This window comes from Papilio xuthus, unplaced genomic scaffold (assembly GCF_000836235.2).
Source record: "Papilio xuthus unplaced genomic scaffold, Pxut_1.1 DF827777.1, whole genome shotgun sequence".
Lineage (NCBI taxonomy): Eukaryota > Metazoa > Arthropoda > Insecta > Lepidoptera > Papilionidae > Papilio > Papilio xuthus.
This window is the reverse complement of record NW_013530872.1, coordinates 7,035,964-7,324,321: the sequence shown is the minus strand read 5'-3', so window position 1 is coordinate 7,324,321 and position 288,358 is coordinate 7,035,964. Positions and strand designations below refer to the sequence as shown.

The 288,358-nt window shown below is 34.3% G+C and overlaps 10 protein-coding genes across 24 annotated transcripts in view; 4 read left to right on the top strand and 6 right to left on the bottom strand.

Moving 5' to 3' along the window:
* LOC106115582 (uncharacterized) overlaps positions 1-21 on the bottom strand; it is a 1,424-nt gene extending 1,403 nt beyond the window's left edge. Inside the window, exon 1 of the mRNA XM_013309010.1 lies at positions 1-21. This exon is cut by the window's left edge and continues 379 nt beyond it. The gene's annotated coding sequence lies outside the window, so the exon portion shown is untranslated.
* Positions 22-555: 534 nt separating this feature from the next.
* On the bottom strand, positions 556-5,993 carry l(2)05287 (WD repeat-containing protein l(2)05287). The gene is made up of 11 exons (XM_013309623.1): positions 5,800-5,993; positions 5,508-5,715; positions 5,029-5,312; positions 4,759-4,949; positions 4,336-4,500; positions 3,744-3,931; positions 2,622-3,389; positions 2,080-2,221; positions 1,533-1,675; positions 1,099-1,287; positions 556-874 (listed from the first exon to the last, which is right to left on the bottom strand). The coding sequence occupies exons 1-11, from the start codon at positions 5,907-5,909 to the stop codon at positions 572-574; spliced, it is 2,691 nt and encodes an 896-aa protein (XP_013165077.1). The 5' UTR covers positions 5,910-5,993; the 3' UTR covers positions 556-571.
* A 264-nt stretch (positions 5,994-6,257) lies between these two features.
* Positions 6,258-9,417, top strand: LOC106115746 (ribosome biogenesis protein WDR12 homolog). Its single transcript, XM_013309236.1, has 9 exons — positions 6,258-6,437; positions 6,516-6,815; positions 6,898-7,038; positions 7,403-7,578; positions 7,658-7,722; positions 7,891-8,035; positions 8,135-8,236; positions 8,320-8,449; positions 8,739-9,417. The coding sequence occupies exons 1-9, from the start codon at positions 6,379-6,381 to the stop codon at positions 8,881-8,883; spliced, it is 1,263 nt and encodes a 420-aa protein (XP_013164690.1). The 5' UTR covers positions 6,258-6,378; the 3' UTR covers positions 8,884-9,417.
* Positions 9,418-12,404: 2,987 nt separating this feature from the next.
* On the bottom strand, positions 12,405-127,589 carry shep (RNA binding motif single stranded interacting protein alan shepard). Of its 7 annotated transcripts, none has more exons than XM_013309229.1 (11): positions 127,424-127,563; positions 55,442-55,501; positions 34,485-34,712; positions 18,728-18,990; positions 18,311-18,369; positions 17,544-17,668; positions 16,064-16,258; positions 15,571-15,714; positions 14,484-14,783; positions 14,213-14,251; positions 12,405-14,049 (listed from the first exon to the last, which is right to left on the bottom strand). In XM_013309229.1, exons 1-11 carry the CDS (start codon positions 127,478-127,480, stop codon positions 13,918-13,920), a joined length of 1,602 nt encoding a protein of 533 aa, XP_013164683.1. In that variant the 5' UTR covers positions 127,481-127,563; the 3' UTR covers positions 12,405-13,917. The 7 variants fall into 7 exon arrangements, with proteins under 7 accessions (XP_013164683.1, XP_013164684.1, XP_013164685.1 ...); XM_013309230.1 differs by having other exon boundaries at positions 14,484-14,768; positions 127,424-127,514; XM_013309231.1 differs by having other exon boundaries at positions 17,577-17,668; positions 127,424-127,505.
* A 23,497-nt stretch (positions 127,590-151,086) lies between these two features.
* Mettl2 (methyltransferase-like protein) lies at positions 151,087-152,920 on the top strand. 2 transcript variants are annotated; one of them, XM_013309076.1, is made up of 4 exons: positions 151,087-151,290; positions 151,511-151,663; positions 151,811-152,209; positions 152,560-152,920. In XM_013309076.1, exons 1-4 carry the CDS (start codon positions 151,211-151,213, stop codon positions 152,870-152,872), a joined length of 945 nt encoding a protein of 314 aa, XP_013164530.1. In that variant the 5' UTR covers positions 151,087-151,210; the 3' UTR covers positions 152,873-152,920. The 2 variants fall into 2 exon arrangements, with proteins under 2 accessions (XP_013164530.1, XP_013164528.1); XM_013309074.1 differs by lacking the exon at positions 151,087-151,290 and adding an exon at positions 151,300-151,438.
* Positions 152,921-152,960: 40 nt separating this feature from the next.
* LOC106115642 (probable cytochrome P450 12a5, mitochondrial) lies at positions 152,961-156,329 on the bottom strand. Its single transcript, XM_013309084.1, has 9 exons — positions 156,082-156,329; positions 155,870-155,997; positions 155,251-155,387; positions 155,064-155,176; positions 154,876-154,992; positions 154,523-154,798; positions 153,968-154,127; positions 153,581-153,790; positions 152,961-153,292 (listed from the first exon to the last, which is right to left on the bottom strand). The coding sequence occupies exons 1-9, from the start codon at positions 156,138-156,140 to the stop codon at positions 152,969-152,971; spliced, it is 1,524 nt and encodes a 507-aa protein (XP_013164538.1). The 5' UTR covers positions 156,141-156,329; the 3' UTR covers positions 152,961-152,968.
* Positions 156,330-156,523: 194 nt separating this feature from the next.
* Positions 156,524-166,607, top strand: LOC106115793 (tripartite motif-containing protein 2). Of its 2 annotated transcripts, none has more exons than XM_013309329.1 (12): positions 156,524-157,123; positions 158,616-158,725; positions 159,022-159,659; positions 160,509-160,749; positions 161,031-161,193; positions 161,442-161,618; positions 162,129-162,232; positions 162,503-162,588; positions 162,851-163,009; positions 163,462-163,594; positions 163,948-164,217; positions 164,480-166,607. In XM_013309329.1, the coding sequence occupies exons 1-11, from the start codon at positions 157,104-157,106 to the stop codon at positions 164,214-164,216; spliced, it is 2,100 nt and encodes a 699-aa protein (XP_013164783.1). In that variant the 5' UTR covers positions 156,524-157,103; the 3' UTR covers position 164,217; positions 164,480-166,607. The 2 variants fall into 2 exon arrangements, with proteins under 2 accessions (XP_013164783.1, XP_013164784.1); XM_013309330.1 differs by lacking the exon at positions 156,524-157,123 and adding an exon at positions 157,718-157,887.
* Positions 166,608-168,851: 2,244 nt separating this feature from the next.
* On the bottom strand, positions 168,852-233,075 carry LOC106115794 (transducin beta-like protein 2). 2 transcript variants are annotated; one of them, XM_013309333.1, is made up of 6 exons: positions 232,771-233,075; positions 230,098-230,295; positions 193,028-193,251; positions 174,813-175,185; positions 171,580-171,765; positions 168,852-169,471 (listed from the first exon to the last, which is right to left on the bottom strand). In XM_013309333.1, exons 1-6 carry the CDS (start codon positions 232,916-232,918, stop codon positions 169,251-169,253), a joined length of 1,350 nt encoding a protein of 449 aa, XP_013164787.1. In that variant the 5' UTR covers positions 232,919-233,075; the 3' UTR covers positions 168,852-169,250. The 2 variants fall into 2 exon arrangements, with proteins under 2 accessions (XP_013164787.1, XP_013164786.1); XM_013309332.1 differs by lacking the exons at positions 168,852-169,471; positions 171,580-171,765; positions 174,813-175,185; positions 193,028-193,251 and adding an exon at positions 200,141-201,480.
* Positions 233,076-233,430: 355 nt separating this feature from the next.
* On the top strand, positions 233,431-236,745 carry Chchd2 (Coiled-coil-helix-coiled-coil-helix domain containing 2). 2 transcript variants are annotated; one of them, XM_013309758.1, is made up of 4 exons: positions 233,431-233,568; positions 235,852-235,984; positions 236,238-236,454; positions 236,639-236,745. In XM_013309758.1, exons 1-4 carry the CDS (start codon positions 233,549-233,551, stop codon positions 236,647-236,649), a joined length of 381 nt encoding a protein of 126 aa, XP_013165212.1. In that variant the 5' UTR covers positions 233,431-233,548; the 3' UTR covers positions 236,650-236,745. The 2 variants fall into 2 exon arrangements, with proteins under 2 accessions (XP_013165212.1, XP_013165210.1); XM_013309756.1 differs by lacking the exons at positions 235,852-235,984; positions 236,238-236,454; positions 236,639-236,745 and adding exons at positions 233,956-234,153; positions 234,237-234,375; positions 235,172-235,711 and having other exon boundaries at positions 233,477-233,568.
* Positions 236,746-236,828: 83 nt separating this feature from the next.
* Positions 236,829-275,498, bottom strand: LOC106115892 (rho guanine nucleotide exchange factor 10-like protein). 5 transcript variants are annotated; one of them, XM_013309525.1, is made up of 14 exons: positions 274,842-275,498; positions 272,403-272,506; positions 262,769-262,871; positions 252,864-253,071; positions 249,211-249,387; positions 244,732-244,891; positions 244,165-244,394; positions 243,593-243,715; positions 242,784-242,933; positions 242,179-242,374; positions 241,531-241,754; positions 240,948-241,202; positions 240,614-240,829; positions 236,829-240,505 (listed from the first exon to the last, which is right to left on the bottom strand). In XM_013309525.1, the coding sequence occupies exons 2-14, from the start codon at positions 272,455-272,457 to the stop codon at positions 238,865-238,867; spliced, it is 3,738 nt and encodes a 1,245-aa protein (XP_013164979.1). In that variant the 5' UTR covers positions 272,458-272,506; positions 274,842-275,498; the 3' UTR covers positions 236,829-238,864. The 5 variants fall into 5 exon arrangements, with proteins under 5 accessions (XP_013164979.1, XP_013164977.1, XP_013164978.1 ...); XM_013309523.1 differs by lacking the exons at positions 272,403-272,506; positions 274,842-275,498 and adding an exon at positions 269,230-269,438; XM_013309524.1 differs by lacking the exons at positions 272,403-272,506; positions 274,842-275,498 and adding an exon at positions 265,350-265,588.
* Between the last annotated feature and the right edge of the window lie 12,860 nt (positions 275,499-288,358).

The window sequence follows — 288,358 nt, the reverse complement described above, 5'->3', positions numbered from 1 at the left end:
ATGCGAAGGTAAATATTGTAATAGTGTTATCTAATGGAGGGCTTTATTATTTATATCACTCGTTTGTTTATTTATCAATATTTAATTTAGTGATACCTTTAACTAACGATACATATTTCTTAATTTATGGTAGTTCTTTTTTTTTAATCTTATCGCATCATACAAAAAATCAAAATAAGATACTTCTATCTTTGTCTATTAATAAAGAATGTACACATAATGTATTTTTTGATATGGTAATCTTACCAATATTTATTATAAATATAAAAGTTTGGATGGATGAATGGATGTTTGTTTGTTAGAAGGTATCTCCAAATCGGCTTAACGTATCTCTGTGAAATTTGGCATAGATGTAAAACATAGTTTGGAAGAACACATAGGTTACTAATTAAGTTTTTTTAAATCGCGAATGATTGAAGTATGAACATCAAACTCAATTCATTTATTGATAACTAAGGGGCGCCCTTAGTGACTACCAACACTACGTTATGTTTATAAGTTGAAGTATTTGCTATTCAACTACATTCTTGTGGAAAAGTAATAAAAACAAAAATGTCATTTTAAATTTTATTTATTCAAATATAGTTTGCGAGTCATGAAGATCAAGGAAAGGTTCGTTTAATATTTTCTTCAATCTTTTTTCTTTGACTTCTTCATAATTTGGTGTCCATAGTTCGGCTATTTTTGGAGATGGCGGTATGTCCAATTTTTTGTCGACTTCCTCGTCATCGCTGGACTGAGGGTCTACGTCCATTTCTTCAATTTCTTCCTCCTCTTCGGCAGCTTCGGATACTTTCTGACCAGATATGTGTTCAAGAATCGGCGTACATAGTAAACTCATTGGTGGCATCATGTGAGGAGCGGCTGATAGAAACTGAAACGTAATATGCAAATTATTTTTAAGTTATTATATAGTTTTTTTCATAGATTTTAATGTCATGATTAGATTTGAATTAATATAATATTTCTTAACTTTTGACCCAAAATTTCAATGAAAATATGAAATTTATAGCCGCCATGTTTGAAATATGACGTTTGTATATTTACAAGATTTAAGCAATCATTTGTATAGTCTATGTTTTGAACTGTATATAATACCTGTGAGATAACGTTCCTGCCCAGACTGAGCAAGTCATCCGGCTGCAGCTGTGCAGGACGCGCGCCAAGCACCTCCGACACGCGGTGCTCGGCGAGCAGCGCGCCGAACTTGCTCGCCGGCATGTTGCGACGAGATATCGCCTCCAATCTACCCTCATCTGACTGAGCTGGTTCTAAGCAGTAGATTTCCTGTAAAAAACGATATAAGTGAAACTTCAATACACGAGAATCGAAGGTGAGATTTCAAGGACGCGTCACGTTTCACTAATTGTTACATGAAAGAGAAAGAATATGTCTACAAGTAGGTGAGTGAGAGAGAGAGAGAATGACTAAGGTTGGCAAATTATATATCGCTTTCAGAGTATGTTCAAAATACTCTTTTCTTGACATAGACTGTACATTTAACAAAAATAGAAAAAGTATAATAATCTTACGGAGTTATTCCTCATGACATAAAGCCTGACGTGGTCTTTGGCGGCTGCAGCGAAGGTGCACTGCCTGAAGACGCCAGAGCGAGGGTCCAGCAGACCCTTGTGTACCATTAGGGGAGTCGAACTGTGCGGCGTGAAGATGTACACTGAAATAAATTATAAATTTAGTTGAGAAGATTTCCTAGAAGGACCTCAGGTTAAATCTAATCTAAAGCTAATTATTTTATTTATTCATACAAGGGTTTGGTCCTTTTTTTCGGATTAATTCATTTATCTCACTATATTTTAGGATAACTTGATAAAAGACTTATTTACCATTTTATTATTTTAGTCTAAATGTACCTTTAATTTTCCTTTATGGTATTCGATAAATTATGTTAAAATTTGTATGACATATGTCGTTTCACTATACGCCCGATAGAGGCGCTGTATAAATCTAATACAAAATTTGCTGATGACGTTACGAATACTTTCTTTTACTTATTTTATTTGATTGTATAATATGATTTGTATCGTATATATATTATACAAAAACAACTGATTAACTTACCGTCATTGTTAACAGTGGTGATGGCCATTTTGTTGGAGGCGGGGTCAGCAGCGAGGCAGGTGGGGTGCAGCTGAACATACCACTTCACTGTCAGGGACAACAGACTCCACACAGCCAGGCAACGCTCCGTTGTACACACCAACTGCAAATTAGATGGTTAGTTTCATTTTTTTATCAGCGACTGACCATAACTCAGACTATGTTCTACATCTATGCCTGCATCAAGATCTGTAGATCTGTTCTGTAGATACCTTCTAACAAACATCTATCCATCCAAACATTTTCATTTATAATTTTATTATAGTGAGATTTAGTTTGTCTTCTACATGTTCCTAAACCATTGAACAGGTTTTGATAGTACTTTGGTAGATTACATAAGAAATGAATAGTGTTTATGGCTTATGCAAATTCTTGTTCGCACTGTTTGTTATAATTTGATGTATATTATTCAGATTGTTATAACTATGTGGTCCAAATTTTCTTACATCAAATCTACACTAAGGGGAATCAATTAGGGAGATAACTATTCTAAAAATACTTACATAATGTGCAGCATCATTGCTTCCAAACTGAACTTGCATGCCTTTAGGACGTAATGCAGGGTGTGTTAATGTTGATCGTAAACTGCACAAATGCGAGTCCCATAGAGTCAGCTTGCAGCCGAACCACGCGGCTATTAAAGATCCATCCTGTGATATCGCCACACCACCCATACTGAACTCATCATGTCTCTCAACACTGTCATTGATCATTCTTCTATTAAAAAATGAATGCTCTCTATGTATATTCAATATTCTTCCGATTATATCATCATCTCTACCAACTTCTGTCAAATAAGGCATAGTTTCAACACGTCCTTTATCAACTTTCTCACCGATTTTAAAATTATTCAAAATATTATGAGATAGAAATTGTGCAGTCCCCGATGAATAATAGCAAGCGGTCACACAACTCCATGTTATAATTTTCTTATGCGGCAATATCGTTGACTCCCTCTTCCAGATTCTTATTTTCTGATCGGTGCCCGCTGACACGCAAAAATGACCCCTAAAGTTGAGAGCTAAAGACACAACATTACATCCACCGTGTGACAGATTGACGCACGTGTTAAGTTTAAAAGGACTTGGGTTTTTCTTCTGTGCCAACCAGAATTTTAGCTTCTCTTCTGGGTATGTGATGCCATCGTTCCTGTATTCAGAAGTGACAAGCCAAGTGCCGTTTCCACTAACGGTCACACATGTGATCTCTGTCTCCAGTGGAAGCAGATTCTTTCTTTCAGACGGTGTACTATTTATTTCTGTTATATCAATCTGTTTGAAAAAGGAAGAAAGGAAATATTCGTATTATTCACAACACAGATTATAAAGATAATAATAATATATTAAGACAGATTGCAAAGGATAAGTTCAGTTATACACTATGGCATACAGCAGCCTGTTTTGTCAAGAAAAAATTCTAGCTTCACTACGAAAATTCAATTGCATATTTCGTAGAACGCACGAAAAATTAAAACTTGAAGATGAGAAGTCAAATATAAAACATAACTTTACCCCTGTAAAATCATTTTCTTTAAAAGGTAGGTACCTTTTAAAGAAAATGATTTTATTACCCATTAAAAAGGTTTTTAAGCCTGGAAATAAATATTCAATTCACCCGATACTTACATTATAAAGCACCTTATCAGATGCGGTGGAGTACAACTGCAAATGACCAGTCCTGCCACTCATAAGCAACGCATCTAACGGCCGGTGATAGACCAGTGCTGTGTTGATAGCTCGAGCGACCGGTGATAATCCCCCACATTCCAATAAAGTCGACAACACACGTAATTGAGCACTTGCTATCACAACCGCTGCAACAAAATATAACTCAGTTACAAATTATACTTTAACGACTGGTGACACAATGCATAACAAAATATTCAGACTAAATTAACAGAATATTACAAAAGGATCTTGACAGACGGATGGACGGACAACAAAGTGATCCTATAAGGGTTTGTGGTATGTGTCCATAGATTTATGACTAAGAAGTTATTTTTTTTTTAAATCCTCATGGACGGAGATGTGGCCGACAATTAGTGAAAAACTTTACATATACACAACTTTTTTTTTTTATAATTTTACTATAATAGCTTCCAGATCATACACATTAATTTGGTACAAGTTGGTTGGACAGTAGGTCTATCAGCTTATTTTGTACTTTTTAATATTAGTATAGGTCTGAATATATTTTTTATACTCAAATATAACTTACAATTGTTAGTCAAAGTGATTGCGACATGGGAACTGTTGGCTGTAATAAATCTTATCATGCCTGGCAGTCGAGGTATGAAGATTTTCTCATTTGCTTTATTTGCCAAGTGACCTAAAGTCCACTTCACTAAGACTTTTTCCATTCCACCAGACATTACATAATTTCCTGAAAAGACAAAACAAAATAAACTATTGAACATTAAAAATAGCTACTTTATAACAAAGTTCAATATTTTTTTAACTAACTTTTTGTATATAATTCATATTGCGATAAGTATTATAATATTCATTTTGCTTCTTTACTATAATTCTTAAATTCACAAGTAATCAAGGCAATTGGGAATTTCTATTACCAGAAAGCATATCCTTGAAATTTAATTACCAAAAATTGCCATCAACTATTCTGTAAGTATAAAAATATTACCTTGTACTGAAAAACACACAGCAAGTGGTGGTAGAAAATGCCAATGTAAAACTTCCCTAGCAACATTCCTGTAGTCATATAAATTCCCTCTGAATATAGTAACACGTCCGAATGCATCAGTTACTGCGATAGCATTATCATTATAGTGAGCCGCAACTGACAATATTCTAAATTTGTTATGATTTACAATTCTGAAAAAAAATTAACGTTTTTCTTATGGTGCAAGAAGTTATTTCTGGTAATTAAATCTTTTATTAAAAAGGGACTTACTCAGTTCTAACATGTGGTTGATATAAATTCTGTATGTAAACCCTTGCTGTGCCGTTTACAATAGCTGCAAATCTATCACCATAGCACCAGCCAACAGCAACTCTTACAATATTGTAATAAAATGGACTGGTATCTATGTATTCATGAATTAAATTTCCAGTCTTCACCGAGTAGGTGGCAAGATAAAGATTTCTATTATATGGTCTAAATGCTGTGATAAAACATTCATTACTATCAAGTAAATCAAATGTCATTATTTTCATTTCTTCTGGAAGTTGAAGATTCTGAAAATGATGAAAATGACAAACTTAATGTTTTATTAATTAAATTGAAATTAAAAATTGATTCAATAATACAGCATTGTCAGACCTGTCTTACAGGCACTCTGGGACAAGGATATAAATCTAAAATATTATTTACAAATGCTGTTGACTATTTCTGTATTCAATGATTAAATAGTGAGGTACACTTATACTTACAATTTCTCTTAGCACTGCCCCATTCTCCCACGTCCAAATTGTAACGCAGCCTGAGTTAGAACATCCATACAAATTGTATTCTTCATTTTCCGGGAATTGTACAGCCACTAGTTCTCTAACAGGGGTTTCTGTTTCTAGAGTACGGGAACAGTCCCCCGTTTGTATATTATATACCCTTACTAGATTTTCTACAATCAACAGTACCGATCTAAAAAAATTAATCAACATTAGCACGGTTAATTCAATATATGGGCAATATTTGTTAAGATTTGTTTATTTCATGTTTACATACTCGCCGTCTGGTGCAAACACGGGGCGACGCTCTATAATACTTCTACCAGCTTTTCTAGTGAATACATAATTGTTATCTGGATTATCATTATCGTTTGGCTTCACCCCCATTATGAATTATATTAAAAATATTAGCACATTGGGAACTTAAACATTTGAAAATGTGACACATAACCTAAATTTTGTCTTCTAAAAGACGTCGTATTATGTTGCAAGATGTCAAAATGTTTTCTTAGATTAACCCAAGATTTTGCTAACTAAAAAAATATGCTTCATGCTTTGTACTCAGAGGCATGTTGCAGGGCATAATAGATGCATAAGTGGTTGGAAAAAAGTGAAAAAAAATTTGATGAAAAATGTGATCTGATCTATAAAGTATGATTTTAAGGTCTATCGTACCAGGTCACTAAATTAAAAAAAAATGATGTAAATGCTGGTATGAAATTGTCAATGTCATTCTAATGTCATCGCTCTCATTGCATATTGTGGTTATAAAAGTACTTTTTTATAAAATTTTATAAATTATAATTAAAAATCGTAGCTTTTGGTGATTTTACAATAGATAATTGTTTTACAAGCAATGGCTACAGACCAAGCCGAAGTTCAGTTACAAGTGCGATTTGTAACAAAACAGGAACAGTAGGTGCAACTTTTATCTATCCGGCGTGTTTGTTTTTACATTACACGTGCATAGTGAACATTTTCTTTAATTTACAGATATGCAGTACCAGATAGTCCTTACGCAATTCAAAGTAATGTTCAGTCAGCGGAACTTAATACTTTGGTAAATGCAATTTTAAAAGAGACAAAACCTTTGATTCTGAAAGCAGTTGAATTTGATTTTTTGGTATGTGGCGAATTACTTTGTACATCTATAGCAGAACATTTGCAAGAAAAGGGGATATCAACAGAAGATACTTTAGAAATCGAATATCTTGAAAGATTCCCAGCCCCTAAACCTCAAGAATGTTTAATGCATGATGATTGGGTATCCTCAGTCCATACTCATGGCAATTGGTATGTTGATTAATTTCAATTAAAAAAAGTCATTTGTTTGTAACATTTTTTTGTTAAATTTTCAAATATTTATCAATTTTAGGATACTCTCAGGATGTTATGATAATAGCATCCACATTTGGACTGCTAAAGGTCAACATAAGCTGGCCATTCCTGGACACACTTCACCTGTCAAGGGTGTTTCGTGGGTATCAAATGATGGTGAACAAGCCAGTTTTGCAAGGTACAGTTCTTTTGATATATTAAATGAAAATAGAGAATACAAATTACAAGTTGTAGTATTACAAGAATTTTTTTATTGAATTTAAAAAATATATTCTCATGTAGAATGTTACTGATTATAGTACAAATAACATTTTCAAAGAAGGATTTATGATTTTTAATATCTTATATTGTATAAGTTTACAACTAGAAAGAGGTACAGAAGCAGAACATATAGATATAGTATATATGTCATATTTAATTTTTAATATGATAATGACAAAGTGTTGCCAAGAGAATATGCTGTCCATATTATAGAATTTCAGTCTCAGTCTTCCATTATGCTCGCTGGTTTATTTTTACTTCATTTGAGCACAATGTTTCAGTTGCTCACATGATCAATCAGCTATGCTATGGGTGTGGAATGTGGCACGCAATTCCGTTGACTGTGTAGTCACTTGTCGAGGACATGATAAAGGTGTAGAGTGTATTGCTGTGGCAGTTGATGCAAAGCATTTTGCTACTGGCAGTTGGGACAATAACATATGTTTATGGAGTGCTAGTAAGTTATAGATTGTTTTTTGATCCATTTCTAATTTAGTCAAATATTTAGAAAGTAAAATGTTAAATATTACTTTCAGGTTTGACAGATGAAGACAATGTGCCTGCGAAAAAGAGGAGTAAACCAGAACAAGGAAATTCTAGAGTATGATAATCCCATATTAAAATTTTAATATCATATTATTATTAATTTTAAAATTGTCTAAATAAGATATACACTTAAATTTGTTTAAATACTTCAAGCTTGCACACTCTGTTGTTTTTATGCAAGTCTTTAGTTATGATCTTAATCACATTCCTGTTTATCTAATAGACACCAAAGTCAACATTGAAAGGCCACAGAGAAGCAGTGTCTGCGGTCAAATGGGTAGACTTCAACACACTACTGTCTAGCAGCTGGGACCATCTTCTGAAGCTATGGGACTGTGAACTTGGAGGAATTAAACAAGAAATTGCTGGTATGTATTTTAAGCTTATGTTTAAACTGTGGTAATATGTACTAAATATTAGCCTCAAGCAATTAAAAATATGGCTTATGTATTAAATTAAAATTTTAGGTAACAAAGCATTCTTTGACGCTGATTGGTCACCGCTTAACAACAGCATTGTTACTGCTTCAGCTGACCGACATGTCAGGATTTATGATCCAAGATCCACAGGTAAATAGTATTTTCTTAACACTAATACAATGTAAAAAAACTTAAATGAGATTATGATAATGTTTATATTATTTGTATTTTAGAAAGTATTGTGAAAACAACATTTACGTCGCACACGGGCTGGGTCCAGTCTGTGCGCTGGTCCACCACCAGAGACACGCTCTTCCTCTCAGCAGGCTATGATGGACAGGTTAAACTATGGGAGACGAGGAGGTTAGTAAAACTGTTAAAGTATCTATTACCCTAAACCAGTGGTAGCGAACCTTTACCTATCAATATTTATTTAAAGTTTTGTGATTTTTGTAAACATTTTAATGCTTAGAAATTACTGGTTTGATAATCATCTAATACCTACTTCACACTTATAATATGTGCTCGATTAATCCTTTCCCAATTTTCAATTGAAATGAAGAATAAATTGATAAAATATGTTTGATATGAGAAACCCACACTAAAGCACTGTCTTTTGACATTATTAATAGACAATTTATTTGTATTTCAGTCCAAGAACACCGCTGTATGATCTAACAGGTCACGAAGACAAAGTGCTCTGTTGTGACTGGTCTAACCCAGCTCTTTTAGTCAGCGGCTCCTGCGACAACACCGTTAGAATATTCAAAGCTAAACATGCAACGGCATCTGCATGATTAGATATCAAGTGACAGAGGAAACTATTGCAGTGACATACATATGCCGTTGTCTCTGTTTTTGTCAAAGACAATGAGTGGGAGGACAATATAAAGATGTCACTTTTGATAAACCTAATTGTGAAGTGCGGGACATTGACTGTAAATGTTTGGAAATGTGGATGGTTTCGGAAATGTGTCACTTTTGTTGTTTATTTTTGTATTCTTTTCGTAAATCTGTAATAACTCTTGAAATAAAGTTAGGTTGTTATTTTTTTTTTCAATAACATAATTTGAAAGTCTGTAGAGTTTTTTATATTTCATAATTGTTTACGAATCTTCTAGTAAAATACAATAAAAAAATAAAAAATAAAAGAGAAAGCGAAGGCATCTCTTATATAGTGTCGGGTTACATTCAGCTTGTTTCAATTAGGTTATTGTATAAATGAAAAGACAGTATTTGGTTTTGCTTGTTTTATTTCAATCATTTGCTCTTACAAAATATGTTCAATGCAAAGGAACATGACTCGTCACAATAAAACATGCTTCTTAGTACCATTTTGTTTTTATTTATATATTATTTTAGTTTTTCCATTCAGCATAACTATAAATAATGCGGGTCACGTAAAATGCTCATAGCACTATATAGAAACTTGCAAACACTTTGTAACAAAATAGATACATAACTTTCCTCTATGTGTTTCTCTGAGAGAAATGCTTTACACTATTATCATAGTTATGCCAAACCCCACATCATAACACAACGAAGCAACATGTCCCTTAAAAATATTTCTTTCTTACCAACAATTTCATTTCATTTTTTTTTACATTTTATGAAGTTTTATGTTTTTGCATTTCGTATTCCTAGGCTACCTAACTAAATTTTTATCTATTCTAAACTAAGATCTAGACTAGTCTGCCGGGTAGAACGCCACCCTATAATAATACACATTGGACAAACAATCGTATCGACACTTCCGACAGTTTTTTTTTTCAATTAATTTTCTTTCTTTACACTTATTCAACTACATAACAAAAGAGGTGAAAGCAAACTCGTCCAACTGAAACTTATCCGCAAGAATGTGTTGACACTAATTCTCTTAGTTTTGCTTAGGAGGTAGGGCGGGGAAGCGCGGGCGCGGGCGCGTTCCCGGGGCGCGGCTTCAGTCCATTCAAATTAAATTATTTAATAAACTAATAAAGGAAACTATTCTAGAGCCGGCGGCGGCGCGCACGCCCCGAGCCCCCGCCGAATATATTATTCTACGTCTCTATTCTATAGTATCTTAGCGTCGAAACATTTTTTTTTACTATTCTAACCTATCTATGTAATCCTAAGTCTTATATCTAGCCATCGATTTGTTACCATACCTATTTCTCCCAAATTCATTTCCAAAACGACCTGCACAATCACTTATAACATACGACTTAATTTAAAACAATTACTTAACACTTCAACTTATCGACATGATTTTTAATTTCGAATTATTTTGGTTTTAATGAATCGGTTTCCCAATATGCATTTTGTGCTCTCGATCTGCTCGGATATATCTCGCTTTGCGTTTCGCAAGGCATATGACCTCCTACAGGAGGCATATCACACATGTCAAGAATGTCGAAGTGAGTTATACTAGGAACATCTACAACTTTATTTTCGATTTAAATTTTAAAATCATGCGTGAAAAATGCAACGATTAGACAGCCACATTATCTCATTATTAAGTTGTTACTACAAAATAGTTTTACCATTAACTCTACTTTGTTACGAACACGGTAAGTTCCTCTATCACCTGTAAAAATATCGTGTAAAGCACTCGCAGCGGCCATACTTATGTATCCCACATCTATTGCCGAACGAAGCCGAAGGCACTACGATCAAATCAACGTTATTGCTCACAATGGAAGGAAAGCATTAGAAAAATAATGTATCGCCGCATCTCGCCTTGACGATGACGTCACTTACATGCTACGCTACGGGGCGCGAATCGCTATCTACGCTACGAATTGCTTCAAATTAATCACTTTCAATACATTTCACAATTAGCAGGTAATTAAGGGAAAATTGTATCGACATTGGAATGAAAATAAATCTTTTACACTAATATAAATTTAAGACAAAATAGTTTGGTATATTTCTATGGATGTTTACGAACGATCGTTAGAGAATAGGAGCACATTTACACATTTTGTATATAATATTATGTATATTTGTAAAATAATAATTCGAATTTATAATATTTTGACATCGATCGTAAACAAAAATATTAGCGGAAATATCTATCGGAAGACTGCTTTGACAGGAAGCCACAGTGTACTCGTATGTTGAACACTAAACAATCAAGTCACGTTACCCAGCACCAAACATGGTCGTCGATGCATTACACACAGTAGTCAATTGTTACAACATATAAAGGCGGTTTTGTGTACAGTATACTAAATTTGGCTCGATTCAGAATTATAAGAATATAAAACTGATCTACAGGGTGTTTTTTCGGATGTAATTCTAACAAAAATCTCACTTTTCATTATCATCGGGGCAAATCGCAAGTCGGTTACTGACTGTCCGTAAATATTGTAGCTGCTAATTTAATAAATGACTCCTTTACATTAAAATAAACATCCTTTTTATATTAGAATTGAAATTTGTTTTATAAAAGTGAGAAGCTACGCTGTATAAAAGTAAAAGTCGTATACAGTAAAATTTCAGCATATTTCTGATGTAAAAGAAACATAAACAGATCTACTAGATTGTTCAAAATTCTACGTTTTCATCCAAAACCTGCTATAAGCTAATGTCAGTTCCTGTATTTTAATTTAATCGGTCCACAGGTTTTGAATAAAGTCAGTTAAAATACAGTTAATATATCAAACATTTACCTAGTCTTCAGTCCCTGAGTTGTATAAATATTTTCCTACATCTTACTCGACTTTAATGATTTGTATACTTTGGTTCTGATGAATTCTCGACGTGCCAAAATAGAATTAAACAGTTGCGATATAGCGGGTCCCCTTCGTACCCATCAACAATGTGTATACATGTATACATATCCATGTATAATTTATACATATATATTCAATATAAAAATATCAAATTTCATATAAAGTCATAAAGTGTACCCAAAACCTACGTGATGGTACAAAATGTGCTCGATTATGCCAAAATTGGCTTTCACTGTTTCGGATTTCGAATCCCCGAATCACAACTCATAATGTGGAAATCAATCGTGGAATTTTTTTTGTTCGAAGTTCTCTAGTGGAATGTGCCGACCGCCTAAACATAAAAACTACGCCTTTGATTCAGTACATGATTCTCAAAAAAGTATCACTCTCATTATTAACGTATTTCGAGCATGAGTTTCGTCGTACAAAAATTTGTATAGACTCGTAAAATGTATAAATAGACGTTAAATACAACGGCTTATTGCTAGATGTGAGCGCGTCGTCCGCGTTGCTGGCCGATGGCTGTTAGCCACTGGCCGCGCGGCGAGTCTTGCACGCGAGACGCCTTTCACGGCTCCAAGGGCTAATTCATGTCGATTCTATTTTTTAACAATAAAACACGGATCTAGAAATAACTTATTGGAAGTTTACGGTATACAATTCAGTCTGACGGGTTTGGCAACGACGTTATCGATTAGGAATTACTATTATCCTTCAGTTATTTATAGACAACATAAATCTTGAAGAAGCATTTAATATTTTAACGACGAAGCGACGTGGCTAAGCTACGCATACAAGGGAGGTGTGAGCTCATGAGAATGCGTAAAAACTTTGCGTGTTGATCGTCGAGCAGATAGTTAAATAATTTCTTGTTTAAATTTTTTGTTACATTTGAGCGGCTGGGCATGTTAAATTCGAAATATTTAACCCCCGTAAAAAGATAAATACGAATGAGATGCATCAAAATTAGGTACCGGCAATCCTTGGACTGCACCGGTGATCTAATTATTAACGTAGGTAATACTGTACTGTTCATCGATGTAGAACCTTTTCCAAACAAATGAGCACCATGCCAAACTTCTTTGGACGTACAAACACTCAGTGCCATTCATAACACAACGTCGTGGCTCAAATATCGTCCGTCGCTAACACGTTTCGCGACCAAATTGTTTATAGTATGCCGTTCTAACTATAACGCGACAAAACCAACTTTCTTTTGTATTTTAAAAATACATATATCTCAACGGAAGATTCTAAATCTTCTTAATAAATTTTACGCACAAGATCTAATCGGTATGTTTATCTTTCCTAACCATAACACACATAAGTCGTTTCTTTTAGCTTTACAATTTCATTGGTATAAACTTTTTAACATGATATGACCATTTCAAAAAATCTTTCCATGCCTACCGCTTCTGATATTGCTCATCCTACTCCTGACAAATGTCAGGAAACTATATCTTTATAAAAACTTTACATTCCAATACATTCATCATATAAAACGCATTCCTTTTTACAAGATTAGGAATTAAGATTGCACGGTTTGTTCTACATTATAAAGACGCGATGTGATGTGTTCATTATGCGATCGAAGAATCCCCGTTATCCTACATTATATATGACACTGAATCAAAAATAAAAATGTATATTCCCGTTCGAGGACAAGTTTAAATTTAAAAATTCAATCGAGAAATTATACTATGCTAAAATAAATACCTAACTATCTTAAATAATCTTGTCAACTTGTTCAAAACCTGCGCCTAAAATCTTAAATTTAATTTTCTTTCCATAAAACAATAATAAAATTAAAATGTCAAAACACATTTAAAATTGCAGCTATAATCTATACATCAAATCCTCTCCTCGAACCGTCAAAAGACCTCATCAAAACATCACAGCGAATGCGCGGGGCCGGCGCGTGGTCGGCGCGGGGCCGACGCGGGGCCGACGAGAAAATAAATAGTGAACAGGCGACGAGAGACCGGGCGGAGCTTTCGATGAAGTCTACAACGGCCGCAAATTAAAACTAAAACAAATTAACATCGTAAAAAGTCACAGTTGCTTTGATTTTTGGCTCGTGTACAGCATGGGTAGTGGCGTGCGCGGGCGCGGCGTCTACTTGGTCGGGTAGGGCTGGTACGCCTCGTCCGGCGACGCCGCGGTCGACGCCTGCTCGCTCTCCATCGGCATCTGGATGATGGGCGGCGTCGGACCCGCGAAGAACTGGTACGGCGGCGACGGGAAGTACTGAAACACAACCACACCTCGCTTCAACTCTTTGCCTCTGCCGCCTCGAAACTCGAAAGCAAACAACATTTAAACAGTGATTATGGCAAAGCAATGGGAAGATAGTATATATTCATATGCAGTGCGTTTGCGGTCGACTTTGCTATTTAATATTAGAACTCACGTATAATTCATTTTCCGGCCTTAGGCTGTCCCAGTTTACCTGGAAAAGGAAAAGGATTCAGTCGTTTTGTTAATTTTATTTTGTGACTGAATATTCCTTGTTGGTCGGCATCGACGTGAGCTGTTTGCCGAGCGAAGTAAGACTAGATAGAATTTTTTCCACTATAGAAAATCGGACATCTTAATAACATGATCACTATATGACTTACGCTGTACTTACAATAGTTGTTTAGTAATTGCTATCGATAAATGGTTATGTTGTAACTACTCACGTATTGGCTGGGCACAGAGTCGATGGGCAGATGCGCGGGGTGCGCGGCATGCGCGGGGTGCGTGGGGTGCGCGGCGTGCGCGGGGTGCGTGGGGTGCGCGGGGTGCGCGTGCGGGTGCGCGGGCGGCAGCAGCGCGGCGTAGGGCAGCCAGGCGGCGGGGTGCGGGTGATGCAGCTGCGGGTGGTAGGCGAGGCCGTAGACGCCGGCGCCGCGGTACACGCCGCCGCACTCCGCCGCGCCGCCCGCCGCCACGCCGCCCGCGTACACGCCGCTCACGCTCATCGCCTGGAACCATACCGTCTGCTCAACGTCTCCACGCGTCCTTAATCACTGACAACCTCATTAACACTACTACAGATTTCACCACGTTTACACACTTTGTACAGGGTACTCTTTAACCGGAACACACATAACGACGGAAAACCATACATTCTATTTTAGAAGTTTCGACCAAAGATCATATTTTGACGATTTGATTTAACTCAGGCCAAAATAAGCAACTTTCAATATATGAATGTATGGTAGTCTTGCGTTGTACATGGCAATATTTGCATTCTGTATACAGAGTATACATGATTACTCAATAACTATGATATTAAACAAAATCAGTGATCAGAAAGACTCATGCCAATGCAAAAATCTTCAATTTGCATCAGCATAGTATAGAGAAGTAAACAAATGAAAAACATAATTAGAAAAACAAATAAAAATAATAGATTTATAAACAAAACTCTTTATAAGGTAGGCTTCTGTTCCTAAAATGAAAAAAAAAATATTACAAACACTGAAAAGAAAAACAGAATCATACAAAATACGTAATATACGTAAATAATTTTAAAATATAAACAAATAAAAAACAAAAAAGGGATACAAATAGGGTTTTTGGTTGCTTCGTTTGTTTCACTTACCAACGCAATATTATGTGTAAAAATGTATGTACATAAAATTTATGCATTCTAGTGTTCCAATAAAAGTATTCATTTCGCTAAGCCATTGGGAAATAAACTGATGCTAAATAAGCTAAGCTCTATTCTTATATACTTTTTCTATGTGTTTTTCTATGTATAAATATTGATTATAGTAGTACCTGAGTAATGGATTCGTTGTTATCCCGCCACATTCGACCGTTGTTGTCGTTCTGCTTATAGAGAGACTTCTTCTTGCTACCGCCGTCGGCGAACTTCACAAGCAACGGTTCCTTAGCCCCCGGTATCGAGTTGCCATTAAACATCTGATAATTAAACAAAATTATTGCTTTTAATTGACAAGAATATTGAAAAAAATATTTGTATTGACCAATTGTACTTTTTAAATTTCATATCGATCTTATACCAACGATAAAATTGCACAAATTTGAATTTAACTTTATATGAAATTCGGTTGAATTTAAATTTGGTAGGATTATGCACTAACCACTGTCTAGGGCTCAATTTTTGGTTAAGTAAGGTTTGTTTTTAAGGTTACTGTGAGGTGCATTAATACATATTATAGTTTATTGAGTCTGAATATTGGGGTAGGAATATAATTATTTATTGTCTTGATAATTTCGCTGAAACTTGTATAAACGTATATTAATTTACCTGAATGATCTGCTCGCATTTTTCGCGTGACTCCATCCTGGCGAAGCCGACTCCCTTGCTGTGGCCGTGTGTGTCGCGTAGTATGCGCGTCGACACCACCTGCCCGAACTTGGCCAACAGTTGGTCAACGTCGTTCTCTTTGAAGTGCGGCGGCAGGTTTGCCATGTACAGATTGGTCGGGTCCTGCTCCTGTTGCTGCGAACGCATCACAACGCACAGATCAAGTACACGCTCAGCAGTTACAACTGTTTTGATGATATTTGAATTTAAATTTTGAATTCGAATTTGAAATTTACGTGTGTTAAAAAAAGTGTCATTAAAATAGAATTAATATCAGTGTATGAAAGTGAGAAATGTTTATTTTTAGACCTTACAGAAGTAATTTCAAATCAAAGAAGCTATTGCTTATATTTAGTATCACCTTAACGGTTCAACAAAGGGATGAAAGGCTGTCTCAGAATAGGTGTATTAATATTGTTAATAGCTCAAAGCCCGCATAGATAATCTAGACATTGAAGCCAACTCGGACAGTTTGTAAATCAGCGGTTAGGATCTAATACGCTATAATATATTTAGTTATGTTATTAACGACATTGGAATATCAGCATATAGAGATTATGAAGCTGGTTAATTCGCATACACACTATTTAATATTGAAAGCATAGAAATACCCAGAGCCCAGTAGCGATAGTACATTGTTATGACGCTAAAGCAAACGATATACAAGACGACAGGATGGACATGTCTCAAGTAAGTTAAGTAAGCGTTATGTCAGCGCCGAGCGAACCACTGACAGGATAGCGAATACTTACAACAAACTAGTCTCTCGTCGCACGGACGTACGAACGCGCAAACTATCAGTTGTCACGTTACCCCAAACACAAACTGACGGATCGATTATAGAAATTGATGCGTGTACTGGCGTTACAACTGGACCTACGGAATCTTATCAAGGATACGCCTGCACTAGGCTGTAGAGTATATCATGAAATCTTTAGATTTTATCATAAATGGGAAGTATTTACCATGTAGTTGTTTGTTTATTGTGTTGATTCTAGCAGTAAATATATTGTTTATGTTTTCAAATATTACGGCCACATGATTAAAAGTATATTATAAACTAATGCTAAATGTAATGGTAGACGGAATATGGGAAATGGATTGGGATATCATTTAATTTATGTGTAATTCTCTCTAAGTTATTTAACTATTTTGAGGAATATTAAAAAGTAACAATTATCTGTCATTTCTGTGTGTGTTCAAGGTATAGAAATGTTGAATTTATAGTTTCTTTTACAATGTAAAAATCATGTCGTATTATTTTTAATTTGAATACATACGTCATAAAGTTTCCTCTCAAACAGTTGATGACAGCGCATATGTATAAGAATTGATTCTGTAATGTTGGTACCAATATGGATGAGAGCGGGTTAGGATGAGGCGGTTAGTCATAATAATATTACTTGCATGCACAACGTACACGGTTCAGTCTACGCAGGAACCAGATACCCACTTTAGCCATCTGGGCCTGAACACCTTTCGCTTGTAATCCTTTTACCGCCGCCTCTGCAGACGCGATCGTTTCGAAATCTACAAAACCATAACCTGCGAAGATAAAAGTTTAAACATTTTATAATGTAATGACCTTACCGCGGTTAACAAATTTAAAATCACATGCTTATAGAGGACATCTAAAAATTTTAAAACATATAACAAATCTATGAAACTATTGACACAAAGATACCTACTTGCCTACAAAGTAGCAGGATGACAATGAACGCGAAAGGTTCACAACGAACATCGATTGATGCGCGTGCCATCTTTGTAAAGTTAAATTTAGAAATTTATCTGTGCTTTGGTGCATTAAGTGTGGATGACGCTACGAAAACAATACGTGAAAATCAAAATATCATGATATATATTTTATGAAAAAATGGTAAACATGAATAAATCGAATCTAGAATCGTGCATATATTGGAAAAAAATTCTCACCATAGATGGATTATTTTAATGAAGATATATGGTATTCTAGAAAATATTAATATCAGTTACGAATTAAATTTTTCAAATGAAAAATATATTGAAACGGTAACATTTTAAATATCATATATTATACGTTACATACATACGTGAATCTATGCACTGATAAGGTTCAACTAGAAGTAACATATATTATGTAGATACAGAAAATATACAGTAACTATGACAGTGTAAGAAAGGGATAGAGTACGTACGAATATTGTTTACCTTTACATTTATTTGTATTTTTATCCAATATTGCTTTTGTTGAAATTATATTGCCGTACCTGAAAATGAGAACAGAGAATTTAAGAAGGGGGCACATAAAACAGCACAACATATTGAACATGCTAAGCTCTGTTTACAATGAAAGAAATTATTATTTTAGAGCTTCCAAGTCCTACTCTACCGCTTTTTCAATTACTGTAGATATCAGTCAGATGCATACATTAGACGTCTTAAACTGCATGTTTTAGTAACAAGAGTACTAGGTCATCAGATGGGTCAACGCCAACGAGTGTCAAAGTGAGTAAAAGAAATCAGTTGGACCATTTCCCGTCCCAATATCAGATTTAATTACGGCCATGGAGTACGTTATCATAGTTACAAAATCATTATAATAATTGATAATTATGTAAAACTTACATCTGGCACATCTGGACGAGGTCCTTATCGGTGGTATTCTGGCCAAGGCCGCGTATGTAGAGGTTGGTGCGACTGAGCTGGTCACCGGGCGCGCCCGTGGACGCCGAGCTAGCGGGCGGCGGTCCCGTACTGAGGCTGGTGGAGCGCGTGCCGCCTGCCGAGCCCGTGTTGGACGACGACGAGGATGCAGTGTTAGCCGGCGACGCTGCGGTAGGCACCCGAGTGCCACCGCCCCCGCAACCACCGCTCATTCCCCCCGTGTACTGAAATACGTTAAAATAATAGTTGTAGATACATTTTAATGTTGTTACTTTTCATTTGATTTCCTAAAATTTCAACATGAAAACATTGCTTGCGCTGAACAAAAAAAAAACTTGTTTACAACTTTTAAAACTGTATTCCCTCGCTCTCTCTCTTTCTTTCTTTTGCTACTCATACAGGTATAGATTTACTCTTGTTATTTGTGGGTCGGACGTGTTTACGAGTGAAATTAACCAGATCGGTAATGTGAACAGGCATTAAGTTTCACTGCAATAAAGACATTAAAAGGACGTCTTTCATATTTTTTGTTCGTCGTTCGGTCGACAGTTGAGAGAAATGACATGTTCTGCAAATAACAAGTGGGACCTTGCACATTGTGGTTTATTTATTTATTGATTGTCATTTTTTTTTCAACAACTGTAATGTGTACATAATAGTCACTCGAATTTACACTAGGTAAGTTATGGCGTGTACGATCTCCATAAGATCTGTCGTGTTCTAGCTTACTCAGGTAGACAACGATATCCCTATTCTGAACATCCGACTTAAAAACTCTGCAAGTAATAAATAGGATATCACAATAATATTATAAATGCGAATGTTTGGATAGATAGATGTTTGAAGGTATCTCCAGAACTGCTGCATCGAACTCGCTGAAATTTGTCATAGTAAAGAACATAGTCTAAAGGAACACAGACTATTAGTTAAGTTTTTTTAATTCCCAGCGGACGGAATCGCGGGCGACAGCTAGTTATACATAATTAATGATTATTCGTATAAAGTAGTGCAATTTTTTTTATCTTACTAATGTTATGAATGCGAATGTTTGGATGGATGGATGGATGTTTGTTTGAAGGTATTTCCAGATCGACTGAACGGAACCTGCTGAAGTTTGGCACGGAAGAACATATAATTCTTATTAAGTTTTAATAACTTCTAATTAAGTTTTTTTTTAAGACAGGGCAGACGGATTCGCGGGGGACAGCTAGTAAATCTATAAAATCAGATCAAATGTATCGCCGAGTCCAATTTATAGCAATGCTAAGCGCTTCCGTCCACGGGAACCGACTTCATTGAAACTAACTGGTGAGACGTGTAAGACGCTACGCCATTAGTTATTTAGCCCGGTAATGAATAGGGTCGGGTAATGAACGCATGCCGATTCAGAGCACGCCCGGTACAGGCTTGCCTTATAAGACATCTTTTCCATTAAACGAACAGCCCTGTGCGAGTGACTGAGCCGGCCGCCGACGACTAGCGCGACTATTTTAACGAGCAAAGTGGGGACGCCAAATACATATGAACAATTTTTACTGACGTATGACAAAAAATTAAACATTTCATAATGTAACTTTTAATCTAAATCTCTCAGTTCAAATATTCAGCAAAAAAATTGTTAAGCTTTTCTAATTAGTGATTTTAATAGATCAAGGTTATCGTCGCGTACAGTCCTGCTTATAGAATAAATGGCCGCGCGCGACTGGTCGCTTAGTGGAAAAGTGGTTTAAGTAAGTCTCTTTCGATCGCAGTCTGTTGTGGGCAACGGTATGACCAGCACGTGGTTAGCTCTACGTTTATGGACCGACAGTTAGTTCCGACTAACGAGTCGATCGTAGGTTGAATCGGGAATTGGCCTTCGTCCGGTAAACAACATAAATACGGTATAAAAAAAGACTAGATTCCAGCGCAACAATAAAAAAGCTTAACACTCTAACAACATTAACACGTTTATGTAGTAAAAATAAAAATAAATAAATAGGAAAAGCCAATTAATTAAGGAATTTCAATATGCTTTTAGTAGATAAGTATTTGTAGTGTACTTAATTTCGTCACAATAAATTCCTCAGTACGTCAAAAACGATATAATAATATGCATAAAAGTTTAGTGAAGGTTTTATAAACATCATTATTTATTTTAATTCCTCAGAGACAGCACTTCCATTTATATATTTAATAACTGCAATGAAACAAACTTGTATGTCGGTATATTAAGAACTACGTACGTACTCTACAAACAATATCTGTCGAGACTGCAAAGGAATTCGAATAATGTCGTAAACGATCAATGTGCCAGTCTATTCGAGCGCGTAATATAAAAATACGGGAAACTACGTCTAGTACTATAGTGTGTGTAAAGTGTGAGAGGAATTTATATGTGTCTTTAAGGAGTTGTAAACACATAGCGTCATGTACTCTTTGTTTCCACTGCCGAAAGACTCGTACGAAAACATATTGGCATCCTTCTCATACCCTTAGTAAAAACAGAGATGATACTATGTGTCAGTATGGTTGTTTTGTCAGTGGAAATCCATGGTTATACTTAATTAACATATTACGTTCGTTCGCGCTATGTCGTTGACACATACGCGTGGTAGTAAGTTGATAAACAACATAACGTAGATTTTTTGCTACTAAAGTTCGCTGGACGAATAATGGTTTAATAGTGGATAGTCAGATTCGTATTCTAGTGATACGACAAACGTAGGAATCTATGTTAAAATAACTTAAAGTAACGTAAGTAATCTTACTTATATTATAAATACGAATATTTAGATAGATGGATGGTTGTTAGAAGGAATCTCCAGAACGGCTGCGTGTTTGTCGCTGAAATTTTCCATAGATGTAGAACATAGTATGGTAGAACACATAGGTTAAGGTTAAGTTTTTTTTAATTCCGCTCGTACGGAGCCGCGGGCGACAGCTACTAACGTAATAACTGACTGATTATTCCCTATAAAACACTGTTTTGGTATATAATTCGGAATATAAAGCGAAAACAGACAAAACCTAATTATAAGTAATGTAAAAAATAACATATATTTTAACGAAAGTTGTAATTTTAAAAGCTCTCCTTTTTCATTTAACTTTCACACTGTATTAAAATGATTTGTTTCAGTGAATTTAACGGCTTCCCTTTTGTACAGCTTGTACTCATTTGTTTCGTTGTGCGTATATTTAGAAAGGATTTATGTAAACGTAATTTTCGTTCAACGAAAGCTGTTCATTAACAGTATTTCAGTCGCAGCTAAAGTAAATAATAGCTGTAATGTCAACGTTTAAGCGTGACGTGGAAACATAATGATTGTTAATTAAATACCGAGCATATTAACACGTTTACCTCTTATTCCAGTGAAGGTTAAATTTTGTAAAGAACTGAAATAATTCTTTAATTAGATGTCGCACGCGACTCCGTCCGCGCAGAATTAGAATAAAGCTAAATAAGTATTTCAGGCTATGTATTACATCTATGACTAATTTCATAGAGATCCGTTGAGCCGTTCTGGACATCATTTCAAACAAACATCCCTCTATCCATCTATGTTATCAATAATATAAGTAAGATAGTGAGATATATAATATTGAATTTTGATATTATTGTTTTTTTAATTGTTTATTTCGAAATAAGTATGATAAATTATTTCGAATAGTAAAAATAATTTATTGAAGTACATGAAAAATGGATTTATTCGAAAATTAGATAAATATGATATAGGTATAATTATTTTATACCGCGATCTTGCGATGATTTAACTTTGTAAGAAATAATAGCATTTAGGAGTCGTAGCGCATTGAATTACAAGGAACAGAATGCTTTAAAATAAGGTGTTTCATGGACGGAGAGTATAATTGAATAATTTGATTAATTGTAGCGAAACCCGCCGCTCGGATCACTATTAACAACTTACTAGACGACAGTTTAATAGGACTTTATAAGACTCCAATTTGCAATTACAAATTAGGAACAATCAACCTCTAATTGCATAATTTTTAAACTATAAATAAAAAAAATTAAGAAACTTATACTTTACGTAGGAAACATGTAATTATTCCTTTATATTACTAATATCATAAATGCGAATGTTTGGTTGGATGGTCGTTTGAAGGTATTTCGTAAACTGCCGTATGGAACTCGCTGAAATTTGACATAGATGTAGAACATAGTCTGAAAGAACACATAGGCTTCTAATTAAGTTTTCTTTAACACCGCCCGGACGAAGTCGCAGACGACAGCTGGTTTACTAATTCAATTTTAAGGCTAAACATGTTGCGTTTGAAATAAAATAAGGCATAATACAGACTATTTATCGTGTATAAGTTTCCTTTACTCAAGATGGCCTCCATAAATCCGAAATACAGACCAGAAAGTATTGTTTTGATGGCAAAAAATGTTCTACATATATAGTCTGATTTACTAATGCAACCATTTTCCGGATAAACGGACTTCATATATCAGCGTTTTTGGTATAATATGGTATAATATTCACTTTGGATGACACAAGAGATCAAGTTACTATATACAGAGGGCTTTTTAAACGTCATGAGCTATAATTTACTCTTCGACATCACGTTCACATGTACAGTCAGCTGCATAAATGCTTTTACAAAGCTTAAAAAACCAGTAAACAATTTCAGTTTCAAAAATATGTATACACGCATCATTGAGTATTTTTCCGACTATATAACATTTTATTGACGTATTCGTGTATTTTTTTTAACCCAAGACCTATACAAATTTTTAATGTTTTGTAAGTGGATAAATATTTATGTCGCTGACTGTACGATTTATCAAATTAATGTTGGCTGGCTGTACACTAGAAATTGGGTGGATTATTGCTCGAGTCGACGTGTCCTGTGGGAGACGGGTCTAGACGGGCCGCGGTATATTGCCTCTGCGGCTTCAACATTTCCGCCCGAGATTGAGATGCAATTGGACTGTTAAAGTTTAAGCAAACACTTTCCAAGTAGCGGAGTAAAGCTGTGCAAATATACGCTGTATAACTTTGTAAATAGAACTTTTGATAGATATTGCAGTAGAAACATAAATAGGTGGCTATGGCATTAGTTGCTACAATTTTTTTACAGCTCTTTGTTATTTAGTTAAATAAGTTAATATAATATCATAGTAAGTACTGGCTTAGATAGACGAGGCAATTAATGAATAAATTATTGTAATAACGAAACAAAATAAATGCCAGTACTATTAAATGTAGCTATAGACAACGACTACACTCATTCTCGTCACAATGGTTATGAAAGCTTCGTTCATCGGCGCAGCCTCCCAGCTTCATCAAGGCAAAGCTTCGACAGGCGTCAAGTTGACGTGTGACGGCGGGAAATGAAAACAGTTCGCAAGGACGCAATCATTGCAACACCGAACATTCACAACTTGTAACCGTGAAATCCCATTGCTGTGATTCTTTTTTGACACATATTGTTGTCTCAGTTTTTCGCAAAGAAAAGTAAGAGATGATAATATGAATTTATACAATGCTTCGACATTCGAAACCTACAGCTAACAACGAGTTTATGAGTTTATGTTTACCATAAGTTTGAGATGGAATATGTAGGTATTTACTTTGATGTGCCGATTTTTATCGGGTGATTAATTTTTATAACTTGATTTTAAATGCGATGGGTTTTATAAATTACTTTAAAATTTATTCATGTAGATTACATTTTTTTAATTAGATTAATGTTTGCGGTTCATTAAATACATTCTTTTCTAATAGAAAGATAAACTTTGCCAATCGGATATCATATAATTCATCAATTTGGGTTATAACGATGTTTATTTATTGGGGTCAATTTATGATTTTTATTAATATACAGTATGTAAAGATTGTGAATTATTATTTATTATATTTTCAGATATCTGGCTTCCAACATAACCGCCATCTTTTAAATGGAATTTGCAATAGCACACGACGATATTAATAAGAGTAGAGAGGTAGGTAGGAGGTAGCGAGTGGTCTGGTCGTAGAGTGGCCTCCGTCGTTTTCAAGTGCCTTTTATTATCGCTAACATCGGGCGAGTCTATGTAATTATAACGAATTTCAGACATCGTTAGGTTCTACACTTGAAGCTATATTATAATAATGTTTAAGCAAGTGACATCATAGTAAAATATATTAAATTATGAAAATTCAAGAAATATTATAACCTTAAAAAAATTATGAATACACTCACATATAGTCTGGTATATGCTTTAACTAGTTTCAGACCTGTCTTGAGATGGGATGAAGTATCATACGGTGAGAGGCTTGTGAGAAATAAATTCTAAGAATGAAAAAAAATACTTGAGCTTTTCAATTATACCGTATTTATTTCCAGTACAGCCATATTGAACTCACAACAATACTCTTCGTAAAACTTACACTAATTCTTCTAAGATTAGATCATAACTCAATTAATTAAAGAGAAATTGGCTCGTTGCTTTCACGATTTAGACAGTACATTGCATTCAATCCATGGGTATACAAATAATAGCGCCGAGGATTCGGCTATTCACATCCCTGCCTCGTGAAATGAAACATAAATCCTATTCAATCTATTTAAATTGAGCGAGAGCTCCATTTGTTTTATCGTCGATTCAATCAGCATCGCTATATCGCATCAACATTTACGCCTGTAGCACACAAACGAGAAAGCGAGCCGGAAACTAAGTTAATTTAATATGAAACTGCTACTGATTTGTTCCTCACCGTTTACTAACCAAAATACCTACGCAAATCATACATACATACATATGTTTATACAAGTAGAAAATCACGGTTAGAAAAACTATGCTTTTTCTTTTCATTATAACATAATGTGGCAAACAAACAAGCGGTCGCCTAAATTTTCCAAAATAGCAGTGAGCGCTGCCCGTTGATGTAAATTGATTTAATTGACAAACGAAGGGATAATCTTTCGCCTCCCATTTCTGCGAGGATAGGAAAGGAAAAAGGACCAAAATTGGGCTTCCTACATACACGTTTTGTATTTTTCACCTATAAAACCTCATTCTAAACGGAGTTAGGAGACATTAAAATAAAGCACACGTTCCAAGCATACATCTGTTTCCTCTATCATCTGTTCAATGGTTGAATACGGCCTGTAGAAATGAATAGACAGCATTCTCGTTTCACGATCGTATCTATTCGCACGGTCGTGTGGTTTGACGTTTTACGTTATTGTTTTCATAAATTCAAAGCCGGTGAAGACTCGTATCTATAAATGTTCGAAAACCAATTAAAAGGTACATAAGGAAAGCAAATTGAAATTGAAAGTTGTGGTCGTAAAGGTACTTCATTTAATAACGCTACTACTAAGCAAAATGGTTAGTCGACACGAAAGGCAAAATGTTCAAGTCTACCAAAAGTCTAATTCAAGTCAAAAGTCTTATACAATTACTGTATATTAATAGATAGCTTTGTTTAAAACTGCCTTCATTCTCAACTCGTATGTAATGTTTTAATTAAATACGAGTAAGTCTATATTATGTGTTGATATGTTCGCGTACGTTCCACAGTGGAGCATCGGCGTGCTATTATTACAGAATATTGAAGCGTATTCCACAAGTATTTCAATGGCAGTCTCAGGAATTACATAAAAGAATCATACCATGTTATAGTTATGTTTTGTTTTAAACATTATACATTATTTTCTTTATTGAAACCGTGGAATGAACTCGAACTTCCACAGATATTCTCTCTATGGAATATATTTATAAGCCGCATAGCTCTGTTCAGAAATTCTCTTTGATCTTTCACTTCTCATCGTAAGGTTATAATTTTTGGCAAAGACAGTTCCACCGCTACTATTTTAACGTTTTTAAAAATTACTCTTGATTTGAATATATTCAAACTACGAAATATTTCAAATTATTTAAACCATATTCACATTTAAAATTGTTTTGTATTATAAGATTTTTTGTACGATTTTCGAATACATTACGCGAGGATATCAAACAGATGACAAGCTTATATCCTCCCCTAATGGACAAAGGTCAGATGTTACAGGAAAAAATGGTGACCGACGAGCAAATTCAAACACAGGCAGCTGGGGCCCGCGTCTCTCCGACATTAACATAATTCCACAAAAAAAATCCATCCACCCTCGCTACAAAATACCCTTTATCCTTGCTACATCAAGTCTCGATCGACAATGTTGAACCAGTTTATGTTGCAATTTAATATTTATGTCGTATTACCCATCGCCCGTGTCTCCGTCCGCGTGGAATTAAAAAAATATAGTAGCCTAGTAGTGTTTTACGCCTACGTCTATGTGAAATTTAAGCGAGATCTACGCAACAGTTCTGGAGATACCTTCTAACAAACTTTCATCCAAATATTCGCATAATGATTAGTATAAACAACTTTACTTTTATAAAGCTTATATAGAAGTTGAGTCGGAATCATTAAAACATTCAACAATAAATGAAATTGTCAGCCAGTAAAATATGTAAATACACTTACATTCATTAAATTTCCATTGCATTCAACAAACTTAATATTAGATTTACATTAATAAAATAAATAAAAAGAGGTTATCATCGTCCAACGCTTCTCAGTCTTTATTAGGCGCATCTATGGGAATGAGCTGTCAAATTAAATTATCAGTGGAAGTAAATGCAGCGTGAAATTCTGTAAGCATTAGTTGGCGTTACGCGGTATGTCGGCCGGCTCATTTCACGAGGGGTTGGGGTCCTTCAACTTCCGCCAGAACAGAAATAAATCTAATTCTTCGGATGACAGATATCAGCAAGCCTTGTTTATTTATACTTTCACCCCGCTAGGGTCCCGCATGTGGGATGTGCCCCAATACACCAAAAATAAACTATAATGTATAACACAATAAACATATAAGAGATGGTTACATTCCAATTTTAGAATTGGGTCTTCCGGATATTTTAGGAGATAAATTTGTCCTACAATCGAAAAAGCTTTCGGTTTATTAGCCTTTAAATCTGACAGATGGTAAGCCTGTAGCAATCAATATGGGAGACACAATATATTAATCCGAAATTGTAAGCACTCATTCGTAGCCAAGAGGACAATAAGAGGATATAAATCAATTGTTGATAGTAATAATAGTTCCTTAATATCAGATGATTATTTCTTATATTACTAATAAATTTGTCCCGCGACTCCTTCGTCCGGAATGAAGAAAAAAACTTAATTAGTAGCCTATGTGTTCTTCCTGTATTCTACATCAGTATGACCCATGTAGCCATTCTGGAGATACTTTTAAACATCCATCCATCCATCTAAACATTCGCATTTATAATATTAGTAAATTAAGATTACATTAATTATTATTAAGTACTTTCAGAACGTGTGAACTAGTCGCAAATACCATTTTACTAAGAATTTAGAACGTGGCTGATGGCAGTAATCCGAAATTAAATATGTGAATCGTTAATCTATGGAAGTTTTAGTTAATTACATAGTCCCCTAGTTAATAATATAACTGAAACATCTAATATTTCACCGACTTATCGTTATCCATTTCGTTTGACAGTGAAAAAACACCACTTGAACGGATCGCACCGAAATAAATGTGGTAATTTTGTTTACATTTTTTTTTCTACTTCGTAACGCATACATTTAAATATATCAACATAATCTTTTGACAGTGTATCGCAAGAAAACGTAACGGCTGACGAATTCATACCTAATGTGGGTGGGCTTGTGCGAATTTAAAATTAAAATATGTAAAACACATTCTCATGTGTTTTAACCCGATCCAAAGTATTGGAAAGAAAACGAAGAAAGATTTACACCATTCTAATTTTACTTTCAATCGTCTTAGCACAGAAATAAAAAAATTAAATATTTTAACCAAAATCCAAAAAAAAAAAAATTATGCCAACTGCGGCAAGTAAAATCTGTTTATACAAGATAGACCACCCTAATATACATCTAGAACCTATTATGCTTACATTATAACAATGGAATGTGTAAATATTTTAAAACTAAACTCATCAATAATACTTAAATCTAAATCTTATAAAAAATATACCCCGTCTGCATACTTAACAGTTGATTGTCATTACGTACTGACGTAAAAAACATTTGGCCTCCTCTTTTGAAAAAGAAATGTGGTCCATTTAGGGCCGCCACGTTCGATAGAGCTTGCGATGAATCTAACAAGGAGCGCAGTTGTGACAGCCCTGACAGTTGACGTATGCCACGTCGTTAATCAACCACTTGGAGTCCTGTCTACAACTTACGCATCCTATCGATTCTATGCTACCATTGATAATTTTATTTATTATTAGACATTTTACGTGTTACGTATGTAATAATACATGTATGACATTAAAGAATAGAATAGAACTTTATAGTATCAATTAAAAATGGCGCAAATCTCGGGGCTGCGCAACACCAAGAGCTTAAACAAACAGCGAATTTCTCAGACTAGGATAAGTAAGTTATTTTAACGATTTTTTTTATAAGGATACTATTAATTTTTATAGTTTAGAGCTTCAATTATTTAAATAACTAATAATTTAGAATTGAAGATACCGTATAATTTGTTTTTAATCATCGATGTTCATTTGATTCGGACTTTTGGATAGTTAAAGTTTACATAGTACCTACATAGTTTATTTCGCAGTATACATTAAACTATGTACGTTGTCGAATGTTTAACGTTCCTTAGTCAGTATTATGCATTGTTTACACAGCGGAGTATCGCAGCGGAGCAGTCGCGGCTTCCGTGGAGCGCCGACTAACCTAAACAAAATAAACTTTTCAAATTGATAGCTTTTAACCGCGCTTTTATGACTGCTAAGGGTCATTGGGTATTTATTTCGTTTTTATGACTTTCGATGTTTTATGTCAAAAGATTGTCAGTAATTTTTTTGTTGCGGTTTGTTGAAGTTTGATTTTTTAATAGATATTTTAAACAATGTTACTTTGGAGATTATCAGATTTGTTTTTAAAGCTGATTTGTTTGAATACTTGTAAGTCTATTTATCTTTATTTGTAGATAATAAACGACGAAACGTAATGATAGCTTTTCAAATTACAGTCTGTGCGATAAAGTTTTTATTGTTATTTTAGCACCCTAACGAAAGTTTAATTGCATTAATCAATACAAAACGTAAGGGCCACTCGAAACACGCGATGTTTCTGCGAAATTTATTTTCAATCATAAACGTAAACACTTTTTTTTAATTTACTAGGAATTATTATTGACGCTAACGGCTACTTTAATATTTAGTTCTTATGAATGTTTTTAATATTAATATTTTTAAGAATAAAACATTGTTAAATTTTAAAATTTTTATCTTTCTTTTTTCTCAGTCGGTTACTCGTTAGATCTCAGTTCGTGAAGGATCTCTCGTAACATAGTTGCAAAGAGTAAAAATCCGCAGAATCGAAGTTTGTGAAATTCTTTAAAATACACCGCATAGCTGTTCTAAAGAAAATACCTCATTCACGGTAGCTCGGTACATTTTCTCCCGAGTCTTCTATTAGGACTTTTTCTTTGTTATACGCAAGAATCTTAGCACTTTAATAGAATACTCTCAAAAGGTTCCGTATTTGTAAAACTAGTACAATTATTTTAGAGCAACAAATATAACTATTTCTTTATTATTATTACGAATATATTAAATGGTATATTAAGCTCGCGTTTAATTTATTCCTATATTTTGGTTTTTATACTTTATATACCGAGTTACCTTTGAAGTTAGCGCTAAAGGTAAATTATTTTTTATGTATGTTACTGACCAAAGTTCGAGAGAATTTAGTTTATACATATATATTAACATTATGTTTAACATATCTGATTAATATTTCGAATCAATTCGGGAAATAGTAAACAGGACAAATACATTTTGTGGTAAATTAAACGACTTTCTTCGCCTTGATTTATTTATTTCCTCAATCACTTATAATACACAAGGGACATATAAAAGTGGCTTCCCTTACATCCCCATACCGTAACATTTATTTTTTATATTCCAAACCATAAAAAAAGATTTAAATATACACATCGAACACCCTTCATTTCTGTGGATCATAAAAACAAAGAACGCGGAACCCTAAAGCTCAGAACATCGAGATAAATTCTGTAGCAGAGACGCTGTAATAAAACACGTACGACTACGACGCGGTACATTTTATTTCAGAGAGCGATAAGGACTCGAGGAATTCCTTTTACAAAGTCCTCGCGAGGGGACGTTGCAGGGGTTTGTGCGACATCTGGTTTGTGTCTTGCCCCTTGAACTCCATTGACTTTCGAAAACATTGGCCACTTATATTATTTGCACCCCAATAATATTCATCGTTCGATGATTAAATCTGCATGATTAAGTGCAGCTAAGGAATGCATCTTCGGATACAAATAATTGACACGAATAAAAACAAATTGGTTCCTTCAATCAAATGAAATAAGAGTATGTTTTTGGTCAAGCTTTTCGGTAGTAGAATATCACGATCATATTATTCAGAGACTGTGTAGTATAGCAACTAAATTAATAGTCGGCACGGAAGATTGATAATGAAGTCTTCAATCTTAGTCTTTGGTGGTAATAATCCATCAACATTTATTCTTTCTATTTGACATTGTGGATGTATTTATACGTTTCAAATATAATAAATATATTTTTTGTAATATCCAATAAGTGCCCTATAAAAGTAAATAAAAAAATACTTGACTAATCTTGCAAATGTCGGGTCCAGCATTAACGTTAATCGATTTTGAATGGTTTTAGGTTTAGGTTAATGCTTAGATTAATAATAGGTTGCGATTTTTTGCATATTGAAATCGGAGGCTAATTATAGGTTTGCTAAATTCCGAGTAGTATTTTAATAAGCAAATAAATAACATCCTGTACATTAAGTAGTAGTTTAATCCGGGTATTATTTATTATTTCAAAAACTTGAGCTGTGTCACAAAATTGGATAGTCGTGATGACAGTTTATTTTGACAACAAACTTACTCAACTGTTAAAGATAGCCTGATTATTAAATGCATATATTTCCAAAAAAAATCTCAACGTTATTATAACCAGACAGTCTCGTGTTTTTTGAATAGAAGCAACCAGTGTTCGCGCCCCCACAAAACTGTTTATCGTCGATCGACCGTCACGAACTGCGCCTAAAAACTCCTGTAATAACAGAGTACGCTCCGTCTACGTTCAACCCAAATAACCCTACAGTAAATGAAAAGCGAAGTGTATTAAACCAATCTGAAACTTGTACATTAACTAGTTTTATGCAAATCACGCTTCAGTGCCCTGTTTAAGTGGCCCAAGAAAACATTAATCATATAACAATGTAGGCTGTATTATGCATAACGATCCGGGGATGCGTGGCGCGATGGAGAAGGGGGCAAGAAATTGATGGAGCCGTGTCAACGCGCTCAATTCACAGTTAATTATCTTTGATAATAGCACATATCAGAAATCTTTCAATTCGATATTCTATGCCGTGAATTGCATGAGTTATTTACGAGATGACATGGCCCTTTTCAATGTCCATTGATTACTTCCTGTGTCTTCTTTTATTCATCACTGGCAAATATTTGCATTTATAATATAAGTAAGATTACCTTAACGTTTAATAGATAGATGGCACCTACGTTAATATAACCTACAATTTTAATATTTGCGCAATGAATGATATCAACATCGTGTCATCATCAGCAGCTCACTATACGTCCCCACCGAGGAGCTCGGAGCCTAGCCTAAGTTAGGGGTGATTAGACCAAAGTCAATCACGCTGGCCAAGTGCGGGTTGGTTGACTTCACACATATCTATGAATTTCTTCTCAGATATGTGCAGGTTGCATCACGATGTTTTCCTTCACCGTAAGAATGTCGGATAACACATTGGTACATGACGGGATTTGAACCCAGAACCTTCAGATTGCAAATCAAGTGCTTAAGCCCTGAGCCACCGACGTTCTAACATCGTGTACGATATTTGAAATGTAATGAAATTCGATATTTCCATAAAGAATTTCGTTTTATTTTGCGAGACAACTCGGCGTATGTCAGCTAATACAGCAATACTTTCCATCGGTCATAAATCCATTGGCAAACTTTCCTCATTAGATTGAGAAGCGGCGCTGAACTCTGTGATTGATTCTATTTATTGTGGATATATTACTTGAGATTTCTTCCTAATAAATGTTTGGAAATGGATCTCTGTATCGTGACTTTAATATTACGATGTAGCTTATAAATTAGAAAATAAAATACTTATTTTCACAAATAAATGAGTAAATAATATTTGCTTTTACATTACAAACATAAGTAATTTTTATATAGCTCTATTTCTTTTAGATGGATGGATGTTTGAAGGTCTCTCCAGAACGTCTGAACGGATCTCGATGAAATTTGGAATACATATAGGACAGTCTGAAAAAAAATATGCTACTAATTATGTTTTTTTAGTTTCAGACGGACGGACTCAAGAGTGTCAGCTAGTTTTTAATATAGCTGAAATAAGAAGACTGAACGAAGTCTTTTAGTCTAATAAAGTAAAATAGAATATTTAGTATAATCAATTGAATAGTAATAGGAACTACTGTATACATAGCGATATATAAATTTATATTGTACATTGTTTTTGCAAACTATAGCTGGTAGACACAAAACCCGACTGTTATTAATAATATTTATGTAGGTACATTTGAAAGTTTGCCAAAGTTTGTACATGAGTTGTAAAAATTGCTTCCTATAAAACTAACCAGACAAATATAACTCATATTCATCCATTACGCATAAAGAAGCAATTATATCATACAAAGAAATTGTTGGATGCGATGAACCTAACAGACACCGACCCCATAACTTGCTCTATGTATAGATGTATGAAATCCCTTATAGTCTGCTTACCTCTAAAACGTCAAGACTAGGTGACGTCATCACACTCAAATCGTATATTATAATACAGTAGAAAATGCTTTGGTAAATAATTCAAGTTAATAGCTATAAACACGTATGACGCTTTGTCCAAATGCAAGTTGGCAAGGTCCATAAGAGGTCACAGTAAATAGAATTGCAGATGCTAATGGAATCGGATTAGCATCGCTCACTGAGTGCTGTGTACGTTTCCACTTAGCCTACGATAATGTATATGTTAGTACTTCATACAGTGACAATCTGGTATTAATTATTATACTATCTGTCGTCAACGACTCTGTCTGCGCGGTATTAAAAATTACTTAGTAGCCTATGCGCTTCCAGACGTTGTTCTATATCTGTGCCAAATTTCATCCGACATCCGTTGAATCGTTCTGAAGGTACCTTCCAACATCCATCAAACCATATTAGTAAGATTTTAAAGGATAATTGTTTATTGTATTTGTTATCATGTAAAGCTCTATATTTGGCTGTATAGATTTAAAAACTATGAATCAATAAATTGACAGACGCGGGATGTGAGAAATATGTTTTTGTTCTGTTACCACTGTAGTTTTCCGAAGGATGTTAATAAACCATTATTTGTTCACTTTATGGCTTTTTTGGTACCTTAGTGGGGAGTGGAAAACCTTCGAAAGTTACCCTGCCTCCTGAAGGGAAAACAGGATTACTTGGGGTTTTACCTAGTAAAACTCGCCCTGTAGACAATCTCGAGTGCAATAGGACAGGCTTGACTAGTTTAGGTCCTAGTACAAAGCATTAAAATGCCTTCATGAAATATCTCCAAAACTCGTAGCTTTTTCACGGTCATACCAATAAGCGTACAAAATAAGGTAAGCATGTGGATTTTACCTGATGGGGGGTGTAGCTAGGCGCCGCGTAGGTCTGCGGCTGGGGCGGCGGGTAGCGGCAGGGCTGCGCGTACGCCGCGCCCCACTGCTGCCCGCCGCGGTACTGGGCGCCCGCGCTCGCCATGCGCGCCGCGCTCTCCCCCGCGCACGCGCCCCCGCCCCCGCCCGCACTTGCGACTGTCACCGCGCCCGCACTCTCTACGCTCGCAGAACGGCACCCGCCGCTACTCTGTAATGAAAAAAATAACAAAACTATAAAAACTGCCTGTAAAACATCAACTTATAGTAAGTAAATAGTGACCCCCCATAATCCAGGCTTAGCCGAGGACGTTTTTTCCCACGTAATTTGATGGATAAAAGAGTTCAATTGTTTAGTTTAAAAAAAAAATCGTTCGATACGAAATTGACATATCCATTCAATAATATATAATTCCCTTCAATCAGTTCTACGTAAAGAAGTTATGCAAATGTTTACTTTTTTAATTTACACTTTTTCGTGATATGAAATAATTTGCTCGAAAATGTTTTCGATAATAAAACTGCCTCTCAGTAACGTTTCTAAACTAAGTTGCTTCTGTCAGGGCGCTATCTAACTTCATATATTAGTTTCCAAACTGAAACCTAAGTCAACAAACTACCTAAACCGCATCAAATCCATTCACTAGTTTCTCGCTGGAGATAAATAGAGGCATCACGTTAAAATATAATTAAAGTTAGCAAATAAAAATCAAAAATAAACAAATAACTCAATAACTTTAAAAATGTAGAATTTAATATGGTGAAATAAAATAAATCTAAAGAATTTAAATAAGGTAATAAAATAAATTTATTGTTTCCTACTGTATTCTGTGTACAGTGAGCGATGCATCCTTGCAAATATCCTTTAGAAAATCGCAAGAACGATACAACAAATGCGTCTCGTCTCAGCCAAATGACCTTTGTAATGTAATAGTTTATTGCATCATATTCTGACGCAGAGGCGTCTCAAGTAGTAGCATGTACACTTTCCCAGTCTGCAAATCCTTACTTTTATACGATTTCTACTAGTTTCCATATTTGTCCAACGTAATATTAGTTCATATTGACTACGCAAATCAATACAGTATAGAGTTATTTTCTCTTCATTGTGTCTGGTTTGTTGAAGTTAAATGTATGACATACGATGTAGATTGCCTTTAGTTAATAATGACATTGTGGTAAAAGGAAGATTTTAAGTAGTTAATAGGACTAGGAACACTTTCACTCTAATCTCTCTCTCTCTGTACTAATACTTTCATTACTTACTATGTTAGGTCAGTCTAAACGTTTAATAGCTCTACATATCAAAATTACATTAGTATGGTCAGTGCAATCTAACACAAGAGAGGATTGTGATCATTTTTATATAAAAAAAAGTGTAGCCCTCACGATAGGACTTGTATTAAAAATATTGGTTGCACTTATTATTCTAACGGAGCTCGCTCACCGAAAATGAGATTTATAGCTGTAATAACAATGTATAATTTTCACCCGGCGACCCCCATATTCGGACTTAATTATTTGAGTCACGGAATTCGAAAAACCGCCCCGGAAAGCCTCCGGGATCAAAGCTACGCTATCGTTTTTTTTTCTTCCGAGTAAATAACGTTCTTATCTTTTATAACTATATTTAGCACTGAAAAAAATAGGTGAGCAGTGCGGTAAGGCGATAAGCCTTCAATCCGCTTAGAGTGCGTGGGCGTACAGGCCAGGGAATTAGGGTAAAATATATATTCTTAATGACCGCGACCGCTGGCGGTCCCTCCTTGCTTTCCGTGGTGGCCAACTTATACGTTTTTTCAACGAATTGTGACGTTTACAAAAATCAAAAAGTATATGAAGCACGCTTATTTTTTGTCGTAAATTTTAACAAGGAGAAGATTATGTTTTTAAAAATAAAAACCTACTTTTTCATCGGAGACGTTTTGAAAATGAGATTAGAACGAAGAGGGTAACAGCTGATATTATTTCGGTTCGAAGAACATTGACTTAAGTGCGTGCGTGACGAAAGAAATCGGATAATATTTGATTAATGTCTTTCGAACTTTAAATATAAGTGTTATTAATAGATTCTTAACTTATTTTACAAGTTAAGTTATTCCAAGTAATTATTCTATTGTGGTAGGTCAATTTTGAAGCTTTTGTTATGATAAAGTACAAGAACAAAGGTTATTGTTACAATTTAGCAAAATATAATGATTGTCCGAATTGTGGGCAGTCATTGCAAGCCCGACGCGACGCGACGGGCGGGTCGGAATCGTCCCGTGTCGGTGTGGGTGATTAAGCCAATTATCTCTAATTGTGCTGATAAGTGTAATGAGGGAATGTTTTCCCAGATGGGGGATTCAACATGTATCACGTAGGATACCTTATTTAGTCATATAACGGGATGTGGCTGCTTAGCTGTTTATCACGTTTCAGTTGGTCGAAACTTAAGCATTCAAATCTTTGGATTTTTCTTCGCATTGTTTTGGTGTATGAGGAGTGCCAGCATTAATCTTAATTTCTCCATTCCTATTATCGGTTTTATAACGTCAAACTTCATCAATTCATTTCCCTTCCCAATCTTTAAAGGTACTGTAGTAAGCATTTAAGCTTACTTAATATTTTTGTAAATATTGTGTTGATCAAATGCGACAAAAAATACTGTTCCATGTATTAATAGTCTGTTACTTAGCGGTTGTTGGGAGGCGTGAAGTCCTTCGCAGAGGACGAGGCGTCGCGATGTCGCGTTGGCATCGTCACGTCGCCGTCGCTTGCAGATAATCCCCCCCTGCCCCGCAACCCTCCAACGAGTCCTTTATGGCCCTTTCAGTACTCATGAATCATGTTGTACGACTTTGTCTTTGTTTGCTTCCTTTATGAGTTATTTATAGGACGCTTAATGTTAATACTTTATGTGTCACACATATTTTTTTCATTGATTTCACTATTTCTTTTTTTCATCACTTTGAATATTATGTATTTCCAAAAGTGTTTAAAACTTTTTATTGTTATATATAGGTACTTGCGGATGTTTGGTCTCAAAATGGTTTCAATGCGAAGCGTTTATGGATATTCTTATTTGAAACCTATTGTTTAATAGCTAACGATAATTCTTCTAGGGCGGCTAATAAGCTTCGGCTGAATATCACTCGATCGTAAGACCAACAAGGCTGGAATGAAGTGAAGATTTACTCACTACGTGCGATTTAAAATTCCTGTAGTAATTCTTTATTGCACTGTTTATCCCTCTCTGTATTACCATTATATTGTGACTTGTGTGAGATAGCTTTTTTTCCACAATTAATAAGTTCATGTCATAATTACCTGTAGAATTTTGTTATCTATTTGGTATGGAGATTTATTTATATCACCCTTTTGCGATTATCCAAATGGTTTTAAAATGGATAAATTATACATTTAAACTACTAGACACTGGGAATATTCTACTTTATGTAAACTAAGGTTTAGTTAAATAAATTATTCATAATGTATACAAACATGAATGTTATGTTTATTTTTTTATATTTCAATGTAAAAAGCACTGAACTTATTTTTTCCTCTAATTTACACTGTTACTGTGATTAAATAAAAATGTTGATTTTGTTGTATAAACAATTAAAATCTTAAATATCAAAGCGAGGTTCAGGCGTTAGAGGGTCGGGTATCGCAAATTAGAAGGCGCCTCAAACATTTCATCTAGTCGCAAGCATCCTCCTCTCGTACCCCCTCCCCAAATGATTGCCGGCAGGTCACAGGCGGCCACAAACAAAGCCGCGATGACAGGAACAGTTATCTTCCCGGAATTCCGAATGCCGCTCCTGAATTGTTGTCCTATCAACGATGTGACTAATTCGCTGCGCAACCGACAGTTATCAATATTGTGTACGTCACTAGGAATAATTTACAACATAATTTTGGAACAATATATTAATTTCTGATAATACGTTTAGTTTTTAAATATAATATTTGCAGACGTAGAAATTCATTGAACCAACACGGTGTAAATTTAAAAACCGAACTAAACCACTACTGTAACGAGGTAAATAAATTGTAAAGTGATTGTGTTAAAACGTATACTCTACGGTTTACTTATGTAATTACATACGTTGACAGATTATGACAATATAACAATATAAAAAAATTCATATTAAACTTTACAAATAATTTCATCAGAATTTTTACTTTATACAAAGTGAAATGACATCCTACAATAATTACTTGCACGGACGGTTTTCTCGTGCGACTTTCGATTTGTACGTGTACCAATTATACACCCGCACGCTTTCATACAATGCCTTAATTGATATTTTTTCTCAATAAAACAATCAAAGTTTATTTGTGCAATCAAAGTAATCGTTGCTATTGTGCAAGCCATTTAACAAACTAAAATGATTTCGTGCTTTTTTTTCTGTTTTTTAGACCGGCATCTATGCCTGAATATTCAGGACTTTATCAATTAGATTCCTAGACTTTAATAAGTTACATCATTAGAATTTGAATAATGTATCAAATGTCTAGAATGTTTAATTTTTACCGTACAATGTTAAATACAACACCCGCTTAGGCTAGGTCAGATATAATCTGAATCGCATTCAGTCTGTGGACATGCCCCTATGTCGCCACTGTCGCAGTTGGCACATACTTTGGCTGCATTTGACAAATGACGTCGTTCATTGTCTACATAAAAAATACAAAATGAACCCGCTCGAAAGTATCCGAGATGTAATTGTGAAACGCGCACGGAGCACCGTGACCGCATGATTACGATATAAGCGCAACCTACAGAGGTGGGATAGCAAGAGGATTATTCAGCAGTTTTTGCTCCGGTCGTCGGCACATTTGTATGCGATTCGCTTCGGCGGTGGCGGCCGCCGGCTAGATTAGCAGCTCTATCGCTACATGGACTGTAATTAAATAGTTTTTGAGTCATTCCGCACTAACATCACATAGTGCGAACGTATAGTTCATCAGATGTAGAAGCACTAAAGCCTGTGACGTAGTTACGTAGGTGATAATTACAGATATTTGTCGACTCCTTTCTTTTACGTCAACTCCTACACGCACATAAAAGTTTTAATATATAAGACACTACTATATCGATATTACTATTCATGTATTAATATTTTACTCTACTTCTAGGTCTATTGAACGCAAACTTCTAAATAAAATATATTCAGATTCTTCTCGAAATCTCCTAGTTTACAGGAAGCAACTGTCAAGAGCTTGCGCACTGAGGTCGATGCAGTGCGAGAGCGGCGCACGAGTGACGTAGCGTCGCGCACGCACACACGAGCGGTGCGCGGCGCGGTGCGGTGCGGTGCGGCGCGGCTATGTGTGTCATCTCCGGCGGCGGAGGAATGCGGCCGCGTCCTTCGCACTGCGCGCCGATTCATTTGCACACAAGCGCACACACTGTGCCACACCAATACATGTTTTATAGCTTCCCAATTTATCATTTAGATATCAACATTTGGTTTTATAGCTTTTGTCGATCCGATCGTTTACTGCCCTGTTGTATATCGCTCACAAGCTGTCCGGTTGCTTCGTATGTTCGCACTTTCTTATGTTTCATTGGCAAGTTTCAATGTCAAAGTTGATTTTTTATTTTTTGAACAGAGCCAGAATTAATTTTCATAACAATCATTGTTAAGGTGATATGGGTTGTATCTTTCGCTATTTAACTCCACAATTTACTGTCATGGTTAATATTCAATTCATCTCAGATTAGGAATTCAGCACAAGACAACGGGTGACACAGTAAACAACTTTTATATTACAGGGTTATTTGTAATACCTGACTACAAGGTCGTTGCATCTTACAACGAGTTTGACCTTGATAGTTCAAAAACGGGAATAGAATCGTTTACATTAAGAATGATTTCCAGGCTAATTTAACGCATGATGTCTTCGAGTCATTGCCATTGGAGATTTAAGAGAATACGGTAAATGAAGCGAGGCGAATTATATTATCATCAATATAAGAGAGGTCGTTGAACTGTGCAGTCTCGTGTGATCTATGTATGGTGGCGTAGCGGCGCGGGCGATGTTTCCGTAGAGAGCGGGACGTCTCTACCGTCGCATGCAAAGTACATTGCGGCGCGGTAATGAGATTTATTTCGCGACCGTGTTCTGGAAGCGGCGTCAGAAACGGGTCCGGCGATTATTTAAATGGGAATGTTACATTGCTTGCAGCAATAAAAATTCCGCCTATGTACTTCACACGTTCAGTTATACGAGTGAGTACGTGAGTAGCGTTAGTTAATGTGCATATAAACTTCACATTTTTTGAATAGAATAAGAATAGTTTTTATAATGCATATAACCTGGAATTTCTCAACTTTAAACTTTATATGAGTCTGGCAAGACACAATTTTTAAAACTTTTTTAGTATGGCTAGCCTGTCGCTATATCTTCGGGCGCTGATGACGACGAATTTCGGAGTTAAATTTTATAGTTATCTTCTTATTTAATGGATCAGCAAACTAAGGAATATGGACAATATAAGCTTTATTTTTAATTTATTTCCTTTCATTCCTTAATGAGTTTCTGTAGATAAAAAGCAATATAAATTTTCTTTTCATATTTCTCTATGAAACGCACGCTTTAGTTTAAATAAATCTTTGCGGATTAAAGAGATCTCTCAGAAAATTTATACATATATTCGCCTTTTTATTCAACAAGGCAAATGTCCTTAAATTGCAACAAGTTTTACATTCACCTTCCGCATATTTTGACGTAATGTGGTTCTGCGTGCGTGTGATCTTTAAAACATTTATTCCAATATCGTATAACCATTAAAGCTTGAGAATGAATAAAAAAGATAAAAAATATTTTGTTTATTCTTTTGTTTGTTAATTTTTTGTACTTATATACCCAATAAAATTCATCATATTTTTTTTTTAATATTTGTCGTAATTATCAGAGGGCAATATTTAATTAGGTGCATATTATGGTCCTATCGTTCAATTTTTGAATTCGAAACGTGTCGTCCCGATCCATCTCTTGAAAAAAAAACCAGAAACAACAACATAGTTTTCTTACATAGTGAAAAGTTACGATCAAATTAATTTTGTCAGTTATATCTTATATTGTGCCACTTTTAATTATCCCAGTCAAGAGATCAAAATCACGCTCACAATGCAATGTTATTTCCAGTATACATTTCAGTTTTAATCCAGCGCTGATTTAGATCGTTGGACTGGAATAATGTAAACCTGGCACCACATTAGTAGTACTACAACAAGTATTTCCTAAACAACTGCAATAAAAATGTTTACGTTTGTAAGTACAAGAGCTAAGTTGCATAATTGTTTTTGTTGTATTATAAGTGTGCAGGCGGCCTACACGTGATCTGCCCACTTTATTATAGATTTTGCAATCCGTTAAGATAGTCACGCTAGCAATTAGTCATGTACAAGACATTGCCCCCATCATCTTACAGATATGCCTCTTGATAGTAGGACTTCGCATGTGCAAGATATATGAATCATCGGTCATTAGCTGTAAATATGTTTACGAAATATTTTTACAATTGATAAAATGCATGGGCGTGCCTGTACATGTTACTTGAGATAAGGTTTATGATATTTACAACGAAACGAGTAACAGAAAATAATCAATTTCTAGAACTGAAAGAGGTATGTTAAGTCCGCGGTATATAGAGTCCCGTAAATCGGTAGCATCTGCCTACCCCTCTGGGCTACGAGCGTGAGTAATATGCTTCAATTTCTACTTAGGTCAACTAGGAAAATAATTATTTTGTTTAGTGATTTTATTTGTACAAAATAAACAATAAATCATGTCATTTATTCCGAATTTGATTTATATCATCATTCGCTGGAAGAAGAAAATCCGTGAAAAATACTACAAAAACATTTGACGTATCATCATCATCATCATCATCAGCTCACTGTACGTCCCCAACGAGGTGCTCGGAGCCTACCCTAAGTTAAGGGTGATTAGGCCATAGTCAACCACGCTGGCCAATTTGAATAATTTGAATTTCTTCTCAGATATGTGCAGGTTACATCACGATGTTTTCCTCCACCGTAAGAACGTCGGATAAATGTACATATGTAAATCGGCAATCGAAAAACACATTGGTACATGGCGGGATTCGAGCCCAGGACCTGCAGATTGCAAGTCAAGTGCTTGACCCCTGAGCCACCGACGGTCTTTAACGTATATTTAAAAGGAATTTCCTATATATGGATCTATGGGTTATAGCTTAAGTGAAGTCTAATACAATAAGCAAACGTCAAAAAATACTGCTGTAAATTTGGCAACTAAGTTCAATAAACTGACCTAACTTTGAATCACGTTATTTAAGTTGTAATAACAGGGTATCTATTACCGATAAATGTCGCAAACAACAGTGCTGTTGAACGATTAATCTATGTTTTAGTGGGCGGTGCAGCGCGGCCTTCATTTGTCTGTTTCTGATTAGTTTTATAACTTCAATCATTTGTTTTTGGAACATTGTAGCTTGTAAACAATTGACAACAGATTTTTAAAGCTAAGCTGTTGAATAAAAGGAAACAAAACTAGTAGATACTCATTTATACATTCCTAGGGATTTTGCTATAATTTTTATAGAGTTTAAAACTTGACGCACAATGCGAGGTAAAGAAATAGTGTAGAGATTAGTCATTTGATATACGGTCATACATTACTTGCAGTATTCATCAATTGTTCGTATGCGCCAGCGAAGGTCCGAAACAGAAAGGAAGCGATGTAATCCCCAGCAATCGGGATTACGAACGCACTAAAATCGTGACAATAGATAACATTTGCAGGGTCACATCACAATGGACGGAATAACAATAGCTATGTAAGCTGAAATGTGACGCATATAGTTATCGATTTCTAATCATACGCCCCCGCCTCGCTTTCTGTCGGACGATTGTGGCTGTCATACTTTGTTGCCATGTGTACGATGATTTTCGTCATGTTTTATATATGAGGGTTAGACTCATAAGTTCAGATTGGATGTGAATAAAATTCACAATATTACGGGTAAAGCATGGTTGTGAACAGCAGATGTGAAATGCTTTATTTTAACACATTGCATTCGGGAAACGTATTACGTTTGTGACAGTCTGATTGTGGTGGCTCAATTTTATACTACTTTTGTACATATTTGCTTGATTTTTGACAGTGGGTTATTGCGATGATTATTGCATGGTTACCATTACGATTACCATTACCTTTCTGATATCAGTTGAGTATTTAGGCATGATATTTTAAGGGCGTAATAGTGGACGAGACCTTGTTTTAATGAAAGAGGAAAATAATATTACGGCTCTACATCTACGTTAATATTAATTTGAAGTTTAACAGTTTATTAGGTACTTAATAAATGAATGCAATACAACATGTTTTCTAAATAAAACTTATAAATGGATTTATCAAATGCATACGACATACGGAGTATCTATTTACAGTATACTTCCTACTTAGTCGATCCGTCTGACGTTGATCGATTCTAAATATAGATAGTAAACAAGACTGAACACAGTTAAGTGTTTGTCGGAATTTAACAGGTTTGTTACTGGTACATTTGGAAATGTTTTCACATATCTATTGTTTAGTAGATAACATTTTAGATTCGATTACTGCTACTTTAAATATCTAGGATCTCATTTTAAAACTTTTTAATGATTAGAATTAGGAAGATTTAATAACTATAATATTTGGTTAGAGACCTACGCTTTGATGAAAACTATGTCCATGGAACTTGAACTAAATTGAGATCGGGCTATTAAGGTTAATAGACTTGACAGGTTAACTCGTGGTAATCTAGATATTGCCTCAAAGATGAGCAAATAAGTTCAACATATTTTGTAATAATTTAAACAATCATATCTGCTTTTTAATTTATTGTAGCACTATCGTTAAATGGTTAAATAAACAATTCATTAGTGTAGATAGTTTATATAAAATACACTAAGGGACACCCTTAGTTGCTATTTAACGACTTTGAGTTTGGTTAGCATCATCAGAAATCCGGGAAGGAAATTAACATCTTGGCTGAAAAATCTGCGCCAATGGTACAACAAAATTACGTATTTTACATTTCGAGCTATTATGTCCAGAGTTTAAGTTGCCACGATGTTCCCCAACCTTCGTTACTAGATGGTACCAAAAGAAGAAAAGCATAATTAATTAAATGTTAGCTTATTTTTTTTAATTAAAAGCATTTTTCTTTTTAAAAATATATATTTAATGTTAATCCCGTTTACCGTTTCTGATTGGAGCAGTATTTGTTGAACAAATATAAGCGGATTTGAGCGACGGCGACGAGTTTAAATTATGTGTTATTGGAAATGAATGGCGGGGGGTCCGTTTGGGCGAGCGAACACACGACATATTGCTGTATGTACATATTTGTATTGATGCGAAAGTAAGTTTGTTTTAAGCAAATGCGATACGAGACCAACATACAAAATGATTCTATATGTAGATAAATAATATAGATAAGATGAAAGTATCGCTTGAAAAGAAGAAATTTTTTGTTCCTATACTATAAAAGGAGTTAAGAAAGACATAATTTCATTACATTTACTTAGGACACGTAAAATTAACATTCATAGTTTACATAAATAACTAAAATTAATTTAAATTTTTTAAAATCGTTTAGTTGAGAGTCTGTTGCGAGATTTTACATTTCGATAACAACCTGTAGGGGTAAATCAGACTAGACGGGGGTTTAGGGCGCGGGTGGTGGGGTGGCGGGGGGGAAGGGCCCTTGATTGATGACGTGGGGGTGCATTATGCAGCCGCCATTGTCCAAACACTCGCCAGTCGCCACGCAACTGGACGCATACGACCAATGGTCACTCACTGCAACGCGTTTCTCCAATAGACTTTATAAAATATACAAGATAACTTATTTCACGACAGATCATGTCTATAAGAGCAGTTTATTCAACTTTTAATAGCTGTGTTTGTCTACCTTCACTATTTATATCTTTTTAAATCCCCAGTCTAGTCGCCGTAGAACTTAAAAGTGTCAGACACGACTCAATAGGATAGGTATTTTTAAATGGTTTGAAATGTTTTCATGTTATCTTTATTCATACGAGACAGTGCGTTCTTGTATTGACTGGTTTTGCAATTGAAACACCATGTAGATAAATTGTCGTCGATTTATTGATTAATCATTGTGTCATTCGATCGTCAGTCGTCGGAGGGAACTGGTCGCGACATTATTCAATTAAAATTCTTTTTTTGTAATGCAATTGAGACGTTATTGAATTTAAAACCGGATTTCCAATTATCACCCGCGTTAATAGCATTGCTGTTCAATCGATAATACCAAATTAAACGGCATTGTTTCACGTGTGCCGTTCTACGAATAAAATTATTTAGTATGACATTCCATTTATGCAAAATTTATAATTATACATTGAATTTAAACAAACTGAGATTGATTCGGTTTAATATAGATGTTTAAAAACAAAGAATTAAACATTTCATGAACCATATTAGACCCATCATACTTATTCATTCTTTCGCACTAATATTATAACTGTGAATGTTTAGATGGATGGATGTTTGTTTGATTGTCCAGACCGGCTCAACAGATCTTGATGATATTTGGCACAATTGTAGAATATAGTCTGGAAAAACACACAGACTACTATTTTTTTTTAATTCGCGCGGTCGGAGTCGCGGGCGACAGCTAGTTAAATAAACCAAGACCTGATATTTGAGGTCTAATTGATATTAGCTAATTTACCAAGACTTTCAAATTATTAAAATTATTTACGTTTGTTATGGACGTGTGTACACACACAATTTTACCAACAAGAAAGTAATTTATCAAAACAAATGTACGCATGATTGAAACAACAAACGTTTGTCAAACAAAAGAGATGCAATTATCGGTCCTTGAAAACAAAAGCGACGAACAAATAGGAACAAATGAACTGTAAGATGTATTTCTCTGGAGACCGAAGTAACGTCACCAAACAGCTCGGAAAATAACTACGTACCCCCAGGCGGGCTCACTCAATCAGCTACGATTCAGGATTTCGAAGTTCGTTTACGGAACCGGGATAAGCGGAGGCAAATAAGGCAAAACGAGTGCTTGTTTTAATCGTTTTTTGCGCTACATTACATCGCGCCTCCAGCAGTGCTGACTTTCGCATAGTAGTTAACATATGCTGGGTTTAAAATTAAATATAAAATATATAAACAGTTATGCAAGATCTTAGTACTTTATTTTATAATCTTCGTTCTTATTAATCTTACTAATATTATAAACGTGTATGCTTGGATGGATAAATGGATGTTTGTTTGAAGATATCTCCAGAGCGGCTGCACTGATCTCGCTGACATTTGGCATCGGTGTAGAACATAGTTCGGAAGAACACATAGGTTATTAATTTTGTTATTTTTTTTCATTTCGCACGGTCTGGAGTCGCGGGCGAACGCTAGTTAACCTTTAGAGCCAAATAATAACCTAATACTTTCATGTAAATAATATCATGATAAACTACAAATTTTAAAACAATCAAACATCAACAATTCTTTGATTTTAAAAGAAAATCTCATGCAAATATTAATATTTTAATTAAATATTTAAGTAAACAGCCAATGCTGTATGGAAAATTAAAAAAAATATTAAAATACTGGCCGTTTAGAGTGCAATAAAAAACAATATTCAAAACAGACCCAGCCGCGATCATATATTAAGATGAATTTAAATACAGAACAATGGATTTGAATTGCAAATTGTGAAACCGACATTCCAATCATACGGGTATTTAGATCGCAATACGCCATTCCTTCCCGAATACGATGACACGGTTCCAATTAGACCCGGCGATAGCGAATATTAAACTACAGAATCTATTAATATCGATTAAAATCGATTTATTGATCAGTTTACACAGTTAGGTTAAAACTGTTCAAGTTTACTTGGTCAATATTACCCATGGTTGGGTTTCGGGAACCGTTGATTTTTTAATGCATTTAATAGAATATTTAATTCTTAATCCGTTTTATGCATCAAAATGTTTATTTAAGAACCACTCAAATAATTCATTTTCATGTCTGGTAGTACTTAAGACTTTTAGATTCGAAACATTAAAATAAAAACCTTCTGATAAAAAAAACTTAAGAGATAATATTATAAAAATTTCAATATACAGAAACATTAAGCCCGCAATATAAGTTATCCATTTATCTCCCAACATAGTTTAAAGCTGTAAGTCAACTTTAATCTCATTGGTGCAATCTGAGCAGATGTTATTTGAATTATGGGAGCGAGCAGTTGCGGAATCATTTACCGCAACATTGTAAGTTAACTCGGTAACTAAAGAACTATCATATTATTTCAAAATAGCGTTTTATTAGCCTTAATAAATGTAAAATTAAACCTTTGTATTTACAAAGAAACTGCAACATAATTTTGATAATGGAAAAGTCTCGTACAAAAATATTTTTCCGTCATTGTCCTCGAACTTGGTTGTTCCACGGTTCCACAGTTTCTAGACAGAATTCGTATAAGTGCTGAATTTATTTATATAATCTGCTTAAACACAGCAATAATTTATCCAATCAAGACACAGCCAAAACAGTAAGAAAGTGTTGGCACTTCAGCAAATATAAATGTTACCACACACATTTTTCTCAAAGAAATATCGCTGTATATTTGGTAGAATTTTCGTCTAGACAGACTTATAGTACATTAAATACTGTGGAAGTTTCTTTCGGGCATAAGTATATTGTATATTATTTCTGCGCCAGTTAATAAATCAAGAACACTTCAGGACTTTTCTGTTTATTTTTTTCTTTATATGAACGCGTTTACAAAGATTATGCAAATTTAAAGTTTCTTTTAATTCTTGTTAAATGATGAACATAAGATCTGTAACTTCTTGATAATTATACTTTAAACGTTTTTTTTATTTCATAAGGTGGCAAACGAGCGAGCGGCCACCTGAAATCGCTGAAATAGCGAAGTGACCGTTGCCTATAGACATACGCAATTGCATAAGCGTTGCCTACGTTTAATCGACGGAGGAGAGGATGCACAGAAAGAAAATATTTTTCCCTTCCATGCATCTTCTCATCCGGAAAGTCCACTTCCACTTCCCATCTTTTCCTTAGAAGAAAAAGAGTGGGAAGAGAAAGAGGAGTAAATTAGGACTCCAAGACGCACACTCATCAGACGCCTGTCTTTTGTGTGGTGATGTAAATAAATACTATTCTGGAAATAAACGCAAATAGAATCGTATACTTTTATCGTTTTATTTTAGGTTATTTCAGACAGACTGACCTGTATAGTAAAATCATTCAATTATTTGCATATCGCTTTAAATACTCGTTTTATTCTGTCGCAGACTAGACTATTTTAACTATTGAGTTCATTAGCTTCAAAAAGAGAGATCACATTTCGAGTGTATGACGTGCATTGCGAGAAGGTTTAGCTAAAGATGAAATGAAGTAACATAATATTATCGTCAATAAAATGCTACAACACGAAGTTGTTTTTTAATATTGCATTAGCATTGTTTTGTGAACATTTTAATGACGTCTGTTAACTATAATAGATGACATAATAAAACAAACACGTATAAATTTTAAGTGAATTATCTACACAAAAAGATATTTTGTCGGTACGAATGTGTATTTTCAATGCATGTGCATATCAAACGTGTAAGTCAATAACAAAAGACAGCAGGTGTCATTGAAAAGGCAGCATTAGACACACGGTACAGCCATTTAGGTTGCAAATATTTATGCAATTTTCCTTCGCCGTGACTTCGATACGTGGAACATGTGCGACGAATGTGTTCAAAGACAATACACGCTACTTAGTAAAGGTATAGTATTGTAAGTTTTTTTTTATATTATAAAGTGTCAAGCGAACAAGCGGCCACCTGAATTCGCCGAAATGGCAAAGCGACCGTTGGCCATAGACATCCACAATTGTAAATGCGTTGCCTACCTTTAATCGACTGAGGAGTCGCACAGTAAGAGAAGTATATCGTTAACAGATAATATTTGCAAAATTTCAAATCATCCTTTGAAAATAAATTAAATTAAAAAAGTAAGCGACTGACTAAACGTTTAAGAACATTAATACATTTTTTGAATTGCTAGCTTCTTAAATAGTTTAATATTTAGTTATTAAAAGTGTTTGTTAATAAGGAAACAATCAAGTTTATGTTTGAACATACACGATTGTTACCCGGATGTGGTTAAATCATCATGAAATTACTAAAGAAGCGAAGCGGTGACTTCTGCGAAATAACTGCGCGCTGTAATAGGAAGTGTACATTACGGTAATCAAACAAGCCAGTCTAGACAGTTTAAATTAAACATAACAAAGGAATTTGATTTAATATAGAAAAAACAGATTATCACTTTTTATTCCTTGTCTGGAAATTTGTTTTATAATTAGCTTTTTTTAACAATATATTGTTTGAAAAACAAAGAAATAAGTTTCCAATTAATAAATGTCTGAACTCGATTTTAAAAAAATAGACGGGATTTCGTAGTTTCTCTTTTCCGTTTTAATCTTTTAACCCTAGACCGAGGCTAGACATTTAAAAGTGTGTGCGAAACCTACAATTCGCTAAGCCATTGAACCCTTAAGGAAGGTGACTAGACAGGAGGGTTCAAAGCTTGAGTTGTCTACTAAATAATATCCTAAGATCGACTAAAAGGCATTTAGTCACTCGACAAAGCCTTAACATAATTTTAGGTCTTTCGTTTGCAATACCTACCGCCGCAGGCCGCAGACTGAAATCTGAACTGTTGCAGACGAAATGCATTAATATGTAATTGTATGAGGTATTGTGTTGCAGTTGGGCCCAGTTTGGGCGGGAGCGGCCTCGGCGCGGTCGTCGCCCCCGCCCCCGCTCCCGCCCCTATAAATACATCGACACAAGACAAATGCATTCCGCATTAAACATATTTTTAACCTATAACATTTAAGGAGTAATGAACGACACTGATTCATCTTTACGCCTCACAGATTAAAAAGGTTAAGTTCAGCCTTTCCATACTTCCGACACTTTTCCACAATTTATCTTTAATTTGGGAAGTTTAATTTCATATGTAATTATGACAAAATGTTAAATTAAGAACAGTTTAATTTCAGTACAGCAAAGACAAACGAAGCACATGTTAAATCAAATTTGGTTTACAATGGATAAAAAATCATATTCCACATTTTACGATATCTTTCCGTTCAAAATGTTTCCAATGAATTATTTGTTATCTTTATAAAAGACCCTTGTGCCTACTAATGATACAATAGACCGAGTGGAGAGCGATCCGCGATACCTTATTGAGTCCAAGCACGCTTCCATCTAAATCAATCCAATTAATTAAGCGTTCGAGTTTAAAAGGAAAAATAAGCCGGAGAAAGGAAAACAATTAATTCATCCATTTCCCGCAATTAACAAGGGACTGACACGAATTACTGAAGCATCTGTGGGCAATCAGTGCCGGCCTACGCCGCGGCCCCGGAAGTCGCGCTCCCTCGCCCCCCGCCGGCCGCAATCGTCTTGCGCCATTGCTTCGACATCTTTTGTTGTCTTCCAAATTCAAACAGTAAATAAAAAATCGCGAATCTCTTATTTTGCGTCGCCTTTCTTGTAATATTTATAAGCGTAAATATAAAGTAAAACAGGCCATATAATACCCTATATTTTGATTTGACGTCGCGAATAAGAGTACTCTTCTGCCCGACTTCAAGGTAATCTTTTTTTTTCAAGTTTTCGATTTTTACAAATCGGTACTTAGTAGGCTGAGGAATTGTTACATACATACATACCGCCAAATTATAAATGATCGCAACGCTTAAAACTCACTAATTTTGTAGTCTGATATTTTAAAGAACACATTTTTATCATAGATTTTTTTCTAAAATTACTACGTATTTTTACTACATTGCAGTCGTAAATTTTTTATAGTGCCATCGAGTGTTATGCCTCCGTGAACATATTTCCATTTAAGATCGATTCTTATTACGCTAGTCAATTAACTACATTAGGTTAATATACCCTAACGGTCACCTTTTACCCGAACATTAGTTCGCGATATCATCATGACTATGCGTTTAAGCAGCGATGGCGAGAGATAGAAGCTTATTTTGGCCTAAAAGTCTTTGTAAGCGTTCAATAGATAGGCTTTCAAAGTTGGAATTTTCAACGTGACTGTACAATAAAAAGAAGCGCTCAATTTAAAAGAAATCTACTTAGTACAGTCGTGGACATCATACATATAGCTCAAATTTAGACCTTATATCTATGAAGAGTTTGTCTTGATATTATTGCAGTTGACTGTATGCCCTGTATTGAGGAAAGTGAAGTACCGCGAAACCGTTTTGTCGTCAAACGTGGGTACAAACAATTGTTTAATTGTCACAGGAATTCCAAGCACTATAGTTGGTAAAAGAATATTTAATCATCCTTTATACCTTATGCCATATTACAAGGTTGTGAAGAACTTTTAAAATAATTGTAGTAATTTACAAGTAGCACCCTATATATAGTAAAATAAGAATCGTATACCGATTACATAAATGTAAATACAGAAAATGTTCTATTCATTCTATTTTAAATTATTCTGTAAGTTATGTATAACTTTAAATTGTTTTAATTTGATAAAATAGCGTATGAAATTATACAATGTATTCTGATTTCGCAATATTAATAATTGAATGCAAAATAAATATTAAACAGTAAACAAAAAACCAGAGAGATAATCGAAAATCAGCGCAGATGTTGCGTACAGCAAACCGACAATGTTGGGATAAATCGAGCGATGGTTTGTGTCGGACAATTTGTTTAATTTTCAACAGCGCGGCACGAATATGTACTTTATGCACGTATGTATACTGAAATATGGTTAAAACTGTAAATACATGATGGATATGCAGTATCTACACAAATATAATATATATGCAAATAATAAGTTGATGATGAGTTAACAGTGGTAGAGTCCGCTTTAACATCTTCGCACGAATTGGCCCGGCTCGTCCGGTGAAATACCACGACCACACAGAAGACAGGCGTGAAGTGGAAGTAATTCCGCGTTTCGTCTGACGAGTGTGCGTCCCGGAGGCCTTATTTAGTCCAAAAGGATGGGAAGTGGAAGTGGATTTTCCGGATGAGAGGATGCATGGAAATGTTTTCTTTCTGTGCATCCTTGCCTCCGTTGATGAAAGGTAGGCAACGCATATGCAATTGCGTATGTCTATGGGCAACGGTCACTTCGCTATTTCGGCGATTTCAGGTGACCGCTCGCTCGTTTGCCACCTTATAATATAAAAAAAATGTTTTCGATGATAACAAGAGGGAAATATTTTTCGATGTGTAATGCTTTTTAATTATGACCGATATTAACTAGTTAGTTGTTAGTGAGGTTATAATCAATTTTACTTGTTTTTTCAATTTAAAAATTTAATTACAATTCTAAGCTTACTTTTGTTTTTTTTGTGTTTTAAAAATTGTATCCTGAAATTCCTTAGTAAAGAGTAACAAAAACATTATTTTAGTACGACACTGAATACATTATTTATGTTACTAAAAACAGCTACGTGAATTTTGTATTTATTTGTGAAGTGTTATTGAAAGATTTATGATCGCCGGCTGTTGGGAGATTATTTCTTGCGAATTCGCAGCGAGCGGTGTCATTTCGTCTGAATATTCATTAAAGGCAGTGTTAATACCCTATCTGCTTAGTCAGCATTCGTACTCGCATTTTCGAATACTACGATTATCCAAGAAATAAAATATTTTTGCTTCAAAAACATAACATAACTGTAATAGAAATCGTTTCATAAAATTTTTATTTTTATAGCTTTCGCACGCGACTCCATCCGCGCTGAATTAAAAAAAAATTAATTAGTAGCCTATGTGTTCTTCCAGACTACGTTCTACATCTATGCCAAATTTAAGCCAAATCTATGTAGCCGTTCTGGAGATACCTTCAAACATCCATCCATCCATCTATAATAAACACTCGCAATAACATTAGTAAGAATAAGATTAGTAAGATAACCGTTTAATTCTCGTCACAATGGTTTGCCGGTGTATACATATATTTTTAATATATGTTAGTACTTTTAAGTTAACCTTAAGACCCTTAAGAATTAAAGTCTAGAAAATAAAGTTTGTTATAAGTACAACAGTATTGTAATTTCCATACACTGATTGCTACGCTCCATTTCAAACAAACTTATGCTAATGTAACTGCATGCTCATATATTATCATAAACCTTTGCAGTTAATAGCCAATATTAACATACTCAGACTAGCAGTTTATGCCAGACACCAGAAATGAATTTCAGCATAACTAGTTATAAGAAAAATACTACTACTAGCTGTCGCACCGAACTGCGTCCGCGTGGGATGAGATTAAAAAAAACTTAATTAGTTCCCGGCAATTATTCGAATTTATCTCACCTTTTAAACCTTTCCTAGACCTCCATGAACATTTCACGACCAAGATAAAATCCGTCCAACCGTTCTAGACTTTTAGCGAGACTGACGAACCGCAATTGATTTTAATATATAGACTATTTACATATATCCGTTATATATTTACAGATACATTATAGAGTAGTTACGAGCAATAAAGGAACAAAAAACAAACACCGCATTAACTTTGAAACGTCGGGATTAGTTCACAGTGCGGCTGTATAGCTAGCGCTTAAACAAAACTTAAATCGTCTGGCTAAGGCCGGAAGAAAACTGTGGCGGAAACCGCAGTCCGTTTTAAGTAAAATATTAAGAGCTCTTGGATTTGTTCCTGTACTACCGCTTTAATATTTGAAGAGGCGGTGGAGGTAACGTCCGCTTCTTAATTGAGAAGTGATGCTTCGAGAAACGCTAAGGGCAGTTCGAAAATATTAAATCGTTCCGCGGCTCGTCTCTCTGTCGGACTAAACGTTTATTGCGAGGTCCAATGTTAACGTCCATAAATTTAACGCTTACAATGGAGCTATAAAATGCTGCTATAATTCTATATCCCGTTGTTTTTACGGATTTGGAAGAAATATTTTTATTGCAATTGTTCAAGTTGAGGCGCGATATTGCTTTTTGTGAACCTAGTGTTGTGTGTTCGGTGGGCGTGAGTTCTACAGTCCAATGCTTCTAATTTCCGCGCGGATGCCGGCACAATCATCTGACGCAATTAATATGTCTGGATCCGCTTCGGACCCCTTTTCGGCACCATTAAAATAAAAGCTACAGCACTGGAAGGGTTTCAATTTACAAATGCGTTGTTTTGTTTATCATTTCCTCGTATACAGTGCTATCTGCACAATTTTTTTGAATTTGTCATCGGATTATCTATTATACAATGTAAAAGAAAAAAGAAGACTTTTATAAAAAAAAATCTATATTTAATTCCATAACACTTCTTTTTCTTTAGTTAAGCATAGTGTACATATAAAACCACTAGAATTCAAGTCTACGAGATAAAACTGAGTAAGGCAGTTCATTTTCACTTCTCTACAACAGTACTGTAGCGTGAGCACATACAATCTGTATAAAACAAATAGCATCATGAATACAATGTAACGTAACGTTTGAATAAGTAAATTGTGTACGAGGCCGACACAACGCGTAAGTAGATTGAAGCCGAACAGTTAGTTTGATGAAAAGACAGAATACGTACCGCTGTTCATTACGCCCCTTGCAATATAAGACATCGTAAATCTTTACGCGGGAGACGCGCTAAGGAAGGCGCCAAAACGATGAGATTGGCGGGAAAACGTCACGGAATAATCACGTTATTAAAGATTATCGCACCTCACACAATTATAACTGAGTTAATTAACGGAGAATAATTGTAGTGTTTAATGTTATAGCGATAAAAAGCAGTTATTTTTAATAAATAGCGTTAACTTTATAACAGATTTAGGTTATTTGGATAAAATGATTCTTAACTTTTGTCTATGAGAAAATTAAAAAAAAATGAACATACCCAATACGTCGCTTTACTCGTTGTTTGTTCGATGATCCGATGTTGCCTCTCGGTACGTACCTGTAAAAGATAAATAGAAATATACCATATGTATTTTAACATATTAATTTTAATTTATTTTTTAATCGATGCCAAACACTGTCGATAAAACATATTTATAATAATAATTTCTCTAATATTTATTTTTGTGTTTTAAATTGTTTTAACTATAACAATGAATATAATTTTTAAAAATATGACACCTCATAATCTTTTCCTATTTGTTTTTTTTTTGTAATAAAATTAATTATATAATTTCCAAATTTCAATTGTATACAATCTGACACAAAAATTATGTTCCGAATTACGAATTTATCACAATCATCAAGTTTTATAAATGTAAGGAAGTAAAATAATTTTTCATACAACCAAAATGGATTTACAAATTGTTCTTGCCCCCTCGTTACAAAAAACCCGTGCAATCTCTCGTTTAATCTTTGAGCAATTAGCATATTTAAAAGTTTGTAAGCATGCTTGCAATTTTGTAATAAACCATTTAGTTATGTTAATGATAAAGGATTAAATAATAATTAATATATACAATACAATACACGAATTTTGTCGACATTTTTTAATTTAAACAAATGTTTGTGTTATAATTTTAGATTGCATGGTTTTCCAATGTTTGTTGGTATTGTTAGCGATGGGGCGGCGGCGGGTCGCGGGGCGCACGGAACATTACGTTTTATTGGTCTGGTCATTGGCCATTTCAAAACATGATTTATGTTCAAACTATAAACTTTATTTAATGTTAACTGTTTTACAACTTTATTCATGTCCAAGAGAATTCGCTTAGCATTTATATTACAGTCGACTTTATAGGATACGATTTCCAGTCGATTAAAAATTATGTTTTTCAAGAAACTTAATTATATGTACTGGTCAGATCAATTTTTAAAGATCGCTATCAGTCTACGTTGGCTAACAGACACTTAGATGCTCATTTTTTGAATTTGCTTTTGAATCCTCGCATAAACTTAGCGATTAAACTGTTATATTTTTATTATAATTACCAACCTATTATAGAACTGTTTCTAAACCTTAAACATTACTCAGAAATAAGCATTGAATTACATACCTTGGAATATTTCTATATATTGACGGCTTACGTATTAGGTGAGCATTAAAATTTTATATTTAACACTCTTAATAAATATGCAACGGTGAAAATCAATCTAAAAATAGCACCGTTTGGAAAGTGTGTGCCTAACGGTCGTCTATGTTTGCTTTGAACACTCGCCGGCCGCCCAAATACATATTAATATTTCCCCAATTATGAATCTTGCACAGTTATACCAACACTCATTATTGTAATTTAATCTCACCGCCTGCTAATTAGTGCTGTTTCTGCTATTGTAATTGTAGAAAAAAATAAATTAAATGCATATACGGTTGCAGTTAGATAAAGTTAAACTCATTGTTAAGTGATTTAAACGTTTTAGTCATGAACACACCTAGTATCTATTTTTAACTAGCAATTTTCTCTTAATATTATAGTAGTATAAAATCACGTCATGATTTTGATGTGTAGTTGATCATTTTATAATCTAAACAATGTTTTTGTTACTATGTTGGTAATTGATGATCATATGTCCAAGGCTCATTAATCTTACATTACTCAGTAGTACAGCTTAGTAAGCTAATGCCAGTTTCACACCAGGGCAGAATAGTAAGAAGGAGTAGTAAACAGTACTGTTCTGTCTTGGCGACAGTAGCAGTACTGCACGGTCCAAAGGTTCTATCCTCGTGTGAAACTGGCAAATGTGATGCGCGCTCACATAGCTAAGCGATGACAATACTGCGTACTTAATGTCTCAATCGTAATCGTGACCGCATACTGTTCGCATAAGGACACCTCGCCTTCGACTCGCACCTTTCAAGAACTCACAAAGCGTGTATGCTAATATCGTATTTGCAATTAAAATCGACACCCACCAAGGGACGCTATTGTCCCACGTACTGAAATGAGAACCAACAAATATTTTAATATCAACCACTAGAGATTTGTCAATTTTTCTAAACATATTTATCTCTGATGAGACACGCCTAGGAGATGAACTTAATTTTTCAAATCAAATCAAAATAAATACGCTATTAAAATAGAGTGGTGATCCATTATCGTGAATATTCAAATCTCGCTTTGATCTTCAGCGATATAATGTCGATATATCAAGTTGAGTTTGAATAGTGAAAGGTCGATAAAATTTATTTCCGGAACGGAATCGACTCGCTCGCCGAATTCCGAACGAATCAGAATTGAATAGTATGATTATGAAAACACTCCGCCGGGAAACTTTTCCTCCGCGACTGATACTAATTGAACGAATTTTCAAAGTAAAAGTTGAACAAGCGGCAATCTTTCCGACATGGAAAGTTAGGGAGGATTTGAGAGGAGGGCCGAGCGGCGAACATCACTAGAAGAATGTAATAAGGCGCAGGTGGCGCGACTTCTTTATTGGATTTCGCACGTTCCAAGTCGACGTGTTTGATGGCCAGAGGATTCTTGCCGAACTCTTTCGACGCCTATTTATTCACGGCGAAAACGATCCCAAATCTGGAGTCAGAAGCTTCTTTTAAGAGGAAATACTAACTTTATGGGTTTTACAACTTACAAGATATCAAGCAACTATGTACCAACAACACTCAGAATATTTTTATTAGTTTATTTTTACCCTAAACTGTAAAATTGTAGACATGCGTTATAACTACTGCTGCAATGCAGCTGAAACTTGGCACTACGTGATGTAGGATCGTGATCTTAATGTGTTTACACGTAATAAAAAAATAACTGTAATATCAAGTCTGCATTAAGGCTATAAATCACCAATAACCAATTCCAGACGGTCGTTAATAAGAAGGACAAACGATTTCACAAGCGACGGTATTAAAAAACGCACCGTTTCAGTGTCACGAGGTCAGACCGAAATGTTTCTTAGTGAAACGGCGAGACACGGCTGAAAGGAAAAGTATAGGCCGCGGCGGCGGCGGCGGCGAACGTGCAACGCGCTCGTGTCATTGACACATGCAAATCCGAACGACGTTTCGGCGTACGGTCATCGAACCCTCCATTCAATGACTGTCGAAAGTTATCCGCGTACGCCTGCGGGCCGTACGCCTGTAGCCTCCGTGGAGGCCGCGCATTAGCACGCGAATCTCGTATTTACAATCGCCCACGATCCACGCCAACTTACCTTGCGTCTTAGACGCTTTGCGAATTGTTTATGTGTGCGTCATTAGTTTCATATGGCATTGTTTAATTGTGAACGGAATTAACATTTAACTCTTTAACATAAGGACGATTATTCCTTGTAGTAAAGACAGACGCGACAGTTGCACGAGGTGCGTCTGGCCATTGTATTATTAGCATTGCGAATTTCGTCAAACATCCTATGCTAGACGCCTTTAGCAAATACAAATGGACAGTATGCAAATATCTCTTGTCTGTCGATATGGTATTCACAGATATAACAGATTGTACGGTTTTGGAATAAATAAGACAATTTCAACCCCAGCTTTTCCCTATGTCCTGTTAAAGCTAGCAACATTTATTTGGTTATTCCTACAAATGTTTTTTAACTCTTCTTGAATCTATTATTTAAAAGCGTAGTCATTTCTATTTAGATAACTGCAAAACAATGCCTTTATAAAATCCAACAATAATAATTTAAATAAATATGTAAATAATATGATAACGGGTTATATATTTTACGAGTATACACATGTGACGCGAACAATTTTTCAAGGTTGAATATACATAAATGTAAAAGTGTTTGTGTTATTTACACTGAAAAATTCACATAATCGGTTGTAAGTCCACAAAATTTGATATTCATCTTTCTTATTATATTAAGGGCGCTAATTAAACATTTGTCATTTTAAATTAGAAATATTTTCTTCGGCTACATGTCAATCTTGAAAAAACGCTTTGTAACCTCTTCAAATACCGAAATATTTGTTGACCAGCTTGTCTTTATGTCTCTTATTATCTTTAAAAAGTCAGAATCTTACTTCTTACTAATATTATAAATGCTAAATCTTAAATGGATGGAAGGATGTTTAAAGGTATCTCCAGAACGGCTAAACGGTAGTCTGGAACTACACATAGGCTACTAATTAAGTATTTTTTAGTTCGGCGCGGACGGAGTCGCGAGCGACACCTAGTAATGTTATATTTTTGTACTGATGTTAAAGTATAGGAGACTAATAGTTAACTTATAAATTTTCTAAACAGATTTAGATTAGTACAATGAACTATTACGTACGTATCAATAGATAGTTCCTTGTTTGATAGCGCAAGCGAGAGAGAGATGGTAATTTTTCGCAGCCGGATGCCGCGTTACTTTCAACTGCGCGGAATGCGGACAGTGACCAGTGACCAGCCTCCGAAGTCGCCGCGCCCTCGTCTCGTCTCGCCCGAGTCTACACTCTGTACTCAACATTTACTACGTAAATTCAACTAGACTTTTGTAAACATACTGAGATAGCCGAGAGTTTTTACTACCGTAGGTAATAACTATACAAGGAATGTAGTAAAAAAATGTCTGGTCTAGACGATTACGTGCGCGAGCGGAATTTGAGAGTATGGTTATTGAAATTAACGTTGGTTACAACTTTATCTGAAGCTAGCTAAATTAAAAAAATCACACAAAGGCATCGGGGTCGACCACCTACCCGCTGGTCCGATCAAGTGCAGGCTATATTGGGGCTTAATATCAGGACTGCTTTGAGACAAGCCGAAGACAGGACGGCGTGGAGGCAGCTAGTCGAAGCATCCGTAAAGGCATATCAAGACGAGCACGACCTTCAGTATTGAAGTATGCGAAGAAGAAGAAGCAAAGGCTTCAAAGAGTAAGCGTATCTGCGTTCCTGTTTCGGGAACATAATCATATTTATCTTTACTCTCCAAAAAACCTTTCTTAAATCGGTTCTATATTAATTTTAGGTTTACGATTAATACGAAATCATAATGGTTTATTGTTTCTCAGAAACACTGCTGTATTCGTGTAGTATCCTATAATTATGTGTAATTTAAAACTTAAACCTTCATTTTATTTTGTAATTCGCACGCAAAATATTCTCATCAAAATTTAAGTTTTTTTTTTCAATAATTTAATTGCCGATACTGCGGCTAGAAGTATAATATAACTTGTCAAGATTATGTGTAAATTATATTTGCTACTAAACTTAGTCAACTAGTATAGCCATGATTTTTACAATATTTTCCTTCATTTTTACCGTGTGCTAGATAAATATACTCAGTGTTTGCTTTTAACCATCGTTATCACGTGCCACCTGCATATTGCAAACTGTATACTGACGTCATCTCAACTATAGAATGTTGCCTTTGGAGATAACGAGAATTTGCTTACATTTTAGTCAGACTTTTCCTTTCAATTAAGGTCATTTTCAAAAAACAAGAGAAATAACTCAGAATAAATTGAAATCCAATAATAATTAATTGCAAAAACTAGCTGTCGCCCGACTCAGTCCGTGCGGAATTAAAAAAAAAAGTAGCCAATGTATACTTCCAGTCTATGTTCTACATCTATGCCAAATTCTGATCAAGCCGTTCCAGAGATTTCAAACATCCATCTAAACATTCGCAAATGCGAATTTATAAACATATCATTCATAAGATGAAGCATTCCCATGACTAAGTATGGATGGATTGTATAAAAGAGGATATGCGTAAGCAGAGGTTGAATTCAGATATGACAGCTGATAGAGATATATGGAGGAGTACATACTGTGCCGACCCTCCGTAGGGATAAGGGCAGGTTGATGATGATAAAAGCATTACCATCACTGCTGGTCAAGTGGAATACTTACGATACGCATAGAATGAATTGTAAATATATTTCTTGATTGGTACTTTTAAACGCGTATTTATATTTATTATTGACAATTGTTTTCGATATCATTTTATTAATATGTCAAATGAAATTTATTCTCGCCATATGGCATTGTTATCGCTTTATTTATTCATTAAATTGTATTCCTGAATATATAACTTATCGTATACAATTTCAAATTCCAACTCGCATCTTAATAAACGTCTTTTACAATATAACTATACAGTTGATATAAATTTCAGAAGGTATTATACGATAGTAATAAATACACACAGCAGGTGTGTTCCATTTAAATCCGTTTTTGTACAGCCGCAAATAATGTAAGACTCGATTGTAAGGTACACGCGTCTCGACTGTTTTTTTCTCCTAAAACATCCATTAATTTTTTTCTCAACGAGCATGTTAATGCAAGACGTATAAATCAAATGGAGGTCCCAGAACGTGTTGTTCCTTTATGATTCTCAGTAAAAGGCTCCGTGTGAGGTTTCTGCAAAATTATATTACGATGACATTATTTCTATTTTTGCGACATTCTTATGACTTGGATGTATGAATCATAGTAGCTTTGTTTTTTTTATGTAAACGTAAATATGAAATACTATTACTGTTGATTATTTTGCGATTTAATAAACATTATGTATAATTTATTTTGGTTTCTGTCATAACTGATAGACTGATAATATTTTACTGTTAACTAACTACTAACTGCAGTTTAATTGATAGAAAAATGTAAATAATTAGTTGTGTATGATTGTTTTAAATTATATCCGTAACCACAAATCATTTCGTTACTTTTTTATTTAAAAGTACCTATAACAAGTTTTAGTTTCCGGGAATGGAATAACGGTTATTATGCAGTTGTTAATTATCGTAGGCGTAATGAAAGTTTATTACGTTTGTTTCCTGTTCGAATCGGAGCGTGTCGGAGAATCGCTCGAAAGATATTCGCAGAGTTTTTGTCAGTCTGCTCTCGTGTGGGCAGACACCAGGCAGGTGACTTGACGTATGCGACGCGACGCGACTCGTCTTTTGTTTTGTTGATTTTTTTTATGAACAGACTTCGACCTCACTTCTGACGAATACGATTTTTGTTAAGCTATTTTTTCCTATTTGATTTTCGCGGAAAGGATCAACGATCTTTTATGAATATTGTCATGTTAAATAACAGTTTCTAATTCAATGAATTCGTGTTAATAATTTTAATAAGTTGAAATGTCAAAACTATTGACAAAGCGGGCAGTCGGAGTAAAATTCAAACGGGGTTCTTAGCCAGAGTAAAAATATCATTTACAAAAAGATCGGGTCGGACGTCGCGAGGGTATGAGCCTTTCCAGCTTTATTTTATGCCAGATGTTTCCTTTGATTTTTTTTATTTGCATTGTTCTGACAAAGACGAAGAGACTCGGTCGTCATTTCAGTACGTACCATTGTATTTAGGTTTGTGGAAAGAGTTAAGCTCATATTTTATAGTTATTTGCTTACATTTCGCAAACAATCATAATTGTTACAAGCCATTGCGAAAGGCAAGTAAACTGCACATTTAAATATGCAAAGTTTGACATTTTTTCTTTTTATTTATTTATTCTGAGCATGTTTCTTGCATTCTTGGCCGACATTCGGATTCAAATGGCCTGTAGAGCGCGTATGTTTTGTAGAAAGCTGTTACAGCTACGTCCATTCCACAAGTTGTACTACGAACTGTGCATTTAACGGCACTAGGTTTACTCCAGTGTGCATTCTAAGCGCGCCACCGGTCCCACAAACTACAATGAATAAGTGCCATTATTTTGTCCCAAATGTGGTCCATTTGCCTATAGATAGTTCTACTTAAGTTTGCCAAAGTATACACAGTTATTCTCCGAAGTTTACGGAATATGGGACAGAGCGATAACCACCCAAGTTCTAAGTCGTATTAGCGTAATTCAAGTTCTTTAATATGGTGTTATAGAACACGAAGTAAATTTAATATAAAGTGTTTTATGAGTATTGCTAGAACATTGTGCAGAAGTAGGGATTGATAATTCACATTGTGTGATACCTTGAGAGCTTTAATAAAAAACGAGATTTTAAATGACATACATAAATTAGGATGTAAATTGAGATTGTGGCGCAAGATAGCGTATGTCGAGGTATTGCTTGCTTGTATTGCTGTATTTGTCCAAAACCTTAACCCGTATTGAACAAGCAACTAATACCGTTCAAAAGATCTTTTATGCCCCAAAAACAATAGCCATGACATCCAAATCTTTCGCACATCAACGCGCACTACATTGAGAAGTATTTATAACGACCCTTGCGTTATGAATGGTGAGGTGAGGATGTGCGTGTGCGCAGGGCCTCTAGTGGTGTTCCGTTACTTTGCGGTCATCAGTCTCAAGCCGGGCCCCGGAGGCGATACGCCGGAACCGCGGCCGTATACGGCACATGAGGAACGCGCGTGTCCCGCATGCTGCAACGAAGCGAACACTTACCGCAAATAGGGCTGTTCCTTGCTCTACCCGGAAATATTTACCATTGACAATATGGTATTGCATTGCATGTATAAATAGATTATGAATGTTTAAAACTTATTGAAATAGTGTTGGTTAATGGAAACTGAAAAACACTTTATTTTAGTTTATTTTAATGAGGAGATACATATGTACATATTTACTATAAATTGACGCAAAAATCACTGGAGTGATTTATTTATCGTAAAATCATGGTTTTTAATTACTTTTTTATAAGTTGTATAATTTTCCAATCATTAGTTTTTGCCTATTTAAAGATATAAGTTTTATCAATGTTGTTTATCATCGTCGTCACGTAGTCGTAGTAAAATCAATATAACCGGCGTCAGCCGTCTCGTCCTCGTCATCATTAATTTTATGGCCACTAATCTCCGTAAGCTTATTAACACACTGACACGTGTACGAAAGTATATTCTCGGAATTCTCATGAATACAGAAGTCATCGATCTGTCGATTTCAGACTTTGAATTTTAAGAGACAGGACCTGTCAAGTGAATCCAATCAATATTGAACTTGCTTGTTTGTGTGATTTTTGTGTCAGTAAGTATGAGAACTGTAGGTATAGTTTCATAAAGACGTTTTAATTAAGAATCAGAATTGTCAAATGTGTGATTGTCATGTTTACCTCACATCTTACGAAAAGTTACACTTCATACATTCTTAGTTGCCTAATCCATTTTATCTATATTCAAAGACTTTAGATGACCGTGTGTCATCAATTGGCAACTTTCGAACGATGCGAATTGCGTGCACCGAACATAGACGTAGCAATGTAAACAACGTCGCTTACACGAGTCTGCGCCGTGATACGCCATTTTGTTTTAGCACTGACCGGTATCTGTTTGTGTTTATAACCACAAGATTTCATAACGATGTTCTTTATTTTATAATTAATTTAAAACGTGTTAAAACACTTTTTAATTTACCAATACCCCAAGTGTTTCTGTTATTTAATTATCATATCATGAACAATAAAGATGAAAAGAAGACCTTTTAAGAAATATGTTACAAAAAAACGACATCAATTTATCTATAATACGCTAAGGAAGAATTCGAATGAAACGTCACTGAATGAAAATCATACAAACATTTTAATACATCAGCGAAAAGCAATTACCTTTTTTAAACGTGTGAAGCTGGTCTTGATATAAATTAAATTAAACTGAACAACGCATTTAATATACGTGTATTGTGAACTTGTAGAGTTCTGTAGACATTGAGCTGTATCCGCGGCTTGTCCGCTGCATCGTAACGTGCGGCCGCATATTAATGTCATCGTAACCACGGAATTCGATACCTTCCATGTGGTGCATTTTTTACACTTTAAACATATCAATCTCGTATACAAAAAAGACAACATAACCCTCTGTAAATATCTAAAAGCAATTACAATAAGTTTGGAGTAAATTTCCGAAAAAAAATATAAATATGAATGACATATTTTAGGATGTCTAAACTAATCACCAATGCAAAAATGATTTACCGATTTTAACGGAAAACAAATCATAGGAACGATAATAATAAATGCAATTATTTAATTTCCCACGTTCGCATTCACAACACAGATATCGATCAATGAAGAGATGAAAGCAATTGTTACATAATTATTGATAGTAAATACATATAAAAAATATTTAATTGAGGGAATAAATTCACAATGGCTGCTTAAATCAGTTGAAAAGTTGCATTTAATAACAAAGCCCGTATACTTGGACTATGACAGATAACTGTCTAATTTCGCCTAATGCTAGTTTCACACCAGGACACAAATGATGCAGAGTATAACCTCGATATGGGACAGTTTGGATACTGAGTGTTTACAATAGCAGTACTGCACTGTCTACTGTTCTACACACGTGTGAAAGCATAAGCGTGCGTACCTCTCGAGGGAAAAGATAAAAAATAATCATACAGTAGTGAACGTTCAACAAAAGACTTAATTAGTAATAATTGAGTGTAATTAGTTGTAATAATGCCGTATCTCCGCCGATGTAACTACGTTCATTGATTAAACATTAGATAAATTTATATAAGCGTTGAGCAATGTGAATTCTTAGAACAATGTTTTTGTTGGCAGACTCTATTTTGCTAATATTATCATCATCAGCTCACTATACGTCCCCATCGACGATGTCGGAACCTACCCTAAGTTATCCTAGTGACTAGGCCATAGTCAACCACGCTGGTTCAAAGCGAGTTGGTTGACTTCACACATATCTTTTAACTTAAATGTACATAAGTAAATCTCACACACATGGCGGAATTCGAACCCAGGACCTGCAGATTTGTAAGTGCTTAACCCCTGAGCTGACGCACTTTATATTTCCTTTATTTTTTTTAAGCTATACATTCATAAAACATTAAAGAAATAAGTAGTAGTCACATAGATTCATAATGTGTGTTATAAAAAGTAAAAAAAACTACTTACAAAATGTTTTTAAAATAATGAATGAAAGTCGACCGTCCGTGGACACCGCAATTCATAGAGCTGAGATCGTGTGAATGTTTTTGTAACGTAAAAATGTTACATACAACTAGCTATCATTTTTTTTATCATTAAATGTAATAATTAAAAAATATCATATTAAAATCAATTTATTGTTAACATCTACATTTAAAAAAATCAATATACGTACACTACGTGTTCCTAAATTAATAAAATTTTAAAGAAACTTAGTAATAATGTTCTAAAAGTTCTACAAATCCAGTTTATTATTGACAGTCCTTTTTCTAACCAGGATGTTAACAAATTAGTTTTAAAGATTCATACTATTCTTTATATTAATTCTTATTAGTTAATAATTTTAATTCGTGAAGTGTGAAAAGAAAATAAAAACATATCAAGTGATTAATTCATAAAGGCATGTGAAGAGCTTTTAAATCAGCTTAAAAGATTTTAATGAGGTCTCTTGCATACACCGCGCTAGAAATATTCAACGTATTACGAAGACTTTTACATTTATGTCGGTCCTAAGATATTTATTTTTAACTAGCTGTCCACCGCTACTCCGTCCGTGCCGAATTAAAGAAAAACTTAATAAGTAGTCTATGTCTTTCAGACTATGTTCTACATCTATGCCAAGTTTCAGCGAGATCTAGGCAACCGTTCTGGAGATACTTTCTAAAAAACATCCCATCCATGCATCTAAACATTCGCATTTATAATAAACTTAAGATTTATTTAGGTAGAATTAACATATTTTTAAATATTTCAAGCATTACATTACGTAAATCTAAATAAGTTAACTGCTGTGTTTACTTATTTTTGATTGTTATTTAGTTTTCAAATTAAGTTTGAGATAATGCACAAAGCGGAGTGATTGCAATTAAGTTTAACGAGTTCAGATAATGAGAAGACTTTGTACCCTGTGCTTCTATTAATAATTTGAAACTATCACATTTTCTATATTTAAAATTATGACGATAAACATATCACAATAAGATAGCAATTGACATACGCATTACGACAAAAATACATGCGACAACAGACCGATAATACACCGTCTAATAATCGTCGCATCTAAAATGACTACCGTGGGTTTCCGAAACCAAAGTCGTCCTTTAAAACAAATTGTTGTCTTCATTTTATCAAAGATAATGCGAGGGGTAACGAAATGTTTTATATGGAGATTTTTGTCTCAGAAACCAACGGTTACTACTAAAGGATGTTATATAGGCGGGGAAAACGACAGTTTCTTTTAAAATTGTTTTAGTAAGCATTAAGAATCATACGATACCGTCTATGTTTCTCGATCTTCACAAATCGCTTGATAATTTTAATAGATCAGTTAATATGAACATAAGCATTGATTTAAAGTATCTAATGTTATCATTCAATTCCATCGGAATGTTATATAGCGTCTAAGCCGCTGGTAGAATTGCAACCAGAGTCCGCTGCGACGGCGACATCTCGAATAACGCAATATTCACGGACCGGTAATTGCCCCGTCTTGCGGTGGTCTGATCTTCCGAGAAAATAATTATATTCAACACCTCGCCAATGAAATATTGCTTGATAGGAAAATATTTCTCGATCACATCTAATCAATGTTTACGAATGATATCAAATTAAGTTTTATTTTATTAATGTCGAAAAATAATTCACTTCTAAATCAGAAATATATATTAATAAAGAAATCTGGATCTTCCAAAACATAAAATAGTTCTCACGAGATTAATAAATTCCGTAAAAATTAACATTTCGAATCCATTTAATCTGATCATAGAATTTTAATGAACGACAGTAAGATTGTTTATCAACAATTAACAAAAGTTAGTTGGATTTTATGTAAATGTTTGCTATTCGTATATTTGCGGCAAACTGTTATTAAGCGATTTGTTAAACGTAATGTAATCCCCGAGTTGTCCATTACATAGCTCCCCTAGCACGAAAAACATAATTTATACTGTCTAGACACGATAGGTGATATATTAGGTATTGCAGCGATGTCGAAACGTCTTGTAAAACTATACGTTTGTACGCAAGTTCGCGATTGCGGAGAAATGTTCCGTGCCTGTTTGCTGCAGTCCAAAATTGCAGTTGATCGGAATGCCCGAATATGTTAAACTATGATTACATAGTTTGTACATTGAATTTCAGATTAGTTTGTCAGACAGAAAGTTACAATCGTTGTATTTGTAGATAAAGATTTATTTATTTTTATGGGGAGAAGGGAATATATTATACTAGCTGTTACATGCGACTGCGTTTGTTCGGAATTAAAAAGCTTAATTAGTAGCTTATGTGTCCTCTCAGAGTATCTTCCCTTGACAAATTCCAGCGAGATCCATGCAAGCGTTATATGATATACCTTCCTACAAACGTCCATTCATTTATCCAAATATTCGCCTTTATACCATTAGATTGAAACATACATGGTTATGTATTAACTCAAATGTAATGTTTCAAATGAAAACCAGTATTAAAATTACTAAATTAATTTCACAATTTATCAATTAAATGAACAGACAAAACGTATATAATAAAAGAGAAGTAATAACATTCCATTACATTGACAATAACTAATAATACGAGAATTACATGTCTTTTGATTCGAAACAACCATCTGACCTTTGTTAATAAAACATTTCATTGCTTTTATTTAACCTTTATTGACATCTTAATAAAAAAGGGTTACGATGGGCGTTCTTAATGCCTTTTATTATTCGCCAGCAGTACATTAAGATGAGAAGATAAAATTAGGTGTAAATTTACAGACACTTATAATTCTATATCTTTTTTAATCGATTAACATCTACAATTAAATTTAAACAATATACGGTGCCCGGTGCCCGAAAGAAGTGGTTCACTTTCTGTATCTTACTAATATTATGAATACAAATGTTTGAATGGATGGATGTTCATTAGAAGATATCTACGGAACGGATCAACGGATCTTGATCAAATATGGCATAAACGTAGAACATAGTCTGGAAAAACACATAGGTTACTAATTAAGATTTTTTTTTATCCCACGACGGGCGTCAGCTACTTTAATATAAAATGCACAAATAACAAACATACTTGAAAATGTTTCTTATAAGTATAATACTAATACAGATTATGATTTGCATTTCTCTGTCTTTACACTCGAAACGTCGGGACGATTTCTTTTGTATGAAGTAAATATATGATAAAAAAAAGTTACACTCACGTCGCGTTTGTCACAGACCTGGAGACCTCTCTCGCTTCTTCTACATCCATACATCTTCATACATGTTCGTCGGCTCCGTGTACAAATAGGTGCAGTTGCAATGTGTTTTAACGTACACCATACACATGAAATATTTACGAGCATTCAGCAGAAGGCGACATATTGCCGTTAGCTCAAATCTCATTTGTCCGCAGTCGCGTCGCGTCAAGTTGCTCGGTTTAGGCAAGTTTCAAGAGCGGATATGTAAACAGCAGCCAATTTCCCTAATTAAGTACTCAGAGAGTGTAGCCGGCGTTCTGTTTGTGATGTGAGTGCGCCGCTGCCACTCTGTTGGTTTCACACGAGGACGGAACAATAGGAAAGCTATCGTTTGAACGTACGCGCTGAGACAGACCAGCTCAACTAGCCAAAATAACATCCCGTTAGCAATTTCGCTAGTAGAATGAAAAAATGTGCGAAAAACAGTTAATTACGTGACAAGCACAAGACATATCCAATGTTATTTATCAGTTTCGAACATTTTTGAATGTTGGTTCGAGTTTTTCGATGTCTACAGCATTATGATTTTGACAGAAAGTGTGTGGTTCAAACAATAAAAGGACTGCACGATCCTACTATAGTGCGTCATTGTTATACCCTCGTGTGAAACTAGCATAATGACTGATGAGCTTTCCCCGGCGGCGTGTGTAGCGGTGACATGTGCGCCGCAAGCCGCAACGGTGAAATGTGTAGACGATTGCCATTAACAAACTAACATAGGAAACATTGAAATGCCATCAACAGTTTTGAACAAGTATTTTATGGTATGCAAAGAAATAAAATCGCATTGCTCACAGAACGGAATTTAAACGACTGATTAAGGTGACATGTTAAATATTTTTTTAAATTTTGCTTATAAAGTTTAAATTGAAATAAAAACTCATCATTCCATATCTTAGCATATACGGAATATGTATGTCAATGAAACGTTTATAGTAATTCCATTTAATTAAAAGCACAAAGTATTAACAATGAGTTTTTATAACACTTTTCAAATGTTACAAAGAAGCGCAAAAAGAGATTGTGTTACTATTTTAAATCGTTGGATTAATGCAAAGCGTTGTAATGCAATAAAAAAGCAAAGTGTGGTGCAGCGGCGCGGCCGGCGCGTGCGCGCGCGCAGCCCTGCGCAAGGTCAATGGCACGCGCCGCGCTCCCGCTCGCACACCGGAATTCCATATTTAAATCTCGTCCGCAGAAAAATGGCGGTCGGCTTCATTCCGCGCCCGTGTGTACGGAGAATTAATAAAACATACCTCTTTGCATTTTTTTTCTTTATCGTTTTTTCCAAGTATCGTTAAGAACATTGTAACAGACCTCTCATGTTTTTCCAGCGCCTTTGGCTTTCTGAATGCAAAAACTATAGCTAACCTGTCCTTGCGTGACATTCTATAAATGGTAGAGTTAATTATATTAATTTCCTTCTGAACCAAGACGGCCAAGTGACCGAATTTTTTGATTACCAACTGTATATTTCTAGTAGTTATTTGAGGTAATTGCATTTGGACGATAAACAATTGAAATACAGCTATTGAGAGTGAAGCATACACTAATCTAGTCATGTTTTTAATCCAAAGTCAAATTATAATAGTTCTTTTTTAAGCCTGTTTTAAGATAACAAAAAAGTAGACACGTTGCGAAACTATTTTAAAATTAATTTAGCGGTGAATTTTCTACGTCGCTACACTGATAGGATCCGTGCGTACAATGACGGTCACAATTAACTCCGTATGAGTTGGAAGTCACCGGCAATCGAACGAGGAGGCAAGGGGGACAACAGTGGGGACAATGCTCTAAAAAACTTATAATGCATAGATTTTGCCGTGTCATCGCTATATGGAACTTAATTACTGGTATATAGATATTTGAGTATATCAGATTTATTTTTTTATATCATAAGGTGGCTAACGAGCGAGCGGCCACCTGAAATCGCTGAAATAGCAAAGTGACCGTTGCCCATAGACATACGCAATTGCATATGCGTTGCCTACCTTTAATCCACGGAGGAGAGGATGCACAGAAAGAAAACATTTCCATGCATCCTCTCATCCGGAAAGTCTACTTACACTTCCCATCCTTTCCTTATAATAAAAAGGGTAGGAAGGGAAAGAGGACTAAATTAGGCCTCCGGGACGCACACTCATCAAACGAAACGCGGAATTGCTTCCACTTCACGCCTGTCTTCTGTGTGGTCGTGGTATTTCACCGAGCAAGCCGGGCCAATTCGTGCGAAGCTGTTAAAGCGGGCTTTACCACTGTTATATCTTAACAAGTGAAAAAGAAACATGTAGCATAGTATGTATGTAAGAAGCTCTATAAATAAGCAAATACCCTTAACTATTCATTAAATAATCATGAAATTTAGATACAAACATGCTAGATACTTTACTATTAATAGAAAATGTAGTAAATAATCAATTGTGCTAACGCACTTCATTATAAGCTGCTCGATATGTATAGAGTATGCACAAACACATGTTTCAAAATACAAAAACAGAGAGCGAAATGTCTGCAAACAAAAATAAACCCTCAGGCTACTGGCGCGTCAAGAGCCGAAAAGGCAAAAAGGGCTAAAGAACAGTCACTCAAATTGAACGAACGAGCACTGTGGCGAAATTAATTAATGTCCCTGCTATCCCCTCTGTCCCCTCGTAACCAGGAATGTTCCAAAGCGCCGATCGTCGCAGGGAACGAGTGCAAGTCATCGGCGGCAGGGCGGCGAGCGGCGAGACGCATTGCTGGATTTACAGCGCAATAAATTGTTAGCGGGAACCGAGGAACCTTATCTGCTAACAGCTCGAATGAACTGTCGCGCCGTAGAGCAAGAAATAACACAGTAAAGGTTATAAACGTGGTAATTGCGGAGCTGTAACTATTTAGCGCGGCTCGAATTCACTTAGAGGCTACGTAGCGATGCGAAAGCGAGGTGTAGCGCAGGATTTAGTGAGTGTATTGTGAACATTATTTGTAACGGCTCTGTAGATATCGTATTTACGAGAAAAAAAATATAAATGTGTTAATAGCGTATAGGTGCTACATTAAATCTGTAGGGATATTGGGTGGCAATGGGAAAATATAAACTATACTGATATGATTTACCTACAAGGATATAGAAGAAGCCATAAAGCGTCAGTTCGTCATCATTTGAAGGTTGATGAATAAATGTAGATGCAATCTACACATGTCATAAGCAGAGCTAAGTTCATATAAATGTAAATATTAAATATATTCATACAATCATCAAGATAATATGGGAATATAAGTTGAACAGTTTGCATTATGAACGTCGCCAACAATAGAGGCATTCGTTAAGGCCACCGGAGCGCGTCGCTCGAGCCAATGAGCGGATGTTGGTCACAGTATATTTACGATATCCGTTCAAATTAATTACTGTTATCGAATGCTATCAATAAATCCTTTTATCGGACAAGAAATCGAGCTATTATGGTCCTGGTCTAGACATTCAATTCAAGCAAGAGTAACTTACAATGTTTTCCACGAGCAACTTAAAAGGTTTGCCCAAGACGTATATGTAAGTACCTACCTACGTAATATGTTTCCACGTTTCAACTGTCCTAAGTTATATTTTATTGAAGTTTCATCATTCAATCGTTTAAAGTTGATGAACTTACGTCTCAAGGATGCAAATTTAATATGACATTAAAATAGATTTATCATAAATCATGAAAACTTCACGAGAAAATCACAGAAAATAATTTTGTGACAGTTCAATTAGTCTATTAGTATGCTAGAATACTAAGCATTTGTTTCTATTCAATTAGTGCATGGTTGTGGCACTTCTAGTTAATATTACCTTCTATCCAATTATGTGTATAACGCTTTTAGTTAGTAGTAGGATCTACGTCGCTTCGTGCTAGAGCTGTCTCGACGCGGACGTCGCGTCGGGCGCCGCGTGAACCAACACCGGAGATGAACTGGGGCCCGGGGCCCGGGGCGCTCGCGTTAATTCCATCCGTACGGCCGCATCCGTGCTGATTAATAAACTGCACACCCACTGCTCTGCTGCCATTTTACGTGAGTTTTATTTTATACCAGTTTGTGTCCGTGGTTCGCAACTTCGATCGCGTAGAGAATCAGGAGGCTTATTTATTTTATATAAATAAAACAATGTTTGTATATTCGTCCACTATTCATTCTAAAACCATTGATTCTCAATTTTCTGCGAGTAAATAATAGAATAGTTATACTTTACAAACACAATGAATTTTAAAGCCATATTCGTATATAGTCATCTATACAAACAAACACTACACACGATGCGAAAGAGATAAAATAATAAAGTTTATTTTTCTTTAAGCTGCAAGAGTTGCAATTTATTTTTCAATTTATTTAGTCTTAGATACGCGGAAGGAATTATTGTATTACGAAAATGAAAAGGTCGAGACAGTCTCTAGGGCATGCGGCGAGGCGGCGAGCAATCACAACTTGCCCGCTTCGTCTCAGCTTTAAATACTAGCCTTAATTGGACTGCTTCCATATCTATGTCACCGAAAAATTGTCCGTACCGTAAACCGTCATATTTAATTATTACGACATAGGCAAATAGCATATCGACCAACGCTTCACAAAATACGTGTTAAATTTTGGAAATTTCTAAAGGGCACTTCATAGATGGCTGCACTGTCATCAGTGCTCGCCAGCTCTCAGCTCTTGTATTTAGCCGAATCTGTACAATTCGGCACGGCAAATTAAGAACGAGCGACATTTACGATTTGTCAGTGACATATACGGAAACGTTAGCCGCAAAGCCATCCTATATACTCTTAAAAAGATAAAACGCTGTATCCATTAAGATAGAGAGTGAATTCGTCCTATTTATTGCTCGTGTTGAATCTCTTTCAACATAAAACTCTTTGCGTGCAATTTTATAGCATTTCTAAATTTAAAAGTTTAGTAGAATGTCTTTTATTGTTTTGTTATTGTTTTGCTATTAGCGTAGTACAATTTTATGCAACACAAATTAAAACACGTATAGTTAATAGTCAGTATTTTTAATTTTGTTATCGAAATTTTTGATTTTTCGTCATTCATTTCAAGCACATTGTTGTAGAAATTACCGGAACAGTATAGTAAATAATTTTAATTATCCCTAACTTACTGTTAATATCAAAGTGCGTGAACATTACAGAACAAAAGGTATTTCAACGAAGTTTCTTAATGTTTTCTGTTCGAGAGAATCTGAAACACGCACTCGGAAGTCGAGGCAAAGCGATAATTCTTCAGGGCCATTTCAAAATATCTTCTCGGTTCGAGTTAAATAACGTGTAAGAACAAAGAGTTTGCAATTTACAATGTTACTTGCTTAACGTTTAAGTGTTAGCCGCAAGAGAAACGTTTCGCGTCCGTATTGTTATTACATAGTTAGGCAACTTTCAATACTTATTCGAGCTTTTAAAATGTTACGAAATTATGTTCACTTAATATAAAGATAACTGTTGAACTTTATCTTTTAAATATTAACTTTTTACACTTATTACATTCAGTTTAATTTTCGTAAATAGACCACTTGATTCATTTCAATGATTTTAATGGTACTGGATCAACTTGTTTTACGAATTTTAGAACTATTCATTTTATAAAAAACTTACTTTTATAAAATGAAAACAAGACAACGTGATCAACTTTTTGTAATTTCTTTAATGTCGAAATTTATTTTTGTCATACATTGTAAAATGGAAAATAATAAAATTTTAAAACTCACTTTGCTAGAAGCGCGTAAACTTAGATTAAGGATGTCGTAAAATGTAAGAGCTTCGGCCTGTTTACTGTCAAACATGAAGACAAATAAAATTTCAATAGCGAGCGCGCAAACGTTCACGGAAGTAAAAGATATTTTGGAGGGAGTCTCTCGCCTTTAGTAGGAAATGAGTGTCCGTGCCCCGGCGGGATATTGTCCCTGACAATCACGTCCCGACTAAATCTCCCCGCTTTTCAGACTTAAAATGATGGAACAGATTTATCTTTACAAGTGCATTACATGTAAATTGGCTCAACGTTAATAATTTGGTACTAATTATCTATAAAATGTGTTGAATACAGAAATCTTACTTCTGACTTATATATAAATGAGAATGTTTGCATGGATGTATGTTTATTGGAAGGTAACTTCAGAACGGCTGGTTGGATCTCGCTGAAATTTGACATACATCTATAATAGAACATAGGCTAATTCAGTTTTTACCTTAATTTTTCGCGGACGGAGTACCGGGATACTGCTAGTTACGCATAAAAGTTAAATGAACATGAAAGAGGGGTCTTGAAAGAACATTCTTAACGGATACGTTAAATTGGTATTTCTAAATTCGATGAAAAATAATTTATATATTAAGCTAAATATATAAATTGTCGCAAAACCAATTCTCTTTTTACTATAAAATTACATTGCAATTAAATTACAAAGTTATATAATTTAGATTTTAATGCTTGTACATTTACGAGGAATATAAGCAAAGCGAAGTTGTGCAAATTATGTTTAAACATAAGTATCATCTGAATACATACAGCGCGGTGTTAGTGCAGATTAGCTTCTATGTTAATTACACACGAGTGTGAAGGTATATGAATAATGCAACCACGTGGGGAAAAAACTCGAGGATAGCTTATTTAAATGTAAAAATATGTAACTTGTAATTAAGTGAAGATATATTTTAAAATGTACCAGGTTAGCTATTAATAAATTTTCAAGATACGAATAGTTAATTTGAATAAACAAATTTTTATATATTATACGTTTTATATTCTATTATATTGTCTGTGATTTTTTAACGTAGCATGGTTAATAACACTAATAAAAATAAAATTAACATTATAAATAATAAAAGATTCTAATCCGGTAATATAATACTGCAAGTAATTTTTTTTAAAAAGGAAATGAATTAACCGTAGTTTTCTGAGACCGAAATCTCTGTTTAAAACATTGTTATCTCTATGTTGTCAAAGAAAGAGAAGATAGGTTTCATACAGATATTTTGGTCTCATAAACCAACAGTAAAAGATGTACAATTTCACTTAAACATTTTTGAGGCCAACAGCAAATACATTTTAATATATTAAAACGTTGAGAGCCAATAAAAGTGATAGAGGCAAGGCGAAACACAACATTGACGAACGGAAAACATAAAGTATCGTAAAGTATCCAATGATTGTAGTTCCCCAAAAGGTCCGGCGGGGTCGGTATATCCGCCGAGCCGGCGAGCGCTTCCGATTGAATTAATCTCGGGAAGCGACTACCAGTAGAGTCTGTAAGTACAGTAAGGTCTGCAAGCGGTGTCCTACTTTTTAAGCGAAATTAGTTTGAACACGCTTTGTAACGATATAGGTTAAGAAATGTGACAATTCGGTATTCATACTACAAAAAAGCAGGTAACCTACAGATGTTTTTTTTTAATTTTATCAAAACATTAATAGCATCATAATTGTATATTTGTAAGAATAAGCGAAATTTAAGCTTCGAAATGCCGTGCCGGGAAACTTTTCTGTATTTGGAATACCGCGAACGAAGGTGACTGTACCTACTACCCATACACGTAATAAAAATTTACATATCGTATTGCGCGGGTAGCTTCCGAAATCGAGTACGCACCTAAACACGAATCACTTTAATCAGAGGATACATGCTCGTAGCTAATAAAACCTGTTCTTTCATATAAAATTCTAAACGAAGTACCTGTTCATTGTTTTTGGAAAGATTGTTTAGTAATGTGTTGTAGATTTTATTTTAAACAGAACTTTGTTGTTATTACAATTCTTTTGAAAAACATATAATAATGGAATTGTTTGTAATAGATGTGGTCCGCGACTCTGTCCGCGTGTAATTTTAAGAAACTTAATAACCAGCCCATGTATTCTTCCAGAGTATGCTCTACTTCTGTGTTAAATTTCAGCGAGATTCATGCATCCGTTTCAGAGGATGCCTACTAACATCCATCCATCCAGCAATTTATAATATTATTAAGATATAAAAGGATAAAAAAATATTAGGACTTATAATACAATGTTGAAAAAGAAGACATAAAATACAAGCCAACGTCGCGTTTAAACTCTTCAATGAAAAAGATAAGACTTCTTTAAAAGACTTTACGAGCATGCATCAGTCCCTCGATATACTCAAAAATATTATAACTAAAAAGCTTATTTTGAACACGTTTCTTTTTCAATACGTTCATGTTAAACCTTTTGTTATTTCTTGTCCTAAAGACCTTGAGCTTTGTACGACGTGTGTGTTAGATATAAATAGATACTAAAAATAGAATACAGTCGTTCTTGCACTTGTGAGTTAAAGCATTATTTTTGCAATTCAGTCTTCATACTCTTTACAAAGTTCATTGTACGTGCTCATTTCGAGCTGTGCACATACGACGTTAATTATACAAAATTAACGAGGTAAATGTAAGCGGCCGTCTAATTAGACCACATAAAAACAAGAGAAACACTGTTTAAAAGACACCTTTTTGTTTTTATACAATTTAGAACTTTACCTGTATAAATTATCCGAATATCGAGTGACCTTGAAGAGACGTTTCACTATGAAGTCAAATTTCGTTACATGAGGGAGAAAGAAGATGCAAATCGTATAGGGAATAAAGAGAACGTGAATTAATTGTAATTACTAAAGAAACATTACTTGATGCTAAGCTTCTTATGGTATTCTTTCCACGACAATTATTTTTCCTCCTTTTGATACAAACCCAAAGCTCACAAGAACGATTGTGCAAGCCAAAATCGAACAAAAAACTATCGCATTATCCTTAAATTATAGGCTGACCGTGGATTTTTGAGGCCAAAATTTCTGTATAAAACATATCGTCTTCTCTGTCATTATCTTTCACAAAACAGAAATATTTTTAAATAGAGATTTTCATCTCCGAAACCCACTGTGAGAGGCGGGCGTCGATCGCCCGAAACTGACAGTGACGTGTCCAAATCAAATGACAATTAAGTATTTGAATGACTCGATGGATCGTGTCGGAGATATTTATAGAGCGTCGTATTGTGAAGTGAGGAACGGCTATGGCAATATAAAGGAGCAATTGACGACGCATAGACGATGACAGCCTCACGACGGCTGTAGACACGATTAATGTAAATATGATCGGACTGGACAACGTATAACGGCTGTTTGCGGTCACACGTTGGTGAGCCGTGGTTGAAATAATCACCGTACAAATGTAATAAAACTGCTCTTATACGCTTTATCTTTAGCACAAACATTTTTTACTATGATTTTCTTCAAATTATACTGAAACTTTGTTGCCATTCCATAATGTATCAAAACAATACAATATCATAGTTCATTTTTTATCCTTTAAAATTACAATAAAATTGTAAGTTTGTCGTAAAACGCATATTATAATACTAGTCCTGTTTGGTAAATGTCCAGGGCACGTTGCCTCGGGACCGCGGAGAGGCCAGATGGCCGACGGCGAATGAGCCTCTAACGAGATCGCACCGCTAGCGGCCGACGACATACGATTAATAGCTTCACGATAATATTAGAAAATTCTATCAATAAACGCTGATACATTATTTTAAATCGCAATGTTGTGTACATTAAACTAGTAGGTACTTAAACAATTTTAAACGGATTAAAATTATTTATTGCGATCACGCTTTCGAACTGTTTGCCCGTCAAGTATATTGTACAAACAACTCATTAACACGCGATGATATTAAACCATATTTTGGTGTGTGATAAATATTCTCCTAGATGGGTTTCGACTACCGGTAATCTGAAATTATTCCTAACGTAAATGCTTGTGGCCATACATGACGGATTTCGAGAGTTGACAATTTAAATCGGACTTCATAATTAACTTGACATTTTTTTTTAAAAACTAACAAAGTTCCTAAGCAGTCAATGACACAAAATAAGATATCCTGTCGTAATATTTACTTATTAATTTATTTAGTCTTCAAAATATGTAAAATAACAGTAAAGTGCTGACATAATGTCCTAATTTATCTTTTGACACATTTCGCAAGCTATAATTTTGTCGTACACGATACGATGTCAATTTCACGTCAGTAAGCGTTCAAACTTACTCCCATAGAATGATAGCGACGTAGGACGGATAGCGATTCCCTTGTACAACCGGGATGCGCCCAATTCTCGCCAATAAACGACCCCGAGATATATCGACCTCAGTATTAGCCCATCGTTCACACGACAAACACCTCTATACCTGTGTCATTAAGGTACAAAACAGTTTATTTCAACCAGATGCTTATCACATTCATAAATTATACGCTATTGAATTGACCAGCGTACTCGGTTCCGTGGTGCATGCCGCTCATTCCTGACTTTAATAAAGCCTCATTAAATGGAACATTGTCTTTTAAATTACACCGTTAAAATTAGAAATTTGTATTTATCTCAAATTACACAATTCTTTTCGTCGGCATCGTTCTTTGTTAAGTGGTAAATTAATTAAGGATGCGATATCAGGCTTCAAACTACTCATAGATCAAACAGAATTGTGCGAAAATACATGAGAAGTTTATATAGGCTGTACCTATTAACAAACTTTAAGTGGGATTGGGTACCTATATCATACTAATGTTTTCCAATTTATCGAGCGGTATAGGTTTTGGTCTTCCAAATAGGTCACATCTTCGTTGATCATGTCATTCTACTCTTAGCCATCTCTCGGTCCAATGCATTATTTCACATTCATATTTTAAAAAACTACTATCTTTTAATAAAAAAAATTGCAAGGTTCTTTTTAATACCCAAGGATGCTGCTTTAAAGCACAGGCATTTTCACTTGGCGTCTACGTAATGCAACAGTGACGACATCGCGCAGCTACGTGACCTCAGAGCAGCCGCATGATTCACTGTTACGCTCCCCCCGCGCCCCTTTCCCCGCATTCCTGCCCCCGCCGCATAGGTAATAGCGAATGCCATTCCGCAATAAATTCGTAAGGCCCATGCTAATAATTCACCCCACACCCTCACCTGAATTCAACTTGCAACTTCCAAAAGTAATTAATCTTTACAACTTATCCGTGTTCACTTTAAATATCTTAATAAAAAGTTAAAATAGTCTGCTTTCACGAATCGGCGTAGCTAAAGTGTAATTACATAGAAATGGTTACCATTCATATGTGTTATGTTTCATTGACAGCGCCATAGCGGAGATATTCCGTATTAAAATTACTATGCGCCGGCGCATCGACTTTCGCATGCCGTAGCTGGAATCGATCACGGACCGTTTCGTTCGGACCGTTCTCTGCGCTGATTCATACTTTACATTAATAAACATCAGTCAAGGGGAACGCCACTTTGAATATTGTTCTTCTAACATTCTTTAAAATCTGTAAGTTATAAACTACGTAAGCATTAATTTTTTCATGCTAACTCCATAAAGGTTTTTGTCTAAAAAGTTTTATATATTTTATCTTTTTAAGTCTAATTTTTATTGTAAACTCGTCAGTCTAACGGTTTATTGGCCATATCCATATGTGGAAACACCGGCGCGGCGTTGGCGCCTGAATTCCCTATAGCGCCTACTAATGACAGGATGGAAATACCATTCTGACGAGGTTTACGCATGATAATGTAGTGTTGGCTAGATTACTAAAGCTATAAGCGATTTTAGCATCTCTAAAAATAGTTTAAAAGGTACTAACAAATCCGTACTGTATTTGAAAAGTAATTGAAAAGGCTAGTCGATAATTTAAAATGTTTTATAATTTTAAAACCTATTAGAAATAAACAAAAAAGTTAATAATAATAATTATTTCTGGGTACAGAAATTAATTTCGTTGTGTTTGTAGTTCACAATATGCTTCAGGATTTAGCCGTGCTTTGTCGCCACTTCTCTCGCAAAGTTACATTCCCTGCGGAAATACGTCAGCAGGTACATTTGCATACCGAGACCACCAGAATTAACTATTGTTTATGTTAAAATGAAACAATCTCCTATGGAAACATCAACTTATGTTTAAGGTTGCCTTCGTAGATATTAAGAGAGACTAAAGACGAAACTGTACAATCGAGAATCCAAGGGACCACGATATTTTTGCTTTATAGAGGTTTCTCTCTAACCAGGGCATTTCTTTTAGGGAGGTGGTCTGTCGGGACTAGACTATTTAAAAATCCATATAATACTATAATAGCTGGTACCCGTGACTCTGTCCGCGCGGAATTAAAAAATACCTTTATTAGTTGACTATGTGTTCTTCCAGATTACGTTATATGTACATATGTGCCAAATTTTTGTGAGATCTATTAATACGTTCTTAAGATACCTTCAAGCATCCATCTAAACATTCGTCTAAATATTTGCATTTATAATATTGGTAAGATTGTATTAGATATTATCGTTAAAATATACGGGTTAATGAATCACGGTTTGATTAAGACGTGAGAGGACAACTATCGCGGGCGTGTTTAAACAATCTTCTCTCTCAAAGTATAATGCGAGGTGTCTGCCAAAGGCTATCGCATTGCAGTCAATAGGGTCGGCGATCGGTTACTGGGCAAATGTTTACGCCATGAGATGCGAGTCGAGAGTGCGCCGCGGTCAACACGAATACAGCGTCTATTCCGCTTCATCGCCCGCACCGCCACTTACAATCTATATATACAAGTCTATGTATATATCACACAGAGCGATATTACCAACTACGCTACGGATATTAGAAACGCTCCGTTGTTTTTATTATGCTCGCAGAAAATGGGAAAACCGTTTATGAGTCATCGTTGATAAATGGATGTTTTATTTGTTTTAGATTAATGAGTCAATTGTAATTTAACTGCAACGTCATTTTACTTTGTGTTAGGTTAGGTTATATACGACGATATCACGATAGCTACGATTGATTCGTTTATATGGATGGATGGATGGATATTTGTTTGTAGACATCTACAGAACGGATCTGGATGAAAATTCGTATAGATGTAGGAGATAGCCCTGACGAACATATAGGCAACTATTTTTTTTTAATTCCGCTCGGATGATGTCGTGGGCGATAGCTAGTAATTAATATAAATAATAAAATATACGTCACGTTACAATTTAGCAGGGGAGTTTTATCAATTTGCTTCAGTGTAAGTGAGAATGGGCTAAATCGTTTACGTTCGGTCTAAGCGGGCCGGCAGTGATTGCCTCGTGTCGGGATAATGCGGGCCGCAGCCGACAAACGTTATGAACCCCCTTGATTTAATTGAAGATTCCTCGAGCGGCTTGCATGCACCACCACAGTCTGTGTTTACCCGGGAGACATTATGAGCAAGCTTCCTTTATAATAAATACTTCATGTGCATGTATGAATATCGTACAGTATTATAAAACATTTTCTACATTAGTCTTATTAAGACAAAGATTTTCAGGACAAAACGAGAACTTTACTCACCGAATTTCTCTCCTATTACGGAATAACAAATTGAAATTCAAAATCGGATTTCTACACTCATATTATAAGGAGGAGGGATTTTATTGTTTGTTTTCTTGTATTGAATAGACTCCAAAAACATTAAACCGATTTAAAAAAATCTTCCACAATTAGAAAACTGCATTATCCCTGGGTCACATATACTGTTTTTATTTCTAGATTTTCTTAATTTCGCGTAGTCGAAGTCACGGGCATCTACTAATTAGAAATAGAGTTATTAAAATGAAAGCAGACGAGAAAAAATATACTATCGCACATACATTCGGATCCTTCGAAAGAGTTTATATAGGAATAACTGTCTTCCACGACTCCATACGCGCTGAATTAAAAAAAAAACTTAATAAGTAGCCTATGTATTCTTGTAAGATATGTTCAACATCGTTTCAGCAAGATCCATGGAGGCGATCTGGATATACCTTCTAACAAACATCCATCCAATCTTTCGCATGTATAATATTAGTAAGATGAAGATAAATCTATTACTCACTCTTTACTTCGTTAGTCTATGTTCCGTTCGCATAAATCAGTACGTACCTGTAACAAAAGTATTCGCTTTAGTAAAGTTATATTTATAGTGTAGGTACTGAAAAGAGTTTGCATTTAACTTTCGATGGCAGCGTGTAAGAGTGTTAAGCTTTAAAATCTCTTAGCGGAAATATCAACAGCAGAGACTTACGGACTTCCAAAGTTGAGTGCAAATTCGTTGGCTTAAAACTTAGTGTTCCAGACAGGGGAACGGAAAGTGAGAACTTAAGATTGCTTAATTACTTAACTGATTTGTATAGAACATTCTTGTCTGACGACATATTGGATTTTAATCATTATTAAACGTATCTTACTAATATTATGAATGCAAATATTAAGATGGATTGATGAATGGATGGATGTTTGTTTGAACGTATCTCCGGAAAACCTGAACGAATCTCGTTGAAATTTGGCATAGATATAGAACATAGAAAGAACCCATAGGCTACTTATAAAGTGTTTTTAATTCCGCGTGAACGGAGTCGCTGGTGATAGCTAGTCTATAATAAAATTTGATACATATTTCTGACAAACCAACATTTAAGAAACTGGATATTGCTAGTTTTATTTCCAACCTTCACAAAATAAATAATGTAAGTAACTGGCATATATAACTTTTGTGTAAAAACCAATTTTATTTTTAAACAAAAGAAAACAAATAAATTTAAAATAACGTCGCTGTAAACAATGCGTACAAAAATAAACAAACGTTCAGTAAACAAAATAACATGTGAGTCACTAACATAAGTACTAGTTGTGACTTTCCTCACACAATTACATTTATGTTAACTTGTATTTGATAGAAATTTAAATTTCGTTCTCCTGTAAAAGCTTAATCTATGGTTGCTAAAGGGTGTTTCAAAATAATTTAGGACACGAGAAACTTTGTAGTGTTATCTTGTTTTGACTTTAATATATAAACCTTTTTGCTGGTAAAACTGCTAAATAATGTATTTTTTTAAAAGTAAATAATCAATATTATGCACGTATGAAAATCATTTTAAATTACTACTATAATATTAATTACGACTTAGGTGAAGCTAAACGTCAAAATATAGTTAGTTCTTTATGTATTCAAATTGTAATAAATGGATACAAGTAATTGAATTTTGAAAGGTCATTACAATGAGTAAGAGCGTGTACTTCGAACGAGCAAATCTCATTAGGAGACGCCAATGGTCCTTCGAAACAATTTTTATATTCATCTTCCTGCTTTTCACAAAGACAAGTCGAAGTTAACCTGTTACTTATGTAAACGATATTATACTAAATAAGTGTTATATGCAAAATCTATTGTAAAATAAAATTTCTATACTAATATTTACGTCAAAGAAAGTTGTTTGCGTAAGTAAAAGAGTTATTAACAAGTTACGTTTGTAACAAAACATAAATTATAAATATTAGTTCTTTTAAAAAGTAAGATTTTTTAATTTTTTTAAATGTTATCTCTGACAGCAAGAGCCAAATTTAATATAATCACTATAAAATACTATGACATTTATTTATTTAAAATGGTGAAAATAAAAAAGGGTACGTCACTTAAATTGCTCTAATTTGACCTTTTCCATTTCCCCTGACAATAAAAGATAAGCGCGAATGTCTTTAAGCGATTTGGTAGCAAAAATATTACCAATTCAAGTCTAACGTCTACATAAAAATGGATTGAATAATTCCTTTTGGATTAAATAAAAACATATAAAAAGTCTTTGGTAGTAGACAAAGCATGACTAATCGGTTATAGGGTTCGTTATACAGATTTCACAGTTTTTTACCAGGTCAGTGTTCTCAATTACAAGGATGATAATAAGAAAGTTACGAAAATAATCGGACTAAGGTTAAAAGAAAGAGAGAGCTTTGCACAATTATGACAAAACGACATCACTCCTTAATATCCATAGACTTAAGAAGTGTTTAAAATGTATTATTTCATCCTACTACCATTATTTAGAACTATAACTTAATTAAAAAATCTCTGATCTTCTCTTGTCTTGAAAAAAATGACTACGTAATAGATATCAGATCAGATATAAATATATGTAAAGAAATATGCGTGTACTAGGTACAGCTATGACAGGACAATGTCGCTAATGACAGTGACACAAGACGGGGCGTTATCTACGCGACATTCACGGAGCGCGTGATGAGGGGCTAAGTGCGAGTGTGAGCGCCTCTTGATAGCCATATCTTTACTTACATAGCTCTACTATTGTAATATACGTATGAACTTCGTAATAACTTGAGATATAAAATAGATACAGGGACAGGGACAATAAGTAACTTGGTGCGAGCGTTCAGATCTAATGTGATCCCTGATTATATTGATCAATTTAAAAGGTCGGCATTTCAAATCCACCGGCTTCTTAATACACAGTCGTTGATTTAATATGAAAAACACAACAAAGGAATTAAGTTTTTAATTATTTCACCATATAAAAAAACACATCCAAGGAAACTGCTGGGTAACTAACAAATAAATTAAGACGTAATACTTTCTATAAAAAACTTTGCATTTCACAACTTATTCAGAGATTTTGAAGCGCCAACGACAACTTCATTTGCCAAATAAGTTCTAAGTAGCTTATTCAGAATTTACTTGGACATTGCGAAACAGTTTAAAAAGCTTAATGATAAAAATCAAACAAAAAATAACAGTAAGCCAACATAAATGATTTTATCGCTTGCAAAAATGAAGAGTTAATGTGTAAGAGAAATAATTACAACATATTAAATAAGTAATTCCATTGTGTAAATAATTAAATGAATTATGCTTATCGTAGGGTCCATCGCGCTCGCTTCGCGCTTTGCATTTCAACTTACGATTGTCGGACGTGTTGATAATATTTTTATAGCTTTCAAATGTGACAGTACTTAAATAAGAATGAACTACCAATTCGGCAGTGTACAGGCTTGCTACCGATAGTAATAAAATTCTAATGAGTTTAATACTATGAATTATAAGCAAATAAACGTACGAGTATTATTACTCAGATCTATATTTAATAAAATTCTAAGTACATTTATCGGTGGCTTTAGAAATCTTAAAATGGAAACCACTGTTACTGCTATCCTATACACTGCGAATAGTAACATCTTTCTCTACATTCTTTATTATAGAAAGAATTATAATTTCGTTTATATTACAAATAAATTGTCCTCCGAATAGACTGAGTGAACTGACCCAAAACGTCGGTACATTTTTGTGATAACCTTTAGGGGAAACCTACATTCACAGTAGACATCCCTTGACTAATTATGACTAAGATGATTAGACAAAATTACTTATTAAGTGCTAACGATTGTGACTGAGGACACAATGAGCATGGCCCATTTCTTTTCACCATCAAGACATTGTATAAAATATTTAAATGTAGGCAAACAACGGCAAAGATTCCCACAAAGAGCACTAAAGTGCACTTTATTGGTCGTAAAACAACGTCCACCGTGCCCACATTACTTATGAACTTAGCAACTGATGTAATTTTACATTGAAAATGTCATGCAACGAGATTTGCAATTCAAATTGATCCCTGAGGCTAAACGTAGCTATAAATAGCATTAGACCCAGGCAAAATTTATAGTACTTCATCTCGGCTGCCCATTGAATGTCTTTATTTTGAAATATTACGTTTTACTCTTTCTAAAAACGATTATTCGTATTGAATACAGAGAAAACAAGAATCAAACGAATGAATTCATTCAACTCTTCAATTGATAACATTGATCAAGAAGTAGATATTAAAGAATACATTTTAATCCTTATCAAAAAGATTTGATTAACGATGTATAATTTGATATTACAGGTGACTAAAACGATTTCTCAGTAGTCCAGATATAAAACATTTCATTTCATCAAAGGCGGTATACTAAAACCAAAACAACTCAAGATAGATATTTAAATGAACGTTTAATAAAGCAATTACACCACCATCGGTAAGAAATAAACAAGACTTCGAGATATGGTAGCTAATAATAAACATGTGGTCTTGGAAACGATCACGAGGCGAGACCTTGATGCCGATACATTGCAGTTTGAGATAACAGGCACATCGCAAAAACAAAAAGGAAATGTTAAAATAAAGAAATTAAATTAAACCGGATCTTCTCACCAATTAAATACAAAATATACAGGATATAAAACTCATTAAAGATAACCTACGGAAGAAAGTAAAATAAACGAAAACATATTTTTTAAATAAAAGTTTAACGACGTGATTGTCATTTGTTCTTTCTTACGATGAATAAATAACACTGTAGACTTCATTATTACATTAAAAAAAGACAGATTTCTATTCTTTAACGTTTCAAATCTCAAAGTAACAAACTAAAGTTCTAAAGGAGCTAAAAACTTGTGATAAATAAGATTATGGTTTTACTACTGTGAAAGGACAAAACATATGTCTATCGTTTGTACAAAATAACTTCCATTATAAAGAAAATGACTTACTTATGTTTATTGTATATTTAGATATGAAGAATTATATTCAGTAAATGTATATTTTAGAGTAAAACAATATAATTATAACAGGTTCTAAATGTTTTCAAAATGTAACAAAACAACACAATATTATCTGTGCACCTCACGAAGCGCCTTTTATTTTATCGCGAATTCTAATAAATGTCTATGATAACGATTAACAAAGTGTTACGTGTTATTTCTGTGACGTCAATTGTATCATTAGTACTTGAAAGCCATATAATTTACAATGTATTTTAAAAAGAAATATGAAAACGCAAAATGTTTGACGTCTTTTAAAATTGCAATACCTCTGACAATGCAAACCAATTTATTATGATACTCTTATCCTACACAATTTATAATACTAATGATGGAATAAAAAATAACAAGAGTTGTAACAGCAATAAGTTCAATGATCATTTAGATGAGTTTGTAAAAATTGTGCGTAGGCGAAGTTATGGATGGAATACGAATTGATATTAAGCCAAAAAAAAGAAGAAAATGTAATCCTATTCATGTAATAAGAACATTCAGACTTCCCGCAGTGACTCAACTAGGTTAAGGTTATGTACGCTAACTTAATTTAAAAATTTGTGGGGAATAAGTGATAAAGCATGTAAAACAAATGTTCTATTGGATTAAATACGTAACAACTTTAAAAGTAAATGCTTGTACTTCACATCACGAAACATAAGACTGGTATTTTATGTCCATCATGTTTTGACAGAACTATTTATAAATTCGACCAACAATTTACACCTAATACAGTTAACCTCTAACTATATGTACCAAAGTATTTAATAAAATACAGAAATGTTTTCTAAAGACTGTGTTGTTGGCGTTAATTCGATCAAGGACAATTTAGATAAAAACAACAGAAAAAACTCATAAAATGTTTCATAAATTCCAAATTGAGCACACCAACGTACAACATACGCGGTTGAGAGCTACACTACATGGGATATACGGCTGGTTTGTGAAGCATTTTAATAACAAAATGTTACTCGGACCAGTGAAGGCGGCGGAAAAGATTTTAATTATGCCGGCCGTCCGAGGAAGCCTTATGTAAAGACCTAAGCTGTACATAAAAAGCAGTCGAGTTACGTCACTCTACACACAGTTGGCGATGAAATAAGACGTCTATAGGATACGGGGAGCGACGAAGCAGCGATCAATCTGAGATCTAATAGCACTGTCTGACCTAGACGGCGCCGCCGCCGCGGCCGACGTCCCCCTGCCTTCGCATACCCCCGCCGCACCCGACACAGGCTATATCAGCATTTATTTAGGGCTGTGCTCATATACTAATTCCTTTCAAGCTAGAATACTAATACGAACATACAAAGCCGAGCTTATTTTAGTCCAGCTACTTTTGTACTAAGGCCCTTAGTACACAAGGTAGCGTAAATCAGTAAATGTACGAAGGGCCTTATTGTAACCGTTCATAACCGAAATATATTTGTGTTCTCTATTAATGTAATTTTTAATAAGATAAGAATTATTACATAACTTAGTTTACTATCAAATTTGTTATAAATAGATTTAAATAATTGTTGATAGCAGTGTCGCAGTTCAGTTTTTAACAGTTTTAAAATTGGTACCAATGTTAAGGTCAAGCATGTTTACTGTTTAGCTTAATTTCATAACTATGCAAACGAGACCAGATAAAAAAACAACTTTTGAAGATTCAATTTTGAAGACGCCTATAATATTTCAACAACATTGTAAATGCTCGATTAAACATGAACCCATGGTTACAGTGGTAGAGTATAAAGACGTTGCCAGCCCTTGGAATGGATTAACGCTGTACCGACTCATTAGACTGGCCATTTCACCCTCGCGGAGCACAGCGTGTGCGTTACTATACGCTTACAACTCCACGTTACTTATATTTACATCGTACGATTTTCTTTCTTTGACACTTTAGAGTACAATTTCTTGCGTAAAGATTGAAGTTCAGTACTAAAACTGGCGACCGTACTCGTACATACATTTTATGTTTAATTATATTGTAATGTATTTAAATTTTATTGTATTTATTTTTTGGAACATTTTATTTTAATTGTCATGGAAGTCTACTAAAAATTATTCAAGCTACAAGTGATTAATTTACTGGATATATTTTGCATTTTACGGTAATCGCGAAAATTATGAGAAAACGATGCGAATTAAAAATGGCTTGTTTTTGAATTTCGAACGAACCGCTTAGCCGACAGTTTTACTACAAAACCGAATCTCATATCGAACTAACTCCATTTCGTTTTACTGGCGAAATGTACTTTGTGCAACACTTCGCTTTAGTTCCGGACAGATTTCGCGGCTGTGTGCTACGGAATTTAGATCACTCTTCCACTGAGACCAGCCGCACGAATCTTGTTTATAGCTACTCAAGATAATGTACCAGTAGACCTTTCACACCTTGTTTTATACCACTAACTCAAAATAAATTTAATTAAAAATTACGTTAAATAATAAATAAAAAGTGTAAGTATGCATACGTGGAAATAGCAGTCGCGCTGCTAATCGCGCTAGTGGAAATAGGGTATTATAGGCGATTTGTGACGTAGGTATCGTACGGGCGAGCGTGGCCGCGACGCGTGGGCGGCGGCCATTCCATCTCGTTACTCTTTATTAGTATTTTATTGACTATTTTCACAGATCGCAGAGCAATGCTTGTTTCATTTTATGTAATACGTGGAGCCGATTAAGGAAACTATTCCCCTTTTCCAGCACATCTCGGCCAACGTTATGTTTGTCGCAAGACATATAAAATCAATATAAAACCTATTATCCAAACTGATTCAATTATATTGTTATAATATAAAAATTTATGCGCATTGCGATAAATAACTTTGCTATGATGAATTTTACTACCTACTTATTATAATAGAACTATTTCTTGGTTTATTATTCCAATAGCATTTTTCGGTTCGTATAGTAAAAGAAAGTAAAGGAAAAAGCACCTCTAGGCATATTTGTACTGTTATTGGAGAAATTGCATGTTTAAAACTCGATACTCGCAAAGCGGTACTAGACAAGGTTTTTTAAATTTCATGATTAACAAAAGTTTTATTTTGCCAGGAAATAAAGTAAAGAATTCTTGAAGTAAATTCACAAAATGTTTTAAGGGAGTATGACAATGACATGCTAATTTTTTTACTATCGTTTTGAACGTTTTCTTGACGTACAAAAAGCTAATGTAATTAAATAATTCTTCACAGTGATTGTGCAAATTTAATTTCCGATTAAAGTTGGAGTTAACAGCCGCTATAATCAAAAAAGTAATAATCAATTAATTAAATGAAAAGAAAAATCGGTTTTAGTTTTTAATTTTACTTAAAACAAACATTTTAAATAACATAGAAGGACTTAGAACTTAATGTTGAACATTTTTCTAACAACAAAGTACTGTACCGTAAGTTCATACATGTACATTTATGAAATGAAAAGATTAAAACATAATTTATATTAGAAAAGAGCCTCTGATATTTACCAACTTCGTATTACTGAGAAAATTCCAACCGCTTGCTTAATATTAAACTAAGTTGCGGTCACACAACGCAAACCGTATAACTTCCGATAAACTTTTAACCAAATACATCGAAATACATTAGAAATATGTCTAAAAATCAATTTATTTTGTTTCAATATAAGAAGCGTTGAACCATGCTTTCCTGGTTAGTTTTGACTAACGACCGGCCGCGACTTTCCTTGGATGACAAAGATACTTTTTTTTTCTACGTCTTCAGTGGAAGCAGTTATCAGACAATAGCAGTACTCCATTAGCTACTACCACAGTCTTCGTGTGAAACTAACATAAGCGGAGGCTGCGCGTGCGCCGAAACTGTGACAGTGGTGGTGTTGAGGCAGGTCAGCGCCGGCCGGACTGCATTCCGAGCACCACACTAAATATAGCCGCAGAGTGAACGAACGACGCGAAACTGCGATACGACGCGCCAAGCGTACCGCCACCACTAGGGCTGCGACTTTCGGTAAATGCAAATTGAATTAATTACAATAAATTAATTATACTTTGATTTGTACCCTAACATATTAAAAGTTAGCGTTACAAGAACTTATCAATGATGTGTTTCAAACGAAAGCTAATTAGCCATAAATCAAAAATAATGCAGGATTTTACTTTTAAATTAATGTAAGTTGTTTTTTTAAACAGAGAAAGACGTAAGATACAAGTAGTAGGTAACAGGGTTGTTACTAAGCCATCGTTAACAATGTAAATTATAAGCTACTTGGAATTTAAGCCCTGGAGAATTACGAACACAAGTGGGCGTTGGACTTAACCTTCTGCACTATCGAATCCAACTAACATAATATGTTAATAATAAGATTTGAAACTATGATCTTACACTTTGTGCAACATATACTTAGTACAATGTTCATTTATTTTTAGCCTTTAAATTAGAACGTAATCTAATTATATTTTGTTTTTGATTAAGGCCCACTAACCAACAATGGTGACTAAACAAATGTATAAACGTTTAGGAGGAAGGGAGGAGAAATATGTTGAGATTTGGATAAAATACTAAGATTTATTTTGATCGCTCTTTTGGTATCTGTATTTAATATCATCAGCTCACTATACGTCCCTACCGAGGGGCTCGGAGTCCACCCTAAGTTAAAGGTGATTAGGCCATAGTCAACCAAGCTAGCCAAGTGCGGGTTGGTTGACTTCACACATATCTTTGAATTTCTTCTCAGATATGTGCAGGTTGCATCGCGATGTTTTCCTTCACCGTAAGAACGTCGTAAATGTACATATGTAAATCGGAAATCGAAAAACACATTGGTACATGGCGGTATTCGAACCCAGGACCTGCAGATTGCAAGTCAAGTGCTTAACCCGTGAGCCGCCGACGCTCAATATGTTTTTATATTGCAAACAAACAAATAGATAAGATTGTACGACCTTGTCACGTTAACATTATTTTATTTTTAGGTTATTATTTCACTCTTTGTTAGAATATTATTATAAAATCCATTATTTCTAATGACATATCATTTGTTAATTAGTAATGTATCAGCTGATTGATAACATAATTATCAAACCGTGTTACCTACATTTATTTAAACTACTTTTGCTTATATTTGTTATTTAAAATATTTTTTCATTGTACAAAACATAATTGCTAAAACAACTTTTACCAGACAGTAAAAATAGTGGTTTTCGCTTTTTAAACAGAGCTATCATATGAATAAAATATTTAAAAAAATAGATATAAAATTCGTTGGTAAAGTTTGCGAACGGAAAATTTTATTTGCAACACTGAGATATTCGGATGCAGCAAAAATTTTAAATTGTCTACATCCGCCGCGGGCACTAATTAACAATTATATATCAGCCACAGACACACCTTTAGACAGGTTTGTGGTATATTTCATAACATATTTTATTTTTAATTTTTACTGCAATCAGAATCGTTTAATGCCCCTTTAGGCTAGGTTAAAGGTTTGATATCTCGACGAATTTTATGAATAAAAATTTGACTAAACTCTACTAACGACTATGTTTTTTCGGTTTATAGTTTAAAAAATCTAAACTGTTTTATTTAAATATATAAATACTAGCTCTAGCCCGCGACTCCGTCCGCGTGGGATTATAAAAAATAGCCGATTCTCAGACCTACTGAACATGCATACAAATTTCATAAATATTGGTCAAGTTGTTTCGGAGGATCATGGTAACTGACATATGACACGAGAATTTTATATATAAGATGAAAAGAGTATAACCAATAAGAAATTAAATAATTAATTTAGTGGTATACTTTATAAAAATCATACTTAAAAACAATTGAAATTTCAAATAAAATAATTTAATAAAATTTTAAACAGCACACAGTTGTGTATTGTCCGTTCATGCGTGTATTATTTTAGACGAGATGACCGGTTGGTGCAGACATAGCCGAGTTGTTTGCTTATCGGACACATAATACGCTAACCGTACATGATAACGGAACAATGAGTGTAAGCGCAGATACCTACCACATTAGTGTGCACTCAGATACGCTTATCTCAGTGTCAATACTCTTTTGTAGATATGCCACTCTATTTGCCCTTAATGCCCAACATTCCAATATATTGAAAAACATCCCAACAATGCTCTGAACCATTACTCATAGTTTTTTTTTAATCGTTTACTGCACACTGACTTTATTATCTATCACTTTGGATTTTTTTTTACTTTTTTGCTGGAAGTTTAAATAACTTAGATTATCGCAAGAGTTTGTTTTAAACTTTTTACTAAGCAAATTACCACATAGAACTTAATGACACTTATATCTATATGTTGTAACCATTCGTAGTCAATTCGGGAAGACCAAATTTATTATATTTATGTCATACAATCATTATCAGCTCTCTATACATCCCCACTGAAGGCTCGTAGCCTATCCCAAGTTATGGGTGACTAGGCAAAACGACGCCACCCAACTGCGGATTGGTTGACTTCACAAATATCTTTGAATTTCTTTTCAGATATGTGCAGGTTGGATCACGATGTTTCCCTTCGCCGTAAGATCGTCGGATAAATGTACATATGCAAATCGAAAATCGAAAGACACATCGAAAAACAGATTGCAAGTGAAGGGCTTGACTCTTGAGCCATCGACGTTCTATAGTAAGGAGAAGCAATTGATTGATATTTCTTAATTCTTATTAGACTTACAGTAGTGTTGGACCGCCGTTTTTATGGCGTAAGACTAATTGTATTAAAGATGATGGCCACATTTAATTACAATAGTATTATATCCTACTAAAATATGTCTATTGTGTTAAAATTAAATGTGGTCCAAAATAATAGGAAACATGATTCAACAGATTAGAATGCGCGTAACGTTTGTTAGAGATGTCGGTTGACATTTTTATCATTACGGCAAGATAATATTCCCATTATCGTTATGTTAATGAAAATTAAACAAACATTTGACCTTTGTTCGGTTCATTAGAATAACATTTTTAAAATGAAACAGCGACATATTATTTACAGTCAATTATCCTAATAATCAAGCAATAAGACATATTGTCTGTAGATTGGTTAAACTTACTTCTTACTAATATTATGAATGCGAATGTTTAGATAGATGGATGTTTGTTTAAATGTATCTCTAGAACGGCTGAACTGATCTCGATGAAATTTGGCATGCTTATAGAACATAGTCTGGAAGAACACATAGACTACTAATTAAGTTTTTTTAAATTCCGCGCGGACGGAGTCGCGGGCGACAGCTAGTATTGAATAATTATTAAGACAGTGTTAGTCTAAGAATAATAATGTACGAGTAAAAGTAAAAATTTAAAAAATAATTTGGATGCGGTCAGTAGGAATAATCAAATAAATAGGATAACATAGTGGTGACGGAATAGTATGATTAAAATAAATGGAAAAGGAAAGAGTATTGTTTATTTAGAAATTACAATATTTTGAATATTATAGCCTAAAAGTTCTTTCTGGGAAATCAAACTCGTTTCTCTAGATTTAAAAGCTGATCATTTAACTACTGTGCTGTCTTATCGTCAAAATTGTTTTAAATTAATTTCACTATATCTGTGAAATGTAAAAAGGGTTTTGTAAATTATGGATCAAGCTAGAGTCTATTGTGAATATGAAATATTTTAAATTATGTAATATCGTGAAATGAAGATTACAATAAACTAATGTTTTATCGCTACTTGAAACACTGAACCGTTGCTCGATTCGCATTGTAATAAATTGCATTTTATGTCAAAGACTTCATTATTATGTGAGATAGACAACGCCGATAACGATGTTCCTACGGAATAATTCGCCGGAATAAATATGTCTTTATGCAGCTGAGTGTAGAAAGCTTTCAATGTGTCACGTCACGGTTATCAACTATCAACGCAGCCGAATTATCAGCGCGACCTTCGCAAGAGCAGATTGATAAGAGATAAAATACTTCAGAGAACCACATTATTAAACTTAACAGAACGTTCTTTCTTTTATAACTCTAATTTATAGTTTCGTCAAATCGTAGTATTTGTACTTTATTCTGTAATAGAACCTAGGACTCCGACCCCGACAGTCGAAACGTTACGTGAACCACGAGTCGCCGTCGCCGCCGGCGGAAGTCAGCCGGCTCAGCTAACGAACACACGGCGCCCTGAACAATCGCCGCTCCGCAGCAATTGCCAATTGTGTCCACATGATACTAAACGGGTGTGTTTTGATTGTAAAATTCACGTTCATTCTCCGACGCAATTTCCAATGCATAACATGAAACTATTTGTCACCGACGGCCCGCGTACCCGCAGCCGTAAGCCGACACTGTTTATCAACACGCTCATCGGATGCCTCGTGACACTTGAAAAATGGACGAAGCCCCTCGGCCGTAAGCGAGCCAGCGTCGCCGACGACGGACGCTCGGGAAATTCGCGAGCAACTCGAAATAGACACGCAGCGGCGATGCGATGCAAGTGCGTGCACCGCGAACCGCGACCGACCGCACTCACCGTGCGCTCGCTGGCGGCTGGCAGCACGGTGCAATCAGCTGGGCCGTTGCCGTGGTTGTCGTATACTCGCCGAGCTGACGGCTTTCGCAGAATCCTCCGCACTGGTGACGATGCACTGCACGCGGCTCTGACTCGGGCTGCGGTCTCGCTACTCGCGGAGCACACACACACGGATCGCGAACTAATGCGTTAAGCGGAGCCGAGTTGCATCACGGCTCTCGCGTACGGACGGCGAGAGTGTCGGCGAGCGACTGAGGATCGCCGCGCGCGCGGGGGCCGACGGTGCCCGCGCCGCCCCTCACCGCCCACTTCCTCCGATGAATGACAATAATGGAAGACGTTCAACTCGCCCGCAAACCGAATAATATGAATCATTGCATTAGGGTGCAGCCCCGCCCGAGTCCGGCCCGCGGGACCTAGGTCCGCATCGTACAATGCTTACTTAGGTCCAGAGGGTTCGCCGCTACAAGAGCACATGCCGTCCGACGCGTAGGCGTTTTATTTGGCGACGGTCGTAATTACAACTTTTATTATGAAAACATTATCCTCTCTTGACGCTCGTAGAGAGCGTGGAGCACCGTGCAGATAACTCGCTTGCCGGCCAGACGTAGGGCGTAGGTGGTGTTGGCAATTAGCAGGTTCTGGTGGCAGACTGCGGCGACGGCGGCGGCGGTGGCTGGTGGCGGGGCGCTCGCATCGCATCGGCGCTAATCTTATCTTCGCTAATCTAATCCGGCGCGACGGCCTCTCTCGTGTTTTCTTTCAATTGTGTCCACTCGAGGTAAATTAGTGGTTCTCACCCGGGAGTTCACAGTAGTTATATCTATGGAGGAAGTTCATTGTGCGGCGGGGACAAAGCGGCGCGATCGTATATTCTCGCAGTACCTGCTTGCATTGTGTCGTATATATTAATGTATTATTTAGGGTGCGTCTTAAATCGAGAAGAGATCGTGCGCAAGGGCCGCGTTGCTAGGCGGGCGCGGTGACCGACGCGCGACGCGACGCCTCGCGAAGAATCGGCCATTACGGCCGGTCCGCGGGCGGCTGTCGCGATGTGGCGAGCTTTATTTTATTTTGTCGGATCCTTAAAGTTCATCTCGTCTAGACCGGTTCACCCACGCCCACGGCCCGCACAGATTTCTGCATCTTGCAACCGACCCGCCATACGAGTTACTTTATTTCCCTTTTTATCCTTTTGCACTACGCCGTGATATCGGTCCCGGCATGCGTTAATAGGAAAACGATACGCGTAAAAACCATTTAAGGGATATTCCGAGTACTGATTACCGACATATAGAGAAAATAGTTAATGTTAATTCTTCAGATACGTTTGATGGCAGTGATTCGTAAATAATTGTATATTGGACAACGATTTCTTAAATTATTATATTTATTTAAATCATGTTAATTTCAAAATTACGTATTTCTACAATTTTCAGAAATGTAATATGATATGACGTGTGAATTTCACTAGTTAGATTCTATCATGTATTACTAACCTTATTCGTATTCTTCAAATATCTCCATAAATTGTAAGCTGAGCTCCATGGGCGAATACCGTGATGCATGTCTGCTTGTCTTTTATATGAAATCACTTTTTAATAATTACTTTCCGCACTTTAAATTAATAAACGTCAAACTATAACACTAATTCGTATTGCCTCACAAATAACTTTCTTCCAATCAAATTTTCTAACTACCCGATAAGTTACAGATTAAATATTTCATAAGACAATTGCTAAGAATAAAATAGAAATACGATAATGCAAAATAAATAAAGAAAAAAATCCTGACAATAAAACGTAACTAAAACATGAAATAATTAGTCAAATAAATAAAAAAAATTCAGATAATTTCAATGATTTCTGTCGACTTTCCTTTGTAAATGGATGGGTGATTGCTTGAAAATGACAGCTTTTGCTTCGTTCCGATAAACGCACCTGTTGATGTTACTTGACAGTTAATTCTACCTATATTATTAGTTCGAATCCACACCACCGCTACAAACCGCTACCATTAGCGCCAAAACATTGAAAATCAAATAGGCACAAAATAATAGTCTTTTAGCCAGTCCATAAAAGTTAGTGATTATATCTCAAATTTAATTTTTTTGGCAATATTGTAATGTTTTTTGTAGAATGCACCTCTGTACTTTGTTATTCTATAACGACGTCGTGACGTTGTTGACTGGAAAGAAAATGGATATTTTTACTTCTGGTGTATTTATGACTGTAACTTTACTAAAACTTTACAAATAACTTACAAGAATATCTAAATTCAAATGTAGATGGTGTTTTGACTATGTTCCATTTAAAATATTACTTTACATATCCCTGACAGTCTGTGTTTTAAATGATTAGTCATTTTAAATATTCTGTAATTCCGTAACCTAAAAAGTTATTTAGTCTATGCTATAAGTCAATAACACTTTTGTTTATTTTATAATAACAACATTAATCATTAGTATTACGATCCAACGGATTATTTAAATATTTGATTCTTAAATATAAAATGAAGTATTAAACTTATTATTTTAATAATCTGACAGTATATCGTAATCGTATATTAAAAGTATTGTAATTGCTTGTCTGAATGACGGCCATGTTTTTGGAATTCGAGTAATCGTGAGGAAAATGTAAGAGCAGTTTTTTTGAAAAAGTTGTTTACGATCCTAAAAAGTTAAAGAAGACTATTTCAAAAAAAAGTATACTCCGACTGTGACTCCCATAATATACTTTTGTGGTTATAAACTTTTTGATAGTGACTGTTAAGTTTTTGCTCGTATTTTTGAAGCTACCATAATATGGGCGAAGAATATTTTCGGGTCACGTAAGTGCAATCAAAATACATAAAGGATTTTATTTTTATAAATACTTTGAAAAGTCATAATTTAATTTTCTAATATAATTAGTATTCAATCTACAGTCATAACACAAACTTATTATATTAGTTAGCCTAAAGAAGCTCTTATTAAACAGTTGAATTAAATTAATTGACAGTTATTTTAGAAACCACGCTTATTGTCACGAGGCTGCTTTCTCTGAATCTGTAAGCATTGGTTACTTGAGTCGTAAGATTCCGCTGCCGGTGGTGCACTATTTACTTTATTTATTTTTATCTGTACAATTCGATTATACAGCTAAAACTAAAGGTGTGTGGCGAGCTTTAATAACGTCTCATTCAAGGGTATGACACGTGTTGCGGTTTCGACAATGGTGTTTGCTGGCTGTGACACTTGGTGGCTTGTGGTTACATCTTTTGTAATCCCGTTTACACCAACTGATTTCATGGTAAGTAATATTTTTAATTTGCTTATATCTTACATTATTCCTTGGGATACGCTTTTTATTGCTTGTATTATTCATACTTATTTGCTAAGTTTTTTATCTGTCGTTGTGTACTCATTAGTATGGATAATTATTTCTTTATCACGACATAAATGTGTAGAGACAGTTAATTTTGATTCAAGTTAATGATGCTTGGATGTTCTATGACTAGTGAAAGTGTATATATACTTCAAGGATATATCCAAAAGTAAATAATTTACGTATATACATATCATACTCACAATCTTATTTCTTACTAATATTATTAATGCGAAAGATTAGATGGATCGATGTTTGTTTCAAGGTATTACCGGAATGGCTAAAGCGATTTTGATGAAATTTGGCACATGTAATACATAGTCTGGATGAACACATAGGCTACTTATTAAGTTTTTTTTTGCAATTCCGCGCAGACGAGACCGTGGGCGACGAACTAGTACTTTCATATCTTAAAGAAACAAATGTTTCGGCAGCCATTATGTCATTAAACAAATTCCCAGTTGGCTGGCAAGCGAGAGTTCCGCGGTACTATTGAGTATATAAAAGACGTCGATTACTGTGGCAAGTAAAGCGACAAAGTAACCCATTATAATAAGTCTTTAACTTTTAAGAGACAGGACAAGTCAAACAGATAATATGCTCTTAGTTTGCTCGTTTCGTGTGTGTAAATTTTTTACATAAAGATGTATTAATTTCACGTGGGACTGTCTTCTTTATTGTTTCTTGTCTTTATCTCACCCCTTGGGAATACTGACACTATTTGTATACGATTAGTGGTCGACGCCGACTTCGTCAGCGTGCAATTACAAACGTAGCCTAGGTAATTTCTGTATATATCAAGTACCTTCCAGTAAAAGTCCAGCCTTTTCGAAGATAAACCGGAATAAAAGCGGATATGCGGACAGACAAATAGTCAAATATTTTAAAAATTGGTCGTTCGTGAAATACGAATTTTTGTTTATTAATATTCCCATGACAGGCACTCGAACTTTACTTATTGTATAGACAAGTGCGGCTTCTTGCCTATTCCATTTCTCTATAGTCAAAGTAATACATACAAGAATAGCTTCGCTTTGTCAACTGAGAACGAATAACGTCGCGTCTGGGGGTTAAATATGTAATGCCTTTGTGCTTACGTTATGTTTAACGTAAACGCTTACGTTTGTAAGGACACAGGTGGAATTTAGTTTGAAGTGGTGCAAAATTATTATACAAATATTAATAATTTGTCAATATTAACAACTTATTTTAGGCTAAAAACTACCAGTTATAAACTAAAAACTTGATTATCTTTTTCAAGTTTATTTTTTAAAATTTCAAAAAATTGTAGTGCCATACGGTTTTTCTGAATCCATTTGCGTAGCGTTTATATATCAATTCTGTTCTTTTCATATTGGAATATATTCCATTAAGGAACACGAAACGTATTACAAATATTTTGGTATCTGTGGTTACTTCATATATTTATTCATTAGTCAGATTTAGATATAGGTTGCATTACGTCGTTTCATTTATCACTGGTGGAAAGCGAGGGCTAGCATGTCGTTGACATAACGTTCATTTTTCAAACCTTATTGCTAAACTCTACGTAATATTTTCAAATAATAGTTTAATAGAACTTACAAACTGCCATAAAGCCTTCTAATGCACCTTCAAAGCCTTATAGTCTTAATAAAACTATAAATCTTTAAGTCTAGGTATCCTAACATCAGCGATATTGCATGGCTGATTATAAGAAAAATGAACTAAATTTCCGTTGAGGTCGATAACAAAACCACGAAATTGGATTTCGCGATACAATCAGGACTTGGTAGTGACAGGCAGACGACCGCAGTTGCCGGGTTTAGCTGTACCTCCGGTACAAACAGGCCTATAAATATAAATTATGTAAATAACAAACGTGTTAGTATGTTTGTAATGAATCCTTAAGTTACTTAAGTAATGGTTAGATCAAGTTAGTACTTAAGGACGAGTAAAAGTTTTGGTTCGGGAATCTACATTTATTAATAAATAAAAAAAGTTTTTAATGATTTAATAGAGATCTTGAATTCAATAAAGTATTAGTAATTAATAGCAATGCACTGTTTTAATTTATATAACTACTAGCGATCGCCCGCGACTCCGTCCGCGCGGAATAAACAAAACATAATTAGTAGCCTATGTGTTCTTCCATAATATGATCTATATGTATGCCAAATTTCATCGAGACATGTTTAGCAGATCTGGAGATACCTTCAAACAAAAGCCCATCCATCCAAACACTCGCATTTATGATATTAGTATTAAGAATGATTAAAATTACATTGTGTATAAAAAATTGTATATACTTTTAAAAACACAAATTAATGTTTTAATTAAGAAACGGAATCACAAAATAACTAACCAAAGACTTCTTGGAAATCTTTTGTGTGTAAGTTTACTCTAAGTTAAAGAATTTCAAATGTTATTAATCACTTTAGTAGACAAAACATTAATAATCAATTATTAATGTATATTTACAAATAGATATGACATCGATTACCTTATCTTGTATTGTCAATTATTACAACATTAGTAAGGGTAATCAACACTCGAAAAGAAGTAGAGTTAACAAGAAATAGACTGGTATAACGAAATTTTACTTTGGAACTAAGAGTATAAGTTTTAAAAAATATGGTTATCTCTGTTTAATTCAAAGGAATAAGAGGGACGAATATAAGATTTTATACAAGAACGTTGGTAGTATTATAAAAATCCACACTTTTTTTTTATATCAAAAGGTGGCAAACGAGCAATCGGCCACCCGAAATCGCTGAAATAGCGAAGTGACCGTTGCCCATAGACATACGCAATCGCATATGCGTTGCCTACCTTTAATCGACGGAGGAGAGGATGCACAGAATGAAAATATTTTCCCTTCCCATGCATCCTCTCATCCGGAAAGTCCACTTCCACTTCCCATGCTTTCCTTCTAAGAAAAAGGGTGGGCAGGGATAGAGGACTAAATTAGGCCTCCGGGACGCACACTCATCAGACGAAACGCGGAATTGCTTCCACTTCACGCCTGTCTTCTGTGTGTTCACACTAATTAAGCCAAGTTGTAAAAAATTTCGTCGAATTTCAAGGAACCAAAAACGAACGAAATACGAAATTCATGCAAAGATTTTCTTATTCTAAAGTTAAGGAACTCTAAAAACAATGCATTCATTATAACACCGACAACACTACCTTACCAAGACTTTATCAAACGCGACTTGAGCTAAAACGCCTTTTGTTTTTCTAAGAACCATCGCTTTAAAACATTCCTTTGTAAACTTTATGATAAGAGAAATTAATTTTTATAATTAAATTATTTTTAACATAACTTTAATTTATACTAATATTATAAAGAGGAATAATTTGATTGTTTTCGTGCATTGAAAAAACTTGTGAAAACCGATTGGAAACATCGGCAATGAGAAAAATTGCGATTCGGTTCCCTACCTTAAACATTCTTTACAAAGTTGTACGTATTTTGATAGAAGGGAATAAGTTGTACTGGTAGGTATACATGGGGTGCGCAGAGCTTGTAACATTTTGAATTATTAGAGTCGTTATTCTAAATCCGTGAGTATTTGTCAAGTGGCGTTGTTTCGTGTGATACACGCGACTGCGCGTATTGCTCATGAATATGTATGATCTTCATCCACGTGCCCGCTCCGTTAAATATAAAATATTACAGACTTATTTCTGGATGTCCTGTCTACGTATTGTATATATCTATATTGAATGAAATTAATGTTAATTAAATTAAATTATTTAAAGAAATTTTTAAAGAACAGATTGTATCAAACCTCACTTGCAAATGTCCGATTGCATTGAATTCGAAAATAAGTCGTTTTTCCTTTAAAGCAAAATTAATATTTTTAATTTTATTGAATAAAAGCATATTTAGAAATATTATTCCTTAAAAAGGAATACATGCTTGTGGTTTACGAACTATTATTTAATTACCGCTTTTAGATTTTGCGAGAACTAAGTCACGTAAATTGCGTCGCGATAGTTGGTCGTAATCTGTACCTATAAGTTCCGTTAGGTTTGAAATAATTCAGACAAATTTTGGACTATAGATTGTCTTCTTCAGACTATATAAACTTCATTTGTTTGCAATAAGTAACATTTTTACCTTCAATTACCGTAAAGTAAAAGTTTATGTCTGCTTTTTGAAATATTACCGTAGAAATAGTCTCAAAAGTGTTGATTCATGCAACTATTCCAATAAGCCAGTATAAATCAGCTTAAATAAACATTGCTTAAAATGCGATCAAATTCTTCAATAACAGGTAAAATGAACCCATTCCTAATTCCTTGCATAAAAGGTCCGACATCCATTAATCTTTTCGAGCGGATGGAGTCGAGTTCACCAAAGGTTCGGTTCAGGCGCGCTCAATGCACAACTATTTGATTTTATTACACAATGTGTATTTAAATCTTTACTTAGGTATCATTTTTATATCTTAATCTAGAATTATAAATACATGTATTTGAAGTATATGTTATGGTTTACACTATGAATTAATGAAACATATTTTTTTTGCTTTCCTTTTTAAACTTCATCATTATCTTACCGGGTTGCCACTGCCTAAAGACTCGTGCAAAAAGATTTTGTTATCCCTCTCATAATCCTAAGAGAATCTGTATGTTTGTACGGGTTTGTTCGTGCGAGGAAATTCATTGGCATAAAAACTTATTTTCCTTGATTGCCATTTGTTCCTTTTAATATCATAGATAGTCAAAAACTAACACATTTTAAAAATATTGAAGTGATTATTTGTTGCAAGACAGTTATTAGGCTTAGTACAAATATAAGCGAAAATGTATGTTTGAAGGTCCTAATCTACTAACTAGCACTAACAACTAAGAATTATATTTGTCATATTTGTTTTATAAGCATTAAAAAGGTTATCTTACGCCTAACTATCTAATAGCGAAAAAAATATTGACGATAAACAATAATTTATAATTAAGTTGATACAAATTATATTGACTAGCATAAAGTAAACAATACGTCGTATTGAATACGTACATCTGTTTCTAGATATAAAACAAAATGATATCGTATTCCCCAACCAGTCTTTACCTGCGCTGTAATTAACGTTACGATACAAGGCGAAGTCTGTGCCAATCATGCGTAGATGACGATTGCAAATGTGACTACAATCTAGATGTACTAATCTAGACTTAGTGTCGCATGTCAATAATACATTCAAATATTTAACGTATATTAACTCAATTCATTAATGTAATAGAGAAGAAATTAACATGAAAAGCACATATTAGAAGTACCTATATTATAAAACTGGTGATCGCCCGGGACTCCGGAATTAAACAAAGTGATCCTATATGGGTTCCGTTTTTTTTCCTTTGAAGTACGGAACCCTAAAAAAAACAAACCTAGAAGCTTACGTGTTCTTCCGGACTATGTTCTATACGTATGCCAAATAATACGCATGTAAGACCATCATCAGTCATCATCACCACCTTTAATAGTGTAGCAATCGATTTGATTTGCAACGTATAACGATATAGTGATGACTTCGGTGCCGTACCTCTGTGTAGCATCTATCAAGCACTGAAGCAGCTCGCAATCTATGTGGCGCGGTAAAAAGAAAGACATCAGAAGTGCGATGCAGTTTTCTCGGAACACTCGTTACGGCCAGCGGTACTAACACGAGCTAAATACTGTAACACACAGTCGCGAAAGCGAACGGAGAGCTAAGCGAAGCGAACCGCACGAGTCATACTGAAACAAACGAAACGTAGACTTTGTTCTTTGAAAGCTTTCATGTAATGAACCCGCAAATCAAAAGTAATCAGCTTTGTATTAAGCCTTTTTTGGTTTATTTACGGTTTTCTTTCACTGTTGTGTGTTACAGGTGTAATGCGGAACGTGTACAGTTGCACGTTAATACACGAATACCTCAGTACTTTGCGCTATGGATGTTAGCATTAGGTTAAATTGGATATCATAAATTAAAGCTTTACGACCCTCTGTAGACGACTAGCGAATTGGCCGGATACTTGTCTATTTTCTCATTTTCAACTTTAAGCTTTATTATGGAAAATGTCTTCATTTTATCTATAACTTAAACATAACTTATTGTTTATATGTTAACTGTTAAAAATTATACGGGCTCTAACTTACCAATTAGTTACATTACCAATCCTGTGTATTACAATCACAGACGTGCATTAGATAGTTCTTGTCTAGGAAAATATAAATACATTATTCTTTATGAAGTTGTTTAGTCTGTATATACTGCAAAAGATAATTTCTACCTACTTATATACAACTTATATACAGTCTCGGTCTTAAATACGTTGGTTAGAGTGCGTTTATTTAGTTAACCGTAAATAGGAGCGTTTCTCAATTACGAAAGCGGTCGTTATAAATCACTACAATGAGCTGCATACGAGGGCCGCGGGGGTCTGCGGCGAGGGGAGCGGGGCACTGGACGCATCGCGGCGGAAAACTTTAATGTTTTAAACCGAGTGCTCTTAGATTTCTTGCGAGTGTTATCCGAGCAATGAATGTGCAATCCGGATTACTGGCTAACTGTATTGTGCGGTTATAGAGCACGATATACCATGCATATTGTTATCCACTACAGACACGTTTTATGCCAAATACCAAACATGAATTTATTTGCTTAATACGTAGCACGTGGATTCAATTTTATATTCGGACTTTGGGAAACAAATTCTGACATTTCGTTATCAAGTTGATTATTCAGAATTCCTATTTTGATTTGCAAATCCTAGAATCGATTTTGACAGCTGATCTTGAATTTGAAAATGTATATTAATTATTTTATAATATAATATATAAATCTGGTGTGTTGTTGTTATTGATAAAAAAATAGTTTTAAAATATCTAGCAAAGAATCCAAGGAAATCCATCCAATCAATCTTAAAGTTTTCTTTAACACGCAACCGAGCACGAAGCGAACGTCGAATGGAACTTGATAATATAATGTTTACTGGATGCGACACTCAGATTAATCTGGAGTTCGAGAGGCGCGGCCGCTAAGCGACGGTGCAGAAGCGAGTGCAAATTTTAATCAGGACTACGTCGGGTTCGTATGATCAAAACACGATCTCAACAGAATGTTAGATTTGCTCGAGTGCACCCTCCTATTTGCAAAAAAGGTTTTCTTTTCAAATTGCAAACACACAAAGGTTTCGATTTTCATAAACGTTTTTTTAAAGAATTTAATAATACATTAATCAACTAACCCAAGAACTTACATACTTCTAAAGACATAATTAATATTTCTTATTCAAATATATGTTCATTTACCTCATATCATAATATGACCCCTTAACGTAACATGTGATTTATCCATTAGAATATATAAAAAAAACTCAGTTTTATCTAAATTATATCTTTATGCCTATTTAACATATAATTTAGGCCTAAAATAACGTTTCTAGTACGTGTATTAATTTAAAAATAAACATATACTAATTAATTTACTATTCTGAAGTAATAAATTTGATTTAATATAGATAAGCAATAAAAGCTAAGCTTTCTTCGAAGACTCACACCTTCACGGTGAAGAGTACGTGAAAAAACTTGAGTTAGAATTAATTAAGCAATTTTATAGATTCGCTCCGTGGCTACTTAACGTCTTTTCGCAGCATGCAACATTAGCATTGTAAATGTTTGAAGATAGGCATTCACGATTCTTCGAAGTGGTGCCTAGAGAGGCGGCGGCGGCGAGCGGTGACTTGTTACTATACTACGATTTGTTACGCTATGTTAATGATCTCGCATAATTAATATACGACTTCTACTATTTGCTTTTCGCTTTGAATGTATAAGTTTATCATTCACGAATTATAAATACTACACGTGCACGAAAAACTTTTTGGTTCTGACCTTATTGTGACCTTCTCGTTGTAATGAATGAAAATAAAAAAAGTATCATTTAATTTAAATAAAGAAATCAATAATTAATTCGAGTCTATAGAGATATAACGGGGACTTTTGGTCTCAGAAACCCACGGTTAGTACTAACGTTATTTAAATTATGAAAGCCCTATTGTATAGTAGTTGCATAGTTGCGTGAGCGACGTCTTGATATCTGCGGTCAGTCAACCGGCTCCCAGGCCGTTACGTCAGCGCCGCACGCCGCACGCCGCACCGCACGCCGCAATTAGATCAGTGGCGATCGCGACTCGCAATGCCTAGACCAGACTATCACTGATAGATATTAAGAACCGTTAAAGCTCACTTTTTGCCTCGCGCGAGGCATTCCGCGCATGCTTCTCGACAGCTATGAGAAACGATCGCTGCATTTGTAAATACGATCCATACGATCCATCGAAGCGTCTATAGCTACAACTCTACGATTGTGTATAACAGGAGTGCATATATCTTCGGTGTATTCTGAAACGGTTCTATTTTAAATAAATAAAGATATACATTTTTAGAGACAAAACAATGTATTATGGAATTTAGTTTATGTAATTGAAAAGTAATGTACTGAATGAAATAGAAGTTAGCGATTGCATTAACGAGTAAAATCTAAAATGCAATTTAAAGTTTGCCACAAACAACTCGCTGTACATTCCCTTTGGTTAGTCGGAAATCTCTTGCTTTAGTTTTGTGGTTAGTACATTCTGAATTCTACTTCTTTGTTGATAGCATTCGTAAAACTCAGGTCTAATTGGCTTTGCGTTTGGAATGCTGAACTGTAAGTAAACACCGATTGGCAATTCTGCTCGGCCACTTTGTTAACAATTACACTAATGAATCATTCTTTTTCGAGCAATAAATGAAGCAAGAGACATATTTAAACTTCGAACGCCAGACGAAAAAAACTGAAAGCACTCGTAGTTGTTTTAATTCATTTTAATACTTTAGTACTTGGTAATTCCAAATCATCGTCATGAGCTTACTATGCTTACTCACTATGGGTCTCAGATCCTACCCTAAGTTACAGGTGACTAGGCCATAGTCAACCACGCTGACCCAATGCGAATAGGTTGTCTTCACACATATCTTTGAATCTCTTCTCAGATATTAACCGTAGGAATGTCGAAGAAATGTATATATTTAAATTGAAATACACATTGGTATATGGTGGGATTTGAACCCAGGACCTACGGATTACAAGTCAAGTGCCCCCCGAGCCACCGAGGCTCTTCTAACAAATAAACTACTTTAATAATTTATACAATGAACACCATTGTAACCTAATTACTTTTACTTACACATATTTAAGTGAATCTATTCCTTTATTAATGGGTGGTAATATCTGCGATATTGAATGTGGGTCGGCAGGTGTTTGAAGTGGTTGAGATGATTTCAAAGCGGTCGTATAGTACCTCGGGCATCGTCTCAAGGACCACCACTCGATTGAGCCTCGCTCTACCATACGGTCAGGGAAACTCCATTGAATTTTATAAACTATAACTAGCTCTTATTGATAGACAAAAAAAAATCGAACATGAAATAATGCATTTCGTACTACAAAATGTTGTAATTGTCTTTACTTTATTGCACGCAACAATTATACAATTTTGTCAAAAAAAATAAAAGAATTAACTAAAAAGACTGAGGAAGATAAGAAATATTTATTTGCTAAAGTGGTTATACTAGAAAATACTAAAAATGTTTTCGAAATAATTAAATATATAAATTAAGTCTTACTAATCTTACTTCTTACTTGTAAATGCGAATGTTTAGATGGATGGGTGGATGGACGGATGGATGTTTGTTTAAAGGTGCCTCCAGAACGGCTAAACGGATCTCGATGAAATAAGGCATACATATAGAATATAATTTGTAAGAACACATAGGCTACCTATTATGTTTCTTTGTAATTTAGCGCGGACGGAGTCGGTGGATACCGCTAGTATATCTATATATTACATAGCAACATTGCATAATGAAGAAATAATTAAACGAATTAGTTATATTTATAAGTCTACAAGTTAAACTAGAATAGGAGTTCTATTTGCAAAATCACAATTTATCCTCGTAATGTCTTACTTTAATCCCATACTTGTCGTTTATTTTCTTAGAAGCTAAACTAGACTAGGCTATCTGATCGACCTTTAACATTGAGGTAAACGGCAATTGTTAGCTTGTACAACTGCTTTGGAATAAAACAAAAAGTACAATTATGGAAAACATGAATTTAAGTTTAACTAAATTAACTTTGTAACGTTAAGGGGCATGGAATAATTAATTTTGTAAGAAAAAGGCGAAAATAATGTGACTGAAAGTTAAATTAAACAGACAAATTAAGTTAACAACTAAAAAATAAAGTTTTTAAAAATGAGAAAATTATAGTTATTTTGTTTAAGTTTTTTATTCACACGGTGACTTACATTTAATTTACACTCAAATTTTTTTATCTATAAGGGGAAAAACGTCTTAAAAGTATACGCATGAATATATTATAATATTTTGTTTCAAACAATTTCATTCACTTGTACACGTAATCATATCGAAAACATTTTATGAATTCAAAGATATTTTACGTAACATAAATCTCGTGTCGCGGAGAAACTGTGACACATTAATATAAACACTATCTGGCTGTCAGATAGGAAACAAGTTGAATCACATTCTAGATAAATGTGATACAGGCCTACTGTGATACTGATAACAAATATATTATGTAATGAAAACTTACTGTTACCAATTGTAACATACTTTATGTTCACCAGTGGACAGACACAAGCTAAATTTAACCGTGAGTTTCTGATATTAAAAACTTTGTATAAAACATATCGACAACCCTATCATTATCTTTAAGAGAACAGAGATAACAATATGTTTTAAACTTGAAAATGTTAGCCTCAGAAACCCACGGTAAATTGACAAAAGCTACTTCATGGACAATAAATAAGTAACGTCCATGTACTCCAAACATTATTTTTAACTTGAAATTTCCACGGACGTAAAAACTAAAAAAAATATAATAAAAATACGACTAATTTGTAAAGAAACTTATTAGTGTCATCATCGTTTATGATAAATCGTATGAACTTAGAGGCTAGTTTTTATTTTATTATATTAACAACTTACGTGCAAAAGATGTCTCGCAAAGTTCACTATCAAGACATGTTGTACCTTGCATACATTTAATATTTAGGACACTACGTTTACCGTCGCTGTAATACGACGTGCATTTTAATATAACAAACAAGGCGAAATAAAAGATAATGCAAGGCTAGTCGAGCGCAGACCGCGAGTAATCCCAGTTATACAGACATCAAAAGAGTGCAAAAGCGAGATATGTTCTGTGCAGCCTCACTCACACATATACTTCACATATAAAGTAATGCATATGACAAATATCTTAGACACAATAATATGGCCTTCAATTACATTTAATAGTGTCATAATAGCGGGCAACTGAATCATTTTGATACTTGTGATACAATTGAATGCTAGATGACGAGTATACGTATTAAAAAGTAATTATATTTGCAAGATTAAGTTGTGGGGGTCACTGTTCAGGCTTTGTAGTCTTGGACAATGGCCGTCACCACTATGTGGAGAAGAAGCAAGTTCAGAACGGAACTTGAAAAACTTTAATGGTATTTCCATCGGCATTTCTTCGCATCGAACGATATAATTAAAAAAGTTTCGTGGCCGCGCAAACTCGTACGTGTTAGCCGTATTAATCTGTGAATGGGCTTTTATGCAACAAGTTTGGTTATTTAAAATATAATTTATATGTTATACGTTTAAAAATACAGTTTTTTTTAAATTACACAGTATATGATATTCAAGTAAAAAACAGAAAAAAGATATATGGTGTCTTTGGACAAAAACAATAGTTATTAGTTATTTACTATTATAATGGTTTCATATTGTCGAACTAAAAAAATCTCCCTTAAACTCTGTGATCAAATTTCAAAAGGGCAACATCAATTGATGAGACCTTTGCATTGAAATTTTAATAAAAGTCGGTTGTATAGTGTCATTGAACTGACACAAGTGTCATGGCGGTCTTCGCGCCAGATCATTTTACTTGTGGGAAAAAAATCAAGTCAACTTGGTCTCAATAGACCACTTATAACTCATATAGATTACTTGTTACATTTCACGGCGCCCTTATGTTCTTTATTAAACATTTTTTTATATTTTTTGTGGAGCTGTCAACAATCAATTGAATTCTCTATTGTAATGTTATTGTTATAAAATTAATCTATATGATGAGAGATGAGAGCTTTATTAGCCTAATGGTAGACACACAAACATGCTACAAATCGTTACTACAGACTGACACTAAGAACCTTACTAAGAAAATAAAGCTCGCTACACACTTTCAGTACTCCATAGTCAAATTGCACAGTTGAATCGACTTGTGTAGACAAAATTTGAACTGTACAGTTCTCACTTTTGCCTATACCTACACATTCAAAACTGACCATAGTAGTGGGCTTAAAATGTGTATGCTTAAATCTTTGGTTAGTTGCTGAGTTTAAGGTTAAAGACGGGCTAAAGCTTGTTTTCGGTCGACTTGTTTAGTGCGTGTACAAATAATATGTTTGCGAAACGTTCTTTGCGATATTCTTCATATTTGCGATAGATCTCAGCGGCTGTGACGCGGGATCGATTGTCTAATGAGTCATGGCGGACACGAGACTGCACTTGGCGGACTCCGCCTCCGGTGATGGATGACAAATCGCTTTTAGATCCTACACGCCGGTGTTTTTGTCGGCGGCCCGCACCCGCACCGCCTAATATTTAATATTTTTCCCTCGGTTTTCAATATTTTGTCGCAGTTTTTAAACGACGTGCTTGAAGCGTTTTTGATTTTTTTTTAACAGTACTCTTTAACGTTGACGCAGTTTCTTTAATGAAGTTTAGTTTTTGCTTTATTCCAACATTAACTAAGCAGACTTACAGTGCAGGATCGAAAACGTTTTGAATGAAATTAAAATAAATTTTATTTTGATAGTCCGAACTCAGTACTACTAAAACCTTGAATTTATCAACTGGTAATGGTAAAGGTTCGAGTATTGAGATAATTAGTTAATTGTTTTTGAAAATAAAAACAACTGAACAACAAAATATTTATTATGTTGCGAACGATAATGAGAACGTCATAAGAGTGTCACAATGCAGTAGAAGACCGACACATCGTCAACACTTCGATCGAGCGAGCTCCGTGAATCATTTGACTTCCGCGGAAACATTGTATTTTCCCGTTCGCCCGAGAGATTGAAAACCATTTTAGGTTTTAGGAAAATTACATCGCTGTGGACGCTAATGCGCATTTTTCAGTAACAGCGACAAATAGCTTCTAACACTTTCCTCTCAAAGCAATTTTCCTCCACTATGTGGTATGTAAAAAGTTAAATTATGTTCATCAACGATTTAAATCACTCTTGAACTATAATTCTAAGTTTATTTTATTCAATATGCCTTCGGCTATATTTATGCTGATAAATGCAGAATAACATTAAATGTTTACTTCATCCTCATTAAAACGTTAAAGCCTTTTTTAATTTAAAGATTTTAAACAGCTTATGTATTATAAATAAAAATTTCCAAGCATATATATAACACTACCCATGTTTTAATAAAAGAAATTTACAATTACTTTCATAGTTTATATTATAAAATCGGAATATTATTGCCAACATTAAAACGATTCAAAAATAGATTTCTTCAAATGTTTTGTGTTTGCATCTGCGTGAGCCCGGCGGGAATAAAGACCCGCTTACGTGTGCAAATAGAATTTGGGTGGGCGTACAAGTGAAGGGCTTAGAGCGTCGATACAGCCTTTGTTACAAGACCTATAAACCTATGAGAGAAATCATTTGTCAAATGTTAAAAATATCCTACATTTATTGCGCAAAAATAAATTTTATCAACATAAATAATTAGCATACATATGTCAAATAACATCTTTTAATTACGAATTCACTTAACACTTGGATAAAAATACCTACCGCTACGTAATTTGTTATGTTACTAATATAATAAATGTAAAAGTTTAGAGATATATGGATCCTTGTACGTATCTCTAGAACAACTAAACTCATCTCGTTTGAATGATTGATAAATGTAGAACATGGTCTGTAAGAATAAATAAGCTTGTAAGTTTTTTTTTTAATCCCATGCGGACAGAGTCGCGGTCGGCGGTTAGTTTCAATATAAAAACGTTCAAACAAAAGAATGCTTTTTTATTATAATATCCTATCAGTCAATGTTCCGAGGTCACGTGTAGGACTTTGTAAACAAGAATCGCTTATCGGTCGTGGCTTGCGACGCGACACGGCGTGCGGCGGGCGAGACGCGGCGCACAATGCACCCACCGCAATGCCACTTGCAAGGACTTTCCTTCCTACACTGGACGCGGATGTAGCATAAAGTGAGCGTAATTTCTTGTTCAACTCGACCCGCTTCATATGTCACGGAATCTTACTTCATTTTTTTCTCTTGTTGCAAACCAGCAAAAAGTTTTTTAATCTCAGCCTCGCATAACTTAAAGAATAAACCTTATTTACAGTTTTATATTGAGTTTTCTATTGTAAGATTAGTTAGTGACAGATTAGTAGTTATAATCTTGAGACCTTAAAGTCGTACTAATTCAAGTATGAAACAATAACGCCACCATTTTGTATCATTTATACAAGCTAATAAAATGTAAATCTAGTATCAACAATTTTGTAAAGATCTTTTTAATATTATAAATGCGAATGTTAAGATGGATGGATGTTTGTATTAGGGTATCTCCGGAACGGCTCAACGGATCTCGATTAAATTTGGCATTCATATAGAACATAGTCTGGAAGAACACATAAGCTACCCATTGTCTTTCTTATATTTCGCGCGGACGGAGTCGCCGGCGACGGCTAGTGTTAAATAAAGGGTTCAATTTCGAAATACCACATCGACAAACCATCAGTTAGTAGGAAGTATTTCAGGAATCTAGTTAGTGTACACTGCAAACATTTCCGAACAAGTATGGAATTCAATAAAAGGGCCGTGAACAGAAAGCGGGATTTCTATTCTCCGAAGTGAGGATTATACGTTGCTAAAAAATAAAGGAGAAAACTACAAGATCGTGTAAAAGAGGGTATCTCTTAGCCGTAACTTTTGTTCGAGGAGGAGCGAATTGCTTGCGACCGACAAGACGAAAACAAACTACAATAAAAAACGTATAACGTGTTTTGTTCACCACTATCTACATTTATTTTTCTTTTATTTTTAGGGCTGCACAAATGTCTATAAGCAAACAGTACAAAGTTTTTGTTCTTTGTACACTGTCAAGAGAATTAATCTTCTACGTAAATGTCGCATTTGTTCTTACTTAGTGAAATAAGTTGACAATGGAAGGTAGGGAATAAAAAATAATTAAAAAGTCCATTTTCCATTAAACACGCTACGAAACCTAGACTATGTTATAGGGTTATAGATAGGTTCTTTTGTCAGTTATGTCTGAGTTACTGTTGGGATCCTTTTTGAGTACTGGAGATTGTTTTAACTTATTATTGCTGTCTTTTATATCACGAGGAAAGATGACATGAAAATATTTAGCTATAATTAACAGGTACGGGTAACCCTAATATGAGTTTTTTTTTATTCTTAGCGATAGTTCCGGCACGTGATCAGGTGAATAATGTATTCAGAAGACGTAGTAACTTAGTATTCATAATTGTTATTTACTTTTGTTACACATATGGATCAAATCTTTATTGTTTATGCTAGATTTAATAATAGTAACTTCGTTAAATATCTTTATAAATAGTGAACTTTATGACACCGTCAAAAATCTTTATCTACGTTTTACCAAATTTTAAAATCGTGAAACTTTGAATCACAAAATCCGTCTGGAGACTGTTAGAATATCTACCGCTAACTCTGAAGCGGATCAAAAGTGAAAAGAAAATCTTTTCAAAAACTTTGCAAACTCGATTTCGTACGAGTCAGTGGAATTCATCAGTGGTAGCGTTTTGAGTCTGTAATCGTTTGCTAGCACCCCTCCGCGGCGTCATGTCAGACCGTCACGAATAAATTGTAATTTGATCTTGCTTCCTAACGACGCGTAAGTAGATGTTCAAAGAATTAATATTTTCTTAATATGACTCAGAAATTGATGATTCTTATTAGTTAGAAATGTAACATAGTTATTTAGATAAAGATTAAAAGGTTAATAATGAAGAAATGTTACGGTGAAGTTTTAGATTTTTTTTAAATCTATGTAACTACTTTATGTAGGCTTCAATATTAAAAATAATATCCTGTTGCATCATAACAACAAGAAAATCGTCGTAAATTGATTGTTTTTAAAATGGAAGAAATAAGAACCGATAATAAAACTGTACAATATATTGAGTCTCTTATTAACCTATAGATTTATTTTATTCACTCTCCTACATTTTTATATATCGGTAAGATTTGCTGAAAATATTTAGTAGGCGTTGTGAAGATAACTTTAAACTGTTGCCATTTTTGGTGTAACATAATAATTTAAGTTTCTTAAATGAATACTTGTATAAATTCTTGAAGGAGTTCATATCGAATTAACTCCTCGTTTTATATAAACTTTGTTAAAGTTTAGAAGATAAAGCGCTTCTATTTATAACACGTAATACTTGAGATTGAAATACACTTATCTCGGAATCGATGCGAGCACCTCTCGAAGTGGATGACGTTTTACATGCAGCCTTATTCAACCATCGCAGCCATTGTACCACGTACAATATGAAACATATCAAAAGCTAAAAGATAGAACGCGCTCCGCAAAAATACTCACTGAGATTGACCCAACAACAAAGGAAATGTTACTTTCTGAACTTAATCTTTAAGCGCTTTTCAAATATACGTTTCTTTAGTTTGAATGTTATTCGTTAAAAATATCTATGTACTGAATAGTTTATGCTCACCTTAAACTATATACCTTATTCTTACTTATTACTTCTTAGCAATGTTATAAATGTTAATGTTTAGATGGATGGATGGATAGATGTTTGATGATCTCCAGAACGGCTTAACGGATTCGTAATTCGTATTCCAAGTTTCATAGAGATTTCGATTAAACTTGGCATACATATAGAATATAGTCTAGAACAACACAAAGGTTACTAATTCTTTTTTTTTAATTCCGTACGGACGGAGTCGCGGGCACAGTATTATCTAAATTCATTGTTTAAGTATTTAGTCAAAATGTGAAGATTTTTCTAAAATTATAGCCTAATTTTCATAAATTAGTTTAAATATAATAAAAACTTTCCTCTGATTAGCAGTAATGTTATTATTTTTTTAAAGTCGATACAAACTTTTATAACAACACATTGTGAAACTACGAGAGACTTCACAAAGTACTCTGCACATCTAAGTATGCAGCCGCCGTTCTGAACATTTAAAAAGCAGTTATTATAATATTCCAACACTTTTATTTAAAGCTATTTCAGTTGTGGATTCAATTTACATACTAATTTATTTAATTTGTTTCAGCAAGACTTTTGTCTTGATGTAATTTTTTTATGACTGTCTTAACAGATAAATGCAATGCCATAATAAAATGTAAAATTTAATTTACGTGAAGATTACATCAAAGTATAACTCAAAGGTTTTATTAATAAAAACGGCTAATATTTATAGTTGTAGATTTAGTTTTTTGAACTAGACTCTTGTATCAAGACGACAATTCCAAAACATTATTTTTTATTAAAGATAAAAAATGATTTTACTATATATAACTTGGCCCTGTTTATTCTCTTTAATTAGACAGAGTTAAGAATATTTCTCAAAAACAAATGACTATAGGAACTATAAACAAAGGAAACAAATGCGTTATTAATTATTATCTGTGATGATATCGTGCGTCAGCGTTTATCATGAAACATACAAGTGCACAATGGTACATACACGCGCTGGGATCCTTGACCCTGGCACTGGGTCGCCGACGAGACGCGCGCCCTCGCCGGCGCCTTTCGCAAACAAATATAAATAACCATACGGCAAATCATTCACATTACACGTCAAGTTTTTTGTTATTCAATCGTCAGTTATGTTTATGTTTTAATCATTATTTTATGTAATACTAGCTGTCGCACGCGACTCTGTCCGCGCGGAATAAAAAACTTAATTACTAGCCTATGTGTTTTTCCACACTAGGGTCTACATCTATGCCAAACTTCAGGGAGATCGATGCAACCGTTTTGGAGATACTTTCTAACAGTCCAACTATCCATTCATACATTAAGACATTCGCATTTATAATACTAGTAAGCTAGACGTCCTATAGTCTTGTGGTGAGATTCATAACGCTGTGCTCCGTATTCCGATGTTCTTCGTTTTTCGATCTTACTTTCACAGTAACATTATAGCGCTGGATTCTGTAATCGGGATATCGCTTTTGTCTAAGAGATAAAGTGATGAGATATAATGATTGTAAAGTACAATGAAGGAGACGAAGGAAAACAGGCCCTTTACAAAATATGATCAAAGTAGAGGAGAGCCGGTAACAGCAATATCATGACGAAAACTAATGCAAAATTCTTCGTGATTTCTGCCTTCATCTATTTGATAGTGTCCACTTAAATAGTTGTGGTATAGATAAATATATTCCATTTAATGTTAATATATTCCATTTAATGCAGTTTTTAAATTTTTCATAGAAATCTCCGCCACGCCGTCTAATATGGAATTGAAAATGGAATACGGTGTATGCTGGCCCTACAGCTCTTATAATATTTCACTATGCCGAAACGACTATTCTTTTCATCGTGCTGGCATTTTACCAAGCGACTTTTTATTCAACTACAAAGCTATGGTAAGATTGGTCGGGGCGCAATCAATGCTCCCCAGAAGGCAGATCGGAGCCTCAGAGCCTCTTTATTTTATTTTCAGTCCGCATTATAGCCGGCCAGTTTTTAAACGTTCCTCGAAGTTGAATTACTAGCTTGAGTTATATTAAAATTTTATATTTTAAAATAGGAACGTAGATTTTTATAAGGAATATTTTAAGAAAAGGTAAAAAGAGTGGCTCTTAAGAATGTGGTTTCTCCGGCGGAAGAATTTTCTTACGGCGCAATTCCTTTGCCAATAATTGCTCTTTAGATTAAAATCTACCATAGAGTAGTTCCTTATAACTTATTCTTATCATGAATAAATAATTATTAATTATTTTTCTTTAAACGGAACATGAATATTTAATACATAACTTTAAGAAAAATAATTCGTGGCAACACTGAATTGATCCGATCTTGAAAGTTCATTTCAGTTTTATATTACATATTTCAACATTTATAAAAAAAAATGGTTTTAATATAAATAGTAATTAAAAAGAAAACACAACATTATCATTTAAATGGTTTGGCTTGAGTATAAAAGATGGTCGCATCAAATCTATTTTTCTGTTTCCGTTTTGATAACTGGCAATTCATTCAGTGCGGTGTCAAGGGATCGGGGTCTGTCAACGGAGTTCGAACACTTTTAAATTGCTTCTCTCCTTGTTTTTACTTTTTTTTCATTTTAAGGGCTTACTCTAAAGCCGTTAAACATCTTTTATTGCTCGAGTAAAATATTCTCTCAAAACTCGCGTCGAAGGTTGATGAATACAGTTTATGTTGTTCATGTTTAATATAATTTAACCATATACTATTAGGTAGATTGTTAAATAAGATTTTTATATCAAGCTTTTGCTCGAAAATATGACTCCTAAGACACAGTTCCTCTTATTATAATAGCGTTAATTCTCTTAAAGAAAAAACACATACTTCCCCTCTTAAGGAACCTTAAAGAGGGGAAGTATGTGTCTTATAGATTTAGAACAAGAAATCTATAGAGGCTATTCATAATACATTTATATGTTTCACGATAGTAAATTCTATTTTATACCATGAGAAAATATATTTCTTCTACTCGAGATGGCAGTTCTCTAACTGACGCGTATAATATTAAATATTGGAGTGTCATAACATTCGAGACACGGCTTCAATTTTACGAAATAACACAAAGAACCAGACGCCCTATTGAGTGTGAAATGTTAAACAGTTTTATTAAATTATACGAGCACAATGCAATTGTTGCGAATTAATTTGCTCATGCTAATGCACTTTCGACTTAAGGCTGTAGTGTTTAAATTCAATTTACAATCTGTGCAGTCTTCAGTTTCAACGTAAACTATCCGATATGAAACGTACAAACGGAACATAGGACACAATAGAGTATTTAGTGAGATCTCGTTAAACAGCGCTGGAGGCAGGTGCCCCTCCTCCCGCTACCCCCGCGGCCGCCTGTCTACCCCCGTTAGCTCTACGCCCACATATTGCAAAGGTTAAGGGCAAGCTGTTTGATGCGCTCATATTGTACTTATTCGATTTCAGTGGATCGGATGTTTATGACGTCATGATTTGTAGTTCGCTCGCAGTTCAGTGGGTGGAAAATTAAGTAGAGAAATTGAATTAGCTACACAAGATCGTTGAACACGATTTCTAATTTATGTTGTGACTCTTGTTATTTGATGTAAAAAGTTTCTTCCTCTACATTATTTACTTAGTATTGACATCGTGTTTCTCTCAGTATTTTATTAAATATCTAGTGGTCAATGAGGAACTCGTCAGCATATAAAAAAATCTATAATATGCTCGCGTGTATCAGCTGCCTTTCCGTCAAAATCAGTCCATCCGTTCCGTAGATTACCCGGAACAAACTTGGCCTTGCGTACAGACGGACATACATACAGAATTCAAAAACTTCGTTTCCGTAATCAGCAACGCAAATACATCATGTGTACGAATTATGATTTTTTTTGATAATACATGCAGAAACTACAATTTTATTTTTTTAATATGTATAAATTATTACATTTTAATTCAAAAATCTCATAATGTGATGGAAGAATTTTATTCGCAATTACATTTATAGTAATCATTTATAACACGTGTAAGAATGTTAATCGCTGAGTATGAAAAACAAAATCTTCATCAGGAAGTTAAACAAAGCAGGCCACAGACGTAAAGTACTCGTAAAGTAATTTCAAAAACAAACAAGCGCCCTTGAGCTGAGAGCTCGAGAGCCGCCGACCCGATTACCGCTCCTTTTACTACTTTCACACATTTTGTAATTAATTTCTCCAGCACGGCGCTACGTTCACAGCTCGCTATGAATTCAAACATTAATTTATAGCAGTTATTACAAATGTCACTTACAAAAAGATCATACTAATATTATAAATGCGAAAGTTTAGATGGATGAATAAATGTTTGTATCTTTGTATCTTCAAAACGGTTGAACGGATCTCACTGAAATTTCAAATAGAACACAGACTAGAAGGAAACGTCACTAAAGTCACGTCACGTCAAAAAAGGCCACTAATAAGTTTTTATAAGGAGAATGGAATCGCGGGTGACTGCTAGTCTTTCATTATCTTTTCTTATGTACACATATTAATTAAATTGCAATGTCTATATATAATAGCAAAAAGTAATATATCATGATGTATTTGCGTTGCTGATCACGAAAATCCAATTTTTAAAATGTTTGTGGCCGCGTTTGTTTCGAGTAATCTCCGGAACGGCTGGACTGGTTTTGAAAAGTCCCTTCAAAATCTAGAAGGTAGCTGACGCAAGCACCTATCCTTTTTATTTATTAATTCTATACTGACGAAGTTGCAGGCAACCATAGTATGTATTAACTTTTATAAAAAAACGTCCCAATGAAAAGTCTCAAAGAAATGTTATATTTTCTCGCCACCTACTTTCTTTTAAGCTTTTCTTCCGAGAAAAGCTTTTAATTATTCGTATTACGCACGTGTGAAGTCATGTACGACGGGAACGTAGGCCGTAGTCAAATTGTTAGGACTACCCTCGATTTTCCGCCCATTGAGCGCACGGAACACGTACGCTAAATTTAATTCACACATTTCTAAGAATTTAATGCGAATAACGCCTCTGTTTTACGAACTTAAATGTGCGAAGATAATTCTCCTTTAAGCGCGTCTTTCTTTTCGTGAAAATATAATTTATAAACAACTAGCTGTGACTCCGTCCGCGTGGAATAAAAAAAAACTTAATAATTAGTCTATGTGTTCTTCTAGAATATGTTCTATATCTATGCAACCGTTCTGGAGATACCTTCAAGCAAACATCCATCCATCTAAACATTCGCATTTATAATATTAGTAAGAAGTAAGATAAAAGTACCGACACGACACAAAAGTTGTAGTCACAATAAATAAAATAAAGGCTTAGAAATTTTAATCTACTGAATGCTGTAAAAATGGGTTTATTTCCATTTAATGTCAAATAAAATAGGATTGTATTTAAGCTTCATGTAATGGACAATTTGAAAATATTTATCTTTTTCAATTTAGAAATATAATATCCTAAGAGCTACAGATTAAAATAAAAAAAATGTCATGATATTTCTCAAAGCGGTAATTCCTTCCCTCCGAGAGTGAAATATAAATTTCTCCTATCAAGTTAATTTGTGCAAGTTGTACTAATTATAGTGCACTTAGATATAAATGTACACCGTGCAGCTGGATGTTGCATTTTCATTGCTGTGTAATATACTGTTAAAATGTTACTACGTTTAAGATAAACAGCGATGTAGTGAACTTTATAATTATTTTCGCCTCACAGACAAGTGTGTAATGATTTTAAATGGCTATACCAATTATAAAAAGCAATTTCGAAAAGGTCAATTTAAAAAAAGAACGAGAATTATTTATTTTTAATGACTTTTTTCTAATATTTTATGGCATTACGAATCGAATGAGCCAACAACTTTTAAAAAGTGGTTAAGATGTTAAGATAAGAAGTCTTGTACTATATTACTCAGAGTCTGATATGAAAAATAATACTAAGAATAATATAAGATATCCCTACAGCAAAGCAATATTTTTCGTAAAGGAAACACACGGCTGTGCTGGCGTGTCTGTCTGGCCGTACACAGGAACGTGACTAGTCTGCGACTACTCTTTGTAGTCCTTTTGAATTTACCTCCGCTAAACACTGGGCCGCCACCTTCCCCGACACCGTACAAACATATGAAATGAAATATAGAAATTAAGTCGAGAAAATGCACCTTATTTAATATTACTAAAGTACATTTTACTTTAAGATATTGTTTACACAGGGTGTCATTAATTCCAGAATTTTATTACAAAGATTTGCGATATGCAAGCAGTGCCTCATGCATATATACAAAAATATTATAGAGAGAAAGATTTGTTTGCTTGCATTGAATAGGCTCCAAAACTATTGAACCGACTTGTAAAGTTCTTTCACTGTTGGGAAGCTATACTATCCCCGGGTAACAAAAGCTATATTAATACTACATTATTTTTAGTTTCGCGCGAATGAAGTCGCAGACAATTGCTAGTATTTTATAGTTACTATTTCGAGTAATATTAACGATAGTATTTACTAAGGACCAACCGATTCTACTGACTTAACACTTTTATAAAATCGTGTCTTTTACAAAAAAAAGACAAGTCAATAGTAGTTATTATACAAGTTTTTAGACAGTGAAAATATAAACACGTTAAATAAAGTTTAACAATAGACAGGACGGCAATGAAAACAGACTGGCTGTGATTGTAAGGGACACGCCTCCCTCCGGAGCCTCGCGGTTCAACAGCCGACCCCACAGACATCAACATATCATCTATTTATAGTCGAATTCAGATAGGTATTAATTGTTGGCACATCGTAACTCGTCCGATCCAACACGTGCCATTTGTACAATGAACTTTGAATATGTTACGATGTTTATATATTGAATAATCATCGCAACTGATATTCAGTCAAAGACCTACAGAGGTATACATTTTAAAATAATACTTCGACTTAAATAAATAATTAAAAAAAAAAGTATATCGATGTATCCATCGAACATAATTAACTCTATAGCAATTAATCTCAAAATGTTAAGAATTAGAAAGTGAATTTAGTTCATCACAAGTACATCACATAAACATCATTATCAGAAAAACGCTTGTAATATTTTTTTACTGGAACTTTAACAGCAGTGACGTTATAAGCATCATTTCCTTTATCCTGAAACACCACAAAGTATGAGAATGTAGCATTTTCTATTATATTCGACGATAGTTTTCTGTATCAAGCCGTGCCTTCCTTGCATAAAATATAATATCTTATAAATTGAAAACTTACGTAGACCTATGCTCCAATATCACGACTCGATACTTTTAAATATTACCTTTATGTATAACTCGGAAATATGTTATAGCCCTTTTATTTTGCACAAAGTATACATTGAATTTAAAGATGATAGGAATATTAAATCTTTGAAATTATATCAAACGATGTAATCATTTTCGTTAACTTTAACGTTCGTGCGGAATTAAAAAAATAATTAGTTGCTTATGTGTTCTTCCAGACTATGTTCTACATCTGTGCCAAATTCAATCGATTCGTTGAGCCGTTCTGCTGATACCTTCTAATTAAAATCCATTCATCCATCCAAACATTCGCATTCCTTATATTAGTAAGATTATCCTGGTTACATTATCCATTAACAAGGTTGCTGCTCTCACAAAAGCAAAACAAACGAAGTGAAAATCCACGTCTACATTTTTCATATTATTTCACGTTTAAAAATCGAACTATTCCAGAAATTATAAATTTAAATATTATGTTAATAGAGTAATGTAGAGTTAAAGCTTAAATGTCATTTGTTTAGATTATAGAGAACATTTTAAAACAGGTATTTTTAGTGTCAATTTATTATATTGGTGTGTTCAAAATAGCGTTTGATTAACTGCGATGTGTTAGTACCGTTAGATGATTGGGTGTGGTGACTGGTGAGCAGCACGTGTAGCGGACAAAGACCTAAAAATTACAATACAAATAGTTTATCGTATACTATATTAGAAAAACGTTCTCAAATATCGAAAATTCAAATGTCAGACGTTATTGAAGGACTAATCGTGGCTTTCTGAGACTAAAATCGTTTAAAATATATTGTTATCTCTAATTTGTCGAAGATAATGACATTGATGAAGAAATGTTTTATACGTAGATTTATCTAAAAGGAACAGTATTCCATACACCTCTATTAGTCATTCCCTTTTTACAGATAAGGATGGTTTATATAAAATGGGACAAATCATTCACACAATCAATCTGCAATTATTCAGTTCTTCCTTCACTTTTTTTATCTATCCATATTCAAGCAGACTGAGAATGTTAGCCCACGAGATATTATAATAATTTAAAGAGCAGCCTATCATTTTAAAACTTTACTAAATATTCCTTTCCTTTTGTATATATTAACAAAATATCACTTGAATTTATGTAACAGTTGTTAAGAATGTACCAGAGTTCTGTACATTAAACACAGATGTTTAAATACAAAGTTGTCATCGCTCGATTCTCATGAGCGTCAAGGGTATCAAGAAAAGAGACGTTGGCTCAGTCATGTTTTTAGTCTTAATTGAGGCGAGAACAGGCCAAAGTTGGCTGCCGGTGCTCATTAAGAACAACAAACAAGTGGTAAGTACCGTCGCTAAGAGGCCCACGAGTAATCGGCTTGTTGAGAGCAACGAGCAAGCGACGTTGGGGAGTTGCGAATTTCATGCCTCTGATTATTAAGTTTTATTCATGTATTCCGTTTTATTCTATTGGCAACTTTTTAACACTCACAGTTTTTGTTTAAAGGCAAGTATCACATAATAAACTACATATGTATTCTTCCACTTTTTAGCATTTAATTTTCTAGTATTAGGTACTTAGAAAGTGTCGCGTATTATATAAGTAGTACTCGGCGAAAGTCAGTCTGAAAAACACGTTATAAAAATTAGGTTTAGTTTATTGCCTTATTAGTTCAGTTTAATTTTTTTATTTATTTAATCGGGACACAATATACAGTTTAGTTAATTGAGTTTTTATAAAATAGAAGTATTTTTTTTTTACGAAAAACGTTACTAAAAATTCGATCATAGTCATGTTCAGAGTATTTATGTAATAAGTAAGTTACATGTTTATTATAAACCGCTACTAGTTTATTAGGTGTAAGCAAACCTTTCAACATAATGACTGTGTTTAATTCAACCCTTCCATCTGAATTCACTCGAATGCGCGCGTACGTAAGGCTTTCAAATCAAAAACAATAAAAACGTGTCGAAACCGTCGCTCGTGTCGAATAGTAAAATCCTATTAAAAGGGATTAAGAATTTTACAACCGCCTTCGCTATAAAATCAACACGTAGAATTTCTATTTAATGAAAATACCGCAGCCCCGGCGTCCGTCTACTTTGTACGATTGCGACCACTTGTGGCAAAATATGAGGTTACATAAAGTTAGCTAGTTAAATAATTGTTTCTGCAAATGACTTATTATTTTGTCTCGTATTGTGTGTTGTATCTAGATGTCGTTATATCAATCTGTACTATTTTATTATTTTCAACAATTAAAAGAAAAGAATAGAATTAAAAAAAATCTAGTAATAAATGTAGCCATTCTCATTCGGAGGGAGTGTAGCTTCCTAACAGTGTAAGCATTTTACAAATCGATTCTCCTTATAATTAACGAGTTATAAAAGATTTATAAAAAACATATTTAGTAATTATTCACACATTATTCTTATTTCCATTAAACGGAGTCTTAATAGAGACATTGATGCTCTAGTTTTTAAACGACAATAACTTTAGGTATATTTAATGATTCCAGACAACTTTATGTATATACTTTATGTGCTTTATGTACTTAACGTTTACATAATTTTAAATAAGTTTTTAATCGTTAATGTGTATCGTAGTTTACGTTCAAACATCGCGTGTTACATTTCCGCGCTTGTTGAAAAACTTTTCCATCAGGCTTTACAATGACAAATTATTATAAAACATTTTTATGTATACGGTAAATGTGTACCATAAATGCGTACGTATAACTATCATAATACATATTAACAATTCTTAAAGGAGTTTAAAATCCAGAGTCCATAAAAAATACAACGACATTACGACAATGCGCAAGCGCCTGTTAAGAGTTTGCACTTTATTTTACAGTTATTTTTAACTGAGTTAAAATAAATAATATTTTTTCTTTTGTTTCCGTAGGCATATTATTTGTCATTGTATGATTAAAAATAATTATAACGTAGTATGTAAAACAAGTTAACTATTAAAACCTAATTGCCAAATACGAAATAAAAGGAAACAACAAAATAAAATACAAAAACTAGACAAAAGCTTGATTTACAATAATTGTTGTTATTCAAAGCTTTACCAAGTAAAAGTTTTCAAACGCTGTAAAAGTTTACCGGAATAAAAATTTGTTCGTTAACTGAAACGAACCGTGTAGGTATTTTACGAGGCCGCGTATTCATTAACCTTTAAATACTATAATCATCTGATCGCAGCTGTACGCCCACTCGTGACGTTGAAAAATAAGAAATGTCAAAGTGTTGCGCGTAACTTCGACACTAACTTCATTCTAATACACTTCTCATGGAGTACATCTACAAGTGTTTATTTACAAACTACGAGTACTCGGTGAAGATAAACAGTAGGGCGATATCTCGCATTCGGCACGTAATATTGTTGTTATGAAGTCAGTTATGGCAGCGCGGAAGTATGGAGTGGCTGCGAACTACGTCGAGGTTACAGCGCTACGCCGCCGCGCCGCCGTAGCAAACATATGTTCCGCCACGCGGCCGCGACAGCGATCGATATGCGCCGAAGCGGCCGGCATGCACTTACCGTGGTCATCTTGAAGTTTAACTTTCGCTGCAACGCTGTTTCGAGGTGCAGCGCCATTTCGAGGTCTTGCACCAACAGTATAGTATAAAAAAGTTTATAAAAAAATATTATAACATAGTTCGTCGCACCGAAGTTAATTTAATACGTTTTCGTAATACTTGCGAAGTAAATTCAGCGCGGCAGATCGCGTGATCGCACGGCCATTTTAGCCGCCTGTCAAAAGTTTCGAGTTGAGAGCGTGGCGCTGCAATCGCGGCAACTACGTCTGCGCAAAAATAGCCCACAGGCGGGAACTACGACGAGCCGTTAGGTTACTTTTTAACCGACGTCAGGGCAAGATTTTCCGTCGCCGATTGATTTATAGTTAAACTTTTAATTGAGGTTAAAGTTACACTTTTATGCATAAAGTTAGATATAAAGTAACGTTGTAATTTTATATTTTCTAACTTATCTTCTTTTCTTTGTAATGCTATGTAGTTATTTAACTTTGCGATTACATGTTTTTTATTTAGCTTTGCTTTTTTAGTATCTCAATCGATGGGGGAAGCCTACGTCCAACAATCGAAGAACTCGGGCCGATTATTTAGATTTTACTCTAGTATACATAAAAAAACATTGATATTAAAATCGAGAATAACAATCGATGATTTCCTACTATTCAGAACAAGTCATGTGTTTATAACATTTCAAGTGATTATAAATTATTTTCATATAACTATTATCTAAGCATAATGTGAAGGGGAGAACAAAACTCACAGCACTCGGTCGCGCCTTTGCCGCTACCCGCAAGCGCCCGCACGAAATAAAGTGCGCGGCAATATATTTTGATTAGCTCGCCGCTCGCCGTATACGCGACAGACATCAAAAACGAATTACCGCGCTATTATTCGCGTGTGACGATTCAAGTTGCTAACACTCGCAATAAAAGCTTTCCAGGAAAACGTCTGGATTAATACTCACTCGATATATTACCGTTGTTTTACGTTATATCTGAAGAACTTTGTAAATAACTTTATTTAAATTTTGTTATGTAATTAGGCAGAAAATCTAACTGTGCTTAAAAGATGAATAAATATACAAATGAATTTATTTCTAATTTGATTGACTGCAAATATTGATTTTATTAGTCCACTGTTAAATTAGTAATAATAGGTACTTTCAGAGCGGCAAATAATCACATGTAAATTTTTGCTATTATAAATTACATTAACTATTAATTTATTACATGCAAACTTGTTTACTAATTTTTGACTTGGATAGCTTTCCTGACGTAAAAAGGATGGATGTATCAAAAGTAATAAAATTATGTGAGACGGCTTTTAGACGCTTTTAACTAAAATTTGCTAACGCATTTAAAGTTCCGCTGCAAGTTCAGATAAATACATTTATCCAGCGCTTCAGTTTGCAATAAAATTGTGTTTTCCTCCCATTTTAGCATCGCGATTGCATCGAGCCATACGTAGTCATACATATGTTTATCAGCATGCGTTTAACGGAATCCAATTTCGCTTCCCTGCATTTTAGTTATTCAAACAAGCTATCCTGTAGCGCTGCCACAAAGCTGATTGCTAACACGTTATTGATACAAGCGTTCGACTAAACACACTGTCTACATCATTTTAAGCGTTTTCTATAACAAATTATTTTTAAAATTGATGACGTACCGCGGTAAAAATTTTACAAAGTTTTCGAGTATTTTTATTAAAAACCAACTAATTTTGCTTTGTTTATAAAGTAAGCATTTATTTTGGCTACTGACTCGCAACAATAAAGTGTTATATATTCTCTTAAGAGTTCAATAAATCACAAACAATGCTGTGGGATAACTTTCGATACGTAAATTGATGACATGATTTAACAGTTTTTAACATCACTTTTTAACGGACATAAATAAGAAGGTTCTCAGTTCATCTGTATGTTTTTCTTTTATAATATCCAAAAAGTGCTAGAATAAACTAAGTATAGTTATTTATAACTTGACAAAGCAATTCACCACAGCGATATAAATACAATAGCGGCGCCAGGAACAAAACGGATATACAAACATTCGCCCCTTACGTCATCTTGATTAGAACAACGGGCCACAAGTGCTTTCCAAACGCGATGCCAAAAGAACAATACACGCGCGCCCTTCATTCAACAACAAATCTTCCCTACTAGTGACTGTAGTTTGCTCATTTGGAAGCAAAGAATAAGCCCTCGCTGCGCCTTTACCGAAGCCACTTCGCATTGTTCTGAGCGGCCATTCCACTAATTGCGACCAACACCTTTTGTCTCCGCACAAATTAGACGCTAAATCCTCGTCTTCGTCCTAATTATGAAATTTAGAACAAATGGATATCCATTAGTTGATTTTAATTTTGGAAGTTATGCAACCCATTTATTTTACGACAAAAATTAAACAAAAAAATCTTTATTTATTCGGATTAAGAAATAATTTAATTCAAAAGAAAGCATGCCTCGGATTCTGTATGAGAAATATTTAGTTACCGATTTATAATAATGTATCTAATGAGAATTAAATATGTAATTTCTTCTTTTTGTAACTTGTATCATAAACCATTTTCAAATCGAAAATGCATTTTCTATTACCAGTTTCTCGGCGGCTTGTTAATTAATTATATCAAAGGAAAACGTCAAAGAGTTCCTTTTATTCCTGTCACGGGCAAAGCGTTCCGCAAAAAATGTGCAAACAACCCGCTACGAAGTGTACAAGCGTTACTAATTAAGAAGTATAAAGAAAAATCTTCTAGATACTTATCAAGGTACTAAATTATAATTTCCTTATAAAAATACGCACTTTTTTCATTGAGATATTGTTACCGTAAGTTTTCAATAAGAGCGTCGGTGACTCAGGGGTCAAGCACTTGACTTGCAATCTGGAGGTCCTGGGTTCGAATCCCGCCATGTACCAATGTGTTTTTCGATTACCGATTTACATATGTACAATTATCCGACGTTCTTACGGTGAAGAAAAACATCGTAATGCAACCTGCACTCTTCTGAGAAGAAATTTAAAGATATGTGTGAAGTCAACCAACCCACACTTGGCCAGCGTGTTGACTATGGCCTAATCAACCTTAACTTAGGGTAGGCTCCGAGCCCCTCGGTGAGGACGTATAGTGAGCTGATGATGAAGTTTTCAATACCCGTGGAGAAACTTAATGTCGTTCCTTAACTTTTATTTGAAGAAAGCAGGTATAGCAATTTGTTTTACTATAGATTTTAAGCAGCGTTAACTACCGATTACTTAAACTTCGTCTAGAACATGAGCATATTCTTTTCAAAACTATACAAAGTTAGTTTCGATAGGTAAAAAGGAAATTTATTGAAGTTTCCATTTATTCTTATGTAACGACATGTAACTGTAACGACATGATATGTTTGCTACGAATATAAAATCCCAAACCATCGTATATAAAACATAATCGTCGCATGGCAAATGTTTGCCGTGTCCTCCACGCGTCGACTTCGCCTACCCGCCTACCCTCTCCGCTACGAAAATACCTAACAATTTTCACAAAATTTACATACTACGTCGCTTCTGCGTTTTCAAAAGTATAAATTGGTTTACACACTCTTTACTTATATTTACACTGTTCGTATAACTCTGGGTAGAATAATAATCGTCTTGCTATTAGATCTTACTTAACAATAATAATAATTTTTTAATTCAGACTCATGGTCAAAACAAAAACAACAATTACAAATTCCAGCATATTAACAAAAAAACAAACAAAAATAAAACACAAAATTATTCCTAGCACATGTAGACGTGTCCACAAGGTTTATAACATATAGGTGTACATAGCCATTGATTCTAATGAAAACAAGTCTCCGCTTTAAATGTTGATGTAATACTTAATGTAAATTAACCGATGAAGATCTAAATAGCATTCGAAAAACCTGATCCAACAATTAGATCGATCCATTTTTGCATTTCCTTCCATACAAAGTAAAATAATCTTGCTTCGAATTTTATTATTGATAAGGATCGATTATCGGGTTCGAGTAACTTAATACTAACTAGCTGTCGCCCGCGACGCCGTCCGCTCTGGATCAAAAAAACCTTAATTAATAGCCTATGTGTTCTTCTATCCTATGTTCTATATCTACGCCAAATTTCAGCGAGATCCATGCTGACATTGTGGAGATCCTTTCAAACACACATTCATCCATCCATCCATCCATCTAAACATTCGCATTTATAATATTAGTAAGATTTCAGCAACAATCAAAGAAATTGATATTTTTCTTAATAACATTATCAATTGAATTCTTTGTTAATCTAATATTATCGGAATTTAAAAGGAAATCACGAAGCCGCACACACACTCACACACGTCCAAAGCATTAATGATCTATAAGTTAATAGAGTCGGGACAGTGAGAGCAATTTACCGGTCCCCGTTTGCCTGAATGAACTCTTTGTTATCTGGAAATGAGCTATTACCGTCAATTCGTTTATTCTTTCGGTCGTCCTCCGTCCTCGTACTGTACCGTGCACGATGCAATTTAGAATTGTTAGCACGACATTATTAACTCAAAGCTATTTATATATATTTAATTTAATCCATGTCTTCTATGTATTTGAATGTTAGTAGTCGCAATGACTTTGATTCAATTTGATCTCATTTGATTTTACATAATGTCGCTATTTTTCGCATTATATAAAATTTAAATATCAATACAAAATCGTTCAGTTCCACGGAGAGATGTTATAAAATGAATATCTTTACGAGCTGCAAATAAAACGCATCGAATACGAAGTTTTCTGCCTCGGAGTGCGAGCCGTCTTACTTCCCTTCGCACCAATATTTGCAAAAACATCGCACAAAACTTTTAAAGAGGACGGAGTCTCGTCGCGAATGTGCTCTTTATATCTATTTTGAAATATAAATCTATTTGTACTCGCACTTCGTGCCGAGTTCTTTGCTATGAGTCGAAATTGTATCAATTTTGAAGTTATAAAATTTTCTATCAAAATTCTATTGAAATGTAAAGCATAAAGTGTTCTTTAAGTATGTGCCTATTTACTAAATAATAGTTAGTTGCATTCGTTTAATGTATTCATTAACATTGGTATATGCATGTGATAAGTAAAAGGAAGCGAGGGGGCAGTTTGAAACAACAGTAAGTGCACGAAGTTGTAGAGCGGATTTACCGGAAGCGGACGCGTCAACAGCGGCCGCTTCGGGATCGCAACACGTTTTCATTCATCCCTCACTTACGCCCTTTCATATCTCGGCAACGTTTTACGCGGAAACTCTACACTAGGAAGAGTCCTCCTTCCACTGGCACTCTCCTGCTCCCGCAGCCTGCAATATCTGGCGAGAGACGAGAGCGGGAGAACAAAATCAATACTGTCTGGAGACCGCCCACTGGTTCAACTCGGCAACTGCGCTTTCTCACTGGAAATTCGATAAAATAAAACTGAGGAAAAAATCATTAAATTTGTATCTTAGTGCTACAAAAGACGTCTCTTAATGTATTCGTTACAACAACTCGTGGTGTTTGATAATGCGGAAGTAGTATTGGACGTTTGCGACCACATGTTTAGCACGTGGTCGGTTCACGTTACAATGTTTACCTGCGACCGCCTGACGGTCAGGTGAGACCCCCTCCTCACGCTTCCCGCCCCGCGCCCCCTACACACGGGTCTGATCACCCCCCAAGCCCCCGAATGCAAAGTCTATGGAAGAATTTTTATACGACGGCGTCGCATGAAAGTTAACAAATTGTTTGCAGCGTAGCGAAGCGTACATTCAATATAATCTTGTCTTCGTCCACATGATACCCATATTCAGTGGGCGTCGTAGCCGACGAGCCTGCGGCGACGGTTTGCATTTTTATCAGCCATCGACGACAGGCAGCAACATTTTATTTTGCGTGCCATAAATATGGAACTAGCGAAGACGAACACGCCGATACACGCTGCTATGTGTACATTTTCATGCAAACTTATCTAGAACTATGCATAAGCAAGTGGAAGCAACGCTGCAGCACAACGTCGAAATAAAAGTTTTGCATTAGCCACCTCTAACATTTAACTTGCTCTATATTCTTTTCGCGTAGCGTGTGTGACTACCACAGTCAGTCTGTATAGTGTATAGATTCCTTTCAAAATACTCGTAACTTTAATTTTCTGCGCATTATCTATATATATGTTAAAATCGATTGCTGTTCGTTAGTCTCGCTAAAGCTCGAGATCTTCAGAACGGATTTATCTTGTCTTGGTCGAGAAAAAATCGAAAAATTACCGGGAGCTAATTATGTTTTTTCTTTAATTCCGTGCGGACGGAGTCGCGGGCGACAGCTAATTTTTTATAAAGTAATATATGAAAAACTTATGCAACGTATGCCATACTTTTTTTCTGTGAGTATTATATCCTCATTCCCGAGTATCCCAAACTCCGAGTCTACTACCATATCTTCCGCAATTCTGATTAATTCTAACCTATGCAAAATCTTCTATAAAGAAACTACAAGACTTGGTAAAGTAAAAAAATTGGTTACCGAATATAACTATTTTTGAATTTACAGATTCAGCTTTTTTGTTTAGTCATTTGTAAACTGCGTATAGCAAAATAGTGCCAATCTTAATATCGTTCAGTGTGCCAAATGCGAATAGAATACGCAGTTCTACTCTTGTTTACCCCCTTTTTATACGATATTAGATACATTAATTCCTTACCTACTCGAAAATATATTATTTATTGTCTTCTTTACTTTAAATACCATCTTATTATAACAATGTAACTTGACACTTAGGTACTAAAGACTAATTTATTCTTTGTGATAGAAAAATACGAAAAAGTTTATTTCTGAACGTGAAAAATAAGGCAATTGAAATATAATAGAGTCAAGAGAGATAGGGAAAAATGAAAGACGCCCACTACAAGTACTCGTTTGTTAATTTGAGTGGCATTTAAGCTATAAAGAAAATTATAAACCAAATTATTTTCGCATTATTAAATTTCTAAAATTATTTCTATCTACTTCATATATTGTGTAGTATATTAAAATAGATTTTTTGGTAAGTATGTCTCCGCTACTATTTAGAAAGAAAATATTTAAATACATATGAAAATAACAATACACACAGTCGGACTACTTTCGCCTCATAAATTATATTAAAAGCGCAAGAACAAAAGCAATAAAATAATTTCTAGCTTTCAAGGCAGTATTAATTCGTCGTAAGGAAACATAAATTCGTTCAATACTTATCATATTATGCGCAATGCAGTCTAGCGACGCATTTAAAGTGATTTGTTTGGCATAATTGCCACATTCGTGGATAGAACTAGTAGCAAAGCAATAAATGGCCGGGGGCGCCTTGTTATGTGCAGTATGCTCTACCTATAGCTACGTACAAACCAAGTATGTGCGCCGCTGCATTATTGTGTGGAAAAACTTTAAGCCAAGCACGTTCTATACTCCTCTGTTCTCTATATAATAGAGAGCACAGCTACCAGTTCATTCGTTTTATTGTCTTCGATATTACAACATGACATTAATGGCTGTATTAATCCTTTTTAAGATACTAAGTTCTAAGAAACTAAGGAAAGGAAATAGCTAAATTAGTTCCCAAATATTTGACAAAAACACTTTTCAAGGTCTATAATATTGGCACTGTAATCTTATGTATAAAATTTTCGTGTCGCACTGTTATATTATTTTGTATCATAATGTAGCAAACGAGCGGCCACCTGAAATCGCTAAAATAGCGAAGCGACAGTTGACCCATAGACATACGCAATTTCAGATGCATTCGTGCAAAAATGTAAGAGCGGGCTCTACTACTGTTAGTTACCATATGCCTCTAAAACGGCTTGACCTATTTTTGTAAAATTTTATATGCATATTGAGTATGTCTGAGAATCGTCCACTACCTAGTTTTCAATCCTGCGCGGACGGAGTCGTGGTAGACAGCTAGTATATGTATCTTCACTTCTCTTACAAATGTTAGATATTTTATGAGTATGTACTTCAAAATTAGACCATACAGAAACACTAGAGATAATAATTGAAACATTTGCACAACTTTAAGTTGAGACGCAAAACTTGTTTCCACAATCGACAGACAAGATGCCAAACTTCACTCGAGTGGTCTACAAAACTGTTAGAGTACGTGTTATTTCGGACAATTTTTCGAAGGACTATTGTATGTATGTTTTCCTTACCGAGAAAACCTGAACACTTGTATAAATCGTAACGAGCAGTGCCATTGTTGAAACTGCAGACCGATTTCAACTGTCGCATCTTTATTTTTACTCTTCTTTCTATGTCCATATTTCTTGACCATACTTCTGGTCTAGACTATACAAATCTTACTAATTTTAAAAATTTGAATGTTTAGATGGATGGATTGATGTTTGCTTGAAGGTATCTAAAGAAGCGGTCAAGGGATCACTATGTAATAAATAAATAAATGTGATATGAACAAGCTAAATGCAATGTACAAATTATTATTAAGTTTTTTTAGCATTGAATAAAACTACTGAATGATGAAAAATCTTCACTATGGGGTAGCTATCTTATAACATGGACTTTATTTATTAGTATTTTTTAATTCCGCGGGGACAAAGTCGCTTGCAACTGCTAGTCATATATAAACAAGTTGACTTTTGAATTAATATCATAACTTAGATGTCTTGTTTACATATTGAAAAAGAATATAAAACATGGTTCTTCAAAAAAAAATCCTACAACCTTTTTGAAAGATTAATGGAAGCGTCCCTGATTCCTTTGACGAGACGAGATGTTAATAAATTGAGCGCTAACACCTTATAATTGGGAAAAAGTGTCGCGTCGCGCTCTCAGTTACAGATGGGTATAAATCTTTATGTAGAGGGGGCTCGTCGGTTCCTAACACTTCGTTATTCGGGACACGCGCCCGCCCTGTCCTTTGAATATAAGGCGTCGCGGTTCATTTATTGCATGTCGCGTCAGGGCTAAGGATGTTCCAACGCTTAATTATAAATGGCAGACGTCACTCAATACTTTCATTAGTACTATCAGATAGGTCGGTTAGTATGCTATAGTTTTAGACTAGCAATTGTGGTCGTTTCCTCGGAATGAATCGTTTTCGTTTTGTCTACAAAAATATGTTTTATGGTAACCCAATCCCGTAAAACGGTGAGATATCTAATATGAATATTTCGTTTACATACAAAAATATTCATTATGTGAGATGAATTATGTTTCTATTGTATGCATTAAACATTTCTCAATTGTTAAGATTAAATCGAGCGGTAGACGTTATACGTTAAAAAAAGTAAAAAGTGTAAAAACAAAACAATTCGATATTATTTTGTAAAATATGAAAAACACAAAAGCGGTTATACGCGGTTGTAAAGCAATCGAAAAGCAAAATAAATTCGAGTACTGTTCGCATCGGTGTGGTTAAAACTTATTGTAAAATGGCTCCAAAAACTTCAATAACCGATACAAAATTTCATACGAAAAATATTACACGTAGCTTTAAATATTTCAATCATTTTTTTATAACATGCGAACAATAGATTTTACTCTACCAAATCGTGAAGTTTAAGGCATAAAAATTATTTAATTATCATCATCAACCTGCCCTTATCCCTATCGAGGGTCGGTACAGTATGTACTCCTCCATACATCTCTATCAGCCGTCATATCCGAGTCTACCCCCTTCCTACGTATATCCTTCATACAGTCATTCCATACTTTTTTGGTCTTCCTCTAACTTTGTAGCCATCCACATTAAAAATCATTCAACTATTGAAATAAAATTGGTTAAAGATAATACTCTAATTATTTAAAAGATACTCAAAAAGACATGCCAAAAATACAAAATTAATTTCAAGAGAGGAATCTTAAAACTAGATACAAAAATAGGTCGACGAGCATTCATTTCTACCATTCTCTCGTACACAGACAACTTTTACACAAAGCAGTTGATTCTTTAAGAAATGCAGTACTTGTATATAAATGAGGAATATTTTAACCGAGACGGTTCAAAGAATGTTTGTATATTGTCTGCGCCCGCAGGACTTTAAATAGAAAATTACGTAAACACTTCATAACCTTGGAATCGAGATTTGTTTGAAATATTCACCAGAAACGGTTGCTGATTTACATTGAAAATATCTATACATTGCAATCAGGGATATTGAAACAATAATTTCTTTACAAGTAATTTTTAACTAGCTTCAGATTTAGTTAAAAGATGGCGGAGGTCTTATTTTTGTTCCCTAGGTGGCCGCTTGCTCGTTTGCCGCCTTATAATATAAAAAAGAATGTAGGTGGCCGCTTGCTCGTTTGCCGCCTTATAATATAAAAAAGAATATAGGTGGCCGCTTGCTCGTTTGCTGCCTTATGATATAAAAAAGGGACGACTGAATTGACAAATAATAGATAAAAATCTGGTAACCCGAACCAATGTAGAGTGAAAGGAAAAATAAGTTATGATTATTTTAGCGTAGTATAAAAATCAAGCATTAGTTGGATAATGTCATGCAAATAAAAACTCTGTTAACTTTGTTCATAAAAGTTTAGTTAAAAGAGACCATCATGGTTAAAGATTTTCTTTGTAACTGTAAACCTTTTTACATTGATATGTTTAAAAAAATATAAATGTATTTATAAATGGCCTTTAAGCACAATCGCTATTCATTTTCGTCAAAGCCCCCTTCATTTGAGTACCTATAATTCACCCTTCGTAGGGCGACGCACGATGTCCCGCACTAACTAACAGGAAGTTAAGTGAAAATTATACACACACTATAGCTGAATAACGTTTTATAAATTTCAAAAATCATGTTCGAAAACTTACGAAGAAATTAGAATTATTTATAATAAAAAGTTTTTATTAAAGGAATTAAAAATAATAGAATTATTACTGGGAAAAACTGTAAAAAATTTACCTACTACTTTTCAGAGACATCTAATGATTATGCATTTTAGATTAATCCCGTAGATCTCCTACTAAATCTATAATATATAAGAAAGTCGTGTTAGTTACACTATTTATAACTCAAGAACGACTTTACCGATATGGTTGAAAATTGGTGAGGAGGTAGCTTAGAGCCAGGAGACGGACATAGGATACTATTTATTCTTTTTCTCGAATTTATGCCTTAAACAGCTGCTTTTTATTTAATTTATCTATATATTAATTTCTTTTATATATCCACGCGGATGGTGTCGCGGACAAAAGCTAGTATAAACTAAAGTTAGCCCATAGTCTTTAATTAACGACACGGGTCGCTTAAGAATGTACACCTTTGAAAATCCATTTTCAATGAGTTGTCAAGTCTGTTTATAAAGTGGCAATTTTCTTTCAAACATTACACTTATTCGAAACTTCTTTTAAACTTTAAGTTCGGAGACGCTTTATACAGTTTTCATGTTCGGAACTTGTACTAACGTCGTACCTAACGATTTGTTTTGATAAAATGTAATGATTATTTAATATACTCGTATAATATAATACATGTAAAAGTTTATACTAAATATCGTAACCGTAACTCTTAAGTACATTTATTTTAATACCAAAATCGATAACAAGATATGTTTATCAATACGTAATTTATGTATTGACCAAATCCGAAAGAACAACAAATCTACCGTGGATTTTTTTCAATGCACCTAAAAAGTTGAAGCATTAATTTGTAATTTTTTTTTTTTATAAAGTATAAACAAAAGACTGATATTTCGTCAGAATGTCCTATTAACAAGAGAAACGGGAGTCGCTTTAATGTACAATTACTTTTAATAGCATTTCTAATCTAAACAGCGGCGTTGCCACTAAAAGGTTTGAGTTAATTATTTGAAGGCAAATAAATTTTCTTGGCGCGCCCACCGTGGCCACATCGCCACGGAAAGTTTCTGATAGTAAAAATATTTACTCTTCTGCCTCGCCGGCACTAAACCGACAATATTAATTAATCCTCACATCAACCGTAATACCTCGGATAATATTTTTTTCTACTTTGCCATCAGTCAACGAAAATTTAATATACAATTTTTTTCTGAATCTCTATTAAATTTTTCGTAAGTTTTTTATCATTTTAATTAGTAATGTTTGACCAAAATAAAATTAATTAAAAGTCTTATTAAATAAAAGGCTTATACATTGACTCTTTACTCTATATTTCACAAAAATATACATTACAAGATTGGTAACTAAAAATCAGTATTGTTACCTAAGTATTTTCAAAGAGAACGTGTTAGGTACGGTAATTTAACTGGCCGTTTTTAGCCTTTAAATAGGTAGGTATTAATAGAAGCTTGAGCGTACACCTTCCTTAAAGGCCGGCAACGCATCTGCGGTTCCTCTGGCGTTGCGAATGTCCATGGGCGTCGGGTCAAATAATTATAGGCGATTCGTTGCTCGTTTGCCCACTTCTCCTATAAAAAAATAACTTTTTGTAAGTACTTATCCTAACCAGTGTACCAATATAAAAGTATGTTACCTATCGAAATAACAATTAATACAAAAAATAACTAATTTTTATTGCGTAAAAACTGTCATATAATTCTTTATAGAACATTTTCTCGTTCCTTTGAACAATTTTTGATTGTGTGCAGCCCTAGGAGCATAATCCTCCCGCAAACTTAGGTACACTAAAACGTTTTTAAGTGCAACGCTAAAGCGCTGGGCTGCACATTGAGTGCTGTAATTGCACCCATCGCGGATCCCTCTACAAATATTGTTATGCTTAATCCAGCGACCGTCCAACGATCGTGATGTTTTAAACATTTAAAAAGAAATTAAATGGATTGTTGATTTTAGTAATATTTTTTTTCTGTTTGAGTTTTGGATTTGTAATAAGAAATAAATTCACAACCGTATATATACCGTATAGGTTAAAGTTGATTGTAAAAAAAAAGCTAGCTTTGATTTAAATTCATAAAGTTAACTTAGATTTCTAATAGATGATTTTAGATGATAAAGTTGTACTCTTTATATTTCAGTATTATATATTTCTTACATCTATTATATATATTTACTGCAATATACTAAGATATATATCACTTCAAGAGAAAATAATAGAAGCTAATAATCCAAGTGCACAAGTGCATATTAGATTAGCACATTTTAAATTCCAAGATGCTAAATATTAATAACGATTTACATTTAGTCGGTCGTTTAGTTTCTCATGCACTTCTATCATTTTTTATACTATGGTGCGATGTTCTTTTTCCTTCTTTTTTAATTCATCAATTCTTTGTAGTTGTTAACTTATTCGACTTATTTAAATGTAACGACTGTGTTGTCACAGCTGGACGCCGTCGGGGTGGGAGCGACGCAGGGGGAAACAGTTATATGTGCGGGCTATATCTTGAAAACTTCGCCTTCTGCGGCCACCGACAACTTTCTTGTGGAACTCCTTACTTCCTCCATATACAACGTTTTTTTTTATTCTCAGTTTTTTTTAAACTGCCAATACAAAGTAGCTAATGCAATTACTAAGTTAGAAAACACACGTTTTTAAAGTGCATTTCTATTTTAATCTATTTTATTGCTGGTCAAAATAATCGGAAACATAGAAAAAATTGTAAATTGCAATACCGATCAAAGGAATTTATATAATGTAAAAATATATAATAATAATAAAACTTTATTGTACATTTAACAAATCTGATTCATTATAACCTTGGCTCCTTAACTAGGTTTCCCTGTATGAAAGGAGCCAAAGACTTCCCATAAGTTAAATTGCGTATTTACAATTTTTATAAGTTGAGTAATAATTTTATAATCTAAATGGAATAAACAATAATAACAAGAAATTATATAAAAAAAGCTAAATTAGTTAGTAATGTAGTTCTTGTAAGTATTTCAGAACCCAATAGGTATTAGATGTTTCGTATTTCCCGTTAACTTGTATACAAAGTAAAGCTTTTATCGTCCCTCTAGACTGGTTTATCTCCACACCAATCTTCCAAAGCTTTCGTGTCAAAAGATATTCTCAAAAGCAGAAACATTTTACTTAAAATAAAAGCATCTACAATTTCGATTAACTACAGTGAGGTAAGCAGAAACGACTAGTAATAATAATTAGTACAATGCAACGTAACTCCCGTATTCATTTCGAGCAGACAATGTAAAAACGGTACGTCGGTGCCTCTGTTGCCTTAATATCCGCCGTTTCAGACTCGTAACCGGCTAACAATATTGCATTGCGTACCACGCGCTAGTTCCGTACTTATCGCGAAAGTTTCAGCCGCCGGCTGCGGGCGGCGGGCGTGGGAGAGCGCGGGGGGCGCCGGCGGGCGGGGGGTGCGCACCCCCCGGTGCAGTATCGATCGCGTCTGCTGCACGCTGCAGCGCTGTCTTCCGCAGATCAGTCCTTATCGTCGGCCGGAACGAGCCTCAGTGGGAGCACTAAAAAGGCTTTGCAGAGCATTCCAAAGGCGCGGCACACGCACGTCGCCGCCAGCGCTGCAGCGCCAGGCCTGCAGGCGTGCTCACGCTTCGCAGACTTAAGCCTATTTATTGAACGCCCCCCGATGCACACGAGACTATGCGAGCAAACATTTAAAAATTCTAATGCTCCAGCAAATAAAAGCACAGACTAGTATATGTAGACTGTACGTTACATGACCGGCAGCGAGGGCCCTCGAAAACATGAAAGCTATGTCCGACATAAACTCATTTATGATATTAAAATTCGTGTGGCTTTGTGGCTAAGGTGCTTGGAACGCTCCGCACGGGTATGAAATTTATAACGAAAGCCGTAGAGCAAAGTTGCAAGCGTTGAAAATATTGTAAGCTGCACTCGTTTCGGGCAAATTAAATGAAAAACGAAGTTTCCCCGCTGGCCGACAAAGTTTGCCACTCAAGTTCGCTCGGCGGCCTGCGAGCGCGCCCACTCTGCCTCTACACCCACATTTCATACTTACCGATATGAATTCATATTCTGCCACATTAACTTCTTTATTGGAAGTATAAATGACAATGAAAGTAACAACTAATCGATACTTATGTTATTTTTGTATGTCTTGAAGTATAATTTTTTATATCTATTTTTGTATAACACTTAAGTATAAGTTAATAAAACAGAATCGTTAGAGTAATTGTAAGAAAAGTCCTATTCACCTTTTTTTAATTACAACTGTTCCGAGGAATGCAACCATTGATATTTGGTGGCCCAATAGCAATTGACCATGAGTAAAGTAAACATTTGTCAAAAATGACCTATAAGTACCTAAAAGCCAGTTTTAATTAAACGTCTAGTAAAAAATATTTTGTACTAGGTTTTGAATTTCAGTGACTATATAAATTATACATATATGATATATTTCATAGATGGATTAATAACCGTTAGGTTCTGAGAGCAACATCGTTTAAAACATTGTCTCTCTAATGTCAAAGATAATAACAGGGATGACGATATGTTTTATACAGAGATTTTCGTCTCAGAAACCAACGGTAAATAATTTCCAAGGTTTGCTATTGTGCCGTCCACATTAAGGACATCGAAATATTTAATCCCCGGTCGCTAGTCCAGTGTGCACTCCAAATAACAGGATAGTAAAAATACAAAAGGATTCGACTCCAACACAATAAGAACTCCTAGTCTTATTATACGGGAGACAGTCGTAGGGGGCAATACCAGATGTTCCGGATCGCACAATTGCTTGGATTTCAAGTTCAGAAACTTACCTTTAGATCAGACGTTCTTGTATAAATACCTAATGTGAACCGTTTACCTATATTAATATTATAAGGAGTAAAGATTTGATCGGTTGTTTGTTTGTACTGAATAGACTCCATAACTACTGAACAATGTGAAAAATTATTTCACTGTTGGGAAGCTACACTAGTCCCGGACATAGGAAACATTTATTACTAGGATTTTTTTTTAATTCCGCACGGAAGATGTCGCGGGCAACTGCTAGTTACTTCGTAATGAAAGCTTTTATCAGATATTACTCCTTTTACCTAATATTTATCATTTATAAATAAGAGGTATAAAAACTTCAGACTTAATTGAGTCTTAACACAATTAAACTTCTCTCTTTAAATGCTCTTCATAATTGTTTGATTATGTATAATATTTAAACTATTGGAACTTATTTCCCTGTATGGATTTTCATCCTTTATGATCTTAGTTACATCACCTTACATTTGCAAACAATTACATACTAGAAGTCAGATGTACAAATTCCCATACAAAAATTGCAAGTAATTTGCTTTCGTTATAACTTATGCTGTATTCAGCTGTATGAAGCAATCAATCAGTCATTACATTAAAGAGCCAGAGCTTTTGTATCTTGAGTATTCCAACGGTCTCTATTCATATCGAGATGCTTCAACTCCCTATAGACGACATTTACTTTTTCTTTTATTCGAATTGTATAGCACAGCACAGTCCTGGCATCTTCTCTTATTATCATCATCTTCTTACTTTTATATTGTTTATAGTATTAACACAAAAAGTTAAACGGCTAATCATTTATTAGATTTGATAAGTATACTTTTATATAGAACTAATTGTCGGCGACTCCGTCCGCGCAGATTAAAAAAAAAACTTAATAAGTAGCCTTTGTTCGTCCAGACTATATTCTACATCTATACCAAATTTCAGCGAGTTCTGTAGAATCGTTTCGGACATACCTTCAAACAAACTTCCATCCATCTATCTAAACATTTGCATTTATAATATTAGCAAGAGTAAGATTTATGACCACTTCCTTGTTCACGATTTCTTAACAAGATCTTAATTTAGCTGATTTGGAACTCTGAATATCCTCGGAAGCTCAGTTGAAATCAATAATGGTAATTCAATTTAGAAACTGTAGATTTTAATGTTTGTCAACGGTGCAAATTAAGTCATTCGGAAAATACAAGAACTGAACGGAGCTTAGTAAATAAACTCTATAAAACTCATGACCAATCCCTAGGATTCTTCAAATACGATCTTATAACAAATAACCTTTAGATGACTACAATATTAGAATCGGTATTCTTCTAATTATTACATTAAAAAAGCAGAATAGTGTGCCTGTTGACGCTTACCAAAAATTACAGTTTCAGTGAGTCAAATCGATAGGCGGCATATACAAAGCGCTGCCTGGCTACACGCCAAGGCCCTCGACCTCGCACACTGCTTGCCCACTTCACCAGCAGCCTGTAGCCACGCTGTTATCTACATAACCGATGTGTGATTACATCGCAGCCAAAGCCTCTATAATACTCCTACTTGTTAACTTATTATCTTCTACGTACCGCACCCAGATTCATAATTGACTTTTGAAATAATAGACAAGGTTTGAACGCTCTACCTATTGAAATTTGTAAAGAAAATGTGACATACTTCGTTATCAATACAAGTTCTCCTCTTAATAATAAATAAGAGATGTATTTCTACCTATATATTGTTTTGTTGAATTGTGGTTCGATTAACAACTGATTTGCTTTTCAGTTTCTTCTAAAATATTTCTTGATCTAGGTTAGAAATGATGATAAATTGTGTTATTTATCTCCAACATCCAAACAATTTAAGGATGTGGATTGTCTTGATTATCAAACATAAGACCTAATAATTAAAATAAAAATGAAAACAAAAAAAAAACTTTTATATCCAACTAGCTGTCGCCCTCGATTCCCTCCGCGCGTATTTGGAAAAAACATAATAAGTAGCCTATGTGTTATTTCAGACTATGTTGAACTTCAGTCCAAATTTTCACATTTATCCTATTAGTAAAATATTACAAACTTTAAAATTTTTGTAGAGTATCTCAATTAAATTACTCACCTAACTATAATCGGAGCTTTGAAAGGAAGTAGGTGTTACCACTGAAGTTAAGTAAAGACGAGAGGCGAGAGGCATATTGCATAAGCTATCAGTAAAACGCAATCTTGTTGAAGTTTCCACAGAGTATGTTGTCGATAATAAAACCACGCTACTTCTCACCGCGATATTCCTATTTATTACTTTAGATTGGATTACTTCAAATTAATAAGTATTATATTATAATCTAAGTACTTTACGTTTAATTTAACAGATTATAATGTTTATTTTTTATAAGGATTAAGAGGGATAAAAATAAATTTATTTACAACCCTTTCTTTCGGGTGTTGTAATACATCTTATTAATATCTTACTTCTTGCTCTTACTAATATTATAAATGCGAATGTTTGGATGGATGGATGTTTGTTTGAAGGCATCTCCACAACCTAGAAAACGAAAACCTAGTGGTTATATAAATAAGCGTCGTTTGACAAATTTTGGCATTTTTTTTTATTTTTAATCCCATATTCTCTTCGTCTATTCTAAGTATGTAGGATAGATAAGAAACAAAATATCCTACGAGTAAACGTTTCCAATGTTTCAAAAATAAAATAAAATACTAAGTTACGGTAAAATCTCAAAAATGTATGTAAGCTTTTCAGTCACTGAAGCCTTGGCAATATTTGCCGCGACCGCCGCACCGACCGCAAAGGTTGGAGTTAAGCCAAATTCAATAACACGATTAGGCATGACCAAAAATGTTTATGAATATTTCCTAACATTTATCACTTCTGTAAAAACAAAATGAAACTTCGGCATTAATCATAAAACATTTTCCAATATCGTTTACTAACAATTCCTTGGTGAAGGAAAACATCGTGATGCAATCTGCAAAGAAATTCAAAGATGAGTGTGAAGTGAATCAACCCGCACTTGGCCAGCGTGGTTGACTATGGCTTAATCACCCGTATTTTACGGTTGGTGTTAATCTACCAACTATAAAATTTGTCAAATATTAAGTAAATGAAGCAGTATATTTAAGTACACTATTATGCAGTATTTTTTTAAAAAGAGGGAAATCATAAAACTAGCAATTATTCACCTAATAAAACTAGTGCAATATTTAGCGGGGCAAAAAACTAAAGAATTAAGATAGGGACAACAGTATACAGTCAAGATAATATTTGTGTCAAAATACTATTATAGGAAAATAAAAGAAACAAAATCAAGTAAAACTTATTTCAAAATATTTTTTGCTGCTGATATTAGTAAAATAAAGATTTATAGAACAATATTGAATACGGTGCATTCTAAAGAGCTTCTCAAAATAGTTTTTGCATCCCTCTTTGAGCATTCTCAGTATTTTTAATTACTCAGACGTCGGCCAAGTCTCAACACAATTCTCGTTTAATTATTATTTCACCTCTTCTCTTTAGATTCTGATCATCATTTTGTTATAATAATTTTCTAAACTTAAACTACAATGAAATAATTAAACCAATAGTTTATTATTAAGTGCTGAAGTTAAGTTACAGCATTAAAATAAGAACGAACATTTTATAATCGTGCTTAAGCACATAACTTCAAAACTTAGAATTTAAAAAGATTGTACTTTTATCGTTTGAATAAAATTCGAAATATTATCGTAAGTTGTTCGCATCGATAAAAGTATTTTCGGATTTAACTTCTTTCGAGTGAAATCGTCATTGCAAAATTCCCGGTGAACGAGTGAATTTCTCGTGTTAAGGAGGAGCGTTGGATGCCCGCCAGATGGCTCTTATGAGGAGCACCCTCTACCTCGTGCCTGGTGCCTCGTGCCTCATGCTGCCTGCGCCCGGCTCGCTCTAATTGCTACCAACTCTTGCATAATTATCTCAATTATGTGAATTGTTAATGTCGCTTAGCGAAACAAGTGTACAAATGTTTTCATTTTTGCCAAACAACAAAATTAACTCGATACGAGCCTATTGGCAAACGGCCCCCTGGCACTTGTAATAAAATAGAAATTGCCAGGCTATTTGATGTAATACACCATAAAAGTATCTACTTAGATTCGGTGCGGAATATTAAGTTATAACCCCGAGGCTGGGCGCTGTAATTTTGGATTTAAGCCAAAACACCATGTCTGGACGCAGTTACATTTGCACAAGCGACGCACTTATCTTCACTAATCAAGTCGGCTGTAGATAACTAATTCTACGTTCATAGATAAACAAATTGACTATTTAATTTTGATTATTCCAATTCTAAAAAAACATTATACTGGGCCAGAATAGTTGGCTTTAACCCTTACCGAATTTAGGGCTAAGCCAACCATGCTGGCCCAGTTCATGTTGGTTGACTTCACACACATTTTAAACTTCTTCACAGATATGAGCAAATTGAGCGATTTTTTTTTCACCGTAAGAACGACGAATAAATGTACATATATATTACTTTTCTAAAATCAAAAACACATTGGTACAAAGGCAGGGTTTGAACCTAATCATCTTTAGATTTTGCTCCGATTAAAGCGCTTAATCACAGGTATACCAACTCTTAAAATATATTAATTGACAACTAAAACGAATTAGTTTCGATCATTTTAGCCCTTACTAGTTTTAACTTTACAACTACTTTTTTAAGCAATTTCATTAGCCAATATTAGAGATTAGAAATACATATCTTGTATTATTTCCCAAGCGAAACCGCTTCCTACTTTCTGCACTTAGTTAAATATTCTTTCACCTTCTCAATCCATTATTTTAATGTTAATGAAAATCTAAAAGGATCACATAAATTACAATTACAACTAAAATATAAAATAATAAGTAAAAGTCAAAAAGCGACAATTTTCTTCTATTTTTTCCTCAAAATAAAACTAATATACTGTATAGATAATTCAATTTGTGTCTACTAACCGTCGTTATAAAGGCCGGGATAGAGCGTTCGCGTATCGTTTTATTGGGTCCATGAAGGATAGAGGAGGCTCAACCCACTACAGAAGGAGTACACTTGACCGCAACAGATGGCTGCGCCCCACCTACACCTACATTATGTTATATCTACGTACCGTATTTAATACTGCCTATAAAATCTATCGTATCCACATGGACACGTAACAAGGTTAGAATTTATGGTTAACATAATCACGACCACATGAAAACGAATCTGTATAATCTTACTAATATTATATAGATGAACGTTTTTAGAAAATATCTAGTAGTCTGAAAGAACACATAGGCTACTAATTAAGTTTTTTTAATTCGTCGCGGACGACAGCTAGTATAAAAGAGAAGTGATTCTTAAATTAATTAAAAAGTAAAATCAATGAAAAACTAGAAAAAGAGGTGTACGACTTTGTCATTTAGCAAGTTTGCTAGTCGACTTATCACGGATATGTGGAGAATAAATATTCATAGTTATTAAGATCTAAAGGTATATTATAAATCAAAGTATATGCGAACTATAAATAATTCGCTATAATAATCAGAACGTGCCTCAGCACTTAAATTCCTGAATACGAATCAGTATGAAAATGAGGGCATACATTTCTTCACACGCCACGTCGATTGCCGTTTGCTGCGGGGCTGGGAGGCAACGACGAGATGATGCCTTCGCGGCCGACGCGGCGTTGGCGGTGCATTTCCGAACGCATCGGCGTTCAATATCCGCGGGATTGTTTGTAGATCCCCTTCCCCCTCTTTCCGAACCCCCGCTCCGATATCAACGCTCTAATGGAGCTTAGTGGGGTGTCTGTTTTAGAAATAGCCTACGCTATATTACGTGCGAACAATAAATTATCGTTACGACTGAAATTATACCTTGTATATGTGAAGTCAATTTATTTGCAACCAGAGATGAAACTGATGACTTTGGAAACAACAATTATTCATAACAGAATTGTTATCCCATGTGCTTTTATATAAAATTATTTGATATTTATTTTTAAGGATGTTATTGCAGTTTTCAATGCGATGCGAAATCGGTTTGTTCCTAACTCTACGTGTGGTAGTTGCATGCTGTATTACTTTGTGGGTAACGTATGACCCGGGAAAAAAAGAAGATCCGCTAACCCATTAAACAAATATTACGTCTTTTATATTGACTTTAATGAAACTTTAAAACAATTGCTCTCGTATATTTTATATTTCATGTATTTTTGAATCATGAATACGGGCGAGTGACTGGCGCAAGTAGCAGACGACAGTTCCGGAATCGGCAGCACAACTTGTACTTCGCTAGAACTTTGTTGTAATATTTGCACACACGAGATATACGAACACGATTCCTGTTAAATTTGAACGTTCAATTTACTCAAGTTTTAATGTAACAGTCGATGAAGTTCGTTAAATATATGGCCTTAATTATGTTAGCGTTCGTTAATGTTGTACAGTTTGGAATCGAAGTATTTGTAGCTGCCCAACAGCGAAAGAATTTCACAAATCGGCTCAGTAGTTTCGGAGGAATAAATAAATCTTTTCTCTTTTTAAGTTAAGTTTGGTTAACATGAAAGAAAGTATTTATTCGCATTTTACGCCTAACGTTGACTAATTCCCCCGAGTTCTTAAGTCAATTAGATTTTTTCGATCAGGCTTTCAGAATTTCCTAAAGATTTACAAAATATACTCTACACACCGCAGTTGTACTTTTGTAAAATCTCTCTAGATTTCTTCTTTCACAATAATCTTTGTACTTTGTAACCGCATAATTTATAAATTCAAAAGTGCAATTTCTCTGATCGAAAATACCGCAGTTGACAAGACAACTCGTACCAAAACTTTTCAACCAAGATAGATAAAAGATTCAGTCTTCGATAGTTTATTATTCGTAGTTGTTAGTTTTGATGTGTTTGCAACGGATAGGATAGGAACGGAAACGAGTTGAATTTGCAACTGTTGATATTATAATGTCGCAACTCATATTTATTTTAATTTTTATAAATTATTACAAAATTAATATAAAGTCTGTAGAAAAAATAGTATATGAATGTACTTTTATATCCATCTATTAGTATCGAACATTTCTTGTTGAACCTGAGTAATAGTCATGATTTTAATTACCGATTAATGTTCACTTTTAGGTTGTATTCGAACTATAAAGGTCTATGTGGAAAATAAGTGTTAAACAAACGCAATAAAAGACTGTTTTAAAACAAAAACTTAAACTTTCGTGATTTTTATAAATTTATAACTTTTCAAATGATGAATTTGTAAGGAAAGGGAGTTTTTTTTCTAAACAATAAGTTTTCTGTTTTCATCAACATTTAGTTTCTACGTTTAGGCGACATAAAGTTTAACACGAAGCTATTTCGCTTGTGGGAAGTCGTTAATGATCCGAAGAATCGTTTTTATGATATTTGCTTTGATCAGAAAACAGCATCAAACGTCGTTTATGGCCCCATAATGTCAAATTCTATAACAAATAGGATATACCATACGTACATTTTGAAATATAAACTAGAAAAATTACCTACAGAGCCAAATAAGTTTATTGGCCAATAAATAAGAAATGTTTAAAGAAAATACTAAAAGTAATCGTGAAGACAATAATATTATGTCTGTCTCTTAATTTCTTTGTTATGATTTTACACATTTGTTGTTGATCGCGGTTATATTATCAAAGTTATAGGAACAACGTTAGCTTACGTTATAAATAAGTAATTTGTTAAGGTCCAAGCTTAATCTGCATATAATAATGGTCCATTTCTGATATTATTATGCCTTGAAGCTTTTACGTACAAAAAAGGTTAAATTAGATATTGTGGAGTAACAATAAACTAGCGTCACTAAATAATATATACGTAATGATATATAATGTATAATATGTACCTGTGGTCGAAAACATTTAATTAAATATTAAATTAAATTAATATAAACAAATTATTAAATTTAGGATAATGATAAAAGTTGTACGACATAATAATCTTTGCCCAAATTGTTGGTGACAGTTGCCTTGTCATTTTGACAATTGCTATAAATTATAGGTTATGTTTTTTGTATTTTGTTGTGATCGTGTTAATTCTCACTGAAAACGTGATTATGTTAAATTATATAATTTAACACCATAGGATTGCTGACTTAAAACCTTAATGGATCCGACAGATACGAGACCGCAGTTTGGAAATAGATTTCTAGAAAATGTGGACGAGGTCTTCAAGCATAATGCTTGGTACTGTTTTTCATTTGACAAAAAGATTTTGTAAGAGTTTAAAAAGCTGTGATGTACGAATGCTAGAGAATACAAGATATCGCAAAAAACCTCCAAGGGGATCTAGATATTTAAACGATAAACAATACCTCTATAAATTTAATGCTTGGTACTACACTTTTACAGCTATGTGCGTATTTGTTATTAAGTTTAATTAATACAGCGTGATATAAAATTTTAGGGACAACGTACAATGGGACGAAGAACAAGAAAAGGCTGCTCAAGAAAAGGTTGAAAAAAACTCTATAGTCACATTTACTGAGGACAGGTTAAGAGATTTAGAAGAAAATGCAGACAAACATTGGGACGCATTTTATGATATACATCAAAATAGGTAAATAGTTAAAACAGTTCAATTACTCAAATTATTGTTACATAAAGAAAATTGTGTTAGTTACAATATTTACAACTTCTGGCCTGATCAAAAAATCTGTTTTAATTAAAAAAATCTGTCTAACAAACTTATTTGTTTATATTTCAGATTTTTTAAAGATAGACATTGGCTATTCACTGAATTCCCGGAACTAGCACCTGACAATCAATCAGCCCCTGAAAGAGTATACCCAGATAACAACATGAGTATTGTAAAATCAGACATGTCCAATGAAAGCAAGCGTTATATTTTTGAAATTGGATGTGGCGTTGGTAATACGATCTTTCCTATCCTACAATACAGCCAAGACCCTAATTTATTTGTTTACGGATGTGATTTCTCATCAAAAGCAATTGAAATTATGCAACAAAATGAACTTTACGATACAAAAAGATGCAAAGTGTTTGTATTGGATGCAACTATTGTGGACTGGGAGGTGCCATTTGAGGAAAATTCTATAGATATAATAGTCTTAATATTTGTATTATCTGCAATTGATCCTGCAAAGTGAGTACTACATAGTTTTTTAATTATATTGGCCATAATTTCTACAACAATCTAATATTGACCATGTTTTTATTATGTAGTTTGGAAAACTATGAAAAAAATATATAATCAGCCTCTTTGCCTTGTACCCTATTCTCACATATTGTCCATTGACACAATAGTGTTTTTTTTCTAAATTGGTGATTAATAAAAAAAACTTTTATACAAAACATAAGTGATATAAAAATTCATTTAATGAATATTACAAATGAAGTAGTTTCATTCATGGCAAAACATTTATATCTTGATAAAAACTTTGTAAAGCATTGATTTTAATAATTTAAGCTGTAATAGAAATAATTATTTTTCAGAATGCCGGGACTGATTACAAATATATACAAATATTTAAAACCTGGTGGTTTAGTTGTGTTCCGGGACTATGGAAAATATGACTTAGCACAACTTAGATTTAAAAAGGGACGTTGTATATCTGATAATTTCTATGCTCGAGGAGATAATACGAAAGTTTACTTTTTTACTCAAGAAGAAATAAGAAAGTTATTCACATCTGTCAGTTTTATAGAAGAGCAAAATTTAATTGATAGAAGACTACAAGTTAACAGAGGTAAAATGCTTACGATGTATAGGGTTTGGATACAAGGAAAATACAGGAAACCCTTGTAAAGAATTTTATATAAAAAAATGTACATTTAATATGAATAACATAGTTTACGTAAGTGTACAATTTTTAGAAAATATATTTTTTATTAATTAAAAAAATTAAATGCGTTCAAATTTGAAAAAATACGGTTTTTGTAGTTGATTCATAACTTTTAATACAATTTTCATCGGTGGCCCATTCCAGCTCACTCGTACATCTTGTAATAATCTTCTAATGAATGTTTCAATTTCCATTTCTGCAATTCTTCTACCAATGCAACTTCTAACTCCGAAACCGAACGGTTGAGTTATCATTGGATGAGCATTACCATAGTATAATGGATCTAATTTATCCACTAACCATCTCTCTGGTATAAACTCCATCGGTCTTGGATAATATTTTTCCATTTTAGATAAATATTCATTCGGTGCTATTACATCTACCTGTAATTTAGTTAAAAAAAACTAATAGGAAGGGTAAACACATACATGCCAAAATTAGACCTTTGGTCAATTTATTATATAGACAGATTTGTAGATAGATTTACAAATATAATAGTACCCGATTCTCAGAGCTACTGATTATGCATTTAAAATTTCATAAAAATCGGTGAAGCTGCTTCGGAGGAGTATGGTAACTAAAATTGTGACAAGAATTTTATATATATCCTTATATAATCTTTTATAGCCCCAAATTTTATTCTTTACTGAATTAAATTTAAACCAACTTACCCCTTTTGGAATGATATATCCATGAACTAAATGTTCTTTAGTAGTTCTTCTTAAATTTGCAGGTAATATGGGATATAATCTCATTGATTCTTTAATGCACGCTCTCAGGTACTGATTTGGTTTATCAGAATGCATTTTTATACGTAATTTTTCTTGCTTTTCTGGATTTGTCGCCAAATTGTAAAGTAGAGCAACAGTCGTAAAACTAACCTAAAACATAGAAAAAGAAAAAAATTCAAAATACCTACATACGGTTTAAAAAGGCTTCATCAGTTGTATATATTTATGTTTCTTTTTATGAATTTTACGATTCTTTTGTCAATTACATTAGATTAAACATTTAACCTTACATTGTAAAACAAACAAGGATATTCTTCAAGTACCCACCGTATCTATTCCCGCTAAGAGCATTTCATTCGCCATCAATATGGCTACTTTCTCGTCAATCGCCAACAGCTTTTCTATGATGCTCTTGTCTTCATCTGGTATATCGTAACCACGTTCTTCAATTTTTTGCTTTGCCTCCTTTATGTAACTTGCGCTAGTTCTTTAAAAAATGACACATTAATTAAGGATCTGAAATCTTTAAATAAAAAATTAATAAAATTGTAGTGCCTGTATGTAATATCGCAAAATATTTTTCATTACTTTAAACGCACTGACCTCTATACATGGACAAGCTATAAACCGTGATATTTTGTGCCTATACTTGATTTTCGGTATTTTGGAGATACGAATTCGAACTAATAACTGATTAACTGTCAGGAACTTCCACAGGTGTGTTTAAGTCGGAACAAAGCAGAAGCTATAATTTCCAAGTATTGGCCTATCCATTTATAGAGATAGATGTATCGGCGTTAACAAACAATTTTTAAAATGTCCGTCCGCCAATCCGAATTTTTTTCGGGTAATCTCAGAATTATACTTATTTTTGACACTTACTCCCATTGCAAATCCAATGTTTTTATCATTTTCTTCAAAGCTGGTGTTTCGAAATATCGCCAAACACTCGGAGAAAATTCCAATTTATATGCAAGATCCATTATGTCTCTGGCACATTTTATTAATACATCAGCTTTTTGATTGTCAACGTCGTCACGAAGACATCCTAGTTTCTTTCCTAAACCGATGAATGCAACTGATTCTAACGACCATTTCGTTACTTCTTTATCGAAATTCCACTGTAAATACTCTTCTTCATCTTTTAATTTCATTAACCTGTAAGAAATATGACGGTATAAATGCAAAAAGAAAGCAAAAAGTCGTTATTTTAAAAATGTCTTTGACTACCTTACCTTTCAATCATTTCCCTAGAAATTTCGTCTAAAGCGGGTGCATACAGTTTTACTAATTTAGGTTTCAAAAAAACTGGGTTTACTTTTGTACGAAAATCTCTCCATTTTTCACCTTGTCTGGAAACAAAACAATTGAAAATTTTATAGAAATACCTCAGTAACTAGCCACTTTTAAGCCGCGTACTTACGCAGCCGTCAATCCGAAAATTCCATTGTATACGTCTTTTCGTAACTCTTCTTGATAGTATGTTATAGTATCAAAACTTGGTCGTAAAGGAGTCGTTTCTTCAGCTTTATAAACCTAATTAAGAAGCAAATTGATTCTTGTTATAATATTGTATTCATATGTTATTGTAAATATATTGATTTTGTTACCTGATCGAAGTCTTCTGGTTTAAATAAGAGTACCATATTCGCTCTGGCAAATATGCCATCCAGTTTTACTACATTTCCATAATGTTTATGTAAATGTCCAGCTAAATCTACAAAATTTGCTTTCGGGCCAATGGAACCTAAAGTAAGGTAAGTAAAATTGTATATTTATGTTATGACTAAACGGAGATCGCCTTTTTAGGATAAATCTTATGTTAAAGCATCTGGATGTTGATTTCTCATAATATTTCAAATTTAATTCGAGATTTTTTGTTGTAGGTGTCGCTCATCGTTATCAGCCTTTGTCAATCTACTACTACTACTGGACAAAAGTCTTTTCAGCATATGATGCTGAATTTTCCGTGTCCACCAACTTTCTGTCCTCGTCCTCAACCATGATATTAATATCAAGAAATTAAGTAACGATAACTCATCACAATATACATACTTTTAATTTAGAGAAAATGATTTGGTTAAAGGTGCAGCAAGTTTTTATTTGGTTGATTGTTTAATCGTTGGTTTCAGAAACACGCTTTATTAGAGATAATAAAAGGGATGACGATATATTTCCTAAAAGGATTGTAGTCTCAGAAACCAACGATAAGTAGTATAAACTACCCACCTATAATTGGCAAGAAATGATGTATTGGTCCCAAAAACGGTAATGATGACAACCCAGGTATAGCTTCGAACGGCTTTGGTCCGTTGGATGTGCTAAGATACTTTGTCCTCTGGAAATAATTTGAATATCTGGAATATAATTTAGGGTAACACAAGGTGCATAAATAAAATATAATTACAACTTAAAATATGAAACTATAAATAAAAATATACCTAAAACGGCAATTCTTAGTTGCAGGAGAAAACGAATGCAAGTGATATCTATTTATCATTTTGATTTTTTAAAATGTTTGTTACAATGTTAAACAATCATAACAATTTATTAGACAAAATACGAGCGTGCACTACGCGCGTTATGATCACAAATAGAATAATTAATATGACCTTCATCTTGGAATTCTATCTATACCCAATTTATCTTTAGGGTTATGATAATGATAAAAAAACACTAATAAGAATCGAAGAGTGCAAACTGAAATACTTTAAAATCACTAAATCATTGTTCACTAATTCTAAATGTAAGCAGACGAAACAAAAGTTTACTCTTTTTAACAAAGATTTACTCCAGGAAATAAATATATTGAAACAAAAAATAAGTTACATCTGTATTTTTTATTACTTTTTTCTATAAAATGCTTGGAACACATGTCCTAAATGGCTTGTATCTACGACTAAAAAGTTTGCTTCTTAATTTTATTGTGTCACTTCGCTTTTGACAGTTGACGTTATGTTTTGTATGGTTAATGGTTGACATAAAAATAGTTTAGATAAATATTTGGAAACAAAACCTTCCAAAAATAGAATAACTAAAAATGAAACATTAGTATCGTGGTACTTAGTAGGCTGAGAGTTAGATTCGCTAGTTATTATGTCTTAAAATTGGGGTTAATTTAATAACAGTCGATACTTCTTTGTCATGAGCATAGTTTCCTATAATATCGATCGATTACGAAAGAGAATTTGCCTCAAATTTTAATATTGAATTGGCTTCGGAATTACATACTACATTGAAGTGAACCATATCAAGAAGTACCTTACCTTGCGTATACATTTGTTTTATATTAGTAGAAGGGCAGGCGTGAGTTGTACAAAGATGTGTTTGATCTTACGATTCTGCTCAAGTCTGCAATAATATTTACTGCTTAGAATAAAGCTTTAATTCGGTCATAGCCTAATCTTAGAAAATGAAATAAATTATATGTGTGTAGCAGCAGTCAGTATCGGAATTCACGTCCATGTATTGTTGCTCGTTTCTGTGAGTATTATAAATATTCAAATACTTATTTACTAATCACTATTATATTAATTTTATTTAAATATTGTTTATTTGCTATTTATAGCATTTAAGAGTACTCAAAACTACAACAGCTACTTGGCACATAAATAACAAAAACGTAACTTTATTTACGTAAAATAAATAACACTAGTTTAATTTTTAGTTGCGTAAAATCATATTAATTTTTACCATACAAGTAGATAATTACACCTGTTAAATGCATGCCATGTTTGAGAATACAAATAGACAAGATAACTGTCCAGGTCAATGAACTTTGTCTTGGTTGTTTGTTTGACAAAGTTTTGAGGATCACCTGTAACATGAGATAGCTGATGTTTGTACACACATGTGCTTTACTTATCTTAGTGTGCTTCTAATAGTAGTGGCAAAGATAACCTAATTTAAGAAAAAAATATTAGTGTACCCTCATTGAAAAAAAAATATAATTAGTAAGAAAATGTTCTTAAAATAATTTGATGATTTAATATTCTTAATAATTACATTTTTTGGATTACAAAATTTTCAAATGATTAATTGAGGTAAAAATATTTTCATCTAAATGCAAGGCAAAATGTCTGTGCAATTAAATTGTTATTTAAAAAAATGTGAGTATTGTATGACAAGCACATTTTAAACTTCATTCAATTGAAGTCAATAAAATAAATGAACAATCTGCACCGATTGGTGATTCACAATTCACAGTGCTCCGTACAAATTATCTCTTATTAGCGGACTGTAAACAGGTTAGAGTAATTTATTATGATTTATGCAACAACTTAATTAGATATGACAATGTTTTAACAGATTGCAATGTTTTGGTAGTATTATATTACTTATTTACTTTAGGGCTAAAACGAAATTATACAAAATTCTTATATAACTGTTGTTTTCCACTCCTTAATGACTTCTACCCTAGTGCAATTTCCTTCTTTTACACAACCCATATACGCATGTATTAGCAGTGGAAACTCGGACAAATTTCTACAATTATAAACAATTATTTATCCACATGTTAATATAATTTACATGTATATGTTAATCAATTAATGGTTTCCTTTTTCCAGTTAATTATAGGAATATGATAATTGAATAACGCCCACAGTATTGCAAAGCTTTCAAACCTATCTTTGTTAGGTACTGTCAAAACATTTGCAAAACATATTAAGTCTTTTGTTGCTGTTAAAATGGTTAAAAATAAAATACATATTAGTTTCTTTAAAAGTGAATTTTATTCTTCTTAGTGTATTCAGGGAAGTTGGTGTCATTTAAAGTGTTAATGTTTTAACAGAATGCATTACATAAACATGTATTAAAATTAAATTATTCAATCTTTCGTGAGACATTATAATAAACTTATATAAAAACTGCTAAAACACTTATGTATGCTTGTCCCGTGGCCGTACCAACAGACAAACATATGTGTGTGTTTTAGCTGTTTTTATTTAAGTATATGTGTTAAAATATTCACTAGCTCACGACTGGGCGTCGGGATGGCGAGCATGAGTTCGACGCTCGTCGAGACCGTCTCCATCAACTATGAAGACTTTAACGAGAGCTTCCTCACTTGCGGCACATGTCTATGTTAGTACACATCTCATTTTACTTTTAATTTTATCTACACAATGATTGTTGCACATTTGACCAGCACTCAAGCATAATAAGTAAATATGAGGTGCCAAATTCATGTTACATGTCATGACAATAGTAACAGACATCATCCTGATGTTTTCTGACTCAATATTCTCATTGTAAAACACTGAACTATTGGACAACTTTCTATGTTACTATATTTATCTATATTTCTTTGAATTGATTTTGTTAAGATATTATCTGTTGTGGTATGGTAATGTAATTTTTGATATCTTTTTTCTTTTCAGGCACTTATGATGGAGGCGAGCATACTCCAAAGCTTTTGCCATGTTCACACACAGTCTGCCTGCATTGCCTTACTCGAATAGCAGCATCGCAAACCAGAGACGCCGGTAGTTTCCGATGTCCTATATGCCGCGAGTTGATAACAATACCGCGCGGAGGTGTCCCGGCATTACCGCCTTCGTTCCTCGTCAACCAATTGTTAGATTTGATGGCGAGACAAAGAAGGGAAGTGATACCCCAGTGTAGTTCTCATCCGGGAAGAGAGTTGTTGTTTTGTGAGACCTGCGACTGCGTGTTCTGTCGGCACTGCGCCGACGGACCTCACAGTGACACACCCTGTGATCATACCGTAGTGCCATTTTCGATTGCCTTAAAGAGAATGTCTGAGATATTGTTGTATAGAGCCAATGAGTGTCTTAGTAAACTGGGCTCCGCTAGGGATGCGGTGGCCAGTGAGTTGAGAAGACTAGAAGCAGCGGCCACAGCTGCTGAGGAAGCCATTGATAGGCACTTCACAGAGCTCAAGGCTGCTTTAGACAAGCGGCACAGTGAGCTAAAGTCTGCTGCAGCCGCAGCAGCAACGCATAAAAGAAAGCTGCTCGAAGAACAACTGAAGTTGATTGATGCTGAGAAAACTAAAGTAAGTCTGACTTGTGTCCTTTTTTTGTCTTAATTAAGTAAAATATTGTCAATTTAATGAAGGTTTCTGATCAGTGGTTTCATTCATACAACAAAGTAACAAGTATTAGCAATGTTGCACTCAGTTGTTACCTTGCATATTACTAGCTTAGACTAATATGATAGAATGCGTGTACATATATCTGATGGAGCAAGGTTGGATTATGTGTAGTTCATAATAGTAGAAGGTAAATAGTAATATGATATTTATGGCTTCATCAGCCTCACCAATCCTAAGAAGGTAACTAAGAATTCTTGTGTTATATGTATAAAAAATTTTTAGAAGAAAAATGATACAAGTATTGTGTTAAAATTCTAAAACTAAGTTTATTAATTGAAATAAAACCTAACATAAGAATAAATTGTACTTTGTCATGTAACTTAAAGTTAAATAAGTTATCTTATTCTAAAGCTACTTAGCTTTTATTAACAGTTACTTATGAAGGTGTTTTAAGCCTTTCGATCAGACTACCGTCTATACTGTTAAGTTATGTGGCTTCTGTGAAAGAATAATACCTTACTTATTGTTTTAAAAAGTATTTTACATTAATACATACAACCTCATTCGACATTTTTCACATATCTTGACACCATTCATTTAATATTCACACAGATATTTTAAATATAGTTTATAACTATTTATATAAATTATTTTTACATTACCACCTTGCGAAATAGGTGCTATTCCCAAAACACTAGTATAGATAATAAAACCGGTTCAATAAACTTCTGATTTTTAAATTATAATGTACTTATTGTAGTTGGTAGCATTGAATGTGTTATATGTTTAATATGTTGGTACTTGTTGTAGGTGGAAGCAGAATGTTCAGGTCTACAGCAGCAGGTGGAAGTGCGCGAGGTGAGCAGTCGCGCGGCGGCGCTGGGCGCGCGGCTAGGCGACGCGGCCGCGCTAGCCGAACCCAGAGAGAACGCATTCCTAGCGGTTGACTTCGCGCACAATGACGCCCAGCAACGGTTCCTCGAAGCCCTAGCCGAATTGGGCCGGGTGCGGACCAGTACCACCTTCCCTGGCTTGTGTACATTGCAATTAGGTCAGTTGTATAATACTACTCACAGGTGACGACAGAAAGGGCAATGGGGCAGCTGACCTGAAATCAAACTACTCCTAGATCTAGAGTAGATTATCGGCTAGCGACATCCTTCCTACTACTTTTGCATTTTGCATTTAGTCGTTAAATTGTTAATACATTCTTTTATTTAGTGTACCGTTGACTCATCAACAACAACTTAGGGTTTCTTAATCAGTACTATTTGCTATGTGCATTGTAAGGAGATATTTTGCAGTTGTTTTAACGTTTGCAATGTTATGTAGAGTCTGGGTGTGTGTGCGGTCTGGAAGTGGCGGTGGTGCTGCGCACGGTGGACTACCACGGCGAGCCGCGCAGCACAGGCGGGGACCCCGTCAGCGCAGCCGCCACACTTGACGACGCGCCTCTACCTTGCGCCGTCACAGACCTCGACACCGGATTATATAGGTAATTAAAGTATGAAATGTTGACCTTGATAAACTCAAAAACTATTTAACTAATTTCTATTATTCTTTCCCTAATAACAACTCTAAAGAGCAGTCTTCGCTATAATTTTCTTATGTTTAAGTAGTTAGCCAAATCAACTTTGTCCTAGTGAATGTATACAAAACTTGACACTAATTTGCGCTCGCAAAAGTGAGATAGAGACATAACCTCTGTGTAAGCTGGTAACATCCTTCATGTATTGTTTGCAGGATCACGATGCGTCCGTGGAGCGCGGGCGCGATCAGCGTGCGCGTGCTGGTGTTCTCGCGTGCAGTGCGCGACTCTCCGCTGCGCGCGTGCGTGCTGCCCGCCGCCGCGCCGCTGCTGGTGTGGGGCGCGCGCGGCACCGGCAAGGACCAGCTCAACCAGCCCGTCGCCGTCGCCAGGTACCTACACTCATGCACACATACATGTACGTGCTCCTATTGGTACAAATGGTGACTGTTGTGGAAGTCGGAAAATAGGTGAATAATGTTATTTTAGCAGCGTCGTATGATGACCAACAAGAGACAGCTGCAAAATGTTGCCATTTTCGTAATTTTGTATTACCATAAAAATATCAGGTATGACGTTAAGACATGAAGGTTAATTTGCTAATATGTTTGAATTAACAATTAAAACAGTAAAAATACTAAGAGAACTCAGACTATAAGTTGCAAATCAATTACTTGGAGTTGCAACATAGATGGCTTTCAGAAGTTACGAAATTTTAACTCAGTGGATCACCACACCGACAGTTGACGACACGACAGACTGATTTTACGACAATTTTTTGACAGTGTCAGTGTCAAAAAACTGACGGAAAATCCATGTAGGACTATATGTCTAATTATACAGATTGTATCACATTTATTTTATAATTCTTATATCTGAAGTTGTACAAATGCATATTCCAGGTGTCCGAAACGTCGTGAAATATATGTGCTAGACGCGGGCAACTCCAGAGTGAAGGTGTTGGATGATGAAACGTTTGCCTTCAAAACTCACATCGTTAATGAAGGTGATTTGAACATGTCTACAATTTTATAAATTACTAGCTGTCGCACGCGACTCAATTCGCACGGATTAAAAAAAACTTGAGTAGTTGTCTATGTGTTCTTTTAGACTATATTACACATCTATGCTAAATCTCATCGAGATGTATGTAGCCATTCTGGATAAATCTTCTAACAAACATCTATCCATCCATCCATACATTCGCATTTATAATATTAGTAAGGTGGAGAAATTTGCGGGCAATATTACTAATTGTGTTTTCTACTGTGTCGAGGTCTGTCGGGGCGCAGCTGCACGGGTATCGCGGTGACGGCGGAGGGCGTGGTGGCCGTCAACTGGAGGACCAGGACACTCACTGAGGTTCACTCACAATATACATTTATTTTACTTTTATAAGCATTAAATGGCGACAATCTCATACGTGTACCTACTGCCTACCTACCGGGAATAGGTAAAGGTCAAATAATTTAAAATAACAAGAGTCAGAGTGGAAAAACCCTTTTTTATTCTGATTTTGTTGTTTTTTATTTTAGTGAAGTACTTGTGTCTTTTGTTATCTAACGTGGTCAGTATGCGGTGTGTGATGTAGTGTGATGTAGTGTGACGGTGTGTGATGTATCAGGTGAGCGTGGACGGGTCGACGGTGCGCACGGTGAGGTCGGAGCGGCTGGTGGAGCCGGTGGCGGTGGCGGCGGACGTGTGCTCGCGCCGGCTCGCTGTCGCGGACAACGGAGCGCGCGCTGTCTTCATATTCGACGCGCACGGCAACATCGAAACTGAGGTATTGTACACGATCATATCTGACTGACATCTCATTAACGCCCTGTCAACGTCAAGTAATGTCATGTTATTTTTTATGTTATCTATTTTTAAGTAGGTTTTAAATTTTCTGATAGAACCAATTTTGATAGTAGCATCTCTCATTTGTTCAGATGTCCTTATTTGACTATAACTGTTCCCTTGTCTACTAATTAATCATTAGCTGTGAAAATAAATTATAGAAGGTAGCAACGCCATCTATCGACACTTCTGGGTTCTTTTTTTTAAATTATAATTTTCAGTTTATTTGAAAAAAAATATGTTATACTTTTCACATATGTTATAGTGCTTCAACATTTAACGTTTAATAGATAAATTATTGTTTATAGTAAATATAGCATCTGTCTATATATATCGATCTATAATTTTAATTTATTTAATTGTTTTGTAAACATTTACTGTGATACTTTGCAGATCGGCAGCGGAGAGCTGGGTCTGGTGGGCGGGCTGGCGCTGTCGGGTGACATGGTCATCATAGCAGACGTTGCCGTACGCATATACGACCTGCAGGGCAATCTGCGCAACACCATCGCTCCTGTACCCAAAGGTACAGTCAGCTGCATAAATATGTAAATTTACAATACCTTAAAAACCTGTATAGGTCTACGGTTTCAAAATACGTATTAATTAGTAACATGTATGGAAACCGAAGGTGTACAAAAGGTTTTGAAGGTTTCTAAATGTATAGATATTTATGCAGCCGACTGTGCACAGCCTTTTTAAATACGCAATGTAAGATATCACGTAAAGAGTCATTGAAAGCACCATTGGCCTTAATGGTTGCAGGATTCCGATCTCTCGACAGTTCGAGTACCGTCATTTGACTATTATCGTAAATTATAACGACTGGAGCTTAGTTGGAATGGTACAAGAAATAACTACTGACATTTTGTGTTGCAGGTAGAGGCGGGTACGGGGGCGTGGCGCTGGAGCGGAGCGAGGGCGGGGAGGGTGGCGAGGGTGAGGGCGAGTGTGTGATAGTGTGCACCAGGGCGGTGCGGGGGCGGCCTGCGCTGGTGGCGCTGGAGGCGGGCGGGCGCGTGCTGGCCGCCTGCGAGCTGGCGGAGCGGCGGCCGCGCCGTGTGGCGGGCCTGGCGCTGCTGCCGCGCCGCCGCGCCCTGCTCGCTGACCTCGCCGGAGACTGTCTGCGTCTGCACTCGTACTGGTGAGGTATGTCACCACCTCTACACCATTTCTCTAATACTTACAAAGAGTCTTCGAAAGTTTTTCCACTAAAATCTTAAGACATTCCAGAATAGTAGAGCGAGACAGAGGACCAGATCTTGAGTGATAAAACATAAATTATAAAACTATTTATAAAATTCGCATGTGAAGATTATTTTGCTCTTGCTTGCTTAATAAGACTTTTATGTATTGAAAGTTAATAACGACACTGAAGTAGACTGAAAAAAATTTTCTTTTTGTTTTTCAGGTGATCAAATAGAACGATTGGAGGAGAAAAGAATGTGCAGGGCGAAGGTGAATTGTAAACGAATTTCATGCTAGTCCTATATTGTAACTGGGAATCGAAGTTAGCCATACGCGCGCCCGCAGCGACCGCAGCGCCCGCAGCGGACATTACCAAAGCACCGGCCACGCCGGCAGTATTTCTTTTACGATATTTGTAGTACTTACAGTATTTATTTACTTTTAATTTGCTTAATATTACTTTAATTTTTATTTTTAAGTCATCTAAAGTAAAAGAGCGCTTGGAATTAAAACAATATTCTCTCTGCTGATAATTAAACACAACTTTGTTTCTGACGACTCCCTCTCCGATAGTCATGAGGATTTAAAATATTTTAAATAGAGTTTACTTGGTTACTTTTTGACAATATTCGCGACTGATTTTTTTTTGGATATTTTGTTTGCATTATTTTGACAATTTTTTTTACAACGAAATTTATTTTTATCGATGTTAGTGTATTTTTTTGACACTTGAGATTTTATGTAGGAATATTGTTTTACTAACCACGTAGTAACAACTACTAGTCAAATATATCTACATAAAGGTCAGGTTGAATAAAAAAACTATTTTTTTTTATTTAGCTAGTCTATGGTAATTGCATTTATATATTATTTTTTTATTACGTAAAGTGGAAGTTAAACTACGTAGTTTTTTGTGTGAAAATGAAAAACGATTTTCCGAAATAGTTTTTCTTTTAAATAAATAAACTATCAATTTTAGTTTAGAATCACTTTAGTTTTTAAACCACAGGGTATATTATCCGGCAAATATTATTTTTATTTGGTATGATTAAAAAAAATATGAAGACCACATAAATACGAAAAACACTGGACAATATTTAAATATTTACATTAAAAAGTAGAATTTTCTTCTAGAAAACATGTAGAAATCACCAACAATCAATTAAGCTGTTACTACTTTTATTCCCTTAGTAAAATTTATAACCTAAAAAATAAAAAAAATCTTTGATGGCCATAAAATGCACAATTGCACTTGTTTTTCAATAACTCCTTTTATCAGGTTACGATAAATAAGTTAAAATCAGTTTTTTTTACCAGTAATTTAAATTAATTCGCCTGTCACATTAATTCCCTTTTCTCTAATGAAGTTATATGACAAAAAAAATCCGATTGTTTTTCCTTAAAATAAATAGCGCTTGCATTCTGAAAAATCCTACACAATAAAGCAAATCAATTTAAAAAACAAAATTAAAAGAAAAGAAATTCCTTCTAATTACAAAATACTATAAAATTTCATAACTTTTTTCATAGAAGTAAAATATTTTCTTGATTGATTTCATCGTTTTTCCTTATTAATATCTCTTGCGCCAAAATGATGTACGTCATTTGCTCAATATTCAAACATCATATCAAAATATTGAAGCTTCCATTTTGCTAGAAATTAGACTTTAGCTAAAGCAATCGAATTTCCAGTATTGAAGCAATTTGGCACATAGATAGTTTCTCAATCCTATACATTAAGTGTTGCCGTTTGTTGTAAAATTTTGAAACACGTAGCATAGAAATTAGTGAAGCGAATTTCGCTTTCAAAGAATTTCAAATAGTTGCATTTAGAATCAATAGAATACAAATAATTTGACAATACACCGGAATGATTGAGATGGTATTGTTTATGGATAGAGATATGTCAAATAAAACTCCGTTTCCACTGAGCGATTAGCCGCGATGTCATTTTGATTAGCAATTGCGACCTCTAGTGAAAATAGGCTACACTTCATACAAAAAGCGTACTGTAGGCGACAATTGCGCTAGCCACAAAGTGTGAATTATCTATGTTATGAGTATTTTATTACTTTTTAAATTTTCGTTTTTTTAACCTCGCAGTAAAGCTCAAATGTTTTGACAAAATTTGATATGGTGCTAAATAAAGTACTGGATGAAAGCCCGGAAATAAAACTGTAGATTACAGTTAAATATTTTAAATTAAAATTCCTTTCTTCTAATTATCCCGCACCTTTTAAAGTCTTAAAATAATTAAAAAAAATCACGTGTGTATTTTGAACAAATCTTTCACGGGTATGTATTTCTCTACAAAATGTATAAATTACTAGACAACGTTTTTTGATTTGCATAATTTTAATAATTTATGCTTCGCATATTATGGAGTAAGACATACATAATTTTTTTTTTAATATTTGAACTTATTGCCACCTTCATATATGTATGTAACGAAATATTTTTTTATGTAATAAGAATAGACAAACGTAAAAATCAATTTGAAACCACTGTTGCTGTTTTATGTGTACATATTTAGTTTTCAATAACTAAGTCGTAAAAAAAAGATTCGTAGTATTGTTTTTTTCAGTTAACTACAATCTTTGTCTCGGTTTACAATTTAGATTGAAAGTGTTGACAGCATCGTACTTGTTATTAGATTTTACTGTTTTGTACTATACAGTCACAATAACGCGAGACTAACCCCGACGAAGCTGTGACGTCATCGCACTCAGGTTTCATGTTATCGTGACCGAATAGTGTTAGTCGTAGTTCATTTTATTCCCTTACCGTGAGTTTCTGAGACCAAAATCTCCGTTTAAACATCGTTATCTCCGTCATTATCTTTAACAAAACAAAGATATGTTTTAAACGGTGATTTTGATGTCAGAAAGTCACGGTTAGAGTTTTATTCCGTAATTTTGACAAGTAATTTGTTATTGTCACAAACTGTTTACCCGCCACTGCCTCTAGTTTAGTGCATTTGTTAATTTTAATGCAAAAATGTAATAATTTAATAGAATATTACAACTGCGGTCGGTACAAAGAAATTATTAGTGCTTAAAACAACTCGAATATAAAATTTAAGATTTCTAGATCTGAACACTAGCGACACCTAGTTCTTCTATTATAAAACTAAATCTATTTTGGCATAAGGAATATTTTTGCACTCTGTATGGAACGGAATTGACTTTGGATTGTTTGTGAGTGTATATGTCATAATAAAGCTAAAATATATTTATCGAAAGCTGTGAAAAATGTACTTAAATTATTGTTAACACAAGAATATCTAAGTGTATTGTCAATAATGTCACTTATGCAAAATACAATAAAGTTTAAAATGAAAAAAAAATGTTTTTATATTCTTTATTTCAAGAATGAATGTCAATGTGTTTTATGTGAGTTTTGCAGTGGAAACGCACGGTTACAATTAAACCTTGGTTTCTCATCAATCAGATTAACAAATGCCTAGTTAAATAGTCATGGAGACGTCGGTCACGAAGTGGTTTGTACTAACGGATGTTAGTTAACGTAATCTATTTTTACTTCTTATAAATCTTTTTTTTTCTCCGGACAATTGTCTTCAGAAATGAAATATCTTATATACTGAATTATATAAACCCTAAAAAATATGAAAATGACACCAAATATGGAATTTGGTGATAATTTAAATTAATTTAGACTTTAAATCGAAAAAAGTATGTAATAATAAGATTGTGGTCGTGGTAAATTCATTGTTAAAAAAATACAAACATCAAAACAGATAAATTTTATTCCTACAAATACATACAAGGACATCGAAATTTAACATTTACTGTCCACAGTCTTACAGAAACGACTTACCATGGGTTTCTAAGACCAAAATCCTCGTTTAAAACGTATTTGCTATCTCTGTTTTGTCCAAAATGAAAGACAGGGATGACGATATATATACAGAGATTTTAGTTTCCAAACAACGACAATAACATCAGTAATGATTATTTAACAAAAAATATTTTTTTCACAATACGAACGGACTGACGTAAGAATCATTAGGAACTGTAATAGAAAGGAATGTTATAAGTTTCAAATAAAAATGTCCACGTGTGACTTGATGTATTAAAAAACAGTCGAAAATTTTCAAAGGTATTTTAAAAAATCTTACGAAAATATTTTATTAAAAAAAAGTATTTATTTACTTAACGTAAGTATTAATTTTGTATTTAAAAGCTATGACGTCACAACAGAGTGTACATTCTTATTTGAAACGCATTGTATTTGTAACACTTTACAAAGTTTCAACTTAATCTAGTTTCGTTATTTCTTAGTGATAAAAAATTCAGACATACATTCTTAAAATGTAATTTAAAACATAGGCCAATATAACTTTAGTGAATATTGTCGATAATTAAATGATATGTTGAAAATAAAAAAAGTGAAAAATTCATAAAATATTCGATTTTCATATTAATTTTTTTTTATTTTTTGCATTGTTTTCAATTTTTTGCATTGAAATCTATACGAACTACAATTAATTTTTGTTACATATATATTGAATTTAAAATTAATGATAACATTGAGCAATCATTTAATTTTAATACCACAAATAACTTAGGTCTTATTTTCATATAGGAAGAATTTAATAAATAATTTCCAAATTTCAATAGATCATACAAAATACAGATTATTTAAATGAGAAACATCAGAAATATAGACATTCAACACTGGTTCATTGGACAATAGTACAACTTAGTTGATATAGATTAAAAATATATACCCTTCTAGGTCAGTGGGGCAAAAAATAAATGCATTTGACATATACTGTTATACAATAATATTCGCCAGTTTATAATCTCTCTAGACAAATTATAAAATGGCACCAAATTGTAAACTGAACGAATTTTAGACAACATTTTGCAGCATTACTTACGAATATGTTTTTTTTTTAATTTAAATGATTTGTTTTAGTGTGTATGGCTAGTGAGATTAAAAACTGTCGATTTTTACAATTCGATAGTAACTTAGGCCTGCTTCCCGAAGCCTGCGAGAATCTCTTTACAAGACTTGATTGTGTCGTTGAGTCTCTCCGTGGTCGCCGAGGTCTGCTTGTGCGAGAGGAGTCGGGTGCAGCTACCTATAGTGGTGAAGTATCCGCACACATTGTGCAGCACTCTCACAACCTTATCTCCACAGACGAATAGATATTTGCCGCTCGCATCAAAGCATATGTAGCTAACAATGCCTGGAACAACCGTAAAGAAATCTTACTAATATTATAAATATGAATGTTTGGATGTATGTTTGTTTCGAGGTATCTCCAGAACGACTGCATAGATTTTTTTTACATCATAAGTTGGCAAACGAGCGAGCGGCCACCTGAAATCGCTAAAATAACGAAATGACCGTTGTCCATAGACATACGCAATTGTATATGCGTTACCTAACTTTAATTAACGGAGACGATGCACAGAGAGAAAATATTTTGCCTTCCCATGCATCCTCTCATCCGGAAAGTCCACTTCCCGTCCTTTCCTTAAAGGAAAAATAGTGGGAAGGGAAAGAGGACTAAATTAGACCTCCGGGACGCACACTCATCAGACTGTACGCGGAATTACTTCCACTTGACGCCTGTCTTCTGTGTGGTCGTGGTATTTCACCGGACGAGCCGGGCCAATTCGTGCGGAGATGTTAAAGCGGGCTCTACCACTTGATGATCTTGCTGAAATTTGACATAGATGTATAACATAGCCTGACAGAACACATATTTAAGTTTTTGTCAATACCGCGGAGTTGCGGACGACAGTTTAAAATAAAAACGATCGATAGTTCCCTTGGACATGCGCGTTCAATTATTCAAAGTAAACTCGCAACTGAACGATCGAACACTGGAATATCTTAGTAGAATATTCGAGGCCATATCGAATATTTAATCAGATGACTGGATCGATGTGTTATTGTTTGTATATGTTTCAATCTCTTCTCTACTTCAACAACGATTTAGTAACTGCTAAGTTTTCTACCTAATAACAAAAAGGTAATGCTTTTGAGAGCTTCGGTGGCTCAGGGTCAAGCACTTGACTTGTAATCTGTAGGTCCTGGGTTCGAATCCCGCCATGTACCGTTCTTACGGTGAAGGAAAACATCGTGATGCAACCTGCACATGTCTGAGAAGAAATTCAAAGATATGTGTGAAGTCAACCAGCCCGTACTTGGCCAGCGTGGTTGACTATAGCCTAGTCACCCTTAACTTAGGGTAGGCTCTGAGCCCCTCGGTGGGGACGTATAGTGAGCTGAGATGATAAATGCTTTTGCTATCCCTACTACCTACAATTGATCTCTAACTATCCCCAACTAGTAACTCTAGTATTTTCAACACACATCTTATAATTTCTTAACTGTCTTATTACTTTTCTAACTGTAATAAAATCGCAGTTGTCTGAATCATTACAGACTTACTAAGCTTAATAAATTTTAATAATAAAGTAATTACCGAACGCGTTAGACGTCTATTATTAAATGTTTTTGCACATCAAATTGCATTGTTTTTCTGTGTCGATAAGCAAAAAACATCTGTACATATCCGCAACGACTCGTTAAACAATAAGCTACGCTTTAACATTGTTATTGCATTATAACTACGCGGGACTTAATTTGTTAAAAAATATAAAACAATATAATTTTATAGTATTGTGCAAATCGTATAATATCATATACTGTGAAACGTAAAGATTTTATAGTACATTCAAACCTATTTTATAAAAGGTTAATTGAATACGTAATTTGTATCGTAACAGGATGCATACAAATCTTGTATTTAGTTATTAACTGTCGCCCGCGACTCCGTCCGCGAGAAAATAAGAAAAAACTTAATTACTAGCCTATTTGTTCTTCCAGATTATGTTCTACAACTATGCCCAATTTAAAAGAGATCCATGCAGCTGTTCTGGGGATACTTACTAATAAATATCTATCCATCCATCTAAACATTCGGTATTTCTAATACTGGTAAGATAAGAAGTAAGAATTACAGCATCAAAAAGATATTTTTTTAATCAACTGACTACCTTTCACCCTATGTATAGGAAGGTTTTTTCTTGAACTGTGTATAATTAAAAATCTAGGATTCATATGCTTCAAAATATGGTCACGTTTCTAAAAAGTATTATGTTAATTTAATTCGGTATTTCATATGCAAAGTAAGGTTCCTAGAAAGCCTTAACTTTGACATAACCACAAAATCCACTATTTACGTAAATACTTAGATACTAATTTTGATCCGAGGAAAATAGTTACATGTCTTAAGAGATGTAACTCTTTTCGTCAGCTTAGTGTATGTGTGTGATATCTCACCTGGGTATAAATTTTCGACTGTATCATACAGTTGTCCTGTATACGTGTCGTAGAACTCGACGGCGCCATCAACCGTCACTGCGAGCACCTCCGCATTGGGCGACAGCGCGATGGTGGGCGAGGCCGCGCACTGCGAGTACGTGCCAGTCTCCAGCACGTGAGGAGATTCACCGCGACTGTACTCAACTGTACAATACATAGCCATTATCAGTTTTCTAACAATTATAGTTTAGAAGTGTACCTGAAAGTACACTTCACAACATGTTTAATGAAAATAGAACTAATTTCTTGGATGAATTAAACTTATCCACCGATGTATTACCTTTTGTTTAAAACCTGTAATATCGAAATATTATGTTTAATTACTTAATAGTGTCCACATAAACCTTGGACTTCAGTCCCACGAGTAGCAAAATGCAATTTAATTGTCATCAACAAACATATATGTGCAGTCTGCTAATAGATCTTACCTATTTACATTTGTACATTGATAGCACTCTGTCTGATATATTTATTATTCTGTAGCATGGAATGTTACGAGGGAATATAAACAATTGCAGTTTATAAATATTGTCGACAAGATATCATATTCGCAATGAGAACCAGATATTTTTTCTCATCATCTATAAAGTATCTCGTGGTAATATATACGAATCTTTTATAATATCGTACTTGAAAAATTGGCTTTAGAACTACACGATCAAGAAGATAGTAACTGTACTGTGTGAAAGAGAGGGCAGGATATTGATGACACTATTATAAATTAATTCTATGAATATTTTTGTAATAATCAACTTTTTTTTTCAACTTAAATTTTCCTTTTCTGCAAATACCTTGACAATGTTAAACCGTATGACAAATAGCGATTTATTTGAAAAACGTATTTCCGCGATTAAAACCATCACCTTACAAGGTGTGGTTGATAAGAGCAAATGTTTTACAACATCTTCAATGCCATACAATATTAGTTCCTAATTATATTACTTATATGAATTATATACAAAAATCAACTGATATGGTGATTCTATTTTTGAAAATAAAACTAGCAGATTAACAATAACGCTAGGTTTAATAACAAAAGTGCATTTTAATTTATAACTTCACAAAAACCTAGGAAGGTATCATTTTTAATTACATTTAAATCCAAAACTGTATAAATTAAGATAAACTATAGAAAAAAGCAAGGTTAAAAATTAACATATTCACGTAAAATAAATACTATTATTTATTCACAATACTTTGTGTCGATGGAGATCCGTAACGTCGCAATAGCGGAAATATTATGTTCATATAGTACAACAAACCCTGACATCGCGGTTTAATTCTATCAGAAAATAAGTAAATCATCCAAACACAGTAATGGACCGACAAGGATATCTGTCGGACAGATGTAAGCATAAGCAACTAAATTATGAAAACTCACTAACCCCCCTCTGTCAATTTCATAAAAGTATCACAAGATGCTTGTCGTACTTCCATAATGTTACATATATTCTGACAGTAACAAACGCTAGAGCAGCGCATCTTTCACCGGCTCAGATATCTTTGTTTGACTATATAATACGACAAGAGTTTTGTAACACTTTTTTGACATTAACACGAGGGTGCTAGTGTTACTTATGCTCACGGGTCAGATAAGTTTGTCGGTCTATATTAAATGATTCACTACTCGAACGTGACAAGCATTAGTCAAATAAACAAACGTAACATTGATACCTTCGTTGACGTAAATATGTTATTTAATTCGAACACAAAGAGATAAACAGGGCAGGTGGTTGCTTATGTAATTATGAATAATATTAAGATAATTTTACTTAGGAAACTGTCTCTTACGTAAACGGGAATGTATAGTTAACCAGATTTTTTTTTATAACTAAATGTGATATAAAAACTTTTCATCCAATATCCTCCTCTGTGAGATTGCATTCATTGGTAAAAATAGTATGAAATTTTATTTAGTAGTTAGTAAGCTGTATTTTTTTATATTGAATAAGCTAGCGCTTGACCGCGATTCCACCTGATGTTAAGTAATGATGTGGTGGTGCGTATAACCACAGATGCCGCAAATTATCTTAATCTTTATGAAGCAACAAATTTATTATAACACCCTTAGAAATATTTAAAATTAATTTTATTGTAATATCAACGACCTAATTAAAATATAATAACACGTAATAAGATATCAGTAGCAGGACTATATTTTGCAACTATAGTAACGAATCATATTGCAAGAAATAAGAGGTTAGCTTGTAACAATTGTCGTCAGGCGTAATTAGATATGCTCTGCCATCACATGACTGCGCGCCTACCATTTTGTAAATTGACGCCTTGTTTCAATAGGTAGACCATTTAAATGCAACTCAGTGTACGTAAGTCAGCAAAAAGAGTTCCGTACACATTTCACATTAACAAAATCGAAAATACAAAACTATCATGTCGTCTAAGTTAAAAATCCAGTTGTCACATTTAGGTTTTTCTTTTTTTTTTACTTTTCAATGCTATACTTACGTCTTTTTTACATACAATTTGGTATTGCAAGAATGTCTGATCTATGTCTATGCTGTCTATCTGTCGCTTACAATGTGATGGTCGTTTACCATAAAAAATAGATGAATAATTGATATTCAAAGCCGGCACTTATTGGCAATGTAAAAAACTGGGTATAGCCATATTAATCGCGAGTAGATGTATTTTGCAAGGATTCGCACGCATCGCAGAACGTCGCGTGATGCAATGCCAGTACATACGACGTCTTACGTCAGTGAGACGTAAAAAGTCGGGACTGACCCCAACGGACTCGGCCCACATTACGTATGTAATATTCAGTGTATCTGCGAGTTTTCCTGCTATATCAAATTAATTCTATAACGTAAGTGTTGTCGGTATTTCCATTATATGCTCGCTTTTAAATTGCAATGGGAAATCAGTAAGCGTATTTGCTATATCTAGTCGTATCTTATATATAAAAATGCATCCTTCTTTTGTTTAATTTATATTAAAGTTAATCGTGTCAAGGATTCAAAATCAATAAAAATATAATTGAGAAGTAAAATATGCATATAGCATTACGTAGTACTTGTAGTACAACGCATTACCGCGTGACGAGTCTGCAAAACCTCAAACAGATACGGCACGTAGCAAGGAGCGTATCATGCAACTATCAGTCTGTAAATGGCGCAGCGTCTGTTCATTGATAACAAAACATGCGCATTAAATATTCCATTCATACTTACTCTTTGTGTGGTAGAGCCTCCACGTGCCGTCCTTAGATATGGTGGCGATGTGGGAAGTGTCAACGTCGAATGCTACATCGTACACCCCGGAGGAATGGCCGGTTAACTCGAAAGCCTTTGTCACTTGTTTAAACTCCCCCGTCTTCGTGAAACAGACCTCCATCACTTTGACATCGGGCGAGAAACCAGTGGCAACTACGAAGCGACCGCACGGCGATATCTTGGCAGAATGTGTACTCATCAAATAAGTGTCGAGACGGTCTAGTTGTTGGCCCTTCAGATCCCAGATCACCATGTCCGTTTTAGTGGAGCACGACATCATGAATTTTCCGTTGCTCGAAATACCAAAGCCGGCAATGATGTCCTCGTGAACCTATAAACGATGAATGCATTTATTAATTGTCATGAATTTTAGAATGATTATTTGAGTCAAAAACAAACGGCATATTGTTCGAAGAATTTGTCATATTATTCTGCAAAATACAATGTAAGCAGTACATTTAAATACAAACATATTTAACCTTAAATAAGTTAACGATAAAAAAAACAATTTTAAAATTAATAACATATTTCAGAATTGAATATGACGTATCTGTCCCAGGAACCGTTAAGGCAGTCCAGACGTCAATAAATCATAGACAAGCTCTAAATTGAGTCGCTTAAATTTGTGTAGCAGTGTGGGGTCACAAAAGTAGGTCAGCGCTCAAACAGGCATCAACTAACTAAATCAATCGAGTCTCTCCCATAGTGACAGATGAAAACAAAACTATTCTTTGTCATGTGATATGCCCAAAAACTCTCTCATTTTCTCTCATGTAAAAAATATAGGATATGTATGACAAGGTCTGCTGGTCCACCAGAATATACCTACAATTCGTTACCTGCTAATTTGCTATGAAATGATACACGCGCCACGCAAGTCTAAAGAAAACATTGATTACTATATTATAATACTATGACAAGTTGTTCTAAAGGAGTAACAGGATTCCAAAACTGGCTGGGCACGAAAGAATGCCAATAAATAATGGCAAATGAATACAAATGTAACGGTACTCTGGATTTAATATTTATAACAGTCTCCTTAGTATCGTCTTAATTCGTGTATAGAAAATAGATGTAAATTAGACAAATTCTGGTAGCATCTCATCTTCAAATAAGCATAACAGAACCATGCTTATCCTTATCCTTTTCCATGGCGATTTAGGGCTTTGTTGACCCTTGGTTATTGATTATTTAGTTAATATTAAAGTACTGGTAGATTATAAAACATAGTACTTCATATGTTAACTTCATCTCAGATATTATTTTTTGATAAAATATTTTTTAAAAGAACAATCGGCAACTGCACTCAAACTGGTTGTAAGATTTTGCTAGTAGCAAAACGGCCATTTGTTAGTACATGTTCGTACCAACGTATGTCAGATATAAAGACTAAAAACCCGTTGATTTGCATAAGTTGTTTACTTTTTTTAAAAGACAAACACATCGAGGTGAAATAACCAACGTCGCCATTAAAATTGTTCGACAAAGATTGAGGAAAACCCTTCGGAAAATTTTACAAGTTAGCATTACAAAGTAATTTATTCTCTCGGTTTTTGTATTTACACTTTATTATGATATTTAATTTAAAGATAAAAATGTTTTCACATTGCTTTCATAGAGTACAGATCCAAATGACAGTTTCTCAATGAATTCAGACGGCAATGATTTTTTTAGGTTATCCATAGTTCAAAAAACCTCTTAACCGTACAGTTATCATGACGCATACAATGTACCTAACTATTAGCATTGTTAAGGCGTTCTACTTTAGTAGTACTAAAACCATATATAGTAGAACCCTGGTAATACGATTCCTCAGGGATGCGCCAAAGACGCGTCTTACGCGGGAAAGCGTATTATGCGGGAATGGGATATAAGACGTACTCTATATTTTTAAATTGCTACATATTTATGTAATCGATTCAAATTTCATATGTAATTGTATATATAGGTTTTGAATGATATATTTATGAACGATACGTACTTTGTGTAATTATTTAAGAAATGTAAGAAAACATGTCTGAAGTTGGAGAGACCTCCGTAAATAAAATGTGATCGTATTAACGGGGTTCTACTGTAGTAATTATTTTATTAAGTTCTGCTAATCCTGACAAACTTTAAATTATACTTTAGTATATCAACGAAGTAACCTGTATGAGTTATTCTTGTTCTATTTTCAATTACCATCAGACAGGTGCTAAATAGAAGTTGTAAATTGCAATAAAGGCTACATTTGCCTCAAGCTACGGGTAATGAACCCGTGGTCGGTGTAGTTAATATTTTTTATTCGTTGCGTGTACTCAAAGTTCTTTTGTGTTCCCACATGTGTGAGGCTAAATATATCCCCTGCGTAGGGGACAGCTTTTGTTGATTGCCGGAAATTGACGTTCAAGATAAAACATACGGCAAGGTAACGAGTTTCTGATGCAACTTAGTTTTAAGTTAATGAAATCCACATTACTTATATGATTCGGAATTTGTAACAGTTTACAGCGGTAATGAATTTTAAAGGTTTGACTCATTGTCCCGGTGTTCTGCTTACGCACAATTATTGTTGTTAGTCATCGCTGTAATGTTTAGAAACAAAGCATTAACTACGTGATTAGATGAAAGGGCTGTTAACTTTTAAATAAATGTACCTAACATGTCCATATATTCATTTGTGTTAATAAAACTGTTAATTAAGTGTTTTACTTATTGCCAACGTATTAGTAAAAGTTGAATATTTGCTAGTAACAAAGAAAGCAAACTTGAAAAAAAAAATAATGGTATTCAGAATATTATTATTAGATCCTGTGAATTGGATGAACCAGATAAATGGTAATTTTAGTATTCTAGATTTATAAACTTAAGCTATATACTACACGATTGACAGTATTATTGTTTATTTATCGTCTCCTTGGGCTTATCCCACTCATTTTCTTGCTTGTCGCCAACCCTATTTGAAAAGAATAGATTAAAATTAAATTTATATTCTAAATAAATGTTAAATTATAAAAATTAATATTGTGTTACATATTTTAAATGTTATGATTACACCAAAAACATTGTTTCTTGCATGTTCCAATCAATGAGGTACACGTCGTATCCCAAATTCAACGTAATAGTTGCGCAACAAATCTTGTGCAATTATTATACATCTCAACATTATGCATAAATAAATATTGTATTAAGCCCTAGAACTTCCATTGTAGCTTTTAGGTCAACAAAGATTGTATTGTTTTTTTTTTATAAAAACATTAGAGAATAGAAAACAAAACATTCTAAATGAAAATAGTCGTAATTTATGTGACGTCAATGGAAACAATACATAATAAAGGAACATATGGTATAAAGGTAGTCATCACTGTAAGCCACGTCGAGGAAATATGATCGTCGAACCTTCCTGCAGCTAAAAATACGATGGAGGTTACACGAGTGGGTGGCTACATAACGCCATTGTTCCTACAGAAGGTCGAGCTCGAGCCACATTGATAACGAACCTCTAAGGCTCACTGGCAATGTACAATGACAATGCACTTTTTACGTTTTGCGACCCGCATTGGTATTTGATGAATATATTGTTTGCGTAAACTTTGTAAATTTTCGTTTGTATCAATAGGTTGAAGGTTAAGGTTAGTTAGCCCGGATCTTTGTCAGAGTCTTAACCATTTTCGTACAAAAAATACGTCACTAGACTAAAATTAGAAATTATAAAAAAGGACTTTCTCGTTAATTGGTCACTATTATAAAAAAGACGCCATAAAATTATTAAGAATAAAAAATATTTTTAATTGAAGATTTAAGATATGGTAACTTTTTTTAACCAACACTCGTTCCTAAAAATGAACATAACGTTTTTAAAATCTTTATTTGTTAATTCTTATTTTTGTATATATTTTATGTCACTATCAAGTAAATAAACAACGAGTAACATTGTAGTAAATGTACCGTACGACAACTGTTAACTGGTACACGATGTACATACAGACGTACGAATGTAAGAAAAGGTGACAGTTAATAAACAGTAAGACTTGAATATACTATTATAAGAGGATTAACTATAATTTATATAAAAGACTTTCAACTTTCTTTCGACAAAGATGTTTTCTCACTTTATTTCTAAGAAAGTAAAGCCTATTTATATCATCCGCACATCCACTGAACAAAAACAAAGACTTTAAAGCAATTGTTTTCGTAATTATAATTTATTCTAGAAAATTCTTTAGAAATTAAAAAAAATGTTTAGTGCCAAGCTGCCTTATGAAAGAGTAACATTTTATTTGAAGTCTATTGAAGTTATTGAAAATGACCTTGGTGTCAACGAAATTATGTCGAAAATATTTCGAAATGTTGCACGATAATAAACTCTTGACACTTCTTTTATCACTTACAAAGGAATCAAATACTGACCGAAAATATTTTTTTAAACATAGTGTATAACAAATATATTTCTTAAAAAAACAACAATTTACTTATACATGATATATGCATCAGATAATGAAATGATTTTTTACTTTTACCAAATGATTTAACTCTATAGATTTTATGTATGGAAAAGAAAATCTATGATAACATTACTTTAAAAAAATGCGTAAGTAAATGAAAATTGTCCGCAAGATATTCGGTGCGACTGACTGATAAAATACCAACTAAAACGCTATCAAAGCGATGGTTTATCAACAGTAATACTTAAGTAAAGTAGGTTGGGTCTATGATCTAGTACTAAGCGGTATCGTCGGCCGATTTCTCCCCACTGATATCGCAACCCGGATGATGCAATCATACATATCAGTTGTTTATAAATCATAGATCAAAGTCATCGAAATCGCAACTATACATGTGAACAAATAGCATTCTGAAGGCCTGGATATTTTTGTTAGTCGTTTCGTGTTACCTACGTGTTGGGTAACTGAGATGTATGTACAATACTCCTTTGTGACCCAGTATAAGCAAAACTACGGTACAATAATGTAATCGCACGAGCGCAAAACGTTAGGTAACGTAACACCCACTTTGCAAGATTTGTATAACAATGAAATTAAAAGGCATTTAGAAATTTTGCCAATAAGAATCTTAGATTTCAAAACACAATAGAAGTACCCCAAGTGCTTTATGCGTTACAAAAATTACGGGATTTGGACAAAATCATTCTTTATGATTATAAATTTTGCTGAATCAATATTTAGGGTGTGTATTAAAATTACCGTATCAAAATTTATCAACAAAATATTTAAAATAATAACTACGTAGAACGTTTTCATAAATGTCAAATATTTTACTTCTTAAGCACGGCAACGTACTAATAAAACTAATAATATTATAGAAGTCGTAAATTTATTACTGATTATAACAAAATACGCACCGAGACGTGGACGGAAACGAAGCCCCTACTAATGATTTTATTATGGTAATTCAAAGGTTGATTTTACCGAGTTGAAATTAAAAAGAAGGGCTATTGATATAACGCGTTCCGGTTGTAGATCTCTTTACTTCTGCCACTTAGCAACCGAACTAAGGCCCGACGAAACCAGTTAATACCAGTCAACCTCTGATCTATCTGACCGAGACACATTAACTCTTCCTCAGTCTATTGAATTGCGTTGCAAAAATGTCACATTCATTACTTTGCTTATATTTCAATGGTGCTATACATAATCGTTATATACCTAAATAGTGTTAGGAAGAAATTATGACACTGTGCCGGTGTATCGGCGCAACACTAGCCGTATTAAAATATCAACGCTCATGTCTCCTCACTAATCGATCGATCTGACATATTCGATCCAAATGATTCTCACTAATACTGCCTAAAAGTGGATATAATGAAACCACTATAGATTTTAAAGTAGGGAAAAAGTGGTCAGGACAACAAAGGAATCGTATCCTTTCAAAGACAAATCTTCGCTCTAGTACTTACAAAGTTAAGAAAGAAACAATCGCAAGAAACGAAAGTCATTTAACATTATACACGATTGTTCACCCGACGCAGATACAATTTAAAAAGACATTAACAAAAAAATGTACATGTAACGTTTTCTAGTGCGCTCAGCCAAGCTAAGAGATGTCAGAAACGAGATCATGTCGTGCGTATTTTTTTTTTGCGATAACAATACTGGGAATACTACATTGAGACAATCCAGAGAGCTTGTTGCTAGCTGTAGCGAAATCACATAATCACTGCCTTCTTATAACCTATCGTTATGAACAAAGAGTTATAAGTTGCCGGTGCCCAGAAAAAATATCGTGCCAGTATAACATGTTAGAACCGAGTAAGTCACAAAAAAACATCTTTTTATAGAGTAGATTTAATTGGATTGAAATTAGAGCACTTTTCAAAGAACATTTTTAATAGCTACTTTGTTTTGTACGCAACTTAGGATCTTACCTGTGATCTTCAACATGAAAGATACAGTTGGCGTATAGCGTGTTGACTATATTATTATTATTATACAAATTATAACATGTTATAAAATAAACTATGTAAATACCCTCAAACCAATCTTGGCGGTCGGTCATACGGGATCCAAACGTACACATTTCTACGTTATATTTATTTATTATTGTACATATTGCCGAAAGAAAACACCACCCTATTTCTTATTCTATAAACGAAGCAGATCTGAATATTTAATATACAATCGTTTACAAAGTGTACTTAACTATTCAAGCGCTCTAATACAAAAAATGTCATAAAATACAAATAACAAGGAAATAAATCGACTTATGTTTAATACAAAGGTCAGGCATCAGGCATGCCTTATTGTATGCGCGTGAGACGTGCGGGAGCGATGCTACGTGATGAGAGATACTGACTGCGGACGTTCGTACTCGCCAAAGTTCGCAGAACACACAATCAGTAAACATTCGCTGATAAATTTCACGATCATTGACTCGTTTATTTACATTCAAATGTGATATACTATCTCCGACACATCCTATTGTCACACAACTAAACAACATCTGGGTCCTGCGCAGTCGTAACTCGGTTTTTAAAGAAAAACATTTTGTAGTGTTTTAAAACTGGTAAACAATATCTTTAAATTCTTAAAGTCGATCCTCTAAAACCTTTGTGTCTTTTTTTATAAGACTTAACGTAAAAACAACTATAAAATTTATGACACGCACTAGAATGACTCTTCTGAAAATTTGCGTATTTGTCCTACGACTAATAGCATTAGAGTAACGAAGAAAAACGTAGTAGTCATAATATTATCATACAAATATTTATATCGTAATCTCATGACGTAAAATCTGTTATGTGTTCGACATTTCATCTTTGTTATCAGATAATTATTAAGCCGAAGTTTTTTTACAAAGTTTAATTTCAAGAAACATTTGTCATCGAGTTTCTTGTTTTCTTTATAATGTTTCTACCAAAATACCAAATCTCTGCTGAAGCTGATTCAATAAGCTGTCAATTATTTGTTAATTTAATTAAATCATCTATTAAATACCACATTAACCGTACCAAATATCCGATTACGAGTCAAATTAATGGTATGATACATTATTATCCGCCACAAAGGAAACCGAATCCGAGAAGGTTGTTTAACCTCGTTGTTTAACAACACTTAAGTACTCGTAGATAACGGATCTTTTGCTAATCTTCGACACACTTAGCAACGTAGATAATAGATTTCTAGATAACGCGTATATTTATGCGTATTGTAGTTCCTATTAAGGTTAAAAGATTATAAGGCTACGTTATTGTGTTCTGTATGTAAACGAAAACATCTAATCATTTTAGGTCTGCTTTTAGTAATATAAATAAATTTAAGTGCCTGATAAAACATAGATTTAATAAGAAATGAATACACAAAATTACTTCATTTGAATAATTATGTACATATGTTATTATTTAGAACACGTTATCTTCGAAGACAATATAAATAACAATTTGATAATTGGATCTGTGATTTTCTCGAAATTGATAATTCTCTTTGTTACATAGATACTGTGATTAACCATATTATTTGAAATAATTGTTAATATAATTCTAACAACCTTATCGTAACAGTTTAAAACGGTCAAGTGGGTTTAAGTTGAATATTAAATATAAGTTCTGTGAATTAATTAAATGTTATAAAGCCTGATTAAAACATCATTGTCATTCTTGGACATCCATTTTTATAATGGAGTTAGTTTTACAAAATCATTTAAATTAATCGCTCTAGTTCTTCCGAGTAACTTTAGCTAATCGATCTAGTTTTCGGAATCGTTTACATTAATCGCTCTAGCTCTTCAGAGTAACTTTAGGCAATCTATATATTTTGAAAGCGTTTAAAGTAAAAAATATCGAATTTATTGTATATTGATCTGCAAAGAGTAAGTTGGTGGTCCAATCTTACCTAAAATAGCAAAGGCCCCTAAAGATCTTTCTTCATTTATTTCAAATCTTGGCAATGTAAGTATAATGTAAATTAGAGATTTGCATAAAATTACAGTACTAAAATTGTAAAGAAGCGAAAACATTGGCCACTCACTTGTAATAAAGTTTTATGACTGAACCGCACAAATGATAATTGTTAAACGAGAGATGAGTTTTTATACCGACATTGTTGAGGGACGAAACAAATATTAAGCTTAGTTCAAAAAAAATAGTTGAATGCAATTTTTTTATTTTTTTCTTCTTCAATAGAATCCTGGTAAAGGCAAATGCAGTGGAAGGATAATCTTGAAACAAAAGTTTACAAGGTTTTTACTACCTACTTAATAAACGGGACAACCACTGGAAGGGTACGAATAAAAAAAGAAAAGAGATCAGGGGGGTTAGACAAAGTGCATGCGCTTGGAAGCGATTCCATAGTGAACTTCAAAACTGTATAGAACTGACGCGCGGCAATCACGTGACTTATCGAAAGTTATTGCCAGTTCCATACATTTTTGAACTTCGTTATGGAATCGCTTCGGAAGGAATGCACTTTGTCTTTGTCACCAGGCGAAGCCGGTGCGTATCGCTAGCAACGAATAAAATGTAATAGCACACTTATCAACACATGAGTCATTGAAACACCATTGTATGCGTAAAAGATACCTACACAAATAAAATTTGCACTCTTTTACATCATTCGGCACTTCCCCTACATGTGAGACGTCATCAGACGATAAGCGTCATTTGTTATTCGAAGAAAACCGGATTTCCTCTTCCCATGTTAAAAAAAATAGATCTTAATAAATATTGAGCTTGTAATTAACGTTAATATTATAAGTGAAGGAATATCTCCACAACGGCTTCGCAGATTTAACACTGTCAGGTAGAGCATAGAATATACGTAATATTTAATTTAATTTTATCAATCTAAATGATTAATAAAATTAATATTTCTGTGTGTTATAAGAAAATTCGTATTTCGCGATCATATAACAGTTGTGTTAGTAGACATTTCCCAAGAATTTTTAATTGGTTTTATAATCCTTAAAAGGTCGGGGAAAGATTAGGATACCACGTGAGTACCCACTGTTTGCGAAATTCTAGCTACTTATAAAAAGAGTTTGTTGAAAGCCGAAGTTTAAGTTACATCGAAACTTTAGATTCTAAAGTCACGTTTTCCCAGATCTGCACGTGTAAGTTATATAAAGTTCAAACCATTACTTTTGCAACGGTTCAAACTTCAAGATTATAACGAAATTTTCTAACTTATTTACACACAGTTATATTTCTACCAGGTTCTTAGAATTAGGTTATCGACAGATGTTCGTTTACAAGTTTTGTTGGACACGCTTCCGAGAAGTGCTGTTCGAAAAAAATCAGCGTGCCTTCGAGTACGGGGCACTCAGAGGCACGTCCGGCTTTGATATAGAAACTAAATCGCCAGTGCAACAGGTGGTCATCCTGTTGCAACTTAAGTCTTTTTCCACTGTTAACAAACTTGTATAAAAACATAGTCATCCCTTTCAGATAACAAATGTAGACAGAGAGAACAAATCTTTTAATAAAATATGGCAGTGAAATTTCAAAGTAAGACACAGAACTATAACTGTCTAATCTCATATAATCATTTAAATCGAATAAAAATTAGCATCAAATATCGTTTAGGCCCCAATCTGCTTATGATATTTCATTTATAAACATTTGAAATTCATTATAAAGATTATCACCGTCTCATAAAATCAGGTTCAACGTCTTTTGATCAAATAAAAGGTTCTTTGATCTCATTCCGTGTTGCAAATCTTTGACAGCAGAACAACGCTAATTGTCTGATATTTATCTTTATTTACAAGGGATTAGTAGCAAGGCAATAACAGTCACTGATTTCAGAAACACAAGGATTAGTATAAATAAAGGGATTTTATTTATATCTTAGGATGAAGTGTTCCCCGAATACTGAACAATGTGAACGACCTAACAATGGTCCAGTCTATAAGGGCCGTCTTGGGATAAAATTTTGTTGACTGTTTTAAACAATACTGCTCATAGTTAGGAATACAATACATACCCAATAAACATCATTTACTCCAATAAATGTTAATAACCCATTACACTAATGTTGACTAAGAATCAAGTAAAAAATAAATCTTTAGTAATTAAACCAGTGTAGTAATCTTACAGTAACACGGTTATTAAACCAATTTGTTATTATAAATAAAATAAACATATGTCTCGTAAAAAGCGTATTAAACTATGATAATATAATTAGAAAATAATAGATCGCAAAATGTAATAAAATGGTTAAAATTAAAAGCCTATTGCCGATTTTTAACGCATCGTTGTAAGACGTGTTTCTGTTACTAAGCAATCGTTATACTAAAACCTTATAAAAAAGTTATTGTTGTATTCAGAGACGTTAATTGATCACTTAGGGTCTACCTTTAGTGTTGATTTCTCATTTACATTGAAGGAGACGACTTAACGACGATTCATAAGTGCTTTAAACATGAATAAACTGAGTGCATATGCACTTAGCCTTGTCTCGCTGAATTCAGCCAAGAACAATAGTTCAGACGTTCCCACGTCATTATTGTAATATATAATTACGTACAAATAACATAAGTAAGGTTACACAGTCATATTTTTTACCAGGTTTTATAAATAATTTAGACTGTACAACGCGACGGTCTTACGGTCGCTGCTAAATATCCAGATGTTTTTTTGTTAATGTTTACTTTGCATATCTATTATTTCGATTTTCTGTCATTCATGAACATTGGTTACGGTATATGCTCTTTTGTCGCGTTGACAATGAGTTTTCACTGGTACAACATCTACATAGAAATATATTCCTGTCTCTCATTATATTTTGTTACGGAATTTCAGTAGATAAAACATTTCCATTTCTATTTTATCTATATATTACAAAAAAATATAGTTCACAGTGTAATAATTCACTGAATACTTTTTTTCCATCTAATCGATTGACTTAAGAGACATCAAAGGCATATTTTATCATCCGTAATTAACTTCCGTCAAATTTTCCATAACATTCGTATTCTTTATTTAATTAAATGACGGACTAACATTTTATCAAAATAAACAAGACAACAATTTTCCATTATCGTTAAGCAAAACAAAGGAATAGATAAAAGTAAACAAGTTAATTAAAGGAAAATGTATAAAGGTTCGATAAACTAACAACCCCTACGCAAGGGGCGTGGTATTATCATATTTTCAGGTACAATGTACGATATACTAACACTTTTTACATAGAGATTGAATGTCGTCTGGGCAACATTATCTAGTATTTATATCGATAATTCACATCACTAATTTAAATATTGTTAATCCGATTAATAATTCTCGTAGTAATGACCTACGCTTGAACGATAAAATTACACTATCTATTTGGTTAATTAGTCACATTTACAATTCTATAGTCCTTTTCTAAAGAGGAATTTTTGGAATTTGAACAAAATAAAAACCTACAGGCTGTGAATTGTATATTAAATTATTAATATTTACAAAATTTTTACAGTAATCGATAAAAAAATAAATTCCAAGTACAAATAATATTAAAATACAAACATAAGAATAAAAATAAATCATTAATTTACGAGTAAACCGAGATAAAAATGTAAACAAACATTATCATAAAACTCAACTTGGCCGATAAAATATTTAGTGCAAATTTTATCCAACAAATGAAATGGAAATCCACAATCAATTAAAAATAAGTCGAACATCTAAAGGTGTCGTCCATATGATATATACTATAAATAAATTTATTATTATAACGTGATAAGAAAATTAATTTGACAATCTACTATAACACGGTTACTACATATTACCGTAGAATTTCACTGTCGTAGTACATTAATCATAATGTTTTGTATACAAGTTTTTTTTTTATAACAGAAGGGGGCAAACGAGCAGCGGTAACACCGAGGTGTTCAACGACGCTAATGGACATCGGCAATACCAGAGGAACCGCAGACGTGTTGCCGGCCTTTGAGATGGTGGTACGTTTGTCAACATTGGACATGCAAAATTGTTAACACGTTGCGTAGGTAAATAAAGTGGTAGGCGTTGCTTTTGGTATAAATAAAAATGACAATAATCATTATGTAATCAATAATTATCAGAAAACAAATAGAGTGCCAAGTAATTGAAAGAAATCACAGCTAAAAATAGAAGCAGATCTACGTGGGTGGTTCTTTGAAAAGAGCTTTGTTTTAATTATGTCATTAGCTTAATTAGAAGACGACCAGATTTATTTGTAGTTATTTTGTCAAAAGAAATGTGCGATCTTAGGCAAAATAAATCGATGTGGCTGAAGTACATTTTTTATGTTTAAATAAACACATAACACTTTTGCTAAGAATTAGATTCGGTTTTTAGCTTTTAATGAAAATATTACTAAAAGATGTGTCAAAATAGATTTCGTTAGACAAAATTTATCTTAAAGTGAAAGAATTTATAATTGGCTACTAAGAATATATGTAACTTAAAATACAGTATAACGATAAAAAAACCATAAAATATATTAATGCAATAGACAAGAAATAAACATCAAAGTAACGGCGTTTTAAGGCAGATTGATACTTGATGAATATTGACTTCAAGGTCGGGGAATGTTAATTTTTATTACGTAATAAAGAAACTAATTGTTAAAAACTAGAAAGAAGGCTTTATATTTCATAATATTTTTAAATCTACATGAATACTCCTTTCGTATTATCATTAAATATATAAGCTTTGTAAATAAAAGTGTTTGTAATAAGCACCAACAGAATTCGTAGAAGTACGCGTTTATTATATCACGCCCACCTATTTTCAGTTCGTCTAAATTTAATGCGCATTTCACGATATTGCGTCAAAATAGTACCGGCACTATTGTTGTAACCTCAATAACTATAAAATTTATTATAAAACCAATTAAAAATCGATTTAAGGCGTCAACATTATTTGATGGAAAGATTTCATAACAAATAATATTTCCATGGAATGATTTAACAAGATTTTTCGGCATTTAAAGTGGAAAAACCATAAACAGGTTGTATATGACTTGTCCCTTTTAAGAATTCTTCTTTAATATACCTATTATAAAGGTTGTTGTAAGTATTGCTAAATAAACGTTAGTAAATCGTATATCTTCCCAATTTGTCGCGTCGAACATTATTTATCAACTTGCCGTTCCTTCTTAGAAAAAGATTGGCAACTGTATATATTATAGTAATTCTAAAAATTACTAAACAGATTTCAAAGACCATTTCGCAGAAAATAAGATTCTTCCATCAAAGAGTAATTTTATTAAGTTATCTTTTATTTTTTTACGTTTTACCCGAGCGAAGCTTTGGTTTCTATTTTTATATAATTTTATCCAAAACTATAATAAATCATGAGATATAATATAATATTATATTTTGTAGCAAAAACAAAAGATTCTTTCACAAGAACTCTTTGTTGACTTGCGTGTTTATAACAATTTCGTATAATTGTATGAGGTAACTTTGTGACAAAATCAAATCTATAATACTGCTTCCGCGGTTACCAAATATTGTGGTTAGATAAACCACAGGGTTTGTAAAACATTTAACTTTTAAGCATAAAATTATTGTAATAACGACAACAAAAACACAATTCAAACAAGAAAGTCTACTTTCAGTATGATACTAGTAACAATAGTTTGACTGTCTTAAAAGTCAAACTAATTTGGAGACAACTTTTGAGTATTGAGTATCTGAGCACCATAATTACGTAAAACCATTTGTAAGATTCTTTTATTACTAGCTGTCGCCCGCGACTCCGTTCGCGCTGAATTAAGAAGAAATAAAAAAATTACGACAATTAGTAACCTAAGTGTTCTTCCAGACTATGTTCTATATGTATGTCAAATTTCATCGAGATCCGTACAGCCGTTCTGGCGATATCTTCAATCAAACATACATCTTAACATTCGCCTTTATAATATTCGTAAGATATGATTTTTTTATAACAGAAGGGGGCAAACGAGCAGCGGGAACACCGAGGTGTTCAACGACGCCCATGGACATCGGAAATACCTGAGGAACCGCAGATGCCTTGCCGGCCTTTCAGATAGTGATAAGCTCGCTTCTTGAAGGACCCTAAGTCGTAGCGGTATTTTTTGATATTGTTTGGGTTATCATCAACCATGTGAAGCATTGAATTACAATGCGTCATATAATTAATAAAATTATAGAAATTAATAATTGTATAGCATCGTTTATACAAAATTAACAATACAATGAATGCAATTTACATAACGATTAGGTCATACTTTAGCCTACATTATTGTTATATTTTACCTATAAAAATAACCTTATATTGAATTTACTCACTGTGACAATACCAATAAACAATTGTTTAACGAACAAAAGTTAAATTAAAAATACACGTAGAATTAAATTTAAGTAGCAAAATAATTGCTTATTATTATTTTTCTTTGAAAATAATAAGTTTGCATAATTCGACTCTACTCTATTTTTCATAAATAGAGTCAATTTCTACAACGAAATCACCCATTGATAGACCATTGGTATTCAAAATTGTAGAAAACATTATCTCTACGATGTTTATAATAATTCATTCGATTGCTACTTATTGAAACGTAATGTTATGATTAACTACCGCTTCCATAGTAGGTCACTTTATTCGACATTAAGAAACTCATAAACTACTTTGAGTACGGCAGTAAATCTATTATTAAGAAGTTTCTTTATATTATTGTATATATATAACATTTCTAGTATACTTTCCATCATTACTACTAAATGACTGTATACAAAACTGGTTCCTTATCAATTTTACTTTCCTATGTTGTATTGCGGTTAGCAATCATTAAAATCGAATTATCTGTTATTGATTAAAACAATATTTTGAACTGTATTTACCTACTTTTAGCTATGATTTTGCCCAACTTTTTGAGGTAAATGATGTGATATTTTGCTAATCTTACTTCTTACTAATATTATAAATGCAATTGTTTAGATAGATGGACGGAGGGAGGGATGGATGTTTGTTCGGAGGTATCTCCGGAACGGTTTAACGGATCTTAATATAATTTGGCATAGATATAGAACATAGTCTGGAAGAACACATAAGCTAATCGGCAAGTATTTTTTTAATTCCGAGCGAACAGATTTGCGGGCGACAACTGTTACAAAATAAATTGAATAGTTGAGATGTGAAAAAGTATTTTATATTTTACGCATTTATAATATTATTGTTATTTTAAAATACATAAATATGTATCCACAACAAGGCGAGGAAGACAGAATGGCGTGGCGTGATGTAGCTACTTTTAAAGCAGTGTGCAATGCACGGTGAAACTGAAAGTAAAAGTGTGCCAAGAAAATGCGCTCGCATAACATTAATACTTTGCAGAACTTTGTCATACACTCGTACTTGTTGTTTAGTTCGTTCGTTATTATATTTGTATAACAATATATTTAGCTCTAAACGTATTAACCCTTATTGTGGCAAGAATTCTTTTTTGAAGAAAAGCTAAACAACGTCTAGAAATGTCATGTGTTTAATAAAACTGAGTTAAAAATTATTTTATAGTGATCGTAAATTTTCATAAAGTCATATGTATGGTATAATACAAAATGAACATAAGGGTTAACTGTTTAAATAAACATAGTATAAAGGTAAAATTGGACCATTGGTTTTATAATAGGTAAAGGTTGAATATCATAATCATCAGAAGCTTACTAGAGTCCCCACTGAAAGGCTCGGAGTCTACTAGTAACCTACCCTAAGCTAGGGGTGACTCGGTTGACCGGAAGGTCGACCATACACGCAATACAGAGGGTAAAGGTGATGGCGGAGGAGGCGGTGGCCCAGGGCCAGGTCGTCTTGGCGGTGTCCTTAGATATCGCCAACGCCTTTAACACCATCCCCTGGAGCTGTATCCTAGAGGCGCTTCGCTATCACCGAGTGCCGGAATATATTCGTCACGTAGTGGCCGACTATTTGTCTGGCAGAACAGTGTCGTTCAGATGCCGGGACGCACTACGTCATCACACAGTGACCTGCGGTGTTCCACAGGGCTCGGTCCTAGGACCACTCCTGTGGAACATCGGCTATGATTGGGTGCTGCGACAAGCGCTCCCCCGAGGGGTCGATTTAATATGTTATGCCGATGACACCCTTGTGATAGCGCGGGGGAGCACACACCGTGATTGTGCCCTGCTCGCGACAGCCGGAGTCGCCCAAGTTGTTGCTCGAATTCGTGCCTTGGGTCTCGAGGTGGCCCTTAACAAATCTGAGGGCCTATACTTTTATGGGCCCCGGAAGAGGCCACCTACGGGGAGCAGCATCATTGTCGGCGGTGTGGCCATCGACATCAAGCCCCAAATGAAATATTTGGGGCTCAACCTCGACGGTCGTTGGTCATTCGAGGGACATTTTAAGCTCCTGGTGCCTAAATTGTTGCGCGCTGCTGCCGCTTTGGGTAGTTTGCTGCCCAATCTAAACGGCCCGAAGTCGGCGTGCCGACGTCTGTATTTAGGCGTCGTCAAATCTATGGCGCTGTATGGGGCACCGGTGTGGAGCGGGGCACTGAATCGCCGAACCCTCGCCCTGTTGCGGCGTCCGCAAAGGGTGATGGCGATCAGGGTCATCCGTGGATACCGCACGGTATCCTACGAGGCGGCCTGTGTTTTGGCAAGCTCCTTACCATGGGCGTTAGAGGCGCAAATTCTTACGTCGGTCCACGAGTGGCGGTTGAATAAGACCGTGGAACTCGGCTCTCCTTCCTCACTCGAGGAGACTTCGAGGAAGAGGGCCGCTCAGCGGAGTTCTGCCATAGTGGAGTGGCAGCGCCAACTTCACGAACCGACGGCTGGTCACATGACCATCGAGGCGGTACGTCCTGTGCTGCAGCAGTGGTTGCACAGGAAACACGTGGAGCTCACCTTCCGATTGTCGCAGGTACTCTCGGGTCATGGTTGTTTCGGGAGTTACCTGCACCGGATCGGGAGGGAGCCAACTGCTGCGTGCAACCACTGTGACAACTGCCTAGAAGACAGTGCGCAGCACACGCTGGTGGAGTGCTCAGCATGGGCGGATGAACGCCGGGACCTAAGTGAAGTAGTGGGTGGCAACCTATCGCTGCCTGAAATAGTAAAATATATGGTGGAGTCGGAACGTGCGTGGGTTGCTATCCAAGTCTTTTGCGAAACTGTGATCGCCAGAAAAGAGGAGGCAGAGCGGGTTGGGGAGGCGAACTCCGCAAACCCTGTTCGGCAACGTCGCGTTGGGAGGAGAAAGCGAGCATATGCTCAAACCTTCCCCCCATAGTTTGTTTCGGGTGAGGGATTAGGGGAAGTCCCCACCCAGTAAGAGATAGAGAGGGCGCGCACGGGTTTCCGCGTGCAGAGTCTACACTAGTGTGGAGGCTCAAAACCAGTCACCGACCGGTGTGTGCGAAGAGTATTTCACATGTGCCCACACCCCGGTAAACAGTGAGACGAGGGAACCAGAGGGGGTTTAGTGGGTAGGCTCCTTGTCCCTTTAGGGATGTGGAGAGAGTCCCACATAACCGGAGTGGCTTTCCCCGAGGCACCCGGTATGCGTAACGCATTCCCCCTCTTAAAAAAAAAAAAAAAAAAAAAGGGGTGACTCGGTTATAGACAACCACGTTGGCCACGTGCGGGTTAGTTCACTATACATAACTATATATATTTGTAATTTCTTTATACCGTCAAATAGGTTGGTGTAGAGTAAAAGCATGAAAAGAAAGAAACAGAAACCGTATTCAAAATTGAATACAATTGTAATTTAAAAAACTAATTACCTTATCAAAAGCGATGACGGGTGTGGCAGAACCAATAGCGCCGTCTTTCTTCTTCTCGATCTTGTAGACGATGATATTGTTATCTCTGGAAGTGTGCACTATGAACGCTTTAGAGTCGGGGCTCCATGCGACGCGCGACGCGTAGTCGTATGGTATGTTCACACGCAGAGTCTTGTGGTCCTTCTGATTCAGATTCCTGATGTCCCATAGAATCACAGAGCCATCTAGTGGAACAAAAGAAGGTATTGAGCAATAAAAAATAGTTATTTAAAGGCATTTGGCCTACAAGAGGTCACAAATGACTCTCAAAAACATCTGAGTAATATGTAGAAAACCCATATATCTCCTTCTATTGATCATTCAGACATTTTAAAATTGTTTATAACAGTCGATGAGTAATCAGAATAAATTGCAAATAAATACATAGTTGCTCATGCCGGCTCTTCTTTATAAATGTTTGAAATGTGTTATGAGTTCAGTTTATAAATATGTCATGATGCAGTATTATAGAATACCAGTAAATATTACTGGTTTAAAGTAATCTTATTTAATATTTATTATTCTACTCGTATTAATGATTAACCGCGGATTTATGAGTCCAAAATCACCGTTTAAATATTTTGTTATCTCTGTCTTGTTAAAGATGAAAGACAATGATGACGATATCTTTAATACAAAGATTTTGGTGTCAGAAACCCACGAGAAAATAAATTGAATCAATAAATTCGCAGTATTTGCCCTTAGACTACAACTGAATTCAATATCAACGCTCGTAGAATTCATTAAAGACTAGCTTTTGCCCGTGACTCCGGTCACGCAGAATAAAAAACAAAACTTAATTAATAGCCTATGTATTCTTTTAGACTATGTTCTACATCTATGCCAAATTTCAATGAATTTCAATAAGAGATACGTTTAGCCATTTAGTAGATACTTATTAACAATAATCCATCTAAACTTCCGTATTTATAATATTAGTAAGAAGTTAGATTATAGTTCGTAAAAGCAGCGAATAATGTATCAAGTTAGTCACAGTTAGCGGTGTTGGTTTAACTAAACCAGGCGGGCTTACAATGCGGGAACCGGTAAAAGGTCAACACACCGTTGATATCGAAACTGAGTCACTGTACCAAGGCCTTTGGATTTCAGGCAACCACGTAGTGACAACAGACTGAGTGGGCGATGAAGCGTATGATCATTACACTGGCAATCTTATCTCGTTAGCCAAACAAGTTTTTTTTTAAAGTCGTTGGTGCAACTACTGTTACGTTTTTATATGAAAGCGGATTAAAAAAGTTGGAATACAAAAATTGTGTATTCTGTAACAAATAATGCGCCACGAACTAAAACACGGTCAGTCTGGTAGTTGAAGACCACAGTTGTGTGCTCAAAATTAAAAAAAAAGACAATCGCGAAAGACAAGCGAAGTCGATATTCTATTCTATGATATATTTTTAAGAAGCTTATTGAAAATTATTGCGTCCTATAGGTACTACAAGAGCTACTGGGAGCGTCGGTGGCTCGGTCGTCAAGCACTTGACTTGCAATCTGCAGGTCCTGGGTTCGAATCCCGCCATGTACCAATGTGTTTTTCGATTTCCGATTTACATATGTACATTTATCCGACGTTCTTACGGTGAAAGAAAACATCGTGATGCAACCTGCACATATCTTAGAAAAAATTCAAAGATATGTGTAAAGTCAACCAACCCGCACTTGGCTAGCGTGGTTGACTATGGCCTAATCACCCTTAACTTAGGGTAGACTCCGAGCCCCTCGGTGGGGACATACAGTAAGCTGATGATGATAGATACTACAAACTCATGATGTTTTTTATTCACATGGTGACGATCTTAAGAATACAATAATAAACCGTGAAGTCAAAGACGGAAGACATTACAGAATAATATAAAATTAAATAATTTAATAAATAAATAAATATTGCATATATTAATTCTTACATCGTGCTAAAAACATTTGTTGTAATTAAATAAAATCCATAACTAATTGTTGTTATTAAAATACAATTTCGTGATTCCGGATCGCAGCATTGAATGGAAAAATCTTTTATATTGACATATCAGATCTAAACTTTTCATGACTAGTTCTTGATCTTTATTGGTTTTGCATCTTAGCAGTTAATACCTTTATCAAATGTATTTATAGGTAGTTAGTGTTAGAACCCTTTTCCACCAGCATGATTAGGTGAGTGACTTCGTTTACGCGAATAGAAGTATAATGGAAAGGGGTCTTACGTCACATAGCGGTTGAATACATGTGATAGATATTCATAATGATTAACAAGGAAAGAAACTTGCATGTATATTATGTCGACATGTCTATGTTTTAATTAACCATAGTAAGAAACAATTAAAGCATGTATGAAGTGTTTGCATAATCTAATTAATGCACATACGATCTGTCGGTGTTGTAGATTACCGTGTTGATTATACTATAAAGCCGTTATTATGTGATTTACAAGGAAATAAAGAAAAAATGAAAACTACTTGGTATCTTCCGCTAATAATCATCGATGTAGTTTATTATAACTCGAAGATAAAATTTAATAAATGTTTCAGATATTAAATCAGAAAATCTGTTATTCCTTAGTAATTTAATTTAATAATTTTACAATACATTTACGGATAGGAAAATTAAAACAATGGTTTAGGTATTATATTTAAATCTATTTTTTTATATAAACTTAAACTGTTAGAAACCAGTTCGTTCATTGAGTTGCGAAATAAAAATATTGTTTATAATTTAAATAACCAACAGCCTTGAGAGTTTGTGAATTTATTATTTACATAATTGAAGATAAATAATGATATTTAATTTGCAATGATTTCTGATTTAATATTGTTTTCATCATTATTTAAAAACAAATTGTTTCGGTAATGTTTTTACAACTCAGTAATACTGGTATAACAAAATGGAATAAGTACACATTATTGACGCTTCTGATTGCCCTTCCTTTCTTTTCACCTTCATACCTGAGTTTGACCATACCGACAATTACTCCGAGCTATTTAAATTATTGAAGGCTCGTAATTCCAGAAAAGGATACTTTCATAACAACAATACTTTTGCTTTTATCCTTATCCTTTGTAAAACATTTATGTTATAACTTAATTATGTTTTAGTTAAGCAGAAGGGCTCATAATCAATAGCTTTAAGAATATTATAATATGATTATGTATGAATCATCAATTGCGATCGTAAGAATCTGCTTCGATAAATTTAATAATAGTAAAGTCCTGCGACTTTAGTAATCAGTTTTCCTTGTTAAAAAAATCATCTTAAATCATGGATAAACCTAATAATTTCGCTCGCGCGTTTTCCACTTATAAAATTTAGTATGCAAAATAAAATTATTCCTATGAAATGTCTTTAAAATAATAATAACTAAACGCTAATTTCATAATGTGTATGTGTAACACTTGTTAATTATTACTGTACTCCGTGTGGGATGGGATGTATTGCTAAAAAACTAATCCGGTCAGTCGATTGCTTGAAATAATTGTACCGGCTTTCATGGAGCTGTATGCATCCAGGCGAAAGGCAAAGGAAAGGCAATCCCTGTCTTTTTTTCGAGCTGTAGATGAGATGAGGAGTGAGGTCGTACAATAATGTAAACAAATATTTTTTTAAATCCAAAATCGAATCCAGAACAAATGATTTTTGTTTCAGGTGTACTATAATCGTTACAACAGCAGGTGTTATGGACAAAATATGAAGATATTTGTTTATTAAGTCTTTTCTCGTACTTGACATTTCCTTAAATGCGAATAGCCATATCAAAGGCATGATGTCGAACATTGAAATCTTTAGTTCAACGGCCTGTTCAAGGGAACTAGGAAGTAGGTAACGTAACAGAGCCGCAAAAACTTGAACCTTACAATGGCATGCCTGTGTACATGGACAAATGTTTATATTTATATAGTCATCGTCAGCTCGTTTATGAATAATAAACTCAATGGTTTTAACGACGAATAAAGACAACTTGTATGTTAGTACCCACTTCAAGGTTCTATGTTTTGTACGATGACGTCGGACAAATGCGATAACATCTACTAGTACTAACTAAAATGAAATACTAATTTTAGTCAAATTATCTTTTTATTGAAAGATGCAATCGAGGAGTATTTAACATGATGATGATTTAATTTTTTATGACACGTGTACTGATGTGTGTAGCTAGAGTTATATGAGATTCTTATATCGAAGATATGCGTTATTATGTGATTCTGTTGGGACTAAATATTAGGGAATAATAAGACATTACTTCAGATCTCTACCCTCATCGTAGTGTACTATAATAAAGTTTACGTGATGATATCGATACGAAACAATAGAAATCCATTTACGTAATAATCTTATCATTTGGATGTCGTAATATAGAACTATTCGAATATTAGAATGGACAATGGGCAGTAGAATCTTTTTATATGATCATTATATATTAATGCTAGACACTATAACAATTATCGTTTATGATATAAACAGGCGATATATAATATTTAGCAAGATACTGATGTGAAAAAGTGATTGTACTTGTGTTATTTATGACAGGTCGTTGAGTTATGCTAGTGTTGACTTTTGTAGAATCTGTCATCAATCTCAGAAGGCAGCAAACAAACAAATGTTTTGTGACTCGACTTTTAAATATTATATAATATATAAAACAATTTGGTCTACATGAAACTATAGTTACTTAGCTATTATAACAATTGAATATTTCAATCAGAAAATACATTAGAGATCACTGTACGACGACTAAACTATTTGAAATGCATAAGTATCGGACTGTAGTGATTGTTGTGGCGCTTGGGCGAACACTATGACGAAATCTTACTATTGTGAAAGAGGCGGAGGCGTGTTGGACATAAGGTTGACGCCGCCTTATATTGTTTAAACTAGGAACGTATGTTTAACAGACAATGTCGTGCTAAATTAAGCTAATTTACAATTCTAAATTTGTAGTCGTTCAATAGAATAATTTTGAAGTATACAGCAGCAAATAGTTGAGAGGCTCGAAATACTGGATCATGGTAGACGCGTCACAATTCATTGCTTTGGTTTCAACAGTGATGGACAGTGAACGTTTGTTACGTGTAAATAATAGGAATATTTATGCTATTATTTTCTTATAAATGATCTCAACGAATAAACAGCATAGAATTTAAAAACAAACGATGACAAAATGATAAGTAATTTTCGTAACACTGAGTCATTCGGGTCACTTTCCTGTTGAATTCGTTCGCGGTAAGCAAAATGACTTATGTGTTATTCAGACGTTTATTATTCAGAGTGCTCCGATCAGGCGAATGATGACGCGGCGCTGTGGTGGCGCGGCCGTCCTCACTTCCGAGAAATGCTATTGACTAATGATAATCAAATTTAACGTCACATCTGTGTTTTGTAATCAACGTGATGATATCTCAACCGCTACTAGAGCAACGCATGACCATACCTAAGATATTCCAAAACAACATCGATTGTTATATAGACATGCTCGTTCTGCACATTATTATTGATAAATTCTTCGTACAAATTGAAACACGCTACCATATACGGCTGTCATAACAGAGATTAGATAACTCCGGGAAATCTGCGGACTTTTGTAGATACTGATATAATGTAATCTATTGAGGAAATAATAAACACATGACGGCCTGAATTTATTTATGTGAATGACCTTATTAGAAATTTAAGTACGATACTTTATTGGAAGGTATATTTAATGCGAACAATTTTAAATTCTAACTTTATTTTTGGCAACGAGCGTAAACAGAAAACACGAACGACCGGTCGGTAGGGCATTACTCTCTTCACGGCCGATAACCGACACTTGAAAATGGTATAAATCGATTTAAAGGTCATATAAAGAGCTAACGTCCTTGCGTCTCATATTATTACTGTCTACAAATCGTAGATTGTCAATAACAAAAGATGACAAGGAAACAGAATATAATCCTTGGCAAAGTTTTAAATGCTTCCTATGAAAAAACAAAGTCGTGTATTCGATTTCTCAACTTCATCCAAGGTAGAAGTCATTAAGTTCGCTCATCAAGCCACTAAGCGTTTCGTCATAGCTTTACGTAAGACAATTATATAACTGCCTAGTGCAATGTCGATTTTATATATTTTGTCTACAATTTAACACGAAACTAACGAAAACCGACCATTAGCGCGTCTTTCAAATTAAATTATCAATGTTAAATTACCTTTAGTGGAAAATGCATTAATCAATAACACAGGTAACGCCTTTGTTGAAAAACATGTCACGAATTTTTATTTTTAGTTGCAAAGTTTTTTTTTTATTAGATAAACGAACGCCTAATTTGTTTTGAAATTCCGAGAAGTTTAAAAAAAAACAAATGCAAATTTCTTGTATGTTATACTCTTCCCCGAGAGATTCTCGCATTACAGATGTGTTGTTACTTGACCCTGATTGTATTTAGAACACAGTAACTCATTAAGTTCAAGTAACACCAGATACCGCGTATTATTTTTACTATGTTGTATAGCGTAGAGATAAAATTTTCCTCCTTGTAACTTGACCCAGACATTATGATTCATCAACTTAATAATATATCTCGTTATTTCAACTCATTGGAATTACCTTGCGTCAGCTTAATACATGTGAACACTTATCAACAAAACCTCGAAGTCTTCGTAATTTCCACCTACGCGTCCTAATATTTTGAAGTAAAAAAACTAGCTGTGAAGATAAATATTGTTTCAAGTCTCGCATTATTTGCAATAATTTCGACGTTGTAAGATATTAAGATTGTTGTGCTCCTTTTTAATATTGACAGTAGATTAGAAACCGCCGACGCTGGTGTGCAAGTGGTGAATAACGCATGTTACGTTATAGAGAAATCTAACATAGTGAAAGTGTCTCCTTAATAACTTTGCACAGTTAAATATGTTTATAAACGGCTGATACGACCGCGTTGTTGATGTTTTTATTTAAATGTATATCAATATTTAGGAATCGGTAAATAAATAAAGGTTTATTTATACTATCCTAACGTGGTACCAAAATACTTACCGTATCCCTCTTGACTCGTTCTTATCGTAAGTTTGTGATAGATAAAATCAAACAAGTTTTAGAAAAAAACATTACGTTTATTGCCATTTCGCAATTCGAAGGCACATACGCGAGTACGCGCGCTCCGTCAACGTAACACAAGTCGTATTCATTCGGGATCAATTCACAACAATATAAGCATAGTTCATGTTCATAGTACCAATGTCTATTCTTGAATCACTCGGAACCTAGGCGGAACTAACCAACGGATCGTAGGGCTGCAATATCGGCAGCTGGTTCGAGAGGCGGGCTCGCGAGGCGCGCTCTTCGTGCACCTTGAGCAGCACCAGGTCCATAGCGGCGCGCGCGTCCTCCAGCGGCGAGTGGCCAGCGCTGCCCCGCTGCACGCTCCGCCCCAGCAGTTCCTCGCTGAGCGCGCGCAGTGAACGTCGCAGGGGGAAGCCTCGTGAGTGTGGATACAGCGCGCACGTATCCACCACAGCACTGTGTAAAAGTTTCAGGGCTCGAAGATCGTTGTCCAAAGCGTGTCCGATGAGTATTGTATCGTTGCCTACAAATCCGAGAATGTCATTCTGTACGTCTCTTAGCGTCTTAGTCGCGCGCGCCAAGTCGCGCGGCCTGATGCCTGAGAAGCGGGTGTTGTGGTCGACGACCGGTGAACTAGGTTTCACTAGCGATTTGTACACGAGCCGACCGTCCGCTGCTATCACCGCTATGCTTGCTAGTTCTAGCCCCGCCGTCGTGTAGCACATCTCTGCGTCGAGTGCGTAAACTCCTCCCCGGGGGGACCGCGCTCTCACGTAGCCCTCGAGCGGCCCGTTCATTCCGGGACGAGTACCACTCCACACGTGGAAGCGAGCGGCGCTGCAACCTTTCGAGCCCAAGGGCATGTTGCAGCACGTATATCGGGAATCACTACCGCATACGCGGCCCCAGTGATAGGAGCACGTTTCTTCCACTAGGTATTCACCTTCACGAGTCATTCTAAACATTTTGTCACAACGCACACACAAATGTTCCACTGCATCCGCTTCTTCATCACTGTCGGAGCGCGGAGTGGAGCCCAACGATCCTCGTCCGCTGTCGCTCTGAGAGCCGCCGGGCACAAACTCCGGCGCATTCACATCCCACGTAGTGAGTTGTAAGGGTCTCGGTCGAGGTGGAGGGTTGATGTATACGACCGCTTTGGACGAGGTCGAGTCGATCTCGAGCGGGTACCCCATGGCCCACATGCGCTTCGGTGAGAGCAGATGCGGGCGCAGCGCCTCTGCTAGTTGTTCGGTGGAGATCCTCTGCGGCGTCGACGGCGTCGGCGGCGCGGGCGGGGGGCGGCGTCGATCGCGCGGCCTGCGCCGGCGTGCTGCGGCGCCAGCAGAGTCCAGGGGCGCGCCGGTCTCTTGGTAAAACCAATCATGCCATTGAATACAAAAATGCATGTTTCTTGGTAAGCTTGTATACACATAGAGTCGAGATAGCGAGCGCGGAGCTGGGAGCGGCAAGTACGTGCAGTCGCGCGCGCGGGCGCCGTGGCAATGTCGCGCCGGCGGGGCGGCCCACGCTTTATACGTCACGTAGGTAGCGCGCGTTCGTTAACGGGACATGCCGATCGACCGGCCTATTCTCATTTTTCTAAACAATAATAAAAACTACTTTCCGAGAGATATGACGAGACAAAGAGAGAAAAATTTTAACCCGTATTGTTCAGGAAACGTCCAGGAAATATTATTTCGGAGTGTGGCAGAGTCTAAATGTGGCTCTAACGCTTTGTTTACATGAATCAGCTGATCTGCCCGCACGCTAGCTAACAAACATTACACCCTTTTGGCAAAACTGTGCAGCGGCGGCGGTACCCGGACTATAACCAAATTGTGACTTATATTTTTAAAAACTAATGATGTTTTTGCGTTATTAATATAATTTTTATTGACATAAATTTGTATTATTTTTTTTGAGTGCCAGAATTTACTTGTTTTACTGTTTTGTTTTTGGATATAAATATTATGTAAATTAATTTTGTAAGAACTTCAAATAATTTCGTAATTTCGCGAACCTTTCTATTAACAAACTACAATGAAATAATTTTTAATACACAATTAGTTAATGATAATAATTTGTGTATAATTACACAGATATTTAATAAACATTAAACAAATGAGTACCAGTAAGTACGTCGTACCTACCGAAGAGAGAACAAAAGCTTTATCTTTGTGCACAGTCTTGACGCACTCGTGTGTACATTATACGAGTGTTGTGCTCAGGATAGCTGCGCGATAATGGGTAGGAAGGACGGCCATTGCCCTTAGTACAATCGAGCACGACATAAATAAACGTACCGAGACGTCTTCATCGATTTTTCACAATTTGTTTTCGTAGAAATAAGATTGCCGTATAACTGAATAAAGTCCCACCTACGTGATACTTCTCCGATATAAAGAATACTGATTTTGGAGGACGCGCCATTGAACACGTATATATTCGTATGACGTGTTACAAAGCATATTGAAGACTTAACAAAGATATTTAATTTTGCAGTTTACATGTTTTACCGTCTTATATACAAATTGATTTAGACTTAAAAAATGTCATTTTTTTTATTACGAGTATGTATAAATTATAAAAGCACTTTTTTAAAGATGAAATAATAATATTTTTGGGTTTTAAGTAAATAACTTAATTAACTAAATAAAATTACATACATTACCCTATTTTAAAAAGTAAATTTAAATTATTCTAAAACCACAATATTTCTTATTATTTACTCTGCTCAACAATGTTTATATAAGAAAAATCCATACAAACATCAAACATAATAAAATCAAAATGGTGGATAAACAAGAGCGTATCACGCCTGCGCCAAGATTCGGTCATTGAGAGCGAGCTTGCGTCTTTTGATCTGGTTGTGTGCGTTTGTTGTGTGAGTGTACATGTGTGCGTGTGGGCGGCGGTGGCTGGTCGCTGACACCGGCGATAACCTTCGTATCGATGTCAGAACGCATCGGCAAACGGTAACGCGTACGCTACCGACGCACTAAGGAGCACATCTTATCACCCACCATGTTATCCAACCTAAATGCGTTGTATTACTTATGTTTCCGACTCCCGTCTGCACTGATAAATATGCAAACTACGTAATAACATGAACATATTAATGTATCTTTTATGAAAATAGTATACAAAGAATTGACTGCATCAAGCAAACAGAATTTGAATACAAACAAGCTTTTACGAATTAAGTCATCAGCTCGTGTCCGTCCCATAGAGGTGTTCAAGCCTACCGTATATTAGAGTTGACTAGGCCTTATCAATCACGACGACCCGATGTAAATTAAGAAACAGTAATTTGTAATAATATGACATTCACAAACTATTATTTTGAGAGGGATTTTCATGAAGTCATTGAATCCGTAAATTCAATTTATTAAAGTGAAATAAAAAACGGATATCGCTTTACAACTAAGCATTTTTGTTCCCATTGTACTATGTACCAAGAACAAGTTCAGTTATCCGTATTAATTTTCGCGATATATATATATCAAGATTATCAAAAATATATCATATTTCAAATATGAAAATATATAATATAACATAGTAAACAGATATAATAGAATTCTAAATTTTGTAGCATTCTATAACGTATTATCTTATAAATAATTTGTGAAAGATACGGTAAACCTGGTAGCTAAACCCTCATTAGCCGTTGTTATATTGATTTTTAACTAAGATGAAGTTACGTTTTTCAAGTTTATAAATATCCAAACAATATTTTATTCTATATTGTGATAAGTTAATCCTATTGTCCTCATAAAACCCTTTAATCTGATTAAAATTAGATATATAATTCTTCCCCTTTTGAAATCTGTTATTTCCCACTTAATTAAATTCTTGGAAATTTTATGAAATAAAATGTGTACCTTAAGTAATAATAAGTCATATACAAAACGAGTCTTTGTGACGTTTACGCAAGACGCGGCACGTTTCCTACAACATTAAACATTCTACTTCTGACGTTCCACTCTTGAATACGGTCAGTAGGCCACGGCTGGCGATGACTATTGAACGGAACTAAAATATCAGCTTTAACACCAACTTTTGATGACGTTTACTATTCCTCTTTGTTCTTATAAAAAAACTAATCATTCTTTATTTCAAAGTACGTATTCGTAACGACCTATAATTACTCATAGTTTATTTAATTACACTTAACAACTACTTTATCAATTTCAATATCAAAGGCTTAAGAAATATTAGAAATAGAGAAAAAATGTCGTAACAGTAATTTTAATTAATTTTTATGTTGTTCAATTAATCGAGGATTACAATCTTAGTGCCATGTAATTATACTAAACTATGACAAAAAAGACTTTAAGACTCAAGTAAGGTATTATTTTTTAAAAATGTAAGTTTTTTAATGACATTTGTGTGTCTTTTTTTCTTACGCAGAATCAGATACACCCACGTGGTTTAATTCGCATAATATTGCTTCTAAGGGAAAAACATCCACTCTAATGATAGTATAAATAAAAATTATTGTTTTTATATTTCCTTCCCATGATTGCCCAATTCACTGGATAAGACTAAGGTCTGTTCTGTAATATCCAAAAACTAAAATAACTGTATTATAAGGTTTAATAAAAGTTTTTATTCGCAATATGTCATTTGAAATTAGGTATTATTTGGTCAATAAGTCTTATTTTAACTATAGTTTCGGAGCATGTAGCTCTTGGCTAGTATTATACAAAATTAAATAACAACTATATAATAAAACCAATTATCAAGAGCGAGTAAGAAAGGTGGAGTGTTAAAACAAAAGGGAAACTAGCGTGTCCGCAATATCACGTGTTGTGACGTTGTGTTTTGGTGAAAGTTGAGCATCAGCGGGTCGGAGCTACTTCGAACGGCTCTTATAGACTCCACCATCACAATGCGTATTCCAAGTGTGTCAAGGAGCACGCGTTGCACAGCTTAAGACGATATTTGCAGAGGTTAACTGGCGAAATTGTTTACTTTTAACGTGTACAGTTCTCCGTCCCTTTAACTTAACATGATGGGTTTAAATACAGTCAATTTCAAAACATAGTAACCGAATTATTATTATGTTCTTCCTTAGGTTTCAACGCGGCTTTTTGGCGGCAACGATTTTTTTTCAAAAAAATCAATTTAGTTTTCGCAACGGAAAGGCAATATGCTTGTAACTTAGCCTTATTTCTTCTGGTTGAGCTTGAACAGTATTTATACAATACTATCGTGTATTTATTAGCCACCATTACAGATGCTAGCTAGCTGAGAATCAATTTTAGTTTGTACATAACAGTGCTTTTTAAGTAACATTGAATTATTATCAAGGTAATAATAAAGTGGACGTGCGGCTGCCGTTTTCTATATTATTAAGTATAAGGTCATCGATCTATCAGTGCCAAAATTAGTCTTCGATGTGTGTTGGTTACAAGGTGGCCTAATGAACATGCTAAAACGAGTTCACATTAAACCGGAAAAATAACGTTTTCTTGGCACGTCCACATCGATGCCATCGAATACTTACTTTGACGAGACACGAATACATTGCTCCTGATATCAACTGTTCTTTGTCTACGCTTAAAGGAAGCTGTTAAATGTCTATTCTCAAATAAAACTATGTAAATTACGACTGAGGACAATAGATTTAATAAATTCGAACTTCTAAAATTTACATCACGTTCAATAATCAAATTTAAATGAGATTATCCGTTTTTTACTGCAAACTTGTAACCTTTTTTATAAACATGAAGCTCAGTATAGTAGGTTATAATTCAATGTAATCAATCAAGTGATACTGTTCCAATTCTTCAAACTACTTTTTATGTTTTTAAAAGCTCTACGATTTCAATTTTGAAATTTACAATGTCACTTTTAAATTTTAATAATGTCTGACAAAAAAACTCTATTATTGGCCTAACACGACTTAAAGGTGTTGAGTGTGATAAACCTTTGTTTTTATCTATTTTAAGAATTTTATTTCAATTATTACTAAAAGTAACAATGACAAATATTATTGAACAGATTGTTGACACGAGCCTTAGCTTGTCTATCAAATTTCCTGAACGTTATCTTTGCTATCACATAAATTAGTGAGATTACTAAAAGCAAACGGGTCAAATACCTTTTATGATCCTATATCGTTAGAAACAAAATTACTATAGCCTATGTGTTCTTCCACATGCCATGTTCTACATCCTACATCTATGTCAAATTTCATCGAGATCCGTTAAGCCGTTCTGAAAATATCTTCTAACAAACATCTAAACTTTTCCATGTATAATATTAGTAAAATTATGCTTCTTAGATTTGTGGAAACAAACACATCAAAATACACCGGATAAAGGAAGTAAACAAAATTCGTAACTTCTAGCGTAGGTATATTTATTACATAGATTGAGCTAATCTCTACACTAAATTTAAACTTTCATAAAATTGTTCTACCACGTTACCTAATCAATTTAATAAAGTATTACGAATGTCAGAGTCCCACGTTTTTACACATTTGTAATCGTATTATTTGTTTGTATATTATAATCAAATTAAGTAGTCACTGCATCCTAGACAAAACAACTATTTTATCATTTGCATGACCAACTTCAAACAAGATAGCCCCTTGTTCTATTTATTCAAGGTTTTATTTTTTGCGATTATTTTTATGCAAATTTCAACTTACGGTGATTGTTAATATGATATACAAATCTACTTATTATAATGTAATCGTATAGATATAAATGTAGCCAGGCAGACGGCGGCCTATTTACTGGCTGATTACGAGTGAACATCGAGTATCCTACATTGACCGCTTATCTAAACGGTACTGCGCAGTAGAAACGAACCTGTTGCTCGAACATCGCATTCTTTATGACCGACTTTTGTAAATACTGGTTACTGGCAGATTATGCTCATATAAAAAAATATGTGAAACATTTTAACATTTGTTTAAACTAAGATCGTCTCGACTATGATACTTTAAAGGAGAAAGATTTGATTGTTTTTTTTTTCACTGAATAGGCTTCGAAACTACTGCGCCGATTTGAAAAATTCTTACACTGTTGGGAAGCTACACAATCCCCGGCTGATAGATTTAATACTAGATTCTTCTAATTCTTCTCGACGAAGTCGCGGGCAACTGCTAGTTGTTTCATCCTGTTGTCCATCGCAAACTTCCCATATATTCATAACTATTTTAATAAATCAGCCCACGTCTGTAATATAGGCAGATGTCTAAGTTGAATCTTTTATTTTTAGGTATGATTAAGATATTTTCAAGGTGGAGGGTGATTGGAGCGGCATTGGGTTGTCCAAGACGAGACGGATTCCCCGGCCGGACGCGGCTCGCTGCCAACCCAACGCGTCATTTGCATTTAGCGACGCAATACTCGTTATTTATACCGATTTTCGAACAAAACATGGAAGCAAGTCGCAACGAGTTAAAGGAAAAAATATCTCATTATTTTTGTAGAGTTCAATCCCCTAGAAAAACATTTGTAGCAACGTGATTGTTTAGTTTACGTAAGATTGATCAAACATTTCATCATTTTTCTACTAATAAATCTTATTTTTAGACATTTGTATTAAAAACTAACTGGCAAGACTGGTAGGTCCCTACTACGAAGGAAGCTCTATACACTACGAATTTATGAATAAAAAAATTACCACGTGTTCCGTACACGTGGCAGTTTTTGAGATCGATTTCGTCATATCGTTTAATAAGAAATGTGTTTCGAAAACATTGGGCTTTTAATATTTTTTTCCGTCCTGCGTAAAATAAATAAAAAGTTTTTATTGCTTTGCAAATTCTGTCGCGTTCATTCAATAAAAATCAATATATACATATATATTCGAATGTGGGGTCAGTGATTTGATGCTAGACTTGTCGGATGCCATTGGGGTGACCACTTGGCGGTGCGGTCGTTGGCCCGCCGACATGACTGACGACGCCGGTCTATGTAAATTACATTGCGCTAATTTATATGAGAGTACAATGTTATATAGTCGACCAACGTTGTTGTCGTACCAGATATAACAACGAATAAACAGTTTTATTACGCACAATTTATGTTAGAAATTAATATGTAATTTAAACGATTCCAATCTGTATTTGAAAACAACTTGGAGCTGGAATATCTCATTCCAGTGACGTCTTTCCCTTCTACATTCAAAACAAGTGATTAATGCGTATGTTAAACAATTTAAATCGCAGTGTATACCAAAACACGTGACGTCTCTCATCTACACATAACCTATACGTTGTTAAATTTATGCAGGGGGCAAAAGAACATTGCCATCGCTCGAAAACTTTATGTGGGCAGAATGTTGTGCGCAATAACCCTCAATAACAGATTGACATTCATCGATCAATTGTTTTTAATGTTTAATATTAAAGCAATAGTGTTTACATAAATTAATTGCAATCAAAACTTAGAATTCATAGTAAAATAATAACACGTGTTGTAAAACATGTAACATGAAATTTTTGCCGGTAAAGTATAGTGGAAACTTATGTTTACATTTTGCAATAATTGTAACCGTGTAACTATTGCAATACAGTAACAACATGTAAACAAATTTATAATTTATGTATTCAATTACGTGTTGTTACTACAAACATACGATCATGCCATTTCCGTCTAAAATAAGCTTAAGATCAACGGATCGAAAATAACATAGTATACTCCGGTACTGAGATGCGAATCAAATAGCGTCATCTATATTTATTTTTACTTCCTTAGCACTAAAGTGGTTATTGGAGTATTTCTGTGAGTGCTGGAAATAACCTCCAAATCGGAAGACTTCGATAAATAGAAATTGAATTCGGATATAAGCGTTGATATGGACGTAGATACTGCACTTATTGGAGTACCTGATTCGACCATACCCAGATCTTCCATTGCATGCTGCCTGTGTGCCAACACTGGTGGCTATTTCTAACACGAACCGACGATATATGCATAAGAATGTATCTATTAAACTAACATGGCGAACTTTTTATGTAAATATGATATATAAACGGGGTGCTACGTAATGTTTTGACTATCAAAAGAGTTTGCATGTGCTTACTTTCACATGAAGGCGTGTAATGGAACGTTCTATAGAACTAGTCGTTTAGTAATATAAAATTAATATTGCCTGTTCATATTTTACTAAATATGTAAAATGATTAGGAAAATGTAGTGTTGAAATTAGTCATTACTAATTATTTTCTTCGCAGTGACAAAGGAAAACCAAAATTACAGTAGTAGTTGAATATCTGCTTGTCGGACACAAACACGAAATCTAAATGACGTAAATTATTTCCCTTACGTCAAAGGAAAACCCGACCAACTAGATCAATTTTATGAAGTACCAAAAACCGTCCTACGTAGAACTTGAAATGTCCTTTAAAGCGCAGTTTTATAAGTTTATTTTTAAAGACTTAAATCAGATCGAAATCGTAAACATCACGCGTGTTTGAGTCTGATGTTTTACGTCTGTAGACAATTAGCATAACTTTGAGATCCTTGAACCTTTGTTTGTCTCACAGAGCTCGGATCGTATACCTACAGGATATCAATGTATTCAAAATACAGTGGTCGGTAGTTAGTTACAATACATTTATGTGATTACTAGTTGTAGCCCGCGATTCTGTCCGCGCGCAAATAAAAAAATCAAAATTAGCCTATGTTATTCCAGACTATGTTCTATATGTATGCCGAATTTCATCGAGATCCATTAAGTTGTTCTGGCTTCAAACAAACAAACAAACAAACAAACATCCATCCATCCATCGAAACAATCGCATTTGTAATATTAGTAAGATTAATAATATTGGTAGTCCAGTTTAACATTTACAGAGTAAAATATTTAACAGAAATAGGCAACGGATACATTAACTTTCCGTTAACTGAAAAAGTTAGACGAACAAATGTTAAAATTAGCTTGTTAAATATAAACATTGGGAGTTCAAACTTATTGAGAAATCTGTTCTTCAGCATTGTAAGAACATCTGAATTGTATTACGCTTATTCAGTAGAAGATTTCTGCTAACGTGGTTATTGCTTAACCGTACAAAACACTGGTTTCTAAACGGAAACTCTCAGTCGCTGCGTGTACGTACGCGTGTTGGGCAATCGCTCATTCATGCAAAAGTGTTAAGGTCGCATCAAAACCTTTATACTTTCAATGGGAATTAATTAATCATTTGACGGCGGCCTTACATACAAAAGTGACAATGTAACTAATAATTTCAGACATAAAATGAAGATTGCATTGTGCATCTAATAAGTAAGCGAGCCAAATGTGCTTAGCACCCTTGACTTTAGAACGTCTTTTACAACTTAAAGCTTTTTGTTTGTAAATAATCTAGTCGGTCTAGACAGAGATAACAATTTATCATTCCATTTTATATCAAATGTCTGAAAGGATCAGCCCATCGTCTTGGAGTTATTATCATCTGAGCAAGATTTGATAATTTTATTCTTTGAGTTAATCGCTCAAGATCAACGACCTGTCTACGCTCAGGGAATTCAACAAATATGAGTTTTTACGATTCATCTCCTATCATATTATAATACATTAACAAAAAAATGTCATTCGTGTCGTTAAAGGAAAAAAAAGACAGTAAGTAACAAGCCTGCAGGGATATTAAACCCTTGATCGTAAATCGGAACATATTTAAAAAAAAACTATAACTTTTATGTGGCAGACTTAAAAGCTCCAAGTCGAATCTGTACAGACTCGAAAGTCTCTCTTTGCTAAAGAAATACAAACGAACACAATAAAATATAATATAATACAAAAAAATGAGTGTTTGTTAGTTACGGAATATATTTGAACGTTGATTACAAAGTGTGTCGTAACAGTGAACGGCCAGATTAACTTTAAAATCTGCTAAGTGGGTTTATATTTAAATGTAATTTAGGTCAAATTGTCGGAAGCTATGAATTTCACTGTTCGGCCGAGTTCCGTTCGGCGAGTATTCAGCTGAGCGGATATAACGGACGCGGTAAAAACTTTTGTTTTCGCATGCTGATTACAATTTAGACAAAGAGTCACCAAAACGTTCCGTTTTGACGGTATTTTTTTATTTTTAAATCATAAGGTTGTCATATTCGATTTTATGTAGGCAATGGCTTTCTATTGAATCTAAAGATTTATTCAGAAACCGCAGTAACTGTTGTTAATATTTACACACATCGTCGCTTGATATAGCACGATGTTTACTTAACGAAAACCATACGCTATGTGCTCCACTTTGGGATTATAAATCCGGACCGCTGCTTTACACGTGTTTATTATCAATATATTAGTTAAATATTACTCTAACCACGCTTAGCTAAATCTTTAGAGCCGCGAAATACATTAGTAAACCTTATTACTTCGAATGTTTAGCTTACGAGTTATATTTTTGTTACGACCAGTTAAAAGACCCTAATGAAAACTCTTAAACAATGGATACTATTACCCTATTATTATAAAACGATAGTCGCTGTAGTATTTGCTACGCTTTGTCCTGTCAATAAATAATTTTAATTCTAAATTTAGTGCCAAAACATCTAATAATGTCTAGGATTTAGAGACAAGAGATTATGTAGGAGATAATCTTTACTAAATCTTTACGTCGCCTAGTTTACTGGATTGGGTGATAAATCTTTGACCTTAGTTATATTTGAAAAAAAAAACAAAAGTAAACTTCTTACAATGTGTATATGCTAATATTGCACATTGGGCTCTACATCGGAACAAACATCGAGCAATAACGAAACGTCTTGAACGACGACAACCTTCAAAATCTTAAGTGCGATATCTTGTTATATTATCGCTATGAGTATGGCAATAATGGCAAATCTTTGAGTAGACAATATGTAATATATGTTTATATGTGTTAATAATAATGATTAAAATATTATACGATAAATATAAAACCCATTATGCCTATCAGCGCATAATTAAAACATTAAAAAGTGTGCTTTACAATTTTAAATTTATATTAAATTTTTTAATATGTATTTATATTAAAATTCATGATTATGTATTTAATTTTAAAACTCTTCATTTTTCTTTTTTACCTTCATAATTTGTTATAATTAATTTTAATTATTTATAAATTTTACAATCAAATAAAATTGAATTATAAGTTTAAAATCAAAATACAAAACTAATATTATATGCCATGGTATTTATAAATTACAGATTCAATTTAATTATTTTTTATTTAATTAATTTAAATGATAGTAATTTAATGTAAATTGTAAAAAGGTAAATATATTATGAATCATATTACACGTCGGAATGATGACAATTCGTCAATTTTGGATTTCGACCGTGGCCTTAAGCAAATACCTTAAGTACGGCGTAATGTTGAAAGATTTCGCGAGCGTTCGAGAAATTCGCCACTAAAGTGAAACTCGAAATATTAATATGCGTTGTTTTTACCACTAGTCAAAGACATTCTGCGCATCACATAATTCAAAAACTAAACGATGGTAATTTTGAGGTAATAGAACCCATTTGTAATATATTTGTACCTTTATATTTATTTAAGTAATAATGAAACTGTTGAATGAATAAAGAAATGTTTCGTTAAAAACATTTTATTTTAAAATGCCTCGTCATTTCGAACCGAATTATTCAAGTCGTTCATTATAATTTGAACTAGCAAATGTTTAAAACTAAGGCTATTGAATATTGATTTTCGTGGGAATTAGCTTGTTTTGTCTAAGTAAACAAACAAATAGTGAACGTCGGCCAATTCAATCGAATCATTCTACGAAGGCCGACCACTGATAATGTAAAAACCCTACTTTTTCACGTTTAAATGACATTGAAATTTCGTTACCTACTGGTACATGTACAAGTAATAGTTAACCTTCAAATAGATGTTACACCTAATCAAATCTATAAAACTCTAGATTTACGCGAGCACGCCCAGCTCAATATAGCACTTTTAATTGAAAAAAAAAATGTCGTCTCTATGTGTACACAAGCTTTTTATGGAAAATAATAAAATAAATAATATTAAAGAAAAATTGAATATTTATAATACACAAAAATAAAACCACCACCAGTGTTAATGAAGCCAGCTTGTTACTAGTTACAAAATTTGTACATTTAATGTAAAAAAAAATATTCCAAGCTACATAAATCATGTGCATTTTTGATGGTCCATACGGTCGTAAAATATGTAATAAAATATTTCTAAAATACATACATATTATATACCTAATGAAACATATACAATGTATAACTTTTTCGTAATTTGCAAGTAATAACCTAAAAGTTTTATTACTAAAGCATATAATAATACATATGTACATAAACTTGTAAATTACTAAAATATTTTCAAAATACTTTAAACAAATTTAAGTAAACATATATGAATCTAATCTAGTAAATTAAACGTAATAAATACCAGCAAAAGTACCCTTTGAAGCGAATAAGGCTAATTACGCAAAAGAGGTTGGATAAGTGCCTTTTGACCTCTGCCATCTCAGGCCGTTGTGTAACTGAAAACCTTATCTTAGGGCACACAAAGTCTTAAAAACTAACGATTTTAAAATTCAATTGTGTTGATGACCCGTAAGTTTTATAATTTATTGGTTATAATTAAAAATATACAGCGTGTACCAAAATTCAAAGATAAAATGGTAATGGATCCCAGATGGAGGCCAGATCCATAAAAACAGGGGGAAAATACTAAAAAAATCCATCTCTTTTTGTTTAAAAGTTACATTAACTTTTGTAACTTTTCTTATAACTTGATACAAAAAAAAACAAAATTCATAATTATATATATATAGTTTATTCATTTTTGTGTTTTGGTAATGTAAGATGTTTTTGCCTTAACGTTTATATGAATCTTAGTATAAATACGAATAGTCGATATAACAGACCAACTTTTTATTATTGATCTATAAGACCTTTCGATTGTATTCCAAGCATTACGTGTCTTAAGTAATGTTGCAAACTAAAATAAAGGTCCGTTTTCACTTTAAAATATTTTATTTAAATGCATAAATGGCGCCAAATTATTTTAAAATACCGAGGAAACGTTATTGCAAGAATCCTTGGATAAGGCTGTGGGTACGTTTGAACACACAATACAAATCTTTGTATGAACACGAGCTATTCATCCGACAGCCAAAACAAACATACCAAGATAAATTAATTAAACACGAAGCACATTCTCTTCCCGCAATTCAATGTAATAATTACATATTTCCGTACACAGTAATATTGCAAAGCGGTGAAGGAAGTCTTAATAGCTTTGTGGGTGTCTTTCAAAAGTAGAGAACCCATTTTATCACTCGGAAAGCTTGCAATTGCAATCATTTCACAGTTCAGTATTTAGGTTCACCTTAGTGTAGAATTTGTATGAGAAATACACACTAAGGATCGGCTTTAGTTACCAATTTACTCCGTGGTATTTGGCGTTGACAATATCACCTTTTATTTCGTTGGTATAATTCTCATTAGCATTTTATAAGTCTGCGAACTTTTATTTTGAAATACAGCTTATTTCTGTTATATAATGAATTTATATCATTTTAGTAACAAGTTCTTATGGAGCATTTCCCAATGTGAAAGTTGCGTGTGGCGCGACGGATCTGAAGTAGAAAGTGAACTTAATTGAACGGCTTGCTTATCGATTATGTTTGCGATTTATGTTTAACATAATTGTGTACGATACATCGCATAGGAAACAAAAAGAATATTAATTAAAATTGAATAGGTAAACAAATAACTGGTTGTGTATAAAATAAAAAAAATTAAGATTGAACTGATACTCCGATTGACTTGTCGTAGACAGTACGACACTGCAGGTAAGTATATAAAATCGAATGACACCTCTTTTGTTAAATTCAGTTCAGTCGTTTAGGCTCCAAGCCTTACGTTGCCATGGATTTACATACAAGCAAACCTACATACATAAAAACTTCCATACGCGCAAAACGTATAACCCTGCTTTGCAAGTTATTTTATACTAGCAGTCGCCCGCGACTCCGTCCGCGCAGAATTAAAAATAAGCTATTGGTCGCAGCGTAATGTTATATAGAATATAAATATATCCTCTATAAATGGACTATTCAACTAAATTTTTTTTTTTAAATCTGACCAATATTTCCAGAGATTAGCGCGTTTAAACAAACAAACTCTTTCGCTTTATAATATTAGTATAGTTGATCCGACTCCTTATCTTCACATTGACACTTTAGAAATTGGCGTTGTATTTTTAACAAAATATGCAACAACCGAGACGGAGTAATCAACATATTACAATGCATCTCATGTACCGAAAACTGAATATTCTAGATAAGCGACAAGGCTGAACTAATCGCACATCTTCCGCGCGCCGCCTGCCGACACTCCGTTTGGACAGACAAGACCTCGACGCTACTCTTTTCCTGCTTCAAGTGAATTAACCGCCCTTGAAGTTTTTGTCTTCGCTCGTTTGTCGGTTTGAATGTCTCTAAAAAATACTATTGTCCGACGAATTTTTTTAAAATAGTGAATTTAACTTTTTACGAAAACGTTTTGAGGCTTTTACGATTTTTTTATTACAGTATCAGATTTTCCTGTTTTTGAGTATGTACTGGTTTAAATTTTAAAAGTACAATGAGGTAGCTCGTTATTTTGAATTATTATCTGGTTAAATGCAAGTAACGGCATTTGTCTTCTTTACTAATAAATAATGTCGAAGCGCCTACTCAATTTTAATAACTACGATACTCGGCGTAATATATATCAACAACAAAATTATCTTCACTGCTTTATTATGCTTATGCGTATTACAAATACGGGTAAAATTATCATTAAATTGAATCGCCCAAAGAAACGATACGTAATCATTCTGTACGTTCTCCGTTTTACCAACATATAGTGATAATCATTAATTATGCCTAGGTCAATTTAAAAATGAAATCCCTGACCTTCTCCAAGCCAAGGCGAAAGAAGCGCCATCTCTAGGGCACGTTCGAATACTAAATAACAAAATAAATCACCACAGTTTACTAAATGATAACTAGATGGCGGTGTTCCTAAATAAATGAAAAAGGCTCTACATATGTTTTTTTAAAATTCCTATTGTAGAAAGTAAGCACCACTATAATTCAATAAAAAATCTATAAACAAATTGCCTCAATTTTTATTTCATTATCTATCACAAACAACTAATCAATAGTGTTTCCTATAAGCCGACAATTATGAGTAATTTAACACACAGATACATTCTGACATTTAAAATTAAACGAAATTTTTCGTACGGAAATAGATGCGAACGATTATTGTTGTAAATTAATTAAATAAATATGTTATACATGAATAAAATAATTTATAAACATATAAGATAAGTGAATTCATTCAGCTGATAATTTGCGAAATGCTAGTGACAAATTACGTATTTTACTACGAGCACGTGGGCGTTTCGCGCACGCGGCGCCAAAGCAAGGCACGTGGTTACATGACTAATATAACATTAGTCGGGCATAACTAACTGATGTAACTCACTTCAAGGAAACTATATTTGTATCATGAAGAGCAGCTCACCCGTGTAGTGTAAATCGTATTGATATGTACTTATGATAACATTGTAGTACTGAGTAATTAAAGAAATAAACTGCTATGACATGACTTGTAGCTTTTGAATTTTCTTTAAGAGACTCTTTACTGGTTACTATTGTTCTTAAATTGTGAGCTCTTAATTGAAAGTAAAAGAGCGATTTTGTAGCGATCGTATTTTGAAATATGTCTAGAGATTTACTTGGATGATGACTATTAGTTCTGTTTTACTGCGTAATGAATATAACGGTAAAAACATAAAAATACTACATTGATATGAAAAGTTTACAGTGTAAAAACTTATGTGGGCCGGTTAGAGAAGCGCTGTAATCGCTGTTGTTTCTGTCAGACAATATGTAAGGCCAACATGGGCATAGAAATGACCGAAAAGAAAATGTGACAAGACAGCTACAGTACGGCATCTTTTGATGTTGATTGGGGGCGCTAGAGAGTTTTCCTAATTTACATTGATAATAACCATCGAGTCCGATAACTTTGTCTATAGAACATATTATAAGACATCGCTAAAGCTTTGTGGTTACAACTTCTACACACAAGGTTTCGTGCGGTCACCGAATCGAATCAGCTATTGTTGCATTTATTTTATAAGTTTCAATACAAACGTATGTTTTAGCTAAAAAAATAAAGTTATTATCACTTCCTGTTCGTTCGCCAATGACCCTTTAAGTTAAGTTTCCCGATTTCATACAAAAATCAATGGTTTATGGGTACATTCAATTTACCAAGAAACCTTTTTATATATAGAAATAAATCTATTTGGTAAAGTGAAAATATTTGCGTATTATCGTTTTATAAAGCAATCTCAAAGCCTTGTTTAAATTAATATACCTGAAGTCATCGTCAAAAAGATCCTGTTCACCAAGTGAAAGTGTAGAATTTTTATTATCATGCAATGATTTAACAAATGCGATAAAAGTTTCGAAAGTAAGCAATAAATACAATTGGTTTATTGATTACTACCATGATACATGATAAGGGACTCCAGGATATACTACTAAGAATTCGCATAGTAATAACGTAAATCTTTTAACGCGTATCTTTATAACGCGCTGTTTAGTAGTAACCATGCAATTGTGATATCGTATCTATTTTAGATACATAGAAATAAAATTACACATTATTTTTTTTATTACGATAACAGAACAATATTAGGAATATAGTACATGTGTGTAATAATTCCGCCTTTTAATATTCTATTCAAAAAATCAGTTGCACGTTTATCAACAATTCAAAACAAAGACAAATCTCTTAGTAATATCGGAGCGGTGCGAATGCAATGAACTGTAGAAAGTTTTGCAGCGAGACGGGCAACTTTCGCGACCGAATTCGAGAGAAAGTAGTCCGGCTGCCGCTCGCATACATTATATCACTTTATCCGACGTCTTGGATTATATCACAACTAAGAAGGAAACAAGAACTTTACAAGTTTTAGCTAAATTAAGAAAAATCTCACAGACTATACAATTATCATCACAATTCTGCATGAAACTAACTATACTCACTCTTAATCTCACACTAAATAATAAAGGTTTGTTTAATTATTCTTTTCTACTTGTTTTACCAATTTCTACCAGTCCGTAAGCAGTTTAAGTTTTAGATGGTTAACTTTAACTTGATTTTACGCTGTAACGATTAATAACGAAGTAAATTTTTTAATTGTCGAATTAATGGTTAATGAAGTTAACTTTTGGATTAACTGTGCATATGTGAAAAGAATTGAAAAAACCGGATAAGTATTAAAAACTTTTGTTTCTTATTGTTAAACAAATTAAGAGTTCCTATAACTGGCAACCGGAACTCGGTATACATATAACAGCTTTCGATTTCAGTGTTATTCAGTTTGGGCAGATACGAAAGCTGTGTCCGTGCGGCTCGAATTAGCATGTCCGTGTGCGAATAGGAGACGCACAAACAATGGAAGGTCAAAATGTTGTTAGTACATACAAATGGAGATTCCGTTTTGTGCGTCTTTGAATTTTTTTTGAAATAAAATCAATGATTTTTTGTGATAAGGGTGTGATACCTCTTGTATCACACCCTTATCTTATTTAGATAAAAGTCAATTTTTTAATCACGATCAAATTCAAATTATTTTTTTTTTTTAATTTGTATGTATTCTTACGCACATATACACACCTGTATAAAGCTGTAGATTCATCTCGTCAGTTTACTTTCACTGGTAGTTTGCAATAAAATAACGAAAAGATAGCTTTGAAAATCAACGAGCAACACACGTTGTTGTTAAAATATACACTTTACAAAAGTGAATTTTATTTCACTAATAATAGCTTTGTTTTTTTACATTACATTTTAAATTACACATAAACAAGTTACGTAGTCGATGAGCAAAATTATTGTTTCAGTCGTTTTTAATCCATTCACCATTACACTTAGCCTTATTTTATAGATGACTGCATCCAACATTCTAAAGTTCGTATTTACGTTGGTGACCTCAGAGCTTTAACGGATATTCCTATAATACTTTAGTGTGTTCTTTCCGAACCATATCAATATAAATTAAAACATAACAAACATTTCCTGTAACAATCGGAGGAAATAAAATCGCTTTGGTTAGCATTTGATGGCCGCGTATTGACATTGCTTGTGTCCTCTTGACCGATTAGTCAACCACGACAGATACTATAATTACATTTATTTTATTCCGATATCTTAAGATATCTTTTAATTTTTAATAAAAAAAATCTTACTAATACTATTCTTACAAGGAAGTAAATTAAACTGTCAACCTGCTATAAAAAGACATAGAACAAACAAATCGCCAAAATCAAAACAGTTCAGATTAGCAGTCAATGATTTAAAAAAAATGTCTCTTTAAAAACGAACTCAGGATAAACAGTTTAGTATTATCACTACAGTGGCGTCATCTAGCTCTTACTCAATATACTCACTATTATTGTAAACACGATGACATAACAATTACTACTTCTTATTGTCTCTAGTAATGGATATGTTAAAATCAAACTCAGTCTATGTATAGGCTCGACCTTAATGACGCTAGCCGCTTCGTCATTGCTGATCTCATTCAAACGATTAAAACGTACGCAGGAAAAGTTTCATCTGATAATGATTGCAACAGTCTAATAATAACGATACCAATAAAAATCAGTCGCGTTTATCACTTCTTGTAGGTATGGTTACACAATTTACGCAACTGTCATTCACGGGATTAGATTGTTGGTTAACTAATAGTTACTAAACTATTATTGCCTGATTAATGGTAACGAGTGTAGGCTATGGCTCATCTAATTTTAAGTGATTTCTTAGCTATGCTTTGTCATGGAAACAGAAGAACAAGCAAAGCAAAAGCGATCGTAAAGGAGAAGATAAATTCCACACAAAATGGTATAGGATCTATATTTGAATTCCATAGACTATTACTTCTGCCACCATTATTTAGTGAATGTAGATTAGCCGGGGGTTTCTGAGACCTGTCTGCACAAAACATATCGTCATCCCCGTCATTATCGTTGACAGAACAGAGATAACATATTTCAAACGGGAATTTTGGTCTCAGGAACCTACAATTAATGAACCAATACGCAGTTCCCTAGTAGTTTGTATCACTTGTAACTAATATAATAGATTACACGTGTTATAGTAGAAAATAATTACCACGTCAACAAGATCTTAATAAAGTGGTTGTATTAAGTACTTAAATATAAACACGTGTGAAGCTTGTTGTATAATATTTGTTATGATTACAAGAGCCAGATTAAACATAACTTGAAAACGTGACGTGCAAAATAACTATAATAAATAGATAAATTTAATTAAGATTAATTAACGTATTTAAAAACTTCAACAAAAATTTAAAGCCTTTAGATATAGACAGATTTCCGACAATGGTGTAACCATTAAAAATTAATTTAGATTGGGTTTTATTTATCAACACCATTGCGGCACGAACAGTTTACGTAATCAAGAAGCTTCAAAAGTCTATAAACGCAAAGGTTACGCGAAATACCGAGTTGTTAACGCACTAACATCAAATTAGATAATAACTTGGAAACATTTAACACGCAACAAGAAAAATTCCATCCGGTGAACTAAAGTAAAATATTCGCAATAATTGGTCATAATATTAAGAAAATTATTTTACACTTATGTCTATAATGAGTAATTAAATGTAAACAACACTATCACCTCACTTTGCAATTTTATTCTACTAGCTGTCGCCCGCGACTCCGTTCGCGCAATAAAAAAATAATATGTAGCATATGTTTTACATCTGTGCGAAATTTCATCAAGATCCGTCGAGCCGTTTCGGAGATATCTTCTAACAAACATCCATCCATCCATATAAACTTTCATATTAGTAAGATAAAAAGATCATATTAACTCTAGCTAAATCAGTTTAATGAACGGTATTTGATATAACGAATACTTGTGCAATTCGTCGTAATATCACCATGTGTAATAATTTTTATCACAATCAAATATATCTTCTAAAATAAATTACAGATAATAGAGTTATGTCATATTTTTACGTGTTCCACGGTATGTTCGCTATCAGCAAACGATCATGAACAATTTGACGCAACAGATTTCAACGGAACACGATAACACGTTACAAGATAGTAAACGACACCACACTTTATTAAGCAATATAAGGAACTCTAAATCACATCGATTGTAATTAAACTGATTGATTAATGCAATTACGATATGACTGAATTTGAAAAATCACGCTGACGCAGTGGTTCCAGGGTTACTAAGCCAAGATGACTAACTGTTAGTGCCCGAGACCAAAATCTCGGTATAAAACATATCGTTATCCCTGTCATTATCTTTGACAAAACATTGATAACAACTGGATTTTGATCCCAGAAATCCACGATAATTAATTGAAAACGTCAGCTTAGCAATAAGCAAGATGACAGTTATAAATTTAATTTGCTCTTGGAGTAATATCTCAACTACTTATTGCCGTCCGAAGCTTTAGAACTACGAGTAGAATACTTGGAAAATGTCAGCACTACTAATTCATGGAGACACCTCTGGGTGACGAAGGTAACGTATCTAAATTCATGAATTCGAAATGTTTTTCAAATAAAATTCACCACGAGTCTAGTTACTACAAACATCAAGTTATATAAAATTCATTCCTTATTCAACATCCTGCCCACAAAGGTGGCCGACAGAGTATATACAAAATTTTCCATACACAGCCAAACAGTCAGAATCCACTGGCACATAAATATACCCATATTTATTTTCGGGCCTCTTCTACCTTTTTAGCCAAAGAAGAATAAGGAAAATCGTTTCTATTTGAATCTTTAACAAATTATTTAAAATAATGCCATGTATAAACAAGGATTAGGGGAGTTGTGACGACAGTCAGATCTTAGCATATAATTGTTTGTCCAAGGTTATCATGATGATAGTGGTATTCTTACAACAATTATGGTAATAAAAATAATAATTATGTTTATTATTTTTCTGGTAGTATTGGTTATAACTTAGCACTTTAGTTTTTACACTATCCTATTTCTTGTGTACGAATTTGTAATGTTCATGCGTGGTAACAAAAACTGATTATATAGATATGGAATTTAGGCAAAATGCAGTACGTAAGTCTGGCTAGGCGTGTGGCAAGAATGTCCAAGGGTCTAAGATCACGGCCCAGTGACTGTCGAGTATGTTTAACCGTTTTAAGGAAAACTTTACAATGACTTTTAAACTATGAAGACATTATGTTTGAACAGATGTACTTTGTAAAAAAGTTTCAGACTACGTAATCTACAAAAATGTTGATTAGTTGGTATACATTTATGTTGTGCGAATACACCAATTAATTTTGTTTCCTAAAGTAATAATCCTTATCGTTCATTAGACCTTACGGTTTTGGTCTTCGCGATGAAGACAGCCAAAATAGTTTTTCATTATTAATTTTCTACCTACTTCCTTCCATACTAGTCAACCGCCCGGCGCCCTTCGTCCACGCGTTGACAGCGCGAGACGCTAGCGAATTACAGAGATAACCTTTGGATCTTATAACCAAATTTAAATTAATTCGATCAATTTACTTACTTGAAAACTATGGAAAATTTTAATCGGACAAGATAACATTTTAGGGGTTATTATTTGCGCAACACATTGGGATAAAGCTGTCCTTGCCATCATATATAGCAAAAGCGATAAGATGATACTAAATCAACCATAAGGTCATACACGATATTCGTCACTAAAAAGTAATATTTAACTTGTTAACAATGTTTAATTCTTATAGGAAATAGATGGACAACTTACATATTAACATATTTTAATAGGGAAGAAGTCTTCTTGTACAAAATCCTAAAATATTGTTTATTCACAATATCGATTTATTTATATAGGCATTCACTAACAATACGTAACCATTGTCCCAACCATCCTGTACAATAACAAAGATCTTTAAAAAGAATTCATTTGAAATTCCAATCTGCTTCCTGATGAATATGTAATCAGTCAAACATCGAATACCTATTATGATTGCTATACAATGTTCACAAAACTATTGTGTAAACGACAACAACTTAGGCACAAGGTGAAGTTTAAAGATAAGATAGTTAAAATTAACACATCGGCGTTATACTTTACGAGCGTCACGCGGCCATATACTCGTACAGACGTCAATATAATGGTTATAAGTCAAGTTTCCACTGCTGAAATATAAAAGCATATTTACGTCTCTATCATTCTCTTTGCGAAAACAGAAAAAGCAATAGTAGGTTTTTGTATGTGTTTCGGCAGTGGAAATTCATAGTAAACGTTGACATCGTATCGAAGGACACATATATGTCAAATCAATGTTACAACGCTTTGATAGCTGCCAAGTATTGGCGTCGGAAACCATTAAATATTTAAACAAATGTAATAATTAATTTATTGTATAAAAGAGCCGGTTTTAGACTATTTTAAATCGTTCTCCAAGGGCTTGAATGAATAATTAACATGAATAAATAAGCTAATTTGGGCAATTCATTTCGACATAAAAGTTCCTACTTTTATACAAAACAGTGAAGATGGGAGAAAAGTACAACTACGTCGTTTGTTTCTTAAGAGTGATAGGATTATTGTGATTAAGTCGAGATAAATCTACTAATTGCATGCAAACGCTACTCAGGCTTCAGATAACAAACGTAAGTATTAAAATAATTTTAGTTGTTTTCGTGCATTTTGTAAAACCTCGAAAATTAAATTCAGTTTCTTTTCATGTAAATGTGCAAATAAATTCATTTTTTTCCTTTTCGTATACGATATCCTTTTTCGTTCAGGGTGGTAACATTTGCAATTTAAAATATGTATTAATATACATTACGATAAAGTTGCGCGCGAAGCCAGTTTTTTCTTAACAAATTGCTAATTCGATATTAACATTGAGAGACAATATTTCATACAATACAGTATTGTATTTCGAAATATTATTATTAATACCAGGACTATAACGGTAACTATACACACGATTCTTTAGAAACTACCAAAGTATGTTTTATGGATAAAAATTCATATTTTATCACAGTACAAATAGCTATACCTCACTTCTCACCACACATTGGACTTACTTGTTATTACAGTCCCATATAAATCACTTTATAGTTGGACTATTATATTTCAAAGAACAAATCATTTTCTTTAAGTTATTAGAACGTAAATTATATTCATTGTGTTGTGATTTTAATTTTCGTGATCCGACTCACGGTCGGTTGGTAACAATAAAGTAGATGATAGCCTAACATGGTTTGCATTAAGTGTCTACAACGGGCGCACGTTATTTTGCGTGTCAGACAACTCGGTCATGATGTGCCGTCGTATAAATTAATGATCTATTGTCATATACAAACGACAAGATTATAAATGCTTAGCGTCAAGGAATTTACGTTCAACGAGAATGAATGTATAAGTTGTAGATTGCCAAACACATTTTATATACGAGCATACTACTTATAGCAAATACTCTAACCTTGGGTTACTAAGACCAAGATGCCCGTTTAAAAATTATTGTTATGTCTGTTTTGTCAAAGACAAAGACTGGGATGACGATATGTTTTATAGCTGAGCCGTCGCATAGGTAGCCCCTATTCTATAGTTTTTTTGCTCATTAGCCATAATTTGTCTGATAATATAAATTTAGCACGTAAGTTTGTCTTCATAAATTCACTTTAAAAGCGGAAGTGATTTCATGTTACAAATGAATTTATCACATCTAAACATACCGTGAGCATACTAAATAGAACGTATAAGGCTGACCCTAATACCAGAAATAAACGAACGATGTTACACCCGCCCTCAGTTGTATAAATACGGAACCATAACGCTGCCAACGACATTTGAATACCAAACACGCGACAGGGTCACGGTTTAAGTTGAGCAAATAGATTTTTTAAACAATGCTCTCTTCTCAACAGCTAAGTGGATGGTTTGTCTGCGTAAAAATTTAGTAGGACATCATAGATTCTAATTTCTCGAAAAGTTATTTATAAAACGTATGCCGGAAGATAAAGTTTTTTGATATCTGATATAAATCAATCTCTGTTATCATAAGCGTGTTATGACGTTCGATTTTCAACGGATGTGGAATCGATTTTTAACTGATGTGTCGATAATAAACGTCGTAAAAGAACTTAATTTTCAGATTAAATTTGGACAATTAAATAAATCGAGCAATCCTATCCAATATTTTACTTCTGACTACTATCAAAAATGCGAATATTCAGATGGATGGATGTATGTTTCTTTGAAAGTATTTTCAGAACGGCGGCATGGATCTCGCTGAAATTTCGCATAAATGTAGAACATAACATGAAAGGACACATGGGCTACTATTTAAGTCTTTTTTTAATTACGAGCAGACAGAGTCGTGTGCGACAGCTGGTTCTTCGTACAGCTTCTACGTATTAGTTCGTCTACAATTCTAGAACATATTCTCTAACAAACCGAATGTTTACATCGATCGATACAGTCGTGAGTGGTTGTTTATTTATAACTAATACTAAATATTACAACACACAAGGGTGTTTGCAGATAATGTCTACACGGTTCGCTACATTGAGGCGATGACGCGTAAACGGCCGTGACGGAGACGTCCTCGCCTCTGCCCGACCAGAACGCTTCTGGATTACGTTACTAACTAATCGATCATCCTACCAATCAAGCGGAATAAATAAAAAACGTAGATTCACTTATTTAACACTCCTTGTATAGAAGTTACACTATGTTATCAACACGTAAGTCTGTCTGTCTTACTAATCTTACTACTATTATAAATGCGAATGTTTAGATGTATGGATGAATGGAAGTTTGTTTGAAAGTATCGCCGGTACGGCTCAACGGGTCTTAATAAAATTTGCCACAGATGTAAAACATAGACACATAAGCTACTTATTAAGTGTTTTTTATATCCCCGGACGGAGTCGCGGGCGATAGCTAGCGCTAATATAAAACGTCTTAATTAGTCTGCAGTACATATAGCCACCGATAGGTTCGAGACTATTCTCCATTAGGTGATTAGGCCTTAGTCAACCATACTTTCTATTATGATATGCTTAAGGTATTCTTTAATCGTAATCTACATATGAAATTAGTACGGCACGTTACAATATCTAAACGTATGAGTCAGCCCTTATCGTCAGCAATATAGTAATTGTGTCTAAAAATAAATATGTAATAAAAACGTTTATCAAAATATTAAAAATTTCTGTTTTGTTGCTAAAAATGCCGTTTATCGTGCATTTAAAATCCGGTTATTCAAGGCAAATTTATCGTACGTTTTGACAGCTGTATATAAATAATTTCAAGATTAAATTGATGAAATACCTGCATACAAAGATAAATGGGATCGTATAGTATAGATAACAATGTTTATTTCAGTTCATAATTTAAAAGAAAGGAAAAAGTCGTAGATTACCAACAATGGGTATACATTGGACAAAGACCTAAAACCGTGAATCGACGATCCATCTGTGATGTTAAAACTTTTTTGGTCGTATCGATGATCTGATATATTTTTTCTAATATATTATAAAAATCTTTACAATTCAACAACAATTATTATCGTAGTAGCTGTAGCCCGCGACTCCTTCCGCGCGGATTAAAAAGAAACTTAATTTGTTCTTGTAGACTATGTCCTACACCTACGACAAATTTCAGCGTCATCCACATATCCGTTACGGAGATACTTTTTAACAAACGTCCATCCGAACATACAAATATTCTCATTAATAATATTAGTAAGATTCATTACTACACTGATGACATCTTACTCAAGTTTACATTTATTACAGACACACAATAACAATCTTTCACGATACCATTATTCTAATGTTTTGTTTGAAGTAAGCCTTACGTATGAATACTATACGTGTTTAGGTTTTACACACGTGGTGAGTTCATATATGATGCTTTAGCACGGTGTAGTACAAAACCACTGACTAATCTTCAAAAGTATATCAACAACTCGATAATCGTGACTATAATATTGACAGTTTTAGAATTACAACACGTTCAAACTGTTGGCAAATCGCTACGTTACATACCTTATATATGATTACACAATATAAAAAATCTTTTTCTCTAATAAATCAACCATTCAATCAATCATTAACTATTAAAACACAATTAACACAAACATAAATCAACGCAACAAGTTCTAGCGTAACTCGATATAAAATATACGGCGTTCTTTCGTTGACGAAGCGGAGAGGCGTGGCTCGTACGTATTAATTAATGTTTTGAATTAACGCGTGCCGGTTGTTTGAATCAATAAAGCAGTTGGAACAGGGTCGTAGACGCGGCGAGGTGAGCGACCGGCGTATTGGCGCGATTATTCCGGCTGCCGGCTTATCGCATACGTCACACTCGATACAACTGGACCGCGCGGAATGGCATGACCAAAGCGAAATTCTCGCGCGCAAACTTGTATCTATTTCTCTCAATGTTCAAACGCTATCAATACGCCTAGCACAAGAAGATATATGTAATAAAAAAAATGTAATAAAAAACTTATATGTGGTGGAAAAATGTTTCGTACACATCATCATAAGCTCTTTCTCTACCAGCAGTTATATGGTAGTACACTTTTGTTCGTACATTGCCAGTGCGTATTAGTGACTGTCGCCCGCTACTCCATCAGCGCGGATTTAAAAAAAAACTAATTAGTAGCCTATGTGTTCTTCCAGACTAAATGTATGCTACGTTTCATCGAGATACGTTCAGTTCGTTCTAGAGATACCTTCAAACAAACAATCATCCAACCATTCGCCTTTATAATATTAGTAAGATAAAAGAGGCTGTCATTTGTTTTTCCAATCTGCCTTGTACTAAAAACGAATGAACAGTTTTACAAGAATTACCTGTTTCTTCAGAAATACGAATGTTAAATAAATTATACTCACAAATAGCTATTCGATAAGCATCTTTTTAAATCGATGAGTAACGGTACGAAGCGTTTACATTCTCGTAGAGTTGGAAACATTTCGCAACAAAATGATTCATTGATATTTCTTAATTAAATAAGAAGATACTCGACTTCTGATCGAAACTGCCGTTATCACTGTAGACCAGTTCAATGACATATTTAGAAGTCAACATCATTAAGGATATCAAATGCAAATTTATATAGTCCGAGTATATTACTTTTTGACTCTATTTTTTTATAAGAGAGGGGGACAAAAGAGAGGCGGAATCACCGAAGTGATCAACGACACCCATGGACATCTGCATCACCGGAGGAAATGCAGATGTGTTGCGTTGAATGCATAAAATAAAATAAACGTCGACATTAGCTTAAAATTCTAATTCTGTAGTTGTCTGTGGGGTTGTGTTGTAAAAATCAAAACTGAACCAAATCAAATTTTCTTTCATTAACACAATAATATGGTTTATATATAAATATTTAACGCATCGCATTAAATACAGAATGCTTGTAGGTGATATATATTTGAAATATAAATGTTTATTAAGATTTTGACCGGCGGACCGCCAAATTACACATAACAGTGGCTTAGCGGAATACTATAACGGTTTAAAAAAGAGCCAGCATTAAATTGTCGTGAAACCATTAGTAAAATTATACTTTTAGTAATGCCTTCACGAGCATTTCTTATATTACTGTTAGATCACACACACATAGAAAAGTTTTAGTATTTTTATCTCTCAAAAAACTGATACAGATTTTTCCAAAACTAAAGAATAACTCAATGGTTTTAATGTCTTTTCTTAAAACAAAATTATACTATTACATATTTCGATTAGTCATCACTAAAGAAGCTAACAAGTTAAAACTCGCTTCGCACCCAGACTATGTGTCAGAGTACAAAAAAGATACGACGAATCGTACTAACGAAAAAATTATAACCGCTTAATAAAATTTAAATTAACAAAAACAATATTCATTTAATGCATTGTCACTTTACAGATTTCTTAGGGAATCTTTTATACTACGATCTGCTATTACATGATTGCCAAATCTACATAATATATGGAATTTTTATCAAGCATGATAAAACAATTTAAATGCTTGTTATAATCATAATAACAAAAACTACGCGCAATATTTGTAACGTATCGTAGTGACCTTGAACAATGTAAGTCATTAATATGCATACTATTGACAAATTATGTCACACGGACAAGGTTATTGCCTTTATCACTCAGATAATGAGTCTTTGGCAAAATCTACAAAAATAAAAAAATAAAAACTATTGAGACTGTAACGGATATAACTAATGTATCAGTTTTTTGATAGATTAATTAATTTGTTAGTAATTTCGCTGCGTTACAATTTAATAAAGCAAAACTCATTTCTTTAGAACCTACATAATTTTTACGTATCCTACGGTTGGTTTCTGAGACCACTGTTCTGTATAAAACATATCGTCATTCCTGTTCCATCTTCGACAAACCAGAGATAAAATCATATGTTTTAAACAGTGATTATGACTTCAGAAACCCAATGTTATTATTACAGTTTTATGCGTTAATAATTTCAAATAATAATTAGAACTAGTACCGATCTGCACAATAAAAATTCTATGAGACAATCTACTATCGAATATAAATAAAATACTGTTACGTTTTACATTATATAAGCCAAGATACTTTATAATTTACTTATTCAAGCAGAACACTAACCTCCTACAATTTAACTACAAACGGTATAAGTTAGCGTAACCGATTGTAACAATTGTAGCAGGTAAACTGTATTTGTTAAACCATAACAATCAAAGTTAGAAATCAATTTAAAAATATACAAAATATTTCATATTAAAATAGAACTTTAACATGACGATGATCTTTAAAAGTACTAAAATTAAAGTCTAATTTTACCGAAAAAAAAATTAATTTGAAAGAATTAACGCACAAAAATCAATGAATTTCTGTTCAATGTTTGTGTAATAAATTGTTAGTCACCCGCCACCATAGAATATTTCTAGTAACTTACCGTCACATGTTGCTGCCATGAATTTTCCGTTTGCTGAGAAATCCATATGAAGCACGTTGCCGGGGTGACCTTTGAGATTCTTCAGTAGCCAGGGATGTGTGAACTCCGATTTTCCCTTCCATTGAGCACGTTTCTTGCTTTTACTTGGCCGGCTCTCGACTTGCCTTGCTTCAGAGACGGCGTCGTCTACGTGAGCACCTGTAAAATAAAAAACAGAACAATAACAGTTTTATTAAAAGAATAATTTTTTATTCTATTGCTAAGTTGATGCTTAATCCAAGAAATAAAAGACATAATTATGTAATCTGCTTTGCAATCGTCTTTTCTGTCGTTTTTCTTTTAATTTTTTTATGAAAATATCAGTTGGCTAACATTTTAATGATTCTTAGACATTTTTATTGAAATAAGAATATCTGCAATAAGCAATGTGGGTAGGTATCAAAACGGATGTAGAGCAGATGAGATTAAATGCACGTGAATATGAATCACTAATATCGGTTTTTTACTAATGATTCACTGATTTATAAGAATATATTTTCGAAAGGAGCATACTTTTTTTATATTTTACGTATACGGACTTTTAAATTCAAAAATTATCAAGTATCATTGAATACATTTGAATTACTATAATATTTTATTACTTTACAATATAATTTAAAGTTATTTGTATTAAAAGTGTATAATTATTAACGTTAAATAGTTAATTGAATAAGCGAAAAGATGCCACTTTATTGCAATAGTATGTTTGTAATCACACATACTAATAAAATATTCCAAAGGAATTTTATGAAATACAATCAACACGATGCATATAAAATATCTTTAAACATTAAACAAAGAACATTAAAACAATTCTATTACACAGATTAATAAACAAGCAATATTTACTGTAAACACAATAAAGTAAATGCGCAAAAATCAAAACGTATGTAAGATAAGCGTGCGTATTGTCACGAAACAATAGTGTAACTATTGTTGAACAATATGTACAAACTATTATGTTTATTTTATTACCAACATATTGTACAATTCTGAAGCACTGTAAATTGTATGTGCCGTTAAATGTACTCAATTTGATCAAACAACGGTCATATTATTATTACACTACTGACCTAGTTAATATATTAAATTATAGAACTATTTGTTAAACCTGTGTTGGATTTCAACTCGGATTCTATGGAGCCTTTAAGGATAAAGTATACTTATTTATCAACAAAAAAGTACAAAATTTTTCCTGCACACACACACAAGACAATTCCTACCATTATTATTTTCATTTATCATGAAGAAAAATGAGAGGCAAAAATATAACATATACTACAGTCTGTCTACAGACATGCATTCACTAAAACAATTTATTTTACCGCAAACCACATATTGATATGATAACCGGATGGACATATCTATTTGGTCTGTGAGTGTTATTTCTAATCTTACTAATAGTATAACTGCAAATGTTTGGATGGTTGTTAGAATGTAACTCAAGAACAGCTGCATGGATTTTAGTGAAATTTGGTATTGATGTAAAATATAGTATGGAAGAACACATGTGGTGTTACTTATTAAGATTTTATTAATGCCGCCTGGACAGAGCCACAAGCTGCAGCCTGATATTTATAAATGAATAATTGATTCTTATAATACTCCTATAACCCATAGAAGAAGGCAGAGACCAAGGACCTCCATTTGGCTCAGTCCTGACTCATCACGCTTCTTTTACATTCATCTTTGTCTACATCAAATACATTTTTAAGAAACTATCATTTACATTTATTACAAATCATAATTTTTTATATACATCTAAAACAGAAAAAATTTAGGAGATTTTATATTTAATTGTAATAATGACCCATGAAATTTCAATAATTTTACTACAATTGATCCAAGTAAAATAGTCATGAAGTTATTCTATGTGTAAATAACTGAAACTTTATTATTTTTTAGCTTGATAGACATTTTAGCATTATTCACAAACAAAGCTAGTGGTATTCTATAAGCAATGAAATACAAAATGGAAGGTATATCTTAATAAAATAAGAATGATTGCAAAAGGAACTATCCCATCCCAAGGGTAGCAATAGAATTTTTAAGGTTGGTTTAATAGAACTAGTGCTTTACAAGTAGATAAGATTTTGATTTGTATATGCAAAGATTTTAAAAATATAAAATATAACAATGACAAAAAATTACATTTTCAGAATAATTTGTCAAGAAGAAACATTGCATGCGTAAATATTACACTCGGTTTTTCGTGTGTGATAAATTTTACAATGACCTTTTTTACCTTCAAAGCGTATTTATTTATCCAGCTGTGTTCCCACATAAATTTAACTTAGAAATAAAGAATGCATGACACACAGGTATATTTATATACAAATTATGACTAAATAGCATTTTTACTGTATAAAATTGTCATAACAAATAGTTCTAATATTATTCCTAATATTTTATTGAATTAATATTAAATTTCCAACTTTTATTTAATCAGCGGTCATTGTCATACACTGTACTACAGTGCTTTTTTCAAACACGAGGTTTTCGAAGTTCACAGAAAACATTGCACATGCACCAATTTTTTTTTATTCATGTACTTATTAAAAAAAATTGGTGAAAAATACACAAATTAAAATTTTGTGTTATTCTTAAAAGTCTATTTTTAAAAAGGAAACCTACCTGAATCGCTCTCTGTAGTTAGCGATGCATCTCTTTTCGTAGTGGAGAAGATGGCTTTATATACTAAGTGTAATATAAAACATAATAAGATCGTAAGCCCGCCGATGAGGAACATATTCAGATTTTGACCGGCTTTTATATCCTCCATTTTCACTCAAAAAGTCGTAAATACAATCGCCGATATTGTACTTATTTCACGATAGTCACGCGGCTTCAAATCACTAAACGCGCAACGAGGTAACGAAAAATTGAACTAAGCTGAGTTGCTGAGTGAATTATAGACCTAGTGAATGAGAGGATAAACTGTACCTGGCAATATGTTTGACAGTGATTTGCCGCGCAATTTAAATGTATGATGTGTTTCGTTTTACGCTAACTTTTTACTAAGGTAAATAAATGGAGGAATTGAGAAATCTTTAACTTAAAAGTTAACAATGGCCTTTATGCTGTTCTTAAAACTTATCTCACATTTTACGTTCGAAAAATAAAAAAAAAATATGTATTTCGAACAAATAAATCCAAAAAGTATAAAAATAAGTTACTGTTTATTATTATTAAATACTTTACTTTATAGCCGAATATGTTTTCAAAAAATTGAGAATGTGAGGTTTGTTTATTTTCATATATTTTATGACTGGCTGATTCTAATTACACGTTGTTTTCTATAAAGACGTCAAAAACGTTTGCCTTCCAATACGTCTAACTGTGCTATCAAACATTAAATTTTAAATTATTTAACAGAAAAATGTAATATTCAAAATTTTCAAACTTTTACACAATGCCACCTAACAGAAGCAAGTAAGATTTTTATGTCTTAATTAATATAACATAAAATATTAATTTGTAAGTTTGTTTAACTATCACTTTTCTCGATCGAGTAAATAACCTACATAATACGTGAACATGTGGATATTGTAATGTAGCAAGTTTTGTTAACATTATTTATAACTTTTCCCCTATTTTGGAGTAATCTTAATCAGGTTTTGTTGGGTACAAATTATTTTATTTTTATTATCTGTATTCTTTTTGTTTCTTTTCGTTGACATAAAATCTTTCTGTTGTTATCTGTGACGCGTTGAAAGATAGAGATAGAATGATTGATCAACACGTGAAACGGTAAAATATAAATGTCATATGTGAGACAAGGATGATTATACTCTGTTATTTCATATTTAAAATTTCTAGAAATCTATAGAACATCAGAACGACGACATTCATTCATTTTAATCATTGACAAGATATTGTGATCTTGACAATTCGTATTGAAGCTTACTGTGAAACGCTTCCATTGCGATAGTTTTTATTTCAATTTATACTCGAATTTATTAACAAAATGCCACGAAGAGGACGTTCAGCAAGTCCGCCACCAGCTCCACAGCGGCGGTAAGATAAATATCTTAATTCTGAAATGTGTTGAAAAAATCAAACGACATCGGTGATAACCTAACTTTACCTTAATTTTTCAGAGCTGCGCCACCACCGAGCAATGTGCCCGCTCATGCACCTCCATCAAGCCCGGGACCTGTCCATGCTCAACCTCAACAGCCTTCATTATTTGGTCAGATGGCCGCAACCGCTGGTGGTGTCGCCGTAGGATCAGCGGTGGTATGTACAAGAAATTACGTAACGTAAATATTAGACCTGTAAATATTCCTTTTTTGTTCATAAATTTATATTACGCAACTTTTCTAGTAAATTTCTAATACATTTAATCAAATTTCTCGAGTCTAATTGGCTTAAGGCCAAGTTTTTGTCCTATGTTATTATGACGCTAGAAGTAAATAAATTTGCGTAATATTTATGTCACTTCAATATTGTTTTATGCTAATTGCATTTGTAATCGATGAATAATTATGTGTAGGATGTTTTTTGTCTTTTAGTTTCATGTCTTAAAGAAAAACAAGTACAAAATTTTGGCTTTTTTCTCTTCCAATTAATTTTAAGTGAGTGCCTTGCCGGACTTAATGTACTTTGAGATCAATTTGGCCACAACATTTTATAACTTTTGACGTAGAGCATCAATAGATCTAAAGTCCAGACAAACAACAATATTTTCAAATTGATATGCTTTAGCTATTATATTTTATCATTCTAGCTTATCTTTTTTTGGGCTCTAAACAAAATATTCAGCTAACATTTATTACTTCTTTGTACACCTTATATAATATAAGCATGACTGATTTTTTTAATATGACATTATTACTGTACTGTAGTGGTTTACCTATTAACAGCCGAAAGCAATATTCAATCCTGGAGATTGACCGAAAATCAATCATTTAGTTTGCAACAAAGTTCAACAATTATTTGATTGCCTTCTAAAGTAAAATGAATCATGCAAACAAGATCCTTACCTTTTCCTAATATTACCAATGTCTGATATTACTAAACATGTTTGTTACAGGGACATATGGCTGGTAGTGCTCTGACTGGGATGTTCAGTGGTGGCAGCAGTGAGCCAGCACCACAGCAGCAGGCACCAGCAGCCCAGCCTGTGTACAACCAGGCCCAGCCTCCGCAGGGACCCTGCGCTTGGGAGATCAAACAGTTTATTGAGTGCGCCCAACAACAGCATGACCTGTCACTCTGTGAGGGATTCAATGAAGCTCTCCGCCAGTGCAAAATCAACAACCACATCTAATTCGTTAGATTCCTAGAAGGCCCAACTAATTAAAATTATTCTATTCATATTTCTTTCGGCAAAAGGTTAAAAATGCTGTGTTTTATTAAATTGTTACTATACTAGACAAATTATGGGGCACCTTCTTTAATTTATAGTGAAAAAGGGACAATACAAGTTAAATAGTAGTAAATTGTTAGTGACTTTATTTTATTAAATATATTAATATTTTATTTAAGACATTATTGTGATGTAGATTTTTAATTTCACTTGATCAATTATGTTGTAAATTTGTAGAAAGTTAAATACAATCCATAAACCAAACCAAATTCGTATTTTATTTTTCCTTAACCTTTAAAAACTTTTTTCTCAAAAATCCGCAACAAACACTTATTTCAGAAGTTTTTAATTCTGTGAAAGAGAATGATTTGTGCTATTACTATTCTTGTGTATGTATGATACAGGAGCCGTTACTCGCGGTCGCAAACGCGTGCGCCTGCGCACCCGCCGCAGATCGTGGTGACTCCGATGCCGCGCCGCTCCGTATTTCGGGACGCGGCCGCCATTGCGGGAGGCGTTACTGTCGGCACCGCTGTGGTATGGCAAAATACTTCTACTGTATAAAAAGTTTTTCTTCTATTCTGTATAGAGTCAGAGCTTCAATAGATGTTAGTCGTCTCTGCCTAAATTATCAATATTTAAGTGGTCCATCCATCTCTTCCTAGGCCGTTCCCTTTACACATTCATGTTTAAAATTTTGTATCGGTTTTAATGCTCCCTTAACCCGCTCATACCATGATATCTTAGCAAGTGTAATATGTATTTTTGAAATAATTTGACTATGTTTTAGGGTCATGTAGCAGGTGAGGCAATAACGAGCCTGTTCAGTGGTCCGCGGCGGCACGAGGTGGCGGAGGCGCTGCCGCGCGGCTACCAGCCCGGCGCAGAGCCCAGTGGGCCATGCGCCTACGAGATCGCACAGTTCCTGCACTGCGCCACCAACAGTGCCGAGCTCACAGAGTGCGCCGCATTCAACGAAGCACTCAGGGAGTGCAAGAGACGAAATAGTAAATTAATCTTTAGATGTTAAAAAAGAGCCAGAAGCTGTTGCATAAATAGGCCGAATCATGGTCAGCCAGTGAAAAAAATAGGACTAAAATATTTCTTCAAATGTTCCTAACGTATCCCTGAACTCTACGACTAATTTTAAATACAATTAAGATTTTATCATAGTATATTCCTTTGTTTCAGATATACCGTAATCTCCTGGTTTGACAGTATGAAACGAGACCCTCAAATATAAAAACAGAAAAAAATTACATAGCAAATAGTAACAAAATTTATGAATAAATACAATACAGTAAAACGTAACTAGTTTTATTTATGTTTACTTATTTAAAACATATAGGCCTAAATTAGTAGTTCAATAAAACTCATGGAATACAGGTGTATTTATAAACTTAATTTATTTACACCATAATACATACACATTGTGACGTTTCTTCCTTATAATCAAAAATTAAATTTCGAGATTGGTGATAAGCTGTTAGAATTAAACATTCGAGACATATTCGGATTTTTAGAAATGTTCAAAACACTGAGCTCTATACAGGACAGGCTATAAACCGTGGTATTTTGTGCTCATTTGAATTCAGCCATTTTGGCGCTGTCGGTTGTGGTGGTGAGGATTGGAACTAATAATTGAACTGTCAGGAACTTCAACAGGCGCGTTTATGACGGGACGAAGAAAAAGCTGTATATTCCTAGTGTAATGACCTATCCAATTATAAAGATCAGTGGATTGAAAAAATAAAAATATGGGATGCAAATATTTTATATCAGATTTTTTGCTTTACTATAAATATTAATTTTGGCACGACGACATAACAAGCCAGATTCCAATTAGTTCAAATTAATTAAAAAAACAATTCATTCAGAATAAATATACGACCGAGAAAAGACATTTCTTTGGATTAAACAATATATTTTCATCAAGTACTGACCACGAACATTGTAACAAACAACGAATCATAAAATTCATAAAACATGGAACAAATTTTGTAATATGATAGAAACTAGAAACCATTTTCAACATCGGTTAAAATGACATGGCGACCAAAACTGTTGCTTCCGGTTGAACGCCTAAAACAATATTGATTAAAACTACCACTTCATGTTTCAATGTTTTCTGTCCATTGATGTCGTTTTAACAGGTATATACTACGATTTTTTTAATAAGTTGCCAATTTGAGCTAAATTAAACTTGTAACCAGAGATATTAAAACTTATATATTGGACGAAAACCTATCAAAATTGTGACTGGAAACATTAAAATCCATTTTGTGACAAAACTTGCTATTCAGACGTTATTAATAAAAATATTAATAAACTTAATAATATCTTTATATTATTTACAAATAAAAATGCATTTCAAATGAAATTCGGTGTAAATATTTACGGGTTCGTTTTGTAATAAATCGAAAAGTTTGTTCGATCGAGATGTCGTTTATTCGTCTTATTACAATTCAACTAATAATACATTTCAACGCTTACGCTAAATCAGTCTAATTCTTAAAGCGACAACATGTCTAAGAATAAAGCTTAAACGAATGCCGTAAATCGTACACTGGGAATTTCAATATCAAAATAAGGCCACTAATATTTCAAAGGTTAAAAACCATTTAACCTGCTCTCAAATAAAATATACAAATATAATTAAATTAAACAATTTACAATGAACATTTAAACAATTGTCTATACATAATTAATCTATGTTAATATGGCGGTTCATTAACAATAACAAACTCGTAATAATGATAAAAAAATTACATTACAATGATTGTAAATTTCATTTTTTTAAAGAACAATTTGCAAATATGCAAATAAGTAACTTTCAAAAAATGCAACAAATGCTATGCAGATACAATAGTACAATCAGTAAGAAATATATATTAACTTCCTAAATATTTTATATATGGACGATATTCTGTTACATATACGAAGAAAAATAAATTCGTGTATTGGATTCTGGTTTTATTTCATTTACAATTTCTTTTTGCATATAATTTTGTCTATTCCGAAGCTAACATACTTCACTTCAATAACTGTTCATTTAATAACATTTCAATATAATTAAACACAAAAATAATGCACCTGTTTGTAAATATGTATAATAATAGCGTTTGTAGAAGGCCGTCTGTGTAATGAAGCACAACATCGAATAATTTAAAGCTTATCACATTACTTACACTGAGTGTAAATTTTTTAATTTTACATAAATACTCTTCATTATACGCAAGGCGGCCACGGACAAGTAATTATAATCGATTAGCACAATAACATAAATCAATTCTTACACTACAACGATGGAATTTATACAATATTATACATTTTATTTACAACATATGACACACTATTTGCATCAATTGCCGATAAAAAGCTATAGTATAAGATATTGGAGACGGTACATGAATGAGGTCACAAGCGCATCTCCCACAGTATGAGGTGTGCGTCTTTGGGGTTGGGGTCCGCGGCGGGTGCGGGGCGCTCCGCGGCGTCCGCGGTCTGCCGCCAGTCCACGTACCCGCGCCCGCCCGCCACCGTCACCACGGACCGCCGCGCACCACACCCCATCACGTAGTCCGCGCCCCGCAAGCTTCGCCCTCCGCTCCGCTCGCCGCTCCCCTCGCGCTTGCCGTTCGTCCTCACCTCCACTGCGTTGGCTGAATCACTCCGGGAGATGGAGCGCTCCGAGGTGGACGATTTACTCGACGAGGAGTCCGGCGTGGACGCTGCGAGGGGCGCCAGGTTGGCCGCGCCCGACGCTCCCGAGCTGGTTCGCGAAACTCCGCGCAACGCCATCGACTCTTCGCTGCCGGACGACGTGCACAGACTGGAGGCTCTTGAGTCTACCGACCAGCTGGACAGGTCCAGACTCCGGGGGCGGCCCGCGCGCATGCGCAGCCGCCGATCCAGCGTGCTCACGCGAAAGGGTATCGCCGCCAGCTCGGGGTCGCTTCTCCGCAGCGCCTCGCCGCCCGAACCGTTCACGTCGGCGTCACCCACGCAGTCTTTCACAAACATCAGGTCCCCGAAGAGACCGTAGACGTCGCAAGCGTTCAGGTTGGCGCACTTGGGCAGCGTTTTGCTGAGGCGCACGTCGCCAGGCTTCTTGCGGCGCACGACGGCGGACTGCACCCGCTGGGGGCGGTACGGGCTGGATTCCTCCGATATCCTCCTTTCTAATTTAGGTTTGTCCAAATCCTTAGCCTCCTCCTCCTTGAACTCCTGGAGGGTTGTGTCCGCTAACGCACGAGCGTTTGAAAGATTCCGGCGGACCACGTTGACGTCCATCTCTCGGTTTTCGGGCAGGAGAGAGAGGAGGAAAGTGACGGGCCCGGCGTGCGCGTGATACGACACTGCGATGTGGCCGCCTATCAGAGGGAGACCCTCCAGCTTGGGCAGGGGTACGGTGACGCTGACGCCGGCCGTCGTGCCCACCCACAGCAAGCCCTGGCTCGCGAGCAGAGCGGACACGTAGGCCGGCTTGCTGCCCTCCCGAGCTCCGATAGTCTTCGCTACGTCAGCGGCGATATCAATATTTTGCAGATGCTCGAACGTCTCGGCGTGGTAGAGGCTAACGTATGTGGAATCGGAGAAGGCCGTCCACAGACCGACGCCGGAATGAGCCAAGTACTTGACCGATCTATCGCCTTCTCCTTTCAGTTCGAGGATGCGCATTATCTCGGCGGTGAGCGCGTTGATGGCGAAGACGCGTCGGGCGCAGGTGGCGTAGACGATACCGTCGACGGGCAGGACGCAGTGGACGGGCTGGTCGCCGAGCTCGATGGCGAGCGGCTCGTGCAGGGCCCAGGAATCGTCTGCGGCGCGCCGGTACACGGCGAGCCGGCCATTGGCAAGGCCGACGAACATGGCGTCGCAGTGGTAGCGCACCTGCGTCACGCCGGCCACCGTCTGCACCTCCGTCAGCTTCTCCTGCTTCTCTGGCTCCACGCCGGAGAAGATGATGATCTTCTTGTCCTCGGTGCCGAGCCATACCGTGTCGCCGCACAGCGTTGTCACTTGTCGTACGCCTTTCGCATACTCCATTGAAGTAACCTGTAAATACCAAATACAGTGTAAATATTCATCCGGGAAACAGATTACTCATCATTAAAAATGTCGATCACTATTTGATTTTAGAAATCGTGACAATGCGATGTTTACCTGTGTGTCGGGCAGGTGCAGCGTGGCGAGGGTCTTGAGGCTGGCGGCGCGCTGTGCCAGCACGGCCACGTGGCTGTGCTGAGCGCCGCCCGCACACACCCATAGCAGAGAGCGCGCGCGTCGAGACGCCGCCCCGCCCCCTGCGCGCGTCCCACCCCCGCCTCCAGCCCCGCCCACACCACCACCGCCGCTCACGTAGAAACAACCGCAACGCACCTGGAGTACAACGTATTAAATGATCCTTTTGAATATATTTTAATTAGCTTCACCTTGCGAGTAATTATTTATTATTATTGAATAGTCTCTAAGGAAGAACAAAGTGGTTAAGATGTACCTCAGTGAGTTGTTTGGAGGAGTATACGGGCGTGGTAGCGACATAGAGGGGCACACTATGGTGCGGTACGGGATGGGGCAGACGCCAGGCGGGCGAGTTGGCGGCGGCCTGTGCCAGCTGGGCCAGGCGCAGCTCGGTAGCCCACGCTAGCCGCGCGCCGGGCTCGCGCGCACGGAAAGTCAGCGGCTCCTCGCGCCCACGGATAGTCAGTTGTAAACAGCACGAGTCCACCCAAGCCATCTCGTCGTCTTTTTTCTGTGGAAACAATAATTAATCATTAATTAAATTACTTCGACAAAAAAAGCTAGCTCGTTTATATACGTTGCATTTTGTTTGTGTATTATGTTTTATGTAAGTTTCCAAATCTTTAACAACTGTTGGTATAATGTTTTTCAGATATCTTGGTGGCTCGACAATATTTTAGATATTTCGGGATGATATGGAGGGAGGGCACTGCCAGCGCGCCGATGACCCCAACATCCCCCAAGTTGGGCTCGTGAGATATATATAAAATAATATCTGAACATCTATTTAAGTTAAGTTAAAGTAAAAAAATTGGACGTGCGATATGGTTAATGTATACCTGTATACTCTTTTGTATATTCTGCAGCAGTGCTCGGAACATGTCAGGCGCTAGTTCAGGGTATGGCGAGTGCAGGGAGGCGGCGAGGTCTGCCATACGCGACACCGCCTCGTAGTCGTGCATCAGAGCAGACATCTCGTTGCACAACGAGTCACCGGTGGAGGTCGAGGTGTTGCCCACACCGTTGCTAGAGTTAGAACGCAAGCTGCCGCTGCGGTTCATACCTAGAAATATAATTATAGATAGGTTTATTTTTTATGTATAATGCAAATGAGTTAGAAATCAAGTTATATTCCAAAATATTATAGATATAAATTGTTATAAAGAAGTAATATGCATAAGAGGGCAAAGACGCACTTGTACATACGCCATTGTTAATAAATCGTTGGCTTCTTAAACCAAAATCCCTCAATATACTATTATATTATCTATGTTTCGTCAAAAACGACGTATTGATGATGTTGACGGTATGTTTTATACAGTGGTTTAAGTCTCAGAAACCAACGATAAGTGTAGAATACTCTCTAGTAAAATTGCTATTCGATTTACGCAGGCGCTAATATTATTTTTTGAAACAGTGTAGATATTTTTTAATAGCTGTAATCAGTGTTATTAATTTATTTGTTAACAACTCATTTGTATACTGACCCTGCGCTAGTACCCTGCTGAGTGTGGGCGAGGTGCCAGTGTCGAGGACATCAACGTCGTGTACAGGGTGTGCCCACTTGAGGCCCAGGCGCTCCGCGTCCCCGCCCGCGCCCACAGACACGCACACCACCAAATCGTTCAGGAGCAACAGTCGACGCGGCTTGCACTTCGTTAAAGCTCCAGATTGATTGAACTCCTGAACAATACAAAACACATTTTTAAATTTAATAAACTTCGTAGATTTAGGTTTTGATTGAGGTAATAATAACAGTTACCGTAGGTTTCTGAGATCAAAGTCTTTGTATAAAAATTTCCCTTCCTGTAATTGATAAAACAGAGATAACAATGATTTAAATGTATATTTTGGACTCAGACTCCCACGGTTAATCGTTGTACAAGATTTGAATTATTTTTTGGTAGAATGTTATTAATTTAGACTCATATTTGTTATGTTTAATGAGTAAATGACCTTAACTCTCATTTGATTTTACTTTCAGTATAACTCAAAAGTTTTCAATCACCAAACTAAGATTCAAAAGCCGAATTTTCTCGAATGTGTTTTTGCTTAGATCAGTTAACATAAGCAAGTGAAAGTGTTAACTCACAAGTTGGAGCAGGTCGTCCTGTCGCAGCAGATGCCTGCGGTCAGCGCGCGAGGCGAGCAGACGCGCGGCTCCGAAGCGCGCGGTGCCGCCCGCCCCGCCCGCGCCCGCAACACCGCCGCGGGTCAGACGACGCAACGCCGCGCGGAAAGCCTAAACAATATTACACATTTCTTAATCAATACTGTTAGGATGAAAATACGACGCTGTGCCGGTGTACTGGAGCAACACCAGCCTTACTAAAATGTCGACGTTTATGTCCCCTCATTAATCATTCAAAATTGGATTGTTTGTATGTAGTATAGAAAAAAACATATTTCGTTTCTGGCGTTAGGGCGATTTTGACGGACAGCTGACATTAGCAATTTTCTTTTAAATTTTGAATTATGGAAATACATAATTCAATTCACTTGCTACGATTTTGAAAGCTAAGTGTTGTTAATGTAGTGTCATTTTAAATTAATTCTAATAAATTCAATTGTATGCAAAATAAAATTAAAATTACTTAGCAATTCGAATTTCTAAAACAATATGTCAATACAGTTTATGCTAATAAGAAAATATTTAAAAATAAAAAAATATGAAATTGAAAGTTCGACCAAATGCTGGACACAAAAAATATTAGAAAACGCACCTTTTTAATAATTAAAACATTATATTAATATATTTACGATGCAAACAAAATACACCAATAAGAAGTAAGTTGTATTGCAAAAAACCAGTACTAAATTAAAGGACTACTGAGAAAACTAAAGACGCTTTTGTGCGTATTTTAAGAGGCGATTTCGTTGTTATCGAATGTTGTCGCTTACCTGAGTCCTTTCTGCGTCCCTTTTCCTCTCGTTCAAGGCCTCAGCGAGGGCCTCTAGTCGCGTCAGGGCTCTCTGCAGCGCCACTCTGTCGGCGTGGCCGGGCGGCGTGTGCTTCAACAGGTCCTGCGGAGTGATTAATGTTACTTCACTTCTTTTGTTCCCTTTTAATTTGTAAATAATTAGTTGGGACGTATAAAATACGGTGTAAATTCAAGCGAAATGTTTTACAGTGTTTCGTAAATTAATGTATCTCGTTTAGCTTTAATGTTCTTGGAACGGTTAAGAATTTAAATGGACAGAAATAGAACAAGAAACTACACAATAAAACTTTTTTTTAAACTTTTATAAGGGTATATGTTTACCCTTTTTTGTTAAATAATATTATATACATATAGGCAATAAAGATAGGATATACCTATTCAGAACAAACATAGCATATGTAATAATATTTTTTTTTATATTATAAGATGATAAACTGTCACGTGAATCGACAGAGGAAGAGACGCAAATAGAACATTTTCCGTTCTTATGCATCCCCTCAAATATCAAACATAAATGTAAAGAAGTGTAACCTGTAAAAACATGATGAACTGAGGAAACCGCTGCACCGGCTTCACCATCAGTCCGAAGAAGGAGAGCCGATCGTGAGCACTGATCTGCTTCACTTTGAAGAAGTCAGCCAGCGCTGATTTGCGCTTCGATTCCATCTTCGCCAACTCCATGGCGACGGAGAAGTTGTTGATGAAGTCAGAGTACACGTCCAGCACCACCGCCTTCGAGAATGCATTAAGGAAGACCTCGCCTGTAAAATAATATTTTCCCAGTGAATAAGCAAGCAATAAATTTCGTCCGTGCTATATTGAAGGTCACTTTTTAAATTTTATTTTGTGAAAATTTCACGTTAAATCAAATAATAAAAAAACTGCTAAGCTCTGGTATAATTCACTGCACGTGTTAGTGTGTATTGTACTAGCCCCATACACAAAGTCTAAACGACAGTTTAAATTCAAATGTATAAGAAATTGAACTTTCAACATGGCACGATACATTTTAATGATTCTACTAACTACTAGCAGTACAGGTAAATTTGTCTACTGGGGCTGGATCTATTTTTAAAGCGTAGCGTATAGTTGACTAACCAATTTTTTCATCGCGGTCCCACGTGGCGGCGCAATCTGCGAGCGCGGTGCGGAAGTGCAGGTGACACTGCAGGATGTCAGGCAGCCGGTGGAACAGCGTCTGGATCTTGCTGGCGTTCAATATCGCCGGGCTGCTTTCCTCTAACGGCTTCTTGTAGTCCTGGTACAATTGACAACAGTTACCATGTGTTTCCATTGTCGTAATACCTGTATAACAACAATTGACATCCTTCTCTGTCTCTTACAAACTTCGTGAACTTTAAATCGTACGAATATTAAAAACACGTAAATAATGTTTGGATGAATGTTTTTCAAAAGGTACCAGAATGGCTCAACGTTTCTCTCTAAAATTTGGCATAGATATTAAGCTTAGTCTGAAGGATACAAAGGCTTACTAATTATGTTTTTTTTTAATTCCGCGTGGACAGAGTGGCGAGCGACAGCTAGTGTATTAGATATTGATAGTGTACACAAAAAGGCGGATAACAATTATAAATGCAGCGAATTTTAAAGCGCTTTCAATCGAACGACAACAATTCAAAATCTCTTATATCACCGCGACGACAACGATACATAACATAATAATTCATATATTAGAGAATTAAAAAAATATAATATCCTCGAACATGACTTCCGCAAATATATTCTAGGCAAACTCATGGTCGTTGCGGTTTTGTGTGTATTAATAAACATTATAAACAATCATGAAAACACTGGGTCACGTTAAAAATATATGGAGCGTGATAATTGAGTGTCAGACGTCTGAATGTCCTCATTACATGCGTTTTATAAATTCAACCTTGTCACCTATTGTATCTGGAATTAACTATGTAGATTAAGTGTTGTTTGTATGTTATTTAAATAACGAGTTTCATTTCATTCACTCTCTGTCTAATAAAAGGGATGATACAACGTCATTCACCTTAAAAAAATAACGGTTTTGAACCTTAGTATAAACAAAGAACAACCATGAAATCGAATGAACTATCCAATATAAAGTAAGTATACATTTGAATCGATTGTTTATACAATTAAGAGGATGCAATTAATATGTAAGTCAAGATAACATCGGCAACAAGAAAGAAGAAAATACGATACGCACAATAATAAGTAATGTATGCACATAACTTGCTGAAGATAACTAAGGTCATGAAAAACTTTACAATTAATTTATCTACATAACATCCGTAAACATATACGTCTTTATATCAATAACTATTATATTACCAATTTTTTCATCATTCAAGTAACTTTTTTTTGTTCGTCTCAAACTTTGTCGTTTAGACAGGAACATAAAAAGGTGTAGAGTCGTCATATCGCGTCATCTCTCGAAATAGTTACTATGTGTCGTGTTTATTAATTTACGTCAGCGCTCGTGTATTGATTTTTAAGTAAACTTACTACTGTAATAAGTAAATCATGCATTACATAAAGTTACTAACAAATTGAAATGGTAAAAACCTCCCTGTCTTTTAAACATTGCAATCTTACTAATATTATAAAAGCAAATGCAAATTAGAAGGATGGATGTTTGTTTTAAGGTATCTTCGGAACGGCTGGATGGATCTTGCTTAAATTGAGCACTGATGTAGAACATAGCCTGGAAGTACACGTAGGCTACTTATTATGTTTTTTATATAAGTTTTAATATTCAGTGGACGGAGTCGCGGGCGACAGTTAGTTTTTATAAATAAAACAGATGATTTATCTAACAGCTCTTCCTAAAATTGAACTATGTACTATTCCTTTGACTTCAAAAATGATAAGATCCTGTACTCGTCTGTATGCTTTTTTTTGTCACAGGTGAATCTTTAATCTGCAAGTTAAGCTTGAGAGAAATGTTTTAAAAAAAACTAAATGGCCGTAATGTTGGTATTTGTTTCCATTAGCTCGCTACCCGGTGGCAATACCGGTGACCAAATATAAACAAACGAAGCCATTTAATAAAGCGATGACCTCGTGTCGACTTGCAAATGCCCATACAAACTGACCTACTTCCTAATATGCAAATTTCTACCATGGCTTAGTCGAACAATGTTAAAGTGGGACGAACAACATTTATTATTATTATTATGAGTAAAATATTTGACTGACCGTGTCGTATTGTTTTCATTATGAAAACAATGGAGACGATGTCGCGAAAAGAAAGTGCATTACTGAGTTTGAATATCTTAATGAATTGACATCGCCCGCGATTCCGTCCGCACGGAGTTTAAAAAGAAACTTAAGTAGTAGCCTATGTGTTCTTCCAGAATATGTTTTACATCTATGACAAATTTAATCGAGATCCATGCAGGCGTTCCGTAGATATCTTCAAACATACACCCATCCATCTCATCTGTCTGTACATCATTTTATGAATAGCTACCGAATTAAACTATTCAATATTATATAAAACAAGACCCGTACTCTCTTTAAACAGTGAAAGGTGTAGATAGAATCAATTAGAGTAAGGCGTTCGAATACATTGCGCGAACTTATATTTTTCGCAGGTACTTGTTTAGTGGTTTCACTATTTAAATAGATTTAGAAAGTACTTAGAGATGTTAAAAAATATATAAGAAGTTACGTTATCTGTGCTCACTTCACTTTCTTACGTCTTTTTATTACGTCTTCGTATCTAAATGTATTGGAAATGTGGAAAGTAAATTAAGTTTTCATATAACATTCGCGTACAGAAAACGTATCATCAAAACAATAAAGGATGTAGGTAATTATTCATATTTACTAATCACAATTGTATTGCTTTGAAATCTGACATTCTTCTAAATATTCCGAGATTTTAAGGTAACATACGCTCAAAAATAATTTCCAGTTATCCCGAAAAGTTCATACTTTCTAGTTTCTTGTAGTTATCGCAGATTTGAGCTATCTACGAGTCTGTTAAGAAACTAAGCATAATAATGGATGCCATAAACAAAATCAATTTCAATTTGTAAAAAAAAAAGCTTCCAAATTTCACTTTTGTTTCTCATTACATAATAGGAAATCTGTCTTGTTTAATAACATTTTAATTGTGAGGAAATGAAATCATATTAAAAACTTGAACAGTTTAACTTCGATCACGCTTCATTTTATCGTGACACGTGTTGCTTAATTGACTCGTCAATTTGGTTATGTTTTGATTGGTACGTTTGAGAAAACAGGTAACAAACGACGGTGAAACTAATAATTGATAGAATCAATTTATTAACCGAACAAACTTTAATGTAACCATCTAAGTCGCAAATGTAATAGATGTTTTAATCGCATTTTTATGCGACTCCGGTGAAATAAATTGTTTAGATACGCAAGTGTACGTAATCAGTGAGATTATAAAAAAACAACTCGAGGCGTCTTACTTATATGACAACGCGGATTATGTATTATTATACATAGCAATTGTAACTTTATTTACGTAAGTTAATTTCTCTATGAATAAATTATTTATGAAAACTTTTCATATTCACCGTAATTTTGCATTAAGATAGCTGAGTTTTTATTTAAGTACGTATAAATTCGTAGGACTTTCATTTTAATATTTCTTCACCATGACTAGAACATATTTTGTTATATTACTCTACAAGTCTATACTATTGGGACTTATATTTGGAAACACTGGATTAATGCATACTATATCAACGTTTCCAGTTAAATATTATTCACAAATAGGTAGTTAATTGTATCTACAAGATTAATACAAGTAGTCGCGCAACGCCTTCGCAATGCCCGTAACAAGCTTTCATTGACAACTCCCAGTTATTTCTGTTGAACGGCGCGCTTGCGAAAAGTAAATATCTCGCGCGACCTTGCAATTAGCAGCTTATTCGAACCACAACTCTTTGCTACAATTTACCTTTACATAATTCAACATAAATATAGACGAGATTAATTCCTTAACAACACCACTCAGTTTCGATCTTACTAATATTATAAATGCGAATGTTTAGATGGATAAATGTATGTTTCAGGGTATCTTCAAAACGGCTGAACGGATCGCGTGGAAATTTGGCGTACATATAGATGATTGTCTAAAAGAACAAATAGGCTATTAATTATGTTTCTTATTAATTCGACGCGGACGTAGACGCGGGCGACAGCTAGTATTAAATAAAGAAGTTTAACTTTCAAATTAAAACAACAAATACAAGGAATTAAATTCCAATGTAATAAATAGAACGATCTAGTTTTGTATCGAGTTATGCAATTCAATCGGTTTCCTTATGGCATTCATTGTTATGCGCATATTAAAAGCTTTTAATTTTTATTGTTTTATCGTGAAATAACCACTTACATGCAGAATGTACGAACATTCTACTCACTTGTGTATTTAATTTAATCGAGCCAATTTCAATGATTATTAACAATAGTATTCTCTCCATCTTGCGTATAGAAATATTTTAGCACAGAATATCGTGCGGTTTTCACAGATGCCAAACTGTTCATAGACTGTTTAATTCCTAAAGAAAAGTGTATATAAGTTTTACACTAAATACTAACATTGACAAGCCTTTGCAGCGTGGCGACGTATGAATTTTCACTGTGTATAATCGCGGCGACGACGTGCCTCCGCCTCAGCTGTACCGCGGTGAGGGCATCTGGGGGAGGGCCGAGCGACGGGGGCGGCACACGCCCGCCCCGCACCTCGCCACCGCACGAAAACATATCCTCCTCCAACTGAAAGAAAATTCCACATTAGAAATACTCATCACTAAATAAATATCTTACTAATAGTATAAATGTTAAAATAAAGATGGATTGATATCTGTTAGAAGTTATCTCCACAACGGCTGCATGGATGATGCTGAAATTTAGCATAGATAAAAGCGACTAATTAAGTTTTTTATTTTTAATTCTGCGCGAAAAATCTCGCGGGCGACTGCTAGTTAATCAAGCTCATAGTGCGGTAGTAAGTTATCAGACCTCTTATAATACTGCAGTAAAGAATGTCAATCGAAAGACATCCTGCATTGGAAAATTAGCCGAGCTGTTTTGCCGCAATTGTTCAGAAATACGAAGTACTATATGACCCCTATTAGTCTGTCGTAGACGACCGTGAATAGCAATTGCTGAATAATAATACAAAATTCGCTGTAGTATTCTAAAACATGTATATGGATTTTACAAATTACTAATTAGCATAAAATATTAGTTATAGATTTCTAAATAACCGCCCATTGCAGTATAACGAGTAAGCCAAGGTATTTATTTCTTAGTACAACAAGAATTATCATTTGAAATTGCATTAAAAAAAATACTTTTTACTACAAAAAAGAATTCCTAGACTCTATAAGCAAATGGCCTTTTAATTTCACTCATTTAATTAAGCAAATTAATTTGAAAATTTCTCTATTTCCCTTTGTTTAGACTCCGTTGACATACTTTTCCTTGTTTGTTTAGTGGGAATGTGTTATAGAGGTGCATTCCGAGATAGGCATCAGTTCTCACGCGACAGTTAATACTTATTATGTGCATATTAAAGTCATTATTATTATTAACAACACTTGAATCACAAAGCAGGATAAAAAGCGCGCTATTTTTAAATACTTGTACTAGGTTACCAGACAAACAAAGAATTCAATAGATATTCAAACAATAATACTATAACGTATTAATAAATGCTCGTTTGCCCCCTTCTCTTATAAAAAAAAAAATATATATTTTGACTACAACTTTTTGCTTTGTCTCCTTCTTACGTGTATTTAAAAAAAACAGAGGATTTATAGCTATAAAAATTTATAGCGTAATAGATCGCTGCTAGATAGATCCTTTTAAAATTAGATATACGGCATTTATTTTGATACGGAAATTCAGAAAGACAACATTTGCATTGCTATGCTATTTAGCAGTTACTTAAACAGTCATATTCATAACTGAGTCGCGTCCTCGGCTGTTTTTATTTTGCATTCTGTTCACGTAGAGCAAGCAAGATACGTTTACTGCGAACACATCAAAGTTGCCACACGTTACTTCCTCCTAGCATTAAAACGTTTATGATTACGTAATAGATACATACAAAGGACAAAGACATAAAGACTTTGCATTACGATTCGCGTACAAGAATGTAAGATCTAAAAAACTTCAAAAACATGTTCTCTGCTTGTGTGTGCGAATTTTAGTACAAGATTTTAAAGAGAACTCTCAAAGTGGGTCGAAACATCTGGCAACATTTGGAACGATTCTCACACACAAACATCGAGCCAATAGTGTTTATTAAAATGGAACATTGTTCGTCGCTGTGTTATCGCATAAGAATATATTAATATTAGTAACATGTTTCCAGACTGTGTCCAGATGAGACGATTTCGATAGCGGATTCAAGAAAACATTCGCACAAGATCGAATTCGATTGAAGTAAAAAAAAAACATCGTTAAATTTCTTGCCAGTGGCGTCATCTAACCGATTACTCGCACGCCGCTATATACAGGAAATCGTACCATCCAAACAATATCAACACACACGAATATTACAAGCACGTAAATGTCAAAAGTAACATCCGCCGGACGGTCACGTGACTTACGTCAAACGTCGTCATCGCATACTGAGCTTTATCGTGCAGGAGCTTCACACAGAACATTTTGACATCAGAAACACCGAGCACTTGTATTATCTTTTGACATTTACGAGTGACACGTTATCCATGCGGTCTCACTAAGAATACACTGATGTTAAAAAATTACAATCGTAAACATGAGTCGAGCACGGCACAGCATCGGCCACCGATCGCGCATCATTATATCACATGTTTAAATAGATTATTTATTTAGCGAGTCGTGTGCGTCGCCGCCGTCCCCGCGCCGGCTCGACCGGCTCGTAACACTGGTCCGTAGGTGAATGATTCCACGCTTAATGCTTTGATGATTCATTTATAAATGAATCATTTTGCCTTTCCTATATAACTCTGTATTACGGCTGGAATAAATGCGTTGTCAGACAACAAGGAGGCAAAATATGACGCCTTTGAATTCTTGAAATTGTGATAGGCAGGCAATGACCAATGACAGGAAAATGTGGTTTATTACGTCGATAGAGCAGCGAGACCCCGGTGTTAAATGGTTTAATTTCTCGCTATAAATCCTAATTGACGTTGGTGTGGGGCTAACGTTCATCGTTCTAACTGATATAATATATATACATAATAGTATACCTCATTTTTCTACAATTTAAGTTACTCTAACAAGGTAAAGTCACTGTCACGGTTCTGTATGAGCCACAATAATTTTTTTATCACATTTGTATAGCTTCTCCGTCATTATTATTCCATTCACGTATCTGAAGGAAGGGAAACCGTTTTATATGTCTTTGTGTTTAATTGTCAACACTTAAGTATTATGTCGTATGGATGTATAGAGATCAAAATTCAATGATAGTATAATTTACTTTTAATGTTTTAGTGAGTTATCATTGTAGTATCATATTGGAAATTTGTTCAAAACATTCGAGACATTCGCATTGTCATTAAAACTTGTAACATGTTTGTTGCTTAAAGAAAATTAATTAAAAAGTTAATTAACCATGTTATTATAATTATTGATAAAATTCGGCTAAAGTCGTACTAAAAAATTCGTGTCGCGTTCCTCGAATGTGACAATTGTCGCGGCATCCGCAAACTACTTAAGTTAACTACACATCCTGTCGGATGATACAAGTTAATTGAGATGCGTATTTAAACTGACGCATGTTGTAAAGCCATTTCGCAATTAAGCCCGATAAATTACGTACTGCACGGGTTATAGTGCTAAAAACTTTCAGATGATTTTTAATAAAATCTTTTGAACCACACGATTTGTTGTTCTTAGCGTGACTTTTCAATGAAGATTTAATTTACTTTTATCAATCAAGTTTTCAACAGCAACATTTTAACAATAATCAATAATAATTGCAAAGAAAAAAGTACCTAGATTATTTAATTTTAATAATACTGATTGTAAAGATACTTTTTGGGTATAAAGTTTGAAACAACCATTCATTTCTTATGCTTCATTTGTGAAACTTAACTGAAGGGGTTGAGAAGACTGTAGAATTGACCTCTGGCACCACACTCATCAAAATAAACGCAGAAATACTTCCGCATTATAACTGTATTCTGTGTGGTCGTGTCGCTAATACTCCTACGAACTCTGCTAAACTCTAATTTGTGTTGTATTTTTACCTCTGGCAGTTTGGGCATCTTGTCCGTATCTTGCGTGTGCATGTCGTAATGGTGCGCGGAGCCGCGGCGCACGCTAAACCAGCGCGCTAAACGTCCACCGCCGTCGTCATCAGGCGCGGCGGGCGGTGAGGGCGTCTCCCGCCCGTTGCGCCACCGCTCGCAAAGCTCCCGGGCTCGGCTCAGCGTATTCCGCAACTGGCCAGTACTCCTGAGTAGACAGAACAAAGGTTATTAATACAACATACTTTCATCATTAAAAAGAAATCTAGAACTGATGATCTCCAACATAAAAGACAACTGCCTTGATTCTAAACGATCACTACGCAGTGCCTTCTAGAAAAGTTCGTCTAAAATTTCCTCAAATGCTTTAAGAAATTATATTTATATATACTCAAAAATGTTAGCATCATTTATAATAACATGATAAGTTTCGTAAAGGCCACACAATATACATAAAAACGACTTCAAAAAGGTGCCAGCTATAAAAAAACAATAAAAATATCCGCTTCAATATTATTCAAACAACTTTTATTCTTATCATAATGACTTTATTTCATAGCCAGCCATGTATTTTAAAAGCTAAATTATTGGACATTACACTGAAATGTTATGTACTAGTTATATATAAGCATAATAATCCCATGATGCACTTGAACTTTAGATAATTTTCTTGATTAATATAATTAATGTAATCTTCATAACAAGATCATTAAAATATAATTGTAAGCATTGATTTACACACACAAAGACATGTCAAATATACTTAAGATATACATATACGTTTGTATATAAAGATATAGAGTTATGTCATAAAATGTTACGAGCTTAGTTCCCACAGTTAGCCATGATTATTCACAATGTAATTATGTGTCATCGAACATCATTTGCCATCTCGTGGTAAATATAATGGTCGCTTTATTCCTTATTTTATTTTTGTTGATGAGTAAACAGTTTAATATAATAACAATGATTGAACAAAAGCGTTATCATTTAGGCGATCAATGGCATCACTAGAAACAATGTTTATTTTAACCCTTTATAAGTTAGAGGCGATATTTTCAACACCATGATTTTTATTTTTTTATCATCAAAATTGGCACTTGTGCATAGCACTTAATGTCAGTGACTTTCATAAAAAATTAAATTATTATAGATTTTTGTTATAAGTAAAAAATACTTTTTTGTGGTACTACTTTTGTAATAAATATAAAAACTTGATGTTTCCAATTTTTTTTAAATACTACCAAAAATAAATTATTGTATATAATTACAGTAATAGAATAGGTCGGGCGCATACGTACGTTTCTACTTCTATTATATACCCTTAATATTATCATTTTTTTTCCACTGTCCACTCCTTAAGACCGTAAAAGTGTTAAACATCTTCAATTTAATAATAACTAAAGAAGTTTGTCGATTTTATGTTAAATAAGTAATTTTAAAATTAGTAAAAATTTAAGCCATTTCTGTCGTGTTTTATTTACTAACCGTTGGTTTCTGAGGCCAAAATGTCTATATAAAACATATTGTTATGTCTACTTTGTCAGAGATAATGACAGAGATGACGATATGTTTTACACGGGAATTTTGCTTTCAGAAAACATCGATAAGTATTAACAAAAGAGCGTTTAAAGATACCATTCAATTTAAATCATTGTTTAAAACATTCGGATAGTGTATTTTCAGCCAAAAAGTATATTTTAACGTATTGAGAAAGTCCTTGGACCCGTATAATTATACTTGCAAAGCGTTATATAGGGGTCGAAAGTGTTCAATTTAGGTCAGCTACGTACTTTGTTGTGATAGTTGCGTAGTAACATAGTGAATTCGAATACAAATCCGAATCGTTTAAATTTGGAACGGTTGAAAAGTAAATACTGTTTGTTAACAAGAATTTGCTACCATTAAAGACAAAAAAGAAAAATAAAGAGAAATATACTGCTCTAAGTAATCATACTCATCAATATCGGAGTGACAATAAAAATTATTTACGACATTGCGTTCGATCTTATATTGCACCAATTGAGATTAATTACTTGATCTGTAGGATGCTGGCAATTAGCCGACGCGGAAGAGCTACAATTACAGGGAGAAACAAATATCTAATGACTCCTTTTAATTGGTGAAAGTTCAAGTTGGAAGCGTAAAGTAATTGCTAAATGTCTCCCGCGTTCACAACTTGCCGATAAAATGACTCAAATGGCAATAGAAAACTACTCTATTACACATTCTAGGCTACATTTGTTTAGTTACCAGAATACTACCATAGATGAAAATTAATACAAAGAAACTCTAAAGAAAGTTGCAGAATTGTAAACTCATCGAATGCATTTAAAAGAAAAGAATCATTACTAATTTAAATTTAGGAGAATTATAAAGCTAAAAGGTTCTTAATTCTTATATCTTTCGAAGCATCTTACAAAAACGTTAACACACTTTATTGTATTTAAGACTCACAGCGTAGTCACATAAATTTGATTAAGATTTGGAGAAGGACTGAGCAGGTAAAGGCAAATGCTTCTAAAAATAACATCTTAATAAAACTAATACGTATTCTTCGAACCTTTAAAACTAAAAGCATTGATATAAACAAACAATACAATGTTATTTCATAACTATAGCAATTGTACATTTTGCAATCGATATAAATAGAGATCGGATTTTGCTTGAAGTCAACAGTAATGGTCGTGCTATAAAATAAACGACATTTCTAGAAATTATGCACGATACTAAAACGACAATGAAGCGATTACAATACGAAACTTTCAACAAATAGTTCAAGGTTGTTACATTAAAATTAATGAAGTCATTAACACAAACGACAAATGTTATGGCCATAAAATATGTCTCGTGTTTATCATAAAACATGCTGAATCCTAAAGTTTTAAACGTAAAGAAAGCATTATAATTTAATTGATCAGTACAAAAGGCTATCGTAATTTAAAGTATCTATTAATAATTTCTGGTGATTACTTTTGAAAGTTAATTGAGTCGATATAAACTTAATAGCTGTCGCCCGCTACTCCGTCTGCGCGGAATAAAAAAAAACAGAATTAGTAGTCTTTGTGTTCTTCTCGACTATATTTATGCCAAATTTCATCCAAACAAACATCCATCCAAACATTCGCATTTATAATATTAGTAAGATTTATTACTCTTTTCGTCTGACTATTTCTATTCGGTGACAACCCTAAAATCGATCCTAAATCATATTCAGCAATACTGTGATGAAAGATAAATCGTCTCGTGTGAAGTGGGCCAGTAGAGGCAACCTGTGGTGCAGTTTTATTAGAAGGTATCAGTTACGGTGCTTTAGGGGCCGCGTTAGCACCAAACACAGGTGATGTTAGACGTCTTGCGTCATAATTACACACGACACGATAATATTGTGTTTGATGGGTTATGCAAGTCATTGTTTAGAAACGCTGCTAAGATACGCTGGTATCATAATTCATGTCACATCGCGTGAAGTGCGACCTTTTGATATGTTTGTAATAACATACAATGAGCACATTTGTCATCAAATGTAAAGGATTACCAAATTGTAGTTGTAAGAATTATATTCTACGGTCTTATTAAATTTAAGCTTCTGAGATTTTTTTTTAAATGGGACAAACGAGCGAGCGGCCACCTGATATCACTCAAAAAGAGAGGCGACCGCTGCCCATAAACATACGCAAATGCATATGCCTTGCCTACATTTAACCGTCGGAGGAGGGGATGCACAAAAAGAAAATATTTGCCCTTCCCATGCATCCCCTCATCCGGAAAGTCCACTTCCACTGTTAGAAAATAGTAAGATACTAATTAACTATATTAGAAGAAGGCTTAATGGGACTTTATCAGTTGAATATTTTTTTCTTAAGCAGAAAAAAATGGTATTTTAAAAATTTGCATTAAAGTTCTATATATCAAAATTTCTAACGGATACTCGTATTACTCAATATTCTAATTTTAAATAATAACAAAATTATAATATTCAAAAGGAGACAGATAATATTAATCAACTTTAAACAACAGCCTAATTGTTTTATCTATAATTACTTAATCTTAATTGTAAAACCAAATTCAGTTATATGAATCATCGACCCATTTAAAATTTACAAAATAACATACAAAGTATTAAGAAACCACCAAAATTGCAAAATTAATTCCAATTTTCAAACTTTTAATTTCACATAAAAAAATAGTACAATATTCTTATCAAATACATAAACCCTTCTTTAGTTCTTATAAATCTACTGTCATTATCTATGTCGGGTCAGAGTTCATATATATCAATTCCCATTAAAATGATACGACATAAACAAGGCAAGCACTAGATAGCAGTAATATTGTCGGCTCCTTTAACTGTCATTAATGGGTTTACATTTTAATGATTTAATAATTCATTCTTTATTACATTTAATAAATACTAGAGGTCGCCCGCGACGCCGTCCGTGCGGAATTAAAAAAAAACATAATTAGTAGCCTATGTGTTCTTCCAGACGATGTTCTATATGTATGCGAAATTTTATCAAGATCCGTTCATCCGGTCTAGATTCCTTCAAATAAACGTCCATCTATCCATTTATAATATCAGTACGATCAGCTAAGGTTTCAACTACTAAAATATTTGTATAAAACATTTTGTCAACTCATTCATGTTGTATGGTTGTTTCATCAGTAGAGGTCCACAGTAAGTACAAGTCATGCAGAAATTATTTTAATTCCTAAAAATAAATACATTTTGGTTAATCTACAGTACACTAATCTATACTAATACTAGCTGTTGCCCGCTACGTCGCCCGCGACTCCGTCCGCACGGGATTAAAAATAGATGTTGGCCGATTCTCAGACCTACTCAATATGCTCACAAAATTTCATGAGAATCGGTTAAGCCGTTTCAGAGGAGTATGGGAACGAAAATTTTGACACGAGAATTTTATATATAAGATTATAAAGCTGAAGAGTTTGTTTAAACGCGCTAATCTCAGAAACTTACTGGTCCGAATTGAAAAATTCTTTTTTTGTTGTATTGCCCATTTATAGAGGAAGGCTTTAGGCTACATAACATAACGCTGCGCCAATAGGAGCGTAGCGTCAATGAGTACTAATTATGCCTTTTTAATACCGCGCAGACGGAGTCGCGGGCGACGGCTAGTGCCTTCGTATAATGTTGACAAAATGAATGACTACAGTAGGTATTATTAAGAGACAAGTTTTAAAAGTTCAGTTAATAATATGTCGAGCTAAACAATAATCTATTCGCTTTATTAGACAAGACAATGTAGCAATAAAACGCAAGGATATCCAGCTGTTATACCAATATGATGGACTATCCACTGTTTACTACAAGTTATCAGCCTGACCTATAGATGTTTGACGTTACGATAATTTGCTAATACAAGACTTGTTATTATTGCCACATATATTCATACTAGTTGTTGACCGCTACTCTGTACGTGTGGAGTTTAAATAAAACTTAATTAGTAGCCTATGTGTTCTTCCAGACTATGTTCTACAACTATATCAAATTTCAGCCACATCTATCCAGCCGTTCTGGAGATACCTTCAAACAAACATCCATTCATCTATCTTAACCTTCGCATTTATAATATTAGTGATAAGTAAGATTAATAACAATTTTCGAAAACATATTTTTTGTAGTTATACTAGCTTATTTTTCTTAGTATGCCAAGAAAAATATTACACAAAGTTGGAAACTTAAGCTTAATAGGCAATTTTTGCATCGTGATTATTAAAAAATAATAATACCTAGATTTCACAATTAGATTTTTAGCACAAGATAGATACTAATTAGTGTTATAATTCCGTTTTGAAAGTTGCAAAATGTTAAACACGAGTATCAGCCGTATAGTTAACAGCCATTTGGCCTCAATTAGACAAAATAAAACATCCAGCCAATGACAAAACAATCAATGTTAATGAATTGCCCGCGCGGTGGATTTGTTACGGTGGTGTTACGCTTTCGTTTAGTTCAAGAGCAATTGTTATAAATTCATTTAGTGATCACTTTTTAGATAGACATCAGCTGATTGAGTCTAATGGAATAGACTCATTTAAGTACGAAAAGAAAAAGAAAAATAACTCAAAACAGCAATGAAAAAATAAAAGAGCAAATATTAGTGAATTAAATAAATTATTGAAAGTATTTGAATGTTTACAAATATTTAACAAAGCAGATAAAATAATTTAAAAAGTACATCACAAGAAGGTCGCAAAAAATGCAATTATATCCGAAGTGGAGCATAAAGACAAGATTTCATAATTTTAATAATCACAAAATCGTAGCGCACATTAGCAGCAAATGAGATTGGTTAGCAAACATGTACATGTAAAACCGGGGAAATTTCATAACTAATCCAGTCGTCGTATTTCATTATAAGGAACTAGAGTTGTGTGTAAATAAGGAAGCCTATCTAGATTAAACCTGATTTAGTTAATCACTAATCGATTATGAAAAGACGAACGATAGACGAACGAAGTAGTCGATGCAATTTGCAATTCCTACACTCAATATTGATTCTGGATTTGTGGATCATGATAACGTGCATCCATTTATCACTTGTGTAGACCTAATTAAGACATAAAATTCTTTTACTTCTATAGCATAGAAGATTGTTGATTTTGAAGTACTTTCCTGCTTCTTTCTGAAGGCGGGGGTACAAAATTTGCGTTAATTGGTTGCACCGCCTGAAGGTTACTTGCAAATTGTTACTAATTTTGCAAGTCACAGGTCATTTAAATATATAGGATAAAGTGTTGTCTTCGTTTTTATTAGTAGCATTCTAATTGTATACTAAGGAAGAATCTGATTCCAGTTATGTGAGCACAAACAATAGGGGCCGTAATAATTGCTCCGTCCAAAGTACAGTGAATTACATATCATTATCACAAACTAACATGCAAATCGTCGTCTTCGTGGCCTTATCCTTGACATTCTTTTAGTATCTTTGTAATGTCACAATTTACTACCGCTCGTCGTACAGTTGCGTTTATGTTTGCTTGATAAATTAATGTTGTTTGTTCACAACGTAGTTTAAACAATATATTATCTTTTGAAACATTACAGAATGATTGTATCTAAGCAACTATTATAGTATATGCATATGATATTATTATTTTCTTAACATCTTTATTAAACAATCTTTTATTTTTAAAGATAAATATTTACGAACATGTATGAAACATAGAAATAGGATGAAGGTTAGTATAATTATTTTAAAAATGTTAAGAAATAAAAGGGTCAAAGATATTTTACGAGCGATAAATAATACCTTTAATAAACAATGCAATACTCACGAACATGAAACACAAAATATAGCGTGGCATTTAGTTGACACAGCATTTAATAACGGAAGAAAATGTAGAGCGTGGGAACTGTACACAAATCAATACAAAGTTGACACGGACTTGTAAATCGAAGTATAACGTTCACAATTTACACAGAGTATTGAACGACATTTGGCAATGTAAAAAGCTTCACACCTATTAAGTGTAATACAGTACAACTGCGCAGTGGTACATATTGTCAGAATCATTGTACTGGGGCACTGTCCTCTACAGGGCTACAGTTAGACAGGAAATTTGTGTTAATTGGGTGCGCCGCGCCTCGCTAAATGCAGGACTACGGTGACCATAATTCGGTTTGCATTAATTATTATGCTGATAATGTAATCATTTATCCATGATAAGTCGAAGGAAACATTTTAGCATATGCCTCAGCCCATTTTAGGAAAGAGGTAAAGGTAAAACATAACAAAGATAATCAACTAAGGGAACAGGAACTTATATGTTCAATCAATAATTAATATCTGAGTCGGTAAGAGGGGCGCTGCTGTCGCGGCTAGTTCAGTCAGAAAATAATTAAAACCTATACTATCATAGAAAATGGCATAAAACCATGACATGCAAGCTACAGTACAAAAAAGGATTTTGCAAGACGTTTTGACGTTGACTGGGGGGCCCTAGTGAGCTGTCATAAATTAGTTAAATTCATGTCCACCGGATCGGATATCCTTTTCGATCTATATGATGACATAGAGGTGCACCAATCAAACACTTTAATAATCCAATAATTCATAAGAATAATATAGCAAGGGATAGCCCTTGCTATATTAAAACCTTTTTGCAATTCAGATCTCCCATTTCTTTGTGTTGTTAACCCTACGTCACATGAGGGACCACCATAGCAGAGGAAGTCGTGTACAATGCGACATAATGAGATTAGCATTTCACAAGTGGTATTATTGGCTATATTTTGCTTCCCCTTGTTTATCTCTTGGAAGGCAAACTACACATTACAAAGCTTTTTAGCGTCCTTTACTTCTGACCACATTTAAAGTTCGATTGGGTCACTTGACTTTAATATACTAGCGATAACTTGTATCTAAAATAAACATGAGTGAATATTTTTGGTTACACGTAGATAAATATATAATATTATCTCGTACTTAGGATATATTAGTCAGGTCGATAGAGTGCCCGCCTTCCCCATTCCAAAAGGGAATTGATTCTAATTTGGGCTTCACTATCAATCTCACTTAGGCAGACGCGGGTTGTTTCCTTTTATTATACCATTACTAACTACATTTGTACATGATGGACAGAATTCAATGACTTTTAATATACTATTAAATTTGATTATTTGTTAGTATTTATTCATTGTTTTTGAAGTTGTGGTGTTATATATTAAAAATTGAAACTAATTGTAAACATAATTTTAATATTTACTTATTTATCTATAAGTAATTTTGCACTTTGAGGAAAATTGAAACCCATAACTTGTATTTGTATTAAAATATTTGCATATAACGTTTGTAAAAATAATTCTAGATATTTTAAGAAAAAACTCTTTATGTTTAAAGGTTATAATTAATGTTAGAAAGTTTTGGAAAATTTGAGTCATTGCCTATTGACTTTCATATGTCGTGGTCAAAATATGTATAAACGGTAATTTAAGCAAAGCCCACGCAGATCCTGCTTATGCAACGTGTATCCAATAATCTATGATAATTATAGTTTAGAGTTAAGTCAAACGTGAATTATTAATAACTTGATCCTTAGGTCATTTTGCGTGAATTAATTGTAGAAGCCCAAAGTCGTAGGCTAATGATTTATGAACAACCTGCTATTAACGCAACGACGGTTGTAAATTTTGCAAAATATTACATTATTGCATTATTTTACGATTTGCTCACCTTGTACTTCTAACAGTTAATTAAAATCTGATATTTTATGATGTTTCTTGTCGTTTAATATTACAAAAACTAATGAATATAATAACGGATAATATGTAAAATATTCATATATAAATATTGTAAAATAATCGCTTACTAGTACTTAAATCGGTACAACCTCATTATTGTGGGTCGTGAGAGCTTGTTCATAGAGACAAGCAAAAGGACGATATGAGTACGCTTGCATACTCCAACACTTAAATATGACATGGTGAATTGAAATGCATCTCATCATGATCAAAGTGCAATGCGGCTTGCAATTCTCAGATATTTATTAATATGACTCATAAGAGTTTGCGCATTTTAGCGTGTTCTTTTTTTAACCTTCGCAATTCCAGTTCTCTGTGTGATAAGCGGTTCTTTTAAGTGTAGTATCAAGAGAAACGCATTGTCATAAAAATATACAAAGTTGTCGAAAGCGAATAGTTTTAGCAAACTATTAGTATGTATTATAGTGGTTTTGATATTAATATGTGCCACCCTACTACAATTATATTTCTGTCTACTACAGTCTACTGATACTAAGGTCCTCAAGTCGTATATAGTAGTTGTTGATTGGTGTTTACGTTGTATTACAAGATTCAAACATAATAGCGGCTCGTGTGAATCCAAGCGTATGTCTCGTGCATAATTGAGGTACTATAAAATTGTAGATGTAGGTACCTGGAATCCAGTGTGGAGTTGAGCCGTTGCGAGCGTCGCAGCGGTGTGTTACGCACCGCGCTCACCGGCTCCTCCCAGCTGCCGCCCGCGGAACGGTGCTCATCTGAAACGTACATTTTCTTTATGTATTCATATACAAATAGACTAAAGTATTCTTCTGACATCAAGAGATACACATTTTAGTAACGATGAACCAACCAGAGTGTGGCAGTTAAACCATGTTTTTGAGTTATAGCACAGATAATTTTTAACAAATTAAAATCTTAAGTCTTCCATACTTATGAAATTGATACCTAAGATACGTTACATTTGGAAATTTATTTTAAGCTACAAAAGGACACAATAGATTCTTTTGAATAGAAGGTTTTTAACTTCAAATTAAATTATGACAAAACATATTTAACCTTATATTGGGTATTTTTAAACATATATTTTGTAATGACGTTGGAATGTGGCTGATGCTGGATGCATTCTCACGTGTTATTAACTACAAGCGCTCCGAGAAAATTACGAACTGAGGAATTTTTTTTTCTAGCATCTGTGTAATTGCGCAAAGATTTATGAAAACAAGACCGTGAAAAAGTTTTACTACTTCTTGCAATATCTATTCATTTAGCGTACAACAAAAATAAACAGCGTTGTGTCGGTACATATGGTTGTAGACATCAGGATACGAGTTGATTGGAAGAGCATTTGTGGCTCGTCGTATACTTAGAAGTAGTTAAATAAGTCAGCCAGACGCCAAGACTTTAAAATCTAATTTAGTACCACCGTTTTTTAATAGAATTAAAGGAATCATTGTTTAACTAATGCAATAAATTCATTCATTCATAGTCCAATAAATTGATAGATAAAATTTAATTAGCGTTCAACATTAACATAAACCTAATACTTTATCTGATATGGCGATGATGAAACAACTGAAACGGTATGAGACTGTGACAGTTGCTAAATCGGAACATTCAAATCGCAATTGAGAAACGCGCGCGACGGTCCAGCGCCCTTCACCGCATGCAAACATGCAACGCTTTCAGTAAAAACCGACTGGAATCTGAACATTGTTTATATAGTCATTTGGCACGAAAGATAAAACGAAATTTATTCGACGGCCTTAGTGTAAAATAAGCTAAGGCCGTAGTTACATTGACGTCGATTTGATTTTGCACAGACGCTATAATTTTACCTGACTGACTCAGGAAGGTATGTTTTTATATATCTGAGTTTGCATATAATTTCTAAACGACTGAACAGATTTGAAAAAGTGAAGTGACATTTGATTCGTAATTTCGTCCTGTCAGTTTTATCATTAAATAGGCTATATCACGAAATAAAAGTGCTTTGTATCCAATAATAGAAAAGATCTCTAACATTATTATTATTACTATCTTCCGTAAATATTTGTGTACTAATTATAAACCTGTTGAAGTTTTATCGCCTGCAAACAATTACTAAGAACAAGAGTTTGATCTAATTTCTTGGAGTAATTTAAGGAATGCTGATGTTTGATTTAAAAATAATCCATCATCACTTGTTGACAAGAATGCAGGTGACGTGCGAAATAGAACTAAAACGCAGAATAAAACAACTGAACTTTGGTTTTGGGGATTTTTTAAAAGAAAACTGAGGATTGTGAATTTAAGATGTCTTGTTTAGTCATTAACACAAGGTTATTAGACCTGAGGATGGAATCTGCGATTCTGTTTGTGTAAGTTAAACCTACAAAAATGTAACACAAGGATACTAAATCGGTTTTACAGTTCAAACGTCGACACTACTAATTTGCTTAAGATTTTACCTACAATTTCAGCAATAATCTGTCAGGCAACTGATTATTAAAATAAATTTACATTATCAATAACACGTTGCAGGCCTTTTGATTTATAAGCGATTGACCCAAAACTCATTCAGTGACTGACATGAACACTGGAAATTAGTTTATTCTATACGCATTTACGTTTGGCTTAAATCCAAACCACGCGCGACTGAACATTAAATCCAGAAAGGTTTCAATGCCTATCAGTCAATAAGTATTTATCTTATGAAATCCTTCGTAAAATTAAAGATTTTGATAGCAGAGAACATTTCTGTACGTACGTTTGTGAACCTTGTATCAAAGGTCAAGTCCAAAATTTAATAGAAAAAAAGTGTCACGAATTACATCATCGATAAGAATTCAAATATGCGGCGATCGCAAAACTAGCTACTAGAGCCATACAAATGCTATTAAAAATCAAAGTAATTTGGTGAACGTTGGTTACATATAAAAAGGCCCACACGCTGTGGCGCAAGCCGGCTTAATGGATGTTATCAATTACACTAGAAATGTCGTTCTATGAAATTGTGTAATATTGCTCTCAACAGAGAACAAATTAAGTGATTAGAGACCTTGAAGTCACGAGTGGGCGTCGAGGCGACCACGTTTCTGCATGGGATATCACACGATACACCAATTAAATTGGTACAAGCAATTTTAATCCTTACGACAATATAAAGACGTCATAATATCGCGTACAATACATTTGACTTTCAGTATACGGAATAACTTAAAATTATCAGGACCCAACCGCCAAAGAATACATACTTATTTTTCCTTTCTTTATCAATTTATGTTTGAACTTGGTTATTTTATCAGTCTTCTTGGATTGCTTCATATTTTTCACTATAAAACTTCACAATTCACTCAGAGCACTTAAAGAACATGGTAACGGTACATTTTAAAACACTAATCTTACTTTGTTGGTATCATATTACGTAGAACATGTTAATAGCACGTATAAATTAAATAATAATTATTATAAACACTGGCACATGTATACTCATCACAAAGTTGTAACGCACACTGACGCAAGCTAAGCTTCACAACGTATTTGATAATAATTTTCGTTGATTGTGTTGGTGTGACGGAGGACTAATATCAGGTTAATGACCCAAACAAAAACCAACCCATCCTCTGTATCCGAGTTTTATTTTTGCAAATTTATTTAAGTGATAAGCTCCCTTTTTTAAATAAGATACAATTAAAATACATTATAAGATGTTTCTTACTTCTTGATACTTGCTCTTTTAACAACACAATAAATTTTCGCATTTCTTAATTGCAAAGACAAACATTCATAAATTAGTTAATTGGCCATCTACAAAACTTAATATTATTGTAACAGAGAAGTAAATATAAGTATCATTAAGTTTCCAAACAAAAATAGATACAGAGGAGTACATTTTTTTTTGTCAATAAAGAAGCCAGGGCTATGGTAACTAGTCCTGTCTGATCTATTATTATTCTCAATAGATTCAAAATATTACAAACTCAGTAGATTGTAAACTGATATAAAACAACGTCTTGTATGAAATCGGTTGTATGAATATAGAAAATGTATGCTTTTAAGCATAATAATGATAGACAAAATGGCACAGAAGCGAACACTATTTTCGTGATCTAGGCAACTAAATGTGAGCCGATAACCTGATTAGATGGCGCAGTGAACTATCGCTGATAAAAGCGAAACAGGTCCATAATAAGAATCGATTTATGGGCGGTCAGTACCAGAGGCAATGATCACGGTACTGTATAACAAGATTCAAGCATCACGTCGGCTCGTGGTTAACTACAAGCGCATCACAGGTTTGTGCCAGTTAGGCTTATTGCATAGAATAACGCGCTTAGAGGTGTGCCCCGCACTTGCATTTCCTTACCGCTGGCCTAGGTTTATACCTTTTGCGTAGCACTACGAGCAAAATCGCGAGCGACCACAAAGTTTGAATGGCACTATATCAAAGCCAAAGAGATCACAGCTGCCGCCCGGCACGCCCCGTCAGTCATGCAACTATTGTTCCAACCAGAGGACAGTGACGCTCAAACTATTAGTTTATATCTTTTAAGCAGCTGTTTTTCGCAAACTCGTTCGAACAGAAAAAAAAGTTCAACTTGTCAACAAAAAATATTAGTAGGAATAAACGCAACCTAATTACTTTAGAAAACCGTAAGCAAAGGTTTAGAAAATTTCAGTATTTTTATATTTTCTTCTATTCGTATCTTCAAAGTAAAATTATATCGATAATAATCTTTTCAACTAAAGGATGCAGCGACTAAAAACCTGTGTATAACAAAATCTTTAAAATTATGGTTTATTCGCATCAACACTTAAACAAGCTTTATGCTGAGCTATAAAAACATTTCGGGCTTCTGATCGTGTAGTATTTTTAGTAACGACCATATAAAATTATTCACAAATATTTATCTGGTTTAACAACTTGTTTGAGAATCGTTATAGCAGATGTTATGATTCATACCACTATAATATAAATTGTAGATAAAGCTTGCAAATAGGGCGTTACGAGAACACAATCGTTCATATTTAAACGACTGACATAATTCCTTAAACGAATACAGTACATAAATGTGGACATGCATCTATATGTGTATCTTTGAACAGAATGAGAACATTTGAAACTATTAAAATTATCATTATGATCTTTATACGCCCTGGTGTCAACTTCTCCAAATTTCTTCCTCTTTAAATATACTAGTACGACATAGAATTAAGACGTTTCAATTGACGTTTGCTTTAGGCATACAGGTTTATTCTTTTTATAATAATAATGTTTTGAGGTTACAAAAGACAGCATTGGCCAAAAAAGACGAAATATCTGAGCGGGCGCAGATATTCTTTATTTCAAATATCTTGGCGGCTCAAACAATTTTAGGTTTAGCCGAGCATAACGAGATGCGGGGGGAGGCCAGTGAGCAGCACGATGACCTTCAGCCTCCAAGTTATTTGAAAAGTATTGTACATTACAAGTGAAATCTAGCTTAGATAATGCTTTTTCCAATTGCCTGAAACCGATTTAAAAATTAAATAGAAAACCTACAGGCAAGGAATTAAGACACGCGGGGAATTTCAAGAACACGTTATGCAAATGTAGGAATTCTAATGGAAATAACGTACAGAGGTCATCGAATTAACACAAACACATCGTCAATACGTCACGACGTTAAGTTTACAGAATTTGTCCTGACTAACGGTTGCCGGCAAACCGCAATGACTGAGAAGTGGAACTTTTGAGAAGTGGTTACGAAATTCCGGTTATTTTATTGTTTTTTATGTAATCATATTCTTTAACAAGTTCATGTTTTTGTTAAGAGTGAGGTTGATGAATGACAACATACAGTTAAGCTGATTGTTATTCTGTTGATACGAGGTCTTATTAAGGCAGCCAAAATCTTTACCTTCTATCGTAATTCACTATTCAATTCAGCTAAGAGCACACTTCCTAACGGTAGGTTTTTGAGACTTTAAAACATATTGCTGTCTCTTTTTGTTAATGATCAGGGACGACGATATGATTAACGCAAAGATTTAGGTCTCAGAAATAACGGTAAGTCACTTATGTTCTCTTACAAAGATTTCGTAAATTTGTAAATATTATATTTGCCTGTTTAATTACAATGGATTTGTAATTTTAGATTCCCATCACATAAGCTTGTATTTTGTTATAATGACGTATTGAAACTTACTCGACGCTGGGGACAAAGCAATAGTTTATCATAAGTAGTAACTGCTTGCACAATATGCCTGTTACTTTAAACAGCTATAGATTAGCAGCTGCCATCAATTATAGATTCGTTAGCACAACTAGTGGCAAGTGGATAAGGGCAATGGGCTGATAGGAATTGTTCAAATACGTTTGTTCAGTTGGTTAAGACCGTCACTTATAATATTGTCGCTTGCCTATTGCCACACACGAACAGTTGTACATATAACAAACTGCCCACTTCCTCGCGTTTAAATTAACCCTTACGAAATCGAATTGTTACCACATGAGTATTGAATATGGTCTTATATATCTAGACTTATCGCTAAACATATTAGCCTTGAAATAATGTAAACGTGATAAAATTTGCAGAAATCAACGCCTACTAAATTTAACCATAAACCTACACCATTGTGTAATCTCAAATAGATTAGCCAATGGTTCTGGATTCGTGACGAAATAACGGGTTGAATACTATGAGAGCTATGAAAAGATCTCATTTATGAAGACCTCCTCGTATCAACTTTAGTTACATGTGGGTATGCACAAATAACATAAGCGATTTTTTTATCTCTGACGAAGCCCATTCACCTATACAGATATTTTATGAAATTATCATATATCACATTTCACTTATATCAAATATCGTAATTTCTTGATAAAAATTGATCTCGAAATGGATTTAAGAGCTGTGATTCATAAAGTTAAGGACAAACAATAGTTGTGGTCGATAAGATAACGTTGTTACATATTTATTATAAGTATTTAATTAAAAGTACATATAGGTATTATTTAAATGATTTCTTTTAAATTTTAAATTATTAAAGAAATTTACATATGCTCAGGAATCGCTGAGTCGAAGCTTAATTTATATTATCAAATTATTACACTGTTATATAAATGTCTTTAATAATTATAAATCAACCTACCGACGTCTTTAGCGGGTTCCTCGTTCGCCGGACACAATTCAACTTTGTTAACGATAATAACAAAAGTAAACTGCATTGTCACACAGCACTGATATAACAATCGATTTCAAACAAAATTCGCTAAACTTTTTCACATCGCGTCCACAAATTATATAGCACATCGTTCACACGTGCATCACACATCACAGCCGGTTCAAAACTAACAAGGATCAACATAATTGCTAACTGACTCTGTCAATTGTCATAGCCTAACACCTAGGGGAAAGAGTTTTAATATTTGGCGCGCTTCCAGCCTGTTATAATTCATTGCACGCGGTTAATTGTAAGTGTAGTGCCCTGCCGCGTAAATTGAGAGCGTCGGCGCAACGGGGGAACATTCGACGACGAATATAAACTGTCCCTTCTATTCCTGGTAGAGTCGTCGAGCGAGGTAATTACATAGAACACTATTCAATTTCATATCCTTTAGGATACTATCCGTTGCATAACATCATAATAAAAACAAAATAAAATTACATCAACAGAATCCTCGTTGTCTTATAAAGATACGCTTTATTAAAAAATATATAAGAGTTTGGAGCAAGCAACGAGCAGCGGGAACACCGAGGTGTTTTGAGGAGAAAAATCCTGAGGAAGTTAATGTTGTCACTTTAAGATTAACGCACAAGTCTACGGCATACGTAAACATGTATTAGTAGCAGAAAAGGCGCCTCGGTGATAAGCGGTAGATGACCGTCCGGGAAGGAAGTTATACTGCCACTTACAAGTGAAATAAGTTGTCAACTGTAACTTATTCGTACTAACGTAACAGGTAGTGAGATCATCGTCTTACTGGCAATGCCAACGGTATTTTTATCGTAGATAACTTACGAAAATGGACTTGGCACGCACAGTCCGCCATCGTTGTTTTATTGACAATTGTTTTCTTAACAACATAAACCTACGAAACGGTCTTCAGTTTGAAACTTTACTCTAACATTTAATACTTGTGTATGACCACATATACATTTAATAGATATTGAAACTAATAATAAAAAACGAGGTTATTTCAAACGACATCATCTTTAACAGATGACGCGGGCTATAATTTATAGTTTTTTTAAAGTCGAAAACGACCGTGAAGGTAAATGCTATTCGTGTTAGCATATTGATTAGCATTAGTAAACACGTTTACAGCCAGCATTTATTTTCTAGTCTCGTAAAACATCTCAGAGCCTAGAAGTTACGTATTTTGAAATATGCAGTAAAAAGAAAGTTACGATGATGTAATATCTGATCTACAGTTTCATTTTAGTCGTAAAAAAAAGAATTAAAATTGAAGTTTCGCATTAATACTGTACGGTGCTAATAAACATGCATTGCACGAGACATTACTTCAGGCAGATGTTTGTATTACGAGTATTAGCGGGGGCAAATTGATAGCCGTTGACGCAGTGCTGGAGAGTAATCCAAAAATACACCGTACAAACGTACTAATGCAGACTTCGTGCCATTCTATTGGCGCAAAGCAGTTTGAACACGAGTCTACTACTATTATAACGCAATTTAATTAGAAATTAGCTGACTATTTCCTAGTTAAAGAAAAAAACTTACGTCCATTGCATTCAGAATGGAAGGCAGTAATCGAATCATTTCCATGTCCAAATATCTCTCCTGTTTCTTCCATATTCTTTTATTTTATCCATTAAAGTTTTTCAATCACCACAGACCACCACACTCTTCAATCACGATATTTTCTTTCTGATCACACGACTCTCCTATCATGTTATTGGAACAATGTTCACACTCAAAGCAGATTCATAACATCCCCAATAACCAGATTTGTTTATAATAACATCGTCTTAAATACACGAAATTAAAACTAACCAAAAGCATTCTAGTGAAGTAACAAAAGATAATAGACACAATTGACATTTATCAATAAGGCTAAATCCATATGAATACGAAAATTTCGAAAAGCAAATCAGCAGTAACCTTTGACTCGCTATTGAAAATAATAATGGTAGGGAAATGTCCTAATCGGAACAATGCACAATCGGGTTGGCGATCGCAGAGGCTGGTACTTTGCCCCGGTGACGTCGCAGACTGCCACAGGCCTTGAAATTATACTAGGCTTTCTCAATTTACCTATTATACAAAATGTTTTGACGCATTGGTTGCTTATACATTCAGGGTTGGACAATTCTGCATTTTCTTCTATACTAATTAAATTTGATTTTTTCAGTAAGAATTTTCGACGACGGAAGTAGAAATGGTTTAATTAATAACATAGAGTAACCTTCAAGAGATGCTTTTATCTCACGGCCAAGATTAATGTTATGTCTTCTTCATAAGTAAGATTAATATTATTATATAAATATTACATACATTTATTACAATTCTTTTTCTCTTTTTTAATTTGTCAAGGATATTTAGTTCTTGGCATGGACCAAAAAAAACTAGAAGCGCCACTCTTGTGAAAAGGTTTGTCGGTTAGTACGTTGTTTATAAGACCATCTGTCGATTCTGACGACTTGAGATTTTTTGCCATACCCTGATGTCAGTTATTATATCGAACAACGGAAGCAGTAGAGTAGAAGTAATAAAAAAAATGAAAAAATAGGCACAGAAATAGCTATCGTGTGAAATAAGGAGACTACACATGTCGGATACTGCACATAGGAATTACTATTTAAGAAACGCCATTTTATATTACGCAGAGTTTTACAGATATATAATTAAATTGAAATAAGCACTAATTTGGTACTGGCTGTTTTGAAATGATACGACAGAGGGAGATATGGGTTTTAATTTTTTTTATAAACAATCACACTTTCTAACTGTTCAAATTACCCTTAAATTCAACTTAACCATAAATTTCTTTTTACAACTTGTGTCAACCCTATAGTCTCTAATTTATCACCAACCTTGAGCTAATTTCAATAATGATAAATAATGAAAATAAAAAGTAGAATACAGTCAATGGTTATAGCAACGTTAAAGAGACCAACATTATTCTGCTGTAGTTTTTTAGGGTTAATAGTACAGTTATGAACCTTCCAACCTTTATGTGCAAACTTTCAACTTATAACCGATGTGTATGGGCATTTGCTACTTTTGTCTTTTAGATATACCAAGTGACCACTTAGTCGTTTGACGCCTTATGTTATAAAAAAATTGTTAAATTAACTTACATTTGATGAGCACGACAGAGTCGTGGGGCTCGCATTGGACCTGGGTGGCGTTCATGGTCAGCAGCCCTCCGCTGCCGACCCCGCCACCCGTACCGTTCGCCTCCCTACAAAAATAAAGAGTATTAACAACTAATAATAACAACAACATAGAATATAATTTACCTACTGTGAAGAATATTTATTCTCCATATGTTATTAAACACATTCCATTAAGTACTTCGGTTTTTCTCTATAAAACTGAATTAACCAGGCTAGTTATTAGCACTGAATGTGTTAATTAATTGAAAAATTTATAATATAATAATCGAAATTAAAATGGCTTAATACTAGTTGACATTTAATCAAAATGTGTGCTACATTGCATATCAATTAAAAACATGTGACTCTTATTTATTTAGGATTTCATCATAACTTGTTTAGACCTGTTTTTATTTCTATTTTAACTCATCCTCATGACCTTTAGTTTACGCATATTAGGTTGCATCCTTACAAAGCTATGAAGCCATACAAAATATTTTAAATTTATGTCAAGGGTATCTTAGACCCAATGTCAATATTTAAATAATTATCAAATGTAAACAATAAAGCCACACAGTTCATGTTAAATAAGTAGTAAGCAAAAAGACCTTTTCTCATAAAAACTTCAATTAAAATAACTAAGACGGAGAACAATCAATTGAAGAAAATGTATCAAATTATATCTTACTTTTCTAAATTGGTTATTTAGGCTACAATATAACAGAATAAAATGGTATAATTTAAAGTAAAGCTTAAGCAATTATAACATTTTCTTTAACATTAATTCAGCAAGAACAAATATTATTTTTTTTCCTCTTTAGGATAAAGAATATTTTCATTTATTTAGTTACCAATCTCTACACTTAAATATAAATGATTCAGTTACTTTATTTCATAAACTTTAGCAAACAATGTTTTTGATATGGGAAAGTAAAATACAATTTGCTTGACAATCAACAACTGACTACACAAACAAACATGATTGAATAAAAGTGATTATGTTGCAAATGTGTATCTAAAATCAAATGATTTTTTTTTGTTTTCATACAAAAATGTATATAAATTTACACTACTAGAAAACTTGTTTTAAAATATATTATACCGATTCTCCTATCAATAGACTGAAAAAATAGGGCCTACATATAACTCTGGGAAACAGTAAATTATTGCTATGTTTAAAAAAAATAATAAACAGGATACCAATAATGTTTTTATACAAGTGTTATAATATTACTAACTATTCTATTTAAGTATTTCATCTTGGCACAAAAGGAAAATGCAGTTAATGTTTAATGTACGCTAGGTTGAGAAACCAAATATTTTGATACTTTTTATCTGACAAGCTTTTATGAATGCTTTTAATGGAACACTAAAATGGGCCATGCCACAAACATGGAAGGGTGTCTATTTTTATACAAATTAAGCTGCAACATATGGCCTAATTGTAAAACAAAAAAATATTATGTTTACAAATTGTATGGTTCAATTTTTTAAATGCTAACAGTTGAAATATGCTCTCTCTATTATATAATTTATTTTGAGGTAGAAATGACCTTCACAGATTGTTATCGAAATTAATGCAACAAAAGCTGAAGAGAACCTACTATTTATTCTGAATATAATTGATAATTAGTTAATTGACTTTAAAAATTCTTTTACCTTTTTTAGTTTTTCTATCAATCAAAGTTAAGCCAAGGCATTTCATTCAGCAAATACCCATGAAATTGTAAAAATTACTTTTCACTAAAGCTTATTTGGACATACATGCTATAAATAAATAGCATCTATTGATTAAAACAACTTTAAAAAATTGCAATTAAATATTGTTTATTATAATCTATAATTCATTAATTAAAAACGGGGAAAATATATGACCATTTCTTTTACTATTATTTTATGTAATATAATAAAAAGGCTTAATGTCACTAATTTTTATGTTAATTTAATGATTACTTAATCATTCAGCTTGATAGTAATTCTGTTTTCTTACCACATTATTCATTAAATTTTTAGCAAAGATTTTACTATAAATATTAATAAAATTAGGTACCATATAATTGTAGGCAACATTAACAGCTATTTATATAACACTAATCCACCAAAAATACTCTTCAATATTGATTAAGAAATAGGTCAGTAAAGCTATTACACAATCAAAACAACTGTACAATCCAAGTTCCTAAAGAATCTCAACAAACAATATGTTTAATTTACTTAGAAATAAGGTAGCAACATGCCTCAGTCAGCTAACCGTTATAGGTATGGATGTGTACGACTCTGGGAATTTCACAAAAGATAAACATCACTTTACTTGACATCTGACACTTGATACTTGATTCTGGACACTAGTGAACACTGGTCAAGCTATAGTTGACATAGTTTTAGGTCAAAGTACGATGAACTTGAGCGCGCTTTACTCACCGTAAAATGCTTAATGCCGGCACTTGCCTCCCTGTGGAATGCGTGCAGGCAGGGCCCGCATTCGCTAGGAAAGCATTACCCACTGTTTTATGCACGATTCAAAAGTTTCCTTAACGGAAACCGGCTACGACAACAATCACTAATCACACTGCTAAGTCTACGTCTAATAATTTTGCAGGAACGTACAAAAATAGCACCAATCTCGTTTTATTCACAGGACAGACAAAAGGCACTGGTATCCAAGTAACACTATGAATAACGACACTGGAAACGTCCGAATGATTTTGCCTCTATTCAAATAATTTAACAATGACATTTGTGAATTATTTAGCACACGCGCATTTAACCTTGTCTTTGTTATTATGTTTATAAAACTAGAGAAAATAAGAAAGGAACGTCAATCGCACAACAATATCCGAAAAACACAAGTAAGCAAGACGAACGCGCAGCTGGCTAGCTGTCGCCTCTCGCTCGGCGGCGGCGGTGCGGGGTCGGGTCGAGCGGGTGTGGAACGGCGCCGGCACGCGGGTAGAGGGGACTGATCCAACTGCCCCGCTCGCCGCCTTCCCGTTCCCGCTTCGCATCGCAACTCATTTTCATTATTACATTACGTTCATTTTATTTTATTTCAAAGTTTTGAGCGTTCACAATCCCATTGCGACGAACTTTACGCTGGCGAAAATAACAGGTGGTTCAATATTTAAGTAGGTATATTTTCCATCACTTTGATGGGATCAAAAAAGAAAATGACACATATTTTCGTAAATGTCATTAAGTTTTGAATTTGCAGATAGATTCTCAAAAGCTCCATAGATATTACTATACAGTGAGCTTTTACATACATTTATATATTCAATACTACTGTTTTAAGCATTTTGATTGCAAAAGTAAAGAACTATCAGAGATATAAAATACTATGAATAATTCTGTTCAGGATTTTTAGGTATACCTAGTATACGCATTGGTTTACAACCTCAGGTAAACTCGTATAACGAGACATACCGATGATAATGCTCTCGCCTGCGTTGGCTTCAGCGATCATTGATACGGACTACGGAGGAACGAGTCTACTGGAACGCGGCGTGCGCGAATGTTAATACAAACAAGCAGCTGACTGGCATCGGACGACTGATGAAAGCCCGCGCACCATTCGCCTTCGGAAATCTCGGTGAATATTCTGTATTTTCAACAAAATCCATTTTCACACGACACACTTTCATTCAATTTTCGTGAAAGTGATCCATCGGAGGTTTACCGATGGCTACGTACTACGTTTCTCCATATCATTGTGAATAGTAGTAGGGACTTTTGCAGCCACCCCTGTAATTACGGCCACTTTGCCGGCAGATGAGTAAATGCTTGAGATTCTGGGTTGTGGGGAAAGTGAAGTGTTAATGCGACAACTTGATCATAGTGTATCGTCCACGAGTCGTGAACCGGGAAGGGTTTCGGCGAACACAGCATCTGACCTCGTGTTAAACAATTTTCTGAGTAATTGGCTATTATTTTAGCAACAAAATAACATTTGGCAAAAGTTAACAAGGGAGATTTTGAGCTAAAGATTATGATGTACCTGTTTACGACATGTTTTGTTTTTGACTTATAGATATTTTCTGTTTACTAAACGACCCATCTACTTTATTATATGAACAACCGGAAATGCGGTGCGGGTAGGGACCTTGAGAACAAATGATGCAGAACCGGAAATGTCTATTCCACAATATTTCGTGTTCTAATTTAGAGTTTTTATTGAAGTTCAAAAAGTGCGAGGGAATAAAATAAAACACAATTTTAGCTTGTAATTTGAAATAATGCAAGTACAATATGAGGTAAAATATTTTGCGTTAGTACCGTGTTCTGGACTGGGTACATTATACAGATTATATTAGACAGTTTGAATACGAATAGTATTCCAATGTTGTGTTTCACAATACCTTTATTTGCAGTTCAAACGGATGTCCTTTCTATTTTGGTCCAAGGATAAATGTGCACCGTACCTTGCATTGTTGGCATTCTTTACAATTTTCAAACTAGAAATTAACATTTCATAAACGCAAAAAATAAATCGTTATGACGGAAATTCTTCCCGATACCAAACGGTTTATTTAGCAAACTTCTTTATTAAGTAACAGATAATAGTTTTATTATTGTATAATAGTTAATTTTATCATTTAGGTCTAAGCTGAAGTAAGGAGATGTAAATACAATCATTCCTAATAGTCGAGTATAGGATAATGTTGTCATGATTTAACAGCGAAATAATTAATAAAAAATATTAAACTAATAACTGAATCCAATAATCGATTGCATTTAATTTCAAAAAACCATCTGAGTTTTGTTTAAAAGTAAATGAGGTCTTAAAAGGTCACTTTCATCTACCTGCGCAGTATCACACAAAAACAATTCGTTTGGACCTTACTCAGGTAAAGGTAGCAGGAACAGCTGTTCGAGTCTTCATTTAACTAATCTATCACCCTGTAGGTAACAGATGTATAGAATATAATAGCTGACCACATAAAAAGTAAGGAACAATTATTCTTTCAAGTTTAACAATTAGAAACACAATAGAATTAAAATGCAGTTTTTTGCAGTGTAAAAGGAAGTGAAATTTTGTATAAATTTTACGATACCAAATAACAAATACACTGGACTTAACTTTATGTATTTTTATAAATAAGCATCTAATTCCTAATACTAAATAATAGAAAAAAAATCATAACCTGGATGATATTTACATGTCAAAAGGCGCGTCAGTGTGGCTCCCTACAGAACGCGCCTCGCTCAAAATATCACTTCGTCCTGGCAACTTCCGCCGATTCATCGCGAACAACTCACCCATTGCTCATTGAGTTTTTGTCATACTCGTACATTCACTACTCTATGTTATGAATATTACAAACCAATTTATTGGTTATTAATCGTTATTAAGTAATCGTTTTTATTGCTATCTAAATTGTCACTTAAATGCAGTCATTATTTAAGTAAGTGTCAATTAATTTGGAATGAGTAGAGATAATTTTAGCTAGTTATTATCTTAATAAAAGATAATCTCAATCAATGAACGACCTGTTTGGGGTTAATCGTTTATACACATGTTATGCTTCGGTAGTATGTTTACATTTTACGGAATGCGTTTTGTTTTCGTCTTTTCATTGTCCAATCATAATAAGCATTCAGTATATTCATCGTGTGGGTTCTTGTCAATAAAGACAATGTATAATTTGTACAAATAGAGAACGAGGCAAGTAGATCCTATGACCAACCGTCGTTACCTTTACCTCTGGGTTCCATTAAATACATGCTGAAAGGTGTATTGCCATCTCTATAATTTCATTTAAAAAAACAGGGATAACTATATGTTTAGAAAAATTAGTTCGCAGTGGAAATGTACAATAACATAAATAATGTAAGGTTCCTAACTCGTTAGTTAGAAAATACCGCTTGTGATATTTAATTCAAAGAAACACGCGAACTCTGCAAAATGCGTGAATCACGCGAAATACACACAGTTGCTTGAATATTTTAGTCAAGATAGTGTGTATGGAATTCGAAATTTCGTAGCGATGAACTTTAGATTCCACGGAACGGCTGCCACTAAATAAAATTAAAAAGTTTAAATTATTATCTCGCTCAACTTTAAATCCTCAAAAAATTCGTTAGGTATTTAAGCTTATCAAAATAACTTTAACCAATGTGAGTAAACTCACATTGTAGGTACCAAGTAGATATTCATAGGCGTCGTCAAGAGAGTAAGGGGAGGTGTGGAGCGGGGGAGAGGCAACTGGCCTTTAAAATAAAAAAAAGAATGTTTACAATTCCCACCTCTTTAACACAGACACCATGTAAGCTAGGGCTTACACTTTCTATTCATAAACTTTTTTTGATTTACGTCCTTACGTCCTGTTCATTCATGATTTCCATGTTCAATGTAAATCGGCGGTACATTCAAACAATTTGAACCGGATACTTTCGAATCACTCAACCAATTAAAGGGGCATTAGCGAATTGAATAATATGTATCGGTCATAGGGTATTGTTATGGTTCGGGCTGACAGCACGGCCCATTTACTTCGCGTTATCAATCAGTAACGCCGGCGCTGCGGCCACAGGTCAATGCACTATGTTATTGTTGGTATAAGACGCCTTATCTTTTCACTTAAGCCGACTTTACATATACTAACTACACCTCATTCATAACAAAGATAACAGGGCACAATCTTCATAAGCTCTTAAAACATAACAGTAGGTGTTAACTACCACAGATTATCTAAAACTACGAGGATAATAATCTTTATCCGCTTTTTCTTGTAACTAATGTTTTGCTTTGTTTATAAGTGCTAGAAACGCAAAGCTTCTTTTACTATAACAGTGGAATTAAGATTATGAAATTTAATACTTAATTTTTAGGCATTTATATGCTTAGTTTGACAGCATGAAAAGCCTACTTGCTATATCTCCATGTCGAATAGACCGTTGCATCATTGTACTTATATATTATACTCATATATGTATATGTTTTAAAAACATTCACCACGTTTGTATGTGATTCATAAAATACAAGGCTGTTGATATTATATTTTTATAGACACCAAGTTCACTAAATAAACTTTGTGTAGGATTTATTGTGCAACTGTTTGTGATGAATGTATTTGTATATATCTAAGTTCAGAATATTTATATTTGTAAATTTATTTTAAAATAGCATCCATCTTTGTACTTTTTAATCGACTTCAAAAAGGGTGAGGTTCTCAAGTTGTCTGTATGTTTTCATTTAAAAAAGCCTTATCTACTCCCGTTCAAATAAGCAACTCTCTCGTCCGAAACGGTTCAGACGAAAATATTAATCTCGAAATATAATTTTCATTTGTAATACTTCAATTTTATTCTATATTTCTAATTGAAAAAAAAATTGTAGCGTATGTGTTCTTCCAGACTATGTTCTACAAGGATACCAAATTTCATCGAGATCCGTTGAGGTGTTCTGGAGATACCTTGAAACAAACATCCATCCATCCATCTAAACTTTCGCATTTATAATATTAGTAAGATTAAGGCTAATTAAGATTAATTAAATAATCACGCATTAGACATCTAAATTAATGAATAAACAAGTTTGATGAAATAATTAGGAATTAACCGTCACTTAGTAGTTACATTAAAAATATACAAATAATTAGTATTCATGTGAAAGTAAAAAAATGTATCCGTACTTCATTAACTTGAATAATATTAAAAACACAAAATGACTAACGTGTGCGAAGAAAGTTACGATGTTTTACGTAACCGCGTCGTAGGCTGATTGAACGCGTGTAATAGCTGGTATTAATTTTCTTATTAATGTGTTATATAATATGCAATAATTATTTCAAGTAATCAATTACATGTTTCACATGTTTCATTAACTTTGTACACGGAATATAAAAATTCATATTTAGATATGTTTTTCGTGTAAATAATGCCCATTTCCACTAGACGTATAACCGCGCAGATTCGCGGCCGCACCAGTGGAGCCATACAAAAATGCATTTGGAAATTGAAGCTTAAATCTAACTCTTCTAACACATCATAAATCATCTAAGAAATATGGAAATATGACTTTAATGAAGTTGATTTACAAAACAAGAGATGGTCATAAATACAATGTTTAACGACAATCAACATTAAGTGATCAGAGTAGGTTAGAATGAACAAATTCATTGTATATGTCTTTTTGATTATATCTGTTCACAATCGGATGCTATCGCGGACGTAGGCAATTGGTTCCAATCCCTTGCTGTTAGCACAAGAAAGCAAAATGCTTCCTTTGAATTGAACTATGAAGACATTATAATCAGCTGTCCGTTCATACTTCTAGTAGTAAGTTGGTTAAGATAAGAACTTTTAAGGAAAAAGCGGATATTACATCCGGTTACTGACCCTCAACCGCAAAATCAGAAGGATTGTATATACCATTTCAGCCTTTGAGGAAGGTCTATTTCTTTTATCTTCTCAACTTATTACGTGAGTCACCTGAGATTCAAAAGTATTCAAGGACACTATTTGTGGACATCTTTCCTCTGCAGTAAAGACTTAATGAAAATGAGCGAGTTAAAGGTGCTACTACTACAATGCCTACTAGAGTCTATATTTCTAAATATTGATAATGTGCAGATCACAAATATTTATCAATAGTATGTTTACTGTCAATACATTAACCAACAACTAGATATTTAGACATCGTAAATCTATTGCATCATTTGACTCCCACGATGTTTGTGCACACTGGCCATCTCATTAGGCACAAAAGAAAATTCTGCTTTCATTCTTTCATTCGTTACGAGGCGGAGTCGATCGAAAGTCCATCGATACAATGGTCTAACAGTGCGATGACACTAGCTACGTTATCGTTCATCACTAGCTGACTCACCGCGCGTACAATTCGTTTTAATTATAATCATTTTCTTAGTCAAAAACGTCCGCACCGTAACTGGTCGGTGCTGAGTGAAAGTATTATGTTCTTGATAATCACACGGCCGTAGACGCAAGTTCAATGCCTTGATTACGACAGTTATTTAAATTTATAATGTTCTTTTCCTCAGCCAGTATCAATGGCATCGGTGTGCGGTTTCGGCATGTGCCGTAATAATTGTAAGAGCGACTTTTTGCTAGTAAAGCTCTTAAGATTTCCATTGAAATGTCTCTGATAGCGTCGCTGAAAGGATCCGGTTGTTGTTAATTAAAACTGACGTATGTCAACTTTAGCGTTCGAATGAACGATGCTATTCTTGGAAGTTGTTGCAGCAATCGTTTAATAGATTAAGGAGAGAAATTCCGGGCAAGTTATATTAAAAAATACAAGAAAAGATACAACTGTCATCTCTGTATAAACTCTACTTTCCGATAACAAGTTTGTTAATCAACATCGAATGCCCTTTCTTTTATTTATTAAACGACTTTTCGATATTGAGACAAGGTCATTTGAGAAGAAAAAGATAAAATATTTTTTAACGAAAATAACAGCAGTGAAACGTAATCGTAAAAAATAGGTTATTTTTATTATGACTTGACTTGACTTATAGTCCTATGTCCCCGCAGTGGGACAGAGGGCGTCCACAGTGCGCCGCCAGTTCGCTCTATCCTGGGCTCTGCGCTTGGTCTCGGGCCATGTCAGCACAATCGCCTTCATTTCGGCAGCTACTGATCGCCGCCAAGTTTGCCACGTTTAGTTTTATTATGATGGTTTGAATTGTTAAATGATGTGCGTTTGTAGGATGTTAATATTTTGATTGATAATCACGATTTCGTTGCAATATGGAACGTAAGCGAATGATGCTAATACATCTGAAGGCTGTCAGAAAGTTCACTGCTTGTTAACATTCAGAACGAGTACTGCTGTTATTTGGAGCTCAGAGCTACAAAAACAATGTATTTAGAACAACGGTTACTCTTACCGTGGGTTGCCGAAAGAAAAATCTCCGTTTAAAACATATTGTTATCTCTGTTTTGTTAAAGATAATGAGAAGGATAACGATATTATTTTATAGAGTAATTTTGGTATCAGAAACTCACAGTTAAATGAAAAATGTCTAGCATTGGTCTACAAACATATTGGTTCATTGGTCACATTCTCTATTTCAATAATGCGAGCAAGATAAACATTTTTATGTTGGCTATGTTATTTATGCAGACGGTAAAATGTTACCTTATTATTGTAACGTATGTTAACTATTTAAATCCTTTATTTTATGAGAGAGGAGAAATTTTACAACAGAATAATTTGGTATTTTTTCCAAATAGAATCATAAATTACTGCACCTATTGTTAAAGAATAACCTGAGAGTTTTACTTTGTAATAAGACATAGTTATTTGTAAATTATTTTACTATATAACTTAAACTAGTTGTCGCTCTGAACTCCGTCCGCGCGGAATTAAGAAGAAAACATAATTAGTAGCCAGCGTGTTTTTCCAGACCATGTTCTACATCTATGCCAAATTTAATCAAAATCCGTTAAGCGGTTCTAGAGATACCTTAAAGCAAACATCCATCCATCCAAATATTCGCATTTATAATATTAGTAAGAAGTAAGATTACTCCTGACTTCGTCATAGTCACTTCGCTTATGATTATACTAAAATGACTACATTGACTTCAACTAGTTATTTATGTATGCTTTTAGACATTATTAGTTAGAATCCTTTGGCGTGATAGATTTGCTTTCGTTACAAAGTGTCAGAATGAATAGTGAGGGGACACAAACGTTGACATTTTGGTAAGGCTAGTGTTGGGTCAATACACTGCCACATTTTCGGATTTTCTTCCTAACAATACCTATGTACTTTTAGTCTTTCTACAGTTGTTTACAGTTTTATATTTAGTCTAGTATATTGTGCGATTGCTTAATATTGGTGTAGTACATAAGGCAGTTGTACAAATACAGAGTTCTGTATATCAAGGACTGAGTTGCAACATTAATTATATATTTCATTATATATTATGATAGATGTTGTGGTTTGCGGCACACGAGCGTGTTGGATTATAAAACGTATCATTGTGATGTTTTATAATAAACATACGGAAACAATCGTGACTTGTTATTATAGTTTATCAGATTTTTTTTGCTCTTATACTCTTATATGTTATTTATTTTCATATATTATGTAGCAATGTTAGTAAACTTTTGAGTAAATGTAGGATTGTTTTATAGGATATGAAGAAAGTTGACTCTATAGACAAAACAATTACATGTAGAGAAATATGTTAATGGTTGAAGTTTTTTCTCTTACAAAGTCCGTCGTTAACCAGAGTTTTTTTTATTTATTTATATAAACAAGGAACAATATACACATTACAATAAAAGTATCTATAAACCCATTGCGGGTTTGTCCAGACACTCTGGTACTACGCTATGAAATAAAACAGTAGGTAAGTTTTTTTTTGTTTACAGCAAATAAGTGAGCTCGCTCATACCGTTCAGTTCGTCCACTGCAGAACGTAGACATCTCCAATCGATTGCCACAATGCCCAGTCCTATGCCGTTCGCATACAGTGCACTACTGCAACCTTATGAGTACACGTATTGAATCTAAGATCTATCAAATAATTCTTTGTCTTACTCTAGTAGTCCTCTATAAAGCATATGTCTAATCTAGTTCTTCTTGCTTCTTTATTTGGGTTTATCTGAGTCATTAAAGAATGACATTCAATGGAATGTGGTTATTGGCTACATATTTGACAATAAAACGATACAATCTTTATCACTAAAAATTAATAAGATTGGAATTTTGTGTTATCAAAGAAATCAACTTAGTTTTTCCTTTGATGTTTTTTGGTCTTTAAGTTATTCGATGCGTGATCTTTTAACTGGATCATATTGTACAAAACAACGAGCGGTCCATCGTAAACGGGCAATAAGATTAGAGATGGTCGTTCCGATTGCATACGAGTCATATGTAACGGTTCAATCTGTGTGGGCACAGCACCGCACCGGCAACCACAATGGAGATAACAAGGTTAACGGGGCGACGAAAGTACGTACGAAACGCACAAGAATGTTACACTGCAACATTACGTTAAATTACATTACGTTCACGTAAGTTCAAGTAACACGGCCAACTAGGACAGTAACAGTCTAACTTTAAAGTTAAATGATATCATGGGAGCTTTCAGTTGGGATTTCTTTGTTACAGATCTGCTAGAGAGAGTGGAAGGAGAAATTTCAAAATCTTGAAGTGTGAGAATAGATAACTTAGGAATTCTTCTAATGACCAATAGGCATTATGAATGGGATGATTAGTAAGTCTTTAAATTACTTTGATGAGTGATTGAGGACTGTGCATAACCATTAGATGATACAGGTTGATCTTGTGCAAAAGTATTTGCGTTTCAGTTTGAAAGGTGCTGAAATTAATCTGAACATCCTGTGTATAAAAATAATATGATTATGCATGATGATTTATAATTAGTGGTTGTGGTAATCCATTCACTGTTCGTGCGTTGGTAAAGAATTATTTGACAGTAGCGCAACTGCTAAATGTTTATTTAAATGCAAATATTATTCGGCAATTTTTTTTTATTCTATTCATGACAGATGGACATATTGTATGATGATTAGTTTCTAAGAAGCAGTCGGTAAGTTGACGTCACAATATGGGCGCGAAGGCTGACAGAATATAAAAGATTTGCCTATTATAACTAGATAATTGAAAATAAGGTTACATAAGTAAAAGTTACGAATGTATATTTGTAATGCCATCAGTTAAAAGGCTCTAGGCGTTTTCTTTATTCCATTACGGGGATCGTATTGTTACCAAAGAGTCGGGTCGTCGACCCGTGAGATTTTATGGTCCAAGTAATTGATTAAATCGATCTTTATCGTCAAAGTTTCCATGTGAAATCTATCGGCGATGTTGTGTGAAAAGTCGTGGAATAATAACTGCACCACTTAAAGCAATTTGAATTTATAGAACACCTGTGTGAAGCCGTTAATTGTTAATTGGTCGATTCGGCCGACGTATTTTATGCTTGAGAAATCTTAGAGATCGAAAAAGACACGACGTAATATATGAAATAAAATTTAACAATTATATTAAACGACTAACCTACATCGCTTTCAATTTCATTCACACTATAGACGCATAAATTTAACCTTTAATAACTAGCGCCTGCTTCGAGTGTTCGTTTAGCATACTCATAATGTCATATCTCAATTGCGAAACGACTTCTGCTTATTTAACATTGCCTGGGCGCTATCTAGCAACTGTTATGAATCTCTTTGTGAGCACAATGAAAACTAATAAATACTAATTTATCTTTCACACCGATAAGTGTGTGAGAAATGTATGCGCATTTATTTTACGGAATCTTATTAACTTTCACTAGATCAATCGCTTCAAATTGTTGCGATCTTTTTGCGTCACGTGATTGAATTGAGTTTTTGTAACGTCAAGGTCAGGGGACTGATCGCAGAGTACAATATCTTCAGTGTTCGGTGGCTGAAAGCGAATGCGCCGTTCCGTTTGGGACGACAACTTTCTGCATACTATACGGACAACTTTTTGTCCTTTCCCAAACGTAATATCGATAAAATCAATCGTATAACTGAACAGGTCCGCTTTCGACGGTTACGCAAGCGTTGAACGCTATTATTGTTACATGTACAATTGAAGGGTATACGCGATAACTCAAGAAAGAAGGCTTTAATTAACACGTGGGCGTTTATGACTTTTATACTGTCATGAGCGTAACGACGGCCTCTTGTTTGGGCTTTATAGTTTCGATAAACCAATACCTTTTTATACTCAGACAGCCCTGATAGTAACGGCGTTGTAGGAGTGAAGTGTGAACATTATTATTTGTGACACCTTAATGCAAAAGTTGTTTATTCAATTGTTTAAAAATAATACTATTTGATACTCTGTGATACTTTATAGCCATCGGAAGTGTTCTACGAGTATATTATCTAATTCAGTTGAAAACTATGGATAATTTTGGCATAAGCATTGTCTGGAACAGTCGCTGCATTATCATCTATGTTAATAAAATCTCGATGTTCAATTGCCTTCGTAATTTATAATTACAATTTAAAATTACTCTGCGTGAGTATATGTGGTCGCGAGGTCTGCAATTATGAGTAATAGTACGCAGCTGATTACACATTGTTTATTTAAACAAAGATCTCTTTAATTACACTTGAACATAATTACTTAATCCCAATGCAGGCTGCATGTCGCTGTTGGTGTTCTCAAACAAATGACTGTGCACACACATTAAGGCCTGTAAGACATAACTGAGTTTAACATGGTAACATCTTGAATCTTCCTTCTTACTAATATTATTAATGCGAATGTTTAGATGGATGGATGGATGGATGGATGTTTGTTAGAAGATATCTCCGGAAAGGCTGGATGGATCTCGCTGAAATTTGACAATGTAGAGCATAGTTTGGCAGTACTATGTGTACTGTATGGCGACAATATTTTTAATTCCGCGCGGTTGGCATCGCGGGTGACATAGTATAGTGTATAATATACTCATAATTTAAAAGATAGATACGGCGAAATATTTGTAGCAATTAACAACTGGTTATAGGGTGTTTAAAAATCAAATGAAGAAATCGGGTCTTCTCGATTTCTTTTAGTGATTTAATGATTTATTTTTCTTTTTCTTTACCCTTTGTCTTTCTCTAAAGACTCTGTATTCTATATTGTATTTATATTTTTTGTAATTTAATTTTCTATGTGAATGTTGGTCTAAATGACATGTAAAGCCATCCAATATACACGTGTGACAAAATCAGACATCGACCTGCTATGGGGCTAATATTTAAATGTTAATTTTAGGTGTTACCTTAAAGTTTTGCGTTGGTGTTAAAGGTAATGCATGCTACATATTTATACATGTCGCTGTAGAGTTCGGACAGTACAGCCTTGGCACAATAACATTTAACACGAGCACATTCAGTTAGATAATTCAGTAGACACACGATGGAAGCTGCACCTCACTAGACACAATCTTGATCGATTATAAACAACTCATATTCTCTGAGGCAATAGGCGTGTACTATCTAAGTATATACTTTAAGTATCAGCAAAACTAATGTATGGGAATATGACTGGATTAGCGATAGAAATAAAGCCGCCTCGATGGTCGATGTTGGTGGAACATTGGACCAAAATATTGGGTAACACTTGAAGTTCGATATTGCTCGTTGGTAGCCAACGTTGGCCGTACGTCTGAATAGTATCTGATTTTTCGTTCATACCTTACTACACAAAAGCCTAAATTATGGTAAGGTTATGGTAAAAGGTATGGTCTATGAATGAAAATAAATTTCAGATTTTTTTGTACTTATTTGTGTCGTTTATTTATATTTTATAGTCACAATTTGCATATTGTAACAAGATGCTGCTCGTAAATTCTTCACTTTCACTACTTCACGTCGTCTTGCACGTCAGAGCACAAAAGTCCACTGCTACATGGAACTCCAAATCTTATATATAAAATTCTCGTGTCACAATTTTCGTTCCGATACTCCTTCGAAACGGCTTAACCGATTCTCATGAAATTTTGTGAGCATATTGAGTAGGTCTGAGAATCGGCCAACATCTATTTTTAATCCCGCGCGGACAGAGTCGTGGGCAACAGCTAGTAATGCTATAAAATTAGTAAAAATCGTGTTGAATTCAAAATTATATTTTTTGATCTTAACAACATTATTGCTGTTATTTATTTATTAGACAGATTTAATGATTTTATGTAATGGGTATTGTAAATGTCGAATTACGTTTGTGAATGAATTAATTTGCAAATTTTGTTTCTACAACGCAATAAAAGTAAATAAATTAAACGTGACCTTAAACTAAAACTTGTGGCTATAAAGATTAAAGGCCAGAATTAACGTGCGTGTCCCAATTCGCGGATTCACAAAATGGCTGACGTGGGTGCGTCAAGATGGCGGCTTCGTGTGTAACAGTTCAGTAATCCGTGGGTGCACGAGCGCAGCAAGGTCGAGGACAGCTCAGATTTATTGTGGCTGTC

Excerpts from the sequence above, each read along its gene's own strand:
- Chchd2 (XM_013309756.1), top strand. The coding sequence starts at position 234,104 with ATGCCACGAAGAGGACGTTCAGCAAGTCCGCCACCAGCTCCACAGCGG. Across the intron at positions 234,154-234,236 it reads CCACCAGCTCCACAGCGGCG|AGCTGCGCCACCACCGAGCA; the intron begins GTAAGATAAATA and ends TTAATTTTTCAG. Across the intron at positions 234,376-235,171 it reads TCGCCGTAGGATCAGCGGTG|GGACATATGGCTGGTAGTGC; the intron begins GTATGTACAAGA and ends TGTTTGTTACAG.
- LOC106115892 (XM_013309523.1), bottom strand. The coding sequence starts at position 269,305 with ATGCAGTTTACTTTTGTTATTATCGTTAACAAAGTTGAATTGTGTCCG. Across the intron at positions 241,755-242,178 it reads CAGCAGGGTACTAGCGCAGG|GTATGAACCGCAGCGGCAGC; the intron begins GTCAGTATACAA and ends TTATATTTCTAG. Across the intron at positions 240,506-240,613 it reads TGCACCTGCCCGACACACAG|GTTACTTCAATGGAGTATGC; the intron begins GTAAACATCGCA and ends TGGTATTTACAG.
- LOC106115793 (XM_013309329.1), top strand. The coding sequence starts at position 157,104 with ATGTATTGTTGCTCGTTTCT. Across the intron at positions 158,726-159,021 it reads CACTTGCGGCACATGTCTAT|GCACTTATGATGGAGGCGAG; the intron begins GTTAGTACACAT and ends TTTTCTTTTCAG. Across the intron at positions 161,619-162,128 it reads CAGCCCGTCGCCGTCGCCAG|GTGTCCGAAACGTCGTGAAA; the intron begins GTACCTACACTC and ends TGCATATTCCAG.
- Mettl2 (XM_013309074.1), top strand. The coding sequence starts at position 151,350 with ATGCTAGAGAATACAAGATATCGCAAAAAACCTCCAAGGGGATCTAGA. Across the intron at positions 151,439-151,510 it reads CTCTATAAATTTAATGCTTG|GGACAACGTACAATGGGACG; the intron begins GTACTACACTTT and ends ATAAAATTTTAG. Across the intron at positions 152,210-152,559 it reads TCTGCAATTGATCCTGCAAA|AATGCCGGGACTGATTACAA; the intron begins GTGAGTACTACA and ends ATTATTTTTCAG.
- LOC106115794 (XM_013309332.1), bottom strand. The coding sequence starts at position 232,918 with ATGGAGGATATAAAAGCCGGTCAAAATCTGAATATGTTCCTCATCGGC. Across the intron at positions 230,296-232,770 it reads AACTACAGAGAGCGATTCAG|GTGCTCACGTAGACGACGCC; the intron begins GTAGGTTTCCTT and ends TTTATTTTACAG. Across the intron at positions 201,481-230,097 it reads CATGGCAGCAACATGTGACG|AGACCGGCGCGCCCCTGGAC; the intron begins GTAAGTTACTAG and ends GGTTTTACCAAG.
- LOC106115746 (XM_013309236.1), top strand. The coding sequence starts at position 6,379 with ATGGCTACAGACCAAGCCGAAGTTCAGTTACAAGTGCGATTTGTAACA. Across the intron at positions 6,438-6,515 it reads TTTGTAACAAAACAGGAACA|ATATGCAGTACCAGATAGTC; the intron begins GTAGGTGCAACT and ends TTTAATTTACAG. Across the intron at positions 8,036-8,134 it reads AATTAAACAAGAAATTGCTG|GTAACAAAGCATTCTTTGAC; the intron begins GTATGTATTTTA and ends TTAAAATTTTAG.
- LOC106115642 (XM_013309084.1), bottom strand. The coding sequence starts at position 156,140 with ATGATAAATAGATATCACTTGCATTCGTTTTCTCCTGCAACTAAGAAT. Across the intron at positions 155,998-156,081 it reads ACTAAGAATTGCCGTTTTAG|ATATTCAAATTATTTCCAGA; the intron begins GTATATTTTTAT and ends ATTATATTCCAG. Across the intron at positions 154,799-154,875 it reads TCTAGGGAAATGATTGAAAG|GTTAATGAAATTAAAAGATG; the intron begins GTAAGGTAGTCA and ends TATTTCTTACAG.
- shep (XM_013309229.1), bottom strand. The coding sequence starts at position 127,480 with ATGGCGCTGCACCTCGAAACAGCGTTGCAGCGAAAGTTAAACTTCAAG. Across the intron at positions 55,502-127,423 it reads TAAACTTCAAGATGACCACG|GTACGTACCGAGAGGCAACA; the intron begins GTAAGTGCATGC and ends TATCTTTTACAG. Across the intron at positions 14,784-15,570 it reads ACAACGAATCCATTACTCAG|ACGGTATGGTTCCAGGCGAT; the intron begins GTACTACTATAA and ends GACGTTGAGCAG.